Source organism: Magnolia sinica, chromosome 16, assembly GCF_029962835.1.
Source record: "Magnolia sinica isolate HGM2019 chromosome 16, MsV1, whole genome shotgun sequence".
Taxonomy (NCBI): Eukaryota; Viridiplantae; Streptophyta; class Magnoliopsida; order Magnoliales; family Magnoliaceae; genus Magnolia; species Magnolia sinica.
Genome location: NC_080588.1, coordinates 27,931,911 through 28,220,268, shown reverse-complemented (window position 1 = coordinate 28,220,268; position 288,358 = coordinate 27,931,911). Strand labels below are relative to the sequence as shown.

The following is a 288,358-nucleotide window of genomic DNA, read 5'->3' as shown; positions in this document are numbered from 1 at the left end:
AATTCAAACTACCACTCAATAACCACTAAGTTGCAGGTTCATTATAATCACATTCAATCGAGTTATGTCCCAAGTATGGGTGTACATTTATAAGCAGGGGTTTCCCACTGATGTACCAGTTTAAGTTCCATAAGCAATCCACGAATAATCCACAAACATGAAATAAATATGCAGAATCAATAATAAGCATGTAATCTAGCAATTCAATTCCAACAATTAACACATGTGATTATATAATGAGGATATTAATTATTAATCAAAATTTAAATAAAACTATAACTTAAACTAATGGAAAAATATAAAGCTCAAGGGGAATAAATCATCATATTATACTTGAATCACCAACTGATGTTGCTAGGAAGCACGTGCACCCTTAGAATCGAATCCTACCATGAATGGTGGAGTTGTATGTGAGATCAATGTTCTACAAAGTGTCCATGGTCTAGATTAAAATAACCTAGGGCTTGGATTACTTAGGTTTTCACCATAAAGTTTAGTTAAATACTTAGATTCTAGTGTTTGAATCTTAAATTATTATTACTATTATTATTATCATTAGTATTGTACCATGGATTGATTAATTTCATAATAGGAGTATTAATCCATCACTATTATTAATGATGGTTCTTAAGTTCCTATTTAAATGTACCGATATTATCTAATATTCTTATAATGACTAATAGTCTTTTAAATAATACAAGTAATAATAATAGAATATTTACTAATGATAATGTAATAGGGACTACTACTAATAATTATACTAACAAGTATTGTACCAATCCTATAAGGAAAATGATAAATATTTCTAATGCTAATAGTCATAACTATCAATAATGAATCTAGTCATGATAATAGATATTATGATCTACTGTGAATATGAAGTTCTACAATTAGATCTAAACTTAACACATTATCTATGGTTAGGGTATCGACCTAGAGTTTAGAACACTTAGGTCTACGATTTTATCCTAGAGTTTAGGTCTAGGCTAGATTTTGTGAAATCAATTTTAGTGCTAGTTTAATAATTTATTAACATTAATGTTATAGTTTTTTTTTTTTTGGTTAGCTTGTTAGTAACACCCATGTCAATACACACACTCCATGTTAGCCACCCCCACTAGGGATCGATACCAAGACCTCGAGTGTTGAAACGAGGTATCTCCACTCAGTCTGCCAGTTGAGCTATGGATCTGGGTGTACATTAATGTTATAGTTATCATTATGATGCTAGTTAATAATATGATCTACTTTTAATGATAATATTTAAGAGTGGCAAGACAAAACACTAATATTAAATACAGATGATTTTTGTAACTAATATTAGTATGGATGATTTACTAATGGTTAAAATAATCGTAATAATGATAGTGATGGTAACAATGGTGATTGCAATGGCTCATTTATTTACAAGCTTGGTTTGGCTTATTTTATTCTAACTCACAGATCTAACCAGGTGGACTTGAGCTCATAGCTATCTAGGCCCAATTCAACTCGGGTTTTCCTTTCATGGGAATGACGATGAGGCCCATTTTCATATGCCCCATGTCACATGCATTACTATCATTGGGTGACCCATCAGTAGGTGAGGGTTATGTGGACCCAACCAAGTCAAAACCAGGCCTGCACCCATCTTGATTAGGCCCAGTAGTTGTGGCCCAACACTGGGACCCAAATCTGGGCCTGGACTCAATGCATCTTGGCCCAATAAATTTATGAAAAACACACAACTCAGGCCTTTCGTTAATTAAAATTTTGGTGACTCACTTAGCCAATTTGCATTACCCTAATCATCTAGGCTCATTTGAAATGGGATCCTAACACCATGATTATGATAATAATCATATAGCTCGATTTCTTTATTTAATAGACCTATGAAAGCTCACCCAGTTAGTTGGACGTTCCATACTCTGCGAGGCTTGACCCAACTCAGCACTTGGGTGAGTTTCACTGGATTCTAACGATCTTTGGGTGTTGCCGAGTTGAGACTTGTGAATCTCTGGCATCTCCAACTACCGAATGGTCTGATGAGTTAACTTAAATGAGAGCAGTTCGCTGGATGGGGCTCCATTCATTATATAGGTCAAGATTTCAGATCTGGGGAGCTGTTGGCCCACTCATTGCCTTCAGTTGTAGAACTGCCAGAGAGCCAGATGACACTAGCCAGATCTATTGCTGATTGGTGTTGTTGACAAGTGCAGTTCAGCCACAACTCGCTGGCCGGCCGAGTTAACTCGACCTGAAGATCGCACTAGCTGTTGCAACGGCTGAGGAAGCACCCGAGTCCGCTCATCCTTTCTCTCTCATTTCTTCTCCTCTGTTCTCTTCTTTCCTTCTCTTCATTTCTGACGAGTTTAACCTGCTCAAACCCCATTTCGACTGGGTTCGAGCGGGTCAGAACTCAGTCAGTGTGGAGTCAAGGTGGCAATGCATCCAATGCCGCACACGCACCCACTTTTCCACCCTCTTTCTCCATTCTTCCTCTCTTCTTCCTATTTTTCCTTTCTCCTTTTTCTTCTAGGATCCCATAGAGCTTGGACTCGGTCCAGCAGCACCATCGCATGGTCGAAAGATCGTCAGGGAAGAAGGTGCAGCTCCAATGGCGGATCAAAATCCGGCGCGTCTTCCTTCATTCTACCTATTGTGGATTGATCCATTGGACCCCAGGAATCTTGGAGAATAGAAGGAATGAAGCTCCAGCGTCTCTTGACTGGTGGGTTCGAGCTTGGACAAACACAGCCGAGTTCCTTTCTCTCTCTCATTCTCTCTTTGTTTTCAAAGAAAAACTAGCTAGGACGGTCCAGATCACTCTATTTGGGATGGTCTAGATGAGCCCATGCTGGCTCACGCGGATCGCCAACGTGTTGCACGGAACACAGTTTCCGTTTTTGAAAACATTGTGCTACCAAGCCCTGTTTGCGCTGGCGTTTGTGTACACACGTTGTCATGTCTACCTGCAGGACCCACTGGGTTTTGGTCAGAAGAACCGTCCACACCAGATGAACGGTTCAGATCATGATTGTGGGCCCACCCTCGTGGGCCACGATAAAAACACGGTCCGTCTGAAACGGACGCTGGAAGAATGTAGGAGAGAGAGGATTTCTTTCTTTTTAAGGGAATTGCGGGTCAGCCCGCTTTGACTGGTTTGCCCTTCCCAGTGCACCGCGAGTGCATGTGAACGGTGCACATGCACTGCCCCAAAGTGGGACCCACAAGACTAGCTAACAAAATCATAGCCATCCATCAACATCCACTGGTGTTATTAAGACCCCTGACTGACCACAAGGTAGATCCTAAACTCAGATGGCCCGCACTTTCTGATTACACGTTCAATTAATGATTTCCGCCAATCCAATGGTCGGATCATCCTCAACCTGAGCATCAACCATCAAAAGATCCTAGTGGATCGTTCGTAGGACCCTTACGCATAATAATAACAATATACTAATATTAATATTAATTTTTATTACTATTACCATCCATTATTATCATTATTATTATTATTATTATTATTATTATTATCATTATTTATAAAATTACATTAATAAAAAGTAATAATGTAGTTTCTTATATATATAATTTATATTATTACAAATTGTTACTTATATGAATATTAGTGAAAAGAAACAAAGATTAATATATTTTATTTGCATATTATTTGTATAGTTAAATATGTTTTCAGTTTTAAATTTTATATAAAATCTTAAATTGCTTGAAATATGTTATTTATTATAGATTTTATTAATTTATGTAATATAGATTGTTATGATTGAAATTCATATAAATAATGTCACAAGTGTATAATTATAATATGGATTGTAATTACATATCAACTAATTACAAAATTTTAAATATTTATGAAGTGTACAAGTAACATTTCGTAGTGTATGTATTTATATTGTATTATAGTATTTATTTAAGTAGTTAGATCATATAACATACATATACTAAGTTATATATTGTGAACGCTGGAAATCGATGCCCACGTTAATTTGGTTCCTTTGTTTTCGTGATGGGGGTGATTAGGCTGATTTGTGAATGTTGGAGTTGTCACTAGCCAATTAATCTTAGAATCCCGCAGTCGGCTAGAACCCACGAGCTATGTAAGGTAAGAGAAATTTGAAGATTCTCCTACCTTAGATTGACTCTTGGTTTGCGATCCAGGATTCCGAATAAGGGACCTCGGTTACAAAGATGGAAGGTGTTAAGCACCATCTCTGCCCGTACAAATGTACGGCCTCTACTTAGTGTGGTAAGAAAATCTCAAGGGGTAAATGATGTAGTCAAAATAGGACTAGGCACACGTGGATTTCTAATGCGGCAAGATTCGAAATTTCGGCAAGTCATAGAGCATACATCCAACAATGTGTCTAGAAGGTGGATGTGATGATGCTTATGCAAAAAGGTAAAAAAAAGGGGACTAGATCACTAGGAATTTATGATGTGATAGGATTCGATGTACGACAAGTCATAGAGCATACGTTTACTAGAGATCTAAAGAAGCAAGGTGGTTGAGAAGGGAATAAATGTCATGATAAATGCTTATAATGTAAATGAGATAATCTTTGACTTGCTCTTAAGATGGCTAAAACATGGAGTGCACCATGGTTAATACAAACTAGACCAAAGGGGTTGAGATGGTTGAAGTGAGGCTACGAGGTGGCTGGAAAATCAGAACTTTGAGGCTTGGGAGCTCCTCCTCACTCTCACTCTCTTTCTCTTTTTCTCTCTCTTTCTCTCTCTCCCTTGGATTGGTGTTGTTGTAATGTGAAGAGGAGAGGGCTATTTATAGCCTTCCCCAATGGCATTTCTGTAATTACTGGGCTTATGAAGGGTAAAAGCTAACATGGCAGCTTGGGATTAGTTGAGGAGAGAGGAATGCCACATGGCATACTCTCACTGGCTCTTGGAGGTTGGTAAAATGGTAAATAAGGTAGGCTGGGGATAATTTCAGAAGAAAGTTGACTTTGGGATGAGAGACAGTAGTTGCTCGGAGAACACACACATGTCTCGCCCTTGGCGGTAACCGGATTACCGCCGGCGAGTTGGGTTTGGTCTAAACTCCTGCATTTGGCTCTACACACGCTTTTTGAGAGCAAGCAGTAGTTTGACTACCACATGCGGTAGTCAAACTACTGCTTGGGTATAGTTTCTCCTGAAATTTGGCCGGTGAGCCCTTTTTTAGGTCATGAGAGCGAAATAAAGGTCTGTTTTAGATATTTAGCTTGAAAATGGTTTAAAATTGGCTCGATCATGACCTGAAGTGGCTTGAAAATGGATTGATTGTGGATGAAGGTTTGGGTATGCTTTAGCTTGAATGATGGCTCGCGATAACTCAGGTTAGGATTAGGGTTTAAGATGGAGTTAGGCTGGATTTAGGGTTTAGGCTGAGGATTGGGGTTTGGTTCAAATTAGGGTTTGGTTCGGATTAGATCATGGTCCTCGGATTGTCCTAGCTTTCTCAGGATATTAGCTTGGGTGGGGTGTCTACAGATGTCCCTCTTTGACTAACGTTGCGAACAACTGAGCTCCAAAGTGAGTGGACACCCCACCCTTCTGGTTAGAAAAGATAATGGTTTGAATCTATTGCTTGTCATTGTGTCATTGTCAGTCGACTGTTTGGAAAAGAGATGACTCGCACATATCATGAGGGTTTGAGAAAAATGTTGTGATTGTCCCTGCGCGTTGATGCAGCATTACGGGTCACTAATCATAACCTTTTAACGTCAGATTGTTAATAGCATTGGAGGGTAAGTCTGAAAAGTAGGGCCTCTGCACGTTCTGCGGCTTTACGAGGAGTCCCGTACTGTCCGTTTCCTTTGCTACGTAATCACCTTAGGAATACTTATTCTGTTTGATCATCAAAGTGGTTAGCTACACTGCGCATTTTGCGGCCTTACGGGGAACTCACTACGCCAACTTGGACTCAATCAGATTTTCCAAGCATCCCGGACTAGGTATGTGCAGGTAATATTTTACCATGCAATATGCTGATTCTGATACTTGGTTACAATGGATTGTCTTCACTTCGAGTTTGATTATTCTTTCCAGATATAGATCCAATCATTTTTACTCGCATTTGTACGACTGTCCAGATATAGAGATCGGGAAATTGGAAGGGATCGAATCCTATTTGGTTGTTTGCTCTGACCGTAAATGGGGAATATAGAAGATTCCTCAGTGTACTGTGCCCCGCGTGTATTTTTAAAATTTGTTTTATTTGAAAACTATCCTCTTTGGAACTAGACTCCTTGGGGATTTTATTTGAATATAATTTTAGATTTGTTGGAAAATATCCGTTCGATCTCGCGGAAGGGTGTCGTCATCCGGTTTTTATTTACGCAAGTTAAATAAACAGTCATGTTGCTTCCACTGATAAGTTGACGGGGCCAACGGTTTTTATTTGAAATATATTTAGGGTTTTAGAATATCCGTCCGATCTCGCGGGAGGGCGTCGTCGTCCGATTTTTATTGTATAGTCTGGATCGAATAGCCAGATGGCCTCCACTAATGAATTAATGGGGCATTATTCATGATTTCTGGACAATGGGCTTAGACTTTGAGATTCTTGAGATGGGCCTTGTGGGCTTTGAAATGGGCTTTTTGGACAATGGGCCTTGTAGGCTTTGAAATGGGCTTTTGGACTTATGGGCCTTGTGGGCCTCTAGGGCTTTGAAATGTAAGCCTTGTGGGCTATTAATTGTGGACCTCTGGGGCTTTGAAATGTGGGCCTCTGGGGCTTAGAATTTGTGGGCCTACGGGGTTTTAAATTTGTGGGCCTTTGGGGCTTCAACTTCGTTGGAAGGATACAGATGATTACGTACCTAACGATGATTAGTCTATTTATATCATATGATTATGTATCATTAGTTGTACAAATCTTCCGTATATATGGAACTTCAGTTGCCCGATGTCGCTTGGAGAAAGACAAGGTCTTCTACCTGCACATGGAGGTAGAGAGACTTAGGCAAAGGTTGTCGATATATGAGGAATAGGATAGAGGCCTACTTTATGATCCTTGACCTCGCTAGCTACTTGTCATATATATGTATGGATGCTTTTGTTTTTATTTTGTAAAGAAAGGAAGACAGTGTACAAAAAGACTTTTTGAAAGGAATAAAAATTTTGTTTGTGCCATATCTTGTCAGTGTTTGCTTATGTTTGAACTTGTGCCTAGATGGTGGAACCAGAATATTGAACTTTGCCCACGTTGAATCTGGTGTTTTGAGTTATTTACTAGGGATCTCGGTGAGTAGCGCATACTGGGATCATGCCCCTTGGATTTGGGTAGAGTCTGACAGAATTCTGATCCGGGACTTATCTTTTCCTTGTGCTTCTTCACTTTACTTATTGCCCTGACTTCTTCTGTACCTACACTTTTTATTTTTATTTTTATTTTTTTATTGTTTTCTATAGCAATTTTTGCCCGTAGTGCCTTTTCAGGTTTTCACCACGACTGGCTTTCTCGTCATTTTTGCCCGTGGCACCCTTTCAGATTTTTACCATGTTTCGAGTTTTTGCTCTTGCCTGCCCCTTGGCAGCTGTGCTCTTTTTACCCTTGGCACCTTTTCTGATTTGTACCAAGTCTGCTACATGCCCGCTGTTTTTACTCGGGGCACCCTTTCGGGTTTTCACCTCCCCCGTTTTGCTTAGGCATATTACTTTTCTTTTGATTTCTCTTTTTTTTTTTTTGTAGAGAGGTGGGAGGCTAGAATCCATTCATTGCCGGCTGACTGGTGAGCTGCCTGACTTTGTCTTCAATCACGATCATGAAGCTGTTGACATTGGGTTTAAACAATCTTGAGGGGAAATGGGCTGGTGACTTGTGTTCTCATTTATTGGGTTCGACTCTTCTTTTCTCTTTTTTTTCTCTCTTTTTATTTTGGACTGCTTGCTTTATTCATCCATTTTTGTTTCTTTATTTTTTCTCTCTCTTTTTTTAGACCCTTTATTTTTTGGAACACTTATTGAAGGGAAGGAATGATGATGGAATGTACATTAGGATGCTAACTTCTTATTGTTTGACCTCAGCTTTACGATTGTGGTTGTTAACATCGTCAAGTAAGACTACCCATGTTGTCGGTGTTGATGGGCTTTAGAAGATCATTGCCCCTAATGATGATGAGACGAGAGGCACCTCCCGAAAGAACTTCGCGAACGATCACCGGATCATCCTAGGATGGCTTGGACTTGCCCCCTGGATCTAATAGGCACAATGATAAGATATGCATTATTACCATGTTGCTAACCTTTCTTTTAGACTTGCTTGTCATTGGTCCTAATGATCGTTGTGCGCTTTATGTCTGCAAGATGTAGTTGGTTGTATCGAGATTACCACAAATCATTTTCCTTGACTTCTCTTTTTCATTCGTACCGATGATGTAGGATGTTGTTGGCACCCGCTTTTGTCTACCACAAGAATATACTCATGACCATTGGATGCCTTTGGGTTCATTCTTTCGATGATGTCCACACCCCATAATGAAGAAGGGCTAGAGTGTTGTCAGGTTATAAAGACTCAAAGCATGCACATGGATCTGTTATGCAAGCTTTGAATACTTGAAGCACTTCCTGACATGTTGCAATAGCTTATCTCCATCGTTCATCACAAGTTCTTCTTGGACATTATATGTTCCTTTATGCGCAAGTCGTGGACTCCATTGTAGACTTCAGACATGATCTTGATAGCTTTGGTGGGCTTGACTTCAGGCTTCATAGCAGATGGTGTATGATTAGCTCTTCATTTGATCTGGGTAAGGCTTCAAGGAGAACCCAAAGTTAGATAGCCCCCGGGTCTTGGGAATTTTGTCATTGTCTGCTTGATTCAGGAAGGCGAGGATCTCTTAATGCGCATTGTTCTAGGGAGCTCAAGGGATCCCAAATTCACAATTTCAAAATCATCTGTGACGACATTGGCCTTTGCCTCGAACTTTCGAGAGGGAATCCTCTAGCTCGAGAGTCGGATCATCATTTTCCCTATCTTGGGCTTCGTTCAAACCCATGAGTTTGAAGTCTAACTCTAGATCGAAATCATATGAGTCAACTTTAAACTTAGGTGTTATAATAGACACATTTGACACATTATTGCTTGTGAGTTTTGAAAGATTTTCTATTGTTTTTGTGTTTTGAGAAATTCTGTTGTTTTTGAATTTTGGCAAATATATGATTTTTTGGCATTTTGATAAGTATCTGAATTTTTTTTTTTTTTTTTTTGCCATTTCAAAAATATCTAATGTTTTTGGCTTTTGAGAATTTTCTGATTTTTATTTTATTTTTTTGGATTTTTTGAGAAAGACGGCAATGTGAACCAGGGATTGCCTGATTCTGCTCGAGGAGCCAAACATTATTTTCTTTTATTGTGCCATCTTGAGGACTACGAATCAGCTATTGCCCTACACTCCCTCCCCTTAGGAGGCAGGGCCAGACAGATCTGTAGTTGGGCCCTCATTGTTGTGCCTAAATGCCATGATGAGTTTGGGATTGGGATCTGAGTTGGTGTTGGATGTCACTTTCCTCATCTCATCCCCAACACATTGTGAGTCTTTGGATTCTTCCAGCTTAGGTGGGATCCAGACTATGGTCTAATCAATCAAGGGCAATTTTTGCCCCTTGCCCGAGTACTTTTCAAATAGCCCAGTTGGGCTCATTTTGCTCATTTGATCCTCCACGGTGGATCTCGGCCTGCCTACCGAATAGATGATCCTTTCTTTGATGGATTTGATTGATGTGTAGATGAAGGAATCATCCTCTTCTTGTCAATTTTACCCTCATTTGATACATCTGTGCTTTGCTATCTCATCCATAGGAGGCAGATGTTCCAGTCATCTCATGCCTGCATTCTTTTGGTATTCGAGCTGATAAAAATGTTGGTGCTCGATTAGAGGGAAGACATTGTTTGATCCGATGGGACATGCAAGAGGCGTGCAATTTACAGTCTCGAACTTAAGACTATAGTATGGGATATCCTCATTGGAGCATTGTATGTCTATGATCTAGATATCTAGCTCTTGACAGTTGGCTGCTTTTATTAGAAAGGTTTGTTCAGGATCATCCAGAATGGCCAACGCCTTGTCTCTGAACATGTACTTGGCCTTTTGGTGAAGAGTTGAAGAGAGAGCCTTGACTTTATGGATTTAAGACCGATCAGGGAGGAGATGAAATGAAGTTGTGATGTCAAAGAGCTTAAAAATGATGGTTGATGCTTTGAGGCTACTCAAGATCTCGACGTTAATCTCTTCCTCGAACTTTTTCTTAGAGGTGGAAACCGCTCGTCCTAAACTCTTCTTTTGAAGGATTGAAGACTAAGTAGAGTTAGGTAAATCCTTTTGAGTACCAAAATGTCCTTCCTGGAAAGTTGCCGCATGATTAAAGCTGTGCCCTGATTTTACTAGGGCATGTGGTATGTTGATCGGGGAAAGAGATTTTTCTTGGAGCATGACAGTTGGAGTAAAGGTCGGATAGGCAGGTGGTGCCCCTTGTGAGACAAAAGATGTATGGACTGGAATGATCGGTGGTGACTCCCATAGACTTGGGGGCATGAAGATTGGATTGGATGGAGATGCCCCTTGCATATTTAAGAGCAAAGAGATTACACTGGCAGGGTGTGCCCCTTGTAGACTTGGGGCAATGAAGACTAGACCGGCTAGAGATGCCCCTTGCATATTTAAGAGCGAAGAGATTGGACCGGCAGGGTGTACCCCTTGTGAACTTGGAGGTATTGTTGTTGGGCTGGCAGTGATTGAATGGATGCATTGGGCTAGATTGACCGAGGGTGGTTCTCCTTGAATGATATTGTTAGTAGGGGTTCCTGATGAGCTGGGGTAGACTTAATATAGTGGCAGAGAATTCTATAGGATGTTGGCCTGAGTTGTATTTTTAGCCTGCGGAGTGATCACAATCTTCTGGCTTTCGATCAAATCCTAGACCGCGTATTTCAAGATGAAACAACGGTTGGTTAGATGGCTAAGAGACTGATGATATGCACAATACTGATTTTCATTGTAGCTTGCGAGTTGGGGATTTGGTGGATGTCGAGGTTGGAGTGGTGTCAGAAGTTGCTTTTGCATTAACATTATCATGATCTGACTGTATATTTGTGCCAAAGGAGTGAACTTTCTGCTCAACATTACTTGCTTGTACGGGTTTTGCGCATTTTCCATAGGCTGTTGCTATTGTTGTTGCCATTGTCCCTCTTGAAGGAAGAATTGAGCGCCATGGGTGGACGCGATAAGATTGTTTTCTTTTGTTGGATGGAGGTCAGGAACACTTCTGTTACCGTTCTCGTATCCAGTAGACCTTCCTTCCACTATCCGTTGTACTGGAGAGGCCTGATGAGGCCACCAAGGGGAGATTGTCCCAGATCTTATTCCGGCTTTAACTTATTCCCCAACATGGATGAGTTGGGTAAAGTTGGTATATGGATACGAGACGAGGTATCCAAATATATTCCGGTTTGCTGAGTGGATGATCATGTAGATTTTTTCCTCATTATCAATGGGTGTTTTCATTTTGGCGGCCATGGCCCGCCACCATCCAACTTAAGTTGATAATGACTCATCATTCATTTGCCTTAAGGCAGCAAGATCTACCCTTTTGGGTGCTACATTAAGATTGTACACAAAATGATCAATGAAAGCCTGGGAAAGTTGTTCTCAAGTTTTAATTCGATGGTAGTTTAATGATGTGTACTAATCTAACATATCGCCTTTTAAGGATTTTTGAAACAAACGGATCAACGCTCCGTCATTACCTGTCATAGTATTAAGCTCTCTACAAAATGCTCTTAAATGGTCCATAGGACACCTCGTACCATCATATCTTTTGAATTTTTGTACCTCAAAGTTTTGAGGTACCTTTGCATAAGGGAAGGGACAAAGATCCCTGAATTTGGTGGATGGGAGATCTACCCCCTGTTGTTTCCGTAGCTTCCTTTGCATCTCTTGCAAGTGCTCGCAAAGTTCTTCGATTTTGGAGGGATTGGATGAGAGGGGTTTTGCCCTTTAGAATTGATTGGATCTCCTATTAGGAGGAAGATGTGTGGGAGGGTTGCTCCCATTTGTATGTTAGGCTGATTTTGTAGGAAGAGGGAGAACATGATTTACTGGAGGAATGAGGGAGAAAGCAAAAGGAGTTTGTGGGATTGAGCTGTTTTGCACACTAGACCGTGTTGCTTGCATTTTTGGTATGGTGCCTTGTACCAGGCAAACCAATAGCTCTTATAATGCTTTGAGATTTTGGGCCATCTCATTCATGACTGCAGTAGTTGGTGAGTTAGTTGGAGTTGCCGGAGGTGTCAGTGCCAGTGCTAGTGCTTTAAGAGCTGGCAGAGCTACCAACTCTTCTTCATGGGTAGCCATAGCTGCATGGGATCGAGTAGTCATGGCTAGGATTGATGCCCAAACAAGTATAAGTCAAAGATTGATGTTTTTTAGTTAGTTTGTTTGTCTTATGACTATTATATATTTTTTTATATGAATGCAATGATGAATGTCCTTTGAGATTGGAATACCACACACTTTCAAGTCGGGTCTCAGCAAGTGTGCTTTAGATTATCCCTAGTGGAGTTGCCATTCTGTGGACGATGGAAATTGGCGCCCACGCTGATTTGGTTCATTTGTATTTATGATGGGGGGGATTAGGCTGATCTGCGAATGTTGGAGTCGCCCTAGCTAATTAATCTGTGAATCCCGCAATCGGCTAGAACCCATGGGATATGTAAGGTTGGAGAAATCTGAAGATTCTCCTACCTTAGATTGACTCCTGGTCTGTGATCGAAGATTTTGAGTAAGGGACCTCGGTTATAAAGAGGGAAGGTGTTAGGCACCCTCTTTGTAGGCCTGTATCCTAGACTGTACCATTCCGTAGGCTTCCAGGGTCCTTCTGGTTTAATTTCGGCAACCCTCAACCCATATCTGACGTTTACATGCGATCCTAAGCCGAGTCCTACATACCAAAGTCGGCTCGTCGCGGTTCCAACGCAGCGACTCGTGCACCGATCCGATACCTGGGCCAGGAGATATGGGCCCACATTCATTCCGAAGAAAAGCCACGCATTGCGAATTTCGAGAGAATCTCTATAACATGTCACATCAAATCAAGTCAAGTACACCACCATACCTCAATGCCACCTCACCCTATCCCAAGTACCAACACCCATCCATTCTTTTTCCCAAGTCAACTCTTTCTCTCCCTACCCATCCCTCTTTTACCAAAATTTCCAACAAACTCATGCTTTCCCATTACCCTTCCTTACAACACCCATTCCACCCATCTCATATAAATCCATCATTCCCCTCTCTCTCTCTTTCTCATTCTCTAGCAATTTCCCAAATCCCATGAGAGCTTTCTACATCCAAGCTCTTTCTCTCAAGACATGTGTGGCCCACTTTCCCACTCTCTCATCTCCCACCTCAACCTTCCAATCTCCATCAACCTCCATTAAAATTAAAGGCAAGGAGCATAGGAGTCCAATGAGCTAAAGAAGGAGGCCACAAGTGGGTGACCACCATTAAATTTTGATTTTTAAGGGCCCACTTGTTGTGGGACCCACTTGATGTATGCATGGTGTAAGGGAGGGCCCAATAGTGGCGAGGTCCCTCCCCTTCTCACGCTTCTCTCTCTTTCTCTCTCTTCTTCTTACTTTGATGATGGTGATGATGTGTGTGGCCCATTTGATGTGTCTAATGATCTGGACCGTCCAGATTTCCTTGAATGTCCAGCAAATGTGGCCCACTTGCTACTCGTTTTCGGGCCTGCCCGGATGTAAGAAAACATGAAGATTAGCTTGGTCAGTGGGATAGTCCACTGGTGCGGTCCCCACCATATATGTGTTGCACGTTGGCAAAACACAACATTAGCAAAAATAATAATAATAAAACAATTTTTGGTGGGCCACACCACGTGGACCCACCTTGCAAACCGTGGATCCAACCATCCAGCGTCACTCCCTGGACGCTGGATGTTGTAATTTTATAATATAATATTATATATATTGTATTATATTTTATAATATATATTACATTGGTTATATATATTATATAATATAATATATTATATTAAATGTAATTAGGTGGGCCACACCCACGTGATATCTCCACTGAATACATCCAGCCGTCCATTGCTGGACGCTGGATACTAGGTGGATATATATTATAATGTATATAAAGTTATATATATATATATATATATATATATATATATATATATATATATATATATATATATATAATATTTATATTAGATTTTTATATAATTGTGGTGGGCCCTACGTGGGACCCACCGGTGCCGTTTGAACTCTTACAACAGCTATATAGTTGCTGTATATATTGACGTCAGCTGGGTCTAAGGACCACCTGCTGAGTGGTTTACACCACCCCAGCCGTCCATGTGGGTGGGGCCACCGTGTAATCCACACCATCCATCTTTGTGTAATCCACACCATCATCTGATGGACGGTGGGCCTACAGCCACAGCTGCTGCATCTCGGAAGCAAGCTTTGTGGGTCCCTCTAATGTACATGTTATGTCCTAACCGTCCATCCATTTGGCCAGCTCGCCTCCTAATCGTCCATCCATTTGGCTAGCTGGCCTCAAGGCTTGAGACTAAAAGTAAGACAGATCCAGTTATCAGGTGGATCATACTGCAGAAAACAGTGGATTGAACACCCACCATTGAAAACCCTCTTGGGTTACAGAAGTTTTGAACCAATATGATATTTGTTTTTCTTCCCTCCCCTGTTCAGGTCCTTGTGACCTTATGAACAGTTTGGATGGGAAATAAATGCTATGGTGGGCCCTCTAAATTTTAACACTGGAAATCATTATTACCACTATTATTTGTGGTATAGTCCAAATGATCTTTTGATCTGATTCATTGTTTGGATAATGCTCTAAAATGATCTCTATAGATGGATAAATGGTGTGGCCCAAGCAGTGCGGCCTACTTGTTGTAATTGAGGGGCCTAATATGACATATTTGGAGCCCATGGGTTGAGGCCCATTGTGATGTATTTGGAACCCATGGGTAGAGGCCCATAGTGATGTGTATTAGGCCCAATTGATTCGGCCCAATCGATTCTTTGGCCCAATTGATTTGGCCCATTTGATCGGCCCAATTGACTCGGCCTATATGACTCAGCCCAATTGACTCGGCCCATTTAATACAGCCCGATGTTATATATTGGCCCATGAGTAAGGCTCAATGTGATGCGTATATGCCCCATAAGCGCGGCCCATGATGATGTGTATTAGACCCTTGTATGAGACTGTGGACCCATTATATGATTAACCCTATGAGCGCCTTTTCTTGGGAGCAATGTTGGTTAAAGGTCCACATTGATGGGCAATGATGGTTGGACGTCCACATTGTGACCTTCCCTTAAGCCTTATAGGCCATTCCTCATCATTCTCTCGTGGGTTAACCTAAATGCTTGGGCCCCATTGATTTTAATTGGTCCATCATCGATCGTCCATCTATGGACCCCGCCTTGCGTCGAGGTCAATTATCGATGCCGATTATCGGTGCCGATTGCCGATACCTGTTACCATTGCCGATTCTGAGTTTGTGACAGCATAGCATTATAATACATGCCCATATGCATCATCTGTATGTTTGTTATGTGATGTGATTGGCTATTGCATACGCCATAGTGGAGGTGGTTTATGAGATTCCCTGATAGGCAGAGTTATCCCATACGAGCGCATGGTTTGCACAAGATTGATGCATGATTGGACAGCGTGACTCATGCACTTTGTATTTATATGATTTGTGATTATTGTATGCCCTAGTGACAGTAGGGCCATAGCCTCCACAGACACATTGTGGATGGCCGGATTGGATACCAGAAATACTGTTTCTAGCATCGGGGCGCTATAAATGTCCTTGGGTGAGAATTCCTAAACCCGATGGTACCAGAGGATGACTCCAACATCGAAACTGAGTGAATACATGAGAGCACAAAGGCCGAATACTAGGGGGCCACGTCTCCCACTGTGTCATGGTCGGTTGGAAAGGGGTGTGACCTTACCCGCCTGAGTGAGGGGCTAATTTCTCTGTTGAGTTTGACCAGCTTGAGGAATAGGTCTACTATCAACGAGTCAGGCCTGATATTGGCAGGCAGATAGTGAGGTCTCTTCCACTCACCCACTTGTGCATTCGGATAGGGGCAGCAAGTTGGCGTAGAGTGTACTAGACCCCGGTGATTATCCAGAATAAGAACTGTACTGATATTTGATGATCTAGTGATGAGATGCATTGATATGTGGATTTGGATGAGGATTGACATGCTTGAGTTGCATCTCGCATCGCATGGTCTTGATATGATCGATAGCATTTATATATTGCACCGCATAGCCTTGGTACAGCTGATTGCATTCATGCATCCATCAGCATGATTTCACATTACTTTGACATTGCACTCTGAGCACGTGCACATTACACACACACTTACACCACTCTCTAAGCTTTCTATAAGCTTATGCATGATTGATGCGTGCAGGTGACACTAGGTCGCAGCTGTAGCTTCACCGCGGTAGGAGCGTGTAGTCGAGCTTATGGAGTTTCTGTTATTATCATTAGCTTGTATTTTCCTTCATACGCATTGTACTCAAAGTTTTTGATCATAGTTAAATTTGTGATGGTGTTCTTATGGTTATTGTTCATGGGTTATGCTTATGGTTATGCTCATTACGAATCAAAATCATGTTAGAAATCCTCCTTGTAAAATCCTAAGATCGGAACCTGGTGTATGGGTGTTGGGAGCCGAGAATGGGGTACTACGGAGGTTGTCGGCACCGGATTTGGTGATCAAAAATTTTGTGAGCCCAGTTTCTGAGTTTGGGGCATGACACTCTCTGCCCGTACAAATGTACGGCCTCTACTTAGTGTGGTAAGGAAATCTCAAGGGGTGAATGATGTAGTCAAAATAGGACTAGGCACACGTGGATTTCTGATGCGGCAAGATCCGAGATTTCGGCAAGTTACAGAGCATACGTCCAACAACGTGTCTAGAAGGCAGATGTGATGATGCTTATGTAAAAAGGTAAAGAAAAAGGGACTAGATCACTAGAAATTTCTGATGTGACAGGATTCGATATACGACAAGTCACAGAGCATACGTTCACTAGAGATCTAGAGAAGAAGGGGGGTTGAAAAGGGAATAGATGCCATGATGAATGCCTGTAACATAAATGAGATAATTTTTGGTTTCTCTTGAGATGGCTAGAACATGAAGTACACCATGGTTAATCCGGACTAGACCAAAGGGATTGAGATGGTTGAGGTGAGGCTAAGAGGTGGCTGGAAAATCAGAACTTTAAGGCTTGGGAGCTCCTCCTCACTCTGACTCTCTTTCTCTCTCTCTCTCTCTCTCCCCCTTGGATTGGTGTTGCTGTAATGTGAAGAGGAGAGGGCTATTTATAGCCTTCTCCAATGGCATTGCTGTAATTACTGGGCTTATGAAGGGTAAAAGTTGACATGACAGCTTGGGATTGGTTGAGGAGAGAGGAATGCCACGTGGCGTACTCTTATTGGCTCTTGGAGGTTAGTAAAACGGTAAATAAGGTAGGCTAGGGGGTAATTTTAGAAGAAAGTTGACTTTGGGACGAGAGACAACAGTTTCTCGGAGGACACACACATGTCTCGTGCTTAGTGGTAATCGGATTACTGCCGGTGGTAGTCAGACTACCGTTGATGGTAGTCCAACTACTATTTGGGTTGGGTTTGGTCCGAAGCTCATGCAGTTGGCTCTGCACATGCTTTTTGAGAGAAAACAGTAGTTTGACTACCGCCGGCGGTAGTCAAACTACCGCCTGGGTACAATTTCTCCTGAAATTTGGCCGATGGGCCCTTTTTTGGGTCTTAAGAGCGAAACAAAGGTCCGTTTTGGATATTTAGCTTGAAAATGGCTCAAAATTAGCTCGATCATAACCTGAAGTGGCTCGAAAATGGATTAATTGTGGGTGAAAGTTTGGGTATGCTTTAACTTAAATGATGGCTCGTGATAGCTCAGGTTAAGATTAAGGTTTAAGCTGGAGTTAGGATGGGTTTAGGGTTTAGGCTTAGATTTAGGGTTTGGTTCGGATCAGGGTTTAGTTCGGATTAGATCATGGTCCTCGGATTGTCCTAGTTTTCTTAAGATATTAGCCTAGGTAGGGTGTCTGCATATGTGTGTGTGTGTGTGTGTGTGTGTGTGTGTGTGTGTGTGATAATTATTACATCTACACATTCTGAATTGGATGACTAATCTGATGATCAGATAATTCCAATATTAATCCCAAGCGAACCCAATTGCTTCCCAATATTATCATTGATGCTTCTAAGTGTCCCCAAGCTATCATGGACAGACTCTAACCGTTTCCTTTAGGATTGGGTGGTTATGCCGTGTAGGCTAGCGTCGACTCATCTCATGGGAAGCTACGAGCTTGACGAACGGTGGATCTTATGATCCATAGATTTAAATATACAATGGTTGGGATGGATCTGTTTATCAATGAAATTAGAACCCTAAGGGTAGGCTTTCTGATGACGTGATGGCCCGTCTTGAGGAATGACGGATGGATAGCCTGCTATATGGATGGGAATTGTTTTTCAATGGTAATGCATGTGAATGTTCGCTCGAGCTAGGTTTGTACTTATACTAAGTAGGGTTACTCGGTAGCACCCGAGTAGTACGGGTGTTACAGTACCATAACAAGTAACACCCTGATTGATGTATATTTTATAATCGGACAGAAAACTTCATTATAATCTACTCCTTTCCTCTGTGAGTACCTTTTTGCTATAAGCTATGCCTTGAACTTTTTATCCTTATTTTCTATTAGTGTTTTCTTCTTTTTAAACACCCACTTGCACCCTATAGCCCTTTGACCTTTTGGAAGTTCCAATAACTCCCATGTCAGATTCCTGTGTAGAGATTTCATCTCTTCCGCCATGGTCAACATCCACTTGTCGTCATCCTTTCTAGACATCTTGAAAGGTGGAGGGATCCCTCCTTGTGAATAATGCAAAAAAAAAAAAAAAAACCATTTCCTTAAACCCATATCATACCGAGGCTCTAATGGTTCATCTCTCCCTATTCCTGGCTATATTCTCCTGGGTATCCTGCTGATTGTTTTGGTCAGTTTCTTGCTCTCACTGAATTTCAGATTCAATAATCAACTTAACTTGCTCCACCTGCACCGATAATCTCTTTACCTCACCATGTTTTTTTACTGTTAGTGCACCTATTTGTCATTCACGTGGGTTTGTGTTTCAGTGATTTGGTTGAGCCCTTGGAAGTTGAAGACTGAAGACACATGAATACATAGAGCATCAAGGAATCAAGAATAGATAAATCATGAGGTGCCTTGGTGACCTTAACCTTAGACCCAAACCAACCTATCCTCTAGATGATTCATTCTCAAATAGTTAAACCCTTGTTTGATCATCACATAGCCTTAGTAGCTAAATTAGAACATGATAAATAACCTAAAAGAAGTACAATGCTATTGCAAATCAAACAACCCAAAACAAAAACTTTTGAGTGGTTCTCGATCATATCGATAAGTTTTCGATGGGTCTCGACAGAATCAAAGACCATCTCGATGTGATCGATGAAACAATCCAACAACTAGATATAAAATTCCTAGGGTTTCCCGAAGGGATTAAGTGATAGTTCGATCCTATCGAAGGGCCTTTTAATCCTATTGAAAGAGTCGTTAATTAGCTGTTGCAACACAATTTTTATAAAATAGACATTTGGTTCTTGGGTAAAGTGATGAGTTTTGGTGCAATTAGAGCTTAGGTGATTCCTCACTCATATCCCTTATCCTAAGCCTCTAAACCTATGAGATTCAAGTCATCTTCTTGAGCTTTACCATTGTAATGGGGATTTCAACCTCCATTCTGAAGATGATCTTAATCTCCATCATTTTCTAGAGATTAGACACTAAGCCTATAGATATATCAGTCTATATCCTCTAGAAGACCCATCTAAGTGAATCCTCTTTAGAAATCAACTATCCATTAGTTGTAGCATCCTCCCACCATTTTGGTCACCTCATTGGGGCATCATATGCAAGCGGTTGATTGTAAAGAAGACCTATGATCTAGTCAATGTTTTTGACTTTCAAGGACTGTAGTTGCCTATGTTTACCTAGAGACATCCACCATCATGAAGTCGTCCACTGAATCATGGGACAAAATTTTGAAGCATGTTGTGAGTTGTGGCATCGGGAGTATGCATTTTTACGTCGCACCAGGCATGGCTTTTTGTGCTGCACGCTTGGAGGATCATTGTCAAGGGTGAAGATTTGTTTGTTGTCAATAGTCTCAGGTAGACAACTCGACCAGGTTGGGGTGGAGCAACTGGAGGGGTTTCTACTTCTTAGTCTTCATGTAAAGGATCAATTTCATCATGGACTTGTCCCGTGTCTTTAGAGAGGAAGATGTCCCCAGCACCAGCAAGGTTATCGATCTCAAAGGATGTACCCTGGTGAGGGAATGAAAGAGATGCAGCTCGCAAAAAAGATGAGATGGGGTTATGATGTTCTCATGGGAGAATATTTGGAGAAAGCAAGGAGGATGGCATGATATCTGGTGGAAAGAGATGTTCAGTCATTGAGGCCTTGCCTTTAGAAGAGGAAGCTATTGAAGAGGGTTTGGGAAAGGTGGATGGCTTGGGTCGTGGTGGTGGTGTAGGGATGCGAGCAATTTTCAAATGGGGTTTGAGAATAAAGGATTTGGAGGAGGAAGAAGGAGAGGTTGAGGTTGGAATTGGAGATTATATAAAGTAGTGGTCGGCGAGAAAGGGAGAGCGGCCTATGGGTAAGCTGAGAGAAAAGAGGGAGAGGTTTGGGTAGTAGGCTGGAGAGCACGAAGCTGGTTTTGTAAGGACTTCTTTTCTGTTTCTTTTTCAGAGATTAATGTGCTTGCTGTTGTGAAGTCTTGAACAGTGGTAGCAACTTTTTAGAGCTCCTTTTCAACTTAATTGAGGCGCTTTTGAACCATTTGAATTACTAGCATGTGCTGAGTTACGGCTTAAGAACTCTTTCTCTATTAAGAGAGAAACTGTTGGAGGGCACAACTCTAGTGCAAAGTATTTTTACCTTGCCAATTAATGCTACTTCAATTGCAGAGACACGCTTTGGAGTTCCATCATGGTTAAGACCTGTAGGGTCCTTGATTTTCCAAACATGACAAACTCATTCTTGGGGAAATTCAAACACTTATGTATGTGGGAAATTGACTGGTTCATTCATAAAGACTGACATGGTTGATGGAATAGGAATGTAAGATTGAGCGGAAGAACCACAAGATGGTAGTGATAACTTGGAGAAGGGTTTTTAGTAGTAAGGAGCCAATGGGGGTTTTACAGGTGGGGCAGTTGGCTTTGGTGGAGAAGGGCATGGAGAAGAGGATGGAGAGGCGATGGTTCTGATTTTTGGGTAGAGAACATAATAGTTGAATTTACTAGATGGTTCTATAAGAAGACCAACATCAGGGTCTCCTGCTTCATAGCGTTCTTCATGATGCTTTTAAAAAGATTTCTTCCTTTTTGGCTTGTTATCCTCGAATTGATCATAATGGCAATCATCACAGTTGTAGGCGTGCCATTCAATATAGAGTCCATGTTGACGACACCATTCAGTATACTGATCTCCCATTGGATCATCTTCAATAGATGGAGGTGTTGAAGAGATCAGGTTGATTTCTGGTAAAATTGTTGGAAATGTTGTGGAGGTATGGGACGTTGAAGGGACGAATCTTGTTTCTACGGTGTTATCTCTTCTATGAATAAAATGAGGCATGTCATTTTGGAGATTCCGTGCATTAGTGGGCGCCTTTTCGTAATTTGTGACCCAATTATCAGGAAGAATTTCTTTAGTTGAGTATTCATGAGTTGCCTTTGGATAAATGCGCAGTGGGAATCTGGTTGTTATCAACTGAAATGGGGAGGGCATCTTGATGCTTTTCATGGCCGGGAATGGGAAAATTGATGGCATGGTTTTGTACTCGTAATGCTACTTGGTAATGAAGGGTAGCAACACAAGCAGTGTCAAGTTGATCAGTGCCCGTGAGCTGAACTTAGACTTTTAGAGCATTAAAGATATGTGGATCTCTAAAGGAGATTGAAATTCGGGTAAAGAGTGATAAACATAGCTCCCAAATTGAGTGTGGTTTGCACAATGCTAGTAGAAGCATGCCGGTATTCTTTGAATCTTATATCCAGGAGAACTATTCGAGCTACCACAGGAAGCCGAGGCCTGCCATGAAAACTGAGTGCAAGCTTAACTACACCAAAATGGAGGTGTGTGTAACCATCTTTCTTCCACTGGGGAAGTTCTTTTGGAAGAGATGGGGTAACAAATGACTCTAGTTGATTGGCTCGGATAGGGCATTGGTTAAATTTCGATGATAAAGCATATTCTTTGGAGATTGGAGCTTTTGGAAAAACAAGCTTTCTGATGGTGGTCTTAAGAGAGGATTTTAGTTTTTCAAAGACATGGTATGGATTTGCAATGAGATATTTAGTAATAGGAATTTTATCAGACTCGCTATACTCTGTTTCATATAAGTAGTCTAGCTGAGAAGCATTATGGACATGGAGAGAAATATTGGAGGAGGATGAAGCCGTATGACTAGGTTAGTCTATTGTCATTGACTAGTTAAGGGAATTTATGCTTTAGAATTACTTATTTCAGAAGTCTTATTGCATGTTAGCTTAGAGGGATGATAAGTTGAGCATGGCTCCAATATGTTTAGAGTATTAATCTAAGAATCATAATTCAAAAGACCAAAATGTTGTAAAGCGAGGGGAACCAAAGTGGCCACTTGCCTGAAGTTCTAAACACAACGTCTGATCATTTGAAGAATAAAACTAGATTGAATGTTGTATTCTAAGTGTTCAACATATTCTATTTAACCCAATGTTCTATTATAGAAGATCACACAGGTCGCAACTGTAGAGCATACTAATTTGGGTGCTTGAATAAGCACACTAGTCGAAGTAGTATGGTTGCTGCACTAAGCTAAATATGCAAGAAGAAGTTGAAACAATATTCTAAAGATAATATAATCCTTAACTAGTTATTGACATATATAAAAACTCAATTCACACCTTGGAACTCGAGATTAGGGTCACCATATTTGAGTTCTGAATTTCGGGGTGTGACAGATTGGTTTTAGAGCATAAGAATTAGATTATTTTAAGGACATAGGTATGGGTTACATCAGATCTCAAGATTAAGGTTGAACTACAAGCTAGTGCAAAGAATTGTTGGAATCTAGAACTTCTTAAAACAAAGGGTTCCCTCTTGTAAACTAAAATTGAAAACATGTTGATGATCCAAACATTTTGAAGATACTGAGACACATTTTGAGTTGGGTGGAGATTAAATTTAAATTCTATTTTTAGTGGATACTTAATTAAATTCATGATTTTTTGGTTAACATCAAATTAAATTTCCTAACTTGTGTGATTACTAAAAACATACCCCAATTATCTTAGGGCATGGAGACAAGACTGTCATAATTAGATGAAGTTACCAATATACCGCAAATGAGTTGAGGTTGAAGCCGAACATAGGCATGTCTTAATTAAGAACTTAAGGTTGTCTTTGGGTACACACTTAGACACATTAGAGATAGGGTGCACCACTATGGAAAAAAAATGTCAACCTCGAAAACTTAGCTGTAGGTTTGTGAATCTTGTGGACGATATTCCTGTAAGGGGAGTAGATTGTAAGAACTTGAAATTGTGTAGGTGGTTATACATACTTGTGCATGCACATACGTACAACTCGTGGAACATGTTAGACACTTAGACACACCATAGAATAGTATTTTCATATGATAGCAAAGCATGTATGGTTGAATTTCAGGGACAAATTTTTGGTAAGGGCAGAAGAACTTCCAAAAACTTCCAAGTACAAGTAGGTACATGAGTGTTCTCTCATGCGATTGAGTTTTGAGGACGAAATTCTTGTAAGGGTAGTATAATGTAATATCCTAAAAATTTCAAGCATGAGTATCTACACGAGTGCTTTTCCACATCCATGTTTAAGTGAGTAGAATTAATTTTAGAAATAGATGCTTAGGTAAAGGTACATGTACACATTCTTAGACCATATTCGCGTTATACTGAACTTCAAGTCCTTGTATACCTTCATATACATGATAATTCGTTAAACCAACTGTTGAAACAACTCAATATCACTAGATAAAGATATTTGATCATCCACTTTGATTGTGGACCATCCGATTATGGTGAATTAACTGTGAGATCTTCATATTCGCTCATATACACAGTCATCCCAGATTCTAATCCATTCATTTTGTTCATTACCTAGTTATATGCTTAAACTATTGTTGAAATCACAATCTAAAGACCTTACCCATGTGCACAAGTTACCTGAGAATCTAATGGTGGACAAGCCTACTCATGGATTACTTCAGAAACCCACTTTGTGTTTATTCGTTTACAAAATCGATCATAGAATATTCCATGCCTACCCACGGGTCACTTTAGAAACCCACTTTGTGTTTATTCATTTACAAAATTGGTGGTAGAATATTCCATATACATGACGAAGGTCCAAACTGTCCAATTACCTTAATTTTAACTCATTATCTAATGTCATGACTACGGCCTATGACATTGGGATCTATCGTCATCTGAGTCACCTAAAAGCCGAAATAGACCATTCATTACGAAGTTTGTAGGGTATACATCAAAACCTCTGGTTATATTCTACGTAGGACATGCATACACATTGTTTTAGACCACATATCTATATAAGCCATTAAAATGTATCTTGCTCACCATTGAGAGATCTATGTTGATATTAGACTCATTGGATGGAGCTCGATGAATGGTGAGTTGTGACCAAGTCTCGCCTTGTACAGATAGTGCGTTTAGGCTATACAAGCGTTTAAACCCCATTGGAGTAAAAAGTACATGAGAGACTTGGCCTCTTTATGTCTCTGTCCAGAGAGAATCTCTTAGCCTCCTTCCGTCTATCTAGAGACTTAAAAGTTTATATTATAATATATATAAGAGAATTAGAAATTATTCAACGGTGGAGATCACTTACCCATCACGTGGCCCACTTAAGGTTTGGATCTGCTTCGCATTAGAGGGAGAAATTTACGACTGTGGACCCCACCTTTTATCCAACGATTTTTATGAAGCAATATAAACTTACTATATGAACTTAGACCTGCACGTGCGGAGACCGAATTCTAGGATGAAAATACCCCTTCTTTTCACTGTTGTGGCTTTTCCTCTCCCTTTCCATTGTTTGCTTTTCCTCTCCCTTTCCATTGCTGCTTTCATTGCCGTTGCTTTCACCCCCTTTCCTCACTCCGTTTCCGGTAGAAAGACCAAAAAAACCCATTTTCTGGGCCCCCCTTATCAGCATTTTGTCTTCTTCTGAAAATGGTCGGTCCAGTGAAGAAAGCACGCAGCACAGGTATATTTTAAACTCAGTTGGGCCCACATTGAATGTATGTAGTATATCCACACTGTCCATCCATTTTTCTATCTAATTTAAGGGGGTGAGCCCCAAATTGAAGCATATCAAAAGATCAAGTGAATCATACCACAGGAAATAGTGGGCATAATGATTTTCTAGTTTGCCCCATTGATTTCATGTTTCCCCCTCTCAATTTCACGTTTGCCCCGCTGATTTTCTAGTTTGCCCCTCTGATTTTCTAGTTTGCCCCACTCAATTTCATGTTTTCCCTGTTGATTGTCTAATTTGCCCCCTTGATTTTTTAGTTTACCCCACAAAATTCCTAGTTTGCCCTGCTGAATTTCATGTTTGCCTCGTTGAATTTCATGTTTGCCCCGCTGAATTTTCAGTTTTTCCTGCTGAATTTCATGTTTCCCCCATTGAATTTCATGATTTGCCCTGCTGAATCTCATGTTTCCCCTGCTGAAAATCAAGTTTGCCCCGATCAATTTCATGTTTTCCCAGCTGAATTTCATGTTTTCCTAACTGAATTTAATGTTTCCCCCGCTGAATTTCATGTTTGCCCCGTTCAATTTCATGTTTGCCCCGCTCAATGTCTAGGTTCCCTCCCACATATGGGGTTTTGGTGTATACATATTCCGATGAAAACAGAGGGGTATTACATAATCCGATGAACACGATGTATTACAAATAAAACATCATTGTGGGGCATAACAAGCGTAATCGGATTGCGTATTGAGTTAGTCAGTACGCTCCCATTGTACTAAGTAAACTCAATTGGGCCCACATTGAATGTATGTAGTATATCCACGCCGTTCATCCGTTTTCCCATCTAATTTTAGCGGTTTAGCCCCAAATTGAAGCATATCAAAAGATCAAGTGGATCATACCACGGGAAACAGTAGGCATAATGATTTCCACCGTTGAAACCATAGTGGGCCCAACAGTGATTTTTGTTTGTTATCAAACCTATTCATAAGATCATACAAACATGGATTAATAGAAAACACAATTATAAGCTTAATCCAAAACTTCTGTGGCCCTAAGAAATGATCAACATTAGAAGTTCAATTCAAAATTTTCATGTGGTGTGGTCCATTTGAACATTGGATACGTTTAAATTTTTCAGCTCAAGCCATGAAATTATCTGTTAAGTTTGCCCCGCTGATTTTCTAGTTTGCCTCACTGATTTTCTAGTCCCCCCCCCCCTCGCTCAATTTTATATTTGCCCCACTGATTTTCCAGTTTGCCCCGCTGAATTTCTAGTTTGCCTCGCTGATTTTCTAGTTTGCCCCGCTCAATTTCATGCTTGCCTCGCTGATTTTCTAGTTTGCCCCGCTGACTTTCTAGTTTGCCCCGCTGATATTCTAGTTTGCCTCGCTGATTTTCTAGTTTGACCTGCTCAATTTCATGTTTCCCCCATTAAAATTTAAGTTTGCCCCGCTCAATTTTCTAGTTTGCCAGCTCAATATTTTCTCAAAGCGATCGTTTTTCTAGTTTGCCCCGCTCAATGTTTTCTCAAAGCGATCGTTTTTTATATATCGCAATGGACAATTCCATCATTTATAGTTGAAAAGAACGGTCACAAGAGGTTTTTCAATCCAGAAGAGGTCTCTATCCTCTTTAAGTATTTCCAACTTCCAATTTTCTTAAAACCCTTGATTCCCATATTATTTGTTTGGATCCTTATTTTCTTCCAAACAAAGGGAAGGGTCTTCTTTTGTGGATGCCTCTTATTCATGTTTAGTCCCCATCATTTCGGAAGTTGTTTCTATTTCTACGTCTGTTTCTTCCATACTTTCCCCCCGTTCTTTCGTTTCTGAGGTTTGTTTTGGATTCTTAGTGACAATAGACGATGGTATTTTGCCTAAATAGTATACACAGGTGATAAATAAAAGAATACTAAAGATTCGAGGCATAAACTTTCTCAATTCTGACACAAGGTACTTATTAGATTGAATAAGTACATTAGATCTAATAGAGTTATTTTGCCGTATCCAAAATAATACGAATCCATCCCATTTCATGAAGAAAATGTGACCAATTAACCAACCAACAAAACTAGTTACAAATAACATCTTCTTGTTGATATTATCAATATAAATGTTCACTAATCTGGCTAACGTTGAACTTGGTAAAATGCAATGGTTGAATAATTGAAAAATGAGATTATTCAGGAATACACATTGAATGCTGAGATTATGCATTGAATTTCTGGTAGTTTGCCCCATTGAATATCTAGCTTGCCTCGATCAATTTGCAGTTTGCCCCGATCAAATTATAGTTTGTCTCGCTTATGTTGATAGTTTGTCTCACACAATTTTCGGTATTTCCCCACTTAATTTCTATCTCTATTTCATATGAAGCTTGTTCAAATTAATAAAATGCTACATTGTTTTCAATTATATCTGATTTTGTACACTATGTTTATGTTGTGAATTTTATGTTTGATTTATTTTTCAATTCATCTCTGCAGGCGATGAAATTCTGCCGTAATCTCCAACCCAACATCTAGGTGTACACTGACATGGTGGTTTGACAAGGTGAAGGGTGGAGTAGAGAAGCACGATAGTTGGCTAAATTTGTTTAGGCAATCCCCTTTCTCATTTTTATTGCATATTACATCATTTAGATTTATAGGGGCTCTATTTCACATTCTTTTTGTAAGATACAAAGGTGATCTAGTATTTGAGATCAGGGGGAGGCGAATGCAGTTTACCGAGATGGACTTCGCCCTCATTACCGGTCTTAAGACTGGAGATCTTACTATACCGAAGAATCATTGCACTACGAGTACATTAAGAGACAAATACTTCAAAGAATATCTAGTATTAAAGAAGCACCTAATGGACGTGTTTGAGAGATTAGTTGACACCAATAAGCATGAGGACGTCGTGAAGGTTGCCCTACTTCTATTTGTGGAGTGCTTTTTTAGGGGAATCGAACCAAAAACCATGTGCAACATGGATTATATTCACCTGGTGGACTCGCTAGATGATTTCTATAGGTATCCCTGGGGTAGTTTAGGATACTATACAATGTCGCAAGGAATCAAATCTGCCGTTGCTGCATCAAGTTCCCTTCGGTATACTATATGTGGTCGCGTCCTTCCTCTACAAGTAAGAACACCTTTTATTTTCTATATGTTTTCCCTCTATAGTCAATTTTGGATTTTTAACCTGATACAATTTCATTCTAACAGATATGGGCAGTAGAGATATTACCGACCCTACAAGAGTGTGTTGTTTCGTATATTCCCCATCAAATTTCATGCTTCATTCAATATCGAGGCTGGAAGGGTTCGAGGTACAACAGAATACATGCTATTTTTGAGAGTAAAGCTGCAAGTTTATATATATCTCCAGCATTTACTTTGCTTTACTTGATGTATATGCTTTTTTATTTAACATTATTCTTTATTCTTTTGCAGACATCAGTAGTAATGAAATTAGAACCAACACTACGAGAATGGGAAACGGATGTCGTTTGCTCGGTGCGTGACAGTTTCCAGGTGAGATGTTATGAAAAATGAACTATATTTTTTCTTCCATTGTAAAGTTATCCTTACTCTTACATATCCATCTATACATTTTGTAACTCACTGAGACCCAGGAAGATGATGAGGAGGGTAATGAGATTGATCATGGGGAGGATGACGAGTAAGATGATAACGATGAGAAAGGCATGGAGGGAGAGGGACTGAGAGGGGGTATTATAAATATTGTTGTTTTTATGGAGGAATTTGGAATTGAGAGGGAAGAGTTGAAGAAGGAGAGAGAGGAATTGAAGAAGGAGAGGGACGAATTGAAAAAAGAGAGGGAAGAGATGAGAAGGAAAGAAGCAATGTTTGATGAGAGGGAGATGTTACTGAAAGAGAAAGAACAATTGAAGAGGGAGAAGGATTTTTTTTTTGAGGACAACAAAAAGTTAGAGAATGAGAGGGAGAAGTTTAATAAGGAGAAGGAAGGTAGTCGTACACAGAGGGGACGTTTTGTGATGGAGGAGGAGGGTGAGGAGTTGAGGAAGAGAGTGGAAGTAAATGATATTGAAGATAAAGAACTTGGACATGGGGATCTGGATGTGCAATCGATCGTATAGTAATGCCAATGGTAATGTATTAAATGCATCTACTTCTCATCCCATTTATGAAATGTAACGCCTGAAAATCGGGGGTCGAGCATCGGCCCAACTCTCGAGTTCCAACGCATCACTTATGCAACATGGATAATGATGATTAAATGTTGTCCGTATTAGTGCATTTAACATGAATGGGATTATACCAAAACAACATACTTAATCCAAAGACAGTTACATTACGTAAGCGGAAGACTGTGATAAGTATATAAAGTATGTAAGTGATTGTGAGTCTCCCAAGTATGATCATGTTACCAGGTCAAGTATTATTTCAAAATACAGAATATCAAAATGTGGTGGTCCACTACAAGTATCAGCCCTAAAGCCCCATCGATTCAGAACGGTCTACGTAAACTCGCCTGAATACAACATGTATGAGAAGGCCTCCTCATCATCCTCAAAGTCTAGCTCTGCCTCGCATGCTGCGCCATCACCTGAAACTACAACAGGATCTGATTGGTGTTTAAAACACCGTCCCGTAATGTGAGAGTGAGTGATCAACTCAGTGGAGCTATAAAGCAAAGGTTAACATGTTATCAATTCAATCAAGCAGTAATGATAAAGCAGCATAATCAAACATCCCTAAATACTCTGATTAATGCAATAATGATATGAAATAATGATGCATGCCCTCGCCTACTCTCCCTCAGCGACTTCATCTCACGATCGCTGCATGTAACCCTTCCTCAGTGCTTGACTTGCTACGCACGCCAAACGCACACATAATGCGGTGCATGAATGTGATTACTAAGTTCTTATTAGACATTTTTTCATACAGCAAGATTGGGAAGCTAAGGTGCCTCCCTTATATCGATTCCCAATGATGATCCATTCTAGGGTCGTCAGTCCTAGTAAATCTCATACGATGTTACGGTTACAGGTTGCTACAAAGGGTTCGTCACTTCGATGCATGCCTGGTTTATACTCGTGTTTACTATGGCAAGGCTCGTTACCTCAGCGCAGTCTTAGAGTATGCTTAAGGTCACTATGAATGGCTTGTCACCTAGATGTAGGCTGACAGCTCGAATACAGTGTCCCATACCACCGTATTCGGCTCACGAGTTTGAGTTGCTCACTGGTCACTACGGGGAGGCTCGTCACCCCAGCGTAGGCCGACAGCTTGACCACGGTGTCCCATACCACCATGCCCGACTCATGAGTCTTAACGGTCGAGGTACAAAGGTTAAAGGGGTTTTCACTAGTGAGTTTGGTACCTTAGATTTAAGTAGTAGCATCCATACATGGTAAACATACATCAGTCAATTGGGTTACTTGACGAGCTCGACGGGTACGAGCGCACGTTGACTTGATCGACATGGAGTGCGTAAGCATTCCGCGTGGCCTAACCACTGTCGACAATCGAAGTACAGGTCGGACTCATCGAACACGTCCTATGGGGCGAAAACAACCTCGGCTACCAAATCAGGACCTGTTACCGATTACCTGGACTATATCATAGTCCCAAGCGCATTCAACTTCAGCAAATTATCATATGAGAAAATCAAGGCAGCAATGAATCAATAATTCAATTCATACAATCATTTGAGCATATTAGGAAATACAACTTAAACATGAATTCACACATATACATTCCATACCTAAACAGATATTATAGTATAAATACATGGAGGAAATCATACACATAATTAAGGTAGTTGAGAATCATATCTCAACAATCATATAAAGTACAATTTACTAACTACTAGTTCATTTGGACATTTTTACAAACACTTAGACTACACTTTTTTTTAACATACATGATGTATGTTGGCCATAACATGTATTGGGGAAAATCCTTTCGCCAAGGAGTTGTTACACATACAACTAGTATAAACACACAGCAATTAATCATGGCAAACACATTTTCAAATTCCATACGTATACGACCCTTTCTACAAATACATGGAATACACTAAACTCAATATAGTTCATATATATCTGAAACGCGAAACAAACATCGTATTTGGCATGTGAAATAGCACCCACGTCAGTAATAAATCATTAACCGACATTGAAAGCCTTGAAAACCATAACCTATACGTTTATAGTCCGCACCTTACGCCGGTAAACACGTAACGGATTCGTTTTAGACACTTAGTCTTTGTCAACGGCGGATTGGCAACCTATAACATGAATTAGGTTAGCTATTTCATAACTTACACTATCTGAAACCCTAAAACAGATTAGGGTTAGGTTTTCTTACCCAAGTACATTGTCGAAAATGCTGAATTTGTGATACAGATAGGGTGGCTAAGTGCGTGGAGCAACGGGATCAAATCCCAGGATGAATCTCCAACTCTCTCTCTCTCTCTCTCTTTCTCTCTTTCCTCTCCTCTCTTTCTTAGGGTTTAAAATTCGTATTGAATATAAGAGAGAGGGTTTAAGGCCCTTATATAGGCCCAGAACTGATGGGAATGGCCCCAGGGCCATGGTATGCTTAGGTTATGTCAAAAGATCGGTTGTTCCGATCCAACGGAGCACTTCTAAAGCCCATTTTCTTCGTGCGGTTGGACTTAAGCTCTCTGACATTGGATCTAGGTCAGGCTGAGTTTTCACTCCAATTGGGTTTACAGATCGACCGTGGCGGACCAGTTTTAGTTCAACGGTCACCGTCACTCGATCAGGGCCATAAGTACATTGCCATGTATGGGAAATTTTCCCTGATCCGAGGGTATATTTGGGTCAGATTCTGACGTTCTGAATCCTTATATTTGGCCCGCAGTGACACGACTCAGTTTACTTAAATTTGAATTTTATTTCTAAAGATATTCATGTTTCTCACACACTTTGCTCCGGGCTCAAGTTGTGCATTTCTAGACACAATTAAGACTTGATTTTCAAGAGGGTTGTCAAGTCCAGTAATGCGGTCATAGCTGTATAGTTTTGTAGTTATCGAACTTTCGACGTGCAGTCCAGGTCCGATATAGAGTTTCAGTGTGCTCCTAAGAGCAACCGGGTTTAGGGATGGATTCTAGATTCCAGGGTAATGTAGAGTCAATGATTCTGCACGTTTCGGGTCTTGCAGATCATATTTAAAGTGATTAGTGCTAATTTCACAAGTACTCTAGTTTAACACTTACTAATCTTAACCTAATTGCTAAAGGTTCTAGTCCTGGGTAATTTTCGCCTGAGGTGGTACTCGGGTCTTTGTAGGAATTTTTTTGAGACGTTACAATCTACCCCCCTTAAAGAAAAATTTCATCCTCAAAATTAGTACCTTTTCGTACTCCTCAAGAATCTGAGGGTAGTTCTTTCAAACCTCGGCTTCTGTTTCCCAAGTAGCCTTTTCTTCGGTGTGATGTGTCCACAGTACCTTCACAAGTGGGATAACCTTACTACACAATACTTGCTCCTTCCTGTCTAGGATCCGCGTCGGTTGTAGTACATATGTAGCGTCCTCACTCAACTGTTCCTTCTCCCATCTGATAATGTGGGGAGGATCGAGAACATATTTCTTTAGCATAGATACCTGAAATATGTCGTGCACGCTTACAAGTGGTGTGGCCAAAGCAAGGTGGTACGCTACCATACCCACTCCATTAAGTATCTGAAATGGGCAATGAATCTCGACGTAAGCTTCCCCTTCTTCCCAAACCGAAGAACTCCTTCATGGGGAAAACTTTCAGAAACACATGATCCCCAATCTTGATCGCCGCCACTTCATATCAGCGTAGCTCTTCTCTCTGCTCTGTGCTGCTAAAAGTCGGCACTGATAATGTCAACTTTCTCTCAAGTCGCCTGCACCAACTCTGTGCCAATCGGGCTCTTCTCGCCAACCTCTGCGCAATGCGGTGCCCTACATGGATGCCCATACAGAGTGCCTCGTAAGAAGCCATGCCAATACTCGCTTGGAAGTTATTATTATAGACGAACTCTGCAAAAGGAAGACAATCATCCCAACTGTCCTTGAAATCCAAAGCACAAGCTCGCAGCATATCCTCCAACACCTAGTTTACCCGTTCCGTCTCAGTCTATAGGTGGAACGCGGTACCGAACTTCAACTTCACACCCATTGTTTCTTGGATACGAACTCCATGCAGACACACAATCTCCTTGATGTACAACCTGGCCAACTCGTCTGCAGAGTTCGAAACTCTGATAGGGAGGAAATGAGCCGATTTCGTCAACCGGTCCACGATCACCCATATGGAGTCATACCCCTTCCTCGTCTTCGGTAGCCCTGAGATGAAATCCATAGAGATGAAGTCCCACTTCCATTCAGCAATGGGCATGGGCTGAAGCAGTCCAGGAGGTCGGCGATGTTCGGCCTTGACCTGCTGGCACGTGAGATAGCGTGATACATACTCTGCTATGTGGGCCTTCATGTTGTCTCACCAGTACGACCTTTTCACGTCACGATACATCTTCGTACTGCCAGGATACATTGTCATCCATGAATTGTGAGCAGCCTCGAGAACTTCCTTCCTCAAGGCAGGAAGGTTCGGGATGCGTAGGCGACCCTGGTAACGTAAGCCCCCATCCGTACCAACTCTCCATTCGGCGTCCTCATCGCTGCTAGCCTGTGCTCTCATCTTCGCTAATAGCTCATCGTCTTTCCGAGCCGCAATGATCCTATCATCAATAAGGGGTTGTACTTGAATATGTGTGATGCCCTCATACGGCTCCTCCACCATGAGTTTCTGCTCGAAGTCTCACACGAAATCTACCATGTCCCACTATACTATCATCAGTGGAGCCGCAAATGTCAATGCCTTCTTGTGGCTCAACGTGTCTACCACAAGGTTGGCCTTACCGGGATGTTAAGAGACTTCAACTTAAAATCCTTCAGGTCTCCATCCATCGTCATTGCCTCATATTCAAGTTCCTCTACGTGAATATGTACCTAAGGCTTCTTGGGGTCGCAAAAGAGCTCGAACTCTTCTCTATAGAGGTAATGTCTCCTAGTGCAAAAATGACTACCGCCAACTCTAGGTCATGTGTATGGTAGTTCTCCTCGTGTTTCCTCAACTGTCTCGAGGCGTAAGCAATCACCCTGTCCTTTTGCATAAGGACACAACTCAGACTAACGCAAGACGCGTCGGTGTATATAGTATACTTAACCCCTTACTCTTCTCATTCCTAAAGCATCGAGCATTTCTTTCTTCCCAAACAGCCCATTGAATTGCTAACAAAGATATCCTCCAAATAATTTTCTTATCTTTTCCTAATCCCACTCCATGCCATGCCTATAAGAGAGCTCACCCGGCAATCTTGGAAAAGTCCAAGAAATATTCAAACGTTGGAGGATGTCCGCCCAAACATTCCCGATAAATGAACAGTGCATGAAAAACGGTCACCTTAGCAAGGTCCACAGCTATTCCTTCCTTGGACACCACATGTCCCAGGAACTTGACCTCTTCTTTCCAGAAGTCGCATTTCTTGTACTGGGCAAAAAGCTGGTTCTTCCCGAGCGTATCAAAGACTGCCGCAGTGCTCCTCGTGATCTTCCGACTCTTGGAATATATCAATGTCATCTATAAACATGATGACAAATCGGAACAAACGGCCGAAACACCCTGTTCATCGGGTCCATAACATGGTGGTGCGTTCGTAAGGCCGAATGACATGACAATAAACTCATAGTACCCAAAACCGGTCCTCGGCCTCTTACCGCACGTCTTCATTCCGCGCGAATCGTGATACCGATCAGAATCGATCTTCGTGAAATCTGCGCCCTTCAACTCGATCAACAGATCATCTATCCTAGGCAAAGGACACTTGTTCTTCACCGTCACCAGGTTTAACTGTGAGAATCAATGCACAATTCCAAGGACCCATCCTTCTTCTTCACAAACAACACGGTGCTCCTCAAGGAGACACACTCGGCCATATGAAGCCGCATCTAATAGATCGTCGATCTATTTCCTCGTTCCTCCATCTCACATGGAGGCATGTGATACGTCGATAAAGAGGTGTCGCACTGTGCACAAGGTCGATAGTGAAGTCGATCTTGCGCCGAGGAGGTCAGGTATCTTACCGAACACATCCTCAAACTCTCGAACCATTAGTGTGTTTTCAAGTATCGGGCCAACATTCTTCAGTAAGGAAGCATAATAAAGAACTCAAAAAGGGCAATTGACTGCATGGGAAACGTAAAGGGCGTGCCCTCGGCCGCAGTCACTAGTTGGGTCTCGCATAATCTCGCCCTCACTTCCTTAGCCAATCCATACCAAGGATAACGTCGAAATGGTATATTATGGTGACAATCAGGTCAATGCATATTATCCCGCTCCCTAGATCTATCAAGCAACCCTCACACATTTTGGTGGCATTTGTAAAAGTCCCTTGCTGCGATAACTCGTACCCCAACCATCGGGGTCGTATTCAGCCCTAAGCGGTTGGAACATGATATCACAGATATAGTGGATCCCATATCCACCAATAGAAATATAGGGGTACCTTCAATGTGGGCGTGAGCTCGAAGGCCAAAGGTACGGTAGTTGTAGAATCAAGCGCTTCCGCTGTGAGTGCATGAACGCACGCCTGCTGAGACCGGTTGGGCTGAGGAGCCATGGTCACTGAGGCGGCCTAGATCGTGGTGTGGGTGGTCAGAATGATGGATAGTGCCGAGCGTAGAGGTGGTGCCGATATAACCTGGATGCGGCGGTTGATCTCTGGGGTGGTGAGAAGTCGCTATCTCTCATCCTGGTGAAGCAGTTCACCTCCGTGTGGCTAGGCCTCTTGTAGTAGGTACATCACACATTAGGTCACCTCACTGGGGCGGTGGGGCCATCCCTCGGCGATGAGTCTGCGTGAGGCCTCTTACGGAGGAACGGTCTACTCGGAAGATCTGGTAGGGCCTAGGAACCATAAGTGCTCACATACGGGACGACCTATCCCATCCTGCTCCACTCACATAGACATGCTCACTAGCTCAAGATAGTTGGGTACGCTAGCGCAAAGACATCTTCGAGCGGATCTTGGGTCGCAGGCCCTCAGAAAATCATCGCATCTGCATCAGCTCATCCGTCAGAATCAATAGGGCGTACCTGCCCAACTCCGTAAATCTGTTCTCATACTCTGCCACTGACATCCCTCCCTGTCTGAGGTGAAGGAACTCACTCTCTTTCTCGTGGCGATAGGTGATGAGATAGTATTTCTCGTGGAAGCGAGTCTCGAAGGCTACCCACGTCCATATGTGTTCGACCGCAATAGTACAGAGGACACTGTCTCACCATAAGCTAGCCTCCTTCTCGAACATGAAGGTGAAGAACTCCACCTGCTCAGGCTCTGTGCAGTGTAATGGCTTTAGCATCTTAGAGATGCAGTCAAGCCAATACTCGGCCTCCTCGGGTCTGTGAGTACCCGCAAAGGTAGGGGGCCGCAAGCGCTGAAATCACTCGAAAAGGCCGCTAGCACCCACATTCCCAGTAGGGGGCACAGGTGATTTAAGTGGAACCACACCCATGCCCTGGGCAAAAATCCTTGTCATGGTGGTCAAAAACTGCTGCTGTACCTGCTGCTGCTGTATCAACAACATCATTTGCTCCAACCTATTAGTAGGGGGAATTGACTGAGGTCCAAATGGCGTCGACGAGGACGCACGGTTCTACTCTGGAACCAGTGATATAACAGTTGTAGGCCCATTGGTGGGGCCAGTGGCCGGCTGAGAATCCGGCATGGTGTCAGAGGGAGACGGGCCCGACCTGGGGTCCGTATGGCCATCGCTTAGGGGAGGTGCCTCGTCAAACGACTCGCTAATAGTGAGATGTGCCATACTCCGTGCGGCCTTAGTTGGCATTCCCTATTAACAACATAAGGTGCAACCTAGGTCAGATTCAGCATGCCCACTAACTCAACCACACAGCATTCACACACAGTTTTAAGAAACTTCATGCATTTCATTTACCAAAATTGTCACAATTACATGAGATACGACATTACATGAATCATGATAGGAAATGCATATGAGCTATTACAAGCAAGGCTGCAAACATTAAAACAAACTAACAAACACAAACACACTTTCTACCTATAATACTACTAGGCCCATCAACATTTAAAACACGGACATCTTAAAACAGCAACAAGACAAGCTATAGGGCAATGGCATGGACGACTAGACATCTGAGTCTGGTGATGGAGGAGGGGCGCCCTTATCCTGCAGGCAGCATAGGATAGCTTTCAAGGTGCGAGTCACCTTCTTAAACTTGTGCTTCACGAGGGCTCAGGTATCAATGATCTCATGTCCCAGGGCAACCTGACCCTCCTCAAGTCTAGCTAAGCGAACTTCCCTAGAAGCCCGATTAGTGTCATGCTCTGTTGCCGTAGGAGGGGAGTTCTCATCCGTGTCCTGAGCCTCCACCTCTTCTTCCTGTTCTTCCTCCATCTCTTCTCTGCTTTCCTCCTCACTTTCATATTCCTCACTAGCCATCTCGTCCTCACTCTCATCGAGTCGAGTTTGCCGCTGCTGTGGCCCAATTTTCATCTGATTGAGAGTAGTCTCGTTGATGTAATGGGTCGGCACCGGCATTTTCACCCCGAGTCTATAGCCAAACTCATGTGCAATCTTGCATATGAGTCAGCCGAATGGGAGTGAATCAGACACTCTAGTGGAGAGTGCGGTGAGAACTATTTGCCACAGAACGTGCGTAGGTACGCACAACTTCTCTCTCTGCCTCACTTGGTATAGGAAATCCATCATTAGATGGGTGCACTCACTGCGGTTGCTCCACCTAGGGTATATGTTGTACGTGAAGATGTGGTGGAGCAGGCGAAAGTCGTCAGTCATGTTAGTGCTAGGAGACCGTTGTTCGGATTCCAATGAGCCAGTTGTCCACAAAGGAATCACGTGCGGCGGTCCCTTTCATGTGCGCTCCTCAAATTTTTTTCGCTTGCATGCACTTCGCTAAGCAGCACCTTCTAAGCTGAGCTATCAACCCAGCGTCAATTGTGCCCTCCCGATGAAATGGGATCTTGAACTGCAAGGGCTCTAGCGTAGGCTCTCGAATGTGGGCGTAGAAGGCTCGGACTGTGCCCACATTTGCGCGATACTCACCCTCGAATACAGGACCCCACCCGGCCTCGACTAGGCGGTCCATCACCAGATATTGCCCAAAGAGCCTCTCATCCATATGAGCTTCAAAAAGGACTCTGCGACCATGAAATCTCCCATAAGACATATCCGTCAGAAGGATCCTTTCGAGGGGAGCCCTAGGATCAAGCTCCCGCTTGGTCCTTATCTCTCGATCGACGCTTGCACTTGCGATGGCGCCTCTCGGCCTCCTTAAACAAGTAGAGCGACTAGGCTCAGCTTCATCCACAGGAGCCATTTTCTTCCCCATCATAGAGAGAACGGTGAAAATCGAGAAAAAGGCCATCACAAGCTGGAATAGAGCCATTGGAGTGGAATGATACGCATGGAATAAGATGGGTTGTTGGACTTTGAGATATATGAGACACAAATGAGAGATTTGCGCACTCAAATCGAAGGAAAAGAGAGAGATAGGAGAGGGTTTTGATGGAAAATGATGGAGGGGTGTGTGTATTGAAGGAAAATGAGGAAATGGGTGAATGGAGGGGAGATTTGAGAGAGAAACAAGAATTTTTGAAGAAAAAGGAGAGCTTGGTGGGGTAGGTTATGAAGAGGAGAAGCATTGGGAGGGGTTTAAACCAGCCCAACATACATTAGTGGGCCACATAACGCCCTAGAGGCATCGACCCAAACCGGCCCGCCAGGCGGCGAGGCCTCGTGGAACCGGCGAGGCCCTCGCTGACCTTTGGACAAACCGGTGATGGCTCGCTGGTGGGGCGAGGTCCTCCTGCCCCCTGGACCCTAAAAATGTGTGGGTCCCATCCTGGGTCCCCCTAGAAGTGTCCCCCTTGGCCCCCGACTCCCTCTTGAGTTGTTTCAGGTCATTTCAAGTACTTTCTAATGTACATTCGCATTTATCAATTGTTGAAGGCTGGGATGGGATAAATCATGGTCTAAACCGTCGATTAACGGTTTAGAAAGGTGTTGGGATCATTTCACAAGGTCGGGAAAGCCTACAGGTCCGATTCCTATAGTCCGTTTCGGTCAATTTTGTCGTTTGGCGAAATGGAAAATCCTAAGTCTGTTTCTACATTTCCTTGCACCCTCCTACGTTGAATTTGCGTCAGCGTACGTTGTTTGAACATAACCCAAGTTCAGTTTAATCCAAATCATGCTCTGATACCAACTTGTAACGCCCTGAAAATCGGGGGTCGAGCATCGGCCCAATTCCCGAGTTCCAACGCATCACTTATGCAACATGGATAATGATGATTAAATGTTGTCCATATTAGTGCATTTAACATGAATGAGATTATACCAAAACAACATATCATACTCCAGAGACAGTTACATTACGCAAGCAGAAGACTGTGATAAGTATATAAAGTATGTAAGTGATTGTGAGTCTCCCAAGTATGATCATATTACCAGGTCGAATAGTTACAAGTATTATTTCAAAATACAAAATATCAAAATGTGGTGGTCCACTACAAGTATCAGCCCTGAAGCCCCATCGATTCAGAACGGTCTACGTAAACCTGCTGAATACTGCATGTATGAGAATCTCTCCTCATCATCCTCAAAGTCTATCTCCGCCTCGCAAGCTGTGCCATCACCTAAAACTACAACATGGTCTAGTTGGTGTTTAAAACATCGTCCCGTAACGTGGGAGTGAGTGATCAACTCAGTGGAGCTATAAAACAAAGGTTAACATATTATCAATTCAGTCAAGCAGTAATGATAAAGCAGCACAATCAAACATCCCTAAATACTCTGATTAATGTAAAAATGATATGAAATAATGATGCATGCCCTCACCTACTCTCCCTCAGTAACTTCATCTCATGATCGCGGCATGCAACCCTTCCTCAGTGCTTGACCTACTACGCCAAACGCACACGTAATGCGATGCATGAACGTGATTACTGAGTTCTTATTAGACCTTTTTTCATACAACAGGATTGGGAAGCTAAGGTGCCTCCCTTATATCGATTCCCGACGATGATCCATTCTAAGGTCGTCAGTCCTAGTAAATCTTATACGATGTTACGATTACAGGTCATTACAAAGGGCTTGTCACCTGATCAGTGTAGGCCTAGTTTATACTCTAGTTGCTACGGAAAGACTCGTCGCCTCTGCGTAGTCTTAGAGTATGCTCGAGGTCACTACGAATGGCTCGTCACCTAGACGTAGGCCGACAGCTCGAATACAGTGTCCCATACCACCGTATTCGGCTCACGAGTTTGGGTTGCTCACTGGACACTACGGGGAGGCTCGTCACCCCAGCGTAGGCCGACAGCTTGACCACGGTGTCCCATACCACCATGCCCGGCTCATGAGTCTTAGCGGATCGAGGTACCAAGGTTAAAGGGGTTTCCACTGGTGAGTTTGGTACCTTAGATTCAAGCAGTAGCGTCCATACATGGTGAACATACATCGGGTCAATCGGGTTACTTGACGAGCTCGACTGGTACGAGCGCACGTTGACTTGATCGACATGGAGTGCGTAAGCATTCCGCGTGGCCTAACCACTGTCGACAACCCAAGTACGACTCAGATTCATCAAACATGTCTGGTGTGGCGAAACAACCTCAGCCACCAAATCAGGGCCTGTTACCGATTGCCTAGACTATATCATAGTCCCAAGCGCATTCAACTTCAACAGATAATTATATGAGAAAATCAAGGCACCAATGAATCAATAATTCAATTCATACAATCATTTGAGCATATTAGGAAATACAACTTAAACATGAATTCACACATATACATTCCATACCTAAACAGACACTATAGTATAAATACATGGAGGAAATCATACACATAATTAAGGTAGTTGAGAATCATATCTCAACAATCATATAAAGTACAATTTACTAACTACTAGTTCATTCGGACATTTTTACAAACACTTAGACTACACTTTTTAACATACACGACGTATGTTGGCCATAACATGTATTGGGGCAAATCCTTTCACCAAGGAGTTGTTACACATACAACTAGTATAAACACACAACAATTAATCATGGCAAACACATTTTCAAATTCCATACGTATACGACCCTTTCTACAAATACATGGAATACACTAAACTCAATATAGTTCATATATATCTGAAACGCGAAACAAACATCGTATTTGGCATGTGAAATAGCACCCACGTCAGTAATAAATCATTAACCGACATTGAAAGCCTTGAAAACCATAACCTATACGTTTATAGTCCGCACCTTACGCCGGTAAACACGTAACGGATTCGTTTTAGACACTTAGTCTTTGTCAACGGCGGATTGGCAACCTATAGCATGAATTAGGTTAGCTATTTCATAACTTACACTATCTGAAACCCTAAAACAGATTAGGGTTAGGTTTTCTTACCCAAGTACGTTGTCGGAAACGCCGGATTTGTGATACAGATAGGGTGGCTAAGTGCGTGGAGCAACGGGATTAAATTCCAGGATGAATCTCCAACTCTCTCTCTCTCTCTCTCTCTTTCTCTCTCTTTCCTCTCCTCTCTTTCTTAGGGTTTAAAATTCATAGAGAATATAAGAGAGTGGGTTTAAGACCCTTATATATGCCCAGAACTGATGGGAATGGCCCCAGGGCCATGATATACTTAGGTTATGTCCAAAGATCGACTGTTCCGATCCAACGGAGCACTTATGGAGGCCCTTTTTCGTTGGACTTAAGCTTCCCGACATTGGATCTAGGTCGATCGAGTTTTCGCTCGATCGGGTTTACGATCGGACCGTGGTGGACCGTTTAGTTCAGCGGTCACCCACTCGATCAGGCCACAAGTACATTGACATGTAGGACATTTCTCCCGATCCGAGGGTATATTTGGGTCGAATTCTACGTGAATCCTTATATTTGGCCCACAAGTGACATGACTCAGTTTACTTAAATTCGGATTTTATTTCTAAAGATATTCATGTTTCTCACACACTTTGCTCCGGGTTCAAGTTGTGCATTTGTAGACACAATTAAGACTTGATTTCTGAGGGAGTTGTCAAGTCCAGTAATACGGTCATAGTTGTATAGTTTTACAGTTATCGGACTTTCAACGTGTGGTCCAGGTCCGATATAGAGTTTCAGTGTGCTCTCGAGAGCAACTGGGTTTAGGGAAGGATTCTAGATTTTAGGGTAATGTAGCATCAATGACTTTGCACATTTTAGTTCTTGCAGATCATATTTAAAGTGATTAGTGCTAATTGCAGAAGTACTCTAGTTTAGCACTTACTAATCTTAACCTAATTGCTAAAGGTTCTGATCCTGGGTGATTTTCGCCTGAGGTGGTACTCGGGTCCTTGTATGCATTTTTCTAAGATGTTACATGAAAGGAGAACCAAAAAGATACCGAAGCTGTCATATTATAAGATTTCTTCGTATTGTCCCTGTCTGCATTTGATGGGGTGGTTCCCGAACCCGAGCAAGTAACAGCTTTTACTACTTCTCCGATACCATTTCCTCTACAGATGGATCCTTTCAAAATACTATCCGCACAGGAGGTGAAAGAGGCAGAGGACTGGTATGAAGCAAACAAGGACATGACAGCGGGAAAATGCTTTAATACGATATGGATGAAGGATGCGCGGGTTGATAGCGAGGTAAACATTACTAATTTATTCTCTATATGCATTGATTGACATATAATTAATTGTTATATTAATCTATGACTAAATCATAATATCCTATTGATTAGGCTATTGACATATACATCGAGTTCCTTGAGAAAAGGCATAGTGACCTATCAATAGCATATCCTCAGGATTGTAAGTTTTGTCCTACGTATTTTATGGCAACTGTTTATTTCGGCAATCCTTAATCTATTTGAAAATTTTATTTCTTACATGTATTAAACTTTGATCATGTTTGTAACAACAAAGTCTTAAGGGGTGTTTGCCGGTTTTGATCGCATACTGGGCCTCCAAATCGGCGTCAGAACGGGCCTCGCTAATAGGTCAACTGACCATGGCCTACGCAATTACCAAGCAGTAAGATAAACCATACGCCAAAGCGATTTGATGTTATGAACGGGTAATGCACTCGTCACAAAACATCATCTCTTATTGTTATGTGTTCTATCATGTTTTGACTAATATATTATTTTGTGAATCATGGAAAGGTCTATGTGCCCATAAATCATGAAAATTCACATTGTTGTCCCACTCATGTACCATAGAGTAAGAGAAATCATTGTTGTGGATAGCTTATGCACAAATCTAATGTCGAAGTACAAGCAGAAGATGAAAAAGATGACTGATGCACTCTCCATTCTCTTCCATGCCACTGGAGACAGCACTGCGCTTGAAGGGAAGAAGTGGACCATCAAGTTAATGAATCGGCACCGAAGCAAAATAATGGTTATGACTGTGGCATATTCGTAATGAAATTCATCAACATATTGTGTAGCGATCTCACCTTGGTGAGAACAAACATACAAAAATTCACCACTGATTGGAGGAAGTCATTAGCATATGATTGCATGTCTCTAGTTTGTAGATGATATTTGTCCAGTGCATGGGAGGAATTTCGGAGAGATGTTGTATTATATACGTTTTATTAATTTCATTGTTGAATATACATTGTACTTTGTTGTCCCACTCATGTACCATTTCATGTTGTATACATTGTATTATATACATCATTGAATATACATTGTATGAGGTCTACAGTAATCTTAGAGTGCAGAAAATTTTCATGTCTGTGCATTTCAGTTTGAGTTCCTTCTCTAATCACGATAGCCTTGGGAGGGTTGAACCAAGGGATGAGTTGATTGTAAAAGGGCTAATTAAAACTATATTGGGTTACCTTGCTGGTCCTAAAATTATTATACCAACTAGTAAGATAACCCAATATAGTTTTAATCGGCCCTTTTGTAATCAACCCATCCCTCGGATTAACCCTTTCAAGGCTATCGTGATTAGAGAAAGAACTCGGACTGAAATGCACAGACTTGGAAATTTTCTGTATAATCGCTGAAAGTGCAAGTTTTGATGTATAACATACTTTGTAATTTTGGTGGATGATGAAATGAACTTTATACTTTGTCCCACTATATTTTCAGTTTATCTCTTTATGCTCGTCGATCAAGTTCAATGCACATGGAACTCAATGCTTCGCAATTGCTCTAGATCTTGAATTTCATGTTTACCCCACTCAATTTCAAGCTTGCCCCGGTCATTTTCATGGTTGCCCCGCTCAATTCCTAGTTTGCCCTGCTCAATTTCATGATTGCCCCACTCAATTTCATGGTTGCCCCACTCAATTTCATGCTTTCCCCGCTCAATTTCATGTTTGCCCCGCTCAATTTCGAGCTTGCCCCGCTCAATTTCATGTTTGCCTCACTTAATTTCATGCTTGCCCTGCTCAATTCCTAGTTTGCCCCCCTCATTTTCGAGCTTGCCCCACTCATTTTCATGTTTGCCCCGCTCAATTTCGAGCTTGCCTCGCTCAATTCCATGGTTGCCCCGCTCAATTCCTAGTTTGCCCCGCTCATTTTCATGGTTGCCCCACTCATTTCTGAGTGAATTTACGTGAACCATTGTTTGACATAAGAATTAATAACTCTCCAAAAAGAAATTTTAAGCAATGAAAAAGCATTACCCAATGGTTAAGATGTTTTTAACAATGCAACACTGATTCCAAAGCTCAAAATCTCTGATTTTTGGGTTTTTGGTACAAAAAAAGATTTTAGGAATCAGTACTCTCAGCTGACTGATATCATACACCAAAGAAATATGTATGCACTTCAGTAATGCAAATTGGGTTGTCTAGAATCCACTTAAGCGCATCAAAAGAAAAAAAACAATCTTGATAATTGAAGGAGCTTTTTCCAGCTATAGCTTCTATAAAAGAAAACCCATCAAAGGTGTTGAGAGTTTGTATATCGATGAAATGTGTATATTCATATGGTATTCAAATGGGTTGTTTGGATGTCAAAATCATATAAAAATGTTACAAAGAACTGTTTATATTTTCAGATTTCACTGGGACCCAAAAAACCCATATTAGAAACAGTGGTCAAATGGTGGAGATTGTACACCAAAGAAATGTGTATATGTACTAGGAATTCAAATAGGTTGTTACCTTGGACACCGAAATCTTCACAAAGATATATCAAAACCATATCAAAAGGTCATGAAGTTGGAAGAGCTGTTTCCATTTTTAGATTTTTCACAGATACCCAAAAACACATATTACCCAAAATCATGTACATTGAGTGTGGGGCCCACCAAAACTGAATTTCATGAGTGTGGGGCCCACAAAAACCATATACATTGATTATGGGGCCCACCAAAACTGTATTTCAGAGTGTGGGGCCCATTGAAATTAAAAAGGGGGGGGGCGGCACTACCACCTGGACCACTAAACGGTGGCGGCACTAGCGCCGGTTCGGCGACACCGACCCCCTCTTGTTTAAAAATAAATAAATTTGGTGGGTCCCATCGTGGGTCCCACATAAAGAGTTTATATAATCTCCCCCACATGCCCAAACCCACATTGTCCACACCCTTTCTTCATCTCCCTTCCCCTTTCTTCATCTTCCTTCACAAAAACCCTCTCTTTTTCTAATCTCTTAACTTCCAAACCCTCTATCCACATCTTCTACAACCATCATTTCCATCTTTCAAACCCTCATTTTCCTAACCGTTTCTTCATCTTCCTTCATAAAACCCTCTCTTTTTCTAATCCTTCTACCATCTTCTCAACTTCCAAACCCTCTGTCTTCATCTTACACAACCATCTTTTCATCTTTCAAACACATCTCTCTTCATATTCTAAACCTTACTCACACAACCATCTTCCCATCTTCTAAACCCATCATCCTCATGGGTATTATTGCATTCTTTTCCTTGATATTTTCCATCCCCATGATTATCTCTCTAATGGGGAAGAAGAGAATGGTTCAAGCGGGTCCATCGTCTCCACGGATCGTAAGAAGCACTAGGTGGGCCACTGCAGATGACGCGAGTCCATCATCACCACCCGTTCGAAGAAATGTGAGCACGGTCAATGTTGATGCAACGAGTTCTTTACCACCACCTCATGAGAGGAGGTCGAAGAGGGCCCACGATCAAAATGCACGGATATTGGATGCGAGTCAATATCGCGATCGGGAAGTGGTTTTCAAAGTCACAGTGGGGGATCGACTATTTGCCGAAAATGACGTGCTAGATCAACTCTTACACAACGGTTGGGGACCTATTTTGGAAGGTAATTCTCAAGCCAATCAGCATGATGAATGATTTTTCTACTCTCGAATTGTTAATGTAAGACTCAACCCACTCGGATTTGACATTTCATATGGAGATATGGTGCGTTCCATCGGCATACAACAAATCACTAACATACTTGGCGTGTCACTGGGAACGGTCCATATCCCCCCAGACATAAGGAAATTGAACACATCGCAGCATAAGAGTGAGCTGAGTAGGAGTTTGTGCTGCCACCTCATTGAGTAGAGGAGAGATAGTAGTTTCAGAAACAAAGAAATGATTCCAATTTACAAACTGCTGCACTACATCTTCACACATAATTTATATCCAAGAGCGGGAAACAGCATGGAGGTTTCTGTCTACCATGCAGAGATAATGTACCAGATAGGGCGTGAAGAGAATGTGTGCTTGCCTTCAATTATCTTTTATCATATAGTGAAGGCCATGAGGACAAGAAGAGGTAATCTCTCCCTCCCATTTGGCCCCCTAATTTGCAAGCTAGCCGGAGATAATGGGTTCAGGGCATCCAACAGCCCCTCACATCCAGAAAGAGTGATAATGAAGACACCTTAAATCACATGCAATGTGGCCTTGGACAAGAAGCAAGGCAGTTGGAAGAATTTGGAGACAAGGAAGCTGAAGATGAAGAAGAAGAGGAAGACAACATCAAAGAGGATGAGGCTGAAGAAGAAGAAGAGGGTGATGATATAGGTGAGGTGCCCGACACACTTCTGGGTTTAGATGAGCGTTTAGGGGCGATCAAGGCTAATATATCTGAGCTTAAGAAGGACCAAGACTATCTAAAGTGTAAGATGAAGAGTATGCATCGAATAATAAAGGCAGTGTTGTGTTGTGTACAAAAGGAGGGAGTGCCTCCTCCCTCACCGAAATCGGTATCACAGTAGGGAGTTGTGATGCATATGGACTCCTTCACTTCTGTTAAGCCATGTTAGTGGTTATGTGCTTTGTGTTTACTGTGTAGTAAGAATTAGATCATTTCCACCTAGTAGTGTAATAGTTAGTAGTTGGGTTATTTATGTTTTTCACTTGGTTAGGTATGTATGGGAACAATGTACTAACTCAGATTATAAATGAAATTATTTCCACTTTGGTTTACCATGTGCAGTAGTGTATGGATGTTCTCATTTTATCACTCTCGATCCCCTTCATCATGCATCTCAGATTGATCATGAGGCCTTCACAATCAGAGCTGATTTTGTCATTCCTCATCCCATGCATGAAAATGAGCGGGGCAAACATGAAATTCAGCGGGGCAAACATGAAAATCAGCAGGGCAAGCATGAAATTCAGTGGGGTAAACATGAAAATGAGCGGGGCAAACATGAAATTCGAGGTTGATTCCAAACATGTTAAGTAGGCATCATCTCAAACTTCCCCAAATCGACGAGCATATCCGGACAAATTGAAAATACCAGGGGAAAAAGTAGAAAGTTTATTTCATCATTCACCAAAATTACAAAGTATGATATACATCAAAACTCTAAATAAATTACAAAGTACGCTATTTTTCAGTTATAAGAAACTTATACTTCCGGCGATTATGCCCTGTTTGTTTGCATCGCCCACATTTTACTGTTTTTGATTCCTCTCCACATGATGGAATTCTAAGCTTTTTGGATCTTCTAGTTGACCTCCTCTGTCCTGGGGGTTTAATCCGCGCACAATACTCCTTGAAGTTGATTGAAATTTCTTCTCACTCGCTCTTGTCACGTATTGGGTACACCGATTCACTATACATGGCCATGTAATTTTGCGCCGAGTAGAATGGGGAACATTATGAGTAATGAGGAAGATTGTAGTTTATACATGCTGACAGAACATACTTATAAGGGTACCCCTTCATGCCAAACTTGCGACATGTACACAAAAACTCACTGAGCTTGACTGTATATTATAATCTCCCATAACATAGTACTCATCTCGAGAAATAGGATGACAGCGAACATCTCGCGCCTTCTGCACAAGATCCTTTAACTGTTGCTCTACCCATGGTGTCAACGGCCCTACAAATGATGCCATAGATTCTCTTCTCTTATAAAGCAATTCATGTATCTTAAATCTAACCCCTTCTATCAATTTCGTAACGGGGTATTCACGTGCTTCTTTGAAGAGGGCATTAACACACTCAGAAATGTTTGTAGTGACCAAGTTGAATCTTTTTCCTGAAAAGTGCGAAGATGCCCATCTCTCGTATCCGATTTCTGTTAGCCATGCATGTACTGTGAGGTTGGCCATTTTGATATCATGCATTAATTTTTTAAATTCAGCCCTCCTACACGTCTTCACTGCCTGCTAGAAGTGCATCTCCAATGACTTGTCTTTAAAGGTGTCCATTAAGTTTCTGTAAATATGATACGCGCAGTAGCCATGAATTGCACGTGGGAGGACTTGGGGAACCTCTTTCAGTAAACCTTTATGTCGATCAGATATAATCACAAGATCCTCCAGAGACCCTAACGTATCGTTAAGATAGGTAAGGAACCAATTCCAACTACTACTGTTCTCTGATTCCTCGATGTTAAACGCAACTGGAAATATATGATTATCCCCATATAAGGCCATGGCGATGAATAAAACACCCTTGTATTTGCCCTTTAAGTGTGTCTCGTCAATGGCTAATACCCTCTACAATGATTTGAACTTCTAATGCATTGTCCGAGCACAACAAAACATCTCTCGAACTTGAAAGTCTCTTTGTTAACAAGTAGGGCAGTCATTGTCCCTGGGATGACAGTCCTCAACTCATGCAAATACAAGGGGAGTTGATTGTAGGATTCTTCATAAAACCCCATCACCTGATTAATTGCAAGCTCCCTGATTGCTCATGCCTTCCTATAACTGATAATAATATTATACTTCTCTTGCATGGCGAAGATAATATCACGTGGCTTCAACCCCAGGCATTGCTCAATGAGGCTAACAACCAGATCACATGCTAACTTATTGCTTGCTTGCCGGTGATCGCTCTTCATCCAGACATGCCACACGTGTGTTTTGATGTATAAGTCCGTATCTTGAATATCCCCGCATCATTCACGCGAGATGCATGAACCCTCCATTCGCATTTATCTTCGAAGCACACAATTGTAAATCTCCTAGAATTTGAGTACAGTACCCTATACTGGAATTTATTGCGAATTACAAATTGCCTCAAAACATACTCACACCGACTCTTATCCTTAAACGTTTGCCCAATGACTATATCGATCGGTTCACACAACGAATCCATATATTCCAGCATTACTGCATTGGTGAATGCAGCATCATCAAACGGCGCGGGAACTTGACGAGTGATGAAGTATGATGTTTCGGGAAGGTCTGGATGCGGAATGTCGCTTTCAGGTTTGATGTATCTTTGAATGGTGGATGATGATGGCAAATCTGCTGTTGTTGCTAGAGGTGGTCCCTTGTAATCATAAATGAGGTCAAGGTCACGTGCATCGCTGACTTGGCTACTCACAAAATTTGATGTTTAGGGCGGCTCAGGCAGTTGATCATTTGTTCCTCCTACTTGTAATGGATTTGGCTTATATTCAAATTCCACACCATACTCCTCTGCCACACTGTCCACGTGTGTTGTCATATTAATGTGTTGGATTGTCTCGATGACTAAAGGGATGAATTTTTTTTGAATGCTCCAACTGTGTTGCCAGGAACTCTCTGATGCCATCGTCGTCCTCGATTACGGTTGGAGGGATTGATTTATTGGAGCAAGGATATAAAACTTTCATCCTAATATCACAATCTGTTGGTATACTCTTAATAATCTTGTACGTTCTAGATAGAAGCTCCTCATACGTAGTATCGACACTTAGTGAAATAGTTTTCGTACTTTCACTCGTGTACATCCATTGCTTGTTTCACATTCTAACTCCCCGCCATGACAACAGATGATTCTCGTAGCCATTATTTGTAAATCAATACAATGACAAATTATCAATAAATCGTTAAACAACGAAAGCTTGTCATAAGATAAAATTTAATTAAATAATAGAAGACCAAAAACTCACTTTCCCTTATAGATGAGAATGACACAAAGCTTAAGGAAATAAAGGGTAAGCAACGCGTTAAATTTTCAAGTAAACAACCAGAGCTTATATGGATTAGGCCTTCTACGAATGATTTCATGTCGTATTTTATTAAATTAAGCAAGACAATTTACCATGACATTGAGCGGGGCAAACTGTTCAAATGAGCGAGACAACGTAGAAATTGAGCAGGGCAAATATGAAATTTAGTAGGGTAAGCATGAAATTCAGCGGGGCAAACATGAAATTGAGTGAGGCAAACATGATATTCAGTGAGCATAGCATGAAATTGAGTGGGGCAAACTATAAATTAAGCTATGCAAGCAAACATTAAATCGAGCGAGCATAACATGATATTGCGCTGGGCAAACATTAAATAGAGCGAGCAACGCATGATATCGAGCAAGCCTTGCATGAAATTGATCGAGGCAAACATTAAATTGATTGACATATAATTAAATTAAGTTGGACAAACATTAGATTGAGCGATCCTAGCACGAAATTGAGCAGGGTAAACATGAAATTGAGTGAGCTTCAAATGGAATTGAACGAGTTTCACACGGATTTGACTGATCAATGCATAAAATTAACTAAGCCTAACACATGCGCATCAACTTGCATTAAATCGACCTTAGCTAGCATTAAATAACTCCCTCAGGAAATTCACTGAGCTAGCATTAAATAAACAACCAAAGCTCATACGGATTAGGCCTTCAACGATACGAATGATTTCATGTGGTGCTTGTTTATTTTTATGACACTATCTATCATGAAATTGAGCGAGGCAAGCATGGAACTTGATCAATACAAACTAGGAATTGATCGAGGGAAGTATGAAATTTTAGCGTGGCAAACTACAAACTGAGCGAGGCAAGCATTAAAATTGAGCGGGGCAAACTAGAAAATTGAGGGGGGCAAACTGATAATTTAGCAGGGCAAACTACAAATTGAGCAAGGGAAACATGAAATTGAGCGGGGCAAACTAGAAATTCAACGGGGCAAAAATGAAATTGAGTGGGGCAAACTAGAAACTGAGCGGGGGAAATATGAAATTGAGTGGGGCAAACAAGAAATTTAACGGGGTAAATCGAACACTCATCGATGGCATTGAAAAAGTGCCCAGTTAGTCTAACAACCAACTAAAGAAAATCTAGAAAATATCAATGGGATCAAGAACTGTTCGATGCCATCGAATGTGACATCGAACTAACTATCAATGGCATCAACAGACCCAATAACAAAATCAATTTAAGACATCTATTATAACAAATTATTTACACTTAGAGTAATTAGATGTAGAAACAATTTTTCTTCATGGTGATTTTGGAAAAGATATTTATATGTGTCAGCTATAAGGATGTGTTGCACTCGAACTCAGGAAGTGTAACACCTGGTCCATTCGGTACTATTTTCCATGCATATGTGCATGATGATCGATAACCTTAGCTAGACCTAGATTGGCCGTTCATAGTACACACCCAACTGACCAGAACCCCAAGACTTCGAAATCTATCTCATATCGACCGCCCCATCGCTGTGATCGTGGAGGCACCACCCATGCGTCAATATGATACTCCGTTAGTGAGATACGCCATGAAGAATAATTAGTGTATCATGTGCGCATGATGCCATGTACTCTACTCCACACATGTGCACAACACATGTCATACACACATGCACATGCCACACATGGGTGAGAGAATCTCTACACATATGTGTGATGTCACACTCCCATGCCTCTCATCTCTCATGTGCATGAAAAGTCAACTCTCCTCCATGCCACACCTCATGTATGACATCATCACACCATGTCATCCCATACTCCTTTAATCCAACATTAATTACAAAGCATGAATTAATTACCATAATCCTAACATAAGTTAAGAATAATCACATTAGCCTAACTTAACCATATTTTATCCATTTCTCTACATAAACCCCTCCACCCCTTAGCCTTTCACCATTTTTCTACAACTAGAGAGAGAGAGAGAGAGAGAGGATTGATCTTGGTGGGCCATCAATCCCATCCCTTCCATCCATCTCAACCATCCATTCCATCAATTTCATCCATCTAATTCATCAAGGTGAGTACACCCACTCCACTTTTGGTTTGTTTCTTTTTTATTATTTGTGGTGATGATTTGATATGATCAATGGTGTGGATACATAAGGAGAATGATGTGTTTAATAGTGTGTTTAATGGTGTGGATTCATGGGAGAATACATATAAAAATAATAATAATAATAATAATAATAATAATAATAATAATAATAATAATAATAATAATTTCATAAAGAAATGATTTTTATAGACTTTATGTGGGACCCATTGATTGTGGGCCCCACTAGAATTTTTGTAGGCTATCCAAACCATCCCAAAGTATGGCCCATTGGGCTGGCCAAACACACACACACACGCCCATGCACACACGTGCACACAACATAAAAACAAAAAAAAAAAAATAAATAGAATACATTGGACGCTGCTGCTAGCATCCTCTGGACACTAAAGTAGGCAGTACATGGCTGCTTAAATAAAGGGGTTTGGACTGTGGGTCCACAACAGGCCCCACCCATGATGTATGTATCAAATCTACACCATCCATTCAATTTTTCAGATCATTTTAGGCGTTGAGCCAAAAAAATGAAGCCAATCCAGTTCTCTGGTAGGCCACACCATCAAAAATCATGTGAAGACATGCTTAAACATATAAAAGTACTCATTGGGGCCCACCTGAAATTTGGATGCATCTGAAACTTGGACTGACCCATCCACCACGTGGGACACACACAACAGTCGGACTGGATCGTCCTGTTGTGGGCCCCATATTTGTAAACAAATATATATATATATATATATATATATATATATATATATATATGACGCTACCGCCGTCAGTGTCTGGATGACGCTACACCAAGCAGCGTCTGCTGCTGATGCTGGAGGAAAGTGAGCCCCATCACAGGCCACACGTTGATGCATGTCGAACATCAGCACCGTGCATTTGATGGGTCTCGTTTAAAAATGGGTCACCTCCAAATTTCAGCCATACACGGAACTCAGGTGGCCCACACCATCAAAACAATAAAATAAAAATAAAAATAAAAATAAATTTATGAAGCTGAATAAATTAGCAATTTTATGGGTCTGATCATGTGGTATATGTTATATTTAAACCATTCATCCATTTGGTGAGCTTGACTTAAGGCTTGAAAAGAAAAATAAGATAGATCTAACTATCAAGTGGGCCACACGACAAAAGGAGCAAGGATTGAACATCTACCATTGAAACCCTTTTTGGGTCAGAAGTTTTGAACCAATATGAAATTTGTTTTTTTCCCTTAATTCAGGTCTTTATGACCTTATGAACAGATTGGGTGGAAAATAAACGTTATGGTGGGCCCGATGAATGGTCTAACAGTGAAATCATTATCCTAATTGCTAATTGAGGAGAGATCCAGATAATCTTTGGTTATGATTCATTTTTGGATAATTTTCTAAAATGATCTCTAAAAATAGATGAACGGTGTAAGTATAATAAATACATCACTTTAGCACCCATGTAACTTTGATCTCCTTGAACCATTCGTACAACTCGAAGCTCGAGCATGTAAAATCATGTGTTAGGTCCACCTGAAATTTGGATGTATCTGAAACTTGGTCTGACCCCTCAACCAAGTGGGACACACATAATGGATGGGTTAGATTTATGAACCACACCTCTGCAGGCCCAACAAATAATTATGAATATTTAAGGGAGGGTAACCCTCTCAACTTGTGTGTGGTATGGCCCACTTTGATGTAGGTGTTATGCCACTTAATCGACCATGGTTATGATATAATTTATATTCAAGATCCTCATCGTTTATCAACCCCTTTAACGGTATGTTACCAAGACTCAGGCCCATCCAATGATTAGATAGCCGTTCATTATGAAATAATGTAAATTGAACTCTCATCACTAAAAATTTATTATGGGTCATCCTGATGATGTATTAAATATTTAACCCATCTATCCCATGTACCGGGTCCCCTTTAGGGCATTGTCCCAAAGATCAGTCAATCCAACCTGAATTGGACCACACAATACAAGGCTGTGAGAATAAAGACTTAACTATTGAATCCAACCTAAGGCCACGATGGTGTATCTATTTAATCCATGCGGACCATCCACTTCCTCATATCATTTTAGGATTTGGACTAGAATCAAAGTAGACCTAAGTCTTAAGTGGGTCACACAAGACTTAACCTCATAGGAAAACCTCATGAGCTCCACCACATAGAACTCATTGTAAATTCCATTGATGTGTGGGCCCAAGAATGTTAAGGCTCATTTTGAGTGAACGCCATGTGGGCCCATCAGTGGTAGCCTTGTTTGGGCCAACATTAGGCCTCTTCGACAAGGGTTGATAATCTCCATGTGTTGAACATATGATGAACTAGTATTGTAATTTTTGAAGTAATGATGAATAATCCCTTTAATGGACTGGTTGTGGACAGCCCTTGATCACTTGGCACTTTGGTTAGAGTACGGTCCTAAGTAATAGGATCATGTGACTTGTGTTTAAACCTTTAAACATGTTTAATTATAATAAATATGTAGACTCTAGTGGTGTGAGGGTGTGATATACCTGTTTGGACCATTAATCATGTAGGTATTTGATGTATATATAGCCACCTAATCATAGGCAATGGTGGAGTATATGTAGTATATGTAGTCATTTAATTATATGAATGAGAAATAAGCACAAGGCCACCTAAACGTATGAAATCAAGTGGCATTGATGGTCATTCAACAGCATAGGTTTGTGCTTATTGATATAGATACCACCACTTGAATCACACGTAACAAAGTTGTACACTAAACCGAATGTGATGTAGGGTTATGTTACCCAAGCTAATGCTATCAAGGTCCTGGATTCTATACACTGTGATCTCTAAACCGTAAATGGTACGATGAAATGTGGCTCTTGGCCTTTAACCATGCGACACCAAATATGAGCCATTAACTATGTGACGTGTGAAGTGATTGTAGTATAAGACTTATCATAATTGGTGTAGCCATATATTCGTGGCATATGGGCAAGGCCCATTGAGATATATTTTTGGCCCATATGATGAAGCTCATTGTGATGTATTTTCGACCCATGTGATACGGCCCATAGTGATGTGTATTAGGCCCAAGTATGTGGTCTACCTATGAAATAGATTTAAGGCCACTTGCAATGTATTCGAGACCCATAGGCGAAGCCCAATGTGATGTATTTGAGACTCATGGGCGTGGCTCATTGAGATATATTTTAGGCCCATGGGTTGTGGCTCATTGTGATGTATTTGAGGCCCATGTGTAGGGCTCACCTCTGGTGTATTTGAAGCCCATGGGTCATGAAGCCTAATGTGGTGTATTCATGGCCTATGAGCCAAGGCTCATTACGATGTGTAGTGCACATATGATACGGCCCAATGTGATGTATATGCGGCCCATGAGTGAGGCCCAATGCGATGCATATGCGGCCCTTGTGTAAGACCCAAAGCGATGTATCTGAGGACCGATGTGATGTGTGATTTCACCATGAGTATGTATTGATGTTTATGTGGGCCATTCCTTAGGGGCAATGTTGGTTAAATGTCCCCATTGTCGAAGCCGATTGTTGAGGCCAGTTATTGATACTGATTATGAGTATGTGATAACGTAGCATTATCATACATCAAACCTATGATGACGATTATTCGATGTAATGACCCTGAAAATTTTGTGCTAATCTTTCCTTGAGTAGTTGCTTTTGGGGTAATTAGTGCTATGCTCGATTGCTTGTGAAATCTGCATCAATCACTTTAAATTGTATCTGCATGACTCAAAACTTGTAGATTAGTTAGCGCTATGTTACTCTGAAATCTGGGATCCATCGCTAAATCCAGGTGTGTCTAGGGAATTTTTGGAAGTTTTGGATCGGACCTGGATCGCGCGTCGAAAGTCCGATAGTGATGATCTTAGTCTTGTGGTCACCATGTTGGGCTTGACCATCACCTCAAAAATCAAGTCCATGTGATGTTTTGGGTCGATTTGATTGAGTTCAGAGTGAAGAGTGTGAGAACGGTTGAAAATTTAATAAGCTTTTATGAAATCTGAGTCGTGTCGCTTGCGCGATGATTTTAAGCTATCGACCGTTGGATTCTCGACCCAATTTCACCCTCTAATCGAGGAAGGGTGGCCCGGGCATGTCCTTGTGCTTGTGGACTGATCGAGTTCCGTGGCCGTTGAATTGAGTGTGGTCCGCCACGGGCTGAAGAGCCGGTCGGTATGAAAACTCGGCTTGACCTAGATCCATGGTCGGTGAGCTTAAGTCGGACCTTTTTGTGGTTATAGGCCCACCGGAAGTGCTTCGTTGGATCGTAAGAGACGGGTTTTGGTTATACCCTAAGTATACCTTGGCCACGGGGTTATTTTCATCAATATTAGGCCTATTTATAGTCCTTGAACCCTAGCTCTCTTTTCCATACGAATTTCCTAACCCTAGCTTGGAAGAGAAAGGAAAAGAGAGAGAAGTTGGTGAATCATCTTAGTTTCTTTCTGTTCTTCTACATCTTTGAACCTTCACTTTGAATCGTTATTCGACGATTCCGAGTTCATCTTTGGGTAAGTTAACCTAACCTTAATCGGTGTTAGAGCTTAAAATAGTCTTGGTGTTGTTGTATCTCATTTCTATCATTGCTTTAGGGTATTCTATCGCCGTTGACGAAGACAACTCGAGTTCGGTGGTTCTTTCTTCGCTTAAGGTGCGGACTTTAAGTGTATAGGTTATGGTTTTCAAGGCTTTCAATGCCAGATAATGATTTATTCTTGTTATGGATGAGATTTCACATGCCAAATGTTATGTTTACTTTGTGTTCCTGATATGCATGTGTTATATTGAGATTTGTGTATTCTATGTGTATGTATAAAGTACCGTATGCATAAAATATGAACCTGTGTTTGCCATGATTATTTGTCATGTATGTATGCTAGATGTATGTGTGACAACTCCTTGGTAAAAGGAATTGTCCAAAGGTGTGTATTTTCAACATACGTCATGTATGTTGTGTTATGTATTCTAAGTGTTTGTAGAAATGTCTGAATTATCTAAAGTGTGATGTATCAACCTAGTATGGGCGTTGAGAAGCGATTCTCAACTCTCCCACTAGTGTGTATGATTTCCTTCCTGCAAGTTACATTCCTTGTTGTTTAATTTCAAGCATTACTTATGCTTACATCTATGTTAAGTTGATATTCTTCAAATGCTTGAGTGCCACATGATTTGAGTTGTTGTTCCTTTACTGTTCTACATTCAATACGAATATCTGTTGTAGTGTAATGTGTGTGGGACTATGCATTAAGTTCGTGGCTGAGGTTGCTTTCGCCACGTAGGACGTATTAGACGAACCCGAGTCGTATTAGAGTTGTCGGCAGTGGTTTGGCCACGCGGAGTGTTTGCGCACTCTATGTCGTTCAACCCAACGTGCGCTCGTGCTAGTCGAGTTCGTCAAGTATCCCGATTGTCCGATGTATGTTCACCATGTATGGACGCTATTGTTTGAATCTAGGGTACCAAACTTACTAGTGTAATCCAATTAACTATGATACCTCGATCTGCTAAGACTCATGAGCCGGGCATGGTGGTATGGGACACCGTGGTCGAGCTGTCGGCATACGCTGGGGTGACGAGCTTTCCCGTAGTGACTAGTGAGCAATTCAGACTCGTGAACCGATTATGGTGGTATGGGACACTATATTCGTGTTGTCGACCTACATTGATTGGTGACGAGCCCTTTATAGTGACCTCGAGTATGCCTGGATACCACATTGAGGTGACGAGCCTTGGTGTATAACGAAGGTATGATAGGCGTGCATTGATTGGTGACGAGTCCTTTCTACGACCTGAAACTATATGATCGTATGAGATGCCTAAGATTGACGACCCTAGAATGGATTCTTGTTTGGATGGTGATATGAGGAAGGTACTTTAGCTTCCCAATCGCCGTATGAAAAGGACTAATAATAACTTGGTAATCATGTTCATGCACCGCATTTGCATGTGCTCTGTAGATGTGGCGCACTTTGAGGTGGTGTCATGCGTAACGTAAGATGAAGACGCGAGAGTGTACGCGTGAGGGCACGCATCATTTTGCATACATCCTTGCATTAACAAGAGTACTTAGGACATGTTTAATTGTTACGCTTTATCATTCGCTTGATTGAGCGATAATATGTTAACCAAAGTGCCCTATTGTTCCACCGAGTTGATCACTCACTCCCACGTTACGGGCGGTGTTAAACACCCACCGGACTGTCTTAGTTGCAGATGTTACAGATGTTGATGCGACTTCCGAGGCGAGCGGGAGATGGATGATGATGAGGCGCCTTCTCTTATATGCGGTTTTGACGAGTTCTAGCGAGCCTTGTTCCTGATGCGTGGGATTACGGGATTATTTTTGGGAATTAAATGATGTAGCTTGATACTTGCAATTTTGATAAGTAACACTTTCAATATGACCTGGTATGTATATGTACTTGAGGATATGCACTTGTACACATATATTTCTATAAGTCTTCCGCTTACTTTATTCACCTATCCCTGAATTATATTTGTGCTTTGGCTTAATCTATTCCATGTTTTATGCACTAATACGATCAACATACATCCATCATTAAATATGTTGCATAAGTGATGTTTTGGAACTCGGGAGGCGAGTTATGCTCGACCCCGAATTTCGGGGGTTATAAGATGTGGTTAACCATTGCATATGTCATTGGGCGGATTGTTATGAGACTCCCGATAGGCGGAGGTTATCTCACATGAGTGCACGGTATGCGCAGATTGATGCATGACTGGATTATATGACTAATGCATCTTACATTGTGTGCTCTAGCGACATCAAGGCCGTAGCCTCCACAGGCATATCGTGGATGGCCGGATGGGACACCGAAAATATTTGGTTCTAGCATACGGGGCCATAAATGTCCTTGGGTGAAAATTCCTAAACTTTCGAGGCCAGGAGACGCTCCAACCGTCGAGACCGAGTAGATACATGAGTGTCTCGAGTGCCGAATACCAGGAGGCCGCATCTCCCACCGTGTCCTGGTCGGTTGGGAGGGGTGTGGCCTTACCCACCCGAGGGTAGGGGGCATTACTAGCCGAGTTTGACTAGCTCGTGAATGGGTCCGCTATCGACGTATCGGATAGGTATTGGCGGACTATTGGCCGGGCGGATAGTGAGGTTTCTTACGCTCACTTAGGCTGTGCCTGGGAGGGAAACAGTGCCATTTGGAGTGTATTAAACCCCGGTGATGATCCCAGAGGAACCACCGATATGTGGACTTATTAATCGGTGTTGCATACTCGTTCATTCATTCATTCACTATCCACTCGCAGTGTGCACTATTTGTTACGTGTACCTTCGCAATGGTTAGGATTTCGGTTGAAGCGCATGACTAACCTGAGATCAGGAGTTTACCACATTGAGTTTGACTATCCAAATTAGGTATGAGACTAGTTTGGATAGAAGTCCCTTGTGATGGACCCCGTAGCCTGCGATACTACGTACTATCATCCCGACTTCACACTCCAGCATGGTCATTCCATTCGCACTGCATATTGCATTACATCCACGGCATACGACATTTTGGGTTACTGTGCTTTTGCATTTAGATACGGCTGACGGTATGCATGAACTCATCAGGAATTGGCATATGATATTTGACTCTTCATTTGCATAGCTAATCTGTATTGTGTACTCTGATATTGTATGATTATGACATGACAATATGATGATGATGATGTGATTACGAATGTGTGTAATATGGTTATGGCCGTGATATAGGAGAAATGAAGTAGGAGAAATGAAAACATGACTTGGTGATGCTGGTAGCATTAACTCGGAGTATTACTATGATGTATATGCATTGCATTGACATTGATATCATACCTTACGTGCTACATGCCTTTCATATATATGATTTCCTCGTAGCATATTTATCTTGCTTGCATGTAGGATACACTGCACACACGTGTGTACTCACTAGGCTTTTTGCCTAAGCTTCCTATTTCCCATTTTTTTTCCAGGGCTGGAGTAACTTGGAAGACTTTGCTTTCTCGATGCATTGCATCTATTTTTTTGATTTGGCAATGTTGATGTTGTGTACCTTTTGGAAGCATTGTACTTGTAACCATCAAGATTTATAATGGAGAGTGTTGCTTGGTACCTTAATCATGGATCTTCATGCTCAGGTATTATTATATGTATATACAAAAAAAAAAAAAATCAGTTAAAAATCTTCCTTGTGGTGCGCTGAACTCGGGACTTGGTGTATGGAAGTCGAGTGCCGAATTCGGGGCATCACGAAAGCTGTCCGTCCCCAGGTTTGGGGCGTGACAAAAATTGAGCGGGGCAAACTAGAAATTAAGTGGGGCAAACTAGAAAATTCAGTGGGGAAATCTGAAAAATTAGCAAGGCAAACTAGAAATTGAACGCGGCAAACTGAAAATTGAGAGGGACAAACTATAAATTCAGCTATGCAAGTAAACATTAAATCGAGCGAGCGAAGCATGATATTGAGCTGGGCAAACGATATTTCGAGTGAGCATAATATGATATTGAGCATGAAATTAAGCTGGACAAACATTAAATTAAGCGATCCCATGATGAAATTTATCGAGGCAAACATTAAATTGACCTTATCTACCATGAAATTAAGCTGGGCAAACATTAAATTGAGTGATCCTAGCATGAAATTTATCTAGGCAAACATTAAATTAACCTTATCTACCATGAAATTAAGCTAGGCAAACATTAAATTAAGCGATCCTAGCATGAAATTTATCTAGGCAAACATTAAATTGACCTTATCTACCATGAAATTAAGCTGGGCAAACATTAAATTAAGCGATCCTAGCATAAAATTTATTGAGGCAAACATTAAATTAACCTTATCTACCATGAAATTAAGCTGGGCAAACATTAAATTGAGCGATCCTAGCATGAAATTTATCAAGGCAAACATTAAATTGACCTTATTTACCATGAAGTTAAGCTAGACAAACATTAAATTGAGCGATTCTAGCATGAAATTGAGCAGGGTAAACATGAAATTCAACGAGCATAGCATGAGATCGAGTGAGCCCTAACACGGAATTGAGTGAGCTTTAAATGGAATTGAGCGAGTTTCACATGGATTTGATCGATCAATGCATAAAATTAACTAAGCCTAACGCATGAAATTGAGTAAGCCTAACACATGGAATTGACCAAACTTCGCATGCAATGCAATTGTACAAGCCTAGCGTTTTTTTTAAATATCTGTACCACAGACTACCGTAGTACTGGTCAAATGCAGGTTGCAGAGAGGTGTTTTGTAGTGAGGGAATATTTTGAACCTTTTCAAGGATTGTAGATGCAGCCACTTCGTGGGATTTCACGTAACCCTAACCAAGATCGAAAATGGCAAATGTAGAATGATGATATCTAGATGATTCACGAAGATTCCGGTCAGGAAAATGAGAAGAAAAACCTCTGTACGTCGGTTTATCGTTGCAAGGGAGTGAAAGGCAGTTATTTTGAGAAGGAAGGTCTTTTCGTTAAGGGAGTGAAAGCAACGGAGGGAAAATATAGCAGTGAAAGGAAATGGATTGGCTACTCCCCCTGCCAGCAGCCAATGGCTGGTGGTCAGTGGTCTGTGAGCCCCACCATGATGTATGTGTTTCATCCATTCCGTTCATCCATTTTCACAGTTCATTTTAGGGCTTGTTCCAAAAAATGAGAGGGATATAAATCTCAAGTGGACCACACCACAGGAAAATAATATTGATTGGATATTGACAATTAAAATTCTCCTAAGGCCCAATGAACTGTTTATTTGACGTCTAATATGTTGATTAGGTCATATAGGCCCAGACGAAGGGAAAAACCAAAAATTAGCTTCATCCAAAACTTTTATGGCCCCCTAAAGGTTTCTAATGGTTGACGCTCATTCAACACAGTTTCCACACTTGAGATTTGGATATACCTCATTTTTGGTCTCATACCATAAAATGATCTGGAAAAATATATGGACGGCATGGATGAAAAGCATACATCATGGTGGGGCCCACAGACCACCGACCATCTGCCATTGGCTGGTGGCAGGGGGAGTACCCAATTCGTTTTCGTAAAACGAAGTGTATTTTCATCCTGGAATTTGGTGTCCGTACGAGGAGGTCTAAGTTCATATGTTAAGTTTGTATTGCTTCCTAAAAACCACTGGATAAAAGGTGGGGTCCACAGTCGTAAATTTCTCCATTAGAGGCCCATGGCCTAATATGACCCAGCGAAACTGATGGTTGGAATGGATTTCGGTCCACCGACCTCAATGGGCCCCATTTTAAAAAAAATGGAATCTACAACTCCATGTTGTCGAGATACACGGATAGATGCCCTAGACGCGGATTGCATCCAACCCCCGCCCAAACGGTAATTCGTCCGGGCAGGGCTGAGCCCACCGTGATGTAAGTTTTTAATCCATGTTGTGCATCGTTTTTCTCAGATCATTTTAAGTTATTATCCAAAAATTGAAGCAGGTCCATGGCTTAAGTGAACCACAAAGTGGGGATTAAACGTCCACCATTAAAAAATTCTTGAGAGCTGGAGAAGTTTCAGATCAATCCGATATTTGTGTTTTCACTTCATCCACGTCTACATGACCTTATGAATAGGTTGGATGGTAAAATAACAATATAGTGGCCCTTAGAAAGGTTTCAACGGTGGGTCTCATTATTACTGCAACTTCCTTTGGTGTGGTCTACTGGATCTGTAGACCTGCTTCATTTTTAGGATAATACCTTAAAATGATCTTAGAAAATCGATGAATGGTGTGGATAAAACACTTACATCATAGTGAGCCCCATAGATCCCTACCCGAATGGATTACCATCCGGGCGGGGGTAGGATGCAATCCGCGTCCGCCCTAGATGCGGGTTGCGTCCTACCCCCGCCTAGGGTTGTGTCCTACCCCTGCTTAGGGCTGTTCCAAAAGTAGCTATGCATAGTATATTTATAGGGGTTTGAATTTAATTATTAAATCAACTTTTAGCTTGCTTGACTCGACTCGAAAAAGCTCGATTTGACTCGGTTTGAAACTGAGTTCGAGCCAAGTCGAGTTGATTTTTTGAGCTCAAAAAAATTTTGAACCAAGGTCGAGCTTGGCCGAGCTCGACTCGACTTAGATCAAACCCAGCTTGAATCGGAGAACCAGTTCGGTGGCTCGGTTACTTTGATATTGATGTTGCTCACTAACTGTTTGATGAAATGACCCAACCAAGTGACGGCTGGTGGCAAGGAAGGTATGTATGTGGAACAAATGCTCTTTTTTCTTGATTTTGATTTGCCTACGAGGTATTTGATGAAATACCTGTAAAAATTGTTGCTATTGTTTTACAAATAGTGTGAATTTCAGAAGCAGTCCATGTGTTTGTGAAAATGCCACAGAGGTGAACTTGGCTTGATCTTGGCTCGAACTGACCCATGCTACTGACCGCACCAAGCCAAGCTGGCTGGTCAGGCTTGAGGACTAAGTCGAGTCGAGTTCGAGTTGGGGTTGGCAAGTGGTTAAGCCGAGTCAAGCTGTGCCACGCTCAACTCAGTTCGACTTGTGTACACCTCTACCCCTGCTTGGACAGTAATCTGTCCGGGCAGGGCTATGTGAAGCCCACCATGATGTAAGTGTTTTATCGACGCCGTGCATCGTTTTTCTCAGATTATTTTAAGTTATTATCCAAAAATTGAGGCAGGCCCATGGCTTAAGTGGACCACAAAGTGGGGATTACACGTCCACCATTAAAAAATTCCTGAGAGCTGGAGAAGTTTCAGATCAACCCGATATTTGTGTTTTCACTTCATCCACATCTACAAGACCTTATGAATAGGTTGGATGGTAATTTTTAAAAAAACAAAAAAAAAACATCACAGTGGCCCTTAGAAAGGCTTCAATAGTGGGTCTCATTATTACTACGGTTTCCTTTGGTGTGGTCCACTGGATCTGCAGACTTGCTTCATTTTTAGGATCATTTCTTAAAATGATCTTAGAAAATAGATGAACGGCGTAGATAAAACACTTACATCACAGTGAGCCCCATGGAGCCTTACCTGGACGGATTACCGTCCGAGCAAGGCTATGTGGAGCCCACCGTGATGTAAGTGTTTTATCCACGCCATGCATCGTTTTTCTCGGATCATTTTAAGTTATTATCCAAAAATTGAGGCAGGTCTATGGCTTAAGTGGACCATAAAGTGGGGATTAAACATCCACCATTAAAAAATTCTTGAGAGCTGGAGAAGTTTCAGATCAACCCGATATTTGTGTTTTCACTTCGTCCACGTCTACATGACCTTATGCATAGGTTGGATGGTATAAAAACATCACAGTGGCCCTTAGAAAGGTTTCAATTGTGGGTCTCATTATTACTGCAGCTTCCTTTGGTGTGGTCCATTGGATTTGTAGACTTGCTTCATTTTTAGGATCATACCTTAAAATGATCTTAGAAAATCGATGAACGGCGTGGATAAAACACTTACATCATGGTGAGCCCCACAGAGCCCTACTCGGACGGATTACCGTCCGGGCAGGGGTAGGACGCAATCCGTGTCCTAGACGCCCTCTCCTCTCTAACATCTTCTCTTTTGTGACCTCTTCCCTTTTCTTTTTTATTTTTTCCTTCATGAGGCCCACCATTATTAGGGGTTGTCCATCACAGTGGGACCCATCCTATGATCCAAACCGTTCATCAAGGCTAGGTCTCAAGGAGGGTTTAAATGGTAAAGAATTTCCTGCCAAATCTCTCATAATGCAGCCCACCTGAACGTTAGATCTGCTCCATTTTTCGTCCCATGTCCTACCATGATTTGGCAAAATAGTTGGACAATGTGGATTTCTCAAGGCATCATGGTGGACCCCACCTTATTATTGCTGTAATAAGACTCGACACGAGATCGAGTTGAGCACGAAATAACGTACCGATGCTTCTGAGTTTTTCTTCTTCACCCACATATACCTAGTCCTAGATACTTATGGAACTTGATTGAGTCCAAGTCTGTATAGTAAGTTCTCTGTAAGGTTGTAGAAAGACCAGGGCAGTTAATCACTTTGACAACCAAGCTAAGCAAGTACTTCTAGGATGATAGTGTAGGCAAAAGATATTTAGATCCAATCAATAAGGGGATCCCCATAAGGTCGTGAAGCGCAGGGACACTAGTTTCCATATTCATTCCAAAGCTAGTACTAATCTGACATAAAAGGGCTATGATTGGTTACCCATAATGCTACAGAAAGTGTAGAAAAATCGTAATGTTTTCCTTAAATCCTCGTGATATGTGCGAGGTATCTCTTTTTGAACAATCAGCTGACACAAACACTAAGGTTGGCAATGAATTCAAACCACATCTTAATCTAACCAAGGGAGTGGGGTGTCCGCTTACTTTGGCATTCGGTTGCATGAAACCTTTGCCAAAGGGGCAATCCATAGACACCTCACCCAGGGCAAATAGCTGATCTCTACTCCACCAAAGCCCAAACCAAAACTCAAACCCAAGCCCAAACTAGAGCCCAAGCCCAAGCCTACCTAACCTAAGGACCCTGAAAACCTAAAAATAAGGAGCCCAGAGGGGTATCTAGACCTCATCAGAGCTCCCGGTGAAACATAAGCTCCATCCATGTAGGATCACCTTGAAATTTGGTCCAGGGTTTTATAAAGGAGAGAGAAACCAAACCCCAGATCATGAGTCCTGTTCAGATTGAAATGACCCTTCTGTCCCTGGTTTTCCTCGAAATTACATCCTTCACCAGCCATCCAAGCAATGACAAAGCACCACGTGGCACACCCGTCCCCTCAGTCAATAACAACTCTCCTAACCCGTTTTAGCCCCTAAACTTCAAAAAAATCACTAAAATGCCACCACTCACACCTAAAAATATGTTTATTCTCCTCATTTTCAAATCATTGCTTATTTTCCCATGTCTCATTTTCCATCACTCACCAACTACCAAAACCACTCATGCACTAAGGAGAAAAAGATAGTGAAAAGAGAGGAAGCCCTTCTAGCACCAGGTTAGCTTAGCCAAGCCCAAATCCGAATCTCCTGAACCATTCGAAAGGCCGATCCAACCCACTCTAATCAATCCTTGGGGCAACCAATTCACCCATGCATCCAGCCACAGATTAGCTACATTCATCTTCATATTTGTATTTTGCATCATCATCTCTCCTCTGAACCTCCCTACTTTCCTAGTCAACTCGGGTGTATGCTCTGCGGCTTGCAGTTATTATGGATCATGCCCATAAAAAACTCGAAGTGACTGAAATTTTCTATTTCTTTACCATACCTCATTAGGTAAATAGGTTCTGTCAGATTGCTTTGCCAATCCCTCACTCTCACTCTTGAGGTAGACATTGCACTCCTCATTCACATCATCCTTGCATTCTGCACATCTACATCAGCATATCACCTCTCAATCACGCTGCTACTCTAGTTGGTTCAAGTTTATACTCTGTGACTTGCTGATTCTTTGGATCTTGTCACATTTTAAAAATTCATGTCAATCGGAGGCTTTTTTCCTTTGTTTACTATATCACCTTTTAGGTAAACAGGTCCATCGAATTGCCTTTGCCAATCCTTCATTCCCACTCCTGAATTGGACATTTATTATCACATCCCATACCATCCATTCCATTGCATTGTTCAGGCACAAGAACTAATCAAATCCCTTATATTTTGCCGAGTTATGTGAAATAGAGATTGCACGTTTGTGTGGGCAAAGAAGGTGCCTAATACCTTCCTTCTCTGTTATCATGGTCCCTTACCTAGAATTTCAGATCGCGGATTAAGAGTTATTTAGACAAGAAAATCCTTGGATTCTCTAGTTTATAGATTTTACAAGGTTTAGCCGACTACGAAGTTCTGAATAATTGGCTAATGGCAACTCCAAGTAAAAAATATAAAATGCCAAGTCAACTGTATAAGAAAGCCTGAAAGGGGCCTCGTGAACGCCATCTCCCGATCATCAACGATTTAGCATTCATAGGTACAATGTTCTGTTGTGGTAGTACGTGGCTTCTGAGTCCTTTGATGTTGGAGATGTGACCTTGGTTGTAGAGCTTAGCATGGTACATAGTTTAGGAGTATCCAAACTCAAGTTGAGATTTACATAAAAAAAGTGTGAAAAATCTTCACTTCTTTAGGATTTTACACATATATGTAAGCTCACTTGCAAGCATCCATTGCGGTCGTACCTAGCCTTTGAGCTGCGAAGCTATGTGCCTTTCGCTTTCAATAGTCATATTCTTAATGGTTGTCGGAAGCAACACTAAGGATGGTAGGATCCACCCATGAGATGTAGTTTATCCTTGTGTGAGAGATTGAGAGATCTACTGGGGATCAACTTGTTAGGGTTTTAACTAGAGGTGGCTATAAGTGCCTCTGCTTTATGACTCGCTAGGAGTGATTGGAGATACCATGCCTTGGCTAAAACAAAGTTGAGATGGTGCCATAGATATTCTTTGGGGAATCAACGAAGATCATACTGTTGGGGAGTAGAATAGCGCTCTGATAGTGTTGCAGCAGTTTAGCTTCATACCGGGCTTTAGAGCCTGTTTCTTTACTAGAGATGGTAGAAGTACCCGTGGTAGCCGAGTGATGGCCACGGTGCCGTTGCAGTTTAGGCACATGGATAGCTTTGGAGCAAAGTACATACTTTAGGATTGTAAGTTGCTCGAGGTTACACAATTTATTCTCGTGTGGTGCTGGAGTACATCATAGTTTAAGCTTGTAAGTTGTTGGAGCATTGTAGACATGGGTGACTATGGTCGTCTGTTGGTGGGACGATGGTCTTGAGTATTGTCATAGTTTTAGGCTTGTGTATAGCTTCAGAGGGATGCTTATGGATGGTTTCTTTTGAGGGTTGATGGGAAAGCTGATTTGAGGATCCAAAGATATACTAATCCATAGTAGTTTCAGGTTTTATTGGGAGGTGGATCATAACGTGTTTTGCCCCTAGACCCCTCACGCTGGTTTAACTCCGTATGTTGGATATTTCGTCTGGGCCGATGACTCTTAGCAAAATGTTGATGGCCATGCCGCAGTTCAGACCGATGGGATTGCTATAGTCAAATACCATTTTCTCCATCATGCATTTGCTAGATGGACTATAGCACTCAAGATAAGAAGGATCAAAATTGCCTTGGAGGATGCAATAATTGCTTGTAGGAGGCCATGTGTGATTCTCATAGAACCTAATAGGCCTTTAAGTGTATAGCCTGGAGGTATGCAAAAGGTTCGAGGCATTTCTTGAAATGGCTCAGATGCCTCAAGCTTGGGAAGCAAGATTGTAAAGTCTGTCTTTAGAGCTTCTAGTGTCTCGGGTGATACCAGGGAAAATAGAGGTTCCCCTGGTTATCACAAATGCTATGGTACGAAGTGAAACTGTATCTTCAGCTACACAGACTTTCAATTGACCGTCATTTTCACGGAAGAATTTCGAAGATCGTGGACCTTAGTTTGCTTGCGTCTTACATGACTTTATAACTTCCGGGTTTGCCAACCTTCTTTATATCAACCTTCTTTATATTAATAATGAATTTAGTTCTAGTATTTGTTGATAATTAATTTAGGTATCTTGGTACTCTCTTAGTAAAAGCATACTCAATGTAGTAGCGAGTGTCAACAAAGTAGGATTCCACGATAGAATAAGGTTTCTTGTTGGTTGTGACCCATTTCTGGACGTTGTTGTCATAATACTTGAAGCACTGGTGAAGCGATAATGCCATAACAATTGCGTCAATGGATGGCCAAGCAATATGTTGTAGGTGGTATCTGCGTCAATGATCTAGAAGGTGACCTTTGTCACTAGGGTGTATAGTAATTGCATGTGCGCATTTTGGGGAAGGGAAGTGGCCTCCCTTAGAGGAACCATGACATCATATCCTCTAATCTCTTGATTCTTTGGGCCATGTTAACCATGGAAGAGGATGCTGGGGCTTCTTCGGCTGCATGTGCAGATGGCTCGAGGGCAATGAGGGTGCCTGCATGTCCTCTTGGTACTTTATGGCCAGATGTGACTGTAATGATTGGACTATGAGGGGTGATTGCTGTAGACTTTTTGGGGGCGTCTAAGTTCTTTTGTTTTGTTTTGTTTTGTTTTGTTTTGTTTTGTTTTGGGTATTTATATATATTTTGGGACTTTCCGTTGAGATTTTTGTGCTATTTTACACACAGAGGATTTTGCTTACAATGGGAAAGAACCACTGGGAGCGCGTGCATGTATGAATGCGACTAGGGCTTCCCAACTCCAATAAGTTCCCTAAGCAATATACCTCTTGGCCCAAATGGACCAAACTTTGGTACATGCTTGGGTGGTGCCTTTCGAAAGGACTTCTCAATGACATGAACGGGAAGGAATTCCCTATGAGCTTGATAGGTTCCTACATTGCACAAGGTGCTCACAGCATGAACGCCAATGGTGATAGTTGCTCTTAGTTTACAAAGTAAAATATTAAGAACGATAAAATACAAGGTAAAGTGCAAGAAATTAAACTGTGCAAAATAAAATGCTAGGAAGTAAATGGTGTAGAAGTATACATCCCCTAAAATTTCAGAAGTCTCATGTTTCAAGTTGGGCTAGCTAGTGGCTGGGGGGGGGGGGGGCGCTTGGAGTCACTGTTAGACAAATATTTCAGAATCTATGGTCGACCAAGTCGTTGCTAGATACAGTAAGACCATAATGAGCCAAGGAGCCACTCCCTGATTTCAGTGAGTCACCACTAGCCAAATATAATCTATGGTCGACTTGGAGTCGTTGCTATATACTGTAAGACCATAATGAGCCAGGGAGCTAAGGACTCCTTGATTTGAGTGATTCATACAATAGGTCTGCAACCGAAAATTTAAGGGCCTTGGTAACAGAGAAGGAAGGAGTTAGGCACCCTACTCAGCTCATATCAAAGTATGGTATCTACTTGTGGGATTATGGGCATGCTCTTTGCAGCCACACGAGCATCGGCTTCTCTCCGAGCGTGTGAATGGATGAGTTGTGGACACAAAATATGATGTTGTTAACTTGCAGTAGCCAACAACCAAATGATGCTAAGAATCTATGATGGGCTAGACACTATAAAATCAATTATGAGTTGGAGAATCACAAGACTCCCCAACCCAAGTGACTCCTGTTATTGGTATATGGTAGAGAATTCTGAGTAAGTGCCTTGGTGACGAAGAAGGAAGGGGTTAGGAACCATTCTTCACCCGCACATTACTTTATGGAACTTTTGGGCATTTATTAGCTTTAGAAAATTTGAGATTGGGACTACAAAGATGGAGTGCTAAATGTCAGCCCAGACCTCAAAGAAAATGAAGAAATGCTGAAATAAAATAATTGTGATCACATTTGTGAAGATATGGCACTCAATGTCAATCCTGATCAAGGGGTCAATTACTATGGAAATAAAGGAAATACAAAATTAATATAGCTCATCTACAATCATAATTGTGGAGACGGAGTGCTCAACATTAATTATGATAAAGGGGATAGTTATTATAGAGAAAAGTAAAGACAAGAATTGATCTCTCGATTTCTAATGCACCAATTTCCATAGTTATGGTGAGGCACAAAGCGCAAAAAAGTACTTTTTGAAAACATAGCAGAAGAGCTTCAACGCATAGGTCATGGGTTTGAGTACCCACCAAGGTGTGCCAAAACGGTTACGTATTGGTCGATACATAACGGTAACGGCAAGGGCCGAGACGCGTTTCGAGTTCGTATCAGCCGTTATCGTTTTTGTGCTTGTATCGGCCGATACGGGCCTGTTACGGGCGTAACGGCCGTTACTGACCCGTAACGGCTAGCCCGTACGGTAAAAAAAACGGTAACTTTTTTTTTTTTTTTTTTTTCATTTTAAGCTCTGTTTTTGCTGTTTTTTTGAAACTTCTTGCATCCAAACTATTTCTCACTCCTTCTACTACTAATTTCAACCAACCTTGGCTGAGTATTTGAGACAAAAACACATTATATTACGGATTTTATTGAATCAAAGCTCGGTGGGACATTTTTCAGAAATTCGTCAAAAATAGGTATTTATACTTTTTTTTTAATATGTTTTGCTGTTTTAATCATGCCATATGATGTGTTAATTATAGTAGAACATGTAAATGTACATTTTACAGATTTGGAGTGCCATTTAATAATTTTTTAATATTTTTTTCTATTTACGCATGAATTTTGACCCTTTTTAAAAAAAAAATCGAAAAATCAATTTTTAATAGTTGTTTTGCTGTTTTAATCATGGCATATGATGTGTTAATCATAGTAGAATATGTTACTGTGCATTTTACAGATTCGAGGTGCCATTTAATAATTTTTTTATATTTTTTTCTATTTACGCATGAATTTTGACCCTTTTTTTTTAAATTTGAAAAATCAATTTTTAATGGTTGTTTTGTTGTTTTAATCATACCATATGATGTGTTAATCATGGTAGAACATGTTAATGTCCATTTTACAGATTTGGGGTGCCATTTTATAATTTTTTTATATTTTTTTCTATTTATGCATGAGTTTTGGCTATTTTTTTTTTTAAATTCGAAAAATCAATTTTTAATGGTTGTATTGCTGTTTTAATCATGTCATATGATGTGTTAATCATAGTAGAACATGTTAATGTGCATTTTACAGATTTGGGGTACCATTATATATATATTTTTATATATTTTTTTCTATTTACGCATGAATTTTGACTATTTTTTTTTTAAATTCGAAAAATCAATTTTTAATAGTTGTTTTGTTGTTTTAATCATGCCATATGATGTGTTGATCATAGTAGAACATGTTAATGTGCATTTTACTGATTTGGAGAGCCATTTTATTTTTTTTTAATATTTTTTTCTATTTATACATGAATTTTGTTCATTTCTTTTTAAAATTCAAAAAATCAATTTTTAATGGTTGTTTTGTTGTTTTAATCATGCCATATAATGTGTTAATCATAGTAGAACATGTTAATGTGCATTTTACAGATTTGGGGTGCCATTTTATAATTTTTTTTTATATTTTTTTCTATTTACGCATTAATTATAGCCATTTTTTTTTAAAAAAATTGGAAAATAATTTTTGAATGATTGTTTTGCTGTTTTAATCATGCCATATGATGTGTTAATCATAGTAGAATATGTTAATGTACATTTTACAGATTTGGGGTGCCATTTTTTATATATTTTTTATTTTTTTCTATTTACGCATTAATTTTGGCTTTTTTTTTTTTTTTTTTAAATTCGAAAAATCATTTTTTAATGAATAGTTTGCTGATTGAATCATAGAATTTGAAGTGTTAATTATAGTAGAACATGTTAATGTGCATTTTACAGATTTGTGGTGTCATTTTATCATTTTTTTCTATTTTCGAATTAGTGACTTTATGTTTTTATTTGCTTATATTGGACAGGTTTTGCCTTGGAGCTTCTTAGGGTTTAGTTAGAATATAAAATCATCTTTATTAACATAGGTCATACACTCATACTCATATCTAATTATCTAATATCTACCTAAACCTAAAGAAATGTCTGGGTTTAGCCAATAACAAGTAAGTGAGGATATTGGATGACAATATTGTGAGAGGGTTAGTGGTACTAGGCAACACATGAAGTGCAAGTATTGTGATAGACTAGTGACTGGTGGAATTACTCGTCTCAAACAACATTTCGCACATCGAAAGGGTCAAGTTACGCCATATAGTAGAGTACCGAAAGAGATAATGCTTTTAATGCAAGCTAGTCTGGATGAGTTGAAGGGTAAACGTGCTGCTGTACAAAAGAAGAAAGATGATATTTTGGATGCAGCTCGACAGGAGGTGTTTGGTCCTGAATATATGGGCGTTCGTGATGAAGATATTATTGATTCTGACGAAGATTCAGATCGAGAATTTACTATAGCTAGGAAAGAGAGCTTGCATCTAACTCGTGAAGAGGAAGAACATCGCCGCATGTTTGGCATGCATGGGTTAGTGCGTGATACAAGGGGGAGGGGGGGTAGGTTTGGTGGGTTACGACATATGTTTGGGAGCCGACGACAGACATCTTCACGTGATGCCCCTATACGTATGGATGAAGAAGTAAATGAGCCTAGGAGACCCTCTATTGATCCAATCCTATTTAAGAAAGAATCAACTAAACAAAAGAAGATAAAACGAATGTGGAGTAGAACTTCCGTTGAGAAATTAGGTAGAGCAACAGCAAAGTTATTTATACATGCCAACATACCTCCTAACGTAGCCAATTCTCCATATTGGCAGGTGGTAATTGATGCAGCAGCAGAAGCAGGTGAAGGAATAAAAGCTCCCACGGCTAAGGAGATTAGAGAGAAATGGACAGATGCAGAGTATACGGATGTAAAAGCATACGTGGCTACCTTTAAACTTGTATGACAAACCAGAGGATGCACGATCATGTGTGATGGTTGGACTGGCCCAACTAGACGCAGCATGATCAACTTTATGGTGTACTGCCACTTAAGAACTATATATCACAAGTCAATTGATGCCTCAGAGGCAACAAAATATTCTACTTATATTAATGGACTAATGGATAAAGTTGTGGACGAAATTGGAGAGGAGAATATAGTGCAGATTGTGACAGATAATGAAGCAACATATAAGCTTGCAGGACATATTGATGAATAAGAGAAAACATCTTTTTTGGTCACCATGTGCTGCCCATTATATTGATCTTATATTGGAAGATATTGGGAAGAAGAAGAATGTTAAGGAAATGGTCGAAAGGGCAAGAGAAGTGATGATGTTTATTTACAACCATAATTAAGTAGTCGCAATAATGAGAAAGTTCACGAAAGGACGAGAGTTGTTGAGGCCTGCGGCGACTAGATTCGCAACAAACTTTATAGCATTAGAGAGTTTATTCTAGCATAGGGGAGAATTGAGTGAGATGTTCGCTTCCCGAGAATAGCTCAAAACAAAACATGGGAAGAAGACATCAGGGACACCGGTCGAAGTTGCGAACACCATACGGGACAACAAATATTGGAAGAAGGTCAAGACAATCCTAAAGGTGATGGAGTCACTAATGAGGGTACTCCGTCTTGTTGAAATCAATGAAGCACCTATCATGGGCTTCCTATATGATGTCATAGATAAGGCAAAGTTTGCAATTTTAAGTGATTGTAGAAGTTGGGAGACTTATTGGAAGATGATCGACAAGAGATGGACAAAACAACTCCATCACGATCTTCATGCAGCAGGTTACTACCTAAATCCTAGGTATAGATATGCCCAATCATTTGTTACAGATGATGAAGTTCGTGTCGGGCTAAAAAATGTGATAAAGAGATTAGAGCCTGACTTAGATCTGCAAATAAAGGCGTTGAATGAATTAGACACATTTAGAAATCGCCTTGGTAGCTTTGGAGATGCTCTTGCACAGCATGCAGTATTTAAGTTGCAACCGGACGAATGATAGATTAATTTCGAAGAGAGTACGAAGGCTCTCCAAAAACTTGCAGTAAAAGTTTTGAGCCAGACAACATCTTCCTCTAGCTGCGAAAGGAATTGGAGTTGTTTTGCGCTCATTCATTCAAAGAATAGGAATAGATTGCAGACTAGAACATTAGATGAACTTGTCTTCATGCACTACAATATAAAACTAAGAATGCGACGACATCATAGGAGTATTACAGCTGCTGATGATGAAGACTATTGTCCAATAAACTTGGACAATATTTATGATAAAGATGACTCACTTCTACCTTGGTTGGAAACAAGGAAAAAACAAATTGAAGAGGATAGTGAAGAATTAGAAATTAATGACCCAGAAATACGCAGAGCGCAACAAGAGAGTCGTGCAAATGTGTTGGACCCAGTAAGAGGGGTAACGTTTATGTCACGTACGGATACGGCTCAAGATCAATAAAAGAGTACGAGCAGTGGTAGCGTGACCGTGTCGGATGATGACGATGACCCCCCTGCCCCTTGTGCTAACACTTCTGGTGTTGCTCAGCGCCCTACACAGTCGTCTACAAATCACGATGTCAATGAACATCGACAAGGTGGTACACAAGGTCGGACTTATGAGTGTACCAAGTCACGATACAGCCAGCAGGAGGTGGGTACATCTAGTGGTGCACCGGGTCCGGGAGGTCCGAAACATCAGCAGGCTCATGGTCTTGGTTATTATGATGGATATTCTTATGCTCAATTGGATTATGATGGTTATACTGAGCCTGTTCCATCACCTTCATGTTGGAGTAGCTCTCCCGATCAATATCCATATGATTATAGATATCCAGATCTAAATCCAAGTTACTCATCACAACACACACACTCTCAATCTCAAGATTCTCAACAGCCTGAGTATGGGTACCAGTATGGCTATTCGACGGGCACTGGTGGATATCCTTACTCGGGGTCAGAGTCATTGCCTAGTCAGGATCAGTCATCCTCTGGATTCGTTGATGTAGTATTTCCTTCTGGCACTGGATATTATGGATATCCAGCACCTACACCTCTTGGATAGCCTCAGCTTGATGGTGACGATGATGATTATGTGGAGGTCGAGCAACCACAAAAAAACAGATTTTCATTTTGGTGGTGACTTGTGATTGTGAGTATATATTTGTATTAAGGTAAGTATTTGCAATAGACAGCTCACAGCAATATTATTGCAAGAAGCCATGCAGTCATGCACACAATTGACATTGCCGAACTTATATTTAAAATAGCTCCCCTGACAACCAATCAAGTAATCCTTAATCAAGTTGCAAGGGAGTATATCAGACACTACTAATTATTTTTTTTAATATTCTTGACTTGATGATGACGGGTTATAGACAGGAATCACAGTCACGTGCACAAGTATGTTCGAGAAATTCCTCAAAAATAATTGCAAACACCTAATATAAGTTATTTTTATATTATATTCATTCTAATATATCTATCATTGATAGTAGATAGTTAGAAAATTAAATATATGAATTTTGTAGTCAAATTCAGGTTATCTGGTTCATAAATTCATCAGACAGTCCAATGTAACTTCTCACCAAAGAGTAGACCGTTACACCACCATAAACATGTTCCAATTTATAAATGAATGCATATTTGGAATGCTTAGAATATTCCAGATTTACTCCATATTTTTTCATTTTTTTTGGCAAATTTTTTTTTTTGCGCCATTACGGGCCGTTACGCCCCCGTATCGCCATTACGCTCCTGTATCCGTATTGGTTTTGGAGGTCACGGTTACGCCAACCGATACCGATACGGGACACCTTGGTACCCACTATGGTGTGTGTGGGTGGAATTAAAAAGAGAAGAAGCAAAGAGGCTGTATGAGAAAAGAGATGTTGCAACTTTAGTGAAAGGAGAATGCCGTGGTAGAACTGCACTAGGTGATTGCGCGCTATAGAGATGTGAGAGAGGAATAGAGAGACTTGACACTATTTGTGGAAGAGATGGTCGGATATCTCAAATCCTCACCCTACTCCGTCAAATTTGGACTTTTGAAGTGGCTCAAATTAATTGGAAAATATGTTTAGATAGCTTGGATGTGTGGTTGGGATGGGTGGCTAGGTTGGCTTTTCTTTTTCCTCTCTTCAACTTCTCTTCTTCTCTCCTCTCTTTTCTCTTCTCTCACATGGTGTCTTCGATTCCTCCCTTTAGAACCGGGGGGGGGGGGGGCGGGGAGGGCCGGGGCTATTTGTAAGCTGACAAGAATCGAATTCCTGCTTATGGCTATGTAGCTCAAACCCCAATTCATTCTTTGACTGCTATGTACGACGGAGGAGCTGACTTTTGGGTTTGGTAGGAATCCGATTCCTACTACTGTACTAGGCTTGATTTTCAAGGTGCAGTTTCCATGCAGGAATCGAAACTGTACCAGCACGAATCCAATTCCTGCCAATGGAAATTTGGTTTCCGCCTATACAGTCTAAGATGCATGATCTCAACAAAATGCCTATATCTCTCTTCTTATAAGTTTGTTTTTGGTGATCTTGGGCTCAATAATCTTTCCAACAAGGTATCAAATGTTGGCCCAAAGTCATCAGTGATGTGATCTTCTATTATCCATTTGATCAGTTGTGTACATCTTGCATAATTAGACAACATCTACTTTGAAGGTGGACTTGGTCTAATCCAAAAGAGAATTGGATTAGCCCCCAAATGAGCCTAGGCCACGCACGTGCCTCACAAGAGCTAAGAAATCAAGGTTGGGATTTGATTTCTAGGGATTTTGGGATTGGCTGTAGGGTTTTGGGGAATCTGGGCTCTAGGATTCAAGTTTTCGGCTATTTCAGGTGAGTTTTCAATCTTGGTCTAGTTCCAATGCTAAAGTCACACCCATTTTGGGTGAGGTGTGTAAAGAGATTTAGGGATTTTTTGTCGACTTCAAACTTTACATGATTATTGCCCAACTCAACTGTGAACAGGATCCAAAATTGACAATTAGGTATCATCAACTCAACCATAAACAGGATATGAAACTGAGGAAGATTATTGCTCAACTTCAGTCAAAGACTTAGGAGATGGTTATTACTTAAAAGTAAAAAACCAAAGAGAAGATCGATCACCAATTTCTGATGTGTCAAGATTCAAGGTCATGGCAAGGCATAGAGCATACATCACGCAAAATTGATTAGTAAGAGAAGAAATACAAATATATAGCAATGGGTACATGAGAAGGAAGACATAGCAATGTACGAGAACAATAAAAAGAAGAAGAATTTGAAGAATTGTGTAAGGTGACCACGTGCATTTGAGATGTGAGGGAGACTCAATACTCTCCCGTAGAAAGAGATGATATGATATTTTAAATCTAGATGCTATTTGCAAGATCACAAACACTAGGATGACCTACATTGATTGTATGTAGGGCTAGGATGGATTGGATTGGTTTGGATAGTTTGGATGGCTTGGATTTTGGCTACGGCTTTGGGGTTGTTTTTCTCTCGCTCTCTCCCTCTCTCCCTCTCCTCTCCATCCAGTCCTATGTTGAGGTTTGAGTGGCATGATGGAGGCCTTGGGTCGATTTGGATCAAGTTTAGGGTGAGCTTTTGTGAGGGTTTTAGGGTATCAGGTTTTTGAGTTTAGGGTTTCGGATTCTACGGGTGCTATGGTTTGGGGTTGCAATTTAGTTCCAGTGCGGTCAGTCACTTCGTGTTAAATGAGGTCTCTACACTACCAAAGATAAGCTATTGCCCCAAAATGATGCTTCATTTATTTCTTCTAATCTCTGATATTTATAAAGTAGAAAGTCTGCAATTGCCACTATTTCTTCTCTTAACTATCTATTTCTAAGCAACCAATGGAATGTGAGGAACGCGGAGGGTATATTTGGACCACCATACATATCATAGGTTTGAAGATGAGATGATTCAAGTGGACAATCTAATTAGGGAAACCCAGGCTATCTGTTTGATGAGCACCCCACAGATAAGATATTGACCAAAAACACTCCATAAAAAAATTCTAGTGATCCAATGGTGCACATCATTAGGCCAAAAGACTGGTCCACATGATGGAAAGCTCAGATGTTACACACATGTTCCAGCTCAGAATGTGTGATGCAAAGTGTGGTTGTGTGTGGATTGCTTTGCATCACATGCAAGCCTAGTCTGGCTAAAAAGTTAAGCTAACACTGCTGGTTAGGCCAAAAGTGAAAAAAATGGACCATAAGCATCAAATGGCTATTAAAATTTTAATTCATAATCTGTGGATGCCTGAGTTGGCTGGTCTGGAAGCTAAAAATGAAAGACTTGACAGAGTTTGAAGAAAACAAAAGTTCTTGTAATATAATACATTCAAAATACATACTCTTGGTCTTCTTTTATTGAACATTATCTGACCTGAAAGGACAGCTAACATTGTGTCCAGACGAGGGTGTAGCCATATCTGACCTGAAAGGACAGCTAACACTGTGTCCAGATGAGGGTGTAGCCATGACCTTTTCTTTTCCGCATGAGTTTTTCCATGTTTATATCTTTCTATGCATATGTTCTTGTGGGGCAGAAGCATGCAATCTTGACCCCCTATCAATGATGGACTTTTGAAGCTGTAACTTCATTTTGCAGCTTGGTACCTACTATACTAGCTGATGTTTGGATATACTCTCTGGCCCACTTGAAGCCTTGGCTCTGGATCGTTGTCTTTCCATCCACCTAATCTCATGTTCTCCTCATACTTCAACAAGATCCCAAAGAAAATCTTCCCCTGCTTCCATGCAGAAAAAAGTCCTGATTATAAACACTTACATACTTCACAACTAACAAACTCACATTTTGTCCACCAACGGCAGTTCCAGGAACCTCGGAAGGGGATGTATAGAGTCCAGTCTGCACAAGTGGGGCCAATGTTGCATTATCAAGACTGTTGATCTGATGAGCGCCATTATTAATGGGGGATGCCACAACAATCTTGCGCATTAAAGATCCTAACCTCCTGAGCCTTTGTTTCTCTTCTTAATTATCTATTTGTTGGTCAATAATCAAAGGATTAGGATCCTCCAAACTGCCAGACTTTGGGGGCATAAGCAATACAGTATGGCGCCAATAAGAACAAAAATGGTCTCAGTTACAGAAACATCAGCTCCACTTGCAGCGCATATCAGGATACCATATTGTGTTTCCTCTCTGAGAAACTTGACCTTGCAAAGGCCATTACATCTCTACTAGACCATGAGAATTGACAGAGGCATTAGAATCCACACAATTAGTTATTAGAAGTAAACCATAATATATAATATGATCATATATGAAAAGGTTTTTTAAGCAAGTGAAGGGGCATTTAGGTAATTCAGGCCAAGTTGTCTTAAACCAAATCCTGTCCTCTCCACCAAAGGAGGGTAAGACTCTTGAGATAATTCAGCATCATTTTGAAGAGGGTGTAGTGACTCATATCCACACATGAGGCACTCAAGTACAGCTATTAATGCAGGGGCATTTTCAAACTAGGCTCGAGTGGGGTGGCCTGTGGGATGTAAGGGCACACTTGGGGTGGGCGGCCTGTGTGAGGCGGGCCCCACCCATATGAGGCGGGTGGCTTGTGTAATGTGGTACTCGTGTGTTTTGGGGCCCACAAGGGGGGTTCGGATGAGTTCCTAACCCATGAGATGTGGGGCCTGGTCTGTGAGATAAATGAATTGATTCGCTATGCTCTAACAGTTGGAGCTTTTAGAGAAAGTGGTTAATTGTCCTGCATGGTTATTAACGCAGGGGCATTTTCACACTGGGCTCGAATGGGGTGGCCTGTGGGATGCAGGGGCACACTCGGGGTGGGCAGCCCGTGTGAGGCGGGCCCCACGAAGGGGGTTCGGCCGAGTTCCTAACCCATGAGATGTAGTTTAGTGATTTGGATGGGTTGGATTGCACAAGTACACAACTATTGTGGAAGTCCAGCATTGTCAAAAGAAACCTACTTTTTCCAACTACTTCCCTGCTGTCCCACGATTTGCAAACCATCCTCTCTTCATATGTATTGCATGTGCCAATTTTACTATATATATAGTGCCTGTTGTAATCAGGCCGGATGGCCATAATGCGTACTAGAGATAATTTTAAATGGCAATCCTAAGAAAATGCTGTCATCATAACGGCCAGTACAATGTCTTGTTATTATGATTGTAATGACCACTATAATGCAACATGTTCATTTTTAAACATTTTAAGGCCTCATAACAGCTCCAATAGATGTTATAAAGCACTTGTAACAGTTGATTAAGAAAACTAAACATGGCAAAGTTGTTCATAATAACTATGAAATAGTCTACAATAGTAAGGCAGGGGGATGCAGATTGGGTAATACCCCTGCCCGTCCCTAGCTAGGAGCATACAAGGGCTCTGGGGGGCCACCATGATATATGTGTTTTATCAACACCGTCCATCTATTTTGGCATATCATTTTAGGGTACCAGTCCCAAAATGAGGTAGATCCAAGGCTCAAATGGACCACACCACAGGAAGCAGCAATTATAATGACACCCACCGTTGAAACCTTCCTAGGGCCCACTGTGATGGTTAATTTCTATCCAACCTGTTCATGAGGTCACATAGACCTGGATGAAGGGAAAACACAAATATCAGCTTGATCCAAAACTTTTGTGGCCACCAAAAAGTTTTCAATGGTAGGTGTTTAATCCTTTGTGTGGTCCACTTGGGCCTTGGAACTGCCTCATTTTTTGGGCATGTACCCCACATGATATGTCAAAAGGAATGGGCGGTGTGGATAAAACCCATACATCACAATGGCCCCTTAGAGCCCTTGTCCGTTCCTAGCTAGGGATGGACGGGGAAGTACCCAATCCACATCCTAAGGCAGGTGGCTGTTTTCTGGCAATAAAGCCCATAGCAAAAACTTCATGATTAGTTGAATGACATGAGTTTTAAGCCATCTCAATGATGGGGTTATTTTGAATTCACATCGCTATCGACAACAGATGAATTATGGGATCCTCAACCCAAGGCTTCGCATATTGCTTACTTTTCAGGTCTTGACCAATGAGGCCCATGGTTCAGTAATCCAGAACATCGGTCACCTAGGTGTCACCATGGATGGACCATGCTCCGAAATCACCTCGATAGGACCATCCTAACCTTTCAATTATAGGCCTACCGATAGACAATAGAAAAGAGAAATACAACAATGTTCCCCATTCAACTGAAGAAATGTCCAAGATTTGTGGCTGCGATCTTCCAATCTGGAAGAGTTTTGAGGCATGGTTCATCCAAGGTGGGATGAAACAGATTAGGTCAGGATAACTGAAACATGGGCCCCATTTTTCAATCGAACACCCGAGCATACTGTGGGTCAAGGACTTAAGTTTCCTCTTTAGAGAAAGCATACCAACTGTTGTGATTACCCTCAAACTACCCATGATCTAGACTGACCTGCACACGTCTGTAAGACGCTAATGTTGCCAAAGGTTCCTTCAATTTCTGCACTTGTCCAGTTTGGGGATTAAGATTTATCATTTGACAACGGTTGCATCCACCTAATGACTGCAGAGACACAAGGAAAGAAAAGAGCATAGGTAGAGCTGTGAGAAATGGATCAGCTAGGAAATTTCAGAAGGCAAAGATATGATATGCATGATAAGAGATAATATCTGAATTGAATTGTTTATTATCGGTTAAATTAAATGGGAAATGCAGATAAAAATTATGTTAAGGAGACCAAATGGATCAGTTAGGAAATTTCAGAAGGCAAAGATATGATGTGCATGATAAGAGAGAATATCTGAATTGAATTGTTTATTGATCAGTTAAATTAAACGGGAAATGCAGACAGAAACTATGTTAAGGAGACCAAATGTTGGTATTTTCTTGGGGTTGAGGAGATTGTTTGTCCTTTTGATGGTGATGATAACCAGTTTTCTCACAAATACACTCACATTATGGTGTACGGGACATGTTCGTTGCATTTCATGGGAATCTCAATTATTGCACTTTGCAAGAAAGGTTCAAAAGAGAGGATTATACTACAATAATGGTCTACAGGCATTACCTTGTTACACTCTGGAAAATGGAAAAAATGGTAGGTGATGTTTCTTAAAAATTAGTATACTTGAATTTTGTTTCAGAAGTTAATTATATTATTTTTATGTTCATTTGTTTTTCGACTAACAGCCTTTTACATATAAAAGATGACATTCCATTAGTTAACAGTGTTATATTTAAATACATCCAGTACGAGTATTGGCTGTTATGCCAAGTATATAATGGACATTATTTTTTAACAATCAGCCATTATATTTACCTAATGGCTGTCATTTACAGAGGTGTTATTCATTACTTCTTTTTTGAGAGATAAGGTGCTATTTATTACAAATTTGACATAGAGTGATCGTTCCCATTATAATGGCCGATACAACATTTCTTCAACCATGTTCAAGGGTTCTAAGGTGTGTAAAAATGGTTACGTAACAGCCTTTACGTAATGGTATCTGTGATACCCGTTATGAGATACGGCAGTGTAATGGTCCCCCTTTTAAAACGACACTGTAATGGATCGTTACGATAAAGACGGGGACATCGCTGGTGATAAAAGCTGGTATTCTGAAGCACGCACAAAGCGAACAAAGTCAATACATGCAAATGACTCGTACGTCAACTGAACACACTCTATGAGCAACCTGAGAGTAGTGATTCTTTCGACTTTCTTAGAATTGCCGACTTTGTGCTCGCTTCAACGCTGCTCAATCCCTATCTCAACAACCAGTGCTCGTAGTTCAGTTGCCTAAATCTCTTCCTTATTTGCTGCTACCTTGCCCTAAGTCCAAAAACCAAACCCCTTAGCTCCCCGGGACAGGCATCGATGGTCAATTTTTGGTTGCTGCAAAACCTCCGCAAAGTCGTAAGACCATGTATGGGGGCTGATGCCTGCCCAGTGCCAGAAGGTTAAGGAAGTTGGTGACTTGATGACGGGGGAGCTTGCGACCTCAAACTCGAAGTAGCTACGGCTAGCATGCATTGGTACTGGATCGCCACGACTTATGCTTCTCATATCAATGCTTCCTAAGCTGGTAATACGGGCTACGCTACTACAGAGCTACTACTACTACGAGCGCTTATTGGTTGAGCAACAAGAGCATTGTCCAACCAAACGTGGAAATTTGGTGCACCCTCAACAAAACAAGCTAGTCGGCCTACAACGGTAACTTGTAACGGTAAAGAAAGGGTTTTTTTTTTTTCCTTTTTTAGGTAGCGCTGTGAAGGGATTTTTTTTTTTCACTTTTCTTCGATTGTTTTTCATGTTTTTGGTTTGTAGGGGTGATTCTTTCATCCACTCTTGTGCTTCTCATATTCATATATATATATATATATATATATATATATATATATATATAAATTTTTTGGGTAATTTCTGGAATGAATAGTGTTAGTTCATAAAATTCAGCAACAATTGATTTTCTTTTTCTTTTCTTTTGAGTGTGGATGGTTGGAATACGTGTAGAATCATTAGATCTACACATGCATGCTTTAGATCAGAATTTGGCATCTCATTTTCTATTTTTTGTAATTTTTCTATTTTCGGGTAATTTCTAAAATGAATAGTGTCAGTTCAAAAAATTCAGCAAATTTGGATTTTTTTTTCTTTTCTTTTGAGTGTGAATGGTTGGAATACATGTAGAATTATTAGATCTGCACATGCATGCTTTCGATCAGATTTTTTTTTCTTCTAGAATGAATAGTGTCAGTTCATAGAATTCAACAATACACACACACACACACACACACACACACACACACACACACACACACATTCTTCCGAGTGTGGATGGTTGGAATACTTCAAATTCAATTTTAAATTTCTGATTTGTATAATTGTATTTGTTTATATGTTTATATTTTGATAGATGAGGAGCTTGATTCTTTTAGAGTAATTTGAGGTTGTAGTGACTTGTGAGTCGTGGACTTGTATAGACTTATGTTGAGAGCAAGAGAAAATGGTGGCTCAACTAGGAAGTGATATTGGATGATAGTACTGTAAGAGAATGGGTGAAGGTAGGCACCATATGAAATGCAACTATTGTGGAAAAATAATAACTGGAGGCATCACACGAGTCAAACAACATTTGACACATCAAAGGAGCATATCGCAGGCGCACAAGTGTGCCCAGAGAGGTAATGTAATTGATGCGACAAAATTTGGAAGAGATGACAGGGAAAAACTAGCATGCAAAAGAAAAAGCAAGATGCTCTTGAAGTGGCTCGACAAAGAGGTGTTTGGTCCTGATAATATGGGAGTTGATGATGACGAGAATATTGAGTCCGATGAGGATTCAAATCGATAGGTGACGATCGCAAAAAGTGACTGTGTGCACCACTCGTGAAGATGAAGAGCATTGGTGCATGTTTGTGGGGAGGGGGTTCATAGGTGACTAGGGCACTCGAAGGATCCTCATGTAATCCAATTCTATTTAGGAAGAAGATAACAAAGCAAATGATGTGTTATACCAAATGTTGGCTAAAATTGTAGTTGAGAAGCTTGACATGCCAGCAACCAAGTTATTCATACAAGACAGCATAGCTCCAAATGTTGCCAACTTTCCATACTGGCAATGGATGATGGATGCAACGACAATGGCAAACAAAGAAGTGAAAGCACCCACAACACGCAAGATTAGGGGAAAATGGACAAATGCAAAGTACTAAGATGTGAGGGTTGTCGTCGCCACCTTTAAACCTGTATGACAAACTAGAGGATGCACCATTACATGAGATGGTTTGATTGACTCAACTAAATGTAGCATAAACAACTTTATGGTGTGCTACTACTTGGAAATGATGTTCTATAAATCAATTAATGCATTGGAGGCAATGAAAAAAGCAGGCCCTTATGAATAGGATGGTGAATGAGCTTGGGAGAAAAATGTGGTGCAGATTGTAATCAACAATGAAATAATATATAAATCAGTAGGTAAAATGTTGATGGATAAGATAAAAAAATTTATTTTGGTTACCATGTGCTGCACACTGCATCGACCTTATATTATAAGATATTAGAAAGAAGAAGATTGTTACAAACTTAGTTGAAAGGGCAGGGGAAGTGATAACATTCATTTACTAACATAATCAACTAGTTGCTATAATGAGGAAGTTCATGCAAGGGAGAGAGCTACTTAAGCCTACAACAACTCGAGCATCGGGGAGAGTTGAGCGAGATGCTTGTTTTTCATGAGTTGCTCAATACAAAATATGGGAAGGAGACATTGGGGACTGTGGTTGAGATTGTATAGATCATCAGGCACAACAAATATTGGAAGAAGGTTGTGAACATCATCAAGGTGATGGACCCACTAATGAGAGTCTTTCGCTTTGTAGAATCTGACGAGATACCTACTATGGGCTCTCTATGATGCTATAGATAAAGCGAAACTTACTACTCGTGATTGTAAACATTTATGGATTATTTAAAGATAATTGACAAACATTGTGGATGAATCAACTTCACCACGACCTTTATGCAACATGTAAAGTCTCATTTTAGTAATGTCTAATGCATGTACATTATGCACTTGTTTTTATTAGCACACTAAGTTAATTTTATGGTATAATCATTAAAGTCTTTGTTGTCATTATTGTAATGTAGGATACTAAAATTTGCGATATCAAATGTTGCTTCATTTGTTGAGGATGAAGAGGTCCATGTCGGCCTCAAGAACCTGATAAAGAGATTAGAGCCTGACATAAAATTGTAAACAATAGCGTTGAATGGAGTACAAGTTTATATATATATATATATATATATATATATATATATATATATATATATATATATATATATATATATATATATATATATTCTATATAGTTGATTAGTGAAAGCATTTTGGAGAAAGTGCAAAGACTCTAAAGACTAGCAGTGTAAGTGTTGAGCCAGACAACTTCTTCCTCTACCTGTAAGAGCAAGTGGAGTTGTTTTGCACTCATCCTTTCGAAAAATAAGAATAAGTTGAAGGCCAGGAAATTGGATTGACTCGTTTACATGCAGTACAACATGAAACTAAGATTATGGAATTCAAAGTGTATGGCAGACCTAGTTGAAGAAGGCGAATTTTGTCCAATAAACTTGCACAACATATACGATGAAGAGGACCTGCTTCTACCAAAGTTGGAATAAAGGGCGAAATAGGTAGAAGAGGATAGTGGAGAATGTTGAGGTGCACGACCCGGTGTTGCTCATGGGGCAACAAGAGAGTCGTGCAACTATCTTGAAGTCGAGTAAGGTTACAAGAGATTTGGCTCAAGAAAAGATTAGCATGTCAAAGGAAATATCAATCTACACAGCAGATTTACAGCTTTACAGATTTACAGATTTACAGCTTTACAGATTTACAGATTTACAGCTTTGCAGATTTACAGATTTACAGCTAATATCTACAGCTTTGACTGATATGACAGTTATACAGATTTATTCCTTCCTTAATTAGGATATATTAGCTGTACAGTATATTTAGATAGATGTATATATGTAAATCTGCTGTAGATATTAGCTGTAAATCTGTAAATCTGCAAAGCTGTAAATCTGCTATAAATCTGTAAATCTGTAAAGCTGTAAATCTGTAAATCTGTAAAGCTGTAAATCTGCTGTGTAGATTGATATTTCCTTTGACATGGTATCAGAGCTCTGATACCATGACAATTTAGAGTCCTTTTGAAAAAGTCTTCCTTGAGATCACCGTGGAGAAATGCGTTCTTAACATCCATTTGATGTAAGGGCCAGGATTGAGATGCAGCAAGAGCGAGTATAGTTCGGACAGTGGTCATTTTGGCGACCGGTGCAAAGGTCTCATCATAGTCGAGACCATATTCTTGTTTGTTGCCAAGTGCCACTAACCGAGCTTTGTAACGATCTATGGACCCATCGGAATTAAGCTTGATAGAAAACACGAACTTACTGCCAAGGGGTTTCACGGAGGAGGGACATGGAACAACATCCCATGTTTGGTTTTCTTCAAGTGCGAGAAGTTCGGTTTCAATTGCTTTTCGCCAACACTCATGCTCCATTGCCTGTTTATAAGATGAAGGAAGAGAAATAGACGACAAAGTGGCTGTGAAGGATGAAGGAGAAGAGAAACCAAACCTATCTGGGGGTCTACGAACTCGAGTACTGAGTCGGAGAGAGGGAGGTGCAGGTGCTGAAACAGGAGCAGCAGTCGGGGAAGAAGGTTGGTGGGAAGGTTGGTGGGAAGTGGCGGTGGAGCGTCGTCGATACACTAGGAGAGGTTTAGAAGGGACTGGATCTGCAAGAGAGTTAGGAAACATAGGCAAAACAGAAAATGAAGGAGAAACATGATCCTGATGGGTAGAAAAGAAATATTGATTTTCGAAAAAAATCACATTTCTAGAAACTCGAATGCGACACAGATTTGGATCATAGCAAAGAAAACCTTTCTGCTATACTGAATATCCTAGAAAAGCACATTTAATTGACTGAGCCGTAAGTTTTGTGCGTTCATGTGCAGGAAGATGAACATAACAGACACAACCAAAGGTACGAAGGTTAGAATAAGTTGGAGGGTGACCAAATAACCTGGTGAAAGGTGAGTCATGGTTCAATGTGGGAGAAGGCAATCTGTTAATGAGATGGACAGTAGTGGAAAGAGCTTCACACCAAAATCGAGAGGGCGTGGAAGATTCTAACAGAAGAGTGTGAACCACATCAAGAAGGTGATGGTTCTTCCTTTCAGCCACTCCATTTTGTTGAGGTGTCGAAGGGCAAGACCGTTGAGAGATGATGCCATGATTCTGTAAGAAGTCCTGAAACAAATGAGACATATACTCACCCCCATTGTCAGAACGAAGGATTTTGACATGGGCCGAAAATTGTGTCTGAATATATGCATGAAAAATCTTTAAAACAGAAAATACTTCGTCTTTGGAATGAAGGAAATAAATCCATGTGAAACGACTATAGTCGTCAATAAAAGTGACAAAGTATTTGTAATTAGCATGCGAAGTGACTGGTGCCATACCCCACACATCACTATGTATCAGATCGAAAGGTTTGACAACATGCGGTGTGTGAAAAGGAAAGGGTAGAGTTTTACTTTTGCCAAGTCTACAAGAATTGCAATCAAACTGAACAACACTAAGAGATGGTGTTTCATTATTCCCAGGAAAACCAGATTTCAATAAAGCATGAAGTACATTAGAGTTTGGATGTCCGAGACGTTTATGCCACGCTCGGTAATCAACATGAGCAGAATTACAAGCGACAAAAAGCAAAGAAAAAGAAGACAAAGGAAATTGAAGAGGAAAAAGACGTCCCACTTTAGGCCCCCTCGCGATCATCTTGACTGTTGATCCTGCACAACACAACCAGATTTAGAAAACTCTACTTTACAATCATTATCAACTAACTGACCGACAGACACAAGATTGGTGGTAAGACCGGGAGATACGAAGACATCAGTGAGAGAGGAGGAAACATCACCAGTGGCCGTGATAGGTAAATGATTGCCATCAGCAGTATGAATTTTGAGATTTCCAAAATATTTGTTTACATTGGTAAGAGAAGCAGCATTGTTTGTCATATGATGGGAAGCCCCGGAATCAAAGTACCAAGGAGATGATGTAGTGAAGGGTTTACCTGAGAGTCCTAAAGCTGAAAATGCAGAAATGATCATTTGTTGAATCATGTCAGGGGTCACGGGTTGGATTGAAACGGGAGCAGGAGCAGGAGCACTTTGTGTTGTATTCACCAAACTACCCGCACTAGAAGAGCCAACTGAGACAGTATATGCTGTCTCCGATTTCTTGGGGGGTCGAGTTGGGCATTCCTTGATGATATGGCCATCCTTTTTGCAATAGTTGCAGAATTTTCGGGGACAGTTTGCAGCATAATGACCAAATCCCTTGCAACAGAAGCACTGAACAGTGCTCATATCCCTGCTTCGTGGCCTGCCTTGTGCTGCATAGGCTACAGGAACAGATGTAGATCGTCGTTGTTCCATGGTGGTTTGAGTGAGAAGGCGCTGTTCCTCGCGAAGAAGATCATTTAGGCATGTATCCAAGGAGGGGACAGATTCTCGGTTCATAAGATTGGATCTGGTGCCTTCAAATTCAGACCTTAGTTTCATTAGAAATTGATCCCTCTGAGTAGTTTCATGGACAGATTGAACAGAACTAAGACCTTCGGATGGTAAGTCAGCATAAACTATATCAGTGTATTCAGCCTAAAGACTAGTGAATCTAGAGTAAAAATCAGAGATAGAAAGACTATCATGTTGGAGAGTGGCCAATTCATGTTCAAGCTGGAAACGACGAGCAGTGTTTTGTTGACTGTAGACCTTCTTTAGGTATGTCCACATCTGAGCTGCAGTCTGAGAAGATCGAAGGTTCAAGATGTTGGGTTCAACGGATCCCAAAATCCATGCCATAACTTGTGCGTCCTTGACTTCCCACTTGGCGTGTCGGTCTTTGTCTCTGTCTTTGTCAGGAGCTAGGTTACTGCCATCAACATGTCCCCACAGCTCTTTACCTTTGACGAAAATCCTGAAATGAAACGCCCAAGCAGAGTAGTTCTTGCCATTGAAACGAATCAAAGAAACATCAGACTTATCGGAAGACATGAGGTCAACAGAACTAGAACAAGAATAACCGAGACTAAGAAACTTGAGAGCACGAGACAAATGGAAATTTAGAGCTATATCTCTGATACCATATATACATCTATCTAAATATACTGTACAACTAATATATCCTAATTAAGGAAGGAATAAATCTGTATAACTGTCATATCAGTCAAAGCTGTAGATATTAGCTGTAAATCTGCTATTAGCTGTAAATCTGCTGTAGATATTAGCTGTAAATCTGCTGTAAATCTGTAAATCTGCAAAGCTGTAAATCTGCTGTAAATCTGTAAATCTGTAAAGCTGTAAATCTGTAAATCTGTAAAGCTGTGAATCTGCTGTGTAGATTGATATTTCCTTTGACATAGCAACAATGAAACTAATATAGATGACGACGAGAATGATGAAGATGCCCCCGCTGGTCCTACTTCTGGTGTTGTTGAGCACAAGTGGGTACAACCATCTATAGAATTAAAGGCCGATGTGCATTGAGTGATTAGGAGTCGGATTTATGAGTGTATTAAACATGGAATGACTAGTCATGGGAGGAGTGCCATAGGGAAGCAGGGCACAAATGGCACTGGAGATGGATCACCAAAACATTATAAGGCTTACAAGTCATAAATCTTGTATAGTATGCGCAGCTTGAGGAACTTTCTTATTAGACTAGTCCTGGTTGATATGATCCAAATGGAGTAGGTCGATACAAGGGATATAGATACTCGGATCCGGATCTGAGTTATTCATCATCCCAGTCTCACTCTCAGTAATATTAGATTGGTTGATGGTTCCCATTCCAAAGCCCTAGGAAAGGGAACTTTCTGTCTTTTTGATTCCTTGTTTGTTTCTTCCATAGTTCATGTTCCATCTTTTCCATCTAGTCTTCTATTTGTAAGATCTTTGAGAAAAGAACTGAATTGCTATATCATTTTTTTATCCGTCCTATCGTGTTATCCAAGATTTGGAAACGAAGAATATGATTGGTGGTGGTCATGAAGATTGAGGGCTTTATCTTCTTAACCATGACCGACCTAGTTCTGCTCATGTTTTAGCTTCTGACATAGAGAATAAAAATCATGTGACCCTCTACCACACTCGTCTAGGTCATTTATCTTTTCAATCATTATATCAATTGTTTCCTGGAAAGTTCAATAAATGTAATAACTTAAAATGTTAAACTTGTTAGTTATCCAAGCATTGTCAGACTACTTTTCCCTTCAGTAATACAAAGATATTGAATCCTTTTCAACTCATCCATTCAGATGTATGGGTATTTGGCTTCAAATATATGTATATTTTTTCATTTATTGATGATTTCTTTTGATATACATGGGTTTACCTCCTAAAGTGTTGCATGAAGTCCCATTAATTATAAAGATGTTTCATTAAATGGTTTCTACACGATACAATAGTAAGATAAAAAGATGTCAATTTGACAATGCTAGAGAATATTTGCATCATGATTTACAAAAATATTTCATTGACCATGGTGTAGAACATGTGGCCTTATATGCCATAATAAAACGGAGTGGTTGAGCATAAAAATCGACACTTATTGGAGGTTACCCAATTGTTACTAATAAGCATGTTAGTACCAAAGATATATTGGGATGAAGCCATTCTTCTTGCAACCTATATCATTAATCAGACTTCGACCTAATGTTTTCAAAGGAAAATACCCATTACAAATCTTACAACCTCATGCATCTTTATTTTAAACAACCCCCCCCCCCCCCCCACAAAAAAAAAAAAAAAAAAGTGTTTCGAGTGCACCTGCTCAGTCCACATTGTTGGACCGTCTTGCACAAAGTTAGGATGACAATCAATAAAATACGTGTTCTCAGGGTACTCAAACTCTCTAAAAGGATATAAATGTTAGTCCTATAAATCAAAATAGATATGTTTTTAAGGCTGTCACATTCTTTGAAATCATACCTTATTTCAATTCATAGGACAATACTCATACTCTTGCTCCTCTTCCCCTTCTTGTCTTGGATGATTCCCACATGGAAGAGGTTCCAAGCCCCAAAACCAATAAAAGAACTATGGGTCTACTCTCGGAGGAAGAGAACTCTTCCCAAACACAACCACTCTTCAATGCTGGAGCTAGAACAAGAGGATCACCAAATTGCCCTTCACAAAGGAACTTGGTCTTGCACACATCATCCCATTGATAACTATATCTCATTTAAGTGTCTTTCTCCTTCTTATCAGCCATACCTTTCATCCATATCATTTGTTTCTATCCCAAACACGATTTGTATACACTTTGAATCATGTTAAATGGAAAGCAACAACGATAGAAGAGATGTTTACCCTTGAAAAACAAAATATGTGGGACTTGGTCACTCTTCCACCAAGAAAACATGTATTTGGGTGCAAATGTTCACCCTTAAATACAAGGCTGATGGATCGATAGACAGATGTAAAGCGCAACTAGTTGCTAAGGGCTTCAATTAAAAGTATGGCGAAGATTACGATAAAACTTTTGCCCCGGTGGCAAAATTAAACTATGTTTGCATCCTCTTATGTATCATTGAGAACCATAATTGTCCCTTGCATTGGTTGGATGTCAAAAACATGTTTTTACATAGTGATCTTCACATAGAAATATATATGGCTCTTCCTCTTGGTTTTCGGCCTAAGTGGGAGATTGGCAAATTCTTGTCTTCAAAAAGCTTTGTAATGCCTCAAGTAGTTACTTCGGGCCTGGTTTAAAAAGCTTGGCAATACGATTCCCAACATAAGATTTAATAGAAGTGACTTTGACCATCTTGTATTCATAAAACATACGACAATTCTTGTTGTATATGTTGATGACATCAATTTAACTAGCACAAGCATCACATTCACTGAGATAGACTATTAAGAAATACTTGGCCTTGTCATTTGAAATGAAGGATTGAGGGCTAATGAAGTACTTCCATGGAATTGAAGTGGCTCACTTAAAACAAGGAATCTATTTATCCTAACGTAAGTATGTGCTGGATTTTCTCTTTGAAGTGGTTTACTTGGTGCTTGTTCTATTGACTACCTATTAAAATAAATCATAAATAACATGAGAGACACTCAGATGAAATTGATACTCCCAGCATGTATCATCAACTAGTGTGTTGACTAATTTATCTCAGCTTTACTCGTCCCAACATCTCTTATGCAGTTGGAATTGTAAGCCAGTTTATACAACAACCTTGCCAACATCATCTCGAAGCAGTCTATTGAATTCCTCAGTATCTAAAAGCTCCACCTGGTCATGGTTTTCTCTATTTAAATCATGACCATTTGAGCATAAGTGGTTTTTGTGATGTTGACTGGGTTGGCTCCTCCAGTCGGCGCTCTACTACAAGGCATGTTTATAGGAGGAAATCTAGTTTTAAAAAAGCAAGAAGCAATCTTTTGTTGCTCTCACCTCCACTGAAGTCGAATATCGGGCAATGGCTCTTGCAGCATGTAAATTGCTATGGGTGAAAACCATTCTTCAGGATATGGGGTTCATAAGAAATTCAATTCCACTACATTGTGATAATCAAGCGGCCATACATATTGCATCAAATCTGGTCTTCCACGAACGTCCAAAGCACAATGGGGTTGACTATAATTTCATTAGGAAAAAATTAGCTGGCAAGCTTCTACATACACCCTTTGTTTGTTTAGAAGACCAATTAGTAGATGTCTTCACCAAAGCCACAACAACAGTTTGCCTCAAGACAATCAGTATCAAGCTCGGCACAAGTGATATCCATGCACCGACTTGAGGGGGAGTTAGACTTGTGGTGTACCTTATGATATTAAGATTAGCATTAGACCTAAATTAGGATTAGTCTTTCTAATGCATCTTTTATCTTCTTAGTATTCTATTTTAAATACAATTCTTATCCTATAATGTCTCTAAACTTTTCTATTAATACATCATTAAGGGGGAAATACACAACTTTCCCTACTCTTCTTCAGTGCCTCTGGAAGCATGGGAGACATGATCACTCTATGTCAGTGCCACATGTGGAACATATCACTAGATATGAACCATTTATTTAATAGGTCTAATAGTGGGTGGACCATATAAAAAATGACAATTAGGATGATCCTAAACCTGTAACTGGGGGCATGAAAATGGATACTCGAGAAAAAAAAATCAGCAAGAGTTAATATTCGGGGAGAAAAATAAAATAAAATCATTTAGATGGTTACGGTAATCCAGTTGAGTAATTTTTTTGTTAGAAGCAAATCAATGGAAGAGCCCATGGGATGAATTAGTTAAAGTAGTGGTACTGAGGTAGATGGTTCGGTGCAACCAAGGACCACCATGTGTATAGTACAAAATATGTGAAGCACAAAAATTCCATGTTTTTAGAGGCAATGAATCTCTTACCATTACAAGAATTCTTTTACCTTCCAGCTATGCTATTTTATGATGCCCATAAATGGATATGGACATGTATATGGGAAGTGGAGATATGGCATAAGACACACCTGAGTATGACATCTGATACTTCAATGACATAATAAAGTTCCTACCCAATAAACGACGAATCGAATAGGAGATAATTAACCCATATCTTAAGGGCCATGCACTATTTGGTGCCAGTGCTATTGAACATGGTACAATAGCTACGTTAAGCAGATACATGACAAAAAGTTATATTGTAGATGGTTTAAAATATAAACTAACAGCATTTAGATATTTTGTTGTGGACATCACTTTCTTTTGAAATTCTGTGGGGCGCTGGACTGAGAGAAAATAGTTTTCAATTCCAAGATCCTGCTAATGCTGGTTGAGTGCATCAAATTCCTTCATGCAGGTTGGGCATCCTTTCCAAAGTCTTTATAGGAGGGAACTGGCTTATCCCCAAGAATGCTGGAGCAAAGTTATTCAGGGAGGTGATGGTGTTTTAGACAAGTTGGTTTCTTGGTAGGCTCTGTCTATGGGTTGGCAGCAATTGAATGCTGACAGTAGTTTGTTGAGGAACCCCGGTCTTTTGAATCAGTTGCGATCAAAACCACCTAGGGGAGATCAAATTAACATATGTAGGTGCAACAGCTTCTGCTGATGCACATTCAGCAAAATTGACGGCAATTGGAGTGTCCCTTTTCCCTGAAAAAAAATTTCACTGGACCTATCATTATTGGAGGAGATTTTAGAAATGCTATCGTGTGGGCATCCCGTAGTAGTTTGTCCCCTTGGGAGCAGGTTTTTGTTGTCAATGAGATTAAAGAAATATGTTTTACTTTGAGAGCATTGTTTGAGTCTTGTTTTGAGAGAAGCTCATTGCAATGCATGCTTTAGCTAGGTGTATCTCGGAATGGCCTATCAATTGGGTTTTTTGTATTCACTACCTTGATGAATTTCTTTATCTTTTGCGTTTTTTAATAAAATGTTTTGCTATCAATAAGAAAAATTATAACTAGTGTTCAAAATATCGGTATCGCGTTACGTATTGCACCCTTGGGATACAGATATGTATCGGTTATCACATGGGATATATCGATCATATCGTGTAATGTATCGTCGTTGTTGGAAACATGGGCAAACATTGGAAATTGGTCGAATTTTTCAATGAAATTTCAATGATTCTTAAAAAAGTCATCAATACAAACTTACAAATCAAAACATTACAAAAAACAAGTGCACATAATAGGTTTTCTTTGTATGGGGTCCTAATCTATGTGTTGTCTAACTAAATTGATGCAAGTATATTCAAAGTTTATTCATATAATTTATAAATGTAAGAAGACGTGTGGAAACACAAGCAATGCATTCAAAAGCAAAAGAAGAATCACTACATCAGGCTACATACACGTTTGATTTTATGTTTGGACACAAAGATTGCAACCGATTTGCAAGAAATCGGGAAAATTTTATTTTATTTTTTCAATTTTCCACAACTCGTTCCTCTAAATCTCGAAATTGAAGCTCCCAATCCATGATTTTCATGTAACAATTTGACACTGATTTAACATGATTTACAGAAAAAATGATCAAAAATAAAAAATGATCATTGGATCGAACATGTGGGATCTATCCCACTACTTGTGCGTTTCGTGTCGCACAGGTGGGATACAAGATATATCGTGGGATATATCGGCCGACATTGTCGATATTTAAAACACTGAATATAACTAACAGATGTTCCGAAAGCTTACAGTAAAACACGCCTTCCCTATAGTAAGATTCCTCCAGTTATCCTCTGCATATGGCTCGGCTCCTGAAATGACGAGATTGGGGCGAAACCTCATTGAATCAATATGAATGGGCAGTTGATGACCGGGACTTCTATTTTGTGGGTCTGCAAAACAAGAAAGCATGGCTTTCATGAATTTTTGCTAAGAAACTACAAGTTAATATTTAGATTGTAGACAGCAGGTTTGTTAGGTCCTATAACTCAGTACAAATGTTCACTTATCAGTATTGAAACCTACAATAACCAGATACGGCATGAATGTGGCAATGATGTGGTAAGAGCATGCTTTAACACCTAATTTTGATGGTTAGACATATATTAGATATGCGTATATGACTTATTTATCTTGAAAATAAATGCAAAGGCAATCTCCAAGAAAAGCATCTTGACTCCATCATCAAAGTGCAGCATGCATGAGGGATCCGAGCCATTCATCAAGTTTCTCCACCATGTACATGTAATAATCCAGAAATCAGGCCAGTCGGATCACTACAGTGGGCAATGTGCACAACATAAATGGATGGGTAGTAAAGAATGTCCTTTGGTCTACATTCAATATATACGTTGTAGTGGCGTATAATGAATGAACCAGTTTAGGTGGATAAGGCAAATATATGCAGGACCTGTCTGATGAATGGCCCTGATCTCGCACATCTGCCACATTGGTATGTATTGAAAGCTCAGCTGGGTATCATCTGTCTAAACATTATCATAATTAATAAAAATAAAATTCTTTACCGAATCAAGCATTCAAATTCTTCCAATTACATTATGCTTCAAATACAAAAACAAAAGATAAACCAAGTCATAGTAATAATCTTTTGAACATAAGCATTATCAACATCATCATCCTCTAAGCCCCATCCCAATTACTTGGGGTTGGCTACATGAATCCTATTTCACCATTCCACTCTATCAAGGACCATATCCTCAGTTAAACTATAGGTCAAAGTTTTTTCTTACTACCTCCTCTCATGTCCTTTTAGGCCTTCCTCTTGTCCTTCTAACTTCAATATGAAGAACAAAAGTATGCAACAATTCGTGCAGCAGAGACCAAGAAATGAGCCGGTTAGAAGAGTTGGTGCAGGTTGAAGGCTCTAAAAGTGCAAGAGGAGGGCCCAAAAGGACATAGTTTGGATACCACCAATAAGTAACTTTTTAACTTTATGTTAAGTTAGTTACTTTTTAAACTTAAGCTTGCTTGGTAAGCACCATTGTAAAAGTAACTTATATGATATAAGTTACTTATCCCCAAGTTTTTTATATTCTTGCTTTTTGTTAATGGTTGGGTATGGGCCCATGGCCCTCTTGGTTTTGGTTATGGGCCTATGATCCACAAGTTTCTTGGTGTTTTTAGTCTTAGGATATGCTAGACATAAAGTTTATTGTACAGGGGTATTTTTGTTATATATATATATATACACACACTTTTTAAAATTTTTTTTTTTTATTACTTTAATAAAAGAGAAAAGGGGGCGGGGATGTGAAACCCTAACACATTCCTTTATTCCTTCTTCTCTTCTTCTTCTTCTCCTCTCTCTCTCTCTCTCTCTCTCTCTCTCTCTCCTATTCTCCTTCTTTCTTCTCCTTTTCAATCTCTATACCAATCTATATGGTATTAGAGGCCCATTAGGAGTGGTTCAAGCCTCACAATCTTCTCCAAGCCAACCCTAAGTTGCTAGATTTAACTTTAGGGATCTTTCAGAAACGTAGGGGACTGATCAGGCTTTAAGGGAAAGCAAGTTGCTGTTTTATTTTATTATTATATTTTTGTGTGTGCGCAGAAAACATGTTGGTTTCTGCGTTTTTCTTCAAATAGAAAGAAAATGCCCTAAAAAAAGGGAGCATAGATGCCTTGACAGATAATGAAGGCATGCTGATTTTTCATTTTATATATGCAGTTTTTGGTTCTTTAATGTTGGTTTCATTGTATAGATGTTGAATATTCTTACCCAGAAAGTTGTATGTGATGTGGGAACCATTTTGACATGAATTGGAGTTATTCTGGAATAGAAATTTCTGTGTTATGTGATTTTGGACATATAGTTGTGTGTGAATCTAGCGTTTAAAATTAGGGTTCTTCATTGGTGTTGAAGTAAAGTTTATTGTGGAATGTATATGGAGCCCAAAAGTATAGTTGGTGGTTCCTTGTGTCTTGGGGAAATGCAGGGTCCTTCCTTTAATGCCTCAATAACCTCCGTCAAGTTGAATGGGAAGAATTATCTTCTATGGGCCAAGCTTGTCGAGGTTTTTCTCTTATTAGCCCGTGAAAGGGATCAATATCTCACGGATCCTAAACAGGAGAAATCTGACCTTAAATACAAACAATGAGTGAAGAGCTTTCCATATATCATCTTATTATGTCTGATGTCACCCTCATGAAGAAGTAGCAGGAAGATATGAAAGTAGTGAAACTTCAATCTGAATTGCCAAAAGAGTACGAATCAGCAAAGGGTCAGATTTTGGGAGGAGCTTCTATTCCTTCAGTGGCAACGGTTTATGCAAGGCTTCAGAGTCTCCTTGGCAAGCGAATTTGATAATGTTAATGTTAATGCATCTGATAAAACTACATTGGCCAATTCTTCCAGTTATTTTAGTTCACAAGGAGGCCGTGGTGGACGTATTGGGTGTGGTGCTCTTTGTGGTGGAAGAGGTGGTAGATTCTCAAGGGGAGGTAGAGATGGTTGTGGTGTTCGAGGAGACCGTATGTGTACTCACCGTGGCTTGATAAATTATACTATGGACTTTTGTTGAGATCTTCATGGAAAACCCTCAAGGGACTAATCAAGCCCTTTTGGTAAAAGATGTTTCTTCTGATGGTAGATCCACTACTCTTGCTTCGTCTGAGCCTGATGGTGAATAGATAAGTATTCCATTATCATGAGAGGAATATGTGCGTTTTCTATCTTCTAATGGATCTACATCCAACAACAATGCTACCTCCACCTCTACAACTACTTTAGCTCAATTAGGTAAAGTATGTCTTTTGTCATCTTCTGCCTCCCTTGGATCATCAACTCTGGGCATCCGACCATATTTCTGGTAATCCTACTTTCTTTTCTTCTTTTTAATTATGTTTCGTAAAATACATTGGTTACTTTAGCTGATGATACATTGTCTAATGTTGTTGGAGTTGGTATCACTCAACCTACTCTGTGTCATTAGTTTTATATGCACCCAAGTTTCCATTTAGCCTTTTATTTGTAAGTAAACTAACAAGGTTATTAAATTGTTCCATGTCCTTTCCTTCTTATTGTGTGTTTCAAGACCCCAAGACAGGTAGAACGATTGGTGGAGGCCGTGAGAGGAATGGTCTATATTACTTGGAGAGAGAACCAGTAGGTGCAATAGTACTTCCTTCAGATTTGGCAATTCAATGGCATCGTCCTTTAGGACATCCATCACTCTAGAATATACAAACTCTCATCCCATCTTTTCCCAAGATGTCAAAGTTAGAGTGCGAAGATTGCGAGCTGAGTAAACATCATAAAGTTCATTTTCAATGCAAAATTGACTCAAGAAGTGATGTATCATTTAAATTGGTTCATGGTGATGTGTGGGGACCGGCTTAAGTCCCAAGTTTGTTAGGTTTTAAATACTTTGTTCTCTTTATTAATGATTATTCTAGGATGAAGTGGTTATATCTAATAAAGAATAGGTTGGAAGAGTTTATTATGTATTTCAAAATTTTTATAATGAAATAAAGAATCAATTTGGTGCAAAATTGTGCATGTTTAGGTCAGATAATGTCATGGAATTTGTTTCTAAGGATTTTTAAACCCATTTATAAAGTTATGGCGTTATCTACTAGACCTCTTGTGCTTATATGCCCCAACAAAATAGGGTGATTGAACGCAAGAATAGACATCTAGTGTAGGTGACTCGAGCCTTGTTACGAGGAATGAATGTTTCATAAATCTTCTGGGGCAATGCAGTTCTTACTGCATGTCATTTGATAAATAGGATTCCCTCATCAATTTTAAATAGCACAACACCATTCTCTATGTTGTGTCTTGATCAACCATCTTTTCTTGTTCCTCCCAAAGTGTTTGGTTGTACTTGCTTTGCTCATATATCTGGGTCAAGTCAAGAGAAACTCTTGCCTCGTTAAGCTAAGTGCATTTTTCTGGGATATTCACATATTCAAAAGGGTTATTGGTGATATTTTGAAACTCTTAAAAAGCATTTTCTGACTGCTGATGTAACCTTCTTTGAAGATGTTCCGTTCTATGTTAAAGATGGTCGTACTGTTGACGCCAAATCTATGAAAACTCCCTTGACAAAGGTATTTCCTTCAAAATTTGATGTTGAAATACCTCAGAAGGATTTCAGAAAGACTTATTATAGAAAAATGAGAAAAGACCTAGCATGACAGACTGTTCCTCTTTAATTCACATAGTTAGCTACTGCTCCTAGTAAGGTTCTTAGTTCTTCTGAGTCTCCTGAGGTTGCAGATGATCTTTCTATTGCAATTCGGAAAGGTAAATGTTCTTGCATTACTCATCCAATTTCCAGCTCTGTCACTTTTACCCATGTGCCCACAAATTATCATAAGTTTCTCATTACCTTGTCCGCTGTATCCATTCCTAAGTTAGTCTAGGATGCATTGTCTAATGAAAATTGGAAACGAGCTATGGATGAAGAGATGAAAACCATGTACTCCACTAATACTTGGAAGCTGACTGATCTTCCTTCAGGTAAGACTCCGATCAAGTGTAAATGGGTGCACACAGTTAAGTTTCTACTAGATGGCTCAATTGATTGAAGCCATGTTGGTTGCTAAGGGATATACTCAGATTTATGGGGTAGATTACGTGGATACATTTTCCTTAGTGGCAAGGCTTTATTTAGTTTGGGTTGTTATATCTCTCATCGAGAATCATGATTTGCCTCTCTTTCAGTTGGATGTGAAGAATACATTCTTGTATGGAGTCCTACACGAAAAAGTTTAAATGGAACGATCTCCAGGGCATGTTGCTCAGGAGTTGTCTAAAGTATGCAGGTTCAACAAGTCAATATATGGGTTAAAGCAATCACCATGGGCTTGGTTTGAGAAGTTCAGTAGTGTAGTTGTATCATTTGGATTAAAAAGGAGTAAAGTAAAAAGGAGTAAAGTAGATCACTCAATCTTCTCAAAGCACTCAACTTCTGGCTACATTCTTCTGGCCGTGTATGTTGATGATATTATAGTGACTAGTGATGACTTTCGAGGGTATTAAAATGTTGAAGGCACACCTTTAAACTCAGTTTCAAATCAAAGATCTTGGTCTTCTTCGATATGTTCAGGGCATTGAAGTGGCAAGATCGAAAGTTGGAATAAATTTATGTAAGAGTTATGACCTATTAAAAGAGACAGGGATGTTGGGGGCCAAATTGGTTGATACTCCAATGGACCCTTATCTCAAATTAGAAGCTGAAGAAGGAGAATTGTAAGAAGACCCTGGTACATACAGGAGACTTGTTGGCAGACTCATCTATTTGGCTATCACCAAGCATGATATCTTTTTAGTCAGTGTGGTGAGTTAGTTCACGCAAAGTCCGAGGACACCACACCTAGAAGCAGTTATGAGGATCCTCAGGTATTTGAAATGTTCTCCTGGTAGGGGAATCCTATATAGAGTTCTTGGGCATCTTTTGGTAGCCGGTTTTTCAGACATAAATTATGCATGGTTGACACATGATAGAAGGTCGACTACAGGTTGTTGCACATTCCTAGGCGGTAATGCGGTTACATGGACAAGCAAGAAACAAGACGTGGTTGCCAGATCAAGTGCTGAAGCTAAATATAAGTCAATGGCACATGCGACTTGTGAACTCATGTGGTTGAAATCTCTTCTTCAAGATTTGGGTTTCAAAGTTCAGGTTCCAATGTCTTTACATTGCGATAATCAAGCTGCGATGCATATTGCCAATAACCCTGTTTATTTATTTATGAGAGAAGGAAGAATATAGAAGTTGATTGCCATTTCATTCGAGACAATATATATTAGGGACAGATCCACACACCTTATATTTCATCACATAATCAAATCGCAGATTTATTCACCAAGGCTCTTGGAAAATTTCAATTTGACAAACTTGTTTCCAAGCTGGACATGCATGACATTTATGCTCCAGCTTGAGGGGGAGTGTCAACAATTGGGTATGGGCTCATGGCCTTCTTGGTTTTGGTTATGGGCTTATGGTCCATAAATTTCTTAGTGTTTTTAGTCTTGGGATATGTTGGACAAAGTTTATTGTACAAGGGTATTTTTTGTCATATTTTCTTTTTTATTACTTCAATGAAAGAGAAAATGGGGTGGGGATGTAAAACCCAACCCATTCCTTTCTTCCTTCTTCTTCTTCTTCTTCTTCTTCTTCTTCTCTCTCTCTCTTCTTTTATCTTTCTTCTCTTTTTAAATCTCTATGCCAATTTACACTTCTCGACTTCTCTCTCTCTCTCTCTCTCTCTCTCTCTCTCTCTCTCTCTCTCCATGTGATGGATGGTCCATATCAAAGGAGGCCCCACTTGATGGGTGGTCCACATCAAAGGTGGGCCCCACATTATGAATGACCCACATCAAGGTCAGCTCACATAATGGATTGTCCACATCAAAGGTAGGCCCCTAATGATGAATGGCCTGGATCCAAAGTAGGAACCACATGACGGATGACCTGCATTGGTGGGGCCCACATGATGGATGGTCCATGTCAAAGGTGGGCTCCACATGAGGGGTGGAGGATTTGGAAGGTGGTCCTGTGCGATGGACAATAACATTAAAGGTGGGCCCCACATGATGGATGACCCACATCAAGGTGTGCCCCACATAATGTACAATCCACATCAAAGGTCAGACCCTAATGATGAATGGTCCACATCTAAGATAGGCCCCGCATGATCGACGACCCACATTGAAGGTGGGACCCAAATGATGGACAGTCCACATCAAAAGGTGGGCTTCACATGATGAGCGGTGGACATTGAAAGTGAGCCCCACATGATGGACAATTTATTTTGATGGTAGGCCCCGGATGATGGATGACCCACATCAAGGTGGGCCCCACTTAATGCGCAATCCACATCAAAGGCACTGATGATAAATGACACACATCTAAGGTAGGCCTTGCGTGATGGATGATCCACATCAAAGGTGGGCTCTACATGATGGGTGGTGGATATTAAAGGAGGGCCCCATATGGTAGATGGCCCATATCAAGGCAGGCACCACATGAGGACAGTTCACATCAAGGGTCAGCCCCTAATAATGAATGACCCAATCCAAGGGGGTCCCGCTTGATGGACGACCCACTTTAAAGTTCGGCCTTGCACAATGGATGGTCCACATTAAAGGTGGGCCTGCATAATGAATGACCCACATCCAAGGTGGGCCCCACATGATGGATAGCCCACATCCAAGGTGGGCCTCGCAAGGTGGATGGTCCACATTGAAGGTAGGCCCCACGCGTTGGATATTTCACATTGAAGGTAGGCCCCACACGATGGATAGTCCACATTGAAGACAGGGCCAAGGTGGGTCCAATATAATGAACGGTCCATAGTAAAGGTTAAACTCACATGATGGACAATGGATATTAAGGGTGGACCGAACAAACTTAAGAGATAAGTACTTATGTGATGTTGGAAACCAAGCATACTTTTCTACTTTTTGGCTAATAGGTATGTCGTTTACCAAACATACTTATCTACTGAATAAGTAGAAACCAACATAAGTAACTTGAGACATTAGTAACTTATGTAAAGTAACTTACTATCCAAATGTCCCCTTAATGACCTATACTCTAACTAAAGCTATGGCCCTTGATAGAGTGGAATGGTAGAACATAAATCATGTACCCGACCCCATTTAGTTGGGATAAGGGTTAGATGATGATGATGAAGTATGCTACAATTTGTTTCTTTTTGCGGATTAGTTGATACATGGCAAAAGGAAAATGAGCTACAAATGTCGAAGAGGTTTCAATACAAGGGAAAGTCAAGTGAAGTCTGGATAAAGGTATAGACCTTAAAGAGCGACTTTATTCACTACGCCATTAGCCTCCCTAGGAACATATGCTTAGGCATAAAATGGGTTGAATTTGCAACATTGATGATTTTCATCAATAACATATACTACATTCATATAATTCAAAGACCTTTAATTGCTTGGTGATTACTGATAACCAGCCCTCACTAGGCTGTCAATGGACTGGGCTAACCTGAAAGTCAATTGGACTTGGTAACATGGCTAGTGCAGGTTGAACACCAATCCTGTTGGGTTAGTGCTGGGTGTAAATTCGGGCTCAGGTAGGTTTGACTGATTTTCTATTGGGATTCAACCTAAGCATGATGCTGCAAGCACAAGCATGCTTGCACGGGCTTAGGCCTGAGTATTAGGTTCATAGGCTGACTCTGGATCTAATTTCATGCTCAATATATAAACAGGCTAGGCTTGGGCTTACCTAGGCTTGTCCCAAAACAGGATCATTGACATCTTAGCCTTGAGAAAAGGTTGTAAATACCAATATATGTGCCCACATCATCAAGCCCCAAAACAGATAAAGCAGTGCGAATCAGCTGTATCCTTGCAACAGCATGAACTTTATGTAATTAAAAAAAAAAAAAAACAAAAAAAACCAACAACAACAAAGATAAATAATAAAAAAGGAGAATGCTTAGTTTGGTGTTTATTTTCTGTTTTAGTACACTTCTATGCATGAGTTGGTCCGATTTGTAATATAGCGGGAATAGTCTATGCATTGAATGTTGAATGTTAAGTTTGGTGTTATTAGTTTTAGAGCTTTTGAAACATGTCATGTATTTGTATGTGAAAGTGAAGCACATATAACAATAATAACATACATACAACAAGTTGATAGCTTTGCAAGTGGAAAAATTTTGCTTTTGCCCCTTTCTTTAAGGGCATGTTTGAATTGGTGGAATTGTGTTTTCTACCATGGAGATGGTAGGAAATTTGACAAAAAAAGCTGAGTGCGTGATGCCCTCGTGAAGTTTTACAAGGAGCTGCTCTCCAATGAGGGGTGGATGTCGCCTCAGCAAGACAATCTCCTCTTCAGCCAACTCCTAGCAGAGGCTGCTAATGGCCTAGAAAAACTGTTACTATGGAGGAAATTAAAGCTGTTGTTGACTTGTTGGGTGGGGACAAGGCTCTTGGTCTGGATAGTTTCTTGTTGATTTTCTTCTAGAATTTTTGAGACATAGTGAAAGGTGATCTATTCAACATCTTTTCTAAATTCTGGAAAGAGATTGGATACCTTCAGAGCCAGTGATGCAAGACAATTAACTACTTGATTTAAAAGCTTGAACTATTAGAGTATGACGAATTAATCCCTTTATCTCATAGCCTACTGATGTAGAACGGCCTAATCCAACCTTAAATGAGCATGGTATTGAAAGGGGCAGATTCTTGCAATCTTAAAAAACAAATAAAATATCAACCTGCCTTATACATCATAAACACAAGAAAGGAATAAGGTTAATATAGCATTGATTATGGCCATCCAACACAAACACGAAGTATTGAATCTTAAAATCTGAATTTAGTTGGATCCGGCGAAAGATAGAACTTTCATCTTACAATAGGCCCGTCTAACGATCCAAGTGGATTTTCTGATCCAGAAAAATAGGAATTTCCTGGATTGGGAAATCTAGAAAATTCAGAAAAGAGTTCGTGGTTCTTTAAATTTAGATTTGGGTGATGGGTTTTATGTGGGGATGAAAATCTTTTGAGATCTAATGATTTAGATAAAAAGAAACAAGATTTGGATTCTACATCTAAAAATTCTAGGATAAAAGGAAGAGAATGGGGTTAAAGAAAAGAGTACCTTGAGAAAAGAGCGAAGGAGAAAGAAGTAGAGGATGAGAAATCGTTTACCTGGGCCTCACGCCCACTTCCAATCACTGGAAGTCGAATATGAAATCGTTAGAAGCAAAAGCTCTCTTTGTTTTTTTTCTTTTCATAAACATAACATAACATGCTATAGGTTTAGGGCAACCCTTATAAATTCGTAATTACATGAAATTACCAAAATACCCCCACTAAAAAAAAGTTTCGAAAAAAAAGAAATTCACACAAAATCGTGCGCAAACTGTCTCAATACTTAAATAAATCAAATGTTCATAGACTAAATACAAATTTAAGATGCACGATGGGCCTCGACGATAGCGCCGTGAAGGTGGCATAATGAAGGTAAGCTGTGATGATCCAACGGTTCGATCACACCATCCTCACGATCCAACGGTCCAAATTTCTCCTCTAAGCAACTTACACATGTCACGAGCACATGTAAGGTGTTCAACCTCTAGAGACCCGACCCGTATCCGTCATCTAACTACATTGACACGGGTAACGCACGCCTCTTGCGTTGATATACTTTGAATGGCTTGGTGTCCGCATCAACTCCCCTCGGCTGAGAAGATCTCGACTTCGGCGAGATAAAACTCTTGTGCTTTTCTAACAAATCTGGATCTAGTCGTTCCAATTCTGCTTCCGTCAACCATGTATAGTCGGATGATGGTTTGTTCTTCCACTTCACCAAGTACCTCTGAAATCCACGTCTCAAGTAGAAACAATTTGCTCATCCACAATTCCTTCAATTTCTTCTCTTTTCTTAAGTATAGTAGGCATAGGTGGTGTAGGTTAGGAAGAAAATTCAGAAAGTGGCCAATGGTTTGGAACAAAATTAGGGTCTATAGGATGGCTTGAACAAGGCATTAGATCCTCCACAGTCAATGTTGAACTAATCCTCATGCGAGGTGGAAGATCTATCACATATGCATTGGACCCAATCCTTTTCAGAATCTTAAATGGTCTAGCACTGCGTGCTTGTAACTTCTTAACGATACCTTGTGGGAACCGTTCTAGCCTCATCCTAACCATTACATAATCACCCTCGTTAAATTCTTGAAATCTACAATGTAAGTCAACTGAAATTTTGTATTGTTCATTACTAGCATTTATCCGCCTCCTAATCTTTGCATGCAACTCATGAATGTGATGGGAAAATGCATCGGCTGACTCTGAGGTCCTCGGGGTGACCGACATAGGTAACAAATCTATCGGTAGTCTAGGTTTGTAACCACTAACAATCTCGAATGGACTCATACCTGTATACCGATTAACTAAACTGTTATATGCAAACTCGGCGACTGCCAGGACTAAGTCCCAAGTTTTAATGTGTTTACTCACCAAACATCGTAGTAGATTTCCGAGACTTCGATTCACAACCTCAGTTTGGCCATCAGTTTGAGGATGGTAGGCAGACGAGAACTGGAGTCTCGTACCTATCAAATGCCATAATGTCTTCCAAAAATAACTAGTAAATTAGACATCTCTATTAGACACTATGGTCTTAGGCAAACCATGTAATCGAACCACCCCTTCAAAGAAAATCTTGGCTATGTTGGACGCATCTGAGGTTTTAGAACAAGGGAGAAAGTGAGCCATTTTTGAGAAATAGTCCACGACCACAAAAATGGAATTGTGCTTTTTAATTGTCTTGGGAAGCCCAAGCACAAAATCCATACTAATGTCTTGCGACGGTGCATGTGGCACTGGCAAAGGCGTGTACAATCTAGTATTCTGCTTCTTTTGTTTTGCCGGTTGACATGTTCGACATTGTCCTAAAATGTTGGCTACGTCTCGCTTGAGACTTGGCCAATAAAATCGATCCTTCACTAGGGCGATGGTCTTATCTTGACCAAAATGGCTAGCAATACCTCCAGCATGAAGCTCCCAAACAAGGAAATCCCAGAGGGAAGTGCGGGGAATATAAAGTCGGTCTCCTTTGAAAAGGAAACCATTTTGCAGCATGAACTCACCCGAACTATGCTGGGCACTTAAGAGTGACACGTATGTTCCCCAAAAATCTGGACACATGGGATACTCGTCTTTCAATTACTTAAACCCGACAACTTCTACACTCAAGGAGTTGAGCAATGTCACTCTCCTACTAAGGGCATCTGTAGGTTTGTTCCCGATCCCGGCTTTATGTTTCAGGACAAATGAATATTCCTGAAGAAACGTTGTCCACTTAGCATGCCTTGGGTTAAGCTTCTTTTGGAAATTCAAATACCTCAAAGCCCCGTGATCAGAAAACAAAACAAATTCTTGTGATAGAAGATAATGACGCCAATGACGTAGCGATTGCACTACCGCATAAAATTCTTTGTCATAGGTGGAATACTTTTGTTTTGCTTTATTCAGTTTCTCACTAAAATAGGCAACTGGATGACCCTCTTGGCTTAGTACGCCTACTATACCTACGCCTAAAGCATCATACGCTACTTCAAAAACTTTAGAAAAATCTGGAAGACGCATGACGGGAGCCTCTATCATCTTGCCCTTAATATCTTTGAATGCCTTAGCTGCGGCCTTAGACCATATGAACTCTCCCTTTTTAATGCAATCAGTAATGGGAGCCATAATAGTGCTAAACCCTCGAATGAACTGATGATAAAATGTGGTTAAGCCATGAAAACTTCTCACTTCATGTATGTTCCGCAGTTCAGGCCAGTCAACTATGGCCTTGACTTTTTCTGGATCTGCTCGCATCCCTAAAAACGACACTATGAACCCTAAGAATACAACCCTATCAAATAGGAACGAACATTTTTTAAGGTTCGCACATAACCTCTCCGCCCTCAGGACACTACAGATTTGCCGTAAGTGGTAGAGATGCAGCTTTTTAGTGGTACTATATATGAGTATGTTATCAAAATAAACCACTAAAAACTTCCCCATAAAAGGTCTCAAAACCTGGGTCATCACACGCATAAAAGTACTGGGTGCATTAGTCAAGCCAAACGGCATGACCAACCACTCATACAACCCATCCTTTGTCTTGAAGGCTGTCTTCCATTTATCTCCTGGGTATATGCATATCTGGTGATACCCGCTCTTGAGGTCTATCTTAGAAAAAATGGTGGATCTGGCCATCATCTCTAACATATCATCAAGCCTCGGTATCGGAAACTGATACTTGATCGTGATCTTATTAATGGCCCTACTATCCACACACATCCGCCACGTACCATCTTTCTCAGGCGTTAATAGCGCTGGTACGACACATGGACTCATGCTCTCACGGATGAAACCTTTTTGCAGGAGCTCATTTACCTGTCTATGCAACTTTGTATGCTCTGCAGGATTCATCCTATAATGAGGAAGGTTTAGTAAAGTAGACCCCAAGATGAAATCAATGGCATGTTGGATGTCCCGCATAGGTGGAAGCTCATCTGGTAAATCCTTAGGGAATAAATCACTATACTTCTCAAGAACCGAAGTCACCTCAGGGGGTAACTCTGCATGAACCGCGGGTGTAACTTCCCTAGCCATTAGAGCGTACACTGTCAAATCATCCTCTATCTCTTTCTCAAATTCTCAAAAAAAAAAAAAAAAAAGTTGATGCGGACACCAGGCCATTCAAAGTATATCAACGCAGGAGGCGTGTGTTACCCATGTCAATATAGTTAGATGACGGATACGGGTTTGATCTCTAGAGGTTGAAGACCTTAAACATGTGTTTGTGACATATGTAAGTTGTTTAGAGGAGACATTTGGACAGTTGGAGCGTCACGGCCCACCTTCATTACGCCACCTTCACAGTGCATCGGGGCCCATCGGGCATCTTAAATTTGCATTTAGTCTATGAACATTTGATTTATTTAGGTTTTGAGACAGTTTGCGCACAATTTTGTGCGAATTTCTTTTTTTTTAGTAGGGGTATTTTGATAATTTCATGTAATTACGAATTTATAAGGGTTGCCCTAAACCTATATAGCATATTATGTTATGTTTATTGAAAAAAAAGAAAAAAGAAAAAAAGAGAGAGCTTTTGCTTCTAACGATTTCGTCTTCGACTTCAAGTGATTGGAAGAGGGCGTGAGGCCCAGGTAAACGATTTCTGATACTCTACTTCTTTCTCCTTCTCTCTTTTCTCAAGGTACTTTTTCCTTTAACCCCATTCTCTTCCTTTTCTCCTAAAATCTTTATATCTAGAATCCAAATCTTGTTTCTTTTTATCTAAATCATTAGATCTCAAAAGATTTTCATCCCCACATAAAACCCATTACCCAAATCTAAATATGAAGAACCACCAATTCTTTTCTGAATTTTCCAGATTTCCCAATCCAAGAAATTCTTATTTTTCTGGATTAGAAAATCCACTTGGATCGTTAGACGGACCTATTGCAAGACGAAAGTTCTATCCTTTGCCAGATCCAACCAAATTCAGATTTTAAGATTTAATACTTCGTGTTTATGATGGATGGCCATAATCAATGCTATATTAACCTTATTCCTTTCTTGTGTTTATGATGTATAAGGCAGGCTGATATTTTATTTGTTTTTTAAGATTGCATGAATCTGTCCCTTTCAAATACCATGCTCATTTAAGGTTGGATTAGGCCGTCCTACATCAATTATTGGTATCAAAGCTAGGTTCTTGCATTGGGTCGTCTTAGATCGAGTTATCAAGAGTCTAAATTTTTATTTTTTATATTTTATATTTTTTTATTATTTTTTTCTAGGGTTTCATGCATAGCATATAGAGTCTAGATCTGAAATTTTTAGACTTGCAAAAAAAAATAAAAGTAAAAATAAACAAAACCACATTTGCATTATTCTAAAGGTTAGGATCATCGGTGTCCATAGTCTTGTGTCAAAACAATCTCTTAGAGTTGTGCTTTAGGAAACTTAGGTTGAGTCTTATTATGTATGCCCACTCGGACTGGTAGAGGATTTGGTCTACACCCGATTTTCAATATGGAACAGTTGACTGAGATGATGAACACGATCAACCAATGTTTGGCCACCATTGAGGCGCAATCTAGGAACACGAATACCCATATGGATTAGTTAGAAACGTCCCTAAGAGAAATCTCCGACATTGGAAGGGATGAATAGTCTTATGTAGGAGGAGTAGTTGAGTAATGGGTAGGAAATCGTGGTAGAGGTCATGGAGCATGTGGCTAAGGGGTAGGACGTGGAGGGGCACGAAATCCGCAGCCTGCTGTCAAGTATCAAGACCGTTATGATGTCGATGAGAGAGTCTTAAAGAGTGTTAAAGTAGATGCTCCTAGTTTTGATGGGCGTCTTGACCCAAAAACATTCTTTGATTGGTTAGCGGATATGGACCATTATTTCGAATGGTATGAGATGTCTGAGAACCGGCAAGTGCGGTTTGCAAAGATGAAACTTGTGGGTCAAGCTAAATTATTTTGGACAAATATGGAGCGTAGGATCGAGAGATCAGGTGTCCTAGTTGTGTATTGGGTAAATATGAATGAGTTCTTAAAAGAAAAATATTTTCCTCTTTCTTACCGTCAAAAGCTCCTAAATCAGTGGCAAGCATTACACCAAGGATCTATGTCGGTTGCAGATTACTTCGCAAAATTTGAGTATATGATGCTGTGTGATATTTAGGAGGATCCCTTAGTGACGTTAGCGCGTTTCAAGGTGGGTCTTCGCATGAATCTGTAGCATGAGCTTATGACCCATGCAGTAAGTGACTTGGATCAGACTTACCAACGTGTACAAGAGTTAGAGCTTTACCTAAAGTCTCCTATCACGAGGCGCTTTGAGTCCCGAGACTCTACTGTTAGATCTGGTTTTCAGGGAACCAAACCTAACATTGGAAGTTAGCCTAGGGCGCAGGCTAGTGCACCGCCTAAGCCTAAGGATGATAAGGGCAAAGGTGTCCTTGGTGCCAATCCTGGCAATGGCAGTCACTTGAGATGTTATAAGTGCAGAAGTACAGGTCATTTCGCATACCATTGCACGGGAAAGCCTTAGTCATAGACGAGTCAAATGAAAATGCGGATGATATGGGTGATTATGAAGTTGAGGAATATCACCCAGAGATAGGTGCTAGTGATTATGAAGAAGAAGAACCAAAGACTGCACCACTAGCTGTAGTTAGATGTGCTTTAGCGCAGGCCAAAGAGAGTGATGATTGGTGCAGAAGCACAATTTTCTTCATGTTTATCAAGAGCGGTGACAAAAATTGCAAAGTCATCGTGGATAGTGGTAGTTGCACCAACGTGGTCTCAGCTAGCACAGTCACTCATTTGGGTTTGAAGCCCATCCCTCACCCTCAACCCTACAAGGTTTCTTGGGTTGACACGTCTTTTATGCCTCTGTCCCAGCAGTGTTTAGTCCCCATCAACATCGGTTCATATAAAGACATGTTGTGGTGTGATATTTTACCTATGGATGTAGGTCAAATCTTTCTAGGGAGGCCGTGGTTATACGATAGAGATGTCACGATTTTTGGTCGCTTGAACGTGTGTACATTCGCGCATGAGGGCAAGAAAATCAAGATTAATCCGTTGCCACCCAAGAGCCACACAGACAAGGCTAGGGATGTGAAAACGAGTCAAGAAAGAAGTAGATGATGAAAAATCGTTTACTTGGGCCTCACGCTCACTTTCAATCACTGGAAGTCGAAGACGAAATCGTCAGAAGAAAAAGCTCTCTTTTTTTTTTTTTCATAAACATAACATAACATACTATAGACTTAGGGCAACCCTAATAAATTCGTAATTACATGAAACTACCAAAATACCCCTACTAAAAAAAAGTTTCAAAAAAAAAGAAATTTGCACAAAATTGTGCACAGTCTCAAAACTTGAATAAATCAAATGTTCATAGACTAAATGCAAATTTAAGATGCCCAATGGGCCCCGATGATAGCGCCATGAAGGCGGTGTAATGAAGGTGGGCCGTGACTATCCAATGGTCCGATCATACCATCCTCGCGATCCAACGGTCCAAATGTCTCTTCTAAGCAACTTACACATGTCACGAATACATGTGTAAGGTCTTCAACCTCTAGAGACCCGACCCATATCCGTCATCTAACTACATTGACACAGGTAATGCATGCCTCCTGCGTTGATATACTTTGAATGGCCTGGTGTCCGCATCAACTAAGCCCCACATCTCATGGGTTAGGACCTCGGCCGAACCCCCCTTGTGGGCCCTAAATTACATAGGACCTCGGCCGAACCCCCACTCGAGCCCGGTGTGAAATGCGCATTAATCACCCTTGGTGAGGAATCTCGAACACGAGATCTCCCCCCTGGGCCCCGCCCACCTCGAGTGTGCCCCTGCATCCCACAGGCGACCCCACTCGAGCCTGGTGTGAGAATGCCTTTGCATTAGTTGGGAGCGTCATTCATCACAATTATCCCAAAAGTTGAAGGCGCAGAGTGTTTGTGGGATTTCAGGCCTATCAACATAACTAGGAGCCCCTATAAAATTCTCACCAAAATCCTACCCTCGAAATTCCAAGCGGTGTTGGGTTGTGTTATTTCCAAGCGCCAAGGTGTATTTGTCGCAAGAAGCTAGATCTTGATAGCGTCCTTATTGTCCACAAGTGCATTGAGTCTCAGCACAGGGAGAGGAAAAAGATAATAATTTGTGAGCTAGATATTTAAAAATTCTAAGACCACATGAGCTGGATATTCCTAGATTACATGTTGGGAAAGCTGGGGTGTGGTTAGAAATAGAGAAGTTGGATTGAAGAATGCATGCACTTGGCAAAGTTCTTTATCAACGGCTCTCCTAAAAGCTTCTATCAGGCGTCATGTGGCTTGAGGCAAGGGGACCCACATTCACCGATTATGTTTGTGGTAGTAGCAGAAGCTCTAAGCAAGGTGTTGGATAAGGGCAATCAGTTGAGCTAATCAGAGGTTTTAGAGTGGAGAATGCTGACTTCCTAATCTCGCATCTCTACCTTGCCGACAAACGATCCTTTACATCTTTTTAGCAGCTTGCTGGCTTTTCAGGGACCACAAGATCCAGTTGGAGCCTGGAGCCAAACCCCGTGGCCTCCCTTCTCTGGAGATGTGAGAAGGGACTGTGTGCGCTGCGCGAACGAGTAGAATGAAATCGCTCATGGACAGAATAGTGAATAGTCGGGCATTCCCCGGAAAAGATACAACGTCAGGATAGTAGACAACCCCAGGAAGATAGTGAGATGCTTTGAGGTGGTATCTAGTCTAAAGGTGAATATTCATAAGAGTGAATTGACGGGTATCCGTGCCACCAAAGAAATGGCTAGGTTGGTGGAAGTGTTCGGGTGCTGGGCTAGCTCCCCCCCGTTGATGTACCTTAGTCTCCTGCTGTGTGTTGGCAAGCCTGCCAAACATCTATGGGACAAAGTGATCAAAAGGAAAATACCCATGTGGAAGAGAAGTTTCTCTTGTTCATCATACTAATCAAACTGGCAATGTCAAATCATCTAATCAACTTCATGTCCCAATTTAAGTGCCCAACGTCATTCTTGGACAATCACACAATTTCCTTTGGCAAAGTGCCGAAGTTAAAAGAAAAAAGTTTTATCTTCTCATGTGGGATGAGGTGTGCAATCCGTATCAAATGAATCTTGCATTGCTTGATAAATGGGTTTAGAGATTCAACGTGGAAGAAGGGAGGTTGTGGAGGGAGGTGATTGCTAGAAAATATAGTGTCCAGGAGGGGGATTGGTGGGTAGGGGCCTCAGGGATGTGGAAAACAGTTGGTAGTGTGGCCAATTTGTTTAAGGGGGGATCTGGTTCTCATGCGGTAATGAGTAGTGAATCCATTTTGGAAAGACTTGTGGCTAGCGAAGAGGGCCCTTAAAGATGAGTTTCGATAATTGATTTCTTGGTTCGGATAGGGACGTTTCCATTGCGTGTTGCTTTCCGTCTCCAGTGGCTCCTTTGTCTGGGCTCCCCCTTGCAAAAGAAACCTAACTAATGAAAGGAGAAGATTTTATTTGGAGTGGTTGCATCAAGTCAAACAGTCTTCAGCCAGGGGAGACTTAATGGTTTTGTCTTTGGTCAGATCCAACAGATTCTATGTAGATCATGTCTATAGGTTGATGATTGATAGTACTTCAGTTGAGATAGGTGCCTGTACTTCACGTGTGGTCCTATCATTATTTCAAATCGCACTCGTAGCGTACGTTATGTAGTGTAATAAATAGCATAACTTCCCTGTAGGTCCAATCAATGTTTTAAATAGCGGTCCTAGCATACTAAATAGAATAACTCCCCTGTAGCATACACTACAGGGGTCGTAGTGTATGCTACAACTACACAGTGTAGCATACACTACGATGTATTATTTATTTATGTTTTCTTTGTATCTAATGTTGAGGATGTGACACTTGTGCTATAGTTAATACACTTGTGGGATTTTTATTTCTTGTCATACTTGTGACTTGTGCTTTCAATCAAACATTATTAATTAAAGTGGTTTACTTGGAAAATTGTTGATGTGATAATTACTTGATTTGGTTTATATATGCGGATTGGCTTTTGATAAATGATAATCAATCACTTGTTTGAACATGCTTATACTTGAAAAAATGAAATACCTTTTAGGCATTTTTATATTTTTCATTTCCTTTTTTTTCTCTTACTATTTATCATATTTTCCTATTTTAAAATTTTTTTTTTTAAAAAGTATCATGTAGCTTATGCTACACGCTACGCAGTTTACACTATATGTTATAGAGGGTTGAGCGCTATGCAACATGCTAAAACTATTTAAAGCACTGGATCCTATAGGACCCCTCCTAGGGTGGCAACTTTTGCTTGGCTAACAGGAAGGAAGAAGATGCCTACTATTAATATTTTGAAAAAGTGATTGTTGATGATGCGGAGCCTGTAAGCCAATTGTTCATCTAGTGCGTTTGCTCAGAAGGTGTGGGATAGCTTCCTCATGCTCTTTGGGATCCCTCAGGTGATGCCATGATCTATCGGCATGCTTTTCCATGCAAAGGTGTGCAAAGTAATGGCAAGGTCATTTGCAAGCTAGTTTTGTTGATTGTCATGTGAGCCCTACGGGGGGAAATGAACAATACATCTTTCTATGATAAATGCGGGTTGGAGATGACTGTGTTTGAAAAGGCTAAGGTTGATGTTGTAACACAGCTTAATTTTTCAATGGCTCCCCACCATTTTGATTGGAATGGGGGCAGGGTTGTAATTGGCGCTTTTCCACCATTTGTGGTGTTTTTTAATAAAATTCTCTCTAAACAAAAAGTTTTCTACCATGGAGAGAAAAAATGTTCCACCAATGTGACGCTTTCTGTTGAAGACAATAAAGTAACCTATGAAGACATTTTTCTTGCCCTCCCAAAAATCTAATAATTATGTTTTTTTAACCTTGTTTTAATAGACTACTCACTTTCTAACCATTGAACTTTCCACTTTTCCTTGGAAATTAGGTTTGCTCAAATAAACCTCTTTAGGATTCTTTTCCACGAGTTTAGTTAGAAGTGATGCATTCCTTTCCAAATCTACTTTGTGGATTCCACCAATCCAAACATCATATAACAGGAAAATCCAAAAACAACAAAGAAAAGCATAAATACAAAATTTTAAAAAAATCTAAAAAATATTGAACATTGTATGTTCGTTTGTATATATCAAATTCGCTATTCAATGTGAATTTGGGTGTGGCCAATTCTCATAAAAATTTTGTATCAACCAAGGTATTCCATAACGGTAACAGCGGCTGTAACGGCAATCGCTGTTATCATTATGATACGGGCCATAACGGTCGTTACGACCCCCTTATTAGCTGTTACGACTCCTTTTTTCTTTTTAAAAAAAAAAATGTTAAAGGATTGTTACATGACCGTTACGGGGCCATTATGGTCCATTATAGGGCCATTACAAGCTTTTACGGATCGTTACGGGCTTTTACAGACCGTTACAAGCTTTTACAGATCATTATAGGACTGTTACAGGGCAATTACGACCATTTTGGCCTCGTAATGTTTAACGGTTATGACCGTTTCCATTACGTAACCGGTTTTGAATACCATGGTATCAACATCCATCGAAACCGGATAGATATAAGCCAATAAACTACATATTGGCCAATATTTTGCACCACGTACCTCAAGAAGCCTTTTCTATTCCTGATAGACACACAAGGTGAAGAGAACTATATACATAACAAGAAATATAAATGGAAAGAATATACGATTAGATGACATACTTTTGCTTAACTTCTTATTGAGGTCAGAGATGCTTTCCTCAGAAACTAATAAGAATTGGGCTTCATTGACGAAATTCAATTTGCTCTGCACATCTCTACACATGCCTACTATGCCACTTGTATTCATGCAACAAGTATGTTCTGAACCAAAACATCTCATCAACGTACAAGGACGTGCAATTGCTTCTGTGAACCATAGGTTAACATCACTATCGTAGCCCTGCACTTCGTATCTAGTTTAAAATAAAGCACACCATTAGATTGCCTTGCTAAATTAGAAAATAACAACTTCTGTGCTTGAATTTAGATCAAGTTGAATACATAATTGTTATATATAACCATGGCATCTATTCCATCTAATGCAATGCACTTGAAGAAAGAAGCCCATATTATTAAATTAAATTGGCATAATTCCTTTTTAACATGTTTATCTTAAATGAGGTCTATCACATGTCATCATGTATCAAGATGGCACACGTGCAAAAGTTGAATGAAAGGCTGCTATCAATTGGTGCATCAGATACCTAAAAAGAAATCTTAACATTTCAAGTATGTTATTGGTGGAGGGAGAAGGATCTACATGCATGTCAAATAGATAGTCAATTTTATATATCAAACAACAGGTGTTAAAAATAGTTACACGAAAGGCTATTATCAAATATTGCATAAGATGAATCTTAACATTACAAGCATGCTATTGGTGCGAAAGCTGCATTATTTATAGAAGAATAGTAATAGGTAGGTGCCAAAAATATGCCAAAATATACAAGAGAAAGGGAGGTGTGTTATTCATATGCTTTACATTCGTTCCATCACATTAAAGATATACATAAGGGTGGGCCGAGTAGCTTGCCCGACTTGGCTTGGGCTAGGCCTGTCCCTACAAGGTTGGCTCATGGGTCAGGCTTGGGCCCCATATGCATTGGCCTGATCAAATTTTGGCTTGGGCTTGGGCTCAAGTACAATAAGCCCAATCTGGCCCAACCTGACTTTATATGTACATGTGTTATATTTCACAATTATGTCATTCTAATACTTGATTAGCAATCCATCGATCTGGAACATAGATCATTAGCTTCATTCCTCTAAAATGTCTATTTCTTTCACTAAAACTTTTTTTGAGAGATAGTTTACCCCCCCGCCCCCCCCCAAAAAAAAAAAAATAATAATAATAATAAAATAAATAAATAAAATAATAAATAAATAAAATTAATGGATGGATTAAGAACATTCAAGTGGGAAACAAAATTATCAATTTTTGGATTGAGCGGGCTTGGGCCGAACCAATTTTTTTTGGGCTTGGGCTGCTATGCAATGTTCGTTTTGGGCTTGGGCTAGGCTTGGGCCTCAGGTGTTGGGTCGGGCCTAGCTTAGCCTAGTCCAAACCTGGCCCTTTACTACTCCTAGATATACAAAGTAGGGAGTAGATTAGTTACCATATACATAAATGGAAAAAGAATAGAAGAATGGATTCTATATTATTTTTGTTAGATATGTGTGCCCTGGAAAACAATCATACATATGCTGATGGGTATTGTTTATTGATGAACCACTTGGTTGAATGGAATATTCCTTTGCCCTTTATCATTAATTGTGTGTGGACCTCTTAGATTAAATTTGTTTAGAAGGTAACAAGGGTTCCTTATGGAATATGTCTTGTAGGTCTAGGGGGAAAGAATGAAGTGGACATAATGGTTATCATGGCTAAGGGAGAGTTGAGTTTCCATGGTCTGGAGTACCCTAAATTGCATAACCAATTCATCATATTAGGCTACTTGAGAATTTTGTGGTTATCCTGTGTGCGGAACCAATGACTAGCTTGGAAGGATTAATCTCACTAGTGGGTGTCTAATTGTCATCGCGGTGTCCCAAATTTGTTATGTATCAGTCGTAATGGCCGATACATAACAATAATGGCTTAGAACATTACCCGTTTCGGGGTTGAAATGGGCGAGGTAAGAAAAAATGGACGGTAACAAGCGTTATGGGGCCATAACGGCTGTTACAACCCATAGCGATCGAGACCATTAATGGTCAAAAAAAGGTTATATTCTAGCCTATTTAGCAAGTTATATATATATATATATATATATATATATATATATATATATACAGATATATATATATATATATACATATATATATATATATATATATTCACTTTTGAGCTTCCAAAATCATTCCTACGCTACTCTAATACTAATTTCGGCCACTCCTAACTTAGATTTTAGGATCTAAACACTACATTGAAGGGATTTAGGTGAATCGAAGCTTTGTGGGCCATTTTCCATAATAAATTCGAAAATAGGCATTTATACCCATTTTTCTTAATCTCTGTTTTGACACATGAATCTTGATGTGTTATTGATAGAAGATGATATCCATGTGCTTGTTTAGATTATGGATGTCATTTTGTATTTTGTATTTTTAGAGTAATTTCGACTGATTTTTAAAAAGTAGAAAAAAAATCATTTTTTTCAATGTTTTTTTGGTTTGATGCTTAAATCTGATGTGGTTTAGATAGTAGATCATATCCATGTGCTTCGTTGAGATTATGGATGCCATTTTGTATTTTCTTTATTTCAGAGTATTTTTGGCTAATTTTTTAAAAATAGGAAAAATCAAATTTGTGGTTTTCTGGTTTGATGCTTTAATCTAATATGACATTGATAGTAGATCATATGCATGTGCTTCTTTTCAGAGTATTTTCGGCTAATTTTTTAAAAATAGGAAAAATCAATTTTGGAAGTATTTTTCTGGTTTGATGCTTGAATCTAATGTGGTATTGATAGTAGATCATACGCATGTGCTTCATTGAGATTATGGATACCATTTTGATTTTCTTTCATATTTTTTTTTCATTTTTGAAGCATTTTCGACAGATTTTTTAAAAATAGGAAAAATAATTTTTTAAAAAAGTTTTTATGGTTTGATGCTTGAATTTGAAGTTATTTATTTATTTATTTTATTTTATTTATAGTAGATCATATCCATGTTCTTTGTAGAGATTATATACACCATTTTTTATTTTTTTACTTTCAGAGGATTTTCGGCTAATTTATTTAAAAAAATATATATGAAAAATAAAAAAATTTGAATGCTTTTTTGGGTTGCTTCTTTTCGGAGTATTTTTGGCTAATTTTTTTAAAATAGGAAAAATCAATTTTGGAAGTATTTTTCTAGTTTGATTCTTTAATCTAATGTGGTATTGATAGTAGATCATATGCATGTGCTTCATTGAGATTATGGATACCATTTTGATTTTTTTAATAATTTCTTTTTTCATTTTTGAAGCATTTTTGACGGACTTTTTTAAAAATAGGAAAAATAATTTTTTTAAAATGTTTTTATGGTTTGATGCTTGAATTTGAAGTGTTTTTTCTTTTTCTTTTTTTTTTTCTTTTTAAATTTTATAGTAGATCATATCCATGTTCTTTGCAGAGATTATGTACACCATTTTGTATATTTTTAGTATTTTTTATTTTCAGAGTATTTTCGGCTAATTTATTTTTTAAAAAATATGGAAAAAAAAAAATTGAATGCTTTTTTGGGTTGCTTCTTTTTGGAGTATTTTTGGCTAATTTTTTTAAAATAGGAAAAATCAATTTTGTAAGTATTTTTCTAGTTTGGTGCTTGAATCTGATGTGGTATTGATAGTAGATCATATGCATGTGCTTCATTAAGATTATGGATACCATTTTGATTTTTTTTAATAATTTCTTTTTTCATTTTTGGAGCATTTTCAACTGATTTTTTTTTTAATAGGAAAAATAATTTAAAGAAATGTTTTTATGGTTCGATGCTTGAATCTAAAGTGTTTTTTTTTATTGTAGATCATATCCATGTTCTTTGTAGAGATTATGTACACCATTTTGTATATTTTTAGTATTTTTTAATTTCTGAGTATTTTTGGCTGATTTTTTTTTTTTTTTTTAAATATGAAAAATAAAAAGTTTTGAATGCTTTTTTGGTTTGCTGCTTGAATCTGATGTGATATTGATAGTAGATCATACCATGTGCTTCTTCGGGATTATGGATGCTATGTTGTATTTTTTTTTTTTCCAGAGTATTTTAGCTAATTTTTTAAAAATAGAACATATTAATTTCTTTCAATGTTTTTCTGGTTTGATGCTTAAATCTGATGTGGTATTGATAGTAGATCATACCATGTGCTTCGTAGGGATTATGGATATATATATATATATATATATATATATATATATATATATGGGGAAATGGTACTATGAGGTCGACCTCATGGGAACTCCCATGAGGTCCACCTGGGCAGGCCTCCCATCAGCCAGATGCACCATTCCATGTTGGGCCATGGGCTTAAAAATCAAGTCAATCCATGACTTGGGTGGGCCACACCACATACAACAGTTGAGAGAAGTTATCCTCCCATTAAAACATTCATAATCATTTCTTGGGCCCACTGAGATGTGGTTCACAAATCCAGCCCAGCCATTGTGTGTCTCACTTGGACGAGGAGTCAGACTAAGTTTCAGCCGCATCCAAAACTCAGGTAGGCTCCATCAAGTGCTTTTATATATTTTAGGCATGTCTTCACATGGTTTTAGATGGTATAGCCCACTTGAGTTCCGTATATGGCTGATTTTTGGGATCTCCCATAACCTAAAGGGGACCCATCAAATGCACGATATTGATGTTCGACACACATCACGGTGAGGCCCACACAACTTGACCTCGTGGGAAGTTCCCATGAGGTCGACCTCATAGTACCATTTCCATATATACATATACACAGAGAGAAAGAGAGGAGAGAGAGAGAGAGAGAGAGAGAGAGAGAGAGAGAGTGGCATGCTCACCTGCGCACGTGCGCACCTTTGCCCACGTGTCATGGGCATCCAATCCGAACTGTCCATGTGATGCGGCACCCCATGAAACCCCAAGGGACCAATTTTCACCCGAATCTAAACTCTGGTGGGCCATAACAAAGAGATGCAAATCAAGGGAGAAAACTGTTTTCTATTTTCGTGGCCCACCAAAGTTTTGGATAAAAGTAAAAGTTGGGCCCTGGGGATTTCATGGGGTGTTGCATCACATGGACTGTTTAGATTTTAGACTCACATCACATATGATGAGTTCTCAAAAAGTTCGCACGAGTTTCGTGCGAATTGGTGCGCAGCTGAGCATTTATATATATATATATATATATATATATATATATATATATATATATATATATATATATATGGAAAAGGTCGACCTCATGGGAACTTCCCATGAGGTCAAGCTGTGTGGGCCCCGCCATGATGTGTGTCGGACATCAACACCATGCATTTGATGGGTCCCCTTTAGTTTATCGAATTCCCAAAAATCAGTCGTATAAGGAACTCAGGGGGGCCATACCATGTGAAGACATGCCTAAAACATATAAAAGCACTTGGTGGGGCCCACTTGAGTTTTGGATGCGGTTGAAACTTGGTCTGACCCCTCATCCAAGTGGTATACATAATGGATGGGCTGGATTTGTGAACCACATCCCAATGGGCCCAATAAATGATTATGAATGTTTTAATGGGAGGGTAACCCCTTTCAATTGTTATATGTGGTGTGGCCCGCCCAAGTCATGGATTGACTTGATTTTAAGCTAGTGGCCTACCATGGCATGGTGCATCTGACTTATGGGGTAGATGTTCGACACACATCACGGTGGGGCCCACACAACTCGTCCTCATGGGAAGTTTGCATGAGGTCGACCTCATAGTACCATTTCCCATATATATATATATATATATATATATATATATATATATATATATATATATATATATATAAAATTTTTGGAGTATTTTCAGCTGATTTTTAAAAAATAGGAAAACTAAAAAAATTTCAATGTTTTTCTGTTTTGATGCTTCAATCTGATGTGGTATTGATAGTAAATCATATTCATGTCCTTCATTGAGATGATGGATGCCATTTTTCTTTTTTGATTTTTTTTTTTTTTTTGTATAAATGTTGTCACTTTTTGAAAATATGAATATGAAAAATATTTGTATTTTTTTGTTATGTTTTTTTTTTTTTTTTCTAAGTTTGATGCTTAAATATGATATGGTATATTGATATAAGATCATATTGATGTGCTCAAATGTAATTATTGATGCAATTTTATTTTATTTTATTTTCAAATTAGTGACTTTATGTTCATATTTTGTTATTTTGGGCAGTTTTGGAGCTTGAAATGGTTTAATACTTAATTCCTTCTTTATTGATTAGAACTTTATTTCATTAATTTATTTATATCCGGTTATAAATTTAGAAATTTTCTTAATTAATTCATTCTCCCATAAATACTCTATTTATAATTAGAGACTAGAGTAAATTCCCATAGGCCATAACTAGCTAAGAAAATGGATATCCAACAAGGAATTGAGGATATTGGATAGCAATATTGTCCAAAGGTAGGTGGTAGTAGGAACCAAATAAAGTGCAACTACTGTGAAAAATTGATAAATGGTGGAATCACGCGACTCAAAAAACATTTGGCAAACTGTAAGAGGCAAGTCATGGGTTGTACAATAGTGTCAAAAGAGATAATGATCTTGATGCAAGCTAGTTATGAGTCGAAGGGAAAAGGAGCTGCCATGCAGAAAAAGAGAAGTGAAGTTTTGGAAGTGGCCCAACAAGAGATATTTGGTCATGATCATATGGGCATTCGTAATGAGGAGAATGTTGAATCCGATGAAGATTCAGATCGGGAGGTGATTATCGTGTGCATACTCGTGAAGATGAAGAACGTCGGTGCGTGTTTGGCAAGAGGGGGTTTGTACCTGATACAGGAGGGGCAACGGAAGTGGGAGTGGGAATGCAGTTGGGAGTGTAACCACAAGTGGGGATAGGTTTAACGGATTACGGCGTATGTTTGGCATTCTAGGACATGAGACCAAAAATGAGGCAGATCCAAATCTCAAGTGGGCCACACGAGGGGAAACAATGAGGATTGAACAACCATTGTTGAAACATATTCACATGGCCACAAAAGTTTTGTTTCAGGCTAACTTTTTTTAAAAAATAAAAATTAAAAAATTATTATTCTTATTATTTTGGCGTTTTCAGCTCCTAACAATGGGAATGACTTAATAAACGGTTTAGATGGCATATAAACATCAAGATGGACCCCAGGAAGGTTTCAATGGTCGGCATTTCTTTCCCCAAATTTACCTCTCATGTGGCCTCCTTGAGTTTTGGATCCGCCTCATTTATTGTCTCACGTTCTAAGATGAACTGGCAAAATGGATGGATGTGGTAGATTGGCGATATTGATACATTGGCAATACAAGCGACACCTAGAATTTCCATAGATGAAAATATTGGCGATTACATTATTTATAATGAGATACGTTAGCGATACATTACTAATACCTAGTGTTCGAAATATCGGTATCGTGTTATGTATCGCATTCTTGGGATACGGATACGTATCGGTTATCGCATGGGATATATCAGTTGTATCCTATAATGTATTGCTGTTGTTGGAAACATGGGGAAACATTGGGAAATTGGTTGAATTTTTTATGAAGCTTCGGCGATTGTTAAAAAAGACATCAATATACACTTATAAATCAAAACATTACAAAAAAAACAGTACACATAATAAGTTTTCTTTGTATGGGGTCCTAATTTATGCATTGTCTAACTAAATTGATGCAAGTATATTCAATGTCTATTCATATAATTTATAAATGTAAGAAGAAGTGTGGAAACACAAACAATACATTCAAAAGCAAAAGAAGAATCACTAGATTAGGTTATAAACATTTTTAATGTGATGTTTGAACACAAAGATTGCAAACGATTTGCGAGAAATTGGAAATTTTTATTTTTTATTTTTTTCAAATTTTCACAACTCGGCCCGTCTCCTCCAAATCTCGAAATCAAACCTCCCAATCCATGATTTGAATTTGTAACAATTTGAAACTAATTTAACATGAATTACAGAAAATAAGAGCATCGAAATTCAAAAATGCTCACTAGATCAAACATGTGGGATATATCGCACTACTTATGCGTTTCGTATCGCACTGGTGGGATACAGTGATGATTATAAGAAATCCACTCCATCCATTAGATCCCACAAAAATATTTGTGCATAGGGCCTAAGAATCAGGACAATCCATGATTTAAGTGGGTCACGCCTAGGGAAACAGTTTGGAGGGAGGGCATAGCCGTGTACACTGTTTCCAATCATATGGTCCACCTAAATCACATATGGCGCTGGTTTTCTATTCCTACATCTAAAATTAGGTCACACAACTAGTGATTTGAATGTATTTTTGGAAACACAACAAGTTAGGGCCAACATAGCTTCTAGTTTTTGGGAGCATAATTCCCTTCCGCACCAGGCGGAAAGACGGGGCTTCCAGTTCTGCATAAATTTCCCCATTGTGGGTAATTTCGACTTTTCATCCTCCATCTGTACAGTTAGAGGAACATTTTGGTAAATATGGAGAGGCAAAACATGTATGGGAATATAATGTACTCCCATGAATTTTTGGGCAAAAACTGTTTTTTATGGGTACATGGTTCTAAGATGAAATGCATGCTTGTATATGTACATATGTATGTATGCATGGATGGATGGATGGATCATGGATAGATGGATGGATGGATGGATGGATGGATGTATGAATGGATGCATGCGCACACGTGAGTGTGTGTATATGTATATTTGTTTGTTTGTGTGTATGTGTGTATGCATGCACGCATGGATGGACGGATGGATCATGAATGAATGTATGTGCATGCATGGATTGGATGGATGGATCCACCATTTTCCCCATGTTTCCCCGAGCCAACGATATATGCTTTTAGGTCCCATTAAAGGGAATCTTATTATTGGATTCCTAAATATGTAAATATGCAGGTTTTTTTCCCACTATTATTTGATTCTTAAATATGCAAATATGTGTATTTTAGCATCCACTCAAGTATTATGGAAACATTTCACCATTTTTCCCATGTTTCTCTAATGCTTCCCCGATTTGGCGCTACATGCTTTTAGACCCCCCATTAAAGAGAAACTTATTATGTCTGCATCTTTTTTACAATTATTTGATTGCTAAATATGTAAATGTTTGTATTTTAGCATCTCCTGAAGTTTCATTGAGAAATTCTACCATTTCCTCATGTTTCAATGTTTCCCTTAGCGATACATTCCAGGTATAAGTGATGATATCGACGACATCGATGCATGTTTCCATATCTCCAGCCAGCAGTACATATAATGATACTGATACTACGATCACCGTGTACATGTAATGCATGTAAGGTCGGGTTTTGGGATGGATCAAGTTGCCTAAGGCCTCAACCCAAGCCCAACCTGACCTAAGATCAGATAGGGTTTGGGTTGAGGATTGTCATCCCAAGCACAATCAAACCTAACTTAAAAGTTCAGGTCAGGCCAATCGGGTATGGGTTGACCCAACTAGTGTTCGAAATATTGGTATCGCGTTATGTAACGCATTCTTGGGATACGGATACGTATCGGTTGTATCGTGTAATGTATTGCTGTTGTTGGAAATATGGGGAAACATTAGGAAATTGGTTGAATTTTTTGATGAAACTTCAGCGATTGTTAAAAAAGACATCAATATACACTTATAAATCAAAATGTTACAAAAAAAAAAGTATACATAATAAGTTTTCTTTGTATGGGGTCCTAATCTATGCGTTGTCTAACTAAATTGATGCAAGTATATTCAATGTCTATTCATATAATTTATAAATGTAAGAAGAAGTGTGGCACACAAGCAATACATTCAAAAGCAAAAGAAGAATCACTATATTAGGTTATAAACATTTTTAATGTGATGTTTAAAAATAAAAAAAATAAAAAAAAAAATATTTTTAATGTGATGTTTGAACACAAAGATTGCAAACGATTTGCGAGAAATTGGAAATTTTTGATTTTGTTTTTTTTTTTTTTCAAATTTTCACAACTCGGCCCGTCTCCTCCAAGTCTCAAAATCAAAGCTCCCAATCCATGATTGTTCATGCAAAACATGAAAAATCATGAATTTGTAACAATTTGACACTAATTTAACATGAATTACAGAAAATAAGAGCATCGAAATTCGAAAATGCTCACTAGATCGAACATGTGGGATATATCGCACTACTTGTGCGTTTCGTATCGCACTGGTGGGATACAAGATATATCGTGGGATATATCGGCCGATATCGTCGATATTTAAAACAATGGACCCAACCAAAGTTGCACCTCTAATACAGACATACCAACTATTGTGACATAAGAAATGCAGCAGCCACAGGGTTGAGTGCTGCTAGAGGTAGAAGAAGAACTACATAGTCTCAGCCAGAAGCACTTGACAATGACCATGTACAGTCCATGTAGGCATACTTCCAGCAGTAGTGCTACCAAATCTGATTCTGGCGGTGCTGATGGCACTAATTATGCCAGTAATGATGTTGTCGCAGATGATGAACTGAAAGATGCAAATGGTCATGGAGATGGAGTCCTTATATATGTTACGAATGTGGTGATTGGTAATTGGGAAGCAAGGCTATGCATGCAGGAATCTAATTTAAATACATGCGTGCACACACACACACACCCAATACCTCAACAAGGATAAGAACAGGACCCAATATACACATACCTCTGACCATATAACTGCATTTCTTCTTTCCGATAACACGATGTCTGTTCAAGAGGAACTTTTAGTTTCTCTTTGCAACGCGGTGATTCTACAAACAATGTACCCCTACTGAGATCAATGAATGTACGGATAAGACACATTTCTGGAACCTACAAAACAAAATATGGATGATATGAAACTGCTCTTGCACAATAGTATTTCCAATGATCGATAGGAAGGCTTTTTATATACACTAAAAGTAACAAATGTAATAAGCATACAGTTTGCATAGGCATACAAACAATAATAACAATAAAAATACAACCGCATCATCATCGCCAACTATAGCTTTTGTGGAAGAAACATGGCAAACAATAACTTTCACAGGCTGTACAATAATATTATTTTATCTTCACATTTATGACCATGAATATTGATACATGACAATCTTCAAAAAGAAAAGAAAAGAAAAGAAAAGAAAGATTACAACTGCCAAGCAGACACATGAAAATCAATAACCCCTTTGAAAGGTATATTTGCATGCAAGCAAGCAGATTGTTTGAATTATCCAATTCATGCAATCCTTTTCTCAATCAACAGGCAAATAGTCAGAGATGTAAATCGATCTCTGAAAGCAGATTCCTTGTGTGGTGGGTCTGTAGTTGCACAAGATGTGAAGCAAAGCGGCAACGAATTTGACTGCAGAAGCTGGGAAATATTGGTTTCTGAAATGTATGCAAGTACAAAAGGCTAGGGATGCCAAAGCAGGACAGCAAATCCAGAGCATGATTTGAAAGAGTAGCAGCACCTAGGTAGAAGGTTAGTGCAACCAGTGTTCGAATTATGTCCGATATTATTGAAATATCTCCGATATTATCTCTCTCCAGCTCAGCGATACCGATAACACTGGTAGCGATACCGATAATGCTGGTAGTATCAGAAATTACATGTATTAGCAATGTATTGCTAAGTATTGCCAACGTATCAATATCACTAATGTAATCGCGAATATTTTCAGCTATGTAACTTCTAAGTGTCACTTGTATTGCCAACAGTGTTCAAAATATCGGTATCGCACCCTAGGGATACATATACGTATCGGTTATTGCACGGGATATATTGTTTTTGTCACATAATTTATCACACTTTTTGGGAAACATAGGGAAACATAGGGAAACATTGGGAAAATGGTTGAATTTTTCAATGAAACTTTAGGGATTATTAAAAAAAAAAACCTTAATACACACTTTTAAATCATAAAATCTCAAAAAAGAAGTGCACATAATAGATTTCCTTTATAAAGGATTCAAAGCTATGTGTTGGCTAACTGAACTAATGCAATTATATTCAAATTGAATGCATAAGATCTATAAATGTATCAAGACATGTATGAAAACACAATTAATTCATTCAAAAGCAAAAAATAAAAAATAAAAAAATAAAAATTGTAATACATATCCATCAATAATGTAATCGGATTGATAAACTTCCCACGTCTCCCCATGCAACATAATGTGGACATGAGTAGCGATTCACTACTGAATTGTGCTTTGTAGGCTCCACCATGATGTATGTGTTTTATCCACACGGTCCATCCATTTTGCCAGCTCATTTTAGGGAACCAGCCCAAAAATGAGGTAGATCTAAATCTTAGGTGGACCACACCACAAGAAAAGTTGGTGATTGAACGACCACCATTGAAAACTTTTTAGGGGCCACAACTTTTAGAGGAAGCTGATATTTGTGTTTTCACTTCATCCAGGCCTTTGTGACCTAATCAACAAGTTGGATGGCAAATACACATTATAGTGGACCTTAGGAAGTTTTTAATGGTGGGCGTTAAATCACTATAGTTTTCATTGTGTGGTCCACTTGAGATCTGGATTTGCTTCATTTTTCAGATCATGCACTAAAATAATCTAAAAAATAAATAAATTAATGGCATGGATACAACACATACATCATGGTGGGACCTCCAAAGCACCGTCTAGCCACCTCACTACTGGCTGCGCTAATAGAGTCTCACCGATTTAGGGAGTTCATGTGTTGGGAAGATGGGTGGAGCCCACTGTGATGTTTGTGAGAAATCCACCCCATTCATTTGTTTTAAGGGCTCATTTTAGGACATGCGACCAAAAATGAAGCGGATCCATAACTTAATGTCCTAAAATGGATGGACAATGTGGATGTAAGGCACATACATCACAGTGGACCCCACTGGGAGCCACCGAAGATCCACCCAATCCGCGCGGAACTAGTGATCTGGGCATCCACCCAAACCACACAGATGGAGCAACAATGTGGGTGGGACCCTGACTGTGGGCCCCACCATGATGTGTGTTGTATCCACATCATCCATCCATTCAGAGAGATTATTTTAGGGCATGAGCCAAAGAATGAGGCTGGTCTAAAGCTCAAGTGGACCCCACCACAGAAAACAGTGGGGACAGGCCCACCATTGAAACTAAAACCATTTCTAGAGGGACCACAATGATGTTTATTTGAGATCCAACCTGTTTATAAGTTCATACAGATATGAACAAAGAGAAAGCACAAATATTAGCTTGATCGAAAACTTCTGTGGGCCTAAAGAAGTTTTTAACGGTAAGTATTCAATCCCCATTTTTTCTATGGTGGGGTCCACTTGAGCTTTGGATTTGCCTCATCCTTTGTCTCACGACCTAAAATGATCTCTCCAAATGGATGGACAACATGGATATACAATACACAAATCAAAGTGGGCCTCACCGAAAGGGCCGCACCGTCTTATGTGCAATCAGGTCACACCGAATCCACTCTCCCTGAACTTAAGGGCACAGATTAGGTGTCACCTGGGTAATAGCTTAGTGCATGTTAACCTTACAGGAGAGCCCAACTTGATGATATTCTATATATCCAATCTGTCCATTTGTTTTTCCATCCCATTTTAGGATGAGGTCCCAAACATTAAGCACATCGAAATCTCACATGGACCACACCACATGAAATAGTGATGATTGAATGATCATCATTAAAAACTTCCCAAGGCCCACCCGAGATTTGGATCTGCTTATGTTTTTGTATAATGTCCTTAAATGATCGAGAAAAACTAATGAACGGCGTGGATATGAAACACATTCATCAAGATGGCCCCACACGGTAAAGTTAACACCCACTAAGTTGTTGTCTGTGGAACAACTAATCCACTCCTAACTTAAGAGAAGAGAGTTCGAGAGAAGACTCTCTTCTTCTCTGTTAAAGAAGCCGCAAGTCCGCACTTATTCCCAAATTCTCCGAAGGCGAAATCAAAACCTAAAATTCTCTCCCAAAATTCATTATTTTGGCAAATCCCAATCCGAATCCCATCTTTCTCGATGGAAAATTGGTTTCCTTCCAAAATAATTTCCTTCGAAGAAAAAAAAATGGGTTTTAGGGATTTTCATTTTCTTAAATGATCCGGCAATGTCGACCGCAACCCACCAAATCCAATCGAAAGTGATTCATTCGGGAAGATCACAAAGGTAAGAGAAATTTATTCTATATTTTTAGAAGTTGTAGAATATATGGATGGGATTTTCTGTAATATCAGGGATTATTGGCCGATATATCGTAGATATCACCGATATCTCACGAAAATTTGCGATATCTTGCTATATATCGCACTATACATTGAAGTTTGTCAAATTTTCAATATTTTTAGAATTTCTGGGGGGTTTCGTATCGTTGGGCCACGATACCAATAATATTGGCCGATAGTATTGATATTGCGAACACTGATTGCCAATGCATTAATATCGCTAATGTATCGCCAATATTTTCAACTATGTAAATTCTAGGTATGCCTGTATCATAAGTGTATCAACAATATTTCCATAATATCATCAACATATTGATATCATCAAAATTTTGCTTCTTATTATTATTATTATTTTTTAATTTCATGGGCACATGGTTATATGTAGTGTTCAATTTGTCATTGATAATATTGATAATATCTCGATATTATCGATATTGCAACATGCGTGATATTAAGACCGCAATCTTTTGTTTCCTTTCAATTTGTTGATGATTTCTTGGTGAAATATCATGTATTGTTGATATTTTGCAATATCAATGGATGTTTGAATGGGAAGCCAGATGGATAAATAGGTCGGATGAGATGGTTGGACTGATTTCTTACAACAACACATGCTTTTAAGGCCTTTTTTACAATTTTTTATTTCTAAATATATAAGTATGTACATTTTAACACCTCCTGAAGTTTTGTCGAAAATTCCACCGTTTTTCCCATGTTTCCCCACACTTGCGGTTATTAGCGATATTATCGCCGATATCGATATTGTTTCCGTATTCCTGGCCAGAGAAACTTGTAGTAATTACGATACTTCAAACACTGATTGCACCAACAAAACAGATAGGAGAACAAGATTTTTTTTTCCCCAAAAAATTAGCAAATTTATTAATAATAAAGGAATTATTATAGGGTAAGACCAGGGCACAAAGTTAACCTTCTTTTGAGTAAGAATTTCACCGCTTGGGCTTTTCAAAAGCCATTCTCGGTCATGCTGTAGACCTGCACAAACATTTGTAGAAAACATATGAAAATTCCATTTAAATATTTTTTAATTCTTTTTTAATGGTAAATTCCAACCAAATCATTCTTTTAATAGTTATGTCAATTCTCAAAAAGGATATGCATCATATGCATTATATAAGACATTCAAATATAAATGAGGATCAGACAAATCAACTTGTGTGTATTAAAATCTAAGAAATGTTGCATTTTAAGTATTGATTATTGTCTTGAAAAAATCAATTTCTGCAGTGAACTAAATCTCAAAAATAAATGTAGTAAAGTGGCGTGCAATTGGGAACTCATGAGGCTCTCCTCACATGTGCCAATTTGGCATGTGTGCAAGATTGAGGTCACTTATTAGGTGTGGGCCCCACCAACATGTGCTCTAGTAAAAGTCTAGGATGTTCTATGAAAATTTTGATAGTAAAAACTTGATAAATTGTCCACATTCAACATAATTGCCTTTGACGCCTGGGGACTGCACTGGGCAAATCTTCCAACAAAGGCACAAAAATAGGGGGGCCTACCTAATGAACAACTTGGATCACGCATGTGCAACGTGGGGAGTAGGATTAGAAATGTACTCAATAACCTTAGTAGGGATCATGTTCTAAGGTAGGCTCTAAAAGGGCAAGCACAAGGCCTAGAAGATGGGGTTGGAGGTAGATAAGAAAAGACTTGATGAACTATGGTCTAATTGAGGATATGGTAAAGCTATTCCGTAATGGTAATGATGGCCATAACGGCTACCGTTGTTACCTTTACGATATGGGTTGTAATGGCTATTACAGCCCCCATAACAACCGTTACGGTCTCTTTTTCTTATTGAAAAGAAAAATGCAAAGAACCTGTATCGGCCTCATAATGAACCATTACGGAGCCATTACGGCCTTTATGGGGGTCGTAATAGGCCGTTACGGGAGCTGTAACGGCCTTTATAGGTTATGTTTTCTGTAACAGCCTTTACGACCTCATAATGTGTAACAATTGCAACTGTTACCTTTACGTAATGGCCTTTACGGCCCTGTAATGACCTTTATAGCACACCATGGATATAGTCCTTAATAAAGTGGAACGGTGGAATAGGATTATGTAGCGGATCCCAATTAGTTGGGAATTAGGATAAGGGTTTAATGGTGATGATATTGTAAATTATTAGAAAGGACCTTCATATAGAGCAAAAAAGCGAGCATCAACTTTTGATAAGTAAACTATATTTGTTGAGATTTCTTAGATTCTATGTACTATCAAATATTGAAAACTCTATCACCTTAGTGATGAGATCCTACTCTTCCTATGGAGATTCTCATACACATTCTACTTCATAGGCCTACGGAGGGATGTTTTAAAAAATTCATTATGATGTTAACGTAGTAATGGTTGACCCAAGTTGGAATGTGGTTGTTGAGAAATCTTATCTAAATCGATGAATCAACCAATGTCCCTAGTATTGGTATTGATTGGTATTGTTACATGTATCGTTGGCTAGGAATATGGAAACAAGTATTGATATCGCCGATATAATTGCTAATACCTAAAAATATATCGCTAACTAAGGGAAACATTAGGGAAACACAAGGAAATGGTGGAATTTCTCAATGAAACTTCAGGAGATGCTAAAACACACATTTGCATATTAGGAATCAAATAATTGCAAAAAAGACACAACATAATAAGCTTCTCTTTAATGGAGGTCTAAAGGCATGTAACCCTGACTCAGGAAGACAGAAGAGAAACATAGGGAAAATGATGGAATTTTTCAATCGTACTTCAAGAGATACTAAAATACACATGTTTGCATATTTAAGAATAAAAATAATAATAATAATAATAATAATAAGATGCATATTTTGCATATTTAGGAATCAAATAATAAGTTTCCCTTTATTGGTGCCTAAAATCATGTATTATTGACTCAAGGAAACATCGGGAAAACATAGGGAAAAGTGTGGATCCATCCATCCATGCATGCGCGCATGCACACACATACATGTGAGAGAGAGACATGCTCACCTGTGTACCTTTGCACACGTATCATAGGCACAAAATATGAACGGTCCATGTGATGTGCCACCCCATGAAACCCCCAGGACCCAACTTTCAACTTGATCCAAAACTTTAGCAGGCCATAGCAAAGAGAGGCAAATCAAGGGAGGTAATTGTTTCCTTTTGCCATGGCCCACCAAAGTTTTGGATTAGGCTAAAAGTCAGGCCCTAGGGGGTTTCATGGGGTGCCACATCACGTGGACAGTTCAGATTTTGGGCTCACATCACGTATAAAAAAGTGCTCACGAATTCTCGTGAGAACAAGTTCCCAAGTGAGCATATATATAAACTCTCATGTCCAATCGGTTGGACCGTACAACCACTTTGGTAAGTGGTGAACTCAAGTCCTTCCCTTCCTTTTATTTACAAAGTATCATTTATTATCAGTAATAATATTAATTATTCACCACTTACCAAAGTGGTTGTATGGTCCAACCGGTTGGACTTGAGAGTTTCTCTACACACACACATATACATACACAAAAACACACATCCATCCATCCATGTGTACATCTATACAAGATCCATCCATCCATCCATCCATGCGTACATCTATACAAGATCCATCCATCCATCCATGCATGCATGCATCCATACAAGATCCATCCATCCATCCATGCGTGCGTGCGCACACACACACACAAACACGCATTTCATCATACAACCATGCACCCATAAAAATTTTGAAATGGATTTTTTTTTTTTTTTTTTTTTAATAAATAGACTTTTGGCGATATCGATACATTCACGATATTATCAAAATATTGCCGATAAATTGGCCATACAAGTGACAAGTGGAATTTACATAGTAAAAAATATTGGCGACACATTGCAGATATCAATACATTAGTGATACAAGCGACACCTGGAATTTACACAGTTGAAAATATTTGCGATACTTAGGGATATATTGTCGATGCCTGGAATTTATGATACTACGATGTTATTGGTATCGCCGATGTAAGACCCGAGGCCCCGAAATCTAGTTTGTACACTGGATAGCCATTGACTGTAGGTCCATTGGCCTCGAGAATGTTTTGACTTGATCATAATGTTGTTCCGTTATCGAGTCGCAAGCCATATTTCAACCCGATGTCCGAATTTTAAAATACGGACTTAAAATTAAATAATCTGAGAAATAACACTTATGTCCTTATTTTATCTGGCGGAACCCCACCATCGAGTTTTCAAAATCCGTTAGGTCCGAGAGCCTAACCGTTGTCACCGTAGTTGAGTTATGGAATTATTGGCGAAAACGGCATGTCAATAGGACACTCGGATTGTAAGTTATGAATAGATATGTACATGTATATTTTAATAAAATAACTCAAATGACCTCGATTTTTTTTTTTAATCCTTGGAATGCTTTCTTTCAAATTACTTAAATAACATTTTGTTTATTGCTACCATAAGCTTAAACTTCTCAAAATCATCACAAAACATCCCATAACCCTCCTTTTTAGACAAAAGCCAATTTAAAACCATTTTCAAGTTCATAAATATGAAAAACCTCTTTCAACATTCCATTTTCAGCACTCTCTTTCTTGTTCAGTATGAAGTTGAGAAGAAGAAGAAGAAAAGGAAATAGAAGCTGAGGTTGAGAGCCAATCCTCTGATAGTTACAGGTGAGTGCATAGATTAGGAGCACGCATATATGTGCATTGGGGTTTCCTTGAAAACCCTATTGCTGAATTTTCTAATCTAGGGTTAGGCGATTGCTGAATTTTTTGCTTTAGGGTTAGGTTATTGCTGGATTTTCTGATTTAGGGTTAGGTGATTGCTGGATTTTCATTTAGGGTTAGGTGATTACTGGATTTTCATTTAGGGTTAGGTGATTGCGGGATTTTCATTCAGGGTTAGGTGATTGCTGAATTTTCTGCTTTAGGGTTAGGTTATTGCTAGATTTTCTGCTTTAGGGTTAGGTTATTGCTAGATTTTCTGCTTTAGGGTTAGGTTATTGCTGGATTTTCTGAAGGTTATTGCTGGATTTTTCTGATTTAGTTAGTGAGATTATTAATGGAAGGTTGGATGATAGAGATGAGTTAGTTTTGTTTAAATTCATACGATTGCCATCGGTTTCTAGCTGTCCCTTGCAAAGTCCGCCTATTACCTGTTTGACAAAACGTTTAAAAGAATTATCCTTCCTCCTTTTGATGTAGTTAATCCTTGAGAAAAAACATGCTTGTGGCATGAAGTCTTATAGTGGAATGAATCCCGGATTGAATTTAGATTGGCTAAGTCATGTGCATATCATATGCATGGTTCATAGTTGAGGTATCATTCTATGATTAAGAGTGAATGATTCATATCATGTTATGGTGATCATAGTGGGTTGTGTTGCGACTGACGATGTGTCTATGATTAGTATGTGAACCGTCTAGATACAGGATGCATTACATGAGACCCCTATGAGAAACTTAAAATTCATGAGGAGACCACATGAGGAAGGTCATCCTTTGCTTGTCTTGAAAACCATGATCTATTGTGCTTGTGTGTGGACTCATGCATACATGCATACGGTGATTGTAAATGCGATGAAACATACTTTGTTATGACATGAGTTGGACACCACACCGAAAATGTGTAATTCAACAGGACATGATTAGAGGGTCTGTGGGTGAAAGTCCTTAAACCCCGATTGGTACCATTGGGAGCAACCAATACCTAGACCGGGTGGAAGAACAAAGCGTTGGAATACCGAAATACCAAAGTAGGCAGCGACTCCCACCGACGCGTGTCGATTGGTTGAGAGGTTTGACCTGACCTGCTTGTGATAGGTTGTGTGTGACGAGCTCGTAAATTGTCCGCTATCGTTTTGCCAGGCGACTTATGACCTCTCACTGTTAGGCAGATAGTGAGGTTCAACACAAGTGGGTTAGACTAGTTCGGCCCGTGAACTATGTAGTCCCACCTCTGTAGTTGACCACATTGGAAAAGTCTATACAAGTAGATAGCAATCATATGCGAGTCCCACCTCTGTTTCAGACTTTGGTGATCCAATTGGGAAATATGGAAAGTTGTGGAAACGTTGAAAGAGTATGTATGTTACAAGTGGGTAGAAGTCCCACCTCTATATATAAAAAATGATTTGGAACATAAAAAGTGGCATAATGCATTGTATCTTTATTTTATTGTTATCGATCCAGAAGGCCTATGCATTCCTGTGCATTATATGAGCATAACACGAAACATGCATTTTCACTGCACACATGCACTCATTGGGCTTTAGTAGCTCAAGCTTTCCTTTCTATTTTTTTACAGGTGAGAGTAGGGAGCTGCAGGAGTAGAGGCTACAGACTCCAGTTGTCCTTTTTGTTGTGTACATATCAGTGTATATATTTTTTTGTAATAACCTGAATATGTACATCAGGTATAGTAAATATGACATGGTTTATGTTTTGGTTTTGCCTTGATGTGCTCAGTTGTACACAGTAATATATGTTGAATATGATGAAATTTTGAGAAATGATACGTGTTTGTTGTCTTTACTTTCAGAAATCCTCCTTGTGGAGCCCCGCTTATGGCACTTAGTATGTGATAGTTGGAAGTCCCAAAATCAGAGTTCTACGAAGGCTGTCAACCAAAATTTGGTGTATAGTAATCATGGATTACCAATACTAGATTTAGGGTTATGATAGCCGAGCTGAAGTACGAACGATATCGGGGATAATATCAATAATAGCGGGGATACTTCAAACAATGGAATCAACCAAATCAAACTAGATTTGAGACACAAAAGAAGACAACAATAAAGAAATTGAAAGAGGAAAAGTCAGCAAGACGAGGAATTGTAGGTGCACAGTTTGCTGATGCTTCCCATACATCTGGGGCCTATGGTTCAACAATCTAGATCATTATCAGAAGGGCTCCACCTAGAATGAGGATGCCCAAAAACCCTTCTAGAATAAGAGAATCCAAACCTTCAATCTTTGGCTGATCTCCACTTAATGTTGACCATCGCTGCAGTTTTTCTGAACTGTCTATTTGACCAACAATTGAAGGTTAGGATCCTTGGTTTTTTTTTTTTTTGAATGAAACTTTTCCATTCCAAAGGAAGCTGAACACTTTAAAGCAGGGACAATTTCGGGCAAGCCCACCGACAAAATGGGGAGGGTCCACCTATCGTAAGACAGAAAAAAGAAAAAGAAAAAGAAAAAGAAAAAAAACCCCATGGAGGAAGCTAGGCTTCCCTCAAGTTGCCCAGGCCCACTCTGTCCAGGAATAATAGGCCCCTAATGGGCATGGGGAGATCACCCAACAATCGGAACATCCTATGTCGTTGACCATCGCTCCCCAATCTGGCGAGGGCGTCCGCCACGGTGTTAGCCTCCCGAGGGGTGTTTGCGATACGAACATCCATAATGCACATAAGAGCTCAAATCCTTGACTTCCAGTACCACATGGGCCACGCACAGAAATCATGATTAAGAATGGTGGTGACCACCAATTTAGAGTTGCTTGCTATCTCCACCTTAGAGAAGCCCAGCCTCGCACACTCCTGAAGGCCGTCGAGGATAGCTCTAATCTCCGCTCTCATGTTGGATCCAAACCCATAGGTAGAAGAGAAAGCGAACAAGAAGTCCCCGGATGAATTCCTACAAATGCCACCACCACCTGATTGGCCTGATTGCCCAATGCTGACCCGTCAGCATTAATCTTTATCCAGCCTGGTTGGGGCCTGATCCACTTGACCACTTGGAGCCTAAGAGTGGAGGGCGCAGGAGAGACAATCCTCAAAGTGTTGAGGGAAAACACAGTGGACAGGGAAGGAGCGAAGGGAATCTGGAGGGAAGGGACAATAAGGCTGGTCCAGCGGAGGATGTTGAGGATGATTCAGGCGCAACTGGTCACGGACCCGTCAAACAGGGCTGCATTTCTCGCCTTCCACAACTCCCAGAAAATAAAGACTGGGATAATGCCCCTCAACAGGAGCAGCGAGCGAGACGAGGAAGGGGTGGCCCTACCAACAACCGAGGAGAGGGGGTTAGGATCCTTCAATATGAGAGATTTTTGGGACTCTCATGAATAGTGGGAACATATCGCATTAACAGTCTGGATAACTGAACCATGGAACCTGTTTTTTTGAGAGGTCACCGTGGAACCTAAATGTATGGAACTGAAAGTAGTGGCAAATTTTTTAAGTTTGCTGAGGACCAGAACCTATGATTCATCAAATTAGAAAGTATATAATTTGGTCAGTTTCCAAAGGATAATACAAACAATTACATCCAAAGTTCCTACAAATCTGAAATAAAATTATGCAGCAACAGAACTATAGATTGTTTAGTTCATAGTATCAAGCAACAAGCATTCTAATGATTTAATCATATAACTCCAAAGGGCTTCTATGTAATAACAAGTAAAAGGCAAGTCCATGGAGATTGGGGATGGGGTCCTAGGAACCCACACTAGACTCCCGAGTGAGATGGAGAGGATCCCTAGAGACATGGCACATGTGTGAAAATAGAGCCATCCCTCAGGTGGGCACACGGTGAGCACCTCCTGCCCCCAAAAAATGGGCCAGTCAACTCATTACGTGGTGCTCAGGAGTAAGAAAAGGACAGTTGAAATATAGTAGCCAATGGTCCATAATGAAGGTATGCATGCCGCCCATCTTATGAGTAGACGAGCCTGATTTTTGGGGCATGTTCATGGTAGACACTGCCTGATCATGAGCTCCTTCAAAGGGGCTTTGGGCAATAAATTGGGAACAAGTTTCACATCACAAGCACAGGCTTATAAAATGATGAAAATACCTCTACTATAGAATGATTTTTTTTTCTCATAAACCAAAGAAACACTGCAAAAAAGTGGGGAAATTTTGATGAATGGAATTAAGTGGATCCACAGCAGATAATGTGCATCTAATGCATTTGAATCACAAACTTGGCATTCATTAATACCAATCAGATGTCTAAATCATGGCATTGTTTCTTGATCCCTATTCTAATTGTCCTCACTCATTCCGAATGTCTAAATCACAGGCCTTTACCTGTTGAGCCTCATTGTGGACGGTCCATGCCACTATCTTTCTAATTACACTTTGTGGATGCATAAAAACTGATAGAGTTTGTATTCCATGTGTTCTGACTCTACCATCCTACATGGCTCCCAAGATGGGGCTGACATGAAATGATAGATCAATCATTTAATTGTTCATCTATTGGGAAAGTTGTGGATGGGCCATGGTCTATAAATTATGCTGAACAAATGCACCTGGAGATTACCATTTTGTTTTCAACTGTCCATTGAATGACACTTATTAATGACTTCAAGAAAACCCTTAAGGATGATCTTGGATCATAGCCCATACACCACGTACCATGGTGGACAGATCCAGTCATCTATTGCTGCATTTGGGCCCCAGTTAGAGAATCAAGCTTATGGTCATCAATTAAGCCTATAAAATATAATAAGAAGGTTACTATAAGTATTGGTTCCTTTTGATGAGTTTTGTTTGGTACTGAAGACGATATGCCAAGGGAACTTTACAATCATCCACTCGAATGACCAAACAATCTAAAAAGGAGACCATGGTTTGGATGGTTTAAATTGAGATACATGTGTACATGCTTGTATTATGGATCATGGTACTCCACCAACATATCAATTAATTGTAGGAAGTGATGAGAGATACCGATTGTGTGTTGCTCGTGTAATACTATTGAGCACCAGTCTCTCTCTCTCTCTCTCTCTCTCTCTCTCTCTCTCTCTCTCTCTCTCTATATATATATATATATATATATATATGAAGGGAAATGGTACTATAAGGTCGACCTCATGGGAAGGTCGAGCTGTGTGGGCCCCACCGTGATGTGTGTCGAACATAAACACAGTGCATTTGATGGGTCCCTGTTAGGTTATGGGATATCCCAAAAATCAGCCGTATACGGAACTCAGGTGGGCCATACCATCTAAAACCATGTGAAGACATGCCTAAAATATATAAAAGTACTTGGTAGGGTCCACCTGAGTTTTGGATGCGGCTGAAACTTGGTTTGACCCCCTCATCCAAGTAGGACACACACAATGAATGGTTTGGATTTGTGAACCACATCTCGGTGGGCCTAATAAATGATTATGAATGTTTTAATGGGAGGGTAACCCTTCTCAACTGTTGTATGTGGTGTGGCCCAGTGTTTAAAATATCGACGATATCGGCCGATATATCCCATGATATATCTTGTATCCCACTTGTGTGATACGAAACGCACAGGTAGTGCCGATATATCCCACCTACTTGATCCATGTTTTTCTTGTAAATCACTTAAAACCAGTGTCAAATGGTTACAAATGTATGATTCTTCATATTTTCAATGAAAATCATGGATTTGGAACTTCAATTTAGAGATTTAGGGGAGATGGGTCAAGTTGCTGAAAATTGAGAAATATCAAATTTTCTCAATTTCTCACAAATCAATTGCAATCTTTGTATCCAAACACAAAATTAAACTTGTATGTAACCTAATCTAGTGATTCTTCTTTTGCTTTTGAATGTATTGCTTGTGTTTCCATACATGTCTTCTTACATTTATAAATTATATGAATAGACTTTGAATATACTTGCATCAATTCAGTTGGAAAGCGCATATATTAGGACCCCATAGAAAGAAAACCCCAATTATGTGCACTATTTTTTGTAATGTTTTGATTTCTAAGTGTATTGGTGTCTTTTTCAACAATCCCTGAAGTTTCATTGAAAAATTTGACCAATTTCCCAATGTTGTCTCCATGTTTCCAAACAACAGCGATACAATACACGATACAACCGATATATCCCATACAATAATCGATATGTATCCGTATCCCAAGGGTGCGATACATTACGCGATAACGATATTTAAAACATTGGTGTGGCCCACCCAAGTCATGAATTGACTTGATTTTTAAGCCCGTGGCCCACCATGGAATGGTGCATCTGATAGATGGGTTAGATGTTCGACACACATCACTGTGAGGCCCACACAACTCAACCTCATGGTACCATTTCCCATATATATATATATATATATATATATATATATATATATATATATATATATATATATTAGGGCTTCATTAAATTAATAATAAGCGAAGATGGGTGTTCCATGTGTGATTATTATTTTCTCTTCATTCTTCTCACTTCTTTCTATCTTCTTTTATCATGTAGACATAGTATCAGAGCAAGGATTGGAGTAAGAATTTTACATATCTTTTTTCCTTTTATTCTCTTTCTTCTTCTCGCTTCTTTTTTCTCCCATCAACCCCCCTCTAGGGTTTCCACCACAAATCCAGTGTCAGCAGCCCATTCTTCAACCACCAACTTTATAGCAAGGGCTAGCCAGTCCCATTCATAGTGCCAACAACCCTTTGAGGGGCCACTAGACAAGTCGTAGGGGCCAGCTGGCCCCCTCAATAGTACCAAATAGTCCCTTAAGGGCCCACCCGCCCCTCCGAATGCCAACAACCCTCTCCTGGCCATAGGACAATTGTTGGGGCTTGTCGGTTTCTCTATAATTCACTGACAGCGCCTGGAGCATCAACATTGATTTTAAGGACCATCCTGGTCTCTCTTCTATCCAGATAGCCTATCTGGAAGCCTCTAGTTCCTCGAGTAGGTTGTCATTGTTTGCATCGGCCACCGTAGGAATTTTTCCATTTCTTCAACAAGTGTGGATCGTTTTCACTTGTGTCTAGGGTTGCTTGCCATTCTTATATTGTTCCTTCATAAGGTGCCTGTTAATATGAAGTTCTTATTTTTAGGTTACTAGTTCCTTTTTTTTCTTTTTTCTTTTTTCCTTTTTTTTTTTTTTTTTTTTTGTGGCTCATACATCATGGTAGACAACACCACAAGGGGAGATCATAGAAGTTCATTGATAATGGGAAACAATCATACTGATCATCCCGAGTTTGTAATAACCACTGTTAAACTCGACAGAATGTACTATTTAGAATGATCAGTCCACCAAAATGGATATAGAAGGCAAGGGGAAACAAGGTTACATTACGAGAAAGAGGGAGAATCTACCATCTAATGATCTATTCCACAACTAGGAAAATGACAACTTGATGGTTGTGTCATGGTTTTTAGACTCCATGCAACTAAGCATTAGTTGCAGTCTCTTATTCACAGGAACTGCAATGGAGATATGATGACAACATTAGGTACATCTACAAGTACATATCATAAATACGATTCTCAGTGTACCAATAAATGCTGAAAAAATCACACACAAAAATCTTCCAAAAATGTCCTCTTTTAATTGCCATATTTTTCTCCATCAAGGAATCTAACCGAAGGTACATTACTGATGTCACTCATACGGCATGGTGACGTTAGCAGTAGATCCCACCAAAAAAAACATTTCAGACCTTGCTCTAATAACAAGTAGAAGACGAGGTGTAGGTGTTAGGACTGGAAGATTGGAAGAGGAAAAGGAAGAAGAGATAAGAAGAGAAAGAAGAAAGGAGTAGAATGGAAAAGAGAAAGAAGAGTTAGAGCCGGCAACCCTCTTCTCATACTTTTATAAAGAATTTATAACAAAATTACATATAAGCCCCTCAAATACCCTTGATTACAAACATGCCCTTACAATCTTAAGGATGTAAAATATTGATGACAATGAAAGAGATGGAGTACCCAACCTAGACACATGGGTTGAAGTACTATCTGCTAATGTGATGGAAGAAATAGACGACAATTATACTAACTGAGACAATATGCTATGTTGAGCAGTCATAGAAGCTCCAGAGTCAATGACCTAGGGAACACTATCAAATGATGGAAAACAAACGATACCAGGCTATGGAAAAATAGTTGTGGATGATGACGCATGAGTGGAATGATTCGTCAAAAGTTTCACATATTCATTCTTGGGCAATGTATCACCTGTAGTACTAGGCTTAGAAGTGGAGGAGATAGGCTTGGAGACATAACCCCCAGTGCCATCATCGGTAGAACAAACCTTATTCGCCCATGCCAGCTTACGCGTATCACCTATGTGGCTACTAAGACCATAATGAGTGCACTGCCGATTACCATGACCAGGATCGCAACTACCCTTGAAATCTGTAACAAGGCCTCCCCAGTTATTTCCACCTCAAAAGTGGCCACCATGACCACGATTGCTAGCACAACTTCCCCCATCTCCTCTACCAGATGCAAAACAATTTGCGAAGGCAAACTCTGTACACTAACCTCATGCTAAATGCGACCAAATTTGATGCAGGACAATTAACCACTTGCTCTAAAAGCTCGAACTGATAGAGCATGGCGAATTAATCCGTATATGTCATAGCCCAGGCCCCACATCTCATGGGTTAGGACCTCAGCCGAACCCCCCTCGTGGGCCCCAAATCACATGGGTACCGCCTCACACGAGCCACCCGCCTCACATGGGTGGGGCCTGCCTTACATCGGTGGGGCCCGCCTCACACAGGCCGCCCACCCCGAGTGTACTCCTGCATCCCACAGGCAACCTTACTCAAGCCCGGTGTGAAATAAATACCTCGGGGACAAATGGGATTTCACTACTTACAAGGATCTGAACTTGGACAGGCTCAAACTCAACACAAAGACCAAAGAGAAATTTACTAACACATAATTCCTCTCTCTGTCGTCTCACATTCTCGTTATCAATAAACAGGTGCTAGTATGCATTCAATTCTTCCCACGCGCCTCGCAAGGCTGAATAATACTCTTTAACACTTTTATCTCCCTGTTAAAGAGCAAAGATATTATGCAGTAAATCATAGATCCGAGTTAAAATCTTTTTGCTTGAATACACTCTCATATTATCCCATACTTTCTTAGCTATCTTGGAAAAGATAACATTCATACTAATCTGAAGCTCCACACGGTTCCATAACAACTCTCTGATTTGAGCATCCTCTGCCACCCAACCTCATATTCTATTGAACTTTCCTCGAGTTTGGGAGAAGCTAAATATTTTAATTTCCTTTTTTCCTAAGGAAAACCTTTACTGATGTGGTCCATTGCAAGTAATCTACTCCACTGAGTTTAGTCGATGTAATTTGAAAGTTCATCGACTCAAGTGGAGATAAAAGACTAGTCATGGCTTCATTCTTGACATCCATTTAGGTAGGCAAAATTAAACACACAAGGGAAGAGCATATATCAACAAACACAATCACTTGATAGCACTGCTTGATCCAAAAACTTCACAAGTACACTTGTTCTCTACTCTTTGCCACACACAACTTTCTCAAACTTTAGATCTCAGATCTGGCCACTCGCAAATCTGACCATACACGCACGATGACCCACTTATCTAAGGATCAATATGAAAGTGGGCCTCACACACATACACAATACATGATTACATGACCCACCATATGGTGGTTGGAAGAGAATTCATGTAGATCAGCCTCCGACTTTAAAAATTTCACCTCAAGTAAATAGGAGGAAAAGAGAGGGATCAAGGACGTTAATGGAGGAGATCGATTCTAGAATCTATCTCACTCCAATACCATGTGGTGTGTGATTAATAAGAGAGAGAGAGAGAGAGAGAGAGAGAGAGAGAGAGAGAGAGAGAGGAAGAACAAGAAAACAGGAGAAAGAAGCATTGCCTATGTCATCCCAGAAAATGTGAAAAATCTACCCCACATTTCACTTACATAAGCACAAAGCCTGAAAAGAGGTTCAACTGGTTCCTTGTTACTAAGACACCACAGAGACATTAGTGCTCAAGAATGTTTCTGCTCTAAAATGGAAATGGGGCCAAGTGTTATGTATTGTTGTATATGGATTATCAGCCAAAAGCTAAATTGAAAGAATGGCCGTATCTGGTCTAATAGACTAAAAAATGAACGGAGTAAACATTCCCATGTCAACAAAAATATGACCATTAATCAGAGGTCAGGGTGGTCTACTAAACCTTCTTTATAGTGACTGACCACAGAGGATCCCATAATTTGGACAGTTGGATTTGAGGTAAATGCTATGTGTACTTAGAGGAACCTCATACCTAACACTAAGACATCGTGCGGTGTTCAGACTATCAGTATCGTTACATGTATGATGTATCAATGACTTGGGATGCAGAAACATGCATCGATATCATTAATAATATTCTAGATACTAGGGAAAATATCACCAAGGAATTCAGAAAACACTGGGAAAAAGGTGGAAACTTCGGGAGATATTAAAAGACACATGTTTAACACTTAAGACTCAAAATATTACAAAAAGCAGCTATACATAATAAGTTTCCACTGTATAAGGGTCCAAATTAACTGCTATTGGACAAAAATATAATTAATAGGTATGATATAATGTAGTTATTTTAAGAAATAATGCAATAATTGAGCACATATGATGCACTATTTAAAACACCCTCTAAAAAAGATCCCCCCAAAATAATTTTGGATTTTTTTATTTTTTATTTATGGAATTTCACTAGTAATAACGCAGGTATTGTTGATAATATCGCTTGATATCAACAGGACATTGTATTTTCTTTCAAAGGGATGTTGTTGATAGCTCGCAATAACGTTGATAAATATAATAATGTCAGCGATATTATTGAAAATATCTTGCAAAATTTATTTTCCTCACAGTATCTGTATTGTTGAACAATATAATAATATTGCCAACATTATCAATAATAATTAATAATTGATATCATGTGTGTTACATCAAAACCCCATCTCAAACACCGTTTCTATGAACTTACTATGATTCATACTAAGCTCACACACAAGTCTACAGGAAGGCTCATGCCAACCCAGCACATGTGTGAGACATCTGAACCAAACGTCAGGTGAGCCCTACATATGTGGATGACTATGTTAAAACGTTAGGGCAATCAATTATATGGTTGGACGAATGGTCCATATCAAATGTGCATGTGTAGCCTGCCTAATGAGTGAACTGATTACGGAGCAGATTGTGTACATGGTAGGCCCAACGAATGCACAGCTCTGATCATCCATAAACATTGCTCTAATAGAATGACTGGCTGTCTGTAGAGGTGCATGGGAGCTTGTAAAATCTTAAGTTACTGTAAGAAATAGTCTTCAGGTTGATGGCTAGAATCAGGAGGTGCATGTGGGCTTGTGAAACCTCAAGCATATGGAGCCCTCCATCGACACACAAGCACACATGTCAATATGGCATTCCGAGATCAGAGCTTTTCATCAGCTGGGTCATACTGTTTTAGTTTTATAGCTTAAAATTCAGGCCGTTTGACACCTTGAGTGACCAGTGAACAAGACAATTGGACAGCTAATGTGAAGTGCAGACATCAGGTTGTTTCCCAGCGTCAAACCATTCAATTGTGAATTTAACATCTAAAAAGCAAATATCTCCAATAAGATTTTTCCAACATCATGTCATAATATTAGGGGGAAAAAACAATCATAAATCTGTCATCATCATCTTAACAAATTAAATGTCGATAATTTTTTAGTGAACAATCTAAGATTTTGGCTACAATCATCACCATAAATGCTTCAAAATTAGGTGTGCCCAGCCACAACAAAGATCCATCAGCAGAATAAATGCCAAAAAAAAAAAAAAAACACGAAGAAGAAAGAAAGAAAGAAAGAAAAGTTCTAGGAGTACAAGTATCTGAAGTTTATATGATTACAGTGAAGCCTCCTCAGGCCCATGCCTTTATTCTAATGGATGACACTCACTATTCATTAAGAAGACATTTAATAACTAGTATTTTTTTAATGATTTGGACTATTATGTGTTTCCCACAATTTCTTTAATGGTGTTACTCATCCACCACAATGTGCCACCAATGTACATCAACGCAGGCTACCCAAACCATGGGTCCCATTGTGGATGGATTCACACTGAATGATCTTAACCATCCGATATTGGCAATTGAATTTAGACTGCCGATCATTTTAATTACGATTGTTTACTTTCAGTCACCTATTGGATGGATAGGATCTTTTTTTCTTTTTTTTTCTTTTTTAGGAGCAAGCAACAAAAACAAAATATATTGAAAAGATAACAGGAAAGAACTCCCAATAAAGAAGGAAGCATAGGCAGCTGCTCCCGCAGCAGCTAAAGACTTGAGAGTATCGGTATTTGTCACTTTCAATACAAGAGTAAACAAAGTGTTTAATCTAGAAATGCAGATTCTAATGTTGTTGAAGATGCTCCGGAGACCCCAAAGCTCAGTATTTTCCATAGCCCACCGGAGAATCAACTTAGATTGGCCTTTGATGAGGCTGGTTAATAAGACGAAGGGCTTCAAGAACGCAATGGCCTCACCTTGAGAAGAAGGGCAGGGGGAGTTCGGGCTCGAGATGGATAGGATCATTACACCGTGTAATTTTTGTAAATGTCCACCAACAATGGGGCCAGCGAGTTGGATCATGGTCTGAATCAATGTACATTTAGCTGCATGTATAGTGGCTTATTCACGACCTCTTAAGAAATGACAGAAAACGCAAATAGTAATCCGTGTGATATAAATTAACTGCCACCCAAAATCTTGCAAAACCTTCAAGAAAAGGTTCTCACTAAATAAATTTATTGGAAATATTAAGTATCATATCCACTTAATGGTGGCATAATTGTTATGAAATATTTTGGCAGAAAATATGGGTGAGACAATCAAGTGCATATCTAGCTTTGGTCAGGGCAATGAATAGATTGATTTTGTGGGAACATGATTGGCAAGAGTTTCACCTTCTTTTTTGAGTATCTCATTATCCAAGTTATCTTCAATTTAACATTATGCATTGACCATCTTAGCCTTTTTTTAACATACGCACTAACACCCCACACACACCCATGCACTCACACCACAGTGGGATTTCACCACAATGGGTACTCGAACCCATGACCTCGTGTTGAAACTCTTGTGAGTCTACCACTTAGGCATGAGTAACGACCCATCCTAGCCTATTTTAAAGCTATAACTATGGAATGACAGATAAATTAAAAAATTAGTCCACTCAAAACAAAAGGTATCATCCTCAGGAAATACCATTACTGCTTAGAGGCCAACTGTCCACACTGAATCCCGCACATGATTTTATTGGGTAGATAGTGATGGCTTTCAGACTCATCAAGCGACTTCTTTCGATGCCTGCATTTTCTACATCAGTGAACATGAATAATTGTAAGACAGTAGTATATCACAGATTGATTTAGAAATAGACAATGCTCTTGTTCTATAATTACTATCAACACCCATGAAAAGAAACTGGAAAATGTATGATATAAATGAATCAGAAGATGATAAATAATCGAAGATTATAAATAATGAGTTTGACCAAATGGAGACTAATCATGGGTAACAGTAGTGATAAACTAGGCTTTATTGATAGCCTTGGGCGTGTCTCGATTTGCCTGGATTCTTCTGGTAGATCCACAGGACCAATTCCTACCTGGTTTCAAAATTGGTCGTTTGACCAGGAAGGCTTCATGGATATGAGGCAACATGGTAGGAAGAATGCAGGGCAGGTTTCAGGCTTATGAGCTTCAGTGCATCGAATCTAAGGATTGGAACAAGGCTACCTTCGTAGCAGATAACATCAGAAAGGAAGCGATCCTAGTGAAACTGAGGACCAGGACAAAGATGATAGTGGTCAAATAGAAGAAGAAGAAGAAGATGATGATGATGATGATGAGAACATGAATAAGGAGCATCTGAAATTTGAAGATTATTCTATATTAAAAGGAGAAGAGACAGTGTGGAGACAGAAATTCTAGGCTACACAGGTTGAAAGAGGGGGATAAAGATACTTCTTTCACAAGATCACGAACAAGAGGGAGGCATACAGAAGCACATTCACAAACTCTAGATCCAAGAAGGGTGAGGAACCCTACTATAATCAAGGAAAAATTGATCAGTTCTATAAAAAGCTATATTGTAAGAAGACCTACTAAGACCGATGCTTAATGGGCTGAATTTTAAATGCTTTAGTAATCAGCTGCGTTGCCAGAGAGGGGATTTGAGGAGGAGGAAGTTCGGAAAGTGAAATGGATGAGGGCAAGGCAATGGGCCTGGATGGTTTTTCCATGGGAGTTGGAATATTGTTAAGGGGGACATCATGTGTTTCACAAGTGCACTATTCTTAAGAAATACCTCCACAATAGCTTCATTACTCTTATCCCTAAAACTGAGGAGGCAATAGATTTAAAAGATTTCAGGACAGTCAGCCTGGTCGGAGGCGTGCACAAAAGTATTGTTAAATGCTTATTAATCAAGCTAAGGGGGTCACAAGCCAAGTCATCTCATTGTCACAAGGAGCGCTTACAAAGGATAGGTCGATCTCATCGTCTCAAGAGGTGGGAGTACCGGAATGAGGTATGATGGGGAAGAAACCGATCAGCCAAGGTAAGAACTATGGCAAAACATACCTATCAATGCAAGACATGCATAGGGGATAGAATTTCTTATACATTTCTAAAACTTAAGCTCTAAGAGAGTCTGATGTAGGACATGGAAACTAAATATGATATGCAAGATTTCAGACTTTATATCATACTAATTTAGAAACAATCACAAAAATTCCACATCCCACATAAAGTCAAGCATTCAACAAGGGGGATCTATAAGGGTCCAAGCCTACCCATGCTAGGGCTAGATCAATTAAAATTATAGACCAAACAATTAACAAATGAGAGTAGATTCATCTACACATGCAAAAGATTATTTCCCCAATCCAAGGGATTCACATGTTTCAATTCGGGAAAACCTAGGGTTTCAAAAGTGGAATAGAACTTGGGGATTTGAGATGATCTAGGGTTAGAGCTATGGAAACAAGGTGAAAGAGGAGTAAAATAGAGATGAGAGGGAACCTTTGATCAGCCAGCACGTGTGGACAGCAAACCAGCCTTATGCATGTGCGTGGATGGCGGCCCACACGTGTGTGGGGCCCACGAATCTGGAATCGGTCAACTAGGGCCTGGTCGGCCAGGGATGGGCCACCTTCCCTCCAAATTTCAGGCCAAACGGATGATCGGTTTGAACACAGTACTGCGCCAAAGTTTCAGCCCTCTTGTATGGTCAGATTCTGAAAATTTGCTATAGGGGAAAGATTAGCTGCAAACGTGGGTGGATTTGATGAGGGGATGGTTGTAGGGGATGAGGAATATGGAGGGTAAGAGATGATGACGATTTGGGATGAGTGTGGCTTTGCACCACGGTAGTTAGCACTTCGAAGAAGGGAGGGTTTCGCACCCAAGTAGGTTTCCACAACTCGGAGAATTAGAGAAGCAAGAAAACGCAAAATTTTATTAATCATCTTCAATGAAAAAAACCATACAAGGGATTGCCTATTTATAAGAAAAACCTATACCCCAAAAGCCGCACCATGTGTGCATACTATTACTTAAAGACGAAATAATAAAAAATAACAACTAATCAATGCAATCTAAACTGTTCATTATGTTCCTAATAACGGTAATAAGCAAAACTCAAAGCCCTAAGTCACCTAGGGTAGTGGGCCACGATCATGAGATCCAATGATGGGATCCACATGATGATTAGATCCACCCCAAGAAACCAAAACACATTCCTCTAACTAGGAGGCCCTCAATGGATGTCGTCATCGATCCAGATCAAAGGTGGGGCCCTCCTTGCGTATGTACGTAAGGGGGGTATGCGTGTGCTCGAGATGTCCCCCCGGCTGTGAAAATTTCGCCACTGGCGAAACAAAACTCCTGAACCGCTCCAAGATGTCAAGATCATATCTTTGAAGCTGGGTGTGACTTCCACTTAACTAGGAACTTTTGAAATCCGCCATCTGGCGTCGATATTATCTGATAGTCCAGAATATCTTTTATCTCCTCTCTGAGTGTAGGAAGGGTAGGTATGAGAGGTAAAGGCTGGGAAGATGGATCGGGAGGGGGCCATGGATCAAGGGAAAGGTCTAGGGAATCAGGATGATTAGGTGACAGGCTAGACAATGTATCAGTAGTCCCCTGAAATGCAACTAGATCCTCCACATTAAATGTGGAACTAATTCCCATGGAAGGTGGAAGATCTACCACATATGCATTGAGACTGTTTCATTTTATAATTTTGAATGGCGCAACGGTATGCGCGTGTAATTTACGAACGGCTCTCTGAGGGTACCGCTCTGGTCTGATGGGGACCATCACAGAGTCTTGTACATTGAATTCTTTGAATCGTTTATGCTGGTCAGTAGAAATTTTGTAATGTTCATTACTAATATTGATCTTTCGCTTGATTTCTTGATGCAATGAATGAATGTGATGTGCAAAGGACTCTGCAGACTTTGATGGCCTATGGGACAGGAACATAGGAACAAGATCAATAGGCTTCCTAGGTTTATAACCAGTAACGACTTCAAAAGGACTTAAACCTGTGGATCTGTTAACAGAACAATTAAATGCAAACTCGGCGATAGGTAATGCAGTGTCCCACGTCCTGGTGTGCTCCCCCACTAAACACCTGAGCAAATTTCCCGCACTTCTATTGACCACCTCAGACAGGTTTGATAGAGTTGCCTCAGGGACTAAATCAATGGCATGCTCCCTCATAGGGGGAAGCTCATCCAGTAGATCATCAGGAAACACATCGCGAAACTCATCCACTACCGGAATGGCCTTTGTGGGTAACTCTGCACTAGCCTCTGGTGCACTTTCCCTAGCCACAGGGGCCTACACCATCGAGCCTGACTCAGTCTCTTGCTCAAAGTCTTTGGTATTTAGAATATGGAGAGGCTTGAACTTGGACTTCGATTTCCTCAACCAACCTCAAGTGAAAGGGAGGTATTTTTCCTTAAGAGTTTCTTTCATTTCTCCCTAATGGACTATTGGGCGGTTCCCTCAACCTCTCTTTCTTTTGCTCCACAGTAGCACAAAACCTCTTTGCTTGACCCACAAGCATCATCTTGGCAAATCGGACTCGACAAGTATCCGACATGTCGTACCACTTAAAATAGTGGTCCATATCCGCCAACCAATCTAGAAAAACTTTACAGCCCAAGTGGTCATTAAACGTAGGGGCCTCTACTCTAACTCCCTTGAGGAGTTGCGCATTTAGGTCATAATGATCATGATGCCCCTCGCAGGGTGGGTGCACGGGTGCGCGCACATGTCTGTTTCTTTGGCCACCCTCATTCCCTTGTCTATCCTCCTGACCACCTGCCTGCGATTGGGCATCTTCCCCAATGGCGGGGTTTGCCCAGGCGGAGGTCTTTAGTTGGGTAACGCTTATATTAAGCTAATCCCAGCGTTGGTCACTACGTTGTTCCAAGCGCCTACCTAAAACTCAAACTATCAAGTTATGTTGTCCATTGACTCTTGTAATTGCTCCATGTTTAGTGCAGGGTGCAACCTAAAACAGCAACCAATACGTGTAGACATACAACAACCCACTCAACTCAAAGGTCCTCTAATGCAACTATATGCATCTAAATGGGACTAAATGCTCCTATAAGACTCTATATGAGGGAAACTATGCAACACTCCTAAAATTTCAGCAACATAACTGTCTAAACAGATTGTTAACAGAAAATTCAGCAATAAAAATTGGGAAATTTCTGACAACAGAAAATTCAGCAGTCTATGTTGTGAACGATGGGTCCTAAACAGCCCTATATGATGACATTTAATGCAAAATAAACGCGAGTAGACTAAATCCTAAACATGCAATGCAATCCCCTATGAAAAACCTAATCTCTGATACCAAATTTGATGCAGGACATGGAAACTAAATATGATATGCAAGATTTCAAACTTTAGATCATACTAATTTAGAAACAATCACAAAAATTCCACATCCCATATAAAGTCAAGCATTTAACAAGGGGGATCTACAAGGGTCCAAGGCTACACATGCTAGGGCTGGATCAATTAAAAGTATAGACCAAACAACGATCAAAGAAGAGTAGATTCATTCACACATGCAAAAGATTATTTCTTTAATCCAAGGGATTCACATGTTTCAATTCGGGAAAACCTAGGGTCTCAAAAGTGGAATAGAACTTGGGGATTTGAGATGATCTAGGTTAGGGTTATGAAAACAAGGCGAAAGAGGAGTGAAATAGAGACGAGAGGGAACCTGTGATCAGCCCGCACGTGTAGACAGCAAACCGGCCTGATGCACGTGCATGGATGGCAACCCGCACATGTGTGGGGCCCATAAATTTGGAATCAGCCAGCCAGGGATGAGCCACCTTCCCTCCAAATTTCAAGCCAAATGGATGATCGGTTTGAACGTGGTGCTCTGCCGAAGTTTCAGCCCTCCTGTAGGGGCAAATTCTGAAAATCTACTGTAGGGGAAAGATTAGCTGCAAACGTAGGTAGATTTGATGAGAGGATGGCTGTAGGAGATGAGGAATATGGAGAGTAGGAGATGGGGGCGATTTGGGATGGGTATGGCTTCTTACCACGGTAGTTAACCCTTCGAAGAAGGGAGGGTTTCGCACCCACTTAGGTTTCCACAACTCAGAGAATTAGAGAAGCAGGAACACGCAGAATTTTATTAATCATCTTCAATGAAAAAACCCTACAAGGGGTTGCCTATTTATAAGAAAAACATATACCCCAAAAGCCGCGCCATGTGCGCATACTATTACTTAAAGACAAAGTAATAAAAAATAAAAACTAATTAATGCAATCTAAACCCTTCCTGATGTTCCTAATAACGGTAATAAGCAAAACTCAAAGTCCTTGGTCACCTAGGGTAGTAAGCCATGATCATGAGATCCAATGATGGGATCCACATGATGATCGGGTCCACCCCAAGGAATCAAAAAACAGTCCTTTAACTAGGAGGCCCTCCATGGATGTCGTCATCGATCCAGATCGAAAGTGGGGCCGTCCTTGCGAACGTACACAAGGGGGGCGTACGTGTGCGCGAGATGTCACCATCAAAGTCACGTCCCATACGGGACTTACTTAGCCTTCAAAGTTTAAAAGCCCCATTTAGATAGCCTTCAAATATTAAAAGCCCTATCTGGAAGAAAAGATGTGAATGCCCTCCCTTATGATGTCTTTCACTAATAGCCCAGCAGTGAGGATAACTTGATATTTTCCCCTCATTTTAAATAATAATAAAAACCTACACATGCGTGACCATGTGGCTCCCAACGTATGATTATGTTGGTTTCACTTACATATAGCTATGTGGGACCTTATAATACCCATGACTGAATTTGCATATAATAACTCAATCAACATGTTCACAGGGATGTCACCTTTTGAAGAAGTAAGAGGTATATGTCTGTCTTCCAATCGAATTGGCTCCTCCACCCATGGAGTTGAGAGCAAGAGCACAAGCTAATGATTTCATCTTCCATATGCAGTACGTCCATGACAAAGTTTGACGTAATATCACCGCAAGAAATGAAAGTTATAAGTAGCATGCAGATGCAAGATGTCGTTTTGTCGAATTTATGGAAGGAGACATGGTTATGGTCTATATTCATCCTAAATAGTTACCCTCTGGATCCTTGAAGAAGCTCCATCCTTACAGTACAAGACCATTCAAATTCATAAAGAAGATTAGTGTCAATGCTTATGTCTTGGATCTTCCACCAAATTTACCTATTGATCCTACCTTCAATGTGGAAGATCTTTTCACCTATCGTGGCACCATAATGATAATGGTATCAAGCAGCAAGCTATCTCACTCCCAACCATTTTGCCACCTACAAAACGAGCATTTGATGTTCTTGATGACTAGATCATCTCCACGCACCAAGGCGAAGTTTCATGTTCATTGGTTAGGGAGGCCTCTCTCCGATGCTGTGTGGGTTATAACTATAGACTTTCATCGTCTAAATCCTAACCTTTATGAGCAATATCAACTATCAAGCCATTAATTCATCAGAGTTGAGTCCTTTCATGCCAGGGATGATGTATGCAAGTCAAACCACATCAATTGAGCCAAAGATCCATGGGACAGGCCCAAGACCAGACTCCACAGTTGGCTCATCAGCAAGGAGGCTCAAGCCTCCTAATTAGGCAGCATAATCTAATCAACAAGCTATGCAAAACTAATCAATCAGCCATACAATAGGATCTCATTAGATTTTTCTTATCTATTTGGCATCTTTCTTTTTATTAGTCTTTTACTTTTGTAATAAATACCAAGTTCTAAATGACACTAAAAAAGTTCCCTTGTACGTCCAAGAAGTCTATTTAAGGGCCTCACATGAGTATTCTCAAGGCACTTCTGAATTCTATAAAATTATAGATTTATTCTCTACTTTCCTTGTGATTTTTATGTTAAGCTTAGGTTGGAAGTGCCTACGTTGGACGGATCCTCTTCCATTCAATCGGTTGCATTAGGACCGTCCACCAAAGGAGGTAATATTATATGGGTGTGAGCGCCCGTTACGATTCTATGGGGGAAATATAAAGAGAGAACTGAAGAATATTTGAAGGCAAAGAAGTTTTGATTGTCAAGCAATATGATTTTCTCTATGACTAGTTCCTAGGCCGTGCTGCTAAATTTGAAGGGATTTCATTCTCTAATCTTATGAGGGATTAGAATTCATCAATTTGAAATATTATATAATTTGTTCTCCTTGGTGGCTGGTTGTGTTTCAGCCTCCTCCTTTGAGGGGATTGTCCTTGTATGTTGCCCTTGCGTCTCTTTTTAGGTGTAAGGGATGATCCTCATCCCTCAATTTTGCTTAGTTTTGCATCCCCTTCTTATTTCTTCTACTAATAATTTGTGTTTCATTTAAAAAAATAACAACTATGAACAAACAAGAATCCAGACTCAAAGTGCTAAAACAGAGAAATGACTAGATACTAACCTTTGGTTGATGAGGAGCTTATTGTTGTTCTTTGTGGACATTCATTTCCCAATGGATTTGGTATTGATACAAAAGAGCGAACGACAAAGCTGATAAATTTCTGCATATGATTGAAGAGAGAAAAAAAAAAAAAGCAACTTAAGAATAATATCTACTAAATCATATAGTGTGCCAAAAGTAGATGTGGACAGAAAATATATATATATATATACAAGAGAAAATGACTCTCAAGTACTAGGCACTATACCAGATACAAAATCAATGAACAAGTTTACAAGGCACAGCTTTCATGAAGAATACATTACTCAGAATAATGGGCTCCTGATGCATCAAAAAAATGAATAGTAGCTAGTACTAATATCAAGATCGTTATGGCCGACATCATGTCACAGGTCCTCATCCCAAAGTATATGCAAGTATCTAGGTCAGAGGTCCTGATCTTATAATACCTCATAACAAGTACAATGTGAGAATCACACACATAGCTTCCACTACAAAATTCAGGAGCAAAATGTTTACAGAATGTGTAAAATATAATTTAATAACTGTGTAAATTGTAATGCAGAACTGCTTGCAAAAGCCCACCAATCTCAGGGGTTTTTTTTTTTTTTTTTAATTTGTGTTTTATTTCTAAGTAGGGAATTTAGGTGACTAACTATGTAAGTTATTATGAGCCAATATGAACGCTTGTCTTTGTCCAAACACTTGAGGATAGTTTCCTGTATCTTAAGGATTTGATTTTCTGTTTTCTTTAATTATTGGAAAATAACAAATAAGGTTAAGCTTTTCATCTCTTTTAAGCAGTTACTAAAGCTAATATGCTATAACATGGGAGTAAAGGTTTCCGTGGGTATCACTGTGTGGCATTTTGAGACCAACGTCCAATCACTGCCAGATTATACTCAATACAAACAAGGTGTCTTGGAGACCTAAGCCTTTCAGATTCAAGATGGCTTGAAGAAGAAGGATTTGCGGATAAGGTAAGGGAATGGCAGAATGAGTCCACCATTCCTGAATTGGCAAGGAGAGCCTCCTGAAAAGGAAGAAAGTGCTTTGGCGTTTGCATATTCTTTCTGGCCTTTAGTTCCTCTGAAAAGAATGTAACTGTAGTCAATCATGAAGAAAAAGAGAAGAGACGAATAAAGATGAGTAGAAAGAAGAAAAAGAGGGGAGAGTGCTTCATCTCACTTCACATGCCCCCCGCCTCTCTTTTCTTTTCTTTTTTTTCTTTTTCCGGCGGGGGGGGCGGGGGGGCGGGGGTGGGAGTTAGCTTGTTAGTACAAACTATACCTCCCTTATACTATACCGCCTCTCTTATTATATTATTAAAGCAATCACTTATCATATGAAAATTACAACTATACCTCCCTTAGAGATAATATAAAACAATGATATATGGGTCTAAAGACTCTAATCCAAACATATGAACAAGCCCAACATAAACCAAAACCTATGTGGACCATACGAGTGACCAGTGGACCACACATGTGGCCAAGGTGGACCACATATGTGGTCATAAAGCATCAACACTCCCCCTCAAGCTGAGTATATATATCATGAATGCCCAGCTTGACAGAGAATCTATCTAGATGAACCCGACTTAAAGCCATCGTAAACATGTCTTCCACTTGATCTTGGGACTTAACAAATGGCATGCATATTTCCTTGTTTGCAACATTCTACCTAATGAAAGTGGCAGTCTACTTCAATGTGCTTGGTTCTTTCATGATAGATTGGATTATCGGTGATGTGACATGTAGCTTGATTATCACAATGCAGTCTTGTAGGAATATCCACCGCAACTAAGTTAATATGTTGCATGGCCATAGCCTTGTACTCTGCTTTTGTGCTTGACCGAGTGACACTTCTTGCTTTTCTACATAATCAGATTTCCCCTACAAATGTATAATAACCTATGGCAGACCTGTCAAAAGGAGAGTCAAACCAATCTGTATTAGAATACCCTTTCACTCTAAGATGTCCAATTTTCTTGTAGAGAATTCCACATCAAGGAGCTCCCTTTAATTATCAAAGTATGTGAAGCCCAACCTCCATATAATACATATGAGGAGCCAACATAAATGACTAATTACACTGACTGGATAAGTGATGCCCGGTCGTGTAACCATTAAATAGAAAGTTTGCCAACTAGTTTGCGATTTCCTCCTGGATCATCAAATAGTTCCCCTTCATCCAACTCAGTTTGAATTTGTATCCATGGGAGTTTCAATGGGCTTAGCCCCCAGCAAACCTGTAACTTCTAATAAATTCATCAAATACTTCCGCTACAATACGTTAATTCCCACCTTCGACCTTGCTACCTTCATATCCAAAAAGTACTGAAGGCAACCTAAATCCTTTGTGCAAAAGTGTTGCCAAAAGAACTTCTTTAACTCAGAAATACCTAAACTATCACTTCCAGTAAGAATGATATCATTCACATATACAACTAACATGATTGGACCAGTCTTGCTTTGTCGAACAAAAAACGAAACATCTTCCTAACTACGTTTCATTCCAAACTGAAGCACCACCTTACTAAATTTGTCAAACCAAGCACCGGAAGACTTTTAATTCATAAATTGATTTCTTCGTATGTCAAACTTTATTTGACTCCCCATGAGCAACAAAGGCAAGCGATTGTTCCATATATACATACCTCTTCAAGCAGATCCTCATGAAGAAAGGCATTCTTTACATCAAGTTGGTATAGTGGGCAATCAAAATTTGCAACAATAGAGATCACCACATGTATGGAATGAAGCTTGGCCACAGTGGAGGTCTCAAAGTAGTCAACCCCTAGAGTCTGAGTGTATCCCTTCACAACCAAATGAGCCTTTAAATGATCATTTGAGCCATTGGGATTGTACTTGACAGTATATACCCATCTACACCCTACCACACGTTATTTTGCAGGTAGCTCGTCTAAAGTCAAGTTTGATTTCGAGGAAGTGTAGCAATCTCTTCTTCCATAGCACACTTCCACTCATCACTGTTAAGAGCCTCCTAGAAAGAGAGAGGAACAAACAAAAGACACGGATAAAGCAAACTACCAAAAAGAAGGAGATAAGCTATCAAAGGAAATAAAATTAGAGATAGGATGTTGTGTATAAGAGTGTATACCCTTAAGAGAAATGGGCATACCATCTTCATTAGACAATACCAATGAAGATTCAAGATTGATGGAGGAAACTTTGGTATGCACACCACCTCGCTTGGAATGTTTAAAGCAGACCTACAACGATGGTGGATCGGAACGTTGCACAGGAACTCCCTTTACAGATAAAGTTGTGCCTGGCACCATAGGAAGAGTGATGGAACCTTCTTCGAGTTGCAATCATCTTCTTCCTTCAAAAAATTATGGAGTACTTTAAAAAGGTGACTCAGTTGATACATACCATCTACAAGTGACTGGATTATAACACTTGTAACCTCTCTGAGTATACGGGTATCCAAGAAAAAAAAAAAAAAAACAAATACACTTTACAGCCTTGGGTTCAAATTTATCAGAAACATGGTCAAATTGATGTACATAGCATATACATCCAAAAACTTCAGGAGAAATTGAAAACAATTGATGTTGGGAATGTATGACAGAAAAATGAGTTACACCACCTAAGATTGATGAAGGCATCCAGTTTAAAAGGTAACATGCAGTCAAAAGTGCATCACTCCAAAAACCTTTTGGAACATTCATATTAACAGCAATGCCCTAGCAACCACTAGTAAATGGCGATTTTTACGCTTTGCAGTTCCATTTTTGTTGTGGCATGGGTGCACATGATGTTTGGTGAATGATGCCATGGGATAAAAGATAGGAATGAAATAGTTTGATTCATATCCCTTAGAATTGTTGGATCTCAAAATACACACTCTACCATCAAACTCAGTTTATATTTACATATGGAATTCTGTAAACATGTAAATACCCCAGAACTGTCTTCCATATGAAATAAATAACCATGTCATTCTAGGGCAATCATCCACAAACATTTGTTAAAGTATTTAAAATCAGAGAAACGAAAAACATGAATTGGAGCCCAAACATCTTAATGTATCAAGTAAAAGGGTTTATCACATATTTTATCCTCACATGAAAGCAAATACACTATACGATGCTTGCTTAACTCGCAAGCTTGACACTTTAGCCTAGACAAATATGACAAAGACATGACAAGACTTCAAACTACGTAAAAAATAGGTAACAAAGCCTCAAATGCCACTAATGAGGAAAGAAGTTGGTCTACAATGCAACTCCAATTCCTAGTATTCCATGATTGAGGTAATAAAATCGGTTCAATTCATGTCCTCCACCAATCATCCTCATCGTCTTTAGATCCTAAAAATCACAATAGGAAGAATAAAACTTGACAGAACAATTTAGGGCTTTGGTTAGTTTACTAACAAATAATAAGCTTAGACGAAACTTAGGAACATACAAAACTGAAGATAATAAGAGATCTGAAGTACGAAAGACAGTGCCCCCCGCCCTAGGACACGAGTTGATGTACCATTAGCTAGTGTCATACTACGGTTACCAGTTACATAATTGGAAGCACCGGAATCAATAATCCAAGGGACAATCTCAAAAGAAGTAAAACAAGTTGTAGCTCACTAGGTAAAAGTAGTTGTAGAGGAAGAGGTGATGTAGAACCGATGCATGAACTCAAATATTGTGTGAGATCAATCAGCAAAATTAACTTAATAAAAATAAATAAATACAAAACTTGCTATTATCATCACAAATACCAAAATCCCAAGAAGATAATGCATAATTCTAGCCTAGGTTACCAAACATCATCCTATAAGACCGTTAAATAAGGGAAACTAGGATCTAATGGATGCAGAGACATCCAAATAGCATAGGGTAAAGCCTATTTCAAAGGAGAAGATCTAATACTATCTAGGGTGAAATTAGGGTTTAGGAAAATTAGGGAGAACTTGGAATTAGGGTTAATGGGGTAAATTGGGTAGAGGGGTTAAAGGGTTTAGGTACTAGGATAAGGGAATTAAGGTTCTGGATGGAGGGAAGCTAAGGAATTGAGCTTAATTAAAGAATTTGAAGAACTAGGGTTTGGCAATTTGGGGAAATAGGAAGATTTGGGATTTATAGGTTTAGGACTAGGGTTTGGAGAAGAGAGAGCAACGTTTTGATGTAAGGGCAGTGGAAAGCCAAAGGGATAAGAGTGTGGCCGTACGGCCAACCCTATGGGTTCACACGTTTGGTCGTACGATCACAATGTGTGGGCTAGGTTTGTGAGGTTTTGGGTCCTTAGGGTTTGGCTCGTCGATAGATGTATAAGGGATAAGGATCAGAAGAATGGTGATGACTTGGGATGGAGAAGATCGAAGAACTTGAAGAATACATCGATGGTTGATAAAGGGATGAGAATGTTGGAAATAGACGGAAGCCTCGCACCTCCGTTGATGAAGATTAGCTTCGCACCAATCTTCCTTCCAATTCACATGGAAGTCACCTTCAAATCACATGAAGATGGGAGAAGGAAGCAAGGAGCTCTCTCTTCTTTTTTTTTCTCAAAAAAAACCCAACTGAAGAGAGGTCACACGCCCCCCTCTTTTTATAGCTTCAAGAACTTTTCGTTATTACAATTTCAACCGTCTTATGAGTTTTGACCAAAATAACCATAGTCTAATGAAAAATCAACTAAAATCACTCATAAGGTGTCCAAACATAAGGTAATCATAAACTAAATCCTAAACGATAATAATGTCCAAATGATGAAGACGATCCACGATCAATGGCCTGATAATGTGATCCATGCAATCCAACGGCCTGATCTTCGCATCCCTCGAATCTGACGGTCCAAATCACTCCCTAAAGCAGATCAAGTGCATCTTCCTAGTGTGGGGTCTTCCAGATGCTCGTATATGCACATTGGATCTTCAACATGATCATGGGTACTCGGCTAGCCACAGAGAAATTAGTGCAGTCCACCTCCTCTGATACGTACACAAAGACGTACTTGAAGTGATGTCCTCATCAAGAGGGATGGGTGGAATAATCTCTCAAAAGCTTGGTATATTCTTCTTTGGACATAGCAACTGTGTCGCTTGAAGTATCAACTCAGTAAAAGTGGCAAACTATCACTTGAAGTACTCAACTCAGTAAAAGTGGCAGACTTAAAAACGGACCCTTCAGAACCATCATCCAATGAGCGGACTTGATTAGCCCAAGATTCCTTTTCCACCAGATCCCAACATGTATCGACTATGTGATTACTAAGGCCATAGCGCGTGCCATGTGGATTACCACGACCATGATCACGACCACCATCAGAATCTATGCCATGACCACCCAAAGTATTACTTCTTCCAAACCAACCTCCCCGTAAGTCTTTACCTCCAAACTAACCATCGCAACCACTATCACCTCGGCTCCCCCCCATCACTTCTACCATAATGCAGAGATAAATACAGACCGACCAGATTATGAGGGACCTTGTGCGTTCGTACTAGTTATACATTGAACTATGGCGAATGCCTCTATGATTGATGGGATCTCACTTCCTCCAAGAATCTAAGCTCCCATGGGGCTTGAACTTACGTCAAAGGCCAAAGAGGAATTTTGGGACACAGAACTCCCTCTGCCTTCAAATAGTGTCAACATTTGCTACCATCGACTATTATACATTCAACTCTTCCCACATACCCCCCAGGAAGAGTAATACTGTAACGTCTCGGAAAAATCCGTACAAAGACCCGAGTTTCACCTCAGGCAGAAATCACTCAGGACCAAATCCTTTAGAAATTAGGCGAGAATTAGCTAGTGCTAAACTAGAGTACCTGTGAAATTAGCACTAATCACTTTAAATATGATCTGCAAGACCCAAAACGTGCAGAATCATTACCGCTACATTACCGTAAAACTTAGGATCAATCTCTAATCCCAGTTGCTCTCGGGAGCACACCGAAACTCCGTATCGGACCTGGACCGCGCGTCGAAAGTCCAATTACGACGAAACCATACGGTTTTGACCGCCTTACTGGACTTAACTACCACCTCAGAAATCAAGTCCTAATAGTATCCAGAAACGCACAACTTGAGCTCGGAGCAAAGTATGTGAGAAACGTGAATACCTTTAGAAAGAGAACTGAAACTTAAGTGAATTGAGTCGTCTCACTTGCGGGCCAAATCTAAGGATTCAGACCGTCAGAATCTGACCCAATTACACCCTCGGATCAGGGAAAATTTCAAACCCATGTCAGTACACTTGTGGCCCTAATCGAGTACCGGTGACCGTTGAATTGAAACTAGTCCGCCGCGGTCGATCTGTAAATCTGATCGGACCGAAAACTTAGCCTGACCTAGATCCAATGTCAGGGAGCTTAAGTCCGACCGCATGCAGAAAAAGGGCCTCCAGAAGTGCTCCGTTGAGCCGAAACAGATGGGTTTTGGCTATAACATAAGTATACCATGGCCCTGGGGCCGTAGAGCTCACGTTTAAGCCTATATAAGGGCCTTAAACCCTCTCTTTCCCTTCACATACGAATTTGCAAACCCTAGAGAGAGAAGAGAGAGAAGAGAGAAGGAAAGAGAAAGAAAGAGAGAGAGTGTGGGAGATTGTTCTCGGGACTCAATCTCGCCGTTCCACGTGCTTAGCTACCATTACCGTATCGCTATTCCGACAATTCTAATTCCGTTTTCGGGTAAGAAATCCTAACCCTAATCTGTTTTAGGGATTCAGATAGGGTATGTGATGAAATAGCTAACCTATTTCATACTATAGGTTGTCGTTGTGCCGTAGACGAAGGCGGAGTATTCAAACTGAATCCGTTAAGAGTTTACCGGCGAAAGGTGCGGACTATAAATGTATAGGTTATGGTTTTCAAGGCTTTCAATGTCGGTTAATGATTTATAACCGACTGGGTTGCCGTTTCACATGTTAGATACGCTGTTTTCCTTGCTTCACGGTTATATATGAATTATGTTGAATATAAGCTATTCCATGTGTAGGTTGAAATGACGGGATATGTCGGGAATTTGGTTTTGTGCTTGCCATGATTATTCACCGTGAACATGTGATTGTTGAATTCGTGACAACTCCTTATGAAAGGATTTGGCCTAATAGAGCTTATAACTGAGTTGTACCATATAAGTTAAAGTGTGTAGTCTAAGTGTTTGTGGAAATGATTGAATGAGTATGGAATTTCCCTGCTTGCCATGATTATTTGTCGTGGATATATGCGTGTTGTATTCGTGACAACTCCTTAGTGAAAGGATTTGCCCTAATACATGTTGTGATCAACATATGTCATGTATACTGATGTGTGTAGTATAAGTGTTTGTGAAAATGTCTAGATGAGTAAATATTTAGTAAAGTGTATGTTATATAGGTGTTGAGGTGAGATTCTCAACTACCTTAGCTATGTGTATATATCCCTTCATGTAACTTAGATTAAATTTGTGTGATTTAGCATGAAATGCATTTGTGCAAAGTATGTTTACCTTGTATTTTGTGAAATGTTCAATTGGTTACGTTACTTGAATTAATTGTTTAACTTTGATATGCCTACCACATGTGTTATCCTGTTATATTTACATGTGTTTAGGACTACTATGTAGTCCAGGCTATCGGTAATGGTTCCTGAACGAGTGGCTGAGTTAGCTTCGCCACAACAAATGTGTTCGATGAATCCGAGTCGTACGGAGTTTGTCGACAGTGGTTAGGCCACACGGAGTGCTTACGCACTTCATGTCGATCATCTCGACGTATGCTCGTACCAGTCGAGCTCATCAAGTAACCCGATTGACCCGATGTATGTTCATCATGTATGGACGTTATTGCTTGGTGGAAACCTCGTTAACCTTGGTACCTCGATCCGCTAAGACTCATGAGCCGGACATGGTGGTATGGGACACCGTGGTCGAGCTGTCGGCCTACGCTGGGGTGACGAGCCTCCCCTTAGTGACCAGTGAGCAGCACCACCTCGTGAGCCGAATACGGTAGTATGGGACACTGTATTCGAGTTGTCGGCCCACACTGATCAGGTGACGAGCCCTTTGTAGTGACCTCGAGCATACTTTGAGACTGCATTGAGGCGACAAGCCTTTCCGTAGCAACTAGAGTATAAATTAGGCCTACACTGATCAGGTGACGAGCCCTTTGTAGCGACCTAGAACCGCAACATCGTATGAGACTAGCTAGGACTGACGACCCTAGAATGGATCATTGTTTGGGAAATGATACAAGGGAGGTACCTTAGCTTCCCAAAAACTGTTTTATGAATAAATCTAATTAAGTATTGGCTAACATGAGCATGTACCGTATTGCATGTGCTTTGGCGAGGAAGAGCACTTTCTGGTGGTTGCCATGCGCGCCGTAAGATGAAGACGCTGAGGGAGTGCAGGCGAGGGCATGCATCATTATGGCATATCATTCTTGCATTAACAAGAGTATCTAGGACATGTTTGTTGTACTGCTTTATCATTACTACTTGATTGAATTGATAACATGTTAACCTTTGCTTTATAGTTCCACTGAATTAGCTACTCATTTTCACCTGGGATGGTGTTTTAAAACACCAACCAGACTTTGGTTTATATGCAGGTGGCGATGAAGTCTATACTATAGAGTAGCCAGACTTCGAGGATAACGAGGAGGCATTCTCCTACATGCAGTTATCGAGCGGGTTCATGTGAGTCGTGTCTTGATCGTCAGGGCTACAGGGACACTGACTAGATGCCCTTGCATTGTTGTTCTGTATTTTGGGACACACTTGTATATTCATTTTGATCACTTTGGGAGTATACATGTATATGGTTAACCCGGTGACATTTTCACATTCTGGAGATCTACAACAACTTATACGTTATATTTATCAATCACAGTCTTCCGCTTGCGTAAATTTATTCGTCTCTAGAGTGTGATATGCTGTTTTGGCTTAATCCCATTCATCTTTAATGCACTAACATGGACAACATTAAATCATCATTATCTATGTTGCATAAGTGATGCGTTAGAACTCGGGAGTTGAGTCTATGCTCGACCCCCAATTTTCAGGGCGTTACAAATACTCTCCCAAATTCATATTTTCCTGCTGAAATGAAAATATACTTTGCAGAAGCTCATAGATATGAGTTAGGTTCTTCTCACATGAATACACCTCCTTCAAGTTATCCCGAACTTCTTTGGCAGTCTTAAAGAAGATGACATTCACATCAATATGTGGCTGCATATTGTTCCACAACAATGCCCTAATTTGGGCATCTTATGTTACCCAATAATCGTAGTCCGTCGCAATTTAATCAGGTTCAAAGGAAGTCAAATATTTCACCTCTTTCCTGTCAGAAAAACCTCTATAGATAGTTTGTTCCATTCAGTTTAGTCGATATGATTTGGAGGGACATCAATTCAAAGGGAAACATAATATATCTCTTTTATTCATTCTCGGTATCCTCTTGACGAAAAGAATTTTGAATACACACTAAGGGAAACTTTCAATTGAATTGGACGTCATACAAGTAGTAGGATATATATATATATATATATATATATAGAGAGAGAGAGAGAGAGAGAATAATCAACTATATCATTACCCGCTTTCTAGCTTTCATCCGTACACTTTTTCTTCGATCTATACCATCAACAATCTTCACACATAACTCATGTCTTCAAATCTAACCTTAACCTTCAGATCTGACCATAGATTCAACTATAGATGAGAAATGGGCCAATTTGACCCATTGCATCACACGGGTAGAGAATAAAGCAGACCCTATACGCCTTTGTTGAACATAATTACGCTACCACTAAGTGGTGGTACAATGAGGGAAAGGGATTATATTAGGTCAGCCCCAAGCACATTAAGCTTTCACCACACACAAAAAAGAGAAAGCGATGGAGAGAAGGGCAAGATACTGGATCAGTGATGCTCTAATATCATCTAGTCAATCATGAAGAAAATAGGAGGAGAAGAAAGATGAGAGGAAAGAAGAAAAAGAGGGGAGAGTGCTTCATCTCAGTCCACACGCTCCCAACTCTCTTATTATATTATTAGGGCAATCACTTGTCATATGAAAATTACAATTATACCCCCTCTTAGAGAATATAAAACAATGGCATATGGACCTAAAGACTCTAACTCAAATATATGACCAAGCCCAACATAAACCCAAACCCATGCAGACTGCATCGACAATAAGACCATACTTTTTATTTCATTTTTTTTATAATAAATCGAAAGCACAATAGCAATTTTTTTCATAAGGGTGCTTTTCTATGCATTAGGGGTCCCTTAGTTTAACGGGTACAAAATGGAGAAAAAATTGGGTATTTTAGAGGGTGCTCCCCCCGTGCAAAAGGGCTTGGGAGATGATTCCTAATCATCCCACTCTTTTAGCCTTTTGATTGTACTACTCTTTTTTACTTTTAGTTTTCAACAGTGTTCCTAATATAGATACTATCGGCCGATATATCGGTCGATATTATCGTTATCATTGTCCAGCAAGACGAAACCCATTAGATACCCTCGGAAATTAAAAAGAAAAACCAAAATTCTTTTTATCGTCCAATATATCGCACAATATCGCACGATTCTTTTTTACGAAATTGCCGATATTAGCGATACTATCGTATTGTATCTGCGGATTTACTGGAAAATCAGGGGGGAAAAAAAAAAGAGGGAAAATCTTTCATAAGAGGGCATTTCAGTACCTGTGAAAGAAGATTGCGTGATTGGAACCATGAGGCCACTCGATCGAGAGGTCTGCCAAAACTCGCAGGGATTTGGGAGATTTTTTAGAAAAGTTTTAGAATTTTAGGTAGTGTTTTAAATAGCGCATAGCGTATTGCGTAGCGTTCAACCCCCTATAGCGTGTAGCGTAAGCTACATGATACTTCTATTTTTTTAATTAAAAAATAAAAAAACATATTGTAAATAGTAAGAATAAATATGAAAAATGCAAAATATAAAAATGAAAATGCCTACAAATGCTTCATTTTTCAAGTAAAAGCAAGCTAATTCACATATTTAAACTAAATCAAATCAGTATCACATCAACAACTTTCTAAGCAAACTACTTTAATTAATGATGTCTAATTTTAAAGTAAAAAAGTTTAAAACCACAAGTCACAACTCACAAGCATAAACTATATAAAATCACATATGTTTAGAGGTTTAAGTACAAAACAAATTTCACATTGCTTGAACTCTCAATTCTCAAATTTCACATGCCATACACACACTACAGTGGACCCCACACATGTAGGCCATGGCATAAAACACCACAGAGGACCCCTTGCACGTGGGCCATGGCACAGAACACCACGGTGGACCCCATGCATGTGGCCCATGTGATGGTTGGATGACTTAAATACATGCCATACACACCACAGTAGGCCCCACACATCTTTGTTTTTTAAAAAATAAATATCCATAAGAATCGGCCTCCAAAAAAAGAAAAAATAAAATTAAAAAAATAATCACAGATTTTCAGCAGAAATAGAAAAGAAAACTCATTAAGAAAGATTAAAGGGCCAAAACATACCTTGAATAGAGATTTAATCAACCAGAAATTGCTTTTTTTCAGCTATGTATCCGTGCGGCTGCGAAAAGGGGGAAAGATGATTTCTTCGTTGTTTGGGCTTCAATGCTCATGAAAATACAACAATTAGATGCTCCTATGGGGCCGATTCAATGCCTAAAATTTCATCTTCAAGGGGCTTTGGATCGAGAGAATCGAAGTTCTCCAAGAAAGCTTGTTGCGGCAAGTGCAGCATTAAGATAGGGCTTTCAAAAGAAACCCTTCAAAACCTTATAAGTTAAAAGGTTTTTATTAAAATATGAGTCTCCCACCATCTACTAAGAGGAAAAAAGTCTCATCCATACATTTGGAGGCCCGTTTTTTAATGGTTTAGAATGTAGAAAAGGTTAAATGAGCGCATATTTAAAATCTACGCACTGCCGCGTGTGTGAAGGATGGTTTGGATAGATCTAAATGCTGCCACGTGTGAGAAATATGAGTCACCACCATTTTAAAACACTTTACAAACTAATATAACAAAATACATCTTTTATTTTAACGAAAATGGAGCACTCTCCTAAGGTGTACGCTATTCACGCTACGCGCTACATGTGTAGCGTACGCTATTTCAATGTGCTACATAGCGTTTTTGGAACACTACGCTACCTAGTGTACGCTACACACTACACCACGTAGTGTACGCTACCCGCTACACTACAACACTATTCATAACACTGATTTTAGGGTTCCGAGATGACCGAAACCCTATCCCTATTGCGAGAATGGCTTCAGAAGCCTTTTTTGAGGATGCCATCTTCTTCGGAAGCTGGGAATGAGAAGCAGCTTTGAGTGGCGGAAGCGGATTAGCTGGTGTACCACACACCAGCTATATAGCTGTTGTATTGACATCAGCAAGTTCTGTGGGTCCCATTATGAGGTATAGGTTGTATCTAAACCGTCCGTCTATTTGACGAGCTAATCGTAAGTCTTGAGCCGAAAAATAAGACAGATATAAAGAACAGGCTGACCACACTGAAAAAAGCAGTGGGAGATTGAACGTTTACCATTGAAAACCTTTTGGGGGTCACAGAAGTTTTGGATCAATATGATATTTGTTTTCCCTCTTAATCCAGGTCTTTATGACCTTATGAACATATTGGATGGAAAATAAACATTACGATGGGCCCTACAAATGTTTTAACGGTGAAAATCATTATCACGGCTGCTATATGTGGTGTGGTCCATTTGAGATTTGGATATGATTCATTTTTTAGCTCATCCTCTAAAATGATCTCGCCAAATGGATTAACGGTGTGGATATAATAAATACATCATGTGGGCCCATGTAATTTTGATCTCCTTTGAATCAGTTGTACAATTCGAAGCTCGAGGAGTGTTAGCGCTTGTCTTCGCACGACACGTACCCACAACAGCTATATAGCTAGTGTGTGGTACACCAGCTAATCTGCTTCCATGAGTGGCCGCGTGATGTATGGGTCTTATCCACACCGTCCATCCTTTTTTTCGTATCATTTTAGGGTATAAACCCAAAAATAGGTAGATCCAAGGCTTAAGTGGACTACACAATGGGGATTAAACTCTTACCATTGAAAACTTCTTGGGGGCCACAGAAGTTTTGGATGGAGCTGATATTTGTGTTTTCTCTTCATCCAAGTCTACGTAACTTTATAAATAGGTTGGATGGAAAATAAACATCACGGTGGGCCCTAGAAAAGTTTTAACGATGAGAATCATTATCACCGCTGCTTCCTGTGGTATGGTCCACTTGGGTCTTGGATCTTCCTCATTTTTGGGCTTATAACCTAAAATGATACAAAAAAAAAAAAAAAATGGATGGACGATGTGGATAAGAACCATACATCACGATGGCCAATCAAAGCTGCTGCCCGTTCTCAGCTAGAGACGGGCTGTGGTAGGATGCAATTAGGGTACCTTTTTTAATGGATGCGCAGAGTCAAACAGACGGTCTGTAATGGGCTCTGTGGGGTCCATATTGATGTATATTTTTTATCTAGGCCGTCCATCTGTCTTTTCATATAAGGACGTTATACGAAAAATTAAGCAGATCAATATCTCAGGTGGACCACACCAGAAAAACTAGTGAATGATCATTAAAAGTATTTTATAGACCACAAAAGTTTTGGTTTACACTAATCTTTGTATATTTCCTTCATTCAGTTTTGATTGACCTTATCAACGATTTGGATGACAAATAAACATTAAGGATCTACTTAAAGTAGGCATTGATATATTTTTAATGGTGAACGTTCAATAATCACTGTTTTGTGTGGTGTGGTCCACCTGAGATTTGGATGTACTTAATGTTTGGGAAGATGTTCTAAAAGGATCTGTAAAAATGAATGGACGTAGTGGATATATAACATATCATCAAAGGTGGGCCCTACAGTAAAAGTAACACCGGCTATGCAGTTACCTGTGTAACACCTAATCCAGGCCCCTTAAGGGAAAGTGGATTCGGTGCGACTTGCTACACTAAAAACGATGGGGCCCACATAAATGTATGTATTGTATATCCATTGTCCATCCATTTGGAGAGATTAGTTTAGGTCATAAGACAAATAATGGATCAAATCCAAAGCTCAAGTGGACCCCACCACACAAAACAATGGGGATTGAACTCCTACCATTAAAAACTTTGTGAGGGCCACAAAAGTTTTCGATCAAGCTGATATTTGTGTATTACCTTGGCAAATATTTGTATGAAGTTGTGAACAGGTTGGATCTAAAATAAACATTATGGTGGACCCCATAAAAGTGGTTTCAAGTTTCAATGGTGGGTGTCATTACTCCCATTGTTATCTATGGTAGGGTCCACTTGAGCTTTGGATCGGCCTAATTTTTTCGCTTGGGACCTAAAATGATCTCTCCAAATGGATGGACGGTGTGGATACAACACATACATAATGGCAAGGGCCACACTGAGGGTCCCACACACATGTTGGTTTCGAAGCAGGAAGGTTTCAACGGTGGGTGTCACTATCCCCACTGTTTTTTTCTTTTTTTTTTCTATGGTGGGGTCCACTTAGTTCTGTTTTCATACATGTTTTGATACATTTATAAATGTTATACATTATATTTGAATATAGTTGACTTAGTTCAATCAAACAGCGTATGGCTTATGACCCTATACAAAGGAAACCTATTGTCTTTACTTCTTTTTTTCTTTTTTCTTTTTTTGAGATGTTATGATTTAAAAGTGTGTATTAAAGTCTTTTTTAACCATCCCTGAAGTTTCATTGAAAATTTCAACCATTTTCCCAATGTTTCTCTATGTTTCCCAAAAAGTATGATAAATTATGCGATACAAATGATATATCCCGTGTGATAACCGATATGTATCTGTATCAAGGTGTCCCGTATCGGTATCGGTTGGCGTAACGGTGACCTCCAAAACCGATACGGATACGGGGTTGTAACGGCGATACGGGGGCATAACGGCCCGTAACGGCGTAAAAAAAAAATTTTGCCAAAAAAATATAAAAAAATATGTATTAAATCCGGAATATTCTAAGCATTCCAAATATGCATTCATTTATAAATTGGAACATGTTTATGGTGGTGTAACGGTCCACTCTTTGGTGAGAAGCTGTATCGGACTGTCTGATTAATTTTTGAACCAAGTAACCTGAATTTGACTACAAAATGTATATAATTAATTTTCTAAATATCTAATTTATATACTTAACAATTTAATATCTTTTTCCCGATAGTTCTTTAAAAAAATGAAATTAAATTCAGGTAGACGGCGTTGCCAATTTCGGGCTGACTTGGAGGACCAATCTATGCCCCAAATTAACCTCAAATTCATGCAATTTATTGTCATTATCCCACTTATGTATTAGTGGACATTTATTGGATAGTGAATCATGAAAAAAATCAAAAGGCCCTATTTTAAAAAATAAGATACACAAAATAACAATTAAAACTATTCAAATAATTTGATTTTGGCATTGTGAGTTAGCAATTGAAATTTATAATTTAATTGGTAAATTTTAAGTTAATATATGTCTTTCATACAATTTTTTAAGGGCCCAAATTAGGCGGGACTCGGATTGTGAAGTGTAGCACACATGTCAAAGTTTTTTGGGCCCCACCCATGATGAATGTGTTATATCTAAACCGTCCATTCATTTGAGGAGATCGTCCTAAGGCTTGACACGAAAAATAATACAGATCTAATTATCAAGTGGACCACACTGCAAAAAGCAGTGGGGGATTGAACGTCTACCATTGAAAACTTTTTTGGGATCACAGAACTTTTAGATCAATATGAAATTTGTTTTTCCTCTTCATTCAGGTCTTTTTGACCTTATGAATAGATTGGATGGAAAATAAATGTTACGGTGGGCCTACGAATTGTTTAACGGTGAAAATCATCATCTCCGCTGCTATTTTTGGTGTGGTCCAGACGATCTTTGGATACGATTCATTTTTTAGGTAATGCTCTAAAATAATATTTAAAAATAGATGAACGGTGTAGATATAATAAATACATCACTGCGGAGCCCATAAAACTTTGATCTCCTTTGAACCGTTCGTACAACTCGGAGCTAGAGGAGTGTCAGCGCTCGTCTCAGCGTGACACGTACCTACAGCTTACGCCTGCAAAACAAAAAAGGAGAGAGAGGGAAACCGAAAAGAAAAAAGAGGGAAAGAAGAGAAGAAAAATGAGGGAAAGAGGGAAAGAACAGAGAGAGAGAGAGAGAGAGAGAGAGAGAGAGAGAGAGAGAGAAGAAGAAGAAGAAGGAAGAGGAGGCCCGCAGCAGGGCCGTATCTGCAGCCAAGTAGAAGAAGAGGAAGAAGAAGAGGAAGAAGAAGAAGAAGAAAGAGAAGAAGAAGAGGAAAAGAAAGGAAAAAGGTAAGGTTTTTTATTTTATTTTATTTTATTTTTTTTCCAAGGCCCGTAACAGCCGTTACGGGTCAGTAACGGCCGTTACGTGTACAAAAACGGGACTCGGCCGATACGGCCCCGTATCGCGTAACGGGTACCACCGTCACCGTTATGTATCGGCTGTTACGGCCGATATGTAACCGTTTTGGGACACCCTGATCTGTATCCCAAGGGTGCAATACATTGCGCGATACCGATATTTCGAACACTGGTTTTCAATAAAACAAATTTGAATTGCCATAGGCATTAGCATGCACACACACATACCACACGATTTTTGTTAATCTTCCCTCAATTCCCCAAGTGATCTCATAACACAAGGTTTTTGTTACCCTTTGCATCATTGTCATTCTTGTAGATCCAATTCACTTTCTTTAGTTGTAGATCTTATCTCATGAGTCACTACCACACCTCACTACAAATTCATTGCTCCACTCAAAACCAAGGTGTGTCATAATGGTAATGGGGGCCGTAACAAACACCACCATTACTGTTACAATACAGGCCATAACGGCTGTTACTGTCACTTAAAAATAAAAAATAAAAACTGCATCGGCCCTTTAACAGCCGTTACGGGGCTAATACAGGTTATTTTTCCATAACAGCCGTTACAACCTCATAACACGCCATTACCGTTACACAATGGCTGATACTGCCCTGAAATGGTCATCACGACACACCATCCTCAACACGCATTGTTGAAACCCCAACCAATCCAATCTCATGGCATCAAATCTCCATCACCATCATTAGAATCCCAAAGCCCATGAATGTATTCTGAACAATGTGTCTTGAACAAAGCTATAAACAGTGCCATGAACAGTACCACAGATGCATTTCTCATATCTGAAGGGGCGAATTTATCGGGTTTTGAGCACCAGTGCATGTACAGTTTGCTGATGCGCAAGATTCTTCAAATTTACACCCATTGTTCGCTCATCCATACTGCTGATCTGATTGGACCCAAAATTCGACCAGAGAGGAGCATCCTAACCCTTTGATCAGTAACCTTTCTTCCATTAAATTGGAGCCTTGCAGTAAAAAAAAAAATTTCATAACATTCTATGCAGTCAACTGATCCAATTGTCGGATCAGTAGCGAAGATATGGGGTGCCTCCACCCTTGGTGTGGCTCATAAAATCAACAGTCTGTATAATGAAACTGTGGATACACGTGTACAGAACAGGGGCATCAACAAATTGCATTTGTTAAGGTTCAGGACCCATGTAATTCCTATGTAAAGGAAGAAAGTTTGACAGATAACAAACTGGCTATTCCTGGGCTGTGGGTAGCCAGTGAGACATTTCAAAATAACTGATTGATCCAAGGGGAGTTCTTTCGTCTCGAAATTCAATAATAATCACTACTTCAAGTGGTTTTTTTGGGCATTCATAACCATTGTTGATTAACACTTTCTGTAGAACTTGGAAATGCATAGCCTTTACCTTTTGTATTCTGAAGGTGTACTCTGTAAATTTCAGGTATTTGTAAAATTTAGCTTGTAATTGATTAAAAGTATAAAACAAAATGCATTGATGCTTCCTCCAGAGAAGGGCATTGGAAATTAGGCTCCATACTTTCCATAAACTAAGAACACGACAACTTTAAAAAGTTTTGTACTGTAGCAAGGCTAAAAACTATGGCAAAGAATTTTGCATGAATATATAAGAGTTGATAACATGGAAAAAGAATCTGAATATAAAAAGATGACAAGATAGACAGGCAACCTTGGCATCTTCAAACGTTGACATATAACCAAAGGATATCCTAACAGCTCCTGTTGGTTTCCCATGTAATATGTCATTATCATCCCAGCAAACATGACCAGCCTGACTTCAGAAAGAGTGCAATTCATAAGCATATAGTTGAAGTGATATTAAGAAAAAGATTAATACCAATCAGTATGTCGTCATGAGAATATGTTTGGAATGTGACACTATGCAAAACATCATGGAAGAGCAGGAGGTACCTCGACGTTCAAAAGAAGATCGGAGTGAGATAAACCGAGATATTTTGAGCATGCACCCGGGTTGCAAAAGCATCCTGTCTATAGAAAAATCATTGAAGAATTAGAAAGCACAATGTCATTATATTATATTTGCTGCCTTTTCCATCGAATTCTCTTTTTTCTTCTATCCTCATTCATTCAAGTCCTTTTTTAATATGAATACAAGCCAGGAATTGGAACAATAGGTATGGAAACATTTTAAGTGTATGTTACTAAAGAGTAAACAAATCTTAATTATAAAAAAAAGTTATGAATAATCATAATATGTATAGGGTGGGGGGGGATATTGAGCAACTCCATATATATGACATGGTACATGTTTTAAATACCTGTATCTCTCAGAGATAATTTCTGCCCAATATGCATGTTGGTTTTCCAATGCGTCCCATCCAATTTTTTGGCAAGAATCCGTAACACGAATTTCTGCTTTCGAAATATAGTTGCTAATAATTTGGAATAATGCTGGTTAACATTCAAGTATTTAAAAATAATAATAATAATAAACAGAGAGAAACATGACAAAAGGTTGAGGGTAAAGAAATCCCATGAAGCCTGAGATACTCTGAAACTTATCCACTCAATTATTAATATATTATTTGTTTTCTAATAGACGAGAAGATTCGCATGAGAGATTTTTCTATTCTTTTTCCGCTCTGAAATGTGTTTTTATCTTTTGCCATGAACATGGTGAGGAGAGTTTAGCAAATTCTAAAAGCTTTAATTAAGTAGTGCTAACTTGAGTTTTTAAACATAGTTGTTATACCTAGGTGTTGAGGTATGTTGATACCTCAATAAAATGGAACCCCTGAGCTTGGATACTTGGATCCACTAACAACCATAGCAAGAACAGGGACCAGCAACTTTATCACATAACTGTAAACTGTCAGAAGATGTTGATCATAGTAAAGCCTCAATAGTTTACCAATAAACTCAAGCAAGTTTCTATCTCCATGGGTGAGTGAAGTAAGCTCCAGATACCAAAATAATAATTTGTGTCCCTAGTTTCCCTTCTACTTCCAAAGTTTACTGAAATTTTGACACAGGTACTTTCCTGTGAGATGAAAGATTTAAGTCAAGATTACCATGGTGACATCAATGATAATATGTTTCTCTAGTTGTGCACCCTTCAATGCCTTAGCTCATCCATAACCTTTCCACTCTCCTCCTAAACATGTTCCCCTTAATGAGCCGCATTCACTAAATAATGGAAAATCATGGGTTTAAACATAACTAACAATTTTAATTACCCAGTCCAAAGTAAATTGTTGTGAGGTTAATCAAACAGCCTAGAATACAACGAGAAGAAAACATAAGAGAAGATGAAGTTGCCATTACATTGTCAGCTGTATTGCACACTACATGTGACGAAACTAGGTTAACATCCAAATCTAAGATTTTGTTGTCAATTGTTTTCGCAGAGCATGTAAACAGGAGTGCATTCAGGTTTGGGAGCAGGGTGGAGTCAGAGACTCAGAGATACCCAAGCAGCAGCAGTGAGATTCTGAATTGGGAGGAGCAGCAGAGGTGGCCTCTTAGGCAGGTAGAAGGTTCCTACAAAACTACAACGAAGTCCTAAGGTACCATCCTCATCAATTGGAATGTCCCAGGAAGCATGCTACCCATTATAATGCAATTTTGCGGACTTCCAGCAAGGAGACAGTCACTGGAAGTACCATCGTATTATATCCAAATTTAGATCCATCTTGGAGGATAGGATTGTTTTCTTCTTGCATCCCTAGGACGGCAAATGTGTTATCCGATTCTGTTGCTAAAGACAGTTATGAGAGGGTCACCCAAAACTGGCTACCAGTTTTTTTTTTTCTTAAATTGACCAGTCTTTTATTGATAATAATGAACACAAAAGACCTTATTTACAGAAAATTTAAATCCCACCTAGAATCGACCCATCATTTGGACCAAAATCCTTTAAGCATGCACTCCACCCGATTACATAAACTGGCTCCTTGTTTCCACTCTGATGATGCATTTCCCTTTTGGTTTTTAATAAAGTTTCCATTATCTTTCAAAAAGAAAAAACATGTTGACCCATCTTTGTGTCACATGAAGGTTAATCACCAGTCAACCCTTATAATCCCCAACATCAGCACCAAGATCTAACCTAGATCGAACATAATGGTAGTTCATGGATTGACCATGCTTCACATAAAGAATACTGCTAGAGGAAAGGTATCACCCTAATCAATCATGAAAGGGAACCAGTCAAACCTCAATATTATGCTATGACCAACAAGGCATCAAGATCTGAGTCATTCTTGCTTATTTAAAACATAAAAGTAGATATTATAAAGCAATTAATGATTGGCTAAAATGACCTTCAAATGAAGTACCAATTAAAATAAAATTAAAAAAATAATTAAAAAACAAAAATAAATAAAAAACAAAACTTAAACAGGAGGAACTAGCATTTCCTAATAATTACCCGTAGCTGTATCCCCGATAAAGAAGCTAATTTTTCCACCTCGCGATAGCCAAACCAAGAGCCATCCGATCTTTTCAAATTGAATGCAATTGTAGGACCGATGTCACGAGATAATACCTTTAAGGAGAAAATTTTCAACACATCACAAATTTATCATTGGGCAAAGAGTATAGAAGAAACTGACAAACTACAACAAAAGCATAGAATAAATAAAAGATATATAGAAGCATATGCACAAGATATTTTAGCCATTTGCATCAAGCTCAAATTTCTTGCATGCATGCTCCTCTGGAAGCACACATCATAATAATAGGTCAAGATCTATTAGTACCATGCTCAATCAAATGGAAGATCTTCTCGCTTACTATGGATTATCATGCTACCTCCTTTGAACTCAAAATCCACTACTAAAATTGCCATGGGAATAACATTTAGTCGGCCAGTGACTATTTCAATTGCCTCAGTTCAACCTATCTTTCTTTGATAAAGATTGATATGCTCCTACTCTTGCAAAAAATAAAAGGACTAACAAGGTCAGCTACCTAGCCAACCTTTATAATGTCACTGTCTGGATAAATCTCCCATTCTGAAATATGGAATGTATAAAAAACTTATACAAGATTTAGTTAGCCCAAATACAGCTTTGCAAGCGGTCATTCAAGCGACCTGGCATGTGTGGAGCATTGATGCAGGATCAATGCATGAACTGAGTAACATGTGAGATCAAATAGCCGAATTAATATATTTAATAAAAAACACAAACATCGCTATAATCATCACAAATATCATGAAAATCAAAAGAAAACCATGCATAATCCTAGCCTAAGCTACCAACACCGTAACTCAAGATCATTAAAATAAAAAGAAACTAGGATCTAATGGATGTAGGGACATCTAATTAGCATAGGATATAATCTATTTCAAAATAGGAAACCTAATATGACCTATGGTGAAAATTAGGATTTTGGCAATTTGATAAAGTAGGAAATTTAGGAAATTTAGGTTTAGGGTTAGGGTTTCAGGGATGGAAGAAAGAGGTTTTGATATAATGATGGTGGGAAACCAAAAAGGGCAGGTGGGTTTCACACGTGTGGCCGTATGGACACACGTGTGACGTGGGAGGATGAGTTTAGGTCGGTTAGGGTTTGAATTGGGGATGGGTATGGAAAAGTTGGGTTTGGGAGAAAATGAAGATTTAGGATGGGAGAATTAAGAATCTGAAGAAAATACGTGGAAGGGAAGAAAAGAGAAGATAGTGTGGGGATAAATGGAAACCTCAAACCTCCGTTAATGAAGATTAGCCTCGCACCAATCTTCCTTCCAAATCGCATGGAAGTATCTTCAAATCGCATGAAGATGGGAAAAGAAAGCAAGAGCTTTTCTCTTTTTTTATCACGAAATTCAATGAGGGAGAGGTCACACGCCCTCCTCTTTTATAGATCCAAGAAGTTTCAAAAATTACAAAAATCCCAGTCTTGTGAACTTTAATGAAAATAGTCATAGTCTAAATAAAATCAACTAAAACACTCATGATGCGTCCAAATATAAAATAATCAAAAACTAAATCCTAAAATATGATAAAGTCTAAAACTGACGTGGACGATCAACGATCGATGGCCCGATCATGTGATCCATGTGATCCAAAGGCCCGATCGTCGCGTCCCTCCGATCTAACCGTTTGTATCAATCCATAAAGTAGCCCATGTGCATCTTCCCAGTGTGGGGTCTCCCATATGCTTGCACATGCACATAGGGTCTTCAGCACGATCATGGGTACTCGTCTAGCCACAGGGAAATCGGCACGGCCCGCTTCCTCCTCTGATATGTACGTAAGGGTGATGTCCTCATCAAGTATCCAAGACATGCATCAGGTGGACCAATCATGGACCTAGCTCGAAATTCAAACCAATTGACAAAGATAATGACGAACTGTCTGAAAAGAACTTCCAATCCACATCCAACATACATGTGTGACCCGCTTAGTGAGTCGACCAGCCTAACTTGTTGTCAATCATCTAAAGGAATGAGCCATCCAATGCATAACAAGATGTCCTACACATGCCAGGTTGGCACAAGTGGTTAAATGTAGAGGTGCAAGCAGAGAGGTGCGCATGGCTTAACAAAAATCCTTAAATACATGCACACCCACATAAATGCACATAAAATGGCTCTAGGAAGTAGATGTTCGCCACTTGGGTTTCACAGATGGCTCAAAGAAAGATGATTTGTTTTATGGACAAAAAATTTGGGATCTAGTTATGAGAGGCGAAGTTTTCTAAGGAAAAGCTAACCAAGATGGATCAACTAACAAGTATAAAGTCAAACTTGTTGCAAAAGGCTATGCTAAAAAAGAAACCATTGGCTACTTTGAAGCCTTTGCACCCGTGGGTTGAATCAAATCCATTCAATTGTGGATATCTTGACTGCAAATCTGGATTTTGAATTGCACCGTATGTGAAGACCATGTTTCTCAACAGCAATCTCCATGAAGAAATTTATGAAACAACCTAAAGGCCACATTGTTGAAGGATAAGAAAACAGTGTGTATTTCTTAAGTCTTTATGTGTGCTGAAGCAGGAACTACATGTGTGAATTGTGATGCGAACAGTTCAAAACCAGCTTATAGAGCATTTGGTTTACTACAATTCTCAAATATCAATGAATCTTTACAAGTCTTGGGGAGGTTTATATTGGTGTCATCCCTGTATTTGTAGTGATATCTTATTAGCTAGAAATTACATTTTAGACTCATGGATGAAGTGAAGAACTAGTTGTGAAAGAGTTTTTACATCAAGCACAAAGGACAAGCAAGTTGTACAGTTAGGTAGAATATGGTCGGCTACATTTGAACAAAATCATTGCCTGTCCCAACCGCACTGAAAGTTAGTTGAGACTCAATGGCAAGTATTGCACCCTAGTTGTTACTACAATTAGAGCTTTGTCCAACACAAAATCTCACAAAAGAAAAATGCAAGATGTACCTTAGGCAAATGCATAGCAAGCCACATGTACACAGTGGCTTCTATTCAGCCCAGCATAGCCTATGTTGTTGGTTTAGAGAGCAGATATGCCAACAACCTAGGCGCGGAAAATTAGCAAGTTGTTCAAAGGATTATTAAATGTTTGTGTAAATTAGTGGAAAGAAAGATGGAACAGAGAAGAAGAAAAAGGGAGGAGGAGAATGCAGAGAGAGGAGAAAGGGCTGAAGTTAGGGTTCACAATATCGATATCTGCATATCACCAATACCAAGAAAATTGGGGAAACATGTAGAAAACAGTGGGCTTTTAGAGTGAAACTTCAGGAGATGCTAAAATACACATTTGTATATTTAGGAAAAAAAAACACTTGCAAAAAGAATGCATACATAATAAGTTTCCATTTAATGGGTGCCTAAAAGCATATGTTGTCGTAAGAAATTAGTTCGGTAATAACCAAAATGAGTTTGCATAATACAAATACATGTATCATACAATAACTAAGACATATAAAAGTAAATGAACTAAAGAAACATACCTATCTAGCCATCCATCCAACCATCCCATTTATCCAATCATCCCATTCATCCAACCATCCATCCATGCATCCATACATATACACACATACAAACATGCATTTCATCATACAACCATGTGCCCATAAAAAAATAATAATAATAACAAATAAATAAATAATTGAAATGGAAATTTCATTTTAATAACAGATTTTTGTTGAGCTGAATACATTAGCAATATTATCAAAATATCACTGATACACTAGCGATACAAATGACACTCGAAATTTACATAGTTGAGAATATTGGCGATACATTGGTGATATCGATACATTGGCTATACAAGCGACACCTAGAATTTACACAGTTGAAAATATTGGCGATAACAATACATCAACGATACTTAGCGATATATTGCCGATACCTGGAATTTCTTATACTACCAGTATTATCAATATCACCAAGCTTGGAGATAAGGATAATATCAGGGATGGTCTACACAATACCTACACCAAAACAACCCATCTAAGTGGGCCTATACAAGCCCATATAACATTCGTTAACACTCCCCCTCAAGCTCGAGCATAGATACTATCTATGCCATGCTTGAAATATGTGTAGCCTAAGTGGAGTGAAGAACCTTGGTGAACACATCAGCAAGTTGATCTTGATATCCAACATATGGAGTAGAGATTTCGCCACTGAAAACTTTCTCAAGTATGAAGTGACAGTTGACTTCGATGTGTTTAGTTCTTTTATGATAGACTGGATTGTTTTCTATATGTGAAGCAGCTTGATAGTCAGAAAATAACCGCATAGGTAGGTACACTATAAATCCCATTTCTTACAACAAAATTTCTTGATCCAGATCAACTCACGGGACGCATTAATCATTACTTTGTATTATGCTTTAGCACTCGATCAGGCTATCACACTATTTCTTGCTCCTTCATGTGACTAGATTTCCTCCCACAAATGTACAATATTCAGTAATGGATCGTCTACCTACTAAGGAACCTGCCCAATCAACATCTTAATATCCTATGATCCGAGGATGACAATTTTGTTTATTGAACTGTTGCTCCTTTGAGGTAACACAAAATTTGAATAACTGCTTCCATGTGAGGTACTTTTGGATAACTCATGAATTGGCTTACCATGCTCCCTGCATAAGATATGTCTAATCGAGTAATAGTTAAGTAGGTTTTTCAACCAATTTTTTGTAACTCCTCGGATCCCCCACTGCATCTCCTTGCTCACTTACAATCTGGTGATGAGCATGATGTCTGATTTAGGATTCCTATTTCAGAGAAAAAACTGTCTAAAAGCTTATGACATAATCATTGGCATTATTAGACCAAAACACAAACACTTTTAAATTAAACTGATTTTGCACTTCCACGTGGAAAGTCTTAAAAATAGAAAACAAAGCAAGTCTATCTTTCATTAAATAGGTTCCAAGGATTGCAATGAATTTCTCCCACACCTTTCAAACAAATAGGCAATTGATGAACAAGTGATCCACTATCTTCACTCCCCTTAAACATATCACACAACAATTGGGTTGCAAGTGATTGTTTCTGAAGGTTATCAATTGTGAGGATTCTATTTCTATCCACCAATCATGAAAATGCCGACACATTAGAAGCATCAACTGACCAAATCAAGTATAATCGACCACTACTTTCTTCCATAGGGGAGGATCTCAACAACTTATAGAAAGTGGACAAAGAACCACCCTAATTTATCCAAGGCCCACACCATATAGTTTTTCTCACCATCAGGCGATTTAAGACAATGAAGATGTTTTGGAAGCCGAACAAAGTCCTCCACTTCTTCCGATAAATTTCTTTGATAGAGGGGAGACCAAACCACGACATCACCCATGAGCGAGGTGCAAAGATCAATGATCACCTCCAAATCCACTGAAACCTTGGCTAGCCTCAAAAATGTAGAGAGGAGCAAGGTCTTCCCAACAGTGTTTTAAATATTGAAGATATTGGCCGATATATCCCACAATATATCTTGTATCCCACATGTGCGATACGAAACTCGCAAGTAGTGCGATATATCTCACGTGTTCGATTTGGTGAGCATTTTCAATTTTCGATCCCTTTTTTTTTTTTTGTAAATCATGTTAAATCAGCATCAAATTGTTACAAATACATGGTTTTTCATGTTTTGCATGAAAAAGCATGGATTGGGAGCTTCAATTTTGAGATTTGGAGGAGATGGGCTGAGTTGCCGAAAGTTGAAAAAATCAAAATTTCCCACTTGCTTGCAAATCAGTTGCAATCCTTGTGTCCAAACATGAAATCAAATATGTAACATAATCTAGTGATTCTTGTTTTTCTTTTAAATGTATTGCTTGTATTTCCACACGTCTTCTTATATTTATAAAATTATATGAATGAACTTTGAATATACTTGCATCAATTCAGTTAGACAAGACATAGATTAGGACCCCATAGAAAGAAAACCTATTATGTGCACTTATTTTTTGTAATGTTTTGATTTATAAGTGTGTTGATGTGTTTTTTAACAATCACTGAAGTTTCATTAAAAAAATCAACCAATTTCCCCTTGTTTCCAACAACAATGATACATTACGCGATACAACCGATATATCCCATGCGATAACCGATACGTATCTGTATCCCAAAGGTGCGATACGTAACATGATAACGATATTTCGAACACTGCTCCCCAATACACAGACCCTTTGAGAAATGAATCATTTTCCCATCACTCCAGGAGAAGTGGATCCCCTCCTTTAACTTGTTCACTAAACACATGACCCCCCTCTACAACCCCAACTCCTTATGAAGAAATGATTCCTTCACCTACCATCACCCACACTGAACTCCATATTTACAAACAATAAACTCTCTAAACAACCTTCCTTCCTCCACCCCCAAACCTCCACAACCACTTTCCTAGCAAAGCTTGATTCATTTGCTCCATATTCTTCACTACAGTTCTCCCCTCCCTGTATGGTTTGCACACCTCCTCCCATTTCAAATGATGGTATTCATGCTTTATCTGAGTGCCTTGCCACAAGAAATGTCTTCTTAACCTGTCCAACCTTTCGAAGATCAAAGTCAGGCACTTGAAAAGGGGAATCAAATATATTGGAAGATTTAACAAGGCAGCCTTGATCGATGTCAACCTACCCCAAATAGTAGATGCCTACCCCTACACCTTGACAACTTCCTTTCAACCTTTTCGATGACCTTGCCTCATAGATGTTTGGCAGGCTTGCCAATACAGAAGGGGAGCCCAAGATACTTCAACAAAGGCGATCCTATATTGCACCCAAAAACCTTTGCCAAAATGTGGCTCTTTGCCAGTAAAGTAGACATCAAACATTTCGCACTTCAAGATGTCGACATTTAGACGCAATAACACTTCAAAACATCTCACCAACTTTCTTAGGTTATCCACCATCTCAACCTTTACATCATATAAAAGGATGGTACCATCAGTGAACTGAAAAAGGAATATTAGAGACGATACACCCCACTCCCACCCCCCGCACGCGCATGCGAAAACCTCTAATCAATCCAATATATCAGCCGTTGTCTAACATCTTGCTTAGCGATTCAGATACAACTACGGAAAGGAAAGGAGAGAGCTAGTCCCATTCACTTAGGCCTCTCGACGCCAGGAAGAAACCTTTAGTGAATCGTTTACTAGCACCAAGAACCTCGCCGAACTAAGACACTCCTTCATCCATCTTTGACTGCAACCAAATCTCGCCAACATATAGTTAAGGAAACCCCAATCTATATGGTCGTACGCCTTTCAATGTCCAGTTTGCAAACAATCCCCTTCTTCCTTCCCCTGTACCTCAAATCCAAACACTCATGGGTCATAAGTGCGTTGTCTAAAATTTGCCTTCGCCGCACAAGCGTGCCTTGGGATTCGATAATATCTTGTCTAAACCCTCTCTAGATCTTGTAGCTAAGATTTTTATGAGATTTTTATATGGGCCTCCAATCAAACTAATAGGACAAAAATCACACAAATATTCCCCTCATCAATTTTCAGAATGATAGCTATGAACGAAGCCCCCAACTCCCGCGAAAGACGAACCCTCCCAAAATACGACTAGAAACCTAAACAAATCATCCTTCACTAGATCCCAAAAGGTCTAGAAGAATGCCAAAACAAAGCCATCTAAGCCCGAAGCTTTATCTCACCCAAAGAATACTCTGCCGCTTTAACATCTTCCGCTAGAAAAGGTTTCTCAAGGCCACACACGTCCAACGTAGACATCTGATTAAAAAGATAGATTGTCCAACTTTTCATATAATTACATGATGGTATTGCAAATTTGATGTTTATCCTCTATCCTCCTTCCTTTCAACATGACGCTATGAATCCCATTTTTCCTAACACAGGCACTTGCGATGGTGTGGAAGAACTTCGTATTTGTGTCCCCTTCTTATAGTCACATTGTGCGCGACCTTCACCTCCATTTGATCTTTTCTAGTAGTAGCTCATGTAGTCATGGGAGAGCTTGATCCACACATCCCCTCTTCAGCCGACAACTCACTACCCTCCATCACATCTATAGCTTGAATATTCCGCAAAATGGCCTCAACTTCTACTTCCCTTTTCCCCCAAAACCTTCCTTTTCCAATCATTTATCTTTCCTTTTAGAAGTTTTAATTTCATATGTAATTTAAAACTTATGAAACCTTCAACGTGCAATGAATTCCACTATTATTTCACCAAATTCAAAAAGCCTTCGACCTTGAGCGACATCGACTCAAACCTGAAAGGCTTACGCCCCCAATTCTCCTCGTCCACTTCCAAGAGAATTAGACAATGGTCGGAGACAGGTTTTGGGAGTCCTCTTTGCCGCACGAGAAGGTGACTATCGACCCAATTCGATGAAACCAAAAACAAATTGAGCTTCAACAATGCAACCCTTTCTTTCGCATTGCTCCAAGTATACTTAACATCTCTCATTGGTAAGTTCATTATCTCATTCCTCTCCACCCAATTCGAAAAATCCTGCACACTTGTAGTTATTCAACCACCATTTGATTTTTCAATGTGAATTTGACTATGTTGAAATATCCCCCCACTACCCACAGAACCTACAACCTATTCGTACCAAGCCAAGCTCCTCCCAAAATGCCGACCCAAGAGCAACCAAATTCGGCCCATAAACGAAAGTCCCCCATCCCATTTCTCCTTCACTCCCCAAACAAAATTGACAAGTTGGTTCTCCACTTATTACAACTTTGTCTCCTATAACTTCACTAGCTAAGCTTTAGCTCTTCAACATAGATAATTGATCTGAACTTGTTTCTCCTAGCTACACAAACCCTTGACAGTCCAACTAAGCAGCTTCATTAAAGCACCAATCGAACACCTTTGCCCTTTTCCCCATTTCTGGAGGAAGCAACTAAACCCTAATTAATAGAAGATTTGAGCCTATCTAACTCCCCCGACGACCTCATTCCTCCACAAACTAGAATAGGGTTTTATAATCGTCATCAGAGTCATCGAACGACACACCAATCATCCTCCCCACCTAGTCAATCGCCTCCTTTATCCACTTCCTCCCATTCACCAATGGGACATGCGCTCCCTTGCTCTCGATCAAGGAATCGATGCTCGTCACCAACAAGTCCTAACTACTGCACAAAACCACCCCCTTGCTTCTAACTTCTTGAATTGAGGGAATGTCCAGTGTAAAAAATGGATCAGCAACACCATCGAATCCCTAACCTTATAGCTTTGGAGATTCAGCTTCCTGGAGACTCTTCTTCATGCAACACCAACACCAAGGCTTGTTCCTCCAACGCATCTTCAACAGTAATAATGGGAAGCGGAATCATCTCCGTTGAAGGAGAAGAGAGAACCCTACTGTCAGAGGAAGGATCCATTGTCAATGATGGAAGACCAAGCCTCTCGTCTCCTCTCACACAGAGAAGAGGTCAAAAGGTCGAGAGGCACTTGATATAAACCCAAAATCACTTCACATGAGCAAGGAGGGTTAAAGATTGTCTCACGTGTCTCCAAATTTAAAAGTTCCACATGCATGGGAAGAAGCACATGCATCAAGAAAGCAACCTCCTCCCCATCTAGGACACGTAGTGGAGATTCCAACATAGACATAACATAGACCCAATCCAAACCAACATCGATCCAAAATGTAGCCCCAATTGCATGGACTCCAAGCCTAACACCATCCCATGAACCTATCACCTAAGCCCGCCCTCTTCCCCCACCTATCTCCTACACCTTCCTTGTAATCAAACGTGCTAGTGACCTAAAGCAATGCCTCAGCGCTTTGATCGCACAAGCGATACGTGTCCTACACCCCACCAGGTAGCCCCACATCTCATCCGACCGACGAGACAAACACCGTCATCTCTTGTTTTTCCACTGACATGTTGTTACGTGTTGACCTAATAAACGCTTCAACTTCACCAACCACCGAAACGCCTCTCATTTGTTACCACGTAGGGACACCTTGGTTTGGTGCTACGTCGAAGTAGCCAAATTGTGCTCCTTCACCTCCCTCTCACACTTCTTTGCACCCACTTTCTTTCCTTCATCTTCGCCACACCTTCAACAAGCACTGATCCTTCTCTTCCCCTTTCCTTACCTACTCAATCCTTACCAACAATTTTGCCTCCCCAACTAGAATGGACACTATCCAGAATGGTTTCCCTCTTCTCCTTCCTCACTAAGATTCTCACCATCCTCACTTCAACACAAGCTTTCATCATAAGGTCAATAAGCAGAACCTTCTCGATGTAAGACCCTATGCAGCAAACACATCAAAGAACTACAGATCAAGAGGCAAAGCCCTAATTAGGATTTAGATATCCACCATTTTGAACACTGACCTTTCAGACCACTTGCACAAAGCTTCCATCAAACCATTGTTGAGCACAACTCTAACAGGGAGGATTCTGTCCAAACTCACTGATGGTCTCAAATAGATCTACACTTCATGATCATTTATAATGCAGGGGCATTTTTAAACTAAGCTCGAGTGGGGTGGCCTATGGGATGCAAGAGCACACTCAAGGTGGGCAGGGGGCCTGTGTGAGGCATGTGGCTTGTATGAGGCCGAACCCATGTGATTTGGAGCCCACGAAGGGGCAAAGCCCATGGATTTGAGGCCCACAAGGAGTGTTTGGCCGAGGACCTAACCCATGGATGTGGGGCCTGGGCGATAAGAAAAAGGAATTAATTCACCATGCTCTATCAGTTCGAGCTTTTAGAGCAAGTGGTTAATTGTCTTGTATCAATTTAGATGCTTTAAGATACAGTCATTATTCTCCACGCTGCAAAAGAAGCTAGTCAAACACTCACCTCAACCACCAACACACTGATGAAGACATCCAAGCACCTTTTAGAGTTTATCAGAGGAGGAGAGTTGCCCTAATTTCTTAAAGGCTAGGTGATCATTACATAAGAGCCCATTGGGCCCAATTCGAGTTCCTAGCCACGTTGAAGACCGCACATGCATGATTGTGCATCTTTGAAGACCCCACACCAGGAAGATGCATGTGGGTTGCTTAGTTGAGAGTATTGGACCGTTGGATCCATTTATCGGACCATTGGATTTCGAATCGAACCTTTGGATTTCGTAAGATGGCCATCTCGAACATCGGACCATTTGATGGTAGGGTCGTCTTGATCGTGGATTTCGCATCTTAAGGGTGTTTTTTTGTAAAACCACCCCAAATAGAGTATATAAGGCTTGGACGTGTGACACCTAGGACATTATTGGCTATTAAATGAAATTTCTTCTTGCTTTGTTTTAGAGCAAAATTCCTCCTTGGATTGGAGTTTGGTGTGAAGTCGTGAAGTGATTCCACTTATGTTTTTTCTTTTATTCTCTTTCCAAGTAATCTTATTTTTGTTTTCTTCTCTTCTCATATTTTTTTGCACTTTCTTTTGTTTCTAACCAAAGACTATGACCACCATCACCCTAGTCGTCCGGACCACTCCCAAGTCATCACCCCACCCAACCGTACAAACAAACCAGTCCATATGACTGTACGGATATAAGAGCATAATTCTAGCTTAGACTATCCGTCCTACAACAAATTTTGGTATAAGAGCATAGGTTTAACATAGGGTTTAGTATGGTCCTCAAATTAGAATGGGACTTTCATGTTGCATTTGGAGTAGGGTTTTCATATTACTGTGTCCAGGATTAGCAGTCTTCCCATTCTCATCACATTACATCTAGAGTCCTTAGTTCTTAGGTTTCCCATTAGATACCCAGTTTATGCCCACATGTATTGGGAGCAGTGTTTTAAATAGCGGTAGCGTGTTGCGTAGCATTCAACCCTCCATAGCACGTAGCGAAATAGCGTAGCATTCAACCCTCCATAGCATGTAGCGAAATAGCGTATATACTTCTATTTTTTATTTATTTTTATTATTATTATTATTTTAAAGATAAATATGATAAATAGTAAGAAAAAAGCATATATATATATATATATATGTCACATTCCTCATAAATTCACCCATTCACACACCTCAGTGGGCCCCACGTGGGCCATGCTATAGAAAACAATGTGTTTGCACCCATTCACACACCTCAGTGGGCCCCACGTGAGCCATACCATAGAAAACAATGCATAGCCACAGAGATACTGAAAAAGAAATGAAAAAAATGATAAAGAACAAAAAACGGACAGTAACCAGCATTTTAAAAAGGAAAAAATGAGAGAGAAAAAAACTTAAAATAACAAGTTATTTTCACTATACATCGAAAGAAACTCACTGAGGGGAATAAGCGTCCCTATTGTTGTCTCAAGATGAGATTCAATTAATGAAAACTCTAAAATTTGAAGCTCCATAGCCGACCGGAACCTCCTTGTAGTCTCCAACAATCGGCCAAAGAAGCCCCTTCGATGGGCTTTTAGATTGCAAGATTGAAGAGGAGAGGAAGTTGCGTTCGGCATATGTTTCCAAAGGGTTTCGAATACCCTATTCGACTGCTTCTATTTTTTTTATTAACTTGAGTAGTTATGGTGGGAGTTCACCACTCTTTATAACAAAAAAAAAAAAAAAATGCAACATAGTGCACGCTACCTGCGCTACACGCTACGACCCCTGTAGTTCGCTACACGCTAGGACATTTGGCACGCTACGTAGAGCTACGGCAGCGCTACTGAAAACACCGATTGGGCATGGTTTTGGTCTACACCTCAAAATGAGTTTAGAATAGCTTACCAAGGCTATCAATGACATAAGTAACTGTTTTGCGACTCTTGATGCCCAAAGTAGAGCCACCAACAACTAACTAGTGAAGACCAACACTCACGTAACCCAGTTGGAAACTTCCCTCCAGGCGAACCTCAACGATGGGGAAGATGACCAATCTCAAGCGGGTGATCAAGTTGGAGGACGTGGAAGAGACCGTGGCCGAGGTGTTAACCGTGGTAAAAATTGATAGTGGCAGTTGCCTCCGCTAACACTGTATCTCGTTGGGTTTGAAACTCGTCCCTCACCCTCAGCCCTATCGAGTTTTATGGGTTGATGCGTCCTCGACACCAGTTTCTCAACGATGTCTTAGTCCTATTCAGTTTGCTTCCTACAAAGACACGTGGTGTGATGTTTCGCTTATGGACATAGACCACATCATTTTGGGTAGGGCTGTAAGGTGGGCGGGTTCAACCTGACTGACCCGACATTGGGTTGGGCTTGGGCAGGATGTATCGAGTTTGCTCTCGGGCCTAGGCCATACAAACGCCAACCCAATAAAACTTGGGTTGGACTCAGGTTGAGGTCTTAGGTTGCCCGACCCAACCCCAACCCGATCAATATATAAGTTCCTTCTAAGATCATCTATGTTGAAGGCACAGGAAATTCCAATGCCATCGGGTTTCATTGGTCCACATCATTTCCGATGACTCAAGCTAACAAGATACACCAGATTTCTCCCTCCCAAATAGATTGCTTGATACACAATACAACTTTTAAAGGAGTAGTGGTCCTATAATTTTGCTTGTTTGTTTTTTCAAAAAAATGTTCTTTATGATAAATAACTACATATATAATTAATAAAATTATAGGAAAAGAAAAGAAAACTTGTATTGAAAATATAATAGACTAATGTAATAATGAAAATATTAGCATATATTTACCCGACCAACCCGGCCAACCCAACCCAACCCGCTCGACTTTTAGCCCTAATTTTGGGCAGACCTTGGCTATATGGTCGTGATGTGATACTATTCGGCTATTCAAATACAAGTTCATTTATACATGAAGGTAAGACGATAAAGCTAAATCCTCTTCCGACCAAAAGCACCACGAAGAAGGAAGACATCAAAAAGGGTGACCCAAAAGATGTGAGGAAGTCCCAACCTAAGTCTCTCCACATAATAAATGCCAAAGAGTATGAAACAGAGACTAAGGCTAATTCAATGGTGTATGCTCTCGTAGCAAGAGAGGTCACATCCAAGGTTAGTGTAGAGTTGCCACCTGAAGTGATTCCAATATTAGAGGAGTTTAGCGATGTTTTCCTTGAGGACCTACTGGATGAGCTTCCACACAATTGGGGACATTCAGCATGCCATAGATCTTGTCCACGGGTCAACTCTACCAAACCTTCCTCATTACCGAATGAACCCCACGGAGCATGCAGAGTTGAAGAAGCAAGTTGATAAGCTTCTTAAAAAAAGGGTTCATTCAGGAGAGTTTGAGTCCATGTGTCGTGCCAACCCTCCTCACGCCTAAGAAAGATGGCACTTGGCGTATGTGCGTGGACAGTCGGACCATCAAAAAGATCATGGTCAAGTAACAGTTTCCCATACCGCGTCTTAACAACATATTGGATATGATGGTCGATGCCACGATCTTTTCCAATATTGACCTCAAAAGCGGGTATCATCAAATAGGTATTCGCCCAAGAGATGAATGGAAGACAACGTTCAAGACGAATGATGGGCTATGCGAGTGGTAAGTCGTGCTTTTTGGCTTGACCAACGCTCCGAGTACATTCATGAGAGTGATGACCCAAATGTTGAGGCCCTTTATGGGTAAGTTCCTGGTGGTATATTTTGACGACATCCTCATTTATGGTACCTCCAAGGAACAACACCTCCACCATTTGAGGCAAGTTTCTTGGGTCCTTAGGATAGAGAAATTATATGCCAACCTGAAGAAGTGTTATTTCATGTCTGACAAAGTTATCTTCTTAGGGTTCATTGTTTCATCTGAGGGCATGTCTGCAAATCCCAAGAAAATCAATGCTATATTAAGTTGGCCTGAACTGCAAAACATTCATGAGGTGCGTAGCTTCCACAATTTAGCCACTTTTTATAGGCAGTTCGTTCAAGGATTTACTTCCACTATGGCTCCCATTACAAACTGCATTTAAAAAAGGAGAGTTCAAATGGACTAATGCTACCTTTAAGGTGTTCAAGGAGATTAAGGACAAAATGATTGAGGCTCCTGCCATGTGCCTTATTGACTTTTCTAAAATCTTCAAGGTTGTGTGTGACGCATCTGGTGTATGTATAGGTGTAGTACTTAACCAGGAAGGGCACCTTATCGCCTATTTTAGTGAAAAGTTGAATAAGGCAAAGCAACGATATTCTACCTATGACCAGTGTTCGAAATATCGATATCGAGTTACGTATCGCATCCTTGGGATACAGATACATATCGGTGATCGCACGAGATATATCATTTGTATCAAGTAATTTATCGCACTTTTTGGGAAACATGGGGAAACATAGGAAATGGTTGAATTTTTCAATGAAACTTCAAAGATTATTAAAAAAAAAAAAAAAGTAAAGAAAAAAGATCTTAATGCACACTTTTAAATCATAACATCTCAAAAAAGAAGTGCATATAATAGGTTTCCTTTGTATAGGGTCCTAAGCTATGTGTTGTCTAACTAAACTAATGCAACTATATTCAAATTACATGCATAACATTTGGAGTGTATGTGATTATCATTTCATCAAACACTCCTAAATACTTTAGAATTAGTCTTAATTGACAGCTGGTTGAAGGGAAATTTCGAAGGAAAAAAAATAATATTTTTATAAATTTTTTTATTTTTTTATTTTTTATTAAAAATGATTTTTATTTTTTGAACATCGACAAGGACTTAACAAATCAGTAGATCAACCCTCATACATGATTGATTTCATGTTTGAAGTGCAACATTGCAAGCAATTTAGGAGAAATTGGGAAATTTTCGAATTTTCCACAACTTGGATCACCTACACTCAAAAGTTTGAAATTAAAGTGTATGTGATTACCATTTAATTAGTCTCAATTGATAGCTGGTTGAAAGAAAAAAATTTAAAAAAAAAAAAAAAAAAAAAAAAAAAATGGAGAATATGAAGAACTAATGGATATTGAAATCAAAGCTCCAACTCTATGATTTTTCATGCAAAACATGAAGAACCAATAGATTTATAACCATTTGACACTAATTTAACATAACTTCAAAAAAAAAAAAAAAATCAAAAATTGAAAATGTTCACCAAATCAAACATGTGGGATATATCGGCTCTACCTATGAATTTCATATCACGCAGGTGGGATATAAGATATATCATAGGATATACCAGCTGATATCATCGATATTTAAAACATTGCCTATGAAAAGGAATTCTACACGGTAGTGCAATCTATGACATTGGCGACATTATCTACTAACGCAAGAGTTCGTCTTGTTTTCTGACCACGAGGCCTTGCGATACCTCAACTTCCAAAAGAAATTAAACCCAAAGCATGCCAAGTGAGTTAAGCTTCTCCATGAATATACCTTTGTTTTGAAACACAAGGTCGGGGTCGAGAGTAAACCTATCGATGCCCTTAGTCGTAGAGTGGCGTTACTCCAATCCATGAGCGTGGAAGTCACTGGTTTCGAACAATTGAAAGGAGAGTATTCAGTGTGCCCAAATTTTAAGGAAGTATACATGCCACTTTTAGATGACCAGTTGAGGAGTGATAGTGGGTTCATCCTTATTGATGAGTTTTTATTTAAAAGCAACAAGACTGTGCATTCCCCGTACCTCACTTCGGGATTTTCTAGTTTGGAAGCATCATGTCGTAGTAGCCAGTCATTTCGGTAGAGACAAGACTATTGACGTTGCCAATGATAGAGGTTTTATTAGCCTAGGCTCAAGCGAGAAGTGGCCAAAATCATCGAGCAATGTAGGACTTGTCAATTGGTAAGGCAAAAAAGGCAAAAAACATTGGATTATATACACCCTTGCCAGTGCCACACGCTTCGTGGCAAGATATTAGTATGGATTTCATGCTTGGGCTACCCAAGACGATCAAAAAGCATGATTCCATCTTTGTGGTGGTGGACCGTTTCTCGAAAATGGACCATTTTCTACCATGTTCCAAAACATCTGATGCCACTAACATTGCCAAGCTTTTCTTTGGAGAAGTGGTTCGCTTACATGGTTTGCCATAGACTCGCTTCCATGGTTTTCCATAGACCATTGTGTTTGATAGGTATATGAGATTCATGAGTTATTTCTGGAAGACACTTTGGCATATGATGGTTACAAGACTCCAGTTCTCGTTAGCATACCATCCCCAAACTGATGATCAAACGAAAGTGGTTGATCAAAGATTAGGAAATTTGTTACGATGTCTTGCGAGTGACCATATTAGGACTTGGGATTTAGTTTTACCAGTTGCATATAATAGTTCAGTCAATAGGTCGATAGGCATGAGTCCTTTTGAGGTAGTGCATGGTTACAAGCCTCCCATGTCAGTCTTCCATAGACCTTCAAAGTCCGTAGATGCATCTGCACAACATATTCATGACTTGCGTGCTGAAATTAAGAAATGGATTAATGTGAGCAATGAAAAGTACAAAATATTTGTTAACACTCATTGCAGGTTTAAAGAATTTCAAGTAGATGATTATGTGATGATTCGGATAAGGCCGGAATGGTATCCCCAAGGGGCCGTGAAGAAATTAGAAGCATGTAGTGCAGGACCTAAAAAAATATTGAAAAGATTAGGTTGCAATGCGTATATTGTAGATCTTCCACCTAACATGGGAATTTAGTTCTACATTCGATGTGGAAGATCTTGTGTCTTTTGAAGGTCTGGCAAGTCCACCCGATAGCCTTTCTCCCGACCCTCACGTTGGCCCAGGTGGTGGTGTTTCCGACTTGTCCCATGACCCATGGCTCTTGCCAGACCAGCCTTCTCAGCATTTACCTCTTTTACCATCCATACCTACCAAAAGAGAAGAGATAGAAGGTATCTTGGATGAACAAGTGGTTTCTACCAGACAAGGAGGTTTCCAGAAATATCTTGTCAAGTGAAAGAATAGGCCAGAGTCAGACAGTACATGGATTACAGAGACCAAGCAACAAAGACTAGACTCGAATCTTCTAAAGCGTTATTGCAGTTTTATTTCGCTAGAGGCCAACTCTTCTCAGCTAAGGGGAGTTGACATCGAGCACCTTTTAGAGTTTATCGGAGGAGTAAGAAAGTTGCCCCAGCTTCTTTATGGCTAGGTGATCATTACATGGAGCGCAGTGGGCCCAATTCGAGTTACTAGCCACGTTGAAGACCCCACACACATGATTGTGCATCTTTGAAGATCTCACACTACGAAGATGCATGTGGGTTGCTTAGTTGAGAGTATTGGACCATTGAATCGATTGGATACATCTATCGGACCGTTAGATTTCGCACAATGGGCCATCGTGATCGTTAGACCATTTTAATGGTTGGGTCATCTTGATCGTGGACTCATATTGGACACTAGTTTTACCTATTTTGTTTGGTTAGTTTGATTATTTTGATTTATTTTATGATTTAGTTGATATTATGGGTGTTTTGGACATTTTATAGTATTAAGGGTGCTTTTTGTAAAAACACCCCAGATAGAGGATATAAGGCGTGGACGTGTGAAGCCTAGGTTATTGGCCATTTAATGAAATTTTCTTCTTGCTTTATTTTGGAGCAAAATTCCTCCTGTGATTGGAGTTTGGTGTGAAGCAATGGAATGATTCCAATTATCTTCTTTCTTTTATTCTCTCTCCAGATAATCTTATTTTTGCTTTCTTATCTTCTATCTTTTTTTCCATTTTCTTTTGTTTCTAACCAAAAACCATCGCCACCATCACCCTAGCCCTTCCGAACCTAACCCAAACCATCACCCTAGCCATCTGGACCACTCCTAAGCTGTCACCCCACCCAACCGTACGGACAACCTAGGTCATACGATCGTACGGATAGCCCTACCCCCCTCTCCCCCGTCTTGCATCTTCGTTTCCCATCTTCACACCCTAATTCCCTAGATTCCCAAACCCTATTATTAAACAAACCAACCAAAAAAAAAAAAAAAAAATCTAATTTTCAAAAACCCTAATTCTCGAAAACGTAATTCTCAAACCCCAATTCCCAATTCCCAAATCCTAAAACCCTACCCCTAACTTACCCAAACCCTAATAAAACCAAGTGATTTCCTTTGAATTAAGATTTATCCCTATGCTAGATGGAAGTTCCACCTTCCATGTCCTAATTAACCAATATCCTCTAAGACATATACTGCAAAATTGTCGGTAGTCTTGAACTCTTTAACCTTGTGATGGATTAGCTTTATTTTGTGTTTTGATTTCTCTAATTAATCCATTGATTAATTACATTGCATCATTCAAAGTTAGACTATCCATCCTGCATCACCCAAGGATGAATATGCACCTCTGGGCCCTCCCTTTTCTCCACCCACACCCACTTGCCCTCCTTTGATGCTTCCACCACCTCTCTCATGGCCTCAATTCCCTTCTCCTCTTCTCACATTAACGAACCCCTACCACAACATCACGGGAAGTGTGAGGTCCCCTCGATTCCTGACCCCTACAGCTCCCCTTCAAGACTTCATCTCCCCAACTACCTAACCTACCGAGCTGCCCTTCTCCATCATTCTCACCCCTTTGTTGAGGGCAACCCCTTTCACGACCTCCAGTCCATACATGTCCACTACACCAAGAGCTTTTTCCCATCAAATCTTTTGTCATTCAACAATGCAATGGCTCGATTCACCTCTTCGTCCTTTTCATTCTTACAAAAGCAAATCCTTGATGGCTGACCCCCCTTACTCCGTGGTATCACCGCCTCTATGGTCTTATGTTATTTCCGAAAACCCTAGAGAAATTATGCTTAGTCCAACCCTCCAGGAAGTTCTCCACGAACAACGTTGGAAACTCCTACAAGGACCTAAACATGAGATCCTTCCCTCTAGATAATTTGAGCATTACTTCCTATTGACCTTAAATCACCTTTCCGAGTCCTTGGCTCTTCGTCTACATTCCCATTTGCTTCAAGGACCATCTTTCCCTTACCCTTGTTTGTTCTTTATCCCCTATTCCCATCACCCCCATTCCATCCCTTTAAAACCTCCCTTCTCCCCCCATACTCCCCCTCCACCTCCCTTCCCTAAGAAATTCCATTCCCCTGTGCCTCTCTTTCCACCCCCCGAGAAACTCTCGCTTCCCCTCTATCTCCAAACACCACGTCCCGTTGCTCTCCCTCGAACCTTCTACTCCGCATGCCCACCTTGGAAGGCTCCAAGAAGATCCTCCGTTGAATCCCTTGTGTCCTCTAATGAGATCTACCTCATCCATTCTCGCCCTCAACTCCATGTTCACCTTCGATCTTGCATTCTCGAATGACCATATCATGCAATATTTTGAAATACCACAAGATATCATCATGATTCCTTTATAAAGTTCCCCAATAAGGTCAATACATGTGATATGAATCAACGATATCAAGCCAACACTAGAGCATGGGAGATGAAAAAAATTCATAGTCTGAGGATTTTTTAGGGAATCTTTTGGTGGGAATCATTGGGCACATGTATTTTTGCTTCTTTTTTCCCTTTTTTTGGTCTTTGGATATATCATATGTGTTTGGTACTTGTATTGTATAATTTATGAATTACATGAACTCTTTGATCTAATTATCTGACTTCTGTCATACATCACATAGTTTATGACCTCATCCAAAGGAAACTTATTATGCATTCTTTGTTTTTGTAATATTTTAAGTTCTAGCGTAATCATGTCTCTTTTAACATATCCATCATTTTCCCAATGTTTCCCTCGGACAGTGATACATTCCTCGATATGTGAGATGGATATGTTTTTGTATACCAAGGATACTATCAATGCATCAATACCGATACTGAAAACACGGAGAGGGAGATGGAGGCAAGTCTAAACCTAAAGATATTGATGATGGCATTAGTTAGATAGAAGCATCTAACCCTCCAAATATGAAGGTGATGCTCTGTTATCTTATGATATTTTTACATATATTTAGCAATATGGATGAATTATGTTTTCTTTAAAGTTCAAATGTACCAGTTCCAAAGTTTTAAACTTACATATTGAGAAGGATGTCGCCCACATAATTCAAGCTAGGTGAAGAAATAGAGATGTGCCTCTGGAGTTTTACGTGATCATCAGGTACCACTCAAACTAAAGGGGAAATTTTATAAGATAGCTTTAAGACCAGCCATGCTTTATGGGCAGAATGTTTGGCAATTAAGGAACAACATATTCATAGAATGGGTGTAGCTGAAATGAGGATGTTAGGATGGATAAGTAGCAAGACGAGGAAGGATATGATTAGAAATAAATGCATTCGAGGGAACTTAGGAGTAGCACCAATAGGTAAAAAGAAGAGGGGAAGTAGATTTAGATGCTTTGGTCGTGTATAGCAAAGACCAAGAACTGCACTGATTAGGAGTGAGTTGGTACAAGTTGAAGGCAATAAAAGGGCAAGGGGAAGGCCAAAAGGGCATGGATGGAGGTTGAAAGAAAAGACCTATTGTTGAACTAAAGGTCTGGCCCTTGATAGAATGGAATGTAATACTAGGATCCATGTAGGCGACCCCAATTGATTGGGATAAGTCTTAGATGATGATGCAATGATGATATGGATTAGTTATAATGAATAGGAAGAAAGAAGAATAAACAAAGATCAGATTTTATCATTGCCGCACTAGAAATTTCAAGCTTCGTGTGACTAATTACCTCACCCAGACCTTTGTTTCATGATTTATATTTATTTGTATGAGCCCACCCTTCTTCACTATGACAATGTAAACATTGTTGCAAATCTAGTGGTGCGTGCATACACAAAGCATATAAATTTTGATTACTGCCCCATTCATGAGAAGATAGCTCTCAAAGACATTTGGATTACAAGTATACTGTCCAAATACCAAGTGGTTGATGGGTTCACAGAATCTTTGAAAAAAAAAAAGAGAGGATTTGTTAGCTTTAAAGGAAGTTGAGATTTGTCCAATCTCATTTACTAACTTGAAGTATATGGAATTTTCAGTGGATATTTTCCTACTTTTATACCTTAAATTGTTTTATATGCTAATATAATACTTGGCCATCTTGTAGTTTTATCTTTAAACAAATAAGAATTCGTTCCCTCTTTCAACATGTTTTGTGTGAAAGAGATCCAACCATTTCATCAGTCTCCAACAAAAATTGAGTATCAAACATAAAAAGTCCTTCCTGTGGACTATGCAATTACATTACATGAGTTTCCATCGACACCAGACAATGATATATTAAATAGAGTAAATACTTGATCTTATGTTATTTCGCATACATATAATTCAACTCAAAATATATAAATCCCCATTTCTTGGTTAAGTAGAAAACAACCTTGGCAGCATTTGTTCCATACAGGACGCAAACACTAGCTCCATTACCATGCCTCAACGCCAAAAGCGTACTCCTCACATAAACAGCTAGAGAAGCAGTGTGCCTTCAAGGAAACAGAATAGATCATGTTCAGAACTTCCGTTTTTTGTTAACAAAACATCAACACTCAAGTTTTCAAGCATGTAAAGAATATACTAATGAAAATAAATGTCATATGATGCAACAATGCAGAAACACTTCAACAAGTAACTCCTATCACATTTCAGCAAGTACCAAGCGTTCAGACCACAAATCGACAGTTTAAATGATGCAGCCAAAGTACACCCATGTATCCATTGTGTGGAGCCTACTAGATTGAACAAGAATTCTCAAGAAAAAGGGTTACATAGGCCCCAAGATGATGATGTCATTGTGATTTCGTGTTGGTTTTAATAGTGAAGGGTGATCCATGTTTTCTAGGAAAGAAAATCAAGGGGGTCAGTCATTTTAGGTTTGTAGTGAATGATGAAGAAAAGAGAACAAAAGAGAAAAAGAAAAGTGAGAGAAGGAGACGAGAGAGCTTAGAATGCTTCACAAACCCGCATCTCTTTTATTACAATTAGGGGAACTGCTTAATACAAGACAATTACGGTTATACCCCTCTGACTAAAAGATAAAATAAACTAATGACTTTTAGGCCTAAAGATTATAGCCCAACCAAATGACAAAGGGCCAACATAAACCCAACATATGAGGACCATATTTCCTTGTTAGCAACATTCTTCCTAATGAAGTGACAGTTGACTTCAATGTGCTTGGTTCTTTCGTGATAGACTAGATTGTTGGCAATGTGAGATGCTGCTTGATTAACACAGTACAATTGCATAGGAGCACCCACCATGAACCCGAGCTCGCACATTAATGTCTTCAGCCAAATAAGTTTGCATGTTGTGTGGACCATAGCTCCATACTCTATTTCTGCACTTGACCGAGCGACAACATTTTACTTTTGCTTTTCCATGTCTCTGGATTTCCTTTCCTCCTACAAACAAACAATAACTTATGGTCGACCACCAAGGAGAGTCAACCTAGACTGCATCAGAAAACCCTTCTACTCTAAGATGTCAATTTTTGCTGGTAGAGAATTCCATGGCTAAAAGCTCGCTTTAAATATCTACGTATGCAAAGCATGGCCTCCTTTTGAGACATACGAGGAGCTTGCATAAATTAACTATACTGACTGGATAAGAAATGTCCGGTCGCATAATCGTTAAATAGATCAATCAGCCAACTAGCTTGTGTTATCTCCCTGGATCATCAAATAGTTCCCTTTCATCTATACTCAACATTGAATTAGTATCCATGAAAGTTTCAACTGGCTTGGCCCCCAGCAAATGTATCTCTTCTAATAAATCATCACATACCTCCACTACGACAAGTTCATTCCCACCTTCAACCTAGCTACCTTAATACCAAGAACGTATCAAAGGCAACCTAAAATCCTTTGTACAAGAAAGTGTTGCTGCAAGAACTTTAATGCATAAATACATGTACTATCACCGCCACACGATAGTACCTTTCTTGCTTTATCGAGAAAACACCGAATGATTTGCCCAACTATGTTTCAACCCACACTGAAGCACCACCTTATTAAATTTGTCGAACCAAGCATGTGGAATATGTTTTAATCCATAAATTGATTTCTTTAGACGACTGACTTTAACTGACTCCCAAGCAATAAAGTCAGGCGGTTGCTCCATATACACCTCTACAAGCAAATCCCCATGAAGAAAAACATTCTTCAAGTCAAGTTGGTATAGATGCCAGTCTAAATTTTCAGCGATATAGATCACCACACGTATGGAATGAAGCTTGGACACAGAAGAGGTCTCAAAGAAATCAACCCCTACAGTCTAAATGTATCCTTTTTCAACTAATCGAGCCTTTAAACTAGGGTTGTACACGAGCCAAGCTAGCTCAAAAACGTCGCTCGGCTTGGCTCGATCTAGCTCAGTTTGAACGACGACTCGAGGCGAGCCAACCTTCATATGACCCAACACGTTTTGAAAACAAGCCAAGTTCAATCATAGTGGATGTTGACTCAAACTCGGCACAGCTCGAAAACTCGAGCTTAGCTCGACTCGAATATTTTTTATATATATATATATATATATATATATATAATTTAAAAAAAAATTAAGAAAGTTAAAACTGAAACCCTACACTACCCATCCGTCCCTTTCTTACCATTTTCCTTCTTTACCCAACCCATCGCGCCAGAGCTCTCTCCTTCTCCTCTACCTACTCGGCCACTTGCCCGAGCTCAACTCAGCGTCTGCCCAACTAGTCTCAGCTGTACAGCCTGCACTCAGCCACTTGCGCGAGCTCTCTCTCTCTCTCTCTCTCTCTCTCTCTCTCTCTCTCTCTCTCTCTCACCACCAACAATAAGGTACCTTTATGGCTCTATTTAATATTTTATATATATTATTAATTGAATATTTGATTTGGGAGTTGGGTCGGGTGGCTAGGTTGAGTCGAGTGCGGGTTGGGTGTTGGGTTGGGTCGAGTTGGGAGCAGGCTCCACTCGACTCAAGGTAAGCTCGCCTCGACTCGATCCACTAGCTCGCCTCAAGCTCGACTCGAAAGGTTTGGCAAACAAGCCAAGCTCCAATGGTAAGCTCGAGGCCGAGCTCGAGCTTGAGCTCAAGGATAGCATGGACAAGTCAAGCCAAGCTTGGCCCACCTCGACTCGACTCGGCTCGATGTACAACCCTACTTTAAACAATTCACCGAGCCATCAGGAATGAACTTAACAGTATATACCCATCTACACCCAACTATGTTTTCTTGCAGGTAGCTCATCTAAAATCCAAGTTTGATTTTGATGAAGTGCAACCACCTCTTCTTCCAGAGCTCGCTTCCACCCATCACTATTAAGAGCCTCTAAGAAAGAGCGTGGAACAAACACAGATAACAAAGACAAAGCAAACTGCCGGAAAGAAGGAGAAAACCATCAAAAGAAAAAAAAAAAAAAAATAGATATAGGATGGTGGGTACAAGAGAGTATACCCATAAGGAGAGCAATGGGCATATCATCTTCATTATACAGTATTGGTGAAGGCTCATTTCAATGATCTTCAAATAGGGTGGCAGGATTGATAGAGTACATGTTGGCATGCACTTCATCACCTCTCTTAGAACTTTTGGAGTAGATCAACAGTGGTGGGAGATATAAACATTGTACAGGACCTCACTCTATAGTCTATAGATGAAGTTGAGTCTGGCACCATAGGAAGAGTCATGGAACCTTCAGCAAATTGCAATGATTTTCCTCCCTCAGAAAAATATGGAGGATATTTTAAAAAGGTGACGTCAGTCAACACATATTGTTTACGAGTGACAGGATTATAACACTTGTAACCCCGCTGAGTACAAGAGTATCCTAGAAAAACATACTTTATACCTTTAGATTCAAGTTTATCAAAAACATGGTCAAATTGATGTACAAAGCATATATACCCAAAAACTTTAAGAGGAATTAAAAACCATTGGCGTTGGGGATATCTAACAAAAAAAAAAAAAAAATGGAAGTTTACCCCCTAAGACTAATGAAGTCATCCCGTTTATGAGATAACATGTAGTCAAAACTGCACCACTCCAAAACCTTTTATAAGTTATTTCATTACTTTGAAATTTTGTAAAATAATATAAAATCCAACTTTAAATGTAGCAACTCACATGGAATCATGGTGGTCCTCAACATCTCCATAGCCCAGTGCCCAAACATTCCAAGTGCATCGCGGAATTTAACAATCCGTTAATGGCATATAGTAGTCAAGGGTAAGTATGGAATCATTAAGATGTAGATATGGAGAATGTAAGTGCAGAATGTATTTACCTTAGAACCGAATGTGTCTTTCCCCTCACGGTTGGGGAATAAGGGTTCGTACACTTCATGTACAAACCTTTACAATTCATTGTCAGCGTAGAGTTTCTTGTTATAGTGGTATTTTCAATTTAGGAAATAAGCTGAAAACCAACATGATTCAAATATTTAGCCATTAATAGAAAAGTACTAAAGCATATAGACTTTTAAAAAATCACATAAGTGCTTACCAGCCTTATGTAGTGGGTGGGAAAGTGTCCTCTCCCAACGGTCGTCTATTATTGTATGCACCCACTTATATGCATCAGGGGCTTTACTCTGGATTGCATCTTTCATCAATTGTATAGAGGGATACAACAACCCCATCACTAGATTCATCTCATTGTCCACCATCCTCAACACTGCATAAATGGACTCCATAATGTTGACTACATTGCACACATGATCCCAAAACAAGTTGCTTAATACGATCTCTACGATTCCCCAAGTTACTTTATTCTCCTTCCTATCCCAAACTGTGTAGTCATGAGAGGTAAAAAGCTCTCGTAGCCCCTGCTTGTGTTTGAGGAGGCTATTTAGGGTGATATAATTTGTGGCGAACCGCATCACCCCAAGACGCACTATATCCCCACCACACTTCTCACGCATCGCGACTAATAACCACGTATGGTTATATATGAAGTTCGTGATGAGTCATGCATCAGTAATAACGGTTTTCACTGACAACCTATCCCCGATTGCCTCTAACATGAGATCGATACAATGTGTTGTGCAGGGGATCTAATACATATTATATTTTTTCTAGGTATCCTTCCCTGCCATGAAAAATGCACTGCACAGGGGGTCCAATACATATTATATTTTTTATATATATATCCTTGTAGAATATGAGCTCAAAAGCAATGTAGATCCAAATCTAAAGTGGACCACACAAGTGAAAACGGTATGAATTGATGCTACCGTCAAAAACTTATTGGGGCCGCAGAAGGCTTTGATCAAGCTGATATTTGTATTTTAACCTCATCCAGGTATGTGTGATCTTATGAAGAGGTCAAATGGAAAATAAGTCACACAATTGGCCCTAAGAAAGTTTCAACGGTAGTTTGTTCAATCCCAATTACTTTCTGTGGTGTGGTCCACTTGAGCTTTGGACGTGCCTCAATTTTGCACTCATGCTCTAGAATGATCCAAAAAAATTTATGGAAGGTGTGGATGTAAGGCATATGGATCATAGTGGGCCCCAAAGCAAGGGATCCACAAACCTGGATGGATCTGGGATCCACCCAAGCAATGTAGATCCAAATGATATACTCGAGTGCAACTCCAAACCAGCTATGTGGGCGGGACCTATTAGTAGGGCCCACCTCGATGCATGCACGGTATATCCACACTGTCCATTGTTTTACAACCTGATTTTAGGGGTTGGTCTAAAAATGTGGCAAATACAAATTTCATGTAGTTGTGGACCACTCCACACAAAATGGCGATTATTGACCATTAAAAACCTTTTGTGGGCCACAAAATTTTTGGATCAAGCTGATATTTGTTTTTTCCCTTTCGTCCAAGTCTATGTGAACTTATCAACAAGTTGGATGGTCACAATGGACCCTAGGAAGTTTTCAATGGTGGGGGGCCAATGACCATTGTTTCTTATAGTGTGGTCCACTTGAAATTTGTATATGTTTCATTTTTGGGACCATGCCATAAAATAAGCAATCCAAACAAATGGACGGTGTGGATATGTAGTACATACATCGAGGTGTGCCCTAAAGAGTTTATTCACGTACGTAATCCGTTTGGTCAAATCCAAGCAACCAGCGACTTGGGTGGGACCCTGACCGTGGGGCTACCTCGACATAAGATGGTGTATCTACACTGTCAATTCCTTTTGACAAATCATTTTAGGGCATGGACAAAAAAATAAGGCAAATCCAAATCTGAGGTGGACCACACCACACGAAATAGTGGTCATTGAATGGACACCATTAATCTTTTTGGGGGATGGCCACCATTAATCTTTTTGGGGGACTACAAAATTTGTGGATCAAGCTAATATTTATGTTTTCCCTTCATCCAGGTTTGTCAAACCTTATGAACAGATTGGATGGTAAATAAACATCACGTTAGGCCCTAAGAAAGCTTCAATGGTGGACATCATTGCCACTGCATCTTCCTGTGATGTGGTACACTTGAGCCTTGCATCCGCCTCCTTTTTGCTCTCATGCCCTAAAATGACCTATCAAAATGGATGGACGGTGTGGATGAAACTCATACATCATGGTGGGCCCTACAAAGCCCCTGACAGGACCGTCCGTCTCGAGCTAACCCAACCCGCGCCCGTAAAAAGGGTTCAGAAGCCATTTTTCGAAGCAGAGAGGGTTCCGGAACCCTAAAATCTCTCCCCAAGTCTTTGGACTTCTCCGGATTTCACCCAAGATTTCTCCGAATTTCACCCAAATCTTCAAATTTCTCAGGATTTCGACGGATTTTTTTAGATTATCTACCGAAATCGAAAAGGGAATCGGAGATTTTGTTTGCACTAACCTACGAACATGCTTTGATTCGAATGGCCCACAAAATGTAGCTTCCAATCAGAGCAATCTCTTCTACAGGTCCCGAAATCCACTTGTTAAAAGTCTCTTTTTGTAAATTTTTCGATTTTTTCGCATAATTACGTTGTCCCGACATCCCCAACCCTTTTATCGACGAATTTGGTTGTTGGCTACAGTAGCCTCGTGAACGGTCAGGTGTTGTATAGCGCAATTTCTCGAAAAAAAAAAAAACAAATCCCGATAAAAGCGATAGTATCATCAATATCGAACGATATTAAGCGATATCGAACGATATTTAGCAATATTGTGCAACATATAGATTGATAAAAAGTATTCTGTAAAATTTTCTAATTTCTTAGTTTCTTCCGAAGGGTTTCGTATCGCCGGACCACGATACCGATAATATCGATCGATAGTATAAACACTGATCACCACCACTAGTAAAATGTATGCCATGACCACCCCAAGTATTGCTACTTCCAAACTGACCTCCTCCTTGGTCTCTACCTCTAAACCAACCATCATGAACCCCACCCCCCCCCCCCCCCCCCAATTGTAGTATCAAAAATTCCAAGTATTGGCGACGTGTCGCTACGTATCGCCAATGTATCGATATTGCCAATATTTTCAACTGTGTCAATTCTAGGTGTCGCTTATATTGCCAATATATTGATATCGCCAATATTTTCAACTGCATAATTACAGGTGTCGCTTGAATTGCCAATGTATTGGTGATATTTGACAATATCGTCAATGTATCAATATCACCAAAAATCTATTTATTAAAAAAAAAAAAAATCATTTCAATTTTTTTATGGGCGCATGGTTATATGCAATGTTCAGTTTGTTGATAATTATATCGATAACATCACGATATTATTATAATCGCAACATAGGTGATATCGAGACCACAATCTCCAATTTCATTTCTAGTTATCAACAATTTCTCGGTGATATATCATGTGTTGACAATGTTCTAAAATATCGATGGATGTTTGGATGGTTGGACTGATTTCTTACAACAGCACATGCATTTAGGCCCCCATTAGATGGAAACTTACTAGCAAATTTTTTATTCCTAAATAAGAAAATATTTATTTTAGCATCTTCTGAAGTTTCACTGAAAAATTCCACCAATTTCGCCATGTTTCCCTATATTTCCAGTTATCGGCAATATTATCAACGATATAGGTATTGTTTCCGTAGCACCAACCAGCGAAACTTGTAGTGATACAATTACTTCGAACACAGTCCAACCACACGACAAAGGCCCAACATAAACCCAAACATTTGAAGATCACATGAGTGACCGTAGGACCACACATGACCAGGGTAGCCCACACATGTGGTCATAATGCATCAACAAGGTTGAATTTTGGAAACCCCAAAGTTTTAGTAGGAATTGTTTTCTAATGAAATAAGACTCAGATTCTAAGTTTGTTATTAAATTGGATTTAAAGAGTCCATAAGTATGAAATTTCAGATTTTTTTATTTATGAATAAGACAGGATTTTATTTAGAGCAAGAAGGAAACTAAAACAAGGATTGAAAACATGGCCAATGAAACAGAGATAGATGTTACAAAAAAAAAAAAAAAAAATCATGTCCTAACCCAAATGAAGAGCAATATATTTTAGGACTACTTTTAACATCCCAATTAGAGAGTTTGAGTGAGATTAGGGAAAAGAAGAGGGTTTGTCCACTATTCATAACTGGAGACATTTTTAAGATGTCGTTGCATGGTTTAGAATTTAGACAAATAGAAAAATAAGAAGTCTGTTGCAGTTAGAGTGATAAAAGAAAAAGTGTGCTAACTGTTTTTCTTGAATTTGGTATTCCTCTGCATTTTCGATCAATCAATTTGATGAACTGTCAATCTGTTAGCTTCATGTTTACGTGTTACATAAAAGAAGTTCAAGAGAACTTTTTCTTTTCAAGTTGAGAATAAGTCCAAGGCTACCTAGTGGTCGTATAGTGGGGAAATGATTAAATTCTTTGGCTAGAGCAAGTAGCGAACTGGAAGTAGATCATCATTATCTTGCAGCCTGCAACAAATTGTGGAATATCTGTAAAATTCTCCTTTCACGAACTTGATTCGTAATGCACATTTGACTTGTTACAAATAAACATGAATTTCATAGGGAAGTATTAATTCAGCTGACAGTGGGTTTTATCAAATTGCGTACTGAAAGTACAGTAGTATGAAACGTAGCAATTGCCTAACATGCTAAAAAGAAACTAGAGTAGCAAAAGACCGGAATTCCCATACTAACAAAAGCAAATGGGCCCTACTGATGATGCCAGGATGAATTGAGCATGGTAGTTCCCACTCTCCGAATATTGGCATGTGTGTGCAGATACAGTTTGTTCATCATGGGGGCTCAACCATGTAAGTGCCATCTGAAAACTAGGCCACATCAGTCAAAAGTGGACCATACGTGTAGTAAGGACTGTACATGCATATGCAGACTGTACATGTATGTGCGGACTGTACATGTATATCAAATGTGAACTGTTGGTTCCTTTTAAACATTGCTTGTCTTGCTTGTGGCCCACCTAATGACTGGACCAACCTTTTTTTCCATCCATAGAACATACACAATGGGATGGGACCCACTTAATGAACAGCTGGATCTTGCATGCACATGGTGAGAATAGGATTCGAGATCATACACTCATGAGTACAATTGCCAATGGAAATACATGGATCATGCTCAAATTGCAAATGAACAAATAGATAGCAACAAAGCCAGGCAAGTAACATTTAAAATGAGGTCGAGAATCATAGAAATTTACTCCTTTAGTTTCATATTAGCTATTACCTTTATATATATATATATATATATATAGAGAGAGAGAGAGAGAGAGCACAAACCATTAGTGCAGATGTATGAAATAAATGGAGTTATTATATTCCTAATCATGCATGATAGTTAAACAATTCACGAACATACCGGGCAATTGAAGATATTGTTAACGTGTTGATTATTTTGAACCCATGGGAGATGGCAGCTATGCTTAAGAATGATTGAGTGCCATCCTCAAACGATTCCTCAATACCTCCCCTTCTCCTTACAAAGTCAATGTCGGCAATAGATGCAGCTACCGTACCTGGAAAATTGCAGTTGTAAACCCAAGCTGGTAACTGTATCAGAATACAGCCTACTAATGGAACTGCCACGAGCAAGATGAAGGAGCCTCGCAGCACATGTGCTAACATGGCCCACATGTGTGAGATTTTGGCAATTCATCTGGTGGGGCCCACAGTGACCATACACTGCCAAAAACTAAGTTGGTCCACTCTTTTATGAGAAAAATGGACTGGTTGAGGAAAAATGGCCAAGGTCCATTTTCAATGTACATCCACATCTTACACTGTGAGTGGACTGGCCTGCGTTTGGGTCAGGTTGTGTTCATGGTGGGCACCTCCAGATGAGGGACCCAAATCTCATACACATGCGCCATTGGTACACATGTGCCAAGGGCTGACCTCCATCTCACATGTGTGAGTTCCATTCACATAGGCATTCCTCATCAGATAACGACAAAAGCAGATACACCAACCTCCACTGAAGTATGTCTTCCTGAGTAACCTGGCAGCTTCTGTAGTAATGCATCATAGAACACATTTTCTCAGTTGGACATATCCTAAAGCTAGAAAAGAAAGTTCAAACCATGAATGAAGTTCATAGAAACTTAATTGCAAAGTAGAGCTTTAGGGTGTGCCACATAATGAGAATGGTATCAAATTAACATCCCCTAGCACCACCGAGAAAGTTGGCTTCAACTCTAGATTCCTCTAAAACTGGTTCTTCAACCTCAAACCCTAAGGTAATATTCAAATCGAACTAGAAAAAACCCATAGATTAGAACAAGGAAAGAAAACAATCATCATCATCTAAGCCTTTTCCCAACAAATTGGTGTTGGCTAAAGAAAAGAAAACATGGAAAATCCCTAAAACCCTATAGTCAATTACTAGAGATCTCTAGAAACGCCCTCTCCACATATATATCCTTCTTTCTATTTTCTGTTGCAAGTGGAACAAGTGAATTTTGTGGCATCTTGAAATTTTTAATCATCAAATCAGTATGTTTATTCTTCTCATTTCATTCCTTTACCAGTTCTGATTACATGGCATACTGACAGTGCTCAGGTAGATGGCAGTCTGGTTGGAGAATTTTCAATATAGCTGAATCTTCATAGTTTCTATAGGGTGTTTATAGCGATTTACGGGCCAACTAAGGAAAGAAAGCGAACTACTTTCCCCCATGACCAGTTTTTAGAATCCCCTTCAAAGACCTCTTCACATACATCCCGATTATGAGCTTTCTCCAGAGTGAAGTTCATACACGAACCTTCATCACCATTTACTGATGGAGGTAATTTTGATCTATTAATCTTCCTACCCAAATCCTTGATTCTTTCTTGGACTTTTGTACCTCCTCCCATTTGATAAGCAGCTTCTATGCTTGTCACCCCTTACCTTCCAACAAGAAATCAATTTTGAATCTCTTGAGTTTCTTTTCCACCAACTCCAGAATCTTGAAGACAGAGAAAGAGGATGTTGAGATAGATGAGTGGCAAGACAAGGATAGAATAAGAAATGAATGCATTTGAGGGAATTACTAAGTAATAAACGAGGGAAAGTAGACTTAGATGGTTTGATCGCGTGTAACGGAGACCGAGAACTGCGTCGATTAGGAGTGAGCTGGGACAAGTTAAAGGCCTTAACAGCACAAGGGAAGGCTTAAAAGACATGGGTGGAGGTAGTAAGGAATGACTTGATGACCTATGGTCTAACTGAAGTTATAGCCCTTGATAGAGTGGAATGGTGGAATAGGATTCATGTAGCCAACCCTAATTAGTTGAGATAAGGCCATGATGATGATGATGAAACAAGCAACTCTGCAGCCCATCTTTCACCAATACCATTACATCCATGATATCAATGTCCACTATTTCTCTTTAACTACGATTCACCCATGACCCAGAGATTGCCTCAAAGCATCAGGAAGTAGTGTTCGCAATATTGATACTATCGGCCGATATTATCATTATTGCTTGCCAGTGATACGAAACCCACAAGATATCCATCGGAAGTTCAAAAAATACCGCAAATTCAGAAATCGAGCGATATATCGGCCGACATTGTGCACGCCCACTTTTTTTCAGATTTGACAGACTCACAGGTTGATTGCAGAAGACTCATGAGTCCACTATAGCCAACAAGCCACGACGACAATAAAAGGGGTTGCGTGTTTACGAAAAGAAGAAGAAGAAGAAGAAGAAGGAAAGTTCGATTTCCCTTTCTTTGCCAATTTTCTTCTTTATTTTCTTCGAACAAGAAGATATGGGGATATCTCGGAGATTCTGGCAAGAAATCGGGACGGATTGATTGTGATTAAGGAACCCTCTTCCTTCCAAAACCCTCGCTTCGGGAACCCTCGCGGCCCTCTCTCTTCCGGCACCCCCACGGCCCTCTCCCTTTTCGAAAGGGGCTGGTGTTTGCAATGGAGGGATGCGGATTAGCTATTGAGTAATCGGATTGCGTACTGAGTTACTCAGTACGCTGTTTTCATACTAAGTCAACTCTGTTAGGCCCACATTGAATGCATGTTGTTTATCCACACTGTCCATTTGTTTTTAAAGAACATTTTAGTGGTTGATCCCAAAATTGAAGCATATCCAAGCCTCAAGTGGACCATACCACAGGAAAGAGTGGAAGTATTGATGTCCACTGTTGATACCTTTCTAAAGCCCCCAGTGATGTTTATTTGTCATCTAAGACATTCATAAGATCACACAGACATAGATGAAGGGAAATCAAAAATATCGGCTTGATCTAAAACTTTTGTGGCCCCAAGAACCTTTCAACGGTAGAATTTCAATTCACACTGTTTCTGGTGGTGTGTTCCACTTGAGATTTGGATATGCTTCATTTTTGGGATAAAGCCCTAAAATTATCTGGTAAAATGGATGGACGGAGTAGATAAAATGTATATATGATGGTGGGCCCCATAGAGTTTACGCAGTACGCTAATGGTGCCGAGTACTCATTACACAATCCGCTTTCGCTATTGAGTAACGGACTCACACTGAAGTGACGTCACCAAGTTCTGTGGGTCCCACAATAATGTATGTGTCATATCCACACCGTCCATTCATTTGGAAAGATTATTTTAAGGCATGACACAAACAATGAGGCAGATCTAAATCTGTAGTGGATCCCACCACAGAAAAAAGTGGAGAGAGTGACGTTCACCGTTGAAACCTTCCTAAGGTCCACTGTGTGATGTTTTTTTGAGATCCAACCCGTTGACAAGTTAAATAATATTTTAAATATGGGAAAACACAAATATCATCTTGATCAAAAACTCTTGTGGCCCTTAGAAGTTTTTAATGGTAGGCTCCACTCTCTCCACTTTTTTCTGTGGTGGGGTCCACTCGAGCTCTGGATCTGATTCATTCTTTGGGTCATGCCCTAAAATGATATCTCCAAATGGATAGACGGTGTGGATACAAAAAATACATCATGGTGGGACCCACAGAACTTGGTGACGTCACTTGAGCATTGTTGGTTAATCCGCGTCTGAAACAGGCCTCATTTGCCTCAATGAGAAAACTCCATGGGGTCCACCATGAATGTAAGTGGTTTATCCACGCTGTCCAACTGCTTTTACAACTCATTTAATGGGTTGAGCCCAAAATTAAAGCATATCCAAAGCTCCAATGGGCCATACCATATGAAACAATGGGAATAATGATTTGAACCGTTGAAACCTTGTCAGGCCCCACAGTGATGTTTTTCTGTCATCCAACCCATACATACGATCAAAGAAACAAGGATGAAAGGAAAACATAAATATAAGCTTCATCCAAAACTTTTGTGGTCCTCAAGAATTTCAACGGTACAAATTCAAGAAACGATTATCAATTAATCGGAAGTCATGATTGTCATCTCAGTCCAATGATTTAGTGCATCTACACTAGGCCTATGATTTCGACGGTTTAGATTGATGTACATATATGCAGACGTGTACAGAGGGAGCTTCATGTTCATGGAATTTCATAGTCAACAAATCTTCCTGACATGCCTGTTAAAATCCGCGGCATTATTACGCGCGTGGAAGATCGAGCAGGTGAATGCCACACGGATCTTCCCAACATGCCTGTTTCAGATCCACGGCATTGATCATGTGGAGCCCACTTTTTTAACAAAGGAGATCAAAATTCAGGTTGTTAAGGCCTATACTTTGAGTGTAAACCGTTCGTCTTTTTTTCTATCCATCTATTTCTTCTCTCAAAGATGCGTGGCCCACTTGATGAATTGATCATCCTGATTCTTGGGCCAGGATGCATTTTCCAAGGATGTCATCTGATGAGTGGACTGGATCTTGCACGTGCATGACTGGTGAAAACGCCTTTCATCAAAACCTATCTCCAAAATATGTATATTTATCAATTTTTACTTCTTTTGCTTTTCAATGAATTGGTTGTGTTTTCATGTCTTTGATACATTTATAAATGTCATGCATTCAATTTAAATATAGTTGCATTAGTTCAGTTAAACATCGCATAGCTTAAGACCCTATACAAAAGAAATTTATTATGTGCACCTTTTTTTTGAGATGTTATGATTTAAAAGTATGTATCAAGGGCTTGTTTAACAATCCTGAAGTTTCATTGAAAAATTCAACCATTTTCCGAATGTTTCCCCATGTTTCCCAAGAAGTGCGATAAATTACACGATACAAACCATGTATCCCGTGCGATAACCAATACGTATCTGTATCCCAAGGGTGCGATAAATTGTGCGATACCAATATTTCGAATACTGTCAGGAAGTACATTTAAGAATTTGAATGCTCTCCTCAGAAGCCTCACAAAACACCAATATATTGTCCACAAATTTGATGGTGACATAAGAGAATCTACTCGGGTATACCGGAGATGGATGCAACCACCCACATCAACGCAGCTCTCTTTGTGGATGGGAGACGAGTTCCAGAAGCGGCCCGCCAGGCAATTTTGAAGACCCAACATGCATTGAGCGTGCATCAGGAAGACTCCACTTTGGGATGATACATGTGGGCTGCTTAGGCGACCATTTTAGTCATAAGCTTCTTATTTCGTGTCGATATGACCGTTGGATCTGGTCGATCAGGCCACCAGATCTTCCAAACCTAGGCCCCTCAAACCCTGATCTTGCTTCCTTTATGTTTTTTTTTAATATTAATTTGAGGATTTATTTGACGGTTGATATTGATGGTAAGTGTTTTAGTTTCCTTATTTTGGATGATGGGTCATATCACTTAAGTGGCAAAGTTGTAATTATTTTGAAATTTTATTATAAGGGGAGGGGGGTGGACGTCCAACCCCAGTGGAGTAGTTTGAGAAGGAAAAAAAAAAGACTTTTTTGTGTGAATTTATTTTCCTCTCTTTTTTTAGGGTTTGTGAGAAACCTTACCTTCCAATTGAATTGTGGAAGGGTAGAAGCTGGTTTGGTGGTGAATTCCTCTAAGGTGCATTCTTCCTCTCTCTTCTCCAACAAAGTATTTCGCTTCTTCTCTTTCTTCCTTCTTTCCCTTCCCTTACAACCTTTCTAAACCTGTCAAAACCCAACCCGATCCATTCCTTTTTTTTTCTCCCAACCCATCTACGTGTGGCCCCGTACGCACGTGCGTCCGTACGGACCTTCACATGTGGGCCCCATTTCGTATCTTTTCCCTCCTTGATCTCCTTCCAACCCTACCTCATCCCTATATCCTTTAAATCCCTATAAATCAGTTCCCAAATCTCAATTTGTGAACCTAAAACCCTAACGAAATCTGATTTTTTTTTGTAAAACCTTTCTCAAACTAGAATTTTATTTGAGGCGTTGTCTATTCACATGGTTGTTGCACTATCCACGCTAGATTGAAAGTCCCTGCTTCCAAGTGGGCCACTCTCGAATTATTTTATATTTTCGTGCACCACGTATGTGATAACCTATGACCTTTGTGTTAAAAAATTTGAATTTTCTGAATCTAATATGTAGATATGTTTGATTTTACACGTTGATTGCTGAAATTAATGCGTAATTGACATCTCATCTTGCTTCCTATGTTAGTTTCCATCATCCTACATCAACATTGGAGCTAAGAGATGCATTGTTTGTGGTTACCCACCTCAAATCCTCGCAACATCTCCCTATACTCTCTTGAGAATAATCTGCTAGAAGTCTCCGCCTATAAAGTTTACAAAATGGTGATAATGGTTCACCTTGATAAATGCACCTCGAATTTCTGAAATACACAGCTTAGAAACTGAGAAAGAGGTGGCAAATAAAGATTCCTTCATCCATTTCATACATCTTCAAAGAGCATTCTTTCAGTAGATGGATTGCAAAGTCCCACTCACCATGGTCAGAAAGAAAACCATAAAAAGGGTTGTAAGGTTGGACTCATGGGCCCCATAGTCCAACTGGTTACTGTTTCTGGGCCCTTTGATTGGACTTCTGGGCTCCACAGTCCAATCCTTCTATAACCTCCATCTTAAACCAACAACAAGTGGGGTGCATCTTGGGATCCTTTCCTTATTGATGGATGGCTTGGGATGCATTACTATGCTTCTGTTTGGTGCAAGTTTGAGTACAATTTCTTGTTAACTCTCTTTCTCATACTCTTCTTTTACATAATTTTTTATACCTCAATCATCTATTTATATCATTTTTCCTTTGTCATTTTGTGACAAAAAGGGGGAGAAATGTGGTATAATTTGCGTTTTTATTGGTATATGTCTTTGCATGATGATTGTTGTGGATGTGGTTGTAGAGAGATGGATATGGAAGTGCATATTTTTTTTGTGTGGTATGTATTTGGTTAATACAGGTACTATACAAATCACCCTGCTTGAATTGAGGGGGAGTAGTAGTAACATTGCCTTGCGATGTGTATAAACTGGTGCATGATTCTTTTGTCGGTTTTGTCACAAATTTGACAAAAAGGGAGATTGTAAGTGCTATGTTGTAATTCTAGCACCCAGTATTGTCAAATTTTGTTGTGCCAAACCACTTGGAGTCAGTATCTTGTTATGATAAGATGGAAAGTTCACCTTCAAGTCATCGTCAACTCTTCTACACTTTCAAGTTGAAGAACAATGCCAAAGATCGAACACAAGCTCAAGTACAAGAATACAAAGTCTTATCTCAAGCTCAAAGCTCAAGTTCAAGTTCATTACCTCTAGCTCAAGTTTTAAGTACTCAAGCTCATATTACAAGATCACTACCTCAAGCTTAAAGTCTCATGAACACAAGCTCTAGCTCAAACTCAAGTTCAAGACTTCGAGGTCAAGCTTCATGTGCTTTCTACCGAAGCAAACGATGTTTCAAACTCACATTTAAGGTATGAATGACCCTAGATTAACCATAGGTTAGGTCATATAGATTGCATATTGAATTTGGGTCATTATATATGTTTTTAGGCTTTTCTTCGACTAGTCCTAGTCATTGTTCGACTAGTCCAGGCACTGGCTCGACTAGTCCAAGATTTGTTGAGAATTTTCGAGAATTTTTGGTTGTGGCTCGACCAGTCGTGCACACTGCTCGACCAATCCAAGATTTGTTGAGAATTTTCGAGAATTTTTGGTTATGGCTCGACCAGTCGTGCACACTGCTCGACCAATCGAGTGAACAGTCTCGACCAGTCGAACAGGGCTCGACTCAAAGTCCAGCAAGCTTTTCTGGTCCCACTCGACCAATGGAGAAAGCCACTCGACCAGTCGAGTAACGGGTTTATCTTATCACGCCAAAAATTTTGAAAATTGGTTGGTGCTTCGACCAGTTGAACCGACCCTTAGACCAATCGAGGGAACAGAATCTTTACCTATAAATAGAGGACAAATCTCAGAGTTTTTCATTCATTCCAAGTCTAATCAAGCCATCACTCTGAGAGATAAGTTCTTGCAATTGTGAAGCTATTACTTATTCATTTTAGATTCTTTTTATAGCTTTTTGTATTTGATTTTGTGATCTCCTTATTCAACTCTATTGTATTAAAAAAGGGAATTGTGATTTACCCTTTTGAGATCAAAATCAAATCAAGCTAGCCCCAGGTTAATTTAATTTAAAAATCATTTAGACCTAGAACCCTTTCATTTGTGAGATTGGACATTGAACATTTACGTCTACATTGAATTAGTTCTACCGGGCTACTTCAGAAGAAGAATCTTCAGATGAGTACAATTTCAATTTCTACATTTTTGGTTTGTGAGATTCAGCCAAGAAAAACTCATTGTGTGGTTTTTGTGATTGTGTAAAGCCCATTTGAAAAACACAATTGTGAAGGTTTTAAGTTGAACCTTGGAAAACTTATTTTATAGTGAAAGCGGATATTGGGAGCGGAATAGTTGTGTGCTGTTTGAGAACAGTTGGTGTACACACACGAACCACTATAATTCCTGGAGTTTGGATGGTGATTGTGATGTATGTGTGGTGATGAATGTTGTAATAATTTAGTTTATTTCCTTTCCCTCATTCTCAATTTGAGTTTTTGATACTTACAAACGTTCTAGACATTAGGTTGTCCTACCATAAACCTTGGTTTTTGGTGAAAGGTCGTCCTTAGAACTCAGTTTGTATCGACCTCTCAAGACTAGTGCATTTGAGGTTGCTATTTATTTGTGTTGACTATCCATGTGCAGTGCCAGCCCTCCTTACTCCCAAGAAGGATGGAAGTTGGTGCGTGTGCAGACAGCCGAGCGATAAATAAAATCAAAGTGAAGTACCATTTCCCCATTCATTGGCTTGATGATATGCTGGGCTTGATGGTAGTTGGTAGCGTCTTCTCCAATATTGATCTTCACAATGGATGCCACCATATTCGCATCCGACCTGGTGACGAATGGAAGACAGCATTTAAGACAAATGACGGCCTCTACGAGTAGCTAGTTATGCCATTCGGTCTCACAAACACTCCTAGCACTTTCATGTGTGTCACCACCCAGTTGTTGCACCCTTTTATTGGTCAATTTGTCGTTGTCTATTTTGACAACATTCTTATCTACAGTAAGTCAAGAAAGGAGCACTTCAATCACCTAAGTCTTATTTTTAGAGTCCTTCGTCGCAAATGCTTTTACATCAACTTTAAAAACTGTACCCTCATGAGTACATCAGTGATCTTCTTAGAGTACATTGTCTCGTCACAAGGTGTGGAGGTGGACCCCATCAAGGTGAAAGCCATTGTTGATTGGCTGACACCTAACACCATCTCTAAAGTTTGCAATTTCCATGGCCTCGCCACATTTTACAGACGTTTTGTGTGGAACTTCAGCAGCATGATGGCTCTGATTACCAATTGCATGATACAATGAGAGTTTCGATGGACAAATGTAGCAACAAGAGCATTTGACAGGATCAAACATAAGATGACCAAAGCTCCAGTTTTGTGCCTTCTGGACTTTAAGAATGTATTTCACATGAGTTTTGATGCTTCCAACATCGACATTGGAGTTCCCAATCAGGAAGGTCATCCAATAGTTTTCTTCAATGAAAAGCTCTCTGATGCAAAGCAACAATACTCCACTTATGTCTTGGAATTTTCTGCCATTGTTCAGACTTTACGACATTAGCATCACTATTTGGTTGGCAAGGAGTATGTCCTATATTCTGATCATGAAGCACTCAAGCACCTAAACTCTCAATAGAAGATGAGTGCTCGCCGTGCCAAGTGGAGTGCTTACCTTCAGGAGTTTTTTTTGTCATTTGTCACAAAGCTAGCAAGGACAATTAGGTTGCTAATGCATTAAGCCGTCACGTGCATCTATTGTCATCGATGGCGGCCATTGTTCCGGAATTCGAAGAGATACGACATATGTTGATAACAAGGATTTTAGACGTATTTATACAAATGTTCTTATTGGATAGCTTGCGAGACACCCACATTTCAGCATTCATAATGGCTACATGTTCCAGGGAATGCAACTTTGTCTACCAAATACATCCATCCGTGAGTATGTTGTGAGGGAGTTATACGCCGATGGGTGTAGTGGTCACTTGGGCCACAATAAGACCCTAGCCCTCATTGGAAATAGATACTTCTGGCCTCGCCTAAAATCAAATGTCGCAAAGATCTTCTAGTTATGCAAGGTTTGCTAACTTGATAAGGTTCAAAAGAAAAACTGTGGATTGTATCTACCACTGCCGACCCCACATGCTCCGTGGGAAGATCTCGACATGAACTTTGTCCTGGGTTTGGCAAAGACTACTTGGAAAGTTAATTCAGTATTTGTGGTGATTGATCGATTTACAAAGATGGTTCATTTCATACATGCTCGAATATAGCAGACACTCAAGATTTCTTAATTATTCTTTCAAGAGGTTGTTCGTCCTCATGGGCTTCTAAAGACAATTATGTCTAATCGTGATACCAAGTTCATGAGTTATTTCTGGAAAACTCTTCGGGTAGCAACGAAAACCAAGTTTCAGTTCTTAAGTACCTACCACTCTCAAACCAATGGTCAAACAGAAGTGGTCAACCGAAGCTTGGGTAAGTTACCACGATGTCTTGTCAGCGATCATATAGCTACATGGGACCTAGTAATACACATGGTTAAATTTCCTTATAATAACTCAATCAACATGTCCACAAGGATGTCACCTTTTGAAGTAGTAACTGGTATATGACCGCATCTTCCAGTAGATTTGGTTCCCTCCAACCGTAGAGTCAAGACCAAGTGCATAAATTGATGACTTCATCCGCCATATGCAACAAGTGTATGACAAAGTTCAACGTAATATCACCACAAGTAATGAAAGTTATAAGCAGCATGCAAATACAAGATGTCAATTTGTTGAATTTGAGGAAGGTGACATGGTTATGGCCCATATTCGTCCCAAACGGTTGCCTCCCAATACCTTGAAGAAACTCCATCCTCGCAATGCAGGACCATTCAAAATCATAAAGAAGATTAGTACTAATGCTTATGTTTTAGATCTCCCACCAGATTTACCTATGAGTCCTACTTTAATGTAGAAGATCTTTCAATCAATCATGGGCACCATATTGACGACGGTATCGAAGAACAAGCTAGCACACTTCCAACAGTTTTACCACCTACAAACATGATCGTTGATGTTCTCGATGACTAGATCATCTCCACATGCCATGGTGGTTATCAGAAGTTTCTCACCTGTTGGCAAGGACGACCTCTCTTCGATGCTACATGGATCACAGCCACAGACTTCCAACATCTGAATCCTAACCTCTATGAGCATTATTAGGCCATTAACTCGCTAAAGTCGAGTTCTTTCAAGGAGAGGACTAATGCAGGGTGACTTGGGCCCATGACCCATGGGTCAGGCCTAGGCCCATTAAGCCCAAGCCCATCAGCCAGCCCATCAATAAGGAGGCCCAAGCCTCCTATTTGGGTAGCTAGATTATTTAGGTAATTAGCTAGCAAAAACAATCAGCTACTATGAATAATCCATTAGTCAAACATTTTTAATGCATTCATATCTCTTGTATCTCTTTTCCATATTTGCAACAAGTCATTGGTTGCCAATGACATTGTGTTTTCCTTATATGTATGTTTCAAAAGCCTATATAAGGGCCTGAGATGAGTAGTAGGAAGGACCTTTGAATTTAATCAAATTTTTGGAATTGTTCTCTTCTATTTGTTTGAGTTCTCCTGTTTAAATTGAAGGTGCCTGCGCTTAGGCAGATCCTTCCCATCAGCCAATTGCGCCATATGCTCATCACCTTTTCGTTCACTACAGTTGAAGCTTGAGATTTGGGGATTCTATAATTGCAAATTTGGGGTTCTTGGAACTTCCAAAAAACGCTTTGGAAGTGATAAGGAGTTGGGCAGAGACCCTTGCAAACTTAGATGGAGAATTTTACTTAGGGCACTCCCTATGGCCCTTTGCTATGACATCTAGATGGAACTAAATACACATTTTTTAAATATTAAATCACCTACTTGTACAATTGGGAAAGAATCAATAGTAGCATATCATCAAATGGGCCTCTTGGGCCCGATTTTGAGGGGTTCCTGTTTCAGATCTTTACTTTCATCACTAGGCGTAGTGACTAATAGCAAAGATTGTACGCATCTTCCCAGTGGTGTTTGGAAGCTCAATTTTGACGGGCATCTCCAATGTTGTCAAAATCATTATCGTATAGCAATGAATCGTAAATCGTATAGAATCGCAAATCACATCATAGATCATAAGATTTCCTCTTATTTACTTTAAAGAAAAAAATATCTGAAAATTATGCATCAATCAGGGAAAAAAAAAATTAAAAAATCATCAATTATCCATTTCCCATCAATATTCACCAAGAAAAGTAACATGTGATTATTGGCAATTGATAACTTGTATACAATATGATAACATCGAAGGATTCTCATCTTTCCTTCATGATTTATCTTTCAAGAAATTTAGCTTCAAAAAAAAAAAAAAACATACAAAGTGTCCGTTAATTTTACCCTTCTTGAGAGTAGAATTACATGGCATTGAAATTTTGTGGACCAGAGAAAACAATGTTTTTATTTCTTTGTTTTGGGATTTCGAATATCAAAATCCACAAATCTCCTCTGTTATGAAGAACAAAATAAACAATTGACCATTTTAAAATGAAAGCCAAGTTTAAAAGAGAAGAATACAAGTACAACTTAATTCATAAATCAGGATTCAAATCGTAAATTGAATGACTCAAATTCTAGAACCATAGGATTCGTTTAAAAAGGGATTCAAGGTGGAACTCAAATAGCTTTTCCTAAGATTTGACCCATATCATAAATTGTTAATTGTAAATAGTAGGATTTTGACAACAATGGGCATCTCATGGAAACCAAGGACTGAGTCAGTGGAATGGTTAGAGATGATAAAGGTTAGAATCTCAATTCCTATCCTTCCAGTAAAGTTTCTGTCCAAGGCAAAGGAGCTCGTGTTAGGTTTGAAAAACATCCCCTACTAAATTTCTAAGGCATTTGATTGTCGAGGGCAATTATGTGAAGGTCATTTCTTGGGCTGCTATCCATGACTCTAATGTGATGAATCATGTGATCGAGATTCTGGTTTCCAGTCCAGGTTGCTATTTTTATCGACTCAAAATTTTGGCTGTATATTCTTACTGTCAAGTAAGTTGTAATGTAAATTTATATTTTAGTATTTAGGGATTTCTGCTAAGATTTATGTGCGGATCTACAATGATAACAATCATTGTTTCATATATAAATGGCATTGTCAATTCATAAATAAAACCATATTGCATATTCTTAGAGAATCAGTGTATGTGCTGGAGAAACCGGCATGATCACAACCCTAGACTGTACGATGTATTGAGGAAGTAGTGTACCGCATACTGATTCCTGTACCATGTACCAGAATAACCCACAACTGAGGTTGCCTTGGCACTCCAATCCTTAACTTGGAATCTAAGCAAAACATTCCATTTATCCGTATAGGCAGAGAGGCCATGGGGCAATGATGCATTAGCAGGGTGAAGTGCAACTTCGTTTTGTGCTGGTGATTTTCTTTTTCTTTTCTTCTTGACATTTGTTTTTTTTTTTTTTGAAAGATCTTCTTGACATAATTTATGTTTCCTCTTCCAATAATTCAAAGAAAAGAGAGAAAATATCAGCAGGAAAGTCACATGAAGACCAAATAGTCAAATGCACATCAGAGAAATCTTCTAAAGATGGTACAGATAAAATAACTCTCACCTTTCAGATGGAAAATTGAAGAATATGACGATTAACAGTGAAGGGAAGAAAAAAACAAAAAACCTACAGAATGTTGCATGTAATTTTACTACTCTGACATCATGATTCGTGAGTAGTTTTTACATTTTGTTTATAAGCATGCCAATTCAATTGGAAAATAGCCCAACATAACTCGATTGATGTGAGCTTACCAAATTCATGTAAACCATTCAGGAACAATTTGACAATTCATGAATGGAACTCAGAAGATCAAAGCAACACAAGACCGTGCAAGCTATTCATATATAGTTTACACCATTTACCAGTGAACCCATTTCCCATTTGGAAGTGCCAACTTTCCTGAATTCCCCTTTTCCTGAATCCTTTTCACACTCGCGCTAACTACTATAATATTAGTTCTAGGTTCAACACATCCATTTCATGCATTTCAGTCTAGAGACTATGGTTTAAACCGAATAAACAAACAATTAAATAAGTAAACATGGACCAAGTAGAACAAAAAATAAAAAATAAAATATCCGTGTTGTATGTCATATCATAGAACATGGATCAGATTGTTGCATACCAGTTCGGACTATAAGAGCACCGAGCCCAGTGGGATAGCCAAATATCTGGACAAAAATGACAAGAAAAAGAAAAATGGTCACGAACAAAAAACTGCAGTTGCATCTCCACTAGGAAAAAAGAGCTTTGTTGAGCCCATGTGGACCTCTACACGTTGATGAAGATGGCAACCTGGCACATGTTTGGGACAACTTATCTATGCATCAGTCGAACCACCATGTAAATGAGTACCATCGTATCCAAAAGCAATAAACAGTATATATCAAAATAATTGCTGATAGTGGACCAACATGATGAACAGATCCAGATCGAACGTCCCGCACAGCTGTGACGTTGGCTTGTATGGCTGCACGTATAGGTGCATGTGGGCTTATGAAAACTAATGAAAATAACCAATACCTTATAGAAAGAGATGACAACAAAATCAGCAGGAAACATTGTTAGATCCGGTGGGTGGGTTGCACATCCTTTTGCAGCATCGATCAAAACCATCCATTGCCCCCTGCCTCCAAAACATAAAGTAGGACAAGTATAAGATCCGAGGAAAAAAAAAAAGACTGATTACATTTGCAAGCAAAAAACCGCCAATCAGTAAAAGTGCTAACATTCCAAACCCTGGCAAACAAAACGAAACTTTTGAATAGGCACATGCCTATAAAAATAAATATATAAATAAAAATAAAAATCAAGATTTTGAATAGGCCAGGCAACCAGTTAAATATCCTGGCCTAAAGCAACCTGAGCCTGGCCCATTGACAGCCAAACCAGTCACTAACACTTTGTGGTCTAGAAGTCTTTGGTTCACTAGAGATTCATTGAGCTGTAAATCGAACAGAAAAAAATATATAATTTAGAGCTGAAATATCATAACAGCTGAACAACAATACCTCGGGAGTGTAAGAAACAACAGCACTAATGCATGGGTAATTACCACTTTCGAAAGAATATCACAATCATCATCATCTAAGCCTTATCACAACTAATTGAGGTCAGCTAAATGAATCTTGTTCCGCCATTCATTCTATCAAGGACCATATCTCCAGTTAAGCCATATGCCATCAAGTCTTCTCTTGCTACCTCCACTCATGTCCTTTTAAGCCTTTCCCTTGCCCTTTTAGGGCCTTGAACCACTTCACTCCTGACCGATGCAGTTTTTGGTTTCTTCGTTGCCCATGACCAAACCATCTAAGTTTATTTTTCCTCATCTTATTACCTACTAGCAATGTTTAAATTATCGGCTGGTTAGTCGATACCGAAAACCCATTTTTTTGTCTCCCTTCTGGATATCACCGAAATGTTGGCGATTTATTTTTTTTCGATATTTTTGAAATCCAACAAGAAAAATTTTTAAAAATTAAAAATTAAAAAATAAAAAATAAAAAATAAAAAAACCTGTATTTTTCATTCGGATCTATTTAAGGAAAGAGGTTTTTGGACTTCTAGAAGATCATCTTGCAGATTTCCTCAAAAGGTATGCCATGAACCCTAAGGGGGCGTTTGGCGCATGGGTTTAAATGGGATTTGGTGGGAGTGGGTTTTAAGATCCCATGGATCATTGCAACGTCTGTTTGGGACTCACATAAGGTATGGGTTGTGAAGCCCCTTCTTGGAATCAGCACCGGGCAAGGGTTTCTGCAATCCTACTTTGGGTTTCGTGTAGCTAGTGGTCGGTATTATGTGGACCCCTCCATGATGTATGTGTTTTATCCATGCCGTCCATCCATTTTGAAATATAATTTTAGGGCTTGATCCCAAAAATGAGGTAGATATAAATCTTAGGTGGACCACACCATGGGAAAATAGTAGTGATTGAATTACACCATTAAAAACCTCCTAGGGCCAACTGTGCGGTCCACTTGAGATTTGGATCAAACTCATTTTTGAGCTCATACCATAAAATGACATGGAAGAATGGGTGGACGGCATGGATGAAACACATACATCATGGTGGGGCCCACGGAGCACCAACTAGTAGTGGCAAGATGAGTAGCCAATCCGCTTCCCAAACATGAAGTGGGATGGCCTCCAAGCCATGGGATTAGACGACAATCCCTGACACAGTTTAATCATTACATTTTGGTAATTCCATCCCCACTTAAACCCATCTAATCCCATGCTCCAAACACCCCCTAAAAACTTCGGATTCTCGATGATAATTCCTCCAACGATTGCTTCTCTGGAAAGAAGTGGAGTTACCAACCTCCAAAGTTACGGAAATTGGGGGGTTTTGGAGGAAAAATCGACAAGGGGGGCATATTATTCGATAGTAAGTGGGGTTTTGTTTCCTTTAGTTGTTTCGTAAGAACCTGCTTTTAGGTTTTTTTTTTTTTTATAAGGGGAGGGTTGCGGTTTTGGTAAAGGGGAGCGGATTAGGCGCTACTCAGGCGGGGATTGGATAGGTTGGTCCTATCCATGGTGTGCCGTAAAGGCCGTTATGTAAAGGTAACAGTGGCAACCATTACATGTTATGGGGTTGTAACGGCCATAATAACCGTTATGGAAAAAAATGACTCGTAATTGCCGTTAACGGCACGTTACATCCCCTATAAAGGCCATAATAGCCCGGTAATTGTCTATTACGGGACATATATAGGTTTTTCATACTTTTTAATCAACATTACGGGGCAGATACAGGTTTTTCGGGGGTTTTTTCAATAAATAAAAAAATAAAAAAGAGACACTGTAACAACCATTACGGGGCCGTAACAGCTGTTATGCCCCGTATTGTAAAGGTAACAGTGGTGGCCGTTACCGTTACAGAACACCTTGGTCCTGTCAGGAGATTTGTGGGGCCCACCATGATATATTTATTTCATCCAAGCCGTCCATCCATTTTGAAATAACATTTTAGGGCATGAGCCCAAAAAGGAGGCAGATCGAAGGCTCGAGTGGACCACACCACTGGATGAAGTGGTGACAATGTCCCCCACCATTGAAACCTTCCTAAGGCCCACCATGATGTTTATTTGCCATCCAACCTGTTCATAAGATCACATAGACCAGGATGAAGGGACAAAATAAATATCAACTTGATCCAAAACTTCTGTGGCGCCCAGGAGGTTTTCAACGGTAGGCATTCAATCTCCACCATTTCTTATGGTGTGGTCCACTTGAGCATTCAATTTGCCTAATTTTTGGGCTCATCACCTAAAACGATTTTTCAAAATGGATAGGCAGTGTGGATGAAACAAAGACATCATGTTGGGCCCCACGGAGCCCCTAACAGGACCGTTCGTTTCTAAATAAATCGTAGTGGGGTCCCGCCCATGTTCCTCGACTAACACCTTAGTGGGTGTTGTTACCTTTACCGTGTGGGGTCCACATTGATAATTTTTTGTATATCCACACTGTCCAACAGTTTTTAAAGCTCATTTTATAATGTGAACCGAAATATTAATCAGATCCAAATCTCAGGTGGACGTGGACCACACCATTGGAAACAGTGTTGAATGACCATTAAAAACATTTTGTGGGCCACCAAAGTTTTGCATGAAGCCGATCTCTGTAGTTTCCCTCCATCCAGATCTAGTTGACCTTATTAATGGGTTGGATGGCAAATAAACACTACGGTGGTCCGTAGGAAGTTCTTAGTGATGAGGGTTCAATCACCACTCTTTCCTACAGTCTAGTGACTCTGGTCCATCTAAGATTTGGATTGACTTAATGTTTGGGACCATGTCTTAAAATGGGCTGACAAAACTGATGGATGGTGTGGATATATGACAAATCATCAAGGTGGGTCCCATAGTGGGATTGCCTACTACCCCTACAATAGCAGGCACAGATTGCGTACTACCCCTACAGTAACGGATCCACCGGTGGGATCCCTAATTGTGGGGCCACTATGACATATGTACCTTACATCCACGCCGCCCATCCATTTTGAAAGCTCATTTTAGGGCATGATCCCAAAAATGAAGCAGATCCAAATCTCAAGTGGATCATAATACAAGAAATAGTGGTAATCAACCATTAAAACTTCTCGTGGCCCACAAAAGTTTTGGATCAAGCTGGTATTTGGGTGGTCACTTTATGCAGGTCTTTCTGAACTTATCAACGGGTTGGATGGGGATTGGATGGCAAACAAACATTCCAATGGCCCCATGGAGTTTCTAATGTTGCGGATTCAATCACTACTGTTTCTTGTGGTATGGTCCACCTAAGATTTGGATATGCTTCATTTGTGGGATTATGACCTAAAATGAGCTTTCATAATGGACGAATGGTGTGGATGTATGGAATATACATCACAGTAGGCCCACAATTAAGAATCCACCCAAACGAGCGTGGATTGGGTACTACCCCATCAGGACCTAGCTAGAGACGAAAGGTCATGTAAGGGGATTTGTGGGGCCCACTGTGATGTATATGTTTTATCCACAACATCCATCCATTTTGACAAATCATTTTCGGGCATTAGCCCAAAAAGGAGGCAGATTGAAGGCTCAAGTGTACCACATCACAGGAAGCAATGGGGATTGAATTCCTACTGTTGAAAACTTTCATTAAGGCCCACTGGGATGTTTATTAGACATCCAACTTGTTCATAAGGTCACATAGACCTGTACGAAGGGAAAACATAAATACCAGCTTGATCTAAAACTTCTATGGCACCCAAAAAGTTTTCAACGATAAGCTTTCAATCCCCACTGCTTCATGTGGTGTGGTCCGCTTGAGCCTTCAATCTACCAAAATTTTGGGTTCATGCCCTAAAATGATATGTCGAAATTGATGGACAGCGTCGATAAACATATACATCACAATGGGCCCCGCAAATCCCCTTACAGGACCGTCTATCTCTAGCTAGGCCACAGTGGGCACGGTTGCCTACTGACACTGCCAGTACCGAGGTGGCTACTGTATAGTGCTATATGAGCCCACCATGATATATGTGCTTTATCCACGTTGCCCATCTACTTGGTGGTCCCCTCTTTAAGTTATGGGATATCCCAAAAATCAACAATATCCAAAACTTAAGCAGGCAACACCATTTGAAACCATGTGAAATCATTCCTAAAGCATCTAAAAGCACTTGGTGGGACCCACTTAAGTTTTGGAATGGCCTAAAATTTGGTGTGATCCCTCATCCAAGTGGGACACATGGAATGAATAGGCAAGATGTGTGAACCACATCTTAGTGGGCCTTATAACCAATCAGGAATGTTTCAATGGGTGGGTATTCACTCTCGACTTGTCCGTGGTGTGGCCCACCTAAGTCATGGATTGGTTACTATTTGAGTGATTTCTTATGGTAGTGCATGCTTTTTGCGCCCATTCAATGAAAATTCTTTATGTAATGCATTCTTTTTTGTAATTTTTTTCTTTTCCTAAATCAAAAAATGTGTATTAGGCATGTCCTGAAGTTTCACTGAAAAATTCCATCATTTTCCCCACGTTTCCCCCTTTTTCCCCACATTCTGGTTTTCGATGATAATGATATTATATCTTTGTCTCCAGCCAACGAAACTTGTATCGATACCGACAACTCAAACATTGCCTACTAGTGATGCCCCTAACTTCCCTTGAATGCATTCATTTCTAATTCTATCACTCCTTGTCATGCCACTTATCCATCTCAAAAATTGGGAAAAGGCTTAGATGATCAAGATGATCATTCCTTGTCTTGCCACTCATCCATCTCAACATCCTCATTTCATCTAAACTCATCCTATGAACATGTTGTTCCTTGCTTGCCCAACATTCTTTCCCTTAAAGCTAGTTGGTCTTACAACAATCCTATAAAATTTCCCCTTCAATTTTCTTGGTATGCAGTGATCACATAAAACTCCAAAGGCAAATCACCGCTCATCCACCCAGCTCAAATGCTATGAACAACATCCTTCTCGATCTCTTTGCTCTCCCAAATTATCAACCAATGTATTCAATGACGATAACGGTGGCCGTAACGGCCAGACTTATAGTCGTTAAGATACGGACCATAACAACCCTGTAATAGTATTAGAAAAAATTTTAAAAATAATAAATAAAATAAAAAGAGCATTATAAGAAAAAATGTATTGGCTAACCCTATATCAATCCCATATTGCCTCATTACCGGCCATTTTTCATACTGGGCTTTAGGGCCCCATATCATGTAACAACAACCACCGTTACCGTTACATGATGGCCGTAAAGTAACCATTTTTTAATAGCATGTTATCAACCCAAGATGTCAAAATGGTTATTTTAGGGTATTTCTAGGTTAGTCGATGTGAAAACTTTATACTAATGAGTGTCGGCCAACTTATTGATTGGCTACAAATTTTATATATTTATTTTTTACTGATTTTTGACACAACACATGGTTAGACACCCCTATAAAATGAAAACTTATTATGTAATTGTAGTTTATAATATTTTGATTCCTACATGTGTAAATATGTGTCTTTTAACATCTCCTGAAGTTTCAATGAAAATTTCCACCTTTTTCCCAATGCTTCCCTCAAACACGACATTTTTCTAAGTATCAGTAATACCGATACATGTTTGCATATCCCCGATGATCGATACATGTAACAATACCAATATTCTAAACATTGCTTCTTGGTCAAATATCTTAACTACTTCCTCGTTTCCACTCCGATTATTACTAAAATCTCATTTCATACGATCTATTTTAGTCCAACTAATTTTAAAACCGTTAGATTCTAATGCATCCCTACATATTTCTAACTAGTGACAAATATCGCCAAGATTTGAAAATCTCATGATAATATCGCGAAAAATACACTATATCGCAGTATTATTGCGAGATTTCAAAATCTTGGCAAATATTAAATATTGTGTTTTTATCACAATATTAACTCAAAAATTTATAAAAACCTTGACGAATTTTTATATAAATATATGTATATTTTTAATTTTAAAATTATTTATTAATTTAAAATCAATATTTTTAAATAATTTTATCTTCGACTAGATTTTCCCCTAATATCCTGAGAAAAAACTCAAATTTTGAAAATCTCCCAAGATTTTTATGTGCCAAGAATTTCCAAGAACGAGATTTGTCACTGTGGTTCAATAAAGACTCTGTGTTACCCCTCCATCTCATTAGTAAAAACCATATCATCTGAAAACAACATACGCCAAGGAACAAGGTCTTCAATAATGATAACAATAGCAATAACAACCACCATCATTACCACTACGATGTAGGTCGTAATTACCTCTACAGCCTTTTTTCCTTCTTTTAAAATAAATAAATAAATAAAAACCTGTATTGGACCCATAATGGCCTTACAGGCCATTTTTTTCCTATAACAGCCATTTTGTAACCATTTTTTTATTACCATGCCTCGGAATCCATAAATACCTCGTTAACTCAATATATCGTAAAAATATCAAAATCATCAAACCAAATATCAATGTGAATCCCTAGTTGTGAAAAATAAAACTATAGGATGAGGAGTCAAAGGAGGAATCCGCCTTAGGAGGAGCTTGCGTCTAATTAGAGAAAAATAAAAGTATTGTGACAGTTGTAACAATGGTAACAGTCGCTCAACATCAATGGGGTTGCAACCCTTCAACAAGAGAGAGAATCCTTTAGCGCATACTCCCATATGCAATATGTTGAGAATTTTGAGAATGGAATATCCAGATTTTCCACAAGGTAACATCATCACTAGAGAAGGTCACCAAAGGATCACATGTCATTAAATGTGGTCTTATACAAGTGAAGTTGCAAGGGTTTGTAGCAACAAATCTTAAAGATTGGTCTTTGTGATCGGACACATGCGACCATTCACTTTGAACATTAAGCCTGACCATATATGGACCAAATTAACTTGTCGATCATTTAGATAATATCAAAGTTCTTGATGGTTATTTTACAAGATCAATGGTCTGGTTAAACCACAGGTCCCGTAGATCCAATTAGATGACCTCTTTGATTATCGAATCAACTATGGGGCCACTAGTCCAAATGAACACCTCTAGGGTTTATATATAAACTGTACCATTTTTTATATATTATACAACTGTACAGCCTATAAAGGCCATACTGTTGAACAACATTGAGCATTTTTATAATTCAGTAGTAGCTGGAGTGCTTAGAGTATTATTCTAAGGGTCAATTTCCTTATACGACTTTTTTCAAGAAAGGATTTTTTTTATTTAATTAGGATAAGTTTGAGATAAATTTGGGAATGTTGATCAAGATAAGTCTAATAGGGATTTATTATGGACCAATAGTCATTTAGCATTGGTTTTTTTAAGTAGGTTTCTAAAGAAGGCTATATAAGGCCATCCATACAGGATGAAATACACAATGTTAAATAAATTTGTTTTTCTTCTTGAGATGGAAATTTTCGCCTAGAGGTAAGACTCTACTAGATCCCATTAGTGACTCCTTAGGGTTGTTTGTTAGTGGTGGGACTCCATTTTTCTATCATTTTACCTTTATTCTATTTCTACTGCATGTGAAGAGGTCGTCTAATTTGTAACTATTAGAGGAGAGATTGTTCTCATTGAACTTAAAGTGGTATGTATACTTCAATCTTCAATTAGGTTCAATTTGCTACATCAATTGGCAAATATGACACTATTTAACTTCTTTTTTTAATCATCAAACTCTAGCATCATCCAAGTAAAAATAAAAATAAAAAATAAAGAAATGATCATTAAGATGCCCCTTCATACCACTTCACAAAAAAAGTGACGATCTAATCAAGACCAACATTGAACATCAACATCTGATGAGGACATGGACAACCTAATGTGGATGGATCGGGCTGATTTACTTGCCGATGAGTTTGGGCATAGCTTTGACAATGGAAAGGGGCCCAAATATATTCCATAATGGGCCAAACCCGTAGACCCATCAACGGACAATGCATTACGGTACCCGTGGTACACCTTCAGGTCCACAAAAGTGTCTTTTGGTGCCTTTTTTATGAAGTTCCGATTTTTACTTTATTTTTGGACGAATTTTAATTTATTTTTGCTTTGCTTATGCCTTACTTAAGTAGATAGGGGTAGTTTAGTCTTTTCCCTTCAAAAAAAATAAAAACTTTAGGGTTGAGGTTATAACATCCAACCTATAGTTATGCTTTGATGTAAGGCCCAAATCAGTTCTAGGACTTTTCTTTTGTTCCTTTCATATAAAACTCAATAATAAAATTTGTCCAGCAATTTTTGGGATAATTTTCTTATCTTTCCTACAAGCCTTGGCTAGGGGGTTTGATACAACTACATGTGAATGCCGATTTTCATCTGTTAGCTACATCAGATTAGGTATCAAAGCCTCCATTTCTACCATTATTTTATTCTTGCGTGAGCTTCTTCTCTCACGATGATGCCACGTAGCGCTAAAGGCCATGGTGCAAGAAGAATTGGCGAGGAAGATGCAGATCCAGTAGAAGAGAGATTTGCCATGTTAGAGAGGCAGATGCATACCATCTCCCAACAACTTGCTACGCTATTAGCGAGGAATGAACCACCGACTTAAGAAAATGATGAAAATGAGTTCAGTGGGAGTGGCATTAACCCGTTCCATCATGAAGCTCCGTTTGTTGAGCCACGACAAGCAAGGAGGGATTATTATGATCGAAGTAAAGAGTTGGAGGTGAAGGTAGAAGTTCTTAAATATCATGGTAGAATGCGTGGGGACAATTTTCTAGATTGGATTGATGTTGTGGAGAGGATCTTTGATTACAAAGATGTGGACGAAGCCAAAAAGGTGAAAATAATCACTATGAAGTTGAAAGGCAGAGCTTCAGCATGGTGGGAACAAGTTAAGGCCACCTGAGAAAGGCGCTAAAAGTCCTAGGTGAAAACATGGGAGAAAATGAAGTCTCTCATGAAGGAGGCCTTTTGCCCATCGACTATGTGCAGTCTCTTTTCTAGCGATTACAACATATTCAATAGGGGATATGATTGTAGAGGAGTACGCCAAAGAGTTCCATCATCTGGTGGCCCGAAACAATTTATTTAAGATCGAAGAGCAGCTGGTTACTTGTTTCATGGATAGGTTGCGGCCCACTATTGTAGATCAGTTGGGGATTCCACCAGTGTTTACTGTTGCAGAAGCATGTAGGCAAGTGGCCTTGGTTGAAAAGAGAAGCAGGCCAAGTATGGTTGTGTGGAAGTTTTTAATCAATCCACTGGTGTTCAAAGTAGCAGTAATAAGCTTGTATGGGATTCGATTCGGGCCAACAATGTCACTCTAGTGTCTAAGTCATGAGTTCTAAATGACGGGGCGGCAGGACAAACGAGTCAAAAAAATGTCCGGTGCTACAAATGCAACAGAATTGAGCATATTTTGTCCGAATGCAGGCAGCGACAAATCAATTTGGCTGGTAGCTCCAAGGTAGTTGCGCAAGAACAATTAGTCGACGATGAAGGTGAGACCACTGAGGGAACGCATGATGCAAATTATGATATTGATAGTGGGGATGGTCCAGAAACATTGGTAATCTGGAAGGCTCTTCTTGCACCTAAGTCACCTAAGGTGATTGGTTACAAACTAATATCTTCTACACTAGCTGCACGGTGAATGGCAAAGTCTGTGGGGTGATCGTCAACAGTGGCAGCTGTGAAAATGTCATCCCTGAAGAGGTAGTAGAAAAGCTCCAGTTGAAAACCAAGAAGCATCTAGTTCCATAAAAACTTGCTTGGTTTAAGAAAGGCAGTGACGTGAGGGTTTCTTGTCCTTATTTGGTTTCTTTCACGATTGGTAAAACCTATCATGACAATGTATGGTGCGACGTAGTCCAAGGAATGGACGTATGCCATATATTATTGGGCCAACCATGGCAGTGCGACCGACAAACCATTCATGATGGTAGAAAAAATACATATACCTTCATGAAAGATAATCAGAAAATAGTATTGAAACCCATGAGAGAGGATTCGAGTGAAACCCGCAACCACAGGGGATGTCAGCCTTCTATCATCTCCTGCAAGGTTTCTGAAAGAAAAATGAGGGTCATGATGTGGTTTATATGTTGATTGGAAAAAATGCTAATGGTGCCACCTTTATGAGCACACTAATGAGAGACCTAGTTGGCGAATACAAAGATGTATTCTTAGATGAGCTACCTCCGAGATTACTGCCAATGAGGGATATCTAACATTGTATTGACTTGGTGTTGTGATCAAGCTTACCCAATCGAGCTGCCTATAGGATGAGCCCGAAGAGCATGATGAATTGAAACGAGAAGTCAATGAGTTAATAGAAAATGGATGTATTAGGGAGAGTACGAGCACATGTGCAATGCCAGCTCTACTACTTCCTAAAAAGGATGGCAAGTGGAGGATGTGCATTGACAGCAGGGCCATTAACAAAATCATTATAAAATATCGATTTTCAATACCCGATTAGATGACATGTTGGATATGCTTTTGGGGGAAAAAAAATTTTCTAAAATAGACCTACGAAGTGGATATCATCAAGTTCGGATATGCCCATGTAATACCCCAAAAATCTTTCATTCGTGTATGTACTAGGGTGGCTAAACATGTGTACATCCTAAATTTGAACCCGTATTTTTCAGAGAGTGACACTTAAATTTTCGTCCACAACCAAACATTAGACTCATACCCTTCTTTACTTCTCAAGCTTTCTTATCATTAACCACCTAACCCAATACCAATCCAAAACCTTGAAAACAATCTGCACAGGCCTATTAACCATATCAACCACTTGATTTTTATTCAAACCTGCCCATCATCCCAAATTTACAAGATGAATCTAAACCATTGTAACTTGACATTCCCAAATCATCTTAAACTTCAAATCTTCAACATTTCGAACCAACAGCCCATCTCAGGCTTAGATCCACTTCATTTTCTAACATGTGCCCTATCTTGACCTAACTAATCAGATGGATGAAGTAGATTGCTTCCCCAGACATTCTGATGGACCCACCAACACCTACTACCAGTTGTACACTCATATGCAGCCCGCAACCCACGTCCATGTAACGACTTGAACTCCAACACTTCCAAATCTCTTCTCCTTCTCACCTCCATCTCACTGCCCATCATTTTTTATACCCGACTAAGCAATCCAAGCCATTCATCAACCAATCTGGAAGGCCCAACAGCCAACGTTCAACTCTTGTTGTTTCTCTGTAGTGCGGCCCATTTGATTTACAAATCTACCTCAGTTTTCGACCTATGCCCTAAATTGATCTTGCGAAACCAATGAATAGACCACCAATATCTTCAATGGGCCCCACTGCCTTTCAAAAAAAAAAAAAAAACATGACGTTTAAAAACTGCCAACGTGGTTTGACCGCACTAACCAACTCAAGACCCACGCCCGACCGATATCCCCTCACATCTCCCCTCCGTTTCCGCACCAGACCGACCGAACCCATCTGTGCTTCGCACCATTCATCACAGCGGGACCTCTGTCAGATCCAAACCGTCCATCGGGTCAAGACCTTTGAGAAACCGCAACAACTGAAGTTTGTAATCCATAACCTCCCTGCATGGCCCACCTCAAATCTTCGATCTTTTCTGTTCTTAGGCTCTTGACCCAACTCGGTGCTGCAAAACTGATGAACGACTTGGAGATTCCACATTATACATCTCGGTGGACCACACCTGTTTCCAGCATTCTCCACATCAAACCGTGTATGTGACAGCGGTTACAAAGCTTCCTCCCGTAGTGGAACTCATTTCTCTCCGCATCCAGAATCCGTGTGACTCTCGATCTCAATTGTTAGTTGTATCCATAACAACCTCCAATCAACGTCTCTCCTTGCTCCATCATGGTTTTTCATCGACAGTCAATTAGCAAGTTCTGTTTTTCCCCGCATCTCTTGCAACATCGTGTTTTAGCCAAAAACTTTCGGACTAGGAACCCCATCCGATCTTCATTTTGTGGGTCCCACAAGCTTTGTGAGGCCCATCTAGACCATCCAACAACCTTCATGCAAAGAAATCTATCTTAGAGCAAAATTCGCCATTAACGGCCGATCATCTTCCTCATTAAACCTGCACTACAAAACATATGATTAATAACTTGACTTCAGATCTAAAAACAACCTTCATGTGGCTCGTATGATCTACGAACCTCGATCAAGATTAGACCCGACGTGTGGAAGTAAAACTCCATTAGTCGCCGGAAAGAAACCACACGTTGTAGCTCGTCGCGAAGTCTCCTTGTGCATCATGGACTCTAGAGACGGTACGTATAGATTCTTATTTTTCTCCAACATACAATCATGAGAAGAACAGTGAGAGCCAGAGAGAAACAGTGAGAGCGAGGGAGATAAACAATGAGAGAGAGAGAGAGAGAGAGAGAGAGAGAGATTGCGTGAGAAGAGAGACCACATCGAGTTCCTATCTCAGTGCCTATCTGTGCGGTTGAGTCTAGTTTCTGTTGGACATTCTAGCTGACCAAAAATAGAAGAGGAAGATGAAAGAAAGCCAGAGGAAGAAGAAGAGAAGAAGAGAAGAAGATAAAGGACTCGTTTGAGTCGACTCGCCAAAACAACTTGTTGAGTTGCTAAGATCAATTCGGCCATTCCCAGGTCTAGATCAAGTCCTCTCCATCGTTTATTAGGTAAGACCCTCCTTACATCATGTTAATTCAAATAGATCACTATGTTGTACTTGTACATTCACAACTCATTCAGTCGACTCACCGAGTTAATTTTGTTGGTCTATCTTATCTTAGATCTAAGAGACTAGAACCCTAGATTGAAGCATGCATGATTAATATGTATAGGCAATCTAAGTGAAATCTAGAGTTAGTTAGGATCTTAAATAAGTCACACATACTTGCTCTAAGGTTTAATCGAGTTGGATCGAGCAAGAGCGAGTTGATTCAAGGTTAACATCATAGAACTCTGACACATCAAATTTCTTTCCTTCACTTGAGGTAGGCGATCTTCTCGATTGAAAACCCTATGTTACTATGTAGATTTTGATTATTTGTTCACGGTAGATTAGATTTATTCGATTATTTTTATGATTTGTAGATTGATTTCATTTGGTTAATTGCTAAGAATTGTGGGTTTAATATATTTGATTATTGTTATGAGTTGTTAATTGATTTAAGTTACGGGTGCTCTGCCCAGGGCCATTCCCGAAAGGATGGTTATTTTGTGCCGCACTTGTGAATCGTAGCATTTGTGAACATTTGATCCATGGCCCGTGTTCCAGGACGTATGTCATATTTGAATATTCAATCTACGGCCCGTGTTCAGGATGCAAATCGTATTTCCTTTATGTAAGATTAAGTGAATCTACACGGGTGCTCTGCCTCTGTTTTTCTTTTTCTTTTTTTTTGAAAACTCAAATGATATAATTGAATCCTTTTTGCTACTCAATTCATCGTAAAAACTAAACTCAAACTCATTTAATATAAGACTATCAAACTATGAAATTGGACAACTCAAATGAGCTATTCTCTTTCCTTTCTACCACTACCACTATCTAGCATTTTCAAGGAGACGGCTCTGAAAACATGGGACTTTTAACTGTATGTTTCCCATTAGATGGCAAATCAGAGTTGTAATATGAATACACAACTATGGGACTTCTAACTCTATGTTTGCCATCAGACCACACTAGCAAAGAAGGGAGGATATTAAAATTATCCAATGGCTCACCTAAGAGCGTCACCGTCACCGTAAAGCTGAGCTTCTCATAGACCGACTTGAAATGTAGAACGCTGGGTTCAACCATGATGTTCACCCGATGGTTAGAATTGATTGTTGCCTTATGCTTGGAATTTGGTGGGCCATCATTTGTGACCGTCCGTGGGAATGTCCTTGTGAAATTTGTCGGTTCCAAGATCGCGAAAGACATCGATGGATAGTTGAGATAATTGGAAGATCCAAGAGTGGCATTAGGGCAGCTGGTGTTTTCTCCTGTTATGAGCTTAAGTTGCATTGCATCGTAGCCTTGGTTGCATAGAATTTGAATGTAGTCATCTTCAATGGCCTTGTACACTAGACTGGTATTTACGGCTCTTTTAGGCTTGATATGGCCCGCACCGTAACTGAATTCGTGATCTAGACTATCGTAGTGATCCATTGGAAAAGTTGTTGTCATAAGAGCTGACTTAATGGCAGCCGGAGACCATGACGGGTGATTGATTTGACATAGGCGGTTGCACCGGTTGCATAAGGGCAAGACATGGATGTGCCGGAAACGATATTATACTTCGAATGTTGTTTATCACCCTCGTACCCTGAAATTGAACCTTTTGGTGACCATGCAGCCAAGATATCGACCCCCGGAGCAATTACATCTAGCTTAAGAACGTCTAGCGTGATGAAGTTGGGTCCTCTGGAAGAGAATGATACGACTAGGGGAGCCTTTCGATCAAAGACTGCTTGGCTTTTGTGAATCCTAGCCACTGGATTTCTGCTCTTATTCAGGTACTTAGAAACCTCTTTTCTTGCAGACTTGGTGAGTACAAGATTTGGTAGAACATAAGTGAACGCATTATCAGTTTCATCTTCTGCTATAATAACAGATCCACGGGCCCCAGCTTCATATGGCTCCTCGCCTTCCGACATATCAGTGTTGCAGTAAACAATCTTCCCTTTCATAAAATGTTGGATGCATGATGCCTTGCCCTGGGAGATCCAAAATGGTTGTAAACATGATGCTTTGCCCTAGGTTGTTTTTCATAAAATGGTACACGTAGGTGCCCTACCCAGACTTCCTAAAATGTAGGATGCACGGTACGGTGCCTTGCCCTAGGAGGTCCAAAACGGTCACGGTGAACGGGTGCTCTGCCCTAGCAAAGTCCAAAAAAGATTAGGAGTTATTTTGTTTTATTGGACTTCGTTATCGAAATTTCAATTGTTATTATGGCAATGTTTTAAATATCTACGATATCAGTTGATATATCCCACGATATATCTTGTATCCCACCCGTGCAATACGAAACACATAGGTAATGCCGGTATATCCCACACGTTCGATCCGATGAGCATTTTCAATTTCCGATCCCTTTTTTTATTGAAATTATGTTAAAGCAGCGTCAAATGGTTACAAATTCATTCGTTCTTCATGTTTTGCATGAAAAGCCATGAAGTTGGAGCTTTGATTTTAATATCCATTGGTTCTTCATGTTCTCCATGTTTTTTTTTTTTTGGGAATTTTACTTCAACCAGTTGTCAATTGAGACTAGTTTCGAACTATTTAGGAGTATTTGATGAAATGGTCATCACATACACTCCAAGTTTGAAATTTGAGTTAGGTGGTCCGATTTGGGGAAAATTGGAGAAATTTTAAAATTTCCCCAATTTCTCCCAAATTGCTTGCAATGTTGCACTCAAAACATGAAATCAAGCATGTATGACAGTTGATCTACTGATTTGTTAAGTCCTTGTCAATTTTCAGAAAATAAAATATTTTAAAAAATTTTTGAAATTTTCCTTCAACCAATTGTCAATTGAGAATAATTTCCAAGTATTTAGGAGTGTTTAATGAAATGATCATCACATACATTTTAAATGTCATACATTCAATTTGCATATGGTTGCGTTAGTTCAGTCAGACAACGCATGACTTAGGACTCTATACAAAGGAAACCTATTATGTGCACTTCTTTTTTGAGATGTTATGATTTAAAAGTATGGATTAAGGTCATTTTAACAATCCTTGAACTTTCATTGAAAAATTCAACCATTTTCCCAATGTTTCCCCATGCTTCCCAAATAGTGTGATAAATTACCCGATACAAATGATATATCCCGTGTGATTAACCAATATGTATCTGTATCCTAAGGGTGCGATATGTAACGCGATACCATTATTTCAAACACTGATTATGGGAATGCCAATAGTTCTCCCATATTCGAGATTGTGGATGCGTAAATACAGTTTAGATGCACATATTTGTGAGCCACGATCCTCAAAAGGTATGGGACTATTCAGGATCAAGAATCTATCATCCTGGAATCACTTTGCACGTTAGATATGGGACTAACGTGGGTTGTGGCCCTTAGTGTGAGGCCTCTAATGGCTCTCGATACTATGCACTATGACTAGACCATTCATTATATATTTTTTTGGTAACATGCCTACTTATGATATCATGCTGACTTTATTCATTTTATTGAGTTGCACTTGATGCCGACGTAGAATTTCCAATTTGGGAATGATGTGACCCTACGAGCCGCTGCACTCACACCCCCTTAGACTGTTTTGCAGGTGTAGAGTTGTAGTAGGAGCGTTGGACAATCATATTAGTTTTATTTAAGTTATTAGAATTAGTTGCTAGTTTGATTTTTCTTTGTTAGCTAAATTTTGAATTTCGATGCAAGGATGTAATCCAGGAGGAGCAATTGTGTAGTGAACATTTTTATTGATGAGAAATTATATTTTACTTCCCTTAGTTGGCTCTAGTTGTGTATTAAATGGATGGAATTATGTGAATCGCAATGCATTTTGACTTAATATAGCTCACGGGTCTAGAATTCAAATTCGGGCCTGGCCAACTTGGGGGCCAAATTTTGAGGTGTGACAGCCTAGGTGATGAGTGGAAAAGCACGTTCAAGACACGAGAAGGTTTGTACGAATGGTTGGTGATGCCATTTGGTCTCTCTGATGCCCCAAGCACATTGATGCAGGACATGAAATTCAAGTGTGATGTGCGAGATTTTCAGGCTTTAGATCACACTAATTCAGAAACGGTTACACAAAATTCCACATCCACACAAAAGTTCAAGCACTCAATCAAGGGGAATCTAATGTAGATCCAAGCCTACACATGTTGGGGCCGGATCAATCAAAATTATAGACCAAACAAGAATCAAAGGAGGGTAAATTCATCCACACATGCACAGAAATAATTCCCCAATCCAAGGGATTCACAAATTTCAATTCGGGGAACCCTAAGGTTGAAGAAAGGGCATAAAATTGGGGGATTTGAATAATTTAGGGTTAGGGTTAGGGATTTGGGTAAAAGAGTGAAAGAGAGGAGAGACAAACAAAAGAAGTACCGCATGTGTAGACAACAGCAATGGCCCAGACGCATGTGTGTGATCCCGACCGCACGTGTGTGGGGCCCACTATTCAGAAAAAAGCCACCTTGGCCCTGGTCGACAAGGGATGGACTCCAAAACCCCCAAATATCAGCTCGATCCGATGCACGGTTTGTGCATGGTGCTCTGCCGAAGTTTCAGCCCTCCTACAAGGCCAAATTTTGGAAATCTATTGTAGATGGAGAAACGCCTGCAAATATTGATGGATTTGCAAATGGAATGCTTGTAGGAGGAGAAATATGGATGGAAGAAGGTGGGGGCGAATCGGGATAGGTGTGGCTTCGCACCACGGTAGTCAACCCTTCGAGGAAGGGAGGGTTTCACACCCAATTGAATCTCCACAACTTAGAAACTTATAGTAGAAAAATGCAGCAATTTTATTAATCTTCATTGACAAAAAAGACTACAAGGGGTGCCTATTCATAATAAAAGCATATACCCCAAAACTCACGACATGTGCGCAACCTATTACTTGGAGACGAGGTAATCAAAAATAATAACTAATCAAAGCAATCTAAACAGTCGATGATATTCATAATAACAATAATAAGCAAAACCCAAAGTACTAATTAATTAGAATAGTGGGCCACGATCATGAGAACCCATGGTGGGGATTCACATGACTATCAGGTCCACTCCAACAAACCAAAACACAGTCCTCTAACTAGGAGGCCCTCCCTAGATGTCGTCATCAATCCAGATCGATGGTGGGGCCCTCCTTACGTACGTGCGTAGGCGGGCAGGCATGTGCGCGTGATGTCCCCATCACACATTCATGGGGGTGATGAACCAAGTGTTACGCCCCTACATTGGAATGTTTGTAATGGCATATTTTGATGACATCCTAATTTACAGTCTAGATATGCGCACCCATATGCATCATCTACAGAGTGTATTTGACACTTTAAGACGAGCAATTATAAGTAAATCCAAAAAAATGTAGTTTGGGGACAAATCAAGTTGTGCTCCTTGGCTGTGTGGTGAGTATCCTTGGCTGTGTGGTGAGTATTGATGGTATTAATGTGGATCAAGAGAAGGTACAGGCGGTACAGGAATGCCCTACACCGAAGACAATACATGATGAGTGGAGTTTCCTTAGATTGGCTACTTTCTATCGTCGATTCATTTAAAACTTTAGTACACTGGCAACTCCTTTAATAGATTGCTTAAAGAAGGGACCGTTTGGATGGTCCCAGCGACACAAAAGAGTCTCAAAGCGGTGAAGAAAAGGTTGACAGAAGCACCTATTATAGCTTTACCAGACTTTGATAAGGTGTTTCGAGTAGATTATGCTGCGTCCTACGTTGGCATTGGGGTGGTACTCAGCCAAGATGGTCGGCCCATAGCTTTTTATGACGAGAAGCCAAGTAGTCCAAGAGTGTGGTACACTACATATGATGTGGAGTTTTATTCAATTGTGCAGGCCCTCTATCATTGGAGACATTAGTTGGTGCGACACGAGTTTGTATTTTTCTCCAATCACGAAGTTTTGAAATATTTGAATGGGCAGCAAAAATTTAATCGACGACATGCGAAATGGGTATCTTACTTGCAGGAATTCACCTTCAATTTGAAGCATAAAGCAGGCACACACAATCGGGTAGTGGATGCATTGAGTCGCAGGAGGAGCTTATTGACTACATTAAAAGCAAAAGTGGTTGGCTTTGATTGCTTTGTGGATACGTAGATTGGTGACCAAGATTTCAATATATATATATATATATATATATATATATATATATATATATAGGCTAGAATGGAGGGCAGACAAAAAGGAGAATACACTTTACAGGATGGTTTTCTCTTTCGAGGCACGAGATTGTGCATCCTTGATTGTATCTTTCCAAGAGAAACTAATAGCAAAGATTCATGCGGGATTGTTATCGGGGCATGAAGTTCGAGATCGAACTCTTGCGTTGATTAAAGATTGGCCAGGATTAAAAAGAGATGTGGCTAGGTATGTGGAAAGGTGTCAAATATGCCAAACAACTAAGGGCCACATAGAGAATGTAGGATTATATATGCCATTACCTATTCCACAGGCACCATGGGTGGACATGAGCATGGATTTCATATTGGGGTTGTTGTGCACACAGCGTGGTAATGATTCTATTTTTGTTATTGTGGATCGATTTTCTAGAATGGCTCATTTTGTTCCATGCAGGAAGAATAGCAATGAATCTTACATTGCGAGGTTATATTTTCGGGAGGTGGTGAAGCTGCAAGGCGTACCGAAGAGTATTACTACGGACCGTGATAGCAAGTTTGTCAGTCATTTTTAGCAAACATTATGGAGATAGTTGGGCACTCATTTATTCTTCAGTAGTACCTATCATCCTCAAACCGATGGGCAGACTGAGGTAGTAAATCAAAGTTTGGGAAACTTACTGCGCACATTGGTATGGGACAAGCCGAAGCAGTGGGACATAACCTTGCCATACACAAAGTTTGCGTACAACAAGGCGAAGAACAGAACTACTCAGAAGACCCTTTTTTGAAGTGGTCTATGGGCGTTAACCCTTCGAACATGGTTGATCTTATACCAATACCAGTATGATCAAGGTGTCTGATGATATTGATGAGATGATGGCACAAATTTGGCAAGTACATGAACAATTCCATAAGCAGAATAAAGCAAGTAACAGAAGTTACAAGTAAGTTGCAGATAGAGGATGTCGGAAGGTAGTTTTCGAAGAGGGAGATTTAGTGTGGATCTACATGCGGAAAGAAAGGTTTGCAGCAGGCACTTACAACAAGTTAAAGGGAAAAAAGATTGGCCCGTGCAAGATCTTGAAGCAGATTAATGACAACGCCTATCATATTGAGCTACCGCCTAGAGTGAACACTTCTAATGTGTTCAATGTTACTAATCTTACACCATATAAGGTAGCAGATAGAGGATTAGACCTGAGGTCGAGTCTTTTCCAACATGGGGAGGATGATGAAGACATGGATGACCTAATGTTGATGGATCGGGCTGATTTACTTGCCGATGAGTTTTGGCATGGATTTGAGCGTGGAAAGGGGCCTAAATATCTTTAATATTGGGCCAAACCCGGAGACCCATCAATGGACCATGCATTATGGTACACATTCAGGTCCACAAAAGTGTCTTTTGGTGGCATTTTTATTAAGTTGCGATTTTTACTTTATTTTTTGACGAATTTTAATTTATTTTTGCTTTGTTAATGCCTTACTTAAGTAAATAGGGGTAGTTTAATCTTTTTCTTTTAAAATAACATCCAACCCATATTTATGCTTTGATGTAAGGCCCAAATTAATTATAGGGCTTTTCTTTTGTTCCTTTCATATATAACTCAATAGTAAAATTTGTCCAGTAGTTTTTGGGATAATTTTTGTTGAGTGTGAAATATTGCATATTTCCCCCAATTTATACTTTGGTTTTATAAACATAATAGTACTTAATCGATCTAATTATGCATGTTTTCATGTGCGAGGTGATTTCGAGAGCTTAAGGTGAAATTGATGCCAAAAAGAAAATTTATGCTCAAAAGATTACTAAATGAATATTTGGAGATTTGGAAGTCATTAATGAAGAATTCACATGCCAAAGATCCAAGGAAACCAAGTGAGAGATGAAGAGAATCGAAGATTTGAAGTGAAGAAAAGGAATCCTGTAAATTGTCCTGAACAAAGAAGATTCCTGAAAATTGCCCTAAAAAAACGTAGTCTGGAATTTTGAGTCTAAAGCAGAATTTTCCTGAAACAAACTTTCGGTCTGACTGAAGTGTAGTTTCGGTCCGACCAAAATCGCACAAAACAATCCAACGAGAAACAGAATTTTCAGCCTTAATTCAGTCTAACCAAAGCTGACTTCAGTCCGACCGAAATCGCATAGGTTTGTCCAGCGAGAAAGTGTGATTTTCAGCTTTAATTCGGTCCAACTGAAGCGTAACTTTTTATGCAAAATTAAGGCGGTTTCAAAGTCAGTCCAAGCAAATACTATAAATATGGGTCTTTTAATTGTTTCTAAACACAAATTAGGATTGGAAGAGTGGAGCAAAGTGTTGGAGAACTTCAAGGAGTCCTTCCTTCTTCCTCAATCTTCTTCTTCTAGTTAGTTTTTATACTTTGTTTAAGAGTTTTTAGTTCAATCATGTCTTTGGTTGGCTAAATCTCTTAGCTAGGGCTAAGAGGTGAAGCTTGTAGCATGTTGGGATGTTTATCTTGCTTTGATTCTTGTTTATGTTGAACTTCATTGACTTCTAGCTTGAATTTAAGAAATATTTTCAGTTTTCTGTGCTTTATTGTGACTCAAATTACAATAGATGTTGTGATAGCTTTGAGCATCTTCTTTTCCATTCTGAGATTATGAGATTGGTAAATTCTATTGTTCATCATCGTCTCCTGGGCATGGTAGGGTGATGGAATCCCTTCCACTCATCACAATTCTCTTCCATTGAGAATTAGGTCAATGAAAGTTCAGATTTGATTTAATTGTTTTATCTTCCAATTGGATAGGATAGGACTCCAATTCCAATTGTGTTCTTTGAATCAAGCAAACTAGTATCTTGATAGCTACAAGTGGATCCTTACCACCCCAGTTTCCACCTTTAAATTCACAAGTTTTAATCAACTTTATTCACAATTACTCTCCTTTGTTCCGGATTTAGATTTAGATCTTTTTCTAGTTCTAGTTCTAGTTATTTCAAAATACGTACAAGTTTAGTCCCTGTGGATTCGACCCCGGTCCCAAGTTATTACTACATCGCGACCCTACACTTGGGGTTGTGAACAATTTTCTTATCTTTCCTACAAGCCTTCGCTAGGGTTTGATACAACCGCATGTGGATGCCGATTTTCATCCGTTAGCTACATCAACATCCTAGCAAAATCATCAAAAATTAAGGTCAACAAACCTCAGCTCAGAATTAAATTATCCTATTCTATTGCTCCTAAGCCATCACTGTTAAACTATACTTTAAAGAGCTATCCATAAGGACAATATTGTTTTGCATATAGCTGGAACCAAAAAAAAAAAAAAAGTTGTAATAAATCAATGATTTGTACAAGTTTGACTACATGGACTTGGTAGTTATGTACAAATAAGTATCTCATTTCCAATCGTAAGTGGAGTCTTCAGAAAACAGTAATATGACCTTTCCTGCCAAGAAAAAACTATAATAATAATAAAAATAAAAAACACACAAGAAAATACATGAATCTAATATACCTACAATATGGTGAGCCCTCCAAAATAACTTTGGCATCCTCCTTGATAATATTCACCAAGTCGAGGCCGAATCTCACACCAGAAAAGTTGCACTCCGATGGAAAGGCAAATAAGTTATAAACAGTACCTACAATCAGCAATATACATGAGGCAACAAAATGCGAAAAGTATGCAACCATTCTATAAGATTAAGATGCATTTATACATGTACATACAATGCATGTGGTGAAAATATCCATATACATACATTGGCTGTGGGCTTTGATACATGATGTGAGGAGACTTCTTTAGTCATGCCTTATATATGTGATGGCCATAACTGATTATTCAGTTAAAAGATATAATCTCAACAAAATCTCTGTTTGATTTAGACAAAACATAGCTCGGTCTGAGTAGACACAGATAGACTAGTCTTTTGTGAGAAACAGAAACCCAATCGTACAAAATCCCACCTGCTTGCAGAACCATCATCTGGATATGTTACAAATGTGCTGATGTCACATTGGTGCCTTTGGAAAGTGATGCATCGTATCCATATCCACATGCATCTTCCCCAGCATCCATATCAGGGCTTTTCTGTGAATGGCAAGCATGCATACATCTAACCGTTTATTTTGGGCATCATCATTTGGATATGTTACTACCGTGGCGATATAACATCTGTCTTTGAAAAGTGAGCATGTATCCATTCATCAAAAAGGAAGTGAGGCACTATCCATATCCAGACATGCATTTCCCCAACATGCATATCAGGGCTTTTTTTAGGAACAGCAAGCATGCTTATCAGAGCATTGTAACAACCATTTCCAAATCAATCTATAAATGATTCAATAAAATAATGCCTTCCCACATAAATTACTTAGGTAATAATAATATACCTAAAGTGTCACCATTCACCACTGTCCCAGTCAATGTAGCTTCAGTTCTCCGTTGTGCAGGGTGCTGTGATACCTTAAAAGAAGATAGTTTACTTTTAGAGGGACCACTATGATGCTCAACATCTTCAATATCTACAGCAAGAGCCGTGGCTCCTTGGTTAAGAGCATATCTATAAATTCATAAGGAAGACAAGAACTGCACAACCACTGCTCCAAAAAAAAAAGAGCATATAACATAACCAGGCACCCGGCCGTTGCATGGAAAGATAGATCTTGTGCAATAGTGTAACAGTTGTGCTCAAAAAATAAAAATAGAGATGGTGTAACAACCCTAAAAGCTACAAGATTAGTGCCTAAATCTGGAGAGTGGTAAAATAATACTGTCATTTTCAAAAGAAAAAAAAAAAAGGCATGCTTTGATCAACTCCACAGCAGTAATGATATAGTGTCAAGCAGTTACTGCCCTCATTAGCAGTTAATCTGTTAGCTAGTCGAAGCTGCATATGTTGGGTAGGATACTCTCTAATTCCAAGGACACTGTTATGGTTCTCCATTGTGTACATGAAACAGCTTTCTCTGCTCCAAGGGAAGGCCTCTCCAACCAGTTTTAGAGCTGCTGTCGCCCCAGAAGTGAATATGCATTTGTAGTCTTCTGGCGATGCATTAAAATAGTCAAGAACCTGAGCCACAAAAAATGTTTCAACGAAGCCAAAAGATAAGAAAGAACAGAAATAGAAACCTCAGGCATTTACCATGCAAAATTCAACAAATCCATAGCAAGAAAAAGATCCTTGACAGATAAGATCAAAACCTAATCTCATCCCAATATATGGACTTTATCCAATGAAAAGACCTGAGTCATCTTCTTTTTTTCAAAAATGCTCTTGCATTTTTGTCGGCAGGCACCTGAGTTGCCTTTTTTTTCCGAAAATTGTCACCCAAAAGTAGGTGGCGACCTCCCCTCCCTCCCACTGATATATGCTTCACAGGACTATCTCAAACACAAAAAGTAGGCAGTAACCCATTCCCCCCCCCCCCCCCCCCCCCCCCACACACACACTTCACAACCAACCACATGCTTCCCGGATGCGCGAGGATGGAACATGTGCGCAAGAATTGGGACCCACAGTGAACTTACTCTGGCCTAGAAATCAGGCCACTCAACTACTTTGCCATTTCCCATGTGCGTGCAATGTTTTAAATATCGTTATTGCATATTGTGTCGCACCCTTGGGACATGGATACATATCGGTTATCGCATGGGATATATCGGTTGTATCACGTAATGTATCGCTGTTGTTGGGAAACATGGGAACATAGGGAAATTGGTCAAGTGTTTCATGGAAACTTCAAGGATTGTTGAAAAAAACATCAATACACACTTAGTATTATTTTTTTTTTCCTAAGTACAGAAAAAAGTGCACATAATAGAGGTTTCCTTTATATGGGGTCCTATTACATGCACTGTCCAACTGAACTAATACAAGTATATTTAAAGTCTATTCATATAATTTATAAACTTAAGAAGACATGTATGGAAACACAAGCAATACATTCAAAAGCAAAAGAAGAATCACTAGATCAGGTTACATATATGTTTGATTATGTGTTTGGATACAAAGATTGCAACTGATTTGCGAGAAATTGAGTAATTTCAATTTTTCTCAATTTTCCGCAACTTGCCCCATCTCCCCCAAATCTTGAAATCGAAGCTTCAAATCTATGATTTTTCATGGAAAACATGGAGAATCATAGATTTGTAACCATTTAACAATGATTTAATGTGATTTATAGCAAAAAAAAAAAGGATCGAAAATCGAAAATGCTCACTGGATCAAATAGGTGGGATATATCGGCCCTACCTGTGCATTTCATATCGCACAGGTGAGATACAAGATATATCGTGGGATATATTGGCCAATATCGTCGATATTTAAAATACTTCATGCATGGAACTTGCCATTCACTAGTCTACTGATTATAAAAGAAAATTCAAACTTCACCAAAACCCAACTGAAAAATTAATGCATTTTCATGCACCTAGCAAAACTCAGCGACAAGAATAAAATATTCCACCCGTATCAATCATGAAGATTCAAAATTTAAGAAAATTCCCAACATTAACATATCAAACCATTCCATTCTCATCAGAACATGGAAATGAAACAAATTAAAACTACTTCGAAACAAGATGAATTTCAAAATTGTAGATATTTATGGGCCGTGGGCCTTTTCTCTCTAGACAATGGGCCATCTCTTATTCTCTTATTATTTTTCTTTCTTTTGTTTTTCCTCTTTTGCCCTTGGTTCTAAGGATATTTTATGTAATTTGGGACATCACTTAATATAAATAAGAAAGGGGCTGGAAGTCTACCCCTAGTTAGAGTTTTTCCTCTCCTAAAGGCTTTTTTCTCCCTCATATCTTACCAAGGCCAAAAAAGCTCCTAGGGTTCTCTCCCCATCCTCCCTTCTTGATGTCCCTTTCTCCTCTCTTTTTCCTTCTCTTCTCTTCTTTCTTCTTCTCAGATTTTTCAATTAGTTTGGGGTTCGTTGCAGCCTAATCAGCAATTGAAAGTGATTTGATGAGGAGTGATCTTGCAGTAGTTTCTAATTTTCTTTGAAGGGTTGCTCGACATTCAATTTTGATTAGGTTTTTGGCGCGTTTTTCTTCCATTTTTTCAGAAACTGGTTTGTGGCAGCTGAGATTTGCTGGATGTTTTCATTTGGACAATTTTTTTTTCTTTTTGTCCTGATTTACAACGATTCTTTTGCGGGAAACAATCAAGTACTTGAGATTTGTTTTTCTTTTTGAACAGTCTCAAGATTTGTAAATATCTAGTGAATTTAGCCATAAGATCTCCTTCTCTTCTTTGGTGGTTTGATTTGGAGCTAAGAGGATAAAAACCTTTTTGGATTTATTTTTTTTGGTCTCTTTTTAGACTGCCACAAGCTATAGTTGGTTATAGCTTTATTATTATTATTATTGATTAGTGTGAAGTATTGATATTTAGTATTGTTTTAATTGTTTGGGATTAAATATGGCTTCATCATCAATATCTGAGACGGTTAATCCCATCGCCTCCAAGATAGAAAGGTTGATTGCTCATTCCAAGAATCCTGGATTGCATATTACAACTCATAAACTTACATCCAGCAATTATCTTCAATGGCCAAAAGTTGTTGAGATGTTTGTTGGAGTAAAACAAAAGTTGTGTGTGTAACAGTACATTGGAACCTCCTATGACTAATCCTTCTTATCAAGAGTGGAAATCAAACAATTTGTTAGTTATGTCATAGCTCTGAATTCTATTGAACCAGAGGTTAGTGAAGGACTTTTTTAATGTTGTCCACTGCACCCTGAGATTCAGTTGACAGTTTATCAATTGTATGTTGATCAAAATAATATGCCCAAATTTAAAATATTTATGGGGAGATTGGTCATTTAAGACGGGGAGGGATTAGTGCCAAATTATTATGCTAAGATGCGTGGCTTATGATATGAATTATCTTTCATGTGTTCTAAAGATGCAGAAGCATATAAAACAGGTGTTGAGAAGAAAATGACATTTGAATTGTTAGCAAGTCTTAATTCTGATTTTGCACATGTTCGAGCTCGAATTCTTAGTTCCCCTACTTTTCCTTCACTTAACAATGTATATGCTTTGCTGTTATGAGATGAGAAGCATCATACAACTATGGGATCAACTATGGTTGAGAAATCTCCCCTAATAACAAAATTCATAAATTTTATTATGTTGTTGTTGGCCGAAGTATAAGTATAGGAAGAGAATGTCATGATGGTAGCCAAGGTCGTGGTTGTGGTATTGGCCGTCGTCATGGTATGGATCATTTATGCACTCATTGTGGTAGATATGGAAATATTGTTGATTATTATCTGGTCTTTAACGGTTGACCTCCAGGACAAGCTGCTAATTCTAAAGCTACATATAGTAAGAATTCTCAAGATATTATCGGGGACGTTGTACCACTGGCAAATTCACATGTGGTTCGATCAGCTGGTGATGTGGTTCCTCACTTGAAAAGTAGGTATGACACGTTACTAAGGGATGTCACTTAGAATTAAGGCTCTTCATCCACTTTTTTTGCTCAGGCAGGTAATACTTTTATAGTCTTTCACACTATTTCTACATCAAGTCCTTTGGTAATTCATTCGGGAGCTACTAATCATACAAGCATACATCTATTTTTTTCTTCATTTACTCCCAACCCTAATTTAGGTCGTAAGAAATTAGCAAATGGTACCCTAACACCTATTGAGAGAAGGGGGGGCAAATTTTATTTCCCCATTGTTCTCCTTGTCCTCCATTTTATTAGCTCTTAATGTTGCTTCTAATTTGTTATCTGTTAGTCATATTACAAAGGACCTAAATTTTTACGCCTAAAAAAGGATATAAATTGTAGTGTGATATTTTTTTCCTGATTATTGTATCTTTCAATATTTAAATATGAAAAAGTTGCTTGGTGGTGGACGTGAAAATGATGGATTATACATTCTTCATTTGAATTCTTCAAGTCAATTTAGTAAATGTCTTACTGTAAAAAAAAATTTTTAAAAAATTTTAAAAAAATAAATTAATTAATTAAAATTAAATTAAAAAAATAAAATAAAAAAATAAAAAAACTTTATATTTGACATTATTGGTTTGAGCATCCTTCTAGTTTAGTTTTACAATCTTTGTTGCCAAGTCAGTTAAGTCTAGTGATCTTAAGAATTCATAATGTGGGACTTGTATTTTAACAAAACATCAACTATTTATCCTCCTGTGGAGTGAAAGTCTAGTAGAAATTTTTCTTTGGTCATTGTAAGGTATGGGGTCTAATTCACATTGCTTCTAAAGGATTCAAGTACTTTGTCTCTTTTATTGATGATGCTTCTCATATAACGTGGATTTTTTTGATGAAAAATATAGATGAGGTTGACTCCATTTTCAAAGTGCTTCATGGCTGGGTTAAAAATCAATTTAATATGAATATTGGTACTCTTCGTATATATAGTGCAAGGGAATAGCGTTCCCATTCTATGATTTCTTTTCTTCAGTTGAATTGTATTAATTCTCAAACCACTTGTGTGTAATACCCTGCAGTAGAAGAGAATTGCTAAAAGAAAGAATAGGCATCTCCTAGAAGTCCCGTGCTCTTCTCATTGATATGTTTATTCCTAAATCTTTTTGGCCAGATGACATCCTTACTACATGTTATTTGATTGATTGTTTGCTACTAAGGCTCTTTCTGATTAGTTTCCCATTAAATATTTTTTGGCATTCTGTCATATCCCTAAAAGCACATTGTGGGTCTTTAGGTGTGTTATGTCTGTAATATTGATCCTCATCGAAATAAATTGTCAAATCAGGCCATCAAATGTATTTCCTTGGGATATTCATTTTTACAAAAAAGGTTGCAAGTGTTTTGATACGGGTCGCTAAAAAGAGTTATGTCTCCATGGGTATTAAATTTTTTTGTTTAATGCTCCATATTTTCTATAGGTCTCCGGGAGCACAAATTATATGGCTCCTCCTGCTAGTGTTCTTGGGTCTGGTCCAACTGGCTTTGTTCCTTTTAAACCTGATAGTGTGAAAGATAAGGTTGTTTCTGATTCACAATCGACCAAACCAGACATGAAAGTGTATGAAAAAGGGAATGTTCAAACTCCGGTTCTTCCTCATGTCACCACGAAGCATGGTCCTTTGGCAACATGTACTGATAGTGTTCCTACTAGCTTGCCTATTTATATTTATCCATATTTAGAGTCATCTTTGGATTTTCCTATTGCTGTTAAAAAAAAAAAAACAATGTACTTCTCAACCTATTAAACGTTTTGTTTCCTATCATTCTATCTTCAGTTCACAGGTCTTTTGTTTCTATCCTCGAGTGTTCTTCCACTATTCTTAAAAATCTTAAAGAGGCTCTTAATTCTCCTTTATGGCGACAAATTATGGAGAAGGAGATAGCTGCCCTTAAGAGGAATCATACATGGGAGATGATTAATTTACCAATTGAAAAGAATCCAATGGGTTGTCGCTAGGTGTATGCTCAATAAATGCACAAAGTACATCCTCATCAGATCAATATGCATTTCTCTCTTTATCTGGTAGAGGAGAAAAAGGAAGTCAAGGTGGTTGTGGTCGTGGTCGTGGCAGACAGTTTGGCGGCAGAGGTTCTGAGGGAGGTTGTTTTGGAGGCATGAGTACATGGGGTGGTCGTGGCACAGATTTTAGTGGCGGTCATGGTCGTGGTCGTGGTAATCAGCAGTGTACTTATTGTGGTCTTAATAACCGCATAGCTAATACATGTTGCGATCTTATTAGTAAACCAGCTTCTGCATATCAGCTCCGCTCTTTAGAAGATGGTTCTGAGAGTTGTCTTTAAGCCTACCTCCACCCATTCTGAGCTAAGTACTTCAGGTGACACAATTACACTACATAAGCAAGCGTATACCTCTTCTGAAAGATCACTCTACTCATGCCTCAACCTCCTCAACTACTCTTGCCCAGTCAAGTACAATTTATCTTACTTCTAAGAGTGTTCTTTGGGTTATCAACTCCAGAGTTTTCGATCATATGACCAGAAAGCACATGTTGTCTCAGCTAGTGCAGTTTTCGTCTATTTCCTCTGTAACATTAGTAGACAATACTTCAACCCATGTCTCTGGGGTGAACATTGCTCATCCTAACCCATCTCTTTTATTAATATCAGTACTTTATATTCCTAAATTTCCTTTGAATTTATTGGCAGTAAGTAAACTAACCAAATCCTTAAATTGTTCTATCAGATTCAATCCTTCCTATTGTGAATTTTAGGATCTAAAGGCGGGAAGGATGGTTGGTGAAAGGCATGAAGTAAATGGACTATATAACCTAAACAATGAATAATCGGAGCCGCATTACGAATAGAAGTCTCTCCTCATAAGTGGCATTCCAGGATTGGTCATCCGTCTTTAAGTAGTTGAAAGAGTCTTATCCCATCATTGTCGTATGAGTCTAAGCTAGAGTGTGAGCTTGCAAGTTAAGAAGCATTATAGATTGTCATTTCTTTCTCGTGTGGATAAAAGAAGTGATAAGCCTTACTATTTGATATAGTTATCTGATTTCAAATATTTTGTTATCTTTGTGGATGATTACTCTAAAATGACATGGTTATACTTAATAAAGGATAGTTTTGAAGTGTTTTGTTGTTTTTAAGGAATTTCATATGCAAGTATAAATTCAATTCAATGTTAAAGCGCATATTCCAAGTTCAGACAATGCTAAGTTATATATGTCAATCGGGACAGCAATATTTAGCCGGGATAGCATATATTTAGCCATAATTAGGTCATATAATTATGGCATGATTGTGTCAATCGGGACAGCATATATTTAGCCATAATTAGGTCATCTATTTATGGCATGATTGTATATATCTTGTACAGTTATTGTTTCCTTGTTTGTTAGCCTAGATTGATGTTAATGGCTGCAATTCAGCCTTGTAATTAGCCTAGAGTTTCTATATAAACAAAGGAACCTCACAATGAGGACATTCAATCCAAAATATTTACATGGTATCAAAGCTTTCTATTACCTGTTCTGAGATTTCTGGATTGGGTTGGGACTAATCTATTGGTCTCCTTGGCTGTCGATACCTTCAAAGGAAGGTGTAGACAATTCTGGTGAGTTATAAACTATTGTTCAGCAGTTTCTGTTGAGGGTAGGAAGTTTTTCTTGCTGGAAACTCTCATTTTGTGGTGATTAGTGGCTGTTGGCGTGTCCAGTTCTTGCTGGAAACTCTCATTTTGGTCTCCTTTTGTTTGAGGCTTGCTGGTTGTAGGCTTATTTTTGGACTAGGGGTGAGGTGAATTTAGTATTATCCGTCTTTATTACTGTGTTCCGGGCACCATGTCTACTAGCGACTCGGATTCTTTTGGTGTGCGCTTCACGGGCAAGAATTATTCTACCTGCGAATTTCAATTTCTCCTGTTTGTCCTGGGGAAAGAGTAATGGGGTCACATAGATGGAAGTGATCCAGCTCCTACTAAACTTTCTAATGGCTCAGTGGAAAGTGAAAGATGCTAGAGTCATGACATGGATTTTAGGATCTGTTGATCCTCTGATTGTCCTAAATCTGAGGCCGTACAAGACTGCAAGAGATATGTGGGAGTATTTAAAGAAGGTTTACAATCAGGACCACACAGCCAGACACTTTCAGTTGGAATATGAGATCGCCAATTACACTCAGGGCGATCTCTCCATACAAGATTATTTTTCTGGGTTTCAGAACTTGTGGGGTGAATTTGCTGACATTATTTATGCTAAGATACCAGTTGCATCTCTCGCTGCTGTTGAGGAGGTTCATGAACGGAGCAAGAGAGATCAGTTTCTAATGAAGTTACGGCTGGAATTTGAGGCAACTCGCTCCAATTTGATGAATCGTGATCCTCCTCCCTCTTTGGATGTGTGCTTTAGGGAATTACTTCGTGAAGAGTAGTGTCTTGCAACACAGGCTACTTTTCAGCAGAACCGCATGACCTCTAATGACGTCGCTTATGCAGCTCACGGGAAAGGCAAGGGTAGGGATATGCGGAAAGTCCAATGCTTCAGCTACAAGGAATATGGGCATATTGCTGCTCACTGTGCCAAAAAATCTTACAATTATTGCAAGAAGCCAGGACATATTATCAAAGACTGTCCGACTCGTCCCCAGAATCGCCAAACTAATGCCTATCAAGCTGCGGTGGGTACTTCTGCTTCTGTTAATTCCTCTACAACTGGGGATCCCTTTGTTCTTACACCTGAAATAGTTCAGCAGATGATTATTTCAGCCTTTTCAGCCTTAGGGCTTCAAGGTAACAGTAGACTGCTATCTTTACCTTGGCTCGTTGATTCTGCTGCGCCTAATCATATGACTAGTTCCTCCAACACTCTTACCAATGTTCGGAATTATCATGACTCATCGTACATTCAGATTGCTAATGGTAGTCAGTTACCTATTCATGCTGTTAGGGATATTAATTCATTAGTTAAAGAAGTTTTTGTATCTCCTGAGCTTTCTACTAGTCTCATTTCCGTCGGACAATTGGTTGATAACAACTGTAATGTTGGGTTTTCTCGTGATAGGTGTATTGTGCAGGATTAGGTGTCGGGGAAGATACTCGCGAAGGGGCCTAAAGTTGGACGATTGTTTCCTCTACATTTTTCCATTCCTTCTTGCATTTCTTTGGCTTGTACTACTGTAAACAATAAGGGTGAAGTATGGCACAAACATTTGGGTCATCCTAACTCTATTGTTCTATCTCATTTAGTAAACTCTAGTTTGTTGGGTAATAAAGATCAATTTTCCTCTCATCTCTCTTTTGATTGCTCAACATGTAAATTAGGTAAGAGTAAGTCTCTTTCCTTTCCTGCTCATGGTAGTCGTGCTGAAAGCTGTTTTGATTCGATCCATAGTGATGTGTGGGGTATTACTCCTGTTATATCTCATGCGAATTATAAATATTTTGTCACGTTCATTGATGATCATAGTAGGTATACCTGGATTTATTTTCTTTGTTCTAAATTTGAGGTATTTTCTGTGTTTCAACAATTTGTGGCTTATTTTGAAACTCAATTCTCTTCAGACATTAAAGTGTTAAGGTCCGATTCGGGTGGTGAATATATGTCTCATGAATTTCATGCCTTTCTCAAGCAAAAAGGAATTGTTTCTGAGTGTTCTTGTCCTTATACACCTCAGCAGAATGGTGTTGCTGAATGTAAGAATCGCCACCTGTTGGAGGTTGTTCGAACGTTATTGCTTGAATCTTCAGTTCCTCCTAAATTTTGGGTGGAAGCCTTATCCACAGCAATTTATTTAATTAATAGATTGCCTTCAAGTGTCTTGCATTTTGAAACTCCCTATTATCGTCTTCATCATCAACATCCCAACTATCTTGATATGCATACCTTTGGTTGTGTTTGTTTTGTTCATTTGCCATCACGTGAACGACACAAACTTTCTGCCCAATCTGTTAAATACGCTTTTATGGGTTATAGTAATTCACACAAAGGTTATGTTTGTTATGATCCATGCTCTAACAGATTTCGTATTTCTTGTCATGTTGTTTTCTTTGAAAATCAGTCTTTCTTTTCTACTCATGTTGTATCCTTGCCTGAGATTAATGTTCTTCCTTATTTTAATGACTTAACTCCTATTCCTGAGCGATTCAAACCTGGATTTGTGTATGAACGCCGACGACCGACTTTGCCCCTTCCTGAGCTTGACCCGACATCTGAGCCTGTTCAGCCTATTCCTTCTGCGGCTGATCCGGGTTCTGACATTGTTCCTCGCCGATCTACTAGAGTCTCTCATCCTCCTGATTAGTATGGCTTTTCTCATACATCTCTTCATGCTACTTTGTCCTCTATTTCAATTCCATCATGTTATTCCGAGGCTGTTAAGCATGAATGTTGGCGTGAGGTGACGGCTGAAGAACTTCGGGCTCTTCAGGACAATCACAAATGGGATGTTGTTCCTTGTCCAGCGAATGTTAAAGCCATTAGTTATAAATGGGTTTACTCGATTAAGCTGTGTTCTAATGGTACTCTAGATCGCTATAAGGCCCGGTTGGTTGCACTTGGTAATAGACAGGAATATGGGGTGGACTATGAGGAGACCTTTGCTCCAGCCGCCAAGATGACTACAGTGCGGATGGTTATTTCTATTGCAACGTCCCAAGGCTGGCCACTTCATCAAATGGACGTTAAAAACGCATTTCTTCATGATGATCTTAAAGAGAAAATTTACATGGCCCTGCCACCTAGCTTGACCTCTTCTTCTTCTAATGTATGTAAATTGAAGCGATCTCTGTATGGGTTGAAATAGGCTCCCCGGGCATGGTTTGATAAGTTCCGGTCTACCTTACTTCAGTTTTCCTTTGAGCAGAGTCAATATGACTCCTCTTTGTTTCTTCATAAGAACTCTGTTGGTATTGTTCTTCTTCTTGTTTACATTAATGATATTGTTATCACCGGGACGGATTCAGACTTGATCACCCGTCTACAGCAGCATCTTCAGGCCTCGTTTCATATGAAGGATCTTGGTCCTCTTACATACTTCTTGGGGTTGGAAGTTCACACGAATCCTTCTGGTATCATTCTGAATCAACATAAGTACACACAGGATTTGATTGCTTTAGCTGGTCTTTAGGATACTTCTTCTGTGGATACTCCTCTAGAAGTAAACACGAAGTATCGTCGTGAGGAAGGTGATCTCCTGTCTAATCCTACTCTGTTTCGATAGCTGGTAGGCAAATTGAACTATTTGACTATTACTCGGCCTGATATTTCCTTCAATGTCCAATAGGTTAGCGAGTTCATGTAGACTCCACGCCATCTACATTTGGCTGTCGTTCGTCGAATCATCCGATACCTTCGAGGGTCCCCTAGCCGTGGGTTGTTCTTCCCAACCGGCTCTCCTCTTCGCCTTGTTGCATATAGTGATGCGGATTGGGCCGGATGTCCTAATACTCGACGGTATGTCACAGGCTGGTGTATGTTTCTTAGTGATTCCTTGATCTCTTGGAAGAGTAAGAAACAACCTCGCGTTTCTAAATCTTCTACTGAATCCGACTACCGTGCCATGTCTGCTACTTGTTTTGAGATTGTCTGGCTTCGTGGGCTTCTGGCTAAGCTTGGTTTTTCCCAGTCTGATCCTACACCTCTCCATTCTGATAATACTAGTGCCATTTAGATTGCTGCTAATCCCATTTTCCATGAACAAACGAAGCACATTGAGGTGGACTGTCATTCTATTCGGGACGCCTTAGACACTTGTATCATTTCTCTTCCTCATGTTTCCACTGACCTTCAGATAGCTGACATGTTTACCAAGGCCATGACACGATAGCGCCATCAGTTCCTTGTGGGCAAATTGATGCTTCTTGATCGACCAGCATCAATTTGAGGGGGATGTCAATCGGGACAACAATATTTAGCCGGGACAGCATATATTTAGCCATAATTAGGTCATCTAATTATCACATTATTGTGTCAATCGGGACAGCATATATTTAGCCATAATTAGGTCATCTATTTATGGCATGATTGTATATATCTTATACAGTTATGGTTTCCTTGTTTGTTGGCCTAGATTGATGTTAATGACTGCAATTCAGCCTTGTAATTAGCCTAGAGTTTCTATATAAACAGAGGAACCTCACAATGAGGACATTCAATCCAAAATACTTGCAATACACACACACACACACACACACACACACACACACATATACATATATATATATGTATATGTGTGTGTGTGTGTGTGTGTATATATATATCTCACAAGTTTGACTCATGTCTCCTATCCCGTGGTATTATTTACCAAAGTTCATGGGCACACATGCCACAACAAAATGTAGCAGCAGTATATAAGAATTGACATTTACTTGAGATCACTAGGGCGTAGTTGTTAAATGTGAAGATTCTAAAAACATTTTGGAGTAATGCAATTCCGATTGCATACAATGATACAATCTAATAAATCGGATGCCTTCACTAGTCTTAGATTGAAAATCTCCTTTCTCTGACTTATATCCTCATAGTCAAACATTTTCAATTTCTCCTAATGCATTTGGTTTTGTGCTTCGTACAGCAGTTTGTGTCCCTAACAAAATTGAACTAAAAGTTGTCAAGTACATTTTTCTTGGGTATTTTCATACCCAACGAGGATACAAATGTTATAATCCTGTTACTCATGAACATTGTAATGCAGGGGCATTTTCACACCGGGCTCAAGTGGGGTTTCCTGTGGGATGCAGGGGCACACTCGGGGTGGACAGCCCGTGTGAGGCAGGTGGCTCATGTGAGGCGGGCCCCACCCGTGTGAGGTGGGTGACTCGTGTGAGGCAGTACCCATGTGATTTAGGGCCCACGAGGAGGATTCGGCCGAGGTCCTAACCCATGGGATGTGGGGCCTGGGCTATAAGATAAAGGGATTAATTCGCCATGCTCTATCAGTTTGAGCTTTTAGAGCAAGTGGTTAATTGTCTTACATCACATTGTGTCAGCCATAGTTACATTCTTTGAACATGCTCCATATTTCTCTAAGGGAGGACATTCACTGCAATTTGAAGAAGGCTCTACTACTCCACACATTGTGCCAAACACAACTTCATTAATGGAAGATCATTCCTCTAAGTCTTCACCAGTACCATCCACAGTCATTAACACCCTCTTTATTCATTCAATTTTTTGTTCACCTTGCACCTCTAGTTGCATTACAACTCCATCAAGACAAGTAAAATTTCATATGCACAATTATTTCAAATTGGGAGTAAAGAAGGTATGAAGGCTAAGACATTCAATAATATCAATCAATGATTTGAATTTTAGTATTGATACTTTAAAGAATTCTCCTCGTCAGAACAAACCAAGGTTTGGAAACGGGGTGTGTATCAACCTAGTCGAACACTGATACAATAGAATCTAAATTTCACTCAGGCTATACAAACTTGATACATATACAGACAGTAAAATACAGTTCCATGCAGAAACCAAATCTATTAATGAAAAAAGGAAGAAAGAAAGAAATGGAAAAACCAACAACCAATTCAGGTTATGACTATAGAAGGTACAAATTAATACCTGTTGACGTGCCATCCTTACATTGTCAGAAGTAGCCACGCTAGAATCACTTTGGCTATCTAATTCCCAATGTTAAGCAAATCCAATCACAATATTGTTTTTCCCAAAAGATCCAATCACAATAGTGTTGTCTATCACAATTTCCCGAAATTAAAGAAACCTAAATAAAAGGACCACTTTCTCTAAGTATATATCCCAAACCAAGGAAACCCAAATCGAAAATAGCTTCATCTAAAGTGTTCTCCCAAAATTAAAGAAAAATAATAGAAGCTTTATCTATCAAAAAATTCCCGGAATGAGAGAAACCCAAACTAAACTAAATCTAGTAAACAAACTTTTCTATTTGAATCTTCCAAAATTACACAATCCAAGCAAAAAGATCATGAAGAAAATCAAATAAAATATCACTCAAAGCCAATTCTCACAGAAAAAAAAAAAAACCCATCAAAAATCAACACCCACAAAATGTTCCAAAATGTTTTGGATGCTCAACTGAACTCAACCGCTGCTCATGCAACACATAATACAGGAAAATGATAAACAAGGAGAAGCGTTATATAATTCATAACGATAACCAAACCCCAGCTTCAATTCTATGAATTTTCATGTACGACACAAAAGGGAAGTATTCGTGATTCAAAGGCCAGTCCCTAATAATGAATACAGTCTGGAATAGGCCACATCCGTAGTTTATTCATGCTCAAATTGAACTAAAAGAACTGATCGCCTACATGCACTGGTGCCACAATTTATGCTACTATCTTTCCAGCCAATTGCAACTTGTGTAGGAAATCAGCACCATGAAAATGTTAGCTCCCATCGTGAAGATGACCCTTATAAAATAAATCAGGCTGATTCAGACTAGGTGTGGCCCACATGATGATCTGGACGGCATGATTTTGTGCCAGGTGATCTTCAAGGAAGGGCTAACCCTTTTAATGGTCCTGATGTACTGCACGAATGGCATGTTGGTAGCAAAAGTGGTAGGGCAACCTGCCCGTAGGTAGAGGTGTACACGAGTCAAGTTAGCTGATTAGCTTGCTCAGATCGACTCAACTCGGATCCAAACTGTGTTTGAGCCAATTCGAGCCAGTTTTAATGAGCTTGAAACATTTCGAGTCGAGTCCGAGCTGGACCTAGCTTGACTCGACTCGACTCGGTTAGGCTCGGATCGATTTTTGAGTTGAGTATATACAGGTTTAAAAAAAAAAAAAAACTCTTACCCGTTCGCCCAACCCTAACCCCAACGGCCAGCGCCCAAATCCTAACCCGTTCGCCCAACCCTTACCCGTTTGCCCAAATCCTCTCGGCGTCTGTTCACCCAAATCCAAACCAACTGTTTGATGAAATGACCCAACCAAGTGTCGGCTGATGGCAAGGAAGGTATGTATGTGAAACAAATACCCCTTTTTCTTGATTTTCATGTTGCCTACTAGGTGTTTGATGAAATACCTGTAAAATCCGCTGCCACTGTTTTACAAACAGTGAGAATTGTTTGTGAAAATGCTGCAGAGGCAAACTCGGCTCGATCTTGGCTCGAACTAGCCCGAGCTACTGACCGAACAGAGCCGAGCTGGCCAGTCAGGCTCGAGGACCGAGCCGAGCCGAGTTCGAGCTGGGGTCGGAAAGTGGCCAAGCCAAGTCGAGCTGTGCCAAGCTCGACTCGGATCGACTCATGTCCACCTCTACCTGTAGGTAATCAGTTTTCTTTGATTAATGATACAAACACAGCTAGACTAAAACCCAAATGCAATTCAGCTAATTAAACCCATTTCTTCAATATCAGAGAAAAATTGAGGTATTTGGATACGAGGATTTCCATAGACATTGGTCGTAAGATCTTTAATGACGGACTCCATCTGCGATTCTGAGTATAAAGTTGCTCCCGCGTGATCTAAGTAAACAAGTTCTAAAAATTCCCCAAAAAAAAAAAAAAAAAACAGAAATTATTCAATCTTTTGTTTTTTTTTGTTAAGAAACTGAAGAGTAATAATAGAAATTATGAGAAATGAAACTGAGTTTGTGTGGGATTGATGGAGAGATTCCGAACCGTCCAATCTCTTGAATTCGGTAGCTCGGATTTCATCGATGTTCTTTGAAGCGTGAGGATATCCATAATCTTCGCCGAACTCTTTCAGAAATTCCTCCTTTCTTTCTCCCATTCTTCTCTCTCCAAATGCAAGAGCTACAGGCGTAGACAGCGGGAGAGCGATTTATAGACTGGAAGCGGAAAGACTGCTGTGATAGTTCACCGCGAAAATGGACAGAGTGCGGATCGTCGGGAACAGGGATTTCCGATTGCGATTGGTCACGTCTCTCCGCTGACAACCGCACAGCAATTCACAAGTATTCGGATTCATTTAAGATAAAGAAATGTTCATAAATTGCTGCCTCATTAGCGAGGAAAGTTACATTCCAGTACCTTATTAATGACGCGTTTTAGCCGCGACCCAGAATCAAGGTACGTCGGTGATGACTTAACCCTGTATGCGTTGTATATCTGTCTCCATGTATATGCGTTGGATATCCATGCCATCCAACCTTTTTTACAGATTATTTTAGCATATTTTCCAGTATCCATGTATGCGTTGTATATCTGTGCCATCCAACCGTTTTTACAGATTATTTTAGCATATTGTTCCAAAAATAAACAAATACAAATGTCAGGTGGACCACACCTCAGGAAACAGTGGTCATTGAAGGGCTGCCATTGAAAACTTCCAACTGTCCACCGTGATTTTTATTTGCCTTGTAACCCGTTGTTCATAAGGTCACACAGACCTGGACGATGGGAAAACACAAATATCAGCTGATTTAGTTTTTAACGCTCAATTACTATTGTTTTATGTGGTGGGTCAACCTGAGATTTGGATGTGATTTATTTACTTATTTTATTTTGAAAAATGAGAAGTCAAAAAAATAGACCGACTAAATGGACAATATATACATCAAGGTGGCCTTACGGTCAAGTGTGGATTAGCAACAAATTCATGCTCCTTTTTCTAGGCCTAAATCTTATAACGGACGGCAAAGCATCGCGGTCATTATTATACGTTACTAAAAATCTCCGTAGGCCCCACCATGACGGATGACTTCAATCCACGTTCTACATTCAATTTGCCAGCTCATGTTAAGGTAGGAGTTTGCCCGCTCATATTACCGCGTGATCTAAAAAATGGGGTAGATCCAGATCTTTGGTGGACCACATCACAGGAAAGGTGGTGATTGAACTGCCATGGGTAAAATATTCCGGAGGCCTAATGTAATGTTTAGTTTCCATTCGACTAGTGAATAAGGTTATAAGGACATGGATGAAGAGAAAATATAAATATCAGTTGATCAAAAACTTTCATGGTCCTGATAGGTTGTCAAGGGTGAGCATCCAATCACCATTGTTTCCTATGATGTTGTACACCTCATTTTTAGATATGCTTTAATTTTGTACTCATGCACTAAAATGATCCATAAATTTGAATGGATGACATGGATAAAACACACACATCATGGTAAGGCCCAAAGAGCTTTTCCAATAGCACAATGTACAATGTTTTGTGGTGTGCGGCACCGTATACAATTCGAGTCTCCTTTGTCAAGCTGATATGAGCAAAGCAAATGGGTTAGTGGCTCAAGTAGGCCTTCATGTAATGTTTATGTAAAATAAAGCCTAACGATTTATGAAATTCACCTTGTCCATCTATTTTGCCGGTTCATGGATGGATAGGGTAGGGTGGATTTCTCACAAACACCACGGGGGCCTAAGCTAGCTTATGAGTGGAGGAACTTCTTACGACATGGTGTCGCAGGCAATCTGTGTCCATATAAAATTCACTCCAAAATGTCCAACAATCCCTTTACTTTGTCGAGCAACCCCGTGACTTTATCAAGTGGAACCTAGTCACTTTTGTCTTGTGTAACCACATCACTTTGTCTAGTAAAACTTCATCACTATGTCACATGGAACCCCATCACTATATAAGGTAACCTCGTCACTTTACCTAGTAGACCCAGGTCACTTTGTTCGACAACTCAATCATTTTGTCTACTGGAATGCAGCCACTCTGTCCAATAACCCCATCACTTTATCTACTGGAACAAGGTCACTTTATCCAACAACCTGTCACATTGTCTAATGGAACCCTATCACTTTCTCTGGTAACCCTGTCACTTTGTCTAGTGAAACTCAGTGACTTTGTTCGGCAACCCAATCACTTTGTGTAATGTAACTCCGTCACTTCAGCTGACAACCTCATCACTTTGTCTAGCGGAATCTCATCACTTTGTCCAGTGGAATCCCATCACTTTGTTTAACAATCTTGTCACTTGTCTAATAGAAACCCGTCACTTTATATAAATGAACCACATCACTTTGTTTGGCAACCCCATCACTTCGTCTAGTGGAACTAGATCACTTCGTCCGGCAACTTATTACTTTGTCTAGTAGAACTCCGTCACTTTTTTCAGTAACCCTGTCACTTGTCTAGTAGAACCATGCACGTGACTTTAATTAGCAACCCCGTCACTTTTTCTAATAAAACTGTCACATATTGAAATTCAAAACCCAATTATGGTGACTTTGATCCTGAATTCTAGGGTGTAAACTAATATTTAATACATTCATTCATCATTTCACATGCAAATTATCATACATTCAAACCAAATCTCAATTGAATCATTCAAACCATAATATCCAAAACTTTAAACCACTTCTTAAAAATAAAAATAAAAATAAAAATAAAAATAAAATCTACTATAAGTTCATTAAAACCTGTCGAATAAATAAAAATAAGTAAAACTAAATCCTAATAGAAATATCCATCCACATATCCTTCTTCTTCTACTCCTCTTTCCTACCATGAACCTGTAAGATGTTTAATTTAGGTGAGCTAGAAGCTCAATTAGATCATATCCACCACAAGTTTAAAACGGACGTGATGGAGGCAAGTAAAGCATAACTTGCCACAAATCAAGGGAAGATACAAGGATATCATGAATTTGAAATAGACATGATAAAGAAAGATAAATCATATAAAGAGATGCAATGCTATGATTCAAAATTCTCATAATAAGTATAATGTCATGATGCATGAATCATCAATGCATACAATACAAGTCATCTTGAAAATGATCCTCTAGGGAACCCCTTCTTAAATATGTCACCGCAATCATCCTTGCCACATGTACTAGGGAACTCCCTCTCGAGTATCCCATCAGAAGCAAATCAACTTTACTACATAGGTCAATGAAACCCCCTCTCAAATATCCTACCGAAATCATTCTAACCACGTGTGCAAGGGAACCCACTCTCAATAATCTAACTGTAATCATCATTACCATATAGGTCAAGGGAACCCTCTCTTGACAATCCCACCATAATCAAATTATAATAAATTCAGTGCATTCCATGATGGGGCAAGCAATGCAATTCTCAAGCACTCCATGATTTTAATGCAGTCTAACAAATCTAAGCATACAGGTTTAAACACTCACAATTATGATGCTTGCGAACACAAGAATCAACCATGCAATGTATGGTACATGTTAGAATACATTCATAGTTCAAGAATACACCAAATACAATTATGTAGATAAATTCAAGAAAATTCAATAACGTATATTGATTGCTTGCCTCCAAGTGCAGAGGTTCGTAAGTAATATCCTGTGAATATAGGGTCAATCCCACAGGAAGATAATTTACGAGAATGAAAAAAATCAAATGCAAAACTAACTAAATAATAAAAACTAAACGGATGATTTGATTTTGAAGGTTTTGAATGTATGGAATTCAATTAATTTGAAAATAACACTCAAGCTTCAAAGTTCCACACATAGGTTAATGTTCCATAAGTCATGATGACTTTGATAACACAATTAGAATCTAAACACTATGGTCAGACTAATCTGAAAATAAAACAGTTTAAATATTTTTAATAAATGATATAAAAGATTAGAGAATCATGGATTAACATCATTAATTTATATTCCCAAGCGCCAGCGATGTTAAGCATTCAATATCCATAAGATAATGAATCAAAGAAATATAGCAGGTTGAGAACATTTCCCATATAGGAAATCTAACTAATCCAAGTTAAGCCTATCCATCAATATGGATCTCATATGATGGAAACATATGAATCTCACATGAGGATAAAAAACATAAACCTAGATAATTGATAACATGCATACACCATTCATCTCATCATTAAAAATAATCAATCATCATAATTTATAAAATCATTAAACCAATGTGCTTCCCTTTTAGCTTGGGCCAGAAGGAACTAGAAAGGCATAACTAAATTGCAAAATAGAAAAATAATAAAAAAGAATAAATATCTAAAAGCTTGTAAAGAAAAACAAATTAAAACTATGAAACTTTCCAAAAACTCTAAATAAAATTTTCTAAAAACTCTATATCTTGTTTTGGAATGCCTTGAATGATGCTTATGAATGCCCTGGGAAGCCCTATTTATAAGTGGAGAACTACCTCCTTCAAACTGGTATGAAAATCCAGAAACTGCCTCAAATTTTCTCACTTCGTGTAGGTTCCACATAAACCCTTCGATGACATCGAGCAACCTTCGATGTCATCTAAGACTGGCTTCGATGACATCTTCGATGTCATTGAAGACTACATCCAATTTGTCCAATAACCAAACTTGATTTTCCTGTAATTCTTTGATGTCATCTAAACTCCTTCGATGTCATCGAAAACTGGCTTCGATGACAGCTTTGATGTCATCTAAGCTCAGATCCTGTAAATTTTTGCACTAATTTCTACACTTTCTTACTTTTCCACCTAATTTTTTTTACTCTTGCGGTCTTGAAATCTTCAATCTTGGTCTCTAAAAGTTCATTCTTTGCATTGGTGATTCTTGAGCATCAAATCCATGCTTTTAACATTCTTTTTTTAATCCAAACTCTTAAACTCACCTTGCAACACAAACATGTATAAAACATACCATTAAGCAGTATCATGTTCATAAAAACTAGGATATAATGGAGAAAAATATGCAATATTTGCCACTCAACATATATCTAGATTCAAGAGAAATGACAACAAGCCTATTATAAATGGATTACAACCATAAGATATATTAAACCTTAGATTTTTAAGGATGTGAAATCAAGAGAAAATCCTTTAAATCAAAAGGGAAGAAAATGGATATTCCAAATCAAGTAGAACATGTGAAAAGCAACAATGAGTAAAATTAAGGCAAGAGGGCTAAACCTAAAATAATAATATTTTATTACAAGTAAAGAGTGTCAGTGCACTGATTTGTGCATCTTATTTTTCAATCACGTGAGTCCTTGTGTCATGTAGTGGGTTGAACCTTTGGAAGCTGAAGACCGGATACACAAGAGTACAAGAGCATCAATGAGCAAAGAACAGATAAATAAGGTGCATTGGTGATCCTAACCCTTGACTCAAAACAATCCTTAAACCTCTAAATGATATTGGATTAATAGATAAACCTTATTGATAATCCCTTAGCCTTATGAACCTAAATGGAACATGATAAGACTGGAAGAGGTGCAAAGCTGTTGTGAAAACATACACTCGAAACAATAAATTTTGAGTGGTGCTTGATCCCATTGAGTAGACCTCGAAAGGTCTTCGATGGCATCGAAGATCCCCTCGATGGCATCGAATAGAAAGTCGGATATGTCCAGCAAGAATTAATTATTTTATATGATTTTCTCGATAGCATTGAGGTCTCTTTTAATGGTATTAAAGGTTCACTTCGATGGCATCAAAGACCACTCAATGACATAAAACAAGTAACTTAGATATGTCCATCAAGAACAAATTATATTATTTGATTTTCTCGATGACATCGAGGTACTCTTTAATGACATCAAAGGTCACCTCGATGGTATTGATAGAGCCGCTATCTACTAGTTTTCTGATATTGGAATTTGAACTTATTATAAAGGGCATTTAGTTCTGGGGCATAGATATGGGTTTTTGGTGCAATATAAGGTTAAGTGAATCCATGATCATATCCCTTAGCCCAAGCCTCTAAACTAATGATTTATATGTCAACTTCCTTGAGATTAACGCTCGAATGAGGACTTCAACCTCCACCTTGAAGATGTGCTTAAACTCCTCAATTTTCTAGAATTATACTCAACCTCTACAGACATATCATTGTCTAAATCCTCTAAAAGACCCATCTAGGTAAACCTATTAGGAATTACAACTCCCTATTAGTTGTATGAGATTTAACCAACCTCCCATCACCTTGGTTACCTCAAAAGAGCACTGCATGTAAGGTGTTTAATCTTAGAGCTGGAGCCTTGACAAAGCATCGACATCATGATCAAGGGAGAAAATGTGAGCTAATAAAAGTACGGGAGAGCATCGATTAAGCAACCCGAGATAAAGCTACAAAAGGAGCTCAAACCGATAAGTTATCAAGTGTAAGAGTCTGTATACTCTCTTTCCTTGTGTAAGATTGAGGGTAAGAGTTTGTGACCCAAACTCGACTAGGTTCTTGTGTAGGCCTAAAACCTAGGTTCTTTTGTAGTACCTTAGCTCTTGTGTAGGCCACCGGACATGGGTGCATACATGTTAATCTCTGCGGGAGCCTCCGGTGGGAGTAAACGTAGGTCATTGGACTAGGACCATGGTTGTTGGTTAGCCTGAGTATAACGCCCTGAAAATCGGGGGTCGAGCAGGAGCCTAACTCCCGAGTTCCAACACATCACTTATGCAACATAGATAAAAATAATTAAATATTGTCCGTATTAGTTTATTAACATGAGTGGGATTATACCAAATCAGCATATCATACTCTAGAGACAGTTAGATTACGTAGGCGGAAGACTGTGATAGATATATAAAGCATGTAAGTAGTTGTAAGTCCCCAGAGTATGAACATGTCACCAGGTCAAATATTTACATGTATAATTCTAAAATATACAAAAAAATGATAAAGTGTAACATCGTCTATCCATATCCCTATAGCCCCGATGTGCAACTCTAGGTCTACATAAACCCGCCAAAGAGTTGCATGTAGGAGAACTCCTCATCGTCATCATAAAAGTCAAGCTCCACCCCATAAGCACCGTCGTCATCTAAAACTAAAATAGGGTATGGTTAGTGTTTTAAAACACCGTCCCAGAGCGTGGAGTGAGTGATCCACTCAGTGGAGCTATAAGGCAAAGGTTAACATGTTATCAATTTAGTCAAGCAATAATGATAAAGCAATACAACAAGCATTCCTAAGTAGTCTGGTTAATGCAAGGATGATATGAGTTAATGATGCATACCATTGCCTACACTCCCTCTTCGACATCATCTCACGATTGTGGCATGCACCCCTTCCTCTGTGCTCAATTCCAACGCCAAAGGCACATGCAAATGTTGTGCATGTACGTGATTAGTCAAGTTCTTAATTAGACTTATTCATATAGCATATTTGGAAAGTTAAGGTACCTCCCTTGTATCATTTACCCAAACAATGATCCATCTAGAGTCGTTAATCCTAGTTAATCACATACGTTAGGCAAGTTCAGGTCACTACCACCAACGCCCTACCAACTGTCAGTCTATTTTCGAATGCTCGTCACCAACCCGACTGAGGACCACAGCCAGGCTACACCGGGGTAGGTCTATTTCATACTCGAGGTCACTCCACCAACGCCCTACCAACTGACAGTCTATTTTCGAAGGCTCGTCACCAACCCTACTGGGGACCATAACCAGGCTGCGCCAGTGTAGGCCGACAGCTCGAATACAGTATCTCATACCACCGTATTTAGCTCACGAGTTTGGGTTGCTCACTGGTCACTACGGGGAGGCTCCTCGCCCCAGCATAGGCCGACAGCTCGACCACGGTGTCCCATACCACCATACCTAGCTCATGAGTCTTAGCGGATCGTGGTACCATGGTTGAGATGGGTCTTTACATTGGTAAGGAGTACCTTAGGTTCAAGCAGTAGTGTTCATACATGGTAAACACACAATGGGCAAATCGGGTTACTTGACAAGTTTGATTGGTATAAGCGTACGCTGAATTAATCGACATGGAGTGCTAACCACTATTGACAATCATCGTACCACTCGGATTCCCCGAACGCATCAATTGTGGTGAGACTAGCTCGGCCACTCAAAGGAATTGTTACTGATTGCCTGGACTACGTCGTAGTCTCAATCACAGTTAAATGCAAGAAGTAAGCATACATGATAGTCATACGGCATTTAACAACCAATTCCAACGTACATATCATTTGAGCATATTATTCAACACATATAATATGATTTTCTACATATACATTTGCTACACAAACTTGCACTTGAAATTAAAGCTACATGAAGAAAAGTACAATATAGCTAAGGTAGTTGAGAATGTTATCTCAACAACCCTCGTAAATACAAAGCATCAACCAATTACTCATACAGGCATTTTGTCAAACACTTAGACTACATATTACACATACGTGTAATATACTAGTTCCAATAGACATTAGGGCAAATCCTTTCACAAAGGAGCTGTCACTCATACAATAATCATATATTCTCAATTTACAAGTATAACAAGCACAAATCATATTTCCATAGTCGTTCAGACATTTCAACAAACATATAGAACGCATTATACTCAACATAGTTTATATCTATATGTAATTTATGGAAAACATCGTATCTAGGCACATGTGATAGCAATCAAGTCAATCATAAACCATTACTGACATTGAAAGCCTTGAAAACCATCACCTAAATGTTTATAGTCCGTACCTTTCGCCGGTAGACTTGTAACGAACTCAATTTAAACACTAAGTCCCCGTCTACGGTACGACGACAACCTATAGCATGAAATAGGTTAACTACTTCACCATTTACTCTACTTGAATCTTTAAAACAGATTAGGGTTAGGATTTCTTACCTAAGAACAGAGTCGGAATCGCCGTAATAGTGATACAGACAGGGTGGTTAACCACGTGGAGCAATGGGATCGAATCTCAGGAACTATCTCCCACTTTCTCTCTCACTTTCTCTCTCTTTCCTTCTCCCTTTACTCTCTTCTCTCTCCTAGGGTTGTAAATTCGTATGTGAAGGGAGAGAGAGGGTTTAAGGTACTTATATAGGCCTAGAACTGATGGAAATGGCCCCAGGGCCATGGTATACTTAGGTTATAGCCAAAGACTGGCTGTTTCGGTCCAACGGCTCAATTCACTTAAGTTTCAGTTCATATCCTAAAGATATTATCGTTTCTTACACATATCACTCCGGGCTCAAGTTGTGCATTTCTGGAGACTATCTGGATTTGATTTCTGAGGTGGTGGTCAAGCCCAGTAAGGCAGTCATAACCGTATAGTTTCGCGGTCATCGGACTTTCGATGCGCGGTCTAGGTCCGATACGGAGTTTCAACGCGCTCCCGAGAGCAACTGGGTTTTGAGATTGATCCTAAGTTTTTACGTGATATAGCGTTAACGGTTCTACTCGTTTTGGGTCTTATAAATCGTATTTAAAGTGATTAGTGTTAATTTCACAGGTAATCTAGTTTAACACTTAATAATTTTTGTCTAATTTCTAAAGGGTTCAGTTCTTAGTGATTTCTGCCTGAGGTGGTACTCGGGTCTTTGTACGGATTTTTCCGGGACGTTACAATCTACCCCCCTTAAAGAAAAATTTCATCTCCGAAATTGCCTAAAGGTAATAAGTAAGGTTTTATTATTTCATTTGCTTAGCTCTGTTGGTTTCAGGTTTATATATGTGTTAGGGTATATAATAACTACACTAGCCTAGCTCATAATGGTCTACCTCCCTTAAAGAGTTTCTACCTTTGAGGTTTGAAAACAAATGTCCAAATCATCATTATCATGCTAAATGTTTGATGATAAAGTTTACCTAAAGGTGGTATAATCTACTCTTTATGATTGGGCTAATACGGAAAGACAGTTGTGGTAGGCTCAAATTCGATACGTTGATTGTCCGCCTGACTAGGGCAGACAACGTTGTATCCCTTCCTAATCTTGATGGATCCTGGTCTTCTACTCAGTCAAAGCTGTGAGTCCTTTGGTAATCACCCAGGATTGGGAATTGAGTTTAAGCTGCGAATGCCCCATAGGGATATGGTTTTGAAATTTTGAAATCTAATCATCCTAAGCATTTAAGGAGTATTATAATTCATTAGGAGGTTCAAGCCTCATGTTAATAAGGTTGTCCTTTAAGTCTTGTTCAACGAGAGTTCTTGTTTAACCTATGTTTAACTTGGTGGACAATAAGTTCTTCCATGGTGCTCATAGTCAAAAGACTATACTAGAAGGGTTCTCAATCTCCTAACATTATATTTGTATGTCACCATTTCGATCATACGGCTAGGGGGTTATGGGCAGATTGTACTTCGGTTTCATTAACTTCGGGAGGGAAGGAAGAGTTAAGAGTTCTAAAATATTTCAGAAGTTTGGGGTGTTAACAACATAAGGCCGCGGGAAAGAAAAGAAGAGGGACATCTCCTTGACATGGTATGAACCTTGACTTTACAAAGGAATAAGAAACTTATAATATTTTATTTTAGTCCTCCTCTAACATGAGCTTACGGAGTATCAAACTATGAAACTCAATCCTACCCGAGGGTCCTAATTTAATTGTACAAAAATAATTAAAAATATATATATCTTTACGTAATCAAATTTAATCACAGGATGATTTTTAGTATGATTACAAATAATTCCTAAATAGACACTACATACTAAACTTTAATATGAAAAGATATAACCAGTCTATTGGTAACTCAAAGTTGTAGAATTTTTTTCGTTTCAACCCTTATGTTATTTATAACATATTTGTCACCTCTAGTTACCATATTATTTTTATAATTTTTATAGTAATCCATTGTTAGGCCTATTCTTTCACATGAATTGGTTTAATATTTGGATCCTAATTGCTTTCCTTCGATGACTTCATTATTGACATTCTAAGGAAGATCCAGCTCCTGCTTAGTAACCTAACCTTAAGTATAACCTGGATCAATTTTCTTCGATCATGGGCCAGTGGGCTATTAGCCCACCAAGCTCCCATCGCGCCTATGAGCGGTTAGACAATCAGGTCAATGTGCATCGTTCTGTTTCCTAAGTCTATCGGGCAATCCTTACAAGGTTTGGTAGTGTTGGAGAAGGTCCCTATCATGATAAGGACTCTCAACACACCCATAGGGGTAGTGTTCAACCCCAAACGCTTGACTATAGAGCATGACACTATCAAAATAGTTGACCCAATGTCTACTAATAGGATACAGGTGTGCCTTGACCATGGGCAGTGACCTCAAAGGTCAAAGGCGCTGCAATTGCTGACTCAGGTGTTTCAGTTGCAAGTGCATGCACATAGGCTTATTAAAGATGATTTGGTTGCGCTGTCATAGGTCGTTGAGGTGGCCTATTCTGAGGTATGGCGATCGGTAATATGGCTGCGCTGGTGGTGCAGATCATAGAGGTGGATTTGTTATACCACGTGGTGGCTGACGGTCGATTTTCTGAGGCGATGTGATACCATTGTCTTTCATCTTGGTAAAACAGAAAGGGTCAGCGTGTCCCCCTTTGTTGCAATATGTACACCAGTGTTTTGTTCGCCTTTGCTGGGTCGGCGGAGCCACGAGCCTAGGAGGCGAGTCTACAGGTGGCCTCTTACCTAGGACTGGCCGATGCTGCAATTCGGGCTGAGGTCTCGGGCCCATTGGTATATGTGTCTGAAAATCTCTGTCTCCATCTTATTCTGCTTGTAAAGATATGTTGAGTAGCTCAGCATAGTTGGAAATGCTAGCGCAAGACATCTTAGCGCAGATTTCAAGCCGTAGACCATCTGAAAAACGCCGTATTTTCATCGGCTCAGCTGCTAGGATCAAAGGAGCATATCTGGCTAGCCCGTGAATTTGTTCTCATATTTCGACATGGTCATCCCTTCCTATTGGAGGTGAAGAAACTCTCCCGCTTTCTCATGGCGGTACGTGAAGGGGAAATACTTCTCGTGAAAGCGTGTCTCAAAGTTCTCTCACGTCCACACGTAACCGACAGCAATGGTCTGAAGAACGCTATCCCACCAGAGGTTGGCCTCCTTCTCAAACATGTGGGTGACCAACTCCACCTACTTTGCGTCAGTGCAGTGCAGCGGCTTCAGCATCTTAGAGATGCAGTAGAGCCAATACTCGGCATCCTCGGGTCTGTGAGTACCCGTAAAAGTAGGAGTTTGAAAGCGCTGGAATCGCTCAAATAGGCTGCTAGCGCTCATATTGCCAAAAGGCTACACAAGAGGTACAGGTGAAACCACACCCATACTTTGGGCAAAGACCCCTGTGATGGTGGTAAAAAACTGTTACTGTTGCTGTTGTTGTTGTTGCATCAAGAACATCATCTGCTCCAACCTATCAGTAAGGAGAGCCGACTGAGGCACGTACGGCATCGAAGTAGACGCACAGTTCTGCTCAGGAACTGGTGGTACAACAGGTGTCGGCCCATTAGTGGGGCCAGTGGCCGGCTGAAAATCCAGCATAGTATCGTGAGTCGGGCCCGAAATGGGGTCCGTCTGGCTATCGCTTAGGGGAGGTGCCCCATCAATCGAATCGCCAAGTGTGAGACGTGTCGTACTCAGTGTGGCCTTAGGTGGCATTTCCTATATATAACATAGGGTGCAACCCAGGTCAGATTCAGCATACTGACAAACTCAACTACATAACATTCACCTTTTAGGTTAAAGAAACTCCATGCATTTCATTCAACAAAATTGTTACAGTACATGAGATATAGCATTACATGAATCATGACAGAGATGCATGTAAGCTAATCTAAGTAAGGTTCCTCACATTAAAACCTACAAACCGCTCTACCACCTTACTAAGCCTATTAAGGCTATACATGAAAACAAGCAAACAGGCAACAAAGCAAACTAAAAGACGACCGCATGTATGGCTAGTCGTCTGAATTTGGCGACGGTGGAGGTGCATCCTTGTCCTGCACACAACACAGGATAGCCCTCAAGGTGTGAGACACCTTCTTGAATTTTCATTTCATGAAGGCCTCGTTCTCTTCAAGCTTCTACTTCACCTCGGCCCGGGTCTCCTAGATCTCCTATCTCAGGGTGACTTGGCCCTCCTCGAGTTGAGCCAAGCGGGCTTCCATGGCAGCCCGATCACTGTCACGCACCTGCGTAGCAGGAGGAGAGCCCTCATCAGTGTCCTGGGCCTCCTCTTCTTCTTCCTGCTCTCCTTCTTCCCTTATCTCATCTCCTTCTTAATCACTCTCTTCTTCTTCGCTCTCCGTCTCATCCTCACTCTCGTCGAGTTGGGCTTGACGCTGTCGTGGCCCAAACTCCATATTGTTGAGAGTAGTGTCGTTGATGAAATGGATTGGCACAGGAACTTTTGTGCCAAGTCTGTAGCCGAATTCACATTCAAGCTTGCATATGAGTCTGCCGAATGGGAGTTGAACGGTCGTCCTAGTAGAGCGTGCAATCAGAACTATTTGTCGTAGCACATACGTAGGCACGCACAACTTCTCTCCCTGCCTAGCACGGTACAGAAAGTCTACCATCAGGTGCGTGCACTTGCTGCGATAGTTCCACTTGGGGTACACGTTGTACGTAAAGATGTGGTGGAGCAGGCGGAAGTCGTTGGTCATATTGGATGCTAGGAGGCTATTGTTTGGATTCTAGTAGGCCAATTAGCCATAAAGAAATCACGTGGGACGATCCCTTTCACTCCGAAGACTCTTCTCACTAGCATGGACTTCGCCAAGCGGCATCCCCATGAGTCGGGCTACTAAGCCAACATCAATTGTGGCTTCCCGCCTTCCCACAGAAATTCTGAATTGCAAGGGCTCCAGTGTTAGCTCTTGAATATGGGCATAGAAGGCTCGGACAGTGCCCACATTTGCATGAGACTTGCCCTCAAATATGGGACCCCACCTGGCATCCACCAGGCGGTCTATCGCCAGATATTCTCCAAAGAGCTTCTCGTCCACGTGCGCTTCAAAAAGGACCCTACAACCCTCGAATCTTCCATGGGACAGATCCGCCAGTAGAGCTCTCTCGAGGGGAGCCTGGAGATCGAGGTCCCTCTTTGTCCTTATCTCTCGATTGATGCTTGTACCCACGACGGTGCTTTTCGGTCTTCTTGAACGAGTAGGGCGACTAGGCCCGGCTTCATTCGTGGAAGTCCTCTTCTTCCCCATGAGAGAAAGAAGTGTGGAAATTGAGAAAATCGTTGCCACAAGCTCGAAAAGAGCTATGAGAGTGAAATGGAAAGGGGAGATAAAGGGATTGTTGGACTTGAGGTTTTTGAGACACAAAGGAAGGGTTGTGCACTTAAATGAAAGGAAATGAGGGAGATAGAAGAGGGGTTTTGATAAAAACGGTGGAGGGGTGTCTGAAATGAAGGAAAAAGAGAAATTTTGAGAATGGAAGGGAGATTTGAGAGGGGAAAAGGGTTTTTAGAGAAAAGGGAGAGCTTGGGCATGTGTAAAAGGGGAAAGGGGAGCAAATGAAAGAAATAGAGGGGGTCCCACGTGATTTTGTGGGCCCTATAGTGTCCCCGGGCGTCAGCCCGCTCGGCCCGACAGGCCCGATCTACTGGACTGGCGAGGCCTCGCCGATCCGGCGATGTCATCTCTGGTCCCCAGACTCCCCAGTGATGGCTCACCCCCTGGGTGATGCCATCCCCCCCGGGGTGCCAAAAACATGCGGGGTCCACTTTGGGTCCCCCCAAATTGCACCGATTTGCCCCTGACTTCATTTTGAGTCATTTCAGGTCCCATCTCGCTTATATTCATGTGTTTTGGGTTGTGTGAGTGTGAGACCGGTTAAATCTTCATCTAAACTCATCGATTGATGGTCTAGAAAGGATCTGGGGTCACCATGCATGATCACAGATGCGTACGGGCCCCGATTTCAACAGTCAGTTTCACCTTTGAATGATCAGTTTCACCGTCAGGCGAAACCTAAAAAATCCTGGGGCTGTTTCTACGTTCATTGCACCCTCCTAAGTCAAAGTACATTAGTGCGCGTCGTGTGACCATAACCCAGGTCCAGTTTAATCCAAATTATGCTCTGATACCAACTTGTAACCCCCTGAAAATCGGGGGTCGAGCAGGAGCCCAACTCCCGAGTTTCAACACATCACTTATGCAACATAGATAAAGATGATTAAATGTTGTCCATATTAGTGCATTAAACATGAGTGGGATTATACCAAATCAGCATATCATACTTAAGAGACAGTTAGATTAAGCAGGCGGAAGATTATGATAGATATATAAAGCATATAAGTAGTTATTAGTCCCCAGAGTATGAACATGTCACCAGGTCAAATAGTTACATGTATAATTCTAAAATATACAAAAAAATGATAAAGTGTAACATCATCTATCCATATCCCTGTAGCCCCGATGCGCAACTCTAGGTCTACATAGACCCACTAGAGAGTTGCATGTAGGAGAACTCGTCATCATCATAAAAGTCAGGCTCCGCCCCATAAGCATCGCCGTCATCTGAAACTAAAACAGGGTATGGTTGGTATTTTAAAACACTGTCCCAGAACGTGGGAGTGAGTGATCAACTCAGTGGAGCTATAAGGCAAAGGTTAACATGTTATCAATTTAGTCAAGTAGTAATGATAAAGCAATACAACAAGCATTCCTAGGTACTCTGGTTAATGCAAGGATGATATGAGTTAATGATGCATGCCCTCGCCTACACTCCCTCTTCGACATCATCTCACGATTGCGGCATGCACCCCTTCCTCTGTGCTCAATTCCAACGCCAAAGGCACATGCAAATGCTATGCATGGACGTGATTAGCCAAGTTCTTAATTAGACTTATTCATACAGTGGATTTGGAAAGCTAAAGTACCTCTCATGTATCATTTACCTAAACAATGATCCATCTAGGGTCGTCAATCCTAGTTAATCACATACATTAGGCAAGTTCAGGTCACTACCACCAATGCCCGACCAACTGACAGTCTATTTTCGAAGGTTCGTCACTAACCCGACTAGGGACCACAGCCAGGCTGTGCCGGGGTAGGCCTATTTCATACTCGAGGTCACTCCACCAACGCCCTACTAACTGGCAGTCTATTTTCGAAGGCTCGTCACCAACCTGACTGGGGACCATAGCCAGGCTGTGCCAGTGTAGGCCGACAGCTCGAATATAGTGTCTCATACCATCGTATTTGGCTCACGAGTTTGGGTTGCTCACTGGTCACTACGGGGAGGCTTGTCGCCCCAGCATAGGCCGAAGCTCGACCATGGTGTCCCATATCGCCATGCCCGACTCATGAGTCTTAGCGGATCGTGGTACCATGGTTGAGACGGGTCTTTACATTAGTAAAGGGTATCTTAGGTTCAAGCAGTAGTGTTCATACATGGTAAATACACAGTGGGGAAATCGGGTTACTTGACAAGTTCGATTGGTACAAGCGTACACTGAATTAATCGACATGGAGCGCTAACCACTGTTGACAATCATCGTACGACTCAGATTCCCCGAACGCATCAATTATAGTGAGATTAGCTCGGCCACTCAAAGGAATTGTTACCGATTGCCTGGACTACGTCGTAGTCCCAATCACAGTCAAATGCAAGAAGTAAGCATACATGATAGTCATATGACATTTAACAACCAATTCTAACATACATGTCATTTGAGCATATTATTCAACACATATAACATGATATTCTACATATACATTTGCTACACAAACATGCACTTGAAATTAAGTTTCAGTTCATATCAACGGCTCAATTTACTTAAGTTTCAGTTAATATCCTAAAGATATTCTCGTTTCTCACACACTTCGCTCCGGCTAAAGTCGTTCATTTCTGGACACTATCTGGATTTAATTTCTGAGGTGGTGGTCAAGCCCAGTAAGGCAGTCATAACCGTATAGTTTCGCGGTCATCGGACTTTCGACGCGCGGTCTAGGTCCGATACGGAGTTTCAACGCGCTCCCGAGAGCAACTGGGTTTTGAGATTGATCATAAGTTTTTATGTGATATAACGTTAACGGTTCTACTCGTTTTGGGTCTTACAGATTATATTTAAAGTGATTAGTGCTAATTTCATAGGTAATCTAGTTTAACACTTAATAATTTTTGTTTAATTTCTAAAGGGTTCGGTCCTTAGTTATTTTTGCCTGAGGTGGTACTCGGGTCTTTGTACAGATTTTTTTTGAACGTCACACTACGGAAAACTAATTCAAGTCTCTTGTGGGAGCCTTCGACGGGAGTGTACCTCAGTAGGTAAGAGCGTAGGATCGAGACTTATGACGGGCATATAGAAAAACACATAAAGTCTCTTGCGGGTGCCCTTTCTTGTGTAGGATTGTATAAAGGTTAGAGGTTAACCTGATTTAAAACATCCGATAGTGAAATCCGGTACACTCATTTGTTGAGTGCATTCGCACGAGAGTGAAGTAGGAAAACTGAACCATTATACATGTTTGTAATTAAGATTGTTATTTGTGCACTTGTTTAATTGTGCTTATGTGATTGAATGTTTAACAATATATATGTATGATTAAATGAATGGTGATAGTTGATAGTTAGCACAACCCACACACACATGCACACTGTCATGTTTATAGACTAGTAGCTTAATTAGCGTATCATTTGTAGTTTATGTGATTGGACACTCTATTGGCTTGAAAGCATTAGAGTTAATTACATTATTTAGCTTAATTTGCATATTAGCTTAAGTAGGAAATTATGGTTTAAAAAGATAAAAATTTTATTTGGTCCTAAACACCCCCTTCTAGGACATAGCTTTCATTCCTTAGCTTCGCCAAGCTTCTACTCGCACAACTATGGTAATTTACACCACAGGTTAATTTTCAAAGAGAAGGGAAAATCCATTGCCTAGGATCACAAGATACAAGATACACAATAAAGGAGAAAATTTAACAAAAATAAAGGAATTTCAATAACTTGGATGGAATTCAACGAATATGAAACTCGTGGAGAATCACTCATAATGATGAAAGTAGAAATTCCAAGAAAATTCAAGAAATATTATTCAAGAGATAGTTCAAGCTTGAAAGTGGATCACTCACCTGTTCAATGATACCAACTAGATCTGAATATAACTTAACCTCTGCTCCTCTCGGCCCTAAACTCAGACCTAGCTCAGTCTTAACTGAACAAGATGACTAGGTGCAACTCGACACTAATTTCTCTCTCTCTCTCTCTCTCTCTCTCTCTCTTCATTGGATTCTTATGCCCCCATGACTAGCTATGACGCAGCTGGGCTACCCCTTCTACAAGCCTGTAGCTAATCCGAATCCAACTTGGTTCAACTCAACGAGACCCATCAAGTCAACTCAGTGACTCATACCCCATCCTTCTTCTTCTTTTTTTTTCCTCTCCCTCTCTCTCGCTTTATCCTTTCTCCTTCTCTCCTTCACTTTCTTTCTTTCTCTTTCTTTCTTCTCCTCAATCAAACAATGGACTCGAACTAAACTCAGTTCGGCTCAATGAGTCGACCGAGTTCTCTCTCTTCTCTCTCTTTTTTTTTTCTCTCTTCGAAAGTTCACGGGATGTGATGATCTTTATCTCTCATTGAGGAGGCTTTTATAGACCCTTCTTAATTCTCTTTAAAGTTATGGAAAGTTGAGTCGAAGATAGATTGGTGTGCGAATGGTTTATACACCGAGTTTTCGAACAGCGAGTTTCCCACACTACTTTGATTTATTTTCTACAAATATAGGTGGGGTCTGATGTTGGGTTTTTTTCAAAATAAGAAGAAAAAGAACTTTTAATTTATAAAAGAGAGTTTAAAGAAAGGGTTGTGGCTTTTGGTGATTGTTGGTGACCATTCATTTGTGAATGGTGATGTCTCTTGGTAAAGGGAGCATCATTTAAAATTGAAATGGTGGAGGGATGCCATTGTTAAAAAGACACAATAGAAGATGTTTTTTCATGAAAATGGTCTTAAAACATCTCTTGTGATTCTATATAAACACATCTTTGGGTCAATCCGAAAATAACAATTCCAACAATCTCTTCTCCATCTTTTTCTTCTTATTCTCCATTTTCGTTTTTAGATGGTTTTTGGAAAGTTACAGTTTTCAGGTGCTAAACTGTAAACAGTTTTTCAAGCAGTAAATTACAAATAGTTTTTAGGGGGTAAATTGTAACAACACAGAATTCAAGGGTGTACGTTGTAAAAGTGTGTTCGGGGTGCGATTTTTCAGTTTTGCAAGCTGAAGCCCACATTTCTTCGATCTCAGAGAAGAGGCTTATTATATCATGGAGGCAAATTTGCTGTAACCCTTGTACAAATTGGTTTAATCACCAGTAGGGTGCCACAATCGCATTAAAGATACCAACATCATAATGCGCCTTAAGCCTATCTTTAGGTGATTAGTTTTCTATCTTTCCACCTCAACCCTAACATCTAATCCTAGTTAGAATTTAGTGATTAGAAGATAATTTGATGGCCCACAGTGTAATAGGTTTTATCGAATCAAAGGCCACACCATCTTCTACGGTGGACATTTATTGGTGGAGAAGAAGGGTTGTTTTGACGACGTTTTTTCACTCCAGTGATTCTTTCTCTGTTTTGTCACTTCTGAACGGTCCAGATCATTCATATGAAGGTTATGGATATGAATTTACGAAGCTCCAGGAAGATTTGCTTGGTGGGATTGTGGTTACAAGAATTCGACTGCCGCACAAACTCGACGAATACGGAAGGGTGTTCGGATGTTGATATCTGAATCTTTCGGTCGGTTTAATGTTTGGGAAGCGACAATGGGTCCCACATTGTTGGACGATCTTGATCAGAGAAACTTTGTTGCCAAAGATGTAATTCTCGCCACCGCTTGCTACCGCGGTTGAGTAGAAAATGAAAAGTATCTGAGTTGCAACCGGTTCTTTGGATCGATCCTTTGTGTTGAAAGATGACAGGGATTTCGAAACTCATCTGATGTAGATTTAACGGCCAGGATTTGTTTTGTACGGTGGTCTTTAATATCATTCATAAAGAGGAGGAGGCTTTTGCGGCATTCTTACGTTGTTAAAAGTCGATCCATGTGACGACGGACGGCTATGATTCTTCAGATGGACGGTCTTGATTGCTGGAGAATCCTTCTCTTGGATTCATGAAAGATCTTCCTTTGACTGAAAGAGAAATATTGAAAGTTTTTGGTTTAAACGGTCTTTCCACGTCATAACTGGATTCTGTTTCCAATTCTGCACGTGCATGCACATGCACACGTGCTTGTGCAATCCGAGGTCAGGTTAACACATGAGAGCTCCATCAGCTGTGTCAAGCATGTTCGCCAATCTTATTGTCGAGCAACTCATTCAACTATCCGTTCATATATTTGTCAATCAATCTTAGTTGTTTACTTTGAATTAAGTCAATTGATCTCAAACTTCAACTATAAGATTCCCTTTAAATCATTGATCAATAGATCTCGGGTTCCTTAAGGCTTTCTAGGTATATATGTACGGTTAGACTATCAGATTATCGGCCAGATCGTAATCTCACACGTGAACATGTATGGAGTAGGGTGTATGTGTGTTTACGGGTTCGTTTTAGAATTTGGTAATTATAGGATTCTTCCTGAGGTTTTCCCTGCTGTACGACTCACTTATGAGCCACGCACCTTACTACGCCCTCCCAGACTTAACTCCCAAAAATACTTCCCTACTATACGGATGGACATTTATTGGACCAAAATGCCCCTGCTTTATCAGAATGTGATTTCTGAAAGCTAGGGTTCCTTATGGCTACGGATTATAACTGCAGCCATTAAAATTGACCGCGAAGTAAATGGAATTGACCGCGAAGTGAAGGAAATTCAACGTGAAGTGAATGGAATTGGCCGTGAAGTGAAGGAAATTCACCACGAAGTGAAGGAAATTCACCGCGACGTGAATGGAATTGATCGCAAAGTGAAAGAAATTCACCGCGAAGTGAATGATGTGAATGGAATTGATCACGAAGTGAAGAAAATTCACTGCTAAGTGAATGAAATTGACCGCGAAGTGAAGGAAATTAACAACGAAGTGAAGGAAATTCACCACGAAGTGAAGGAAATTCACACGACATGAATGAAGTGAATGAAATTGACTGCGAAGTGAAGGAAATTCACTGCAAAGTAGATGAATTAAATGAAATTCACGACGAAGTGAAGAAAATTCACCGCGAATTGAAGGGAATTGACCGCGAAGTGAAGGAATTTGACCGCAAAGTGAAGGTAATTCACCAAGAAGTAGATGAATTGAATAGAAATCACCGCGAATGAGTGAAATTCACCGCGAAGTGAAGGAAATTTACCGCAAATTGAATGAAGTGAATGTAGTTGACCACGATGTGAAGAAAATTCACCGTGAAGTAGATGAATTGAATGGAAATCATCGTGAAGTGAAGGAAATTCACTGTGAATTAAATGAAATTGACCACGAAGTGAAGGAAATTCACCGTGACTTGAATGAAGTGAATGTAAGTGACCACGAAGTGAAGAAAATTCACTGCGAAGTGAATGGAATTGACCCCCAAGTGAATGAAATTCACAGCAAAGTAGATGAATTGAATGAGATTCACCGCGAAGTGAAGGAAATTCACCGTGAATTGAATGTAATTGACCGCGAAGTGAAGGAAATTCTCCGTGAAGTGAAGGGAATTCACTGCGAAGTAAATGAAGTGAATGGAATTTACCGTGAAGTGAATGAATTGACCTCGAAGTGAGTGAAATTGACCGTGAAGTAAATGAAATTGACCGCAAAGTTTATTAGCCATCTAACATGTTGATAAGGTCACATAGACATGGATGAAGGTAAAGCATAACTATCAGCTTGGCCCAAAACTTTTGTGGCCCATAAAAGGTTTTAATGGCCATTGATCATTGTTTCTTGTGGTGTGGTCCACTTAGAATTTCATTCACTTCGCGGTGAATTTCATTCACTTCACGATGAAGTTCACTCACTTCATGATGAATTTCATTCACTTTGCGATGAAGTTCACTCACTTCATGGTAAATTTCAGTCACTTGTAGGAATGTTGATGGACTTTAATGAGTTACATGATTAACTAGGAGGAATGTTGATATTTCGTAGCCAAAATCTTTCCCCTTACCTTTGGGTAATCTATCCCACCCTGATAAGGCCGATAAAGGCCAATGATGGAAAGCACCACCCTGTAATGAAACTCATCACCAATTTTGACCCCGGGCATGCTTCCAAAGATTGGCTTGCCAATGTTCACACACTTGTTTGCTTCCTTGAGAAGCTTACTAGTAGCTAGGTTGATTCGCCTAATGGCCTTCCCTTGTCCACTCTTTGCTTCCCTTGTCACCGTGAATTGAATAAAATTGACCACGAAGTGAGTGAAATTGACTACGAAGTGAATGAAATTGACCGCGAAGTGAATGAAATTGACTGCGAAGTTAGTGAAATTGATCGCGAACTGATTGAAATTGACCGTGAAGTGAATGAAATTGACCGCGAAAAGAGTGAAGTTTACCACGAAGTGAATGAAATTGACCACAAAGTGAATGAAATTCACCATGAATTGATTGAAATTGACCATGAAGTGAATGAAATTGATCACGAAGTGAATGAAATTCACCACGAACTGATTGAAATTGACCACTAAGTGAATGAAATTGATTGCGAAGTGAATGAAATTCACCGTGAACTAATTGAAATTGACCGCAAAGTAAATGAAATTAACCGCGAAGTAAATGAAATTGACCGTAACTATTGAAATTAACCACAAATTAAATGAAATTAACCGTGAAGTGAACGGAATTCACCACAAAGTGAACAAAATTGACTGCAGAGTGAAATTGATCGCAAAGTGAATGAAATTAACTGCGAACTGATTGAAATTGACCACGAAGTGAATGAAATTGACCGCGAAGTTAATGAAATTCACCACGAACTAATTGAAATTGACTGTGAAGTGAATGAAATTGACTGTGAAGTGAATGAA

At 39.7% G+C, this 288,358-nt stretch overlaps 1 protein-coding gene and 2 long non-coding RNA genes across 9 annotated transcripts; 2 read left to right on the top strand and 1 right to left on the bottom strand.

Moving 5' to 3' along the window:
* Window positions 1-72,363: 72,363 nt before the first annotated feature.
* Window positions 72,364-73,792, top strand: LOC131229071 (uncharacterized). The gene is made up of 2 exons (XR_009163160.1): window positions 72,364-72,536; window positions 73,218-73,792. It is a non-coding gene; the product is annotated as an uncharacterized LOC131229071 (long non-coding RNA).
* Window positions 73,793-79,536: 5,744 nt separating this feature from the next.
* LOC131228524 (molybdenum cofactor sulfurase) lies at window positions 79,537-265,802 on the bottom strand. Of its 7 annotated transcripts, none has more exons than XM_058224221.1 (22): window positions 265,479-265,802; window positions 265,239-265,337; window positions 263,429-263,487; window positions 250,335-250,495; window positions 249,816-249,985; window positions 248,938-249,064; window positions 226,186-226,288; window positions 225,788-225,833; window positions 212,082-212,120; window positions 211,472-211,628; window positions 202,101-202,203; window positions 179,927-180,043; window positions 177,448-177,525; window positions 177,206-177,307; window positions 158,062-158,161; window positions 150,303-150,413; window positions 133,235-133,299; window positions 128,769-128,917; window positions 118,126-118,358; window positions 97,092-97,234; window positions 82,762-82,872; window positions 79,537-80,089 (listed from the first exon to the last, which is right to left on the bottom strand). In XM_058224221.1, the coding sequence occupies exons 1-22, from the start codon at window positions 265,588-265,590 to the stop codon at window positions 79,967-79,969; spliced, it is 2,508 nt and encodes an 835-aa protein (XP_058080204.1). In that variant the 5' UTR covers window positions 265,591-265,802; the 3' UTR covers window positions 79,537-79,966. The 7 variants fall into 7 exon arrangements, with proteins under 7 accessions (XP_058080204.1, XP_058080203.1, XP_058080205.1 ...); XM_058224220.1 differs by having other exon boundaries at window positions 226,186-226,292; window positions 248,942-249,064; XM_058224222.1 differs by having other exon boundaries at window positions 150,303-150,404; window positions 226,186-226,292; window positions 248,942-249,064.
* LOC131228525 (uncharacterized) lies at window positions 121,200-122,206 on the top strand. The gene is made up of 2 exons (XR_009162997.1): window positions 121,200-121,497; window positions 121,941-122,206. It is a non-coding gene; the product is annotated as an uncharacterized LOC131228525 (long non-coding RNA).
* Window positions 265,803-288,358: the final 22,556 nt, after the last annotated feature.

What these genes read in the sequence shown, in the direction of transcription:
- LOC131228524 (XM_058224221.1), bottom strand. Translation starts at nt 265,590, where the DNA reads ATGGGAGAAAGAAAGGAGGAATTTCTGAAAGAGTTCGGCGAAGATTAT. An exon ending in GAGGGCTCACCATATTGTAG is followed by an intron (nt 226,289 to 248,937) that starts GTATATTAGATT and finishes TTTTGGAGGCAG; the next exon opens with GGGGCAATGGATGGTTTTGA. An exon ending in ACAATATCTTCAATTGCCCG is followed by an intron (nt 202,204 to 211,471) that starts GTATGTTCGTGA and finishes GTTTCCTTGAAG; the next exon opens with GCACACTGCTTCTCTAGCTG.